The sequence below is a fragment of the Scyliorhinus canicula genome, chromosome 27, assembly GCF_902713615.1.
Source record: "Scyliorhinus canicula chromosome 27, sScyCan1.1, whole genome shotgun sequence".
NCBI lineage: Eukaryota > Metazoa > Chordata > Chondrichthyes > Carcharhiniformes > Scyliorhinidae > Scyliorhinus > Scyliorhinus canicula.
The window spans coordinates 20,240,474-20,500,095 of NC_052172.1; the positions used below are offsets into that span (position 1 = coordinate 20,240,474).

The 259,622-nt window shown below is 49.5% G+C and overlaps 4 protein-coding genes and 1 non-coding gene across 11 annotated transcripts; 2 read left to right on the forward strand and 3 right to left on the reverse strand.

Annotated features, from left to right (window-relative positions):
• Positions 1-3,193: 3,193 nt before the first annotated feature.
• LOC119957955 (cytochrome P450 2C21-like) lies at positions 3,194-34,603 on the reverse strand. 3 transcript variants are annotated; one of them, XR_005458948.1, is made up of 11 exons: positions 24,190-24,286; positions 23,833-24,098; positions 21,705-21,867; positions 15,424-15,573; positions 14,428-14,588; positions 13,445-13,621; positions 12,972-13,113; positions 11,744-11,931; positions 9,502-9,643; positions 3,581-3,734; positions 3,194-3,472 (listed from the first exon to the last, which is right to left on the reverse strand). XR_005458948.1 is itself a non-coding variant. In XM_038786183.1 (10 exons), exons 2-10 carry the CDS (start codon positions 24,013-24,015, stop codon positions 3,291-3,293), a joined length of 1,488 nt encoding a protein of 495 aa, XP_038642111.1. In that variant the 5' UTR covers positions 24,016-24,098; positions 34,585-34,603; the 3' UTR covers positions 3,194-3,290. The 3 variants fall into 3 exon arrangements, 2 of the variants coding, with proteins under 2 accessions (XP_038642111.1, XP_038642109.1); XM_038786183.1 differs by lacking the exons at positions 3,581-3,734; positions 24,190-24,286 and adding an exon at positions 34,585-34,603; XM_038786181.1 differs by lacking the exon at positions 3,581-3,734.
• Positions 34,604-59,463: 24,860 nt separating this feature from the next.
• On the reverse strand, positions 59,464-130,630 carry clip3 (CAP-GLY domain containing linker protein 3). Of its 2 annotated transcripts, none has more exons than XM_038786092.1 (14): positions 130,452-130,630; positions 111,396-111,561; positions 108,704-108,843; positions 94,946-95,039; positions 92,986-93,147; positions 92,417-92,535; positions 90,864-91,100; positions 84,979-85,114; positions 82,043-82,171; positions 79,022-79,156; positions 77,188-77,311; positions 75,160-75,224; positions 73,906-73,978; positions 59,464-60,236 (listed from the first exon to the last, which is right to left on the reverse strand). In XM_038786092.1, exons 1-14 carry the CDS (start codon positions 130,524-130,526, stop codon positions 60,182-60,184), a joined length of 1,710 nt encoding a protein of 569 aa, XP_038642020.1. In that variant the 5' UTR covers positions 130,527-130,630; the 3' UTR covers positions 59,464-60,181. The 2 variants fall into 2 exon arrangements, with proteins under 2 accessions (XP_038642020.1, XP_038642021.1); XM_038786093.1 differs by lacking the exon at positions 130,452-130,630 and adding an exon at positions 130,113-130,376.
• An 8,735-nt stretch (positions 130,631-139,365) lies between these two features.
• On the reverse strand, positions 139,366-139,492 carry LOC119958028. The gene has a single exon (XR_005458958.1). It is a non-coding gene; the product is annotated as a U6atac minor spliceosomal RNA (small nuclear RNA).
• A 3,190-nt stretch (positions 139,493-142,682) lies between these two features.
• On the forward strand, positions 142,683-156,923 carry eif3k (eukaryotic translation initiation factor 3, subunit K). Of its 2 annotated transcripts, XM_038786094.1 has the most exons (8): positions 142,683-142,902; positions 146,805-146,903; positions 147,868-147,988; positions 149,876-149,950; positions 150,848-150,914; positions 151,764-151,841; positions 155,549-155,674; positions 156,803-156,923. In XM_038786094.1, exons 1-8 carry the CDS (start codon positions 142,844-142,846, stop codon positions 156,832-156,834), a joined length of 657 nt encoding a protein of 218 aa, XP_038642022.1. In that variant the 5' UTR covers positions 142,683-142,843; the 3' UTR covers positions 156,835-156,923. The 2 variants fall into 2 exon arrangements, with proteins under 2 accessions (XP_038642022.1, XP_038642023.1); XM_038786095.1 differs by lacking the exon at positions 146,805-146,903 and having other exon boundaries at positions 142,704-142,902.
• Positions 156,924-160,842: 3,919 nt separating this feature from the next.
• Positions 160,843-195,825, forward strand: LOC119957962 (calpain-3-like). 3 transcript variants are annotated; one of them, XM_038786197.1, is made up of 20 exons: positions 160,846-161,482; positions 164,214-164,283; positions 165,128-165,246; positions 165,474-165,607; positions 166,175-166,343; positions 169,821-169,892; positions 171,431-171,516; positions 173,352-173,423; positions 174,464-174,630; positions 176,271-176,443; positions 176,541-176,749; positions 178,720-178,756; positions 180,831-180,908; positions 181,564-181,624; positions 182,798-182,862; positions 185,271-185,339; positions 187,402-187,480; positions 187,794-187,910; positions 194,648-194,706; positions 195,494-195,825. In XM_038786197.1, the coding sequence occupies exons 1-20, from the start codon at positions 161,255-161,257 to the stop codon at positions 195,518-195,520; spliced, it is 2,091 nt and encodes a 696-aa protein (XP_038642125.1). In that variant the 5' UTR covers positions 160,846-161,254; the 3' UTR covers positions 195,521-195,825. The 3 variants fall into 3 exon arrangements, 2 of the variants coding, with proteins under 2 accessions (XP_038642126.1, XP_038642125.1); XR_005458949.1 differs by lacking the exons at positions 182,798-182,862; positions 185,271-185,339; positions 195,494-195,825 and having other exon boundaries at positions 160,843-161,482; positions 194,648-194,670; XM_038786198.1 differs by lacking the exons at positions 182,798-182,862; positions 187,402-187,480; positions 187,794-187,910; positions 194,648-194,706; positions 195,494-195,825 and having other exon boundaries at positions 160,843-161,482; positions 185,239-185,339.
• Positions 195,826-259,622: the final 63,797 nt, after the last annotated feature.

Here is a 259,622-nt window from a genome sequence, read left to right on the forward strand (position 1 = left end):
GCTCTGACCTTGATGGAGTAGAGCAGGTTGCGGGTCTTGATATAGTGAATAAGCCGGGTGACCCCCGGGTGGCAGAGGTCATTGTGGATAACCCATAGGACAAGGCCTCTGGGGGCTCGTTGAGCTGCCCAGGACGATATATACTATATCGTAGTTATAGGTGGAAAGTTCGATCCACCACCTCAAGATCTTATCCCTGCTGCGTATTGTCGAGCACGAAGGCTACCGATCGTTAGTCGGTGACGAGGGTAAACCTCCTACCAGCGAGGTAGTTCCTCCAGTGCCGTACGGCTTCCGCGATGGCTTAGGCCTCCTTCTCGACTGAGGAGTGCTGAATTTCGGAGGTCGTGAGGGTACGCGAAAAAAACGCTACCGGTCTGCCTGCTTGATTGAGGATAGCAGCGAGAGCGACCTCTGATGCGTCCTCTCCACCTGGAAGGGGACGGACTCGTCCACCGCGTGCATCGCAGCTTTGCCGATGTCCGCCTTGATGCAGCTGAAGGCCTGGCGGGCCTCAGTTGCCAGTGGGAAGATGGTGGCCTTGATTAGTGGACGGGCTTTGTCCACATAGTTGGGGACCCACTGGGCATTATATGAAAAGAATCCAAGGCACCTTTTCAGGGCCTTGGGGCAGTGGGGGAGGGGAAGTTGCAGGAAGGGGCTCTGTGGGTGAGGTTGGAGGCGGGGGCTCTGTGGGTGAGGTTGGAGGCGGGGGCTCTGTGGGTGAGGATGAAGGCGGGGGCTCTGTGGGTGAGGGTGGGGGTGGGGGCTCTGTGGGTGAGGGTGGGGGTGGGGGCTCTGTGGTGAGGGTGGGGGCGGGGGCTCTGTGGGTGAGGATGAAGGCGGGGGCTCTGTGGGTGAGGGTGGGGGTGGGGGCTCTGTGGGTGAGGGTGGGGGTGGGGGCTCTGTGGTGAGGGTGGGGGCGGGGGCTCTGTGGGTGAGGATGGAGGGGAGGGCTCTGTGGGTGAGGGTCGGGGCGGGTTCTGTGGGTGAGGGTTGGGGTGGGGGCTCTGTGGGTGAGGGTGGGGGTGGGGGCTCTGTGGTGAGGGTGGGGGCGGGGGCTCTGTGGGTGAGGATGGAGGCGGGGGCTCTGTGGGTGAGGATGGGGGCTCTGTGGGTGAGGATGGGGGTGGGTGCTCTGTGGGTGAGGGTGGGGGCTCTGTGGGTGAGGATGGAGGGGAGGGCTCTGTGGGTGAGGGTGGGGTGGGGGCTCTGTGGGTGAGGGTGGGGGCGGGGGTTCTGTGGGTGAGGGTGGGGGTGGGGATTCTGTGGGTGAGGGTGGGGTGGGGGCTCTGTGGGTGAGGGTCGGGGCGGGGGTTCTGTGGGTGAGGGTGGTGGTGGGTTCTGTGGGTGAGGATGGAGGCGGGGGCTGTGGGTGAGGGTGGAGGCGGGGGCTCTGTGGGTGAGGGTGGGGGCGGGTTCTGTGGGTGAGGGTGGGGGCGGGGGCTCTGTGGGTGAGGGTGAGGGTGGGGGCTCTGTGGGTGAGGATGGAGGGGAGGGCTCTGTGGGTGAGGGTCGGGGCGGGTTCTGTGGGTGAGGGTGGGGGCGGGCTCTGTGGGTGAGGATGGAGGTGGGGGCTCTGTGGGTGAGGATGGAGGCGGGTCTGTGGGTGAGGATGGAGGGGAGGGCTCTGTGGGTGAGGGTCGGGGCGGGTTCTGTGGGTGAGGGTTGGGGTGGGGGCTCTGTGGGTGAGGGTGGCGGCGGGTTCTGCGGGTGAGGATGGAGGCGTGCTCTTACAGGGGGTCAGGGTTGCGGGCATTGGCAATGGAAAGTATGTGGGGAGTCACACTGAAGGTATGGAGGCAGTTTTGGCAGCACTTTGAATTGAGGGCTGGGTGAGGGGGTTCCCGATTAGAGGGAATCCGGGGTTTGGGCCAGGATGGATGGATGTCAGGTTTGGGAATTGGGAGGTTATTAGTGAAATGAAGGATTTGTTCCTTGGAGACAATTTGCGAGTCTAGAAGAGTTGGGCGAGAAATGTGGACTGACACACAGAGAGGGGGCAGCACGGTGGCGCAGTGGGTTAGCACTGCTGCCTCACAGCGCCGAGGTCCCAGATTCGAACCCGGCTCTGGGTCACTGTCCGTGTGGAGTTTGCACATTCTCCCCGTGTTTGTGTGGGTCTCACCCCCAGAGCCCAAAAAGGTGTGTAGGTTAGGTGGACTGGCCATGCTAAATTGCCCCTCGATTGGAAATAATGAATTGGGTATTCTATTTTTAAAAAGACACAGAGAGAGAGGGCTTTAGGTATATGCAGGTGCGGGACTTCGCAAGGAAAGTGTTCCCGACCTTCCCAGTAGTGCCGGCTCCTTCGTTGTTGGGGAGTGCGTTGTCAGCACTGGAGCTGGGGACGGTGCTTGAAGAGGGACTGTGGTGTGAGGTGCTACGGAGGGTGAATGTCTCAAATTCCTCTGCAAGGTTGGGTCTGATCCAGCTGAAGGTCGTGTAAAGGACACGCCTCACTAAATCAACGATGAGCTTGCTGTTTGTGGGGGTAGAGGATATCTGTGAGCAACGTGGGAGGAGCCCCGCAAATCATGTTCACATGTCTTGGTCCTGTCCGAAATTAGAAAATGTTTGGAGGTTGGTATTCAGGACAGTTTCAGGCGTCCCACGTGTGGATGTGAAGCCCGGCCCCCTAGAAGCCATATTCGGGATGTTGGGCCACCTCAAGCTGCAGGCAGGCACGGGGACAGCCTTCGTAGCCTTTGCTTCATTGATCGCGCAAAGACAGGTTTTGTTGGAGTCGACATCGGCCTCTCCACCCTGCGGCTCGGCGTGGTGGGGGGTGTGGGGGGGGGGGGGGGGGGGGGGGGTTCTACTAGAGTTTTTGATCCTGGAGAAGGTAAGGTTCAAACTGAGGGGCTCAAGGAGAGGCTCTACAATGGCTGGGGTTTATTTGTCATGCATTTTCAGGAACTGGTTACCGTTGACTGGTGGGGTGGGCGTGAGGTTAGGGGGAGGGGTCTTGTTTGTTTGAGAGTTGCTTGGATGTTGTATTCTGAAAATATTCAAAATTTGTTGAATTAAAATTCTTTTTAAAAAGGGGACATGAAGCGAGAAACCTGTTGCTGTCGGGCCCTCCGGCGGCAACTCAATAATCTTCACCTGCTGCTCCGTGCAGGGAGTGCGAGAAAATAACGAAGATCAGGCTGAATTTAGACTGAATAAATTTGTAAAATTCATAGACAAGTATATTTAAGATAGATATATTTAAGAATTCTGAGGTAAAAGAACAAAAGAAGGTCCAACATCAAATGTTAAAATTCACAATTGGCGCCCCAGTTGATTTAGCGAGAAATGGCACAGAACTTGTACATATGGGGGATCCGCAGGAGTCCACTCAAACTTGAGGAGATGTCGATATCCTCGCGGTCAAGAACAGGGTGGAAGACAAAGTTCTGGATCAGAGTGGTCAAAAAAAGGAAGAGTTCCATTCGAGCCAAGGACTCTCCCAGACACTTCCTCTTTCCTGTAAAACACAGAAGTATTTTTGAACAAACATCTCGAAAAGCATTCAACGGACGATTGCGAGAAATGATGTCCCATTTTGAAGTTTGCAGGAAACATTTCCATTTACCACAATGATTTCCAGATCACCTTGCACGATCTTCCCCTTGTCCAGACCACTCATTTTAATAGAAAATGCCTCATCTGCACTCATCCACTTCGGGTATATCTGCTTCCATTTGCACATCTGCAACCATTCGGTAGCGATGAAATTCAAAGCGTGTCTATCAATCAAAAAACACCTTCATATTCTGCACCCTCTATTGATTTTCTGCATTTTGCCGCAAGTGAGTAGTTCAGTACAAAACTATTGTGTCAAAACTGAGCAAGTTTACAACCTGCTCTCCCTCCACTTTCCCACAATCTCTTTCAAACAGTTGCTTGGTAGCACAGAACGTGGGCCTGGGAAACAGTGGCCGGGATTCTTCCCGCCGAAATGGCGCTTGGCGCGGGGGGCGGACAATGGTGCGTCAGATCCGCGATCGGGTCCAACACCGGGGCGCGAACCTCCGCCGACCACAGAATCGGCACCAGTTGCGTACGCGTGGTTGATGTGGCGCAGGTCGGGGGCCGTAGAAAGAGGCCCCCACGGCGATTCTCTGCTGCCAACCGGCCATGTTCCTGCCAGCGTGGTTCACGTATGGTTCCACCCGGCGGTAGCTCGACGTCCTGGTAGGGAGCGGGGGGATCAGTCTCCGGAGGGGGCCTCTACAATGGCCAGGCCCGCGATCGGGAGCCACTGATCAGCGGGCGGGCGCGATCTGGGGGGTGCCTATCTTCTTCCACGCCGGCCTCTGCAATGTCTCGCGGGCTCGGAGCAGAAGTGCCCGCCGCGCACATGGGCACACCCACAGCTGGCAGTGCAGGGCCGCGTACAGTGCGGAGCACTCCGGCGCCGTGCTGGCCCCCCTGTGGGCTACAGGATCGCTCGGCCAAAAGTCCTGTTCACGCTGCCGTGAAACACTCCAGTGTTTACGCTTGCGTCAACATTTAACCGCGGTTTCAGAGAATCCCGGCCAGGGCAGCAGGGTCTGGGTAACAGACAGCAGGACCAGGGGAACATTGTGCTGGGGAGCGGGGTCTGGGTAACAATGTGCTGGGGAGCGGGGTCTGGGTAACATTGTGCTGGGGAGCGGGGTCTGGGTAACATTGTGCTGGGGAGTGGGGTCTTGGTAACATTGTGCTGGGGAGCGGGGTCTGGGGAACATTGTGCTGGGAAGCGGGGTCTGGGTAACATTGTGCTGGGTAAGGGGTCTGGGGAACATTGTGCTGGGAAGCGGGGTCTGGGTAACATTGTGCTGGGTAAGGGGTCTGGGTAACATTGTGCTGGGGAGTGGGGTCTGGGTAACATTGTGCTGGGTAAGGGGTCAGGGGAACATTGTGCTGGGGAGCGGGGTCTGGGTAACATTGTGCTGGGTAAGGGGTCAGGGGAACATTGTGCTGGGGAGTGGGGTCTGGGTAACATTGTGCTGGGTAAGGGGTCTGGGGAACAGACAGCAGGACCAGGGGAACATTGTGCTGGGGAGCGGGGTCTGGGTAACATTGTGCTGGGGAGCGGGGTCTGGGGAACATTGTGCTGGGGAGCGGGGTCTGGGTAACAATGTGCTGGGGAGTGGGGTCTGGGTAACATTGTGCTGGGGAGCGGGGTCTGGGGAACATTGTGCTGGGTAAGGGGTCTGGGGAACATTGTGCTGGGGAGCGGGGTCTGGGTAACATTGTGCTGGGTAAGGGGTCTGGGGAACATTGTGCTGGTGAGCGGGGTCTGGGTAACATTGTGCTGGGGAGCGGGGTCTGGGTAACATTGTGCTGGGAAGCGGGGTCTGGGTAACATTGTGCTGGGAAGCGGGGTCTGGGTAACATTGTGCTGGGAAGCGGGGTCTGGGTAACATTGTGCTGGGTAAGGGGTCTGGGTAACATTGTGCTGGGTAAGGGGTCTGGGTAACATTGTGCTGGGGAGCGGGGTCTGGGTAACATTGTGCTGGGGAGTGGGGTCTGGGGAACATTGTGCTGGGAAGCGGGGTCTGGGTAACATTGTGCTGGGGAGCGGGGTCTGGGTAACATTGTGCTGGGGAGCGGGGTCTGGGTAACATTGTGCTGGGTAAGGTGTCTGGGTAACATTGTGCTGGGTAAGGGGTCTGGGTAATATTGTGCTGGGGAGCGGGGTCTGGGTAACATTGTGCTGGGGAGCGGGGTCTGGGTAACATTGTGCTGGGGAGTGGGGTCAGGGTAACATTGTGCTGGGTAAGGGGTCTGGGTAACATTGTGCTGGGTAAGGGGTCTGGGTAATATTGTGCTGGGGAGCGGGGTCTGGGTAACATTGTGCTGGGTAAGGGGTCTGGGGAACATTGTGCTGGGGAGCGGGGTCTGGGTAACATTGTGCTGGGTAAGGGGTCTGGGTAACATTGTGCTGGGGAGTGGGGTCTGGGTAACATTGTGCTGGGTAAGGGGTCTGGGTAACATTGTGCTGGGGAGTGGGGTCTGGGTAACATTGTGCTGGGGAGTGGGGTCTGGGTAACATTGTGCTGGGTAAGGGGTCTGGGTAACATTGTGCTGGGTAAGGGGTCTGGGTAACATTGTGCTGGGGAGCGGGGTCTGGGGAACATTGTGCTGGGGAGCGGGGTCTGGGTAACATTGTGCTGGGGAGCGGGGTCTGGGTAACATTGTGCTGGGGAGTGGGGTCTGGGTAACATTGTACTGGGAAGCGGGGTCTGGGTAACATTGTGCTGGGTAAGGGGTCTGGGTAACATTGTGCTGGGTAAGGGGTCTGGGTAACATTGTGCTGGGGAGCGGGGTCTGGGTAATATTGTGCTGGGGAGCGGGGTCTGGGTAACATTGTGCTGGGTAAGGGGTCTGGGTAACATTGTGCTGGGGAGCGGGGTCTGGGTAACATTGTGTTGGGGAGCGGGGTCTGGGTAACATTGTGCTGGGTAAGGGGTCTGGGTAACATTGTGCTGGGTAAGGGGTCTGGGTAACATTGTGCTGGGGAGTGGGGTCTGGGTAACATTGTGTTGGGTAAGGGGTCTGGGGAACATTGTGCTGGGGAGCGGGGTCTGGGTAACATTGTGCTGGGGAGTGGGGTCTGGGGAACATTGTGCTGGGGAGCGGGGTCTGGGGAACATTGTGCTGGGGAGCGGGGTCTGGGTAACATTGTGCTGGGGAGCGGGGTCTGGGTAACATTGTGTTGGGGAGTGGGGTCTGGGTAACATTGTGCTGGGAAGCGGGGTCTGGGTAACGTTGTGCTGGGGAGTGGGGTCTGGGGAACATTGTGCTTGTGAGTGGGGTCTGGGGAACATTGTGCTGGGGAGTGGGGTCTGGGTAACATTGTGCTGGGTAAGGGGTCTGGGGAACATTGTGCTGGGGAGCGGGGTCTGGGTAACATTGTGTTGGGGAGTGGGGTCTGGGTAACATTGTGCTGGGAAGCGGGGTCTGGGTAACGTTGTGCTGGGGAGTGGGGTCTGGGGAACATTGTGCTTGTGAGTGGGGTCTGGGGAACATTGTGCTGGGGAGTGGGGTCTGGGTAACATTGTGCTGGCTAAGGGGTCTGGGTAACATTGTGCTGGGGAGCGGGGTCTGGGTAACATTGTGCTGGGGAGAGGGGTCTGGGTAACATTGTGCTGGGGAGTGGGGTCTGGGTAACATTGTGCTGGGGAGCGGGGTCTGGGTAACATTGTGCTGGGGAGCGGGGTCTGGGTAACATTGTGCTGGGGAGTGGGGTCTGGGTAACATTGTGCTGGGGAGCGGGGTCTGGGTAACATTGTGCTGGGTAAGGGGTCTGGGTAACATTGTGCTGGGTAAGGGGTCTGGGTAACATTGTGCTGGGTAAGGGGTCTGGGTAACATTGTGCTGGGGAGCGGGGTCTGGGTAACATTGTGCTGGGGAGTGGGGTCTGGGTAACATTGTGCTGGGTAAGGGGTCTGGGTAACATTGTGCTGGGGAGAGGGGTCTGGGTAATATTGTGCTGGGGAGTGGGGTCTGGGTAACATTGTGCTGGGGAGCGGGGTCTGGGTAACATTGTGCTGGGAAGCGGGGTCTGGGTAACATCGTGCTGGGAAGCGGGGTCTGGGTAACATTGTGCTGGGGAGCGGGGTCTGGGTAACATTGTGCTGGGAAGCGGGGTCTGGGTAACATTGTGCTGGGGAGTGGGGTCTGGGGAACATTGTGCTGGGAAGCGGGGTCTGGGTAACATTGTGCTGGGGAGTGGGGTCTGGGGAACATTGTGCTGGGAAGCGGGGTCTGGGTAACATTGTGCTGGCTAAGGGGTCTGGGTAACGTTGTGCTGGGGAGCGGGGTCTGGGTAACATTGTGCTGGGGAGCGGGGTCTGGGTAACATTGTGCTGGGGAGTGGGGTCTGGGTAACATTGTGCTGGGTAAGGGGTCTGGGGAACATTGTGCTGGGTAAGGGGTCTGGGTAACATTGTGCTGGGGAGTGGGGTCAGGGTACATTGTGCTGGGTAAGGGGTCTGGGTAACATTGTACTGGGGAGCGGGGTCTGGGTAACATTGTGCTGGGGAGCGGGGTCTGGGTAACATTGTGCTGGGGAGCGGGGTCTGGGTAACATTGTGCTGGGGAGTGGGGTCTGGGTAACATTGTGTTGGGGAGCGGGGTCTGGGTAACATTGTGCTGGGTAAGGGGTCTGGGTAACATTGTGCTGGGTAAGGGGTCTGGGTAACATTGTGCTGGGGAGTGGGGTCTGGGTAACATTGTGTTGGGTAAGGGGTCTGGGGAACATTGTGCTGGGTAAGGGGTCTGGGTAACATTGTGCTGGGAAGTGGGGTCTGGGGAACATTGTGCTGGGGAGTGGGGTCTGGGTAACATTGTGCTGGGGAGTGGGGTCTGGGGAAACTATGCGCTGGGCAGTGGGTCGGGAAGTAACAGCAGGCTCAGTCCACTTTGAGGAGACAACAGTTGTGAGGCGGTTGGTGTGAGTTGGGAGGTCTCAGGTCAGGATGACTGGTGGGTTGAGGTACTTCCTGCCCCATGTGGGAGATCAAGGCTTTCTGAGTGAGAGAGAGTGAGTGAGTGTTGGGTGGAAGTGAGAGAGACTGGGAGTGAGTGAGTGAGTGTTGAGTGGGAGTGAGAGAGACTGGGAGTGAGTGAGTGTTGGGAGTGAGCGAGAGAGAGAGTGAATGTGTGTTGGAAGGGAGCGAGAGAGAGAGAGTGTGTGGTGGGAGTGAGTGAGTGTTGGGAGTAAGTGAGAGAGAGAGAGTGAGTGTTGGAAGTGAGTGAGAGAGTGAGTGTTGGGTCGGAGAGAGAGAGTGAGTGAGTGTTGGGAGGGAGTGAGAGAGAGAGAGATGAGTGTTGGGAGGGAGCGAGAGAGAGTGAGTGAGAGAGAGAGTGAGTGAGCGTGAGTGTTGAGAGTGAGAGAGAGTGAGAGAGTGAGTGTGAGAGAGTGAGAGAGAGAGAGAGAGAGTGAGTGTGAGAGAATGAGTGAGAGAGTGTGCATTGCCCAGGTTTGCTCAGACAGAAATTGTTTCTTTCCTTAAATCCCCAACATTTATTCTGAAATTCAGCTTATTTTTGCCAAACCTCACTTTTCCGAAATGTTCCCATCAGCCCCTTGTGTGAGGATAATGTGCAAATGTGGTGTCATGCGTAAAGAGTTTGGACAAGCCTGGTATATACAGTGCCCATCACGTCTAAAACTTCACGCCACCATTTCTTATCAGTGGTAATTATTGCCAAAGATATCAATTACAAAAGGGATCGTTTTTACCAATTTAACGGTTATTTTGAGCAAAATTAGGTCTTCAACCAGCTGTTCACACTCACTAAGGTTTGATTACCTAGGAGAGCAACATTTCAGTCCATTATCATCATATGGATCAAATACAGCTGAGTATTTATCACATGGAGTAGGCGGAGTATGTCAGCACTCACCTCCCGGTAAGGATTGTCGACAATGTTCCTTCAGCAATCTTTCAAATCCTTACTCACCTTTGGCCAGAAGGAATGCAGAACTGAGATTAGATAGAAAAAGGGAAACGTCTGTACCTGCAGAGAATGCCATGAAACTTTCACTATTTTTGAAGCATCCATTCTCATCCAGGAAATGGTTGGGGTTAAATGATTCTGGGACCTGCCATTGCTCTCTGCCTTTCAGAACCGAGGAAAGTACCGGAATCACAAACGTGCCCTAAAAATAAAATCAGCGCAAATTCAGAGAAGGAAGCAAACAGAATTTACATCAGTAACAACCTGCAGTCTTTAAGAACACGGTAACATAGTCGTTCTAAATGCTGACACAGATCTGGTGATTTAGCAGACCTTGCCACTCGATTTTGATCAACAGGAAGCAGGAGGTCGCACATTAGATTCCTGAGCTTGACCGAGTTACTCGATCTCAATTGAAGTGAGAATCATAGATCATAGAATTTACAGTGCAGAAGGAGGCCTTTCAGCCCATCGGGTCTGCACTGGCCCTTGGAAAGAGCACCCTACCTAGGCTCACTCCCCCCGCAATATCTCCATAACCCCACCTAACGTCTTTGGACTGTGGGAGGAAACCGGAGCACCCGGAGGAAACCCGCGCACACACGGGGAGAACGTGCAGACTCCGCACAGTGACCCAAATTAAACCCAGGTCCAGGCGCGGTGAGGCAGCAGTGCTAACCACTGTGCCACCCTGGAGTGTCATCGATTATATTTGAAATCTGCCTGACTATTGTTTGTTAATTTACTGTCTTTATTGAGAGAGTTCAAGGCAAGGGGGCTGGATTCCCCGCACTGGAGAATCCATTTTGCCACACAGAATCGGGACTGCTGCCAGTTCCCCGATTCTGTGGGCACGGATAAGCAGCTCCGCCTCTGATCTACCTGGGGCCATTGATGGAGGCCCGCTCCACCATTCTCGGGAGGTCAACGTTGGGTGCGTGGCCGATTGGGGGGTTTATTTTCAGGGTCCAGCTCCACGGTCTGAGTCTGCCATGGAGCACGCCACGGCCGCTGGAAGCCACCGCTGTGCGTATACGCGGCCTCCAACCCGGAAGTGCGGGGCCCATTTCTGCAGCAAAAGCTGCTAGATCTACACTGGGTCCCTGCCAGCTCCCTGTAGGGCTGGGAATTTGTATCCCTTCCATGCCAGTTTTTCTGGTGTGAAGTCACAATTTTGACGCCAGAGTCGGGGCATAGTCCCAATAACGGAGAATCCAGCCCAAGCACTTAAATTTTTGGACTCTGGCCGGAATGTGGCGACGAGGGGCTCTTCACAGTAACTTCATTGCAGTGTCAATGCAAGCCTACTTGTGACAATAAAGATTATTATTATAATTGCACCATTAACTCCATGGCGTTACAATGAGAAGTTACAACATCCTCCCAGGTTACAGCCACTCTGTGCAAAGTTTGAGTCAGTTGGTCAGACATCGAAACAGGATGATGTTGACTCAAGCTCTGTTCCAGAGTGTGGTTTAGGCCTAGTCTGTACTGACATCCTCGTGCACGAGTGAGAATCAGAATTTAATTTTGCTTTGCTTTAAAGATCATGTTGTGCTACTCAGAGATGGACCTGGTGCCCAGAGTCATTTACAACACAGGATGAGGCTATCCTGCCCATCGAGTCTGTGTCCTGGTCAAGATTCTTCCTTCAACCCCAAAACAGAGGAACTGATCATTCAGCTCATTGTGTGTTTTATGAGATAGTACTGACACAGAGCAATGGCCACATGTCCTTCAATAGTTCTAGTCTCAAAATTCCAAAAGTAATTTCTCATTTTTTAAAAATTATTTCATACGATGTGGACGACAATGGCTGGGCCAACATTTGATGCCCATCCCTAATTGCCCTGGAACTTAGTGGCTTGCTGGGCTTTTTCAGAGGGCAGTTAAGAGTCAACCTCATTGCTGTGGGCCTGGCGTCACATGTAGGCCAGACCGGGTGAGGACGGCAGATTTCCTTCCCTAAAGGGGACATTAGTGAACCAGATGGGTATTTACAACAATCAATGATAGTTTGATATCCTGAACAGCAGCACGGTGGCGCAGTGGTTAGCACTGCGACCTGACGGCACCGAGGTCCAAGGTTCGATCCCGGTCCTGGGTCACTGCCCGTGTGGAGTTTGCACATTCTCCCCGTGTTTGCGTGGGTTTCACCCCCACAACCCAAAAGATGTGCAGGCTAGGTGGATTGGCCACACTAACTTGCCCCTTAATTGGAAAAAAATTAATTGGGTCCTCTAAATGTATTTTTTTGAGACGCTGTACAAATTTAGAGCATTATAACAAGTTTGATTCTGACCTTAGGGATCAGATATCCTCGGAATTCTATATCGTTGGTTGCCATGTGCGGGAGATTCATGGGAACTAGGTCAATAAATCGTTGGACCTCATGTATGACGGCATCTGTGTAAGGCATTTTTGCTCGATCTTCAACAGCAGGACATCGACAGGATCCAACCACCTCTTCAATTTCTCGATAGATTTTCTCTGTGGGGGGGGGGTGGCAATTTTACAATTATTTTAAATTGTATTTTGGTTCCAGGCACCACTCAACTCCCATCTTCTAACACAATTCACATAATTAGCAATATTGCACCATTTGACTGTCAGTTCATAAGACACTCCTCTCCAATCACAAGACCTTTGAGAAATTAGATGTTTTTTCTCTGAGAAGAACCATTGCCCTTAGTCCAATATTCGACACACCAGGTTAAGGTTGTAAAGTCCATAAGGAGGGGAAAGATTAAGATGGGTGAGTATTTTATACTGATTCTAGCTGCTGGCAGAGAATAGGGAGTACTACTGAGATGAGCCTTCAGTACAAAGGTGTTTAGAATGGACGTTTTCATAGGAACATAGGAATTTGGAGCAGACGTCGGCAATTCAGCCCCTCGAGCCTGCTCCATCATTCAATCAATCTCTCCCTGATCTCAAATCCATCTCCCTACCTGTTACCCATATCTCTTTAACCCATTTTCTATCAGAAATATATCCATCTCCCTCTTGAAACCATTTAATGGCTCAGACTCCACCGCACTGTGGGGCAGCGAGTTCCACAAATTCACCACCGTCTGCGAGAAGTAGTTCCTCCTCATCTCAGTTCCAAATCTACACCCTCTCTAACCTGTATCTGTGATCTCTCGTTTTGCGTTGCCCCACAAGAGGAACATTTTGTCTACGTTTACTTTATCAACCCCTTTTAGTATTTTGTACACCTCGATCAGATATCCTCGGAATTCTATATCGTTGCTTGCCATGTGCAGGAGATTCATGGGAACTAGGTCAATAAATCGTTGGACCTCATGTATAACGGCATCTGTGTAAGGCATTTTTGATCGATCTTCAACAGCAGGACATCGACAACCTCATCCTTCTAAACTCCAGCGAGTCTGAGCCCAAACTGTTTAATCTCTCCTCGCACGTCAACCCTTTCATCCCCGGAATCAATCTTGTGAACCTCCTCCGAACTGCCTCCATTGTGCACCATTGCTGATGTACATCCAGTTACTCCGGGTGATAATGCTTACCCTGAATATGCGGATACTTTGCCAGGATTTGGAGGCCCCATTGCATTGTTGTGCTGGTTGTTTCAGTTCCAGCCAGAAACAAATTCATCGCCGACATCAACAAGTTCTTGTCATTGAATTCCGAGTCAGGCTTGTGTTTCTCCTGAAACAAAACAAATTCATCTACCTTTAAAACGGGTGATCTGTTCCGGCAGCTGGCCAATGGAATTTCTCATTGTGGCCCTTCCCCACATCGTCAGGAAACCCGCTTCCTGCGAAGAGGAGGGAGACCCGTCGATGGAGAATCGCACAGTTTACGTTGTACATAAATCTGTTTACAACACCAATTCCCAAATGGTTTTGTTCATTTGGAGATAACTTCAACGCAGGGCTGCTTGATTCACCAGATCAGTTCTGGAAAAATCACTTGTTTTCAAGGGAGGATGTACAAAATTTGAAATGTATGGTTATGTAAAGGAAATGACTCCCAATACCTCATCTATCTTAATGAGAAAGCTGTCAATATAATCCCTGGAGAAATCCTGCTGGAGACTTTCTCTGTGACTCTGAATACTCTTATTCAAAAATGTACTCAAATCTGCTACATTTTGGAAGATCTTCTTGTGAGGTCCAGGCAAAAGGTCCATGAGTTTCGGGAAGTTATTGTACATCTGCAAAGCAAATAATATTTCAATTAATGAAGGAGTACTTCTAGCCAGGTGGTGTCAATAGGTTAGTGTAAATCAAGTGCAACACTGCATCAGTCCCATGTCCTGATCCAGTGCTGAGCACAGGCCAGGAGAGATGTAGACTGTCAGCTCATCTTGGCTGGGCAAAGTTGGGAAGAGAGGCACAAGTGACTTGAGTTTCCCACTGGAGAAGCTTTTGGAGCAGGCAGTGGCGTAGTGGTATTGGCACTGGACTAGTCATCCCGAGGGAAATGCTCTGGGGACCTGGATTTGAATCCCAGTAGGGCAGGTGGTGAAATTTGAATTCAATAAGAATCTGGAATTAAAATTCTAAAGGTGACCGGGAAACCATTGTCAAGTGTCAGAAAAATCCATCGGAAATCTGCCGTCCTTACCCAGTCTGACCTACATGTGACTCTAGACCCCACAGCAACGTGGTTGACTCTTAACTACCCTCTGGGATGGACAATAAATGTTGGGACACCCACATCCCATGAACAAGTCCAGTTATTATTCTAGTAAGTCTACACTGCGCTCCATCCAAGGCAAATACGTTCTTCCGAAAGTATGGTGGCCAGAACTACTGACAATGCCATGGGAGTGTCAGGTCTAACCAGAGCTTTGAGTAACTACTGTACCGCTACTATCTACCTGCATTGCAGTTGTCTAGATATAAAGGTCAGCATTTCATTAGCCTTTTGATTTCTGTCTTGTATCTATCCTTAACATTTGAATGATTTATGTGCAATAGTTTCAGCAACGCGCTGATCTTAAATATAAAGAAGTACCTGGATCCAGGGGCCACTTAAGATTCGGCCATTTTCTGCAATCATCTCCAGGAAAGTGAGAAACTCTTTATCTTCATATTCAAACCGGTCTCCAAAGACAATGGAACAGATGATATTTGATGCTGCGCATCTCAGCAGGAAGTCTGGGTTAAATGGGTTCTCTGATACCAGAGAAAAAGATCAGTTAGAACGGTACAGAGTGGTGCACAAGCAAAGCCAGAGGCAGACAAATGTTTCATAGACATTACAAATCAGACATTTCTGTTCCAAGTGTCAATTGGCTATTAGTGACAGCTTCCCATTCCGAGATCTCTAAGCTTAGATACATTACTCTGGCTCTGCCAAAGTCTATAGATTGTAAATGCCGTCACTAAAAGTTGCCTGAAAACTTACAAAAGTCTTGTTTATTCCTACTCTTTGTTTTCTACCCATTCAATGCCTCTAGCCTATCATTCATTGCTAGTTTGTAACATGTCTTCTACTGTGAAGACAAACGTAAGATATTTGTTCAATGTGTCTGCCATTTCCTCAATCCCCGTGATAATTTCTCCTGTCTCGAAGGAACCAACATTTAATTTAGATACCCTCCTTTTTATATATGTATAAGAGCTCTTCTAATGTTACTACATTCCTGGCTAATTTGCTCTCATATTACAATTTTTCAACCTTTTGGTGGTCCTTTACTGACATCTACAATACTCTCAATCCTCAGACTTACTACTGTTATAACATTGCTAACCACTGCTAACCACTGCTAACCACTGCGCCACGTGCCACCCTCAATACAGAACAATGCCAGCAGCGTGGGTTCAATTCCCGTACCAGCCTCCCCGAACAGGTGCCGGAATGTGGCGACTAGGGGCTTTTCACATTAACTTCATTTGAAGCCTACTCGTGACAATCAGCGATTTTCATTTTCATTTCAACCCTGCCCAACCCCGGTTTGCTGCATGAAAAAGACATTTAAAAGAACGCTCTAATACTATCATCAGAAACCTTTTTTATTTCTGAATTCCGCAACCAGGAACTTGGCTTCTTCCTGGATCCGCTCTTCAATGCCTTTCTTTCCCATTCCAAAATTCCTCAAGGTGCTGAGGGAAAATCTCCTCAGCTGCTTCCATCTCTCCCCACTGCTGCTGACGACTCCTGCAAGAGACACGTACATGTGAATGGAAATTAGCCGTGATTGAATTCTCAATCGGGTGTGGGCAAGATGTATTGAACATTTAGCCTCCCCCTTTGCCATAGCTGCCAACAGAACTTCAATGATATAATCATTCTCCTTTTCTTTTGCTTCACAGATGTGGTGTCTCTCTGGGCCAGTATTGATTGGACATCCCTAACGGCCCTCAAGAAGGTGGCAGGGAATCAGCTTCTTAATGCTGCAGTCCAGCTGGTGTAGGAACACCCACCGTGCTGCCCTATTCCAGGTAAGAAGCCTTCCAACACCAGGTTAAAGTCCAACAGGTTTGTTTCAAATCACTAGCTTTCGGAGCGCAGCTCCTTCCTCAGGTGAATGATGAGGTACGTTCCAAAGTCAAAGATGCGGAGAAATCTCTTCAGCCAGAGAGTGGTAGGTCTGTGGAATTCATTGCCACAGAGGGCGGTGGAGGCCGGGACATTGAGTGTCTTTAAGACAGAAATTGATAAATTCTTGATTTCTCGAGGAATTAAGGGCTATGGGGAGAGAGCGGGTAAATGGAGTTGAAATCAACCATGATTGAATGGTGGAGTGGACTCGATGGGCTGAATGGCCTTACTTCCACTCCTATGTCTTATGGTCTTATGGTCTTATGCTGGACAATGCTTTGAATGCGAGCATTTGCAGGTAATTAAGTCTTTACAGATCCGGAGAGAGGGGTAACCCCAGGTTAAAGAGGTGTGAATTGTCTCAAGCCAGGACAGTTGGACTGTGCTCACCCCAGTCCGACGCTGGCATCTCCACATCATGGCTATTCCAGGTTACACAATGCAAATACTATAAATGCTGGAAATATGAATGCTCAGCAAGTCTGGCAGCATCTGTGGAGAGAGAATTAGCATTTCAGGACTCTGGCCCTTTACTAGACCCTGGGAAAGTTAGAAATAAGACAGGTTTTGTGCGAACACAGGGGCAGAAGAATAGGGAACGTTTGTGATGGGGAAAAGGGGAGATGAAAGTTTCATGGTGTAAAGTCAAAGCGGGTGGTAATAGGACAAATAAAGACTGTGTGTAAGGGAGTTGTGAATAGCTTTATCCAGAATAGCTGCTGTCCAGGTGCCAAGTAAATGATATAAAGAGAAACGTAAGGGACAGGGGGAGGCTGACAACAGCACAGCTCAGTGAGCCAGCTTCACCGTTCAATATGACCATGTCTGAGCCACATTCAAGCATCCCCACTCCCTTCACACACCATCCCAGCCAACAAGATGGTAGAAGGAGAATGGCGCCGCGGTTCACCGCCGCGGGACTGGAGACACAGCTGGACGCCGTGGAGGAAAGGTGGGTCGCCCTGTACCCCAGGGTGGGGAGGAGGTTGTCACTCACCGCCATGCCCCTGGCCTGAACACAGGTGGGTGATGCCATAAACGCCGTGGGCAACATCGCCAGGACCGACCAGCAGTGAAGAAGGAAACTGCACGGCCTCCTGAAGGTGGACAGGGTGAGTAGGCATCACTGTGACCCTGGCACCAACCTATGACCCACACACCCATAACCGTGCATTTACTGTCTCCCCCGCCAGGAGAAGTCAGCCCACAATCACCGTGAGAGGGAAAAGACCGGAGAGTGGACCACCGGACCTGCGACCCCTCACCGCAGCAGAGCAGCGGGCACTGGACCTAATCGTTGGGCCTGGGGAGAGGGCAGTCACCGGGGCAGAGGTCGGCATCAGGCGAGCAAGTGAGACACTGTTGAGATGCGGTTCTTCATGGCACGTGTGTCACCACCATCACCAACCGCGCACCCTCTCCTCCTCCACCACCACCCCCAAACCCGCACGCAGTATTTGTGCAATGCACCTGATAATTTCTCTTCTGCTTCGAAGAGACCAATGTTTACTTTAGCTACTCTCTTCCTTTTATATACTTGCAAAAGTTCTTGAAATCTGTTTTTATATTTCAGGCTAGTTTACTCTCATTCAATCTTTTTTCCTTTTCATCATCTTTTTGGTGGCCCTCTGCTAGTTTTTAAAACAGTCCCAAACCTCAGACTTTCTGGATTTTTTGCAACGTTGTTTCTTCTTTTTTTTTTTCCCAATTAAGGGGCAATTTAGCGCGGCCAATCCACCTACCCTGCTCATCTTTGGGTTGTGGGGGTGAAACCCACGCAGACACGGGGAGAATGTGCAAACTCCACACGGACAGTGACCCAGAGCCGGGATCGAACCTGGGACCTCGGCGCCGTGAGGCAGCAGTGCTAACCATTGCATCACCGTGCCGCCTTGTAAGTCTCTCCTTTTAATCGAATACTATCCTAAACCTCCTGAGTGGGCAATGCCTTGGTCTGTTTTTCTGAGTTTTGCTCTTCAATGTGATCTATTTTTATTGAATATTTTCAATTGCTTCTTTATATGTTTCCCAATGTGCATTTACCTCTATACCTTTCAGTCCATTTACCAAATTAATCTTAAGCGAGTCCCCCCCCCCCCACCAATATATTTTTTATTGGCTTTGTTTAAGTTTAATATTTTTGCCTGAGATTACAATATGTAACTCTCAAGAGGAAAACAAAAAGAAACAGAAAGCTTTGGGCTGAAAGGATATGATCGAAGATTGTTGGGCTCAACATTGAATTCAGAAGTTTGCAAATGCCCAGACTACAGGAGGGGGCAGTTCCTCGAGCTTGTGCAAGTTGGTGTGTTGAAAGTCCACTCAAGACTTCCACCTTGAGCTAGTTTCACATTTCAGTACACTGTCAGAGGTATGGGGCGGGGTTCTCCGCCCCCAAACCGTGATCGGCGCGGGGCAGAGAATGGATGCTGACGGCGAAATCCGGCGCGATGCCACTCCCACAATTCTCCGGGTTCCCGGAGAATCGCCGCAAATCGCGCGGTCCATGCGGCGCGGGTAGGGTGGGCGATTGACAGAGGCCCCCGCGGCGATTCTCCGAGGACAAATGGCCAAGTTCCTGATAGCGTGGTCCTAACCACGTTTTGCCTGTCGGGTATGGCCGGTGGCGGCTGTGGTCTCAGTCCTGGTGGGGGGGTGGGGAGATCCTTCACGGGGTGGGGGGGGTCCTCATGGGCGACCAGGCAAGCGATCGGGCGGCACGGATCCGTGAGCGCGCGCGATCTTGGAGGGGGGACCTACATTCCTGGTGCTGCTCCAGGGGCTGAGTCCGCCATGTCCCATGGGGCCGCCAACACCGTGCGTATGCACGGACTCCCGACCGGACGTGCACGGCCCCGTACCCAGAGCCAGAGCTGCGAGAAGCACTCCGGGCCCCGCTAGCCCCCGGCAAATTGGGGAAATGCCCGCGTTTTGATGCTGGTATGGAGCCGTAGCCCCATTATTGGAGAATCCTGCCCATTGTCTTGGAAAGGAAGGTTCCATCTCCTCAGTTGGGTTGCTATTCTTTTCTGAAAGAGCAGGGAGTTCTCGGTGTTCCGGGGCAACAACCTCAGAAACAGATTGACATAGTCTCGCTGACAAAATATAAAATTGGCAGCATCTTGTGAGGCAATGGCACGAAAGATCGGACTTTCCAGTTCTGCTTCAGTTGATAACAGACCTCCCTCTGAGCAGACTGTGGGTTTGATTCCCATAGCAGAATTTCAGCGGATAATGGGCAGCACAGTGCGTGGGAGTGCGGCACGGTGCAGTGCATGGTGGGCAAGGTGGCGCAGTGGTTAGCACTGCTGCCTCACGGCGCCGATGACCTTTCAGTGCAGGAGAGGTGCTAACCTTGGGTGAGGTGCTAAACCCAGGCTAGTCTGTAAAATAACCGACAGAATTCTTTGAAGAAGTACAGGGAAGTTCCATTGGTGTCCTGGCCGAAATTGACCCATTAGCCGCCACTAAAAGCAAATTGTTAATCATTCATGTCATTGCTCATTGGCTGCATAATTGCAGCAAATATTCTTCCAAAGTATTTCATTGACCAAAACGAGCTTTGGGATGTCATGAGAATGGATAAGGGAGGTGCTTTACAAAATTAAATATAATATTCCTATGATGAGCTAAAAGTAGAATATCGAATGAGGTCATTTTGTTCCTCACTTTCGTTTACATTTAAGGTAGTGCAGTGTTAGCAATTGTCATTAACTGGACCTGGATAAAGTCAGAAAATATTTTAAAAGCAATGATCTATAAATATGTAGGAAAAGGTCAGGGAAGTACGTAATTCCAATTGGCGGGAACTCAGTGAGCCAAAAGGTCTCTCCCAATCCTGTACATTCAAAATCAGTGGGAGGGGCAATCCAGGGCCCTGGGGGGCACATGCAGCCAATCACGGTTCTGAGTGCGCCCCCCCCCCCCCACGAGACGTTTTGTTGGCCGTTGCTCACGCGCAGGGTCACCACATTCCGCTGACTCCCATCCGTGTAGTTTCTTTCCTGCCGTATGGTTGAAGTGATTCGCCGGTAAAGCGAGGGGGAGTGAAGTGAGGGGTGAGTGAAGTGAGGGGTGAGTAAGGTGAGGGGCGGGTGAAGTGAGGGGCGGGTGAAGTGAGGGGCGGGTGAAGTGAGGGGCGAGTAAAGTGTGGGGCGAGTGAAGTGAGGGGCGAGTGAAGTGAGGGGCGGGTGAAGTGAGGGGTGGGTGAAGTGAGGAGAGAGTGAAGAGAGGGGGAGTGAAGTGAGGGGCGGGTGAAGTGAGGGGTCGGTGAAGTGAGGAGAGAGTGAAGTGAGGGACGGGTGAAGTGAGGGGTGGGTAAAGTGAGGGGCGGGTGAAGTGAGGGGGAGTGAAGTGAGGGGGAGTGAAGTGAGGGGGAGTGAAGTGAGGGGTGGGTGAAGTGAGGGGGAGTGAAGTGAGGGGGACTGAAGTGAGGGGCGGGTGAAGTGAGGGGCGGGTGAAGTGAGGGGGAGTGAAGTGAGGGGGAGTGAAGTGAGGGGGAGTGAAGTGAGGGGCGGGTGAAGTGAGGGGGAGTGAAGTGAGGGGAGAGTGAAGTGAGGGGGAGTGAAGTGAGGGGGAGTGAAGTGAGAGGGAGTGAAGTGAGGGGAGAGTGAAGTGAGGGGAGAGTGAAGTGAGGGGCAGTGAAGTGAGGGGCGGGTGAAGTGAGGGGCGGGTGAAGTGAGGGGTGGGTGAAGTGAGGCGGAGTGAAGTGAGGGGGAGTGAAGTGAGGGGCGGGTGAAGTGAGGGGGAGTGAAGTGAGGGGGAGTGAAGTGAGGGGCGGGTGAAGTGAGGGGGAGTGAAGTGAGGGGGAGTGAAGTGACGGGCGGGTGAAGTGAGGGGCGGGTGAAGTGAGGGGAAGTGAAGTGAGGGGGAGTGAAGTGAGGGGGAGTGAAGTGAGGGGGAGTGAAGTGAGGGGGAGTGAAGTGAGGGGAGAGTGAAGTGAGGGGAGTGAAGTGAGGAGCGGGTGAAGTGAGGGGCGGGTGAAGTGAGGGGCGGGTGGAGTGAGGGGTGGGTGAAGTGAGGGGAGAGTGAAGTGAGGGGCGGGTGAAGTGAGGGGCGGGTGAAGTGAGGGGTGGGTGAAGTGAGGGGCGAGTGAAGTGAGGGGAGAGTGAAGTGAGGGGGAGTGAAGTGAGGGGGAGTGAAGTGAGGGGGAGTGAAGTGAGGGGGAGTGCAGTGAGGGGAGAGTGAAGTGAGGGGGAGTGAAGTGAGGGGCGGGTGAAGTGAGGGGTGGGTGAAGTGAGGGGCGGGTGAAGTGAGGGGCGAGTGAAGTGAGGGGCGAGTGAAGTGAGGGGTGGGTGAAGTGAGGGGCGGGTGAAGTGAGGGGCGGGTGAAGTGAGGGGCGGGTGAAGTGAGGGGCGGGTGAAGTGAGGGGCGAGTGAAGTGAGGGGCGGGTGAAGTGAGGGGCGGGTGAAGTGAGGGGTGGGTGAAGTGAGGGGCCTGCTGTTTGTTCACAACATTGACTGTGAGAGCCGTGCGCTCCCTCTGTGCCCAAAGTGTAAATATGTATTTTGTATTTACCATTTGAAGTTGATGACGGTTCTATTAATATATCAATGATTCAGCATTTTCTACAACTCGTTATGATATATTCAATAAAATTAATCTTGGCTCACAGTTAGTAAACATGCCTCATTTCAATCTTGCTGCCCACTTACTGGCCGACGTTGCCCATCGCTGATCTAAATTCTCAAATCTTACAAGAGCAAAAGCCGTGGCAGTAATTTGAATCGAATAAAAACAGTTCTCACCATAGCCTTCGGACACTTTTTGGAGAGCCGGGAGGAGATACCTGCTGTTAAAGTCGTGCCCTCGCTCAATCAACGCTTCCTTTATAGCCTCAAAGCCACACAACACCACTGCAGGGTATGTACCAAACCAGACGGTGAAGATGGGGCCATATTGCTCGCTTAGCTGTGAAGACAGGTTAGATAAGTAGCAACTGTTTAAAAAAAAGTACTGCACCCTGGGCAACATCAAACCACTGTATTAATGGATGGAGTAGGATTCACAGCAAGGGCTACTTACTCAGCTGTTCAGAAACCAGGTGGAGGACCCAGAATCGATCCAGAGACTACAATTAACAACGGCAAACCCAGCCCTATCGACTCTGTAAAGCCATCCTTGCTAACATTGGGGGGCTTGTGCCAAAGTTGGGAGAGCTGTCTCACAGACTAGTTTAGCAACACCCTGACAGTCATACTCTCAGAATCATATCTACTGACAATATCCTAGACACTGCTATCACCATTCCTGGTTATGTCCTGTCTCACCAGCAGGACAGACAGCAGAGATGGCAGCACAGTGGTATATAATCGGGAGAGTGTTGCCCTGGGAGTCCTCAACATTGACTCTGGGCCCCATGAAGTCTCATGGCTTCAGATTAAAGATGGGCAAGGAAACCTCCTGCTGATTACCACATGCTGGCCACCATCAGCTGATGAATCAGCTCTCCTCCATGTTGAACAGCACTTGCAGGAAGCACTGAGGGTGGCAAAGGCACAGGATATTCTCTGGGTGGGGACGTCAATGTCCATCACCAAGAGTGGCTCAATAGCACCATTATTGACCGAGTACTGAAGGACGTAGCTGATAGGCTGGGTCTGCAGCAGGTGGTGAGGGAACCAACAAGAGGGAAAAACATGTTTGACCTCATCCTCACCAACCTGCCTGCTGCAGATGCATCTGTCCATGACACTATCGATAGAAGTGACCACCGCACAGTCCTCATGGAGACAAAGTCATCTTCACATTGAGGATACCCTGCATCATGTTGTGTGGCACTGCCACAGATCTAGCAACTCAAGGCAGGGCATCCATGAGGGGCTGTGGACCATCAGCAGCAGCAGAATTGTATTCAACCACAATCTGTAACCTCATGGCCCAGCATATCCCCCACTCTACCATTACCGCTAAGCCAGGGGATCAACCCTGGTTCAATGAGAAACGAGGTGTCAATCTGGTGAAGCTACAACACCAAGCTACTTCTATGCCAAACAACAAAGAGAAAGTAATAGACAAAGCTAAGCGATCCCATCACCAACAGATCAGATCTAAGCTCTGCAGTCCTGCCACATCCAGCCGTGAATGGTGGTGGACAATTAAACAACTCACTGGAGGAGGAGGCTCCACAAATATCCCCATCCTCCATGATGATGGAGGAGCCCAGCACATCAGTGCAACAGATAAGGCTGAAGCTTTTCACAGTAACTTCATTGAAGCCTACAATAAGCGATTTTCATTTTCAAGTGCTGAGTGGATGATGCATCTCGGTCTCCTCCGGAGGTCCCCAGCATCACAGATGTTAGTCTTCAGCTGAAGGCACTGGATACTGCAAAGGCTCGGGGCCCTGACAATATCCCAGCAATAGTACTGAAGACTTGTGCTCCGGAACTTTCCGCACCCCTAACCATCCTGTTCCAGTACAGCTACAACACTGGCATCTACCCGGCAATGTAGACAATTGGCCAGGTGAGTCCTGTACAGGAAAAATCCAACCCAGCCAATTATCACCCTATCAGTCTACTCTCCATCACCCCCCTCTAGATTTCTGTCTGCTGACATTTTACTTTTCTCCGAGAAAGTCGATGAACGGCTGCCACCTCCGGACGAACCCGAACATGGACCCTCCCAAGGAGAACTTTATTTTCTCAAGACTGAGAAACCCAGCCATGTCACTAACCCAGGTCTCTAAAATCGTGGGCTTCGAGTCCACATTAACAGAATCTGTCTCCGGGCGACCAGGGGGGCGGCAAAGGCCAAAACGCCAGCCTCTCTGGGCCCCCCTGACTCTGATTCCATTTTTCAGCCAACACTCCATTTTCCGCCCGACCCGGACTCCCGATCCCAGAATCCTGGCACTAAAGAAATGCTCCTTACCTTGATGAGAGATTTATGAGGTGATTTTACGTTCACGTGGAACAAGCTGCCAAGAATGGGGAGAGCAGGTGGGCCGGGGGGGAGCCTGCCTTTTCGCACTGGTTTATTTTTCAGAAGCCACACGACCAGCAGAATACTCAGCAAGGCAAAAAGCAAAGTTGCTCCCTGGTCGTTGAAGTCCATGTTGACGGCGTAATGAATGGAGAGATGTCCCAGCAGGCGTAATAGAGGTTGTGGTCTGGTTTGGATATTCAGAGAGCTGTTTGCTGGGGCAGAATAAAAAGGAAATAACTTTCACCTGATTAAAAGAGTTAAGTGAACTTCATAAACAACAAAAAGGCCCACCAAAACACAAACCTTCCTTCACGTGGCTTCTCTGAAGGGAATTGAAGGCTTGAGCGAGGCCTGTATTTATACCCCTTTCCACCCTCCGGCGCAGATTGCTTTACAACCAATAAAGTTTTGTGTTTTGATGTTGTGATGTAGGTCTTAGTGCATGACCTTGATTAAGCAACAGAGCAATTGATTCAGGGTCTCCACGCTGTGATTGGTGCGACAGCAGCTGAGTCATCCTGTGGGACATGGTCACCTTTTGTTTTGTTTCAGAGCAAGAGTAACCCACCTAATCAAGAAAAGAAGCAAACGTTGACGCAGGCCCTAAACCTCTGACAACCTAACGGGGGTGCCTGAATATACACCCGCGGTTTTGTACCTCAACTGGGGGTAAACCCAACAGGTTGTCCCCGTAGGTCTCGTGGGGGTTATAAAAGGAAATTAAAACATTTTGAAAATGATAATTAATCTGGTATATGCCTCAACATTTTGGTCCATTAACACTTGCTAGCATCGACAGACATTCACACACTGGGACCCGTTCCCTGCAAACAAGAATATGTTCAAGCCTTGTGCCTTTCTGAATTACCTGAGAGCATAGCGAGCCTATAATTCCCCATTACCTTCTCCATGGCAACACCGCGGCCAATCACAGTTGACTTGCCGACCAATCAGCACCATTTTCTCCTGCGGTATAAATTGCCGCGATCGTTTGAAATTTGGCATTCTTGCATTTGTCTTGCTGAAAAAATTCAGCAACATGCGTCTGATTTCAGCAAGATTCATTTCTTGTAACCTTCCAAACCAAATACAGTTACATTTGATCAAACGCTGTAATTCTGAACTGATTCATTTCAATACAATTAACGTTTGATGCTAATTCATAAACCATGGCTTGATTTTTAAAGCTTTAACTCTGCAGACCTAACACAATTAAATGTACATTTCAGTCTTTGATATCTTTGGAGTGGAGTTAAAGGGACAGATTTTTCTGTCCTGTCATTGGCTTCTTTTCTCACTCCCCAAGGGTCGTTCTTCGGCCCTCCTTTGTCTCTCTACCTGCTGCCCCTCAGCTGCATCATCCAGAATTATTGCCTTCATTTTCAAAAATACACTGACAGGGGAGCAGCACGGTGGCGCAGTGGGTTAGCACTGCTGCCTCATGGCGCTGAGGTCCCAGGTTAGGTCCCGGCTCTGGGTCACTGTGGAGTTTGCACATTCTCCCCGTGTTTGCGTGGGTTTCACCCCCACAATCCAAAGATGTACCGGTTAGGTGGATTGGCCACGCTAAATTGCCCCTTCATTGGAAAAAATAGACTGACAGCACCATCTCTTCTTCATCTTGCTTAACTCTCTCCTGTTTCTGAATTGCCTAATTGCTTGTGCGATTGGATGAGCAGAAACATTCTCCATTTAAATATTGAGACGATGGAGGTCATTGTCTTTAATCCCCATCACAAACTGCGTTCCCTCAACACCGATTCCATCCTCCTCCCTGGCAATTGCTAAACCAGACTGCGCCCAACCTTAGTGTCATATTTACTCCTAAAATGAAGTTCCTCCCTGTTATAACCCGCATCAGATCTTAGAGGTCGGAACAGTTCGCCTCCTGTGAGCTCATTGGGTACGAGCTTCCCCGCTCCCATGGACAGGGTAATAAAAGTTGGCCAGACTTGGAACCGAGACCTCAGACCCGGCTGGGATCTGAAGCCCCCTCCCTAACAGCACTGTGGGTGTACCTACACCATATTGTTACTTTGCCATGAAACTGGTTTCTCATTATCTGCCCGCCTCCGACTCGCCTGTGGTCACGAAACTGCCTCACGTCAGCAACATCACAAGACTGCCTTTACCTACCTCCCCGTGAGATTGCCTGAATTTGAACTCGCCCCAGCTCACTCAAACCCTCAACTAGTCCTCTGTTACCTTGCGAATTGATTCTGTCAGCCGTAAGTCAGTTGTTTGAGCTCTTGCCTGTGAGTCGGAAGTCTGTAGGTTCAAGTCCTGCTCCAGGACTTGAGTGCTGGAGTTAAACCTGACACTCCCAAGTGCTGCAATCAATAATTAATAATCTTTATTAGTGTCACAAACAGGCTTACATTAACACAGCAATGAAGTTACTGTGAAAAGCCCCTAGTCGCCACACTCCGGCGCCTGTTCAGGTACACTGAGGGGGAATTCAGAATGTCCAATTCACCCTAACAGCACGTCTTTCAGGATAACAAAGACTTCAAAAGCATTGAATTGACTGTAAAACACTTTTGGATATTCTGTGGTCAGGAAAAGCACGATACAAAATGCAAGTCTTTCATTTTTTGTAGCCTTCATCTCATTCCATGGTCTCTTCCCCCCAACAATCAAATATGCTGCCCCCACCATTCTCTATAACCTCCTTTTAGTCCCACACTCAACCACTCCAATTCTGGCCTCTGAAGTCTCGACTTTAACCACTCCGGCCCTGTGGCTCTGCCTAAGCTGGAGAACCTCCTTTCTTGTCTATCTTTGACTCTCCCCCTCTCCTCCTTTTACACGCTCCTTAAAACCCATCTTCTTGACCAAGATGTTGGTTATCTGGCTGACTAACTCCTTATGTAGCTCAGTATTTCCTGAATGGCTCTGTAAGGCGTATTGGGACATTTTATTCTGTGTAAGGAGCTCAATAAATGTCACTCGCCACCCTGACTTGGAAATATATTGGCCGTTCCTTCAATGTCGCTAGGTCAAAGTCCTGGGCTCCTTCCCTAACAAGACCGCCACGGTTCAAGAAGGCAACCTTCACAAGGGCAAATAGGGATGTGCAATAAATGGTGTGTCTAGCCAGCGACACACAACCCCCCCCCCCCCCCCCCCCGCCACCATGGATAGAAACATGGGAAATAGGAGCAGGAGGAGGCCATTCGGGCCTTCGAGCCTGCTGGGCCATTCATTATGATCATTGCTGATCATCCAACTCAATTGCCTAATCCCACTTTCCCCCCATATCCTTCGAATAAATTTCAAAAATGTAGGTTGAGGGAGCTAGGGCTTTGCTCACTGGAGCGAAGAAGGCAGAGAGGTGACTTGATAGAGGTGTACAAGGTGATGAGAGGCATGGATAGAGTGGATAACCAGAGACTTTTCCCCAGGCCGGAAATGGCAGTCAAGAGGGGACATCATTTTAAGGTGATTGGCAGAAGGTATAGGGGACATGTCAGATGTAGGTTCTTTACCCAGAGAGCGGTGGGTTTGTGGAATGCACTGCCAGCAGAGGTGGTGGAGTCAGAGTCATTAGGGACATTTAAGCGACTCTTAAGACAGGCACATGGACAGCAGTAAATTGAAGGGGTGTAGGTTAGGTTGATCTTAGATTGGGATAAATGGTCGGCACAACATCGTGGGCTGAAGGGCCTGTACTGTGCTGTACTGTTCTATGTTCTATATTGTTATTGTCCTTGTGCCTGGATCTGTTGACAGGTCTGGGTGTGGTTGATGAACGACATTCATGTGTTCAGTACACCTGTAGGGCGTGAGCTCGATATTTGTCAGTTGAAAATGATTGGAAAATCGGGTTCCAATCATTCATGTCCTCCTCATCCATTTTCCTCTATTGATTGTAGCCAAATATTCCAATAGCCTCGGGAGGTAAATCAGGAAACTCTGCACCAGGCTCATTCCTGAGAGATTCCATTCAGCCCATCGAGTCTGCACCGGCCCTCAAGCACACACCTCCTCCACACCATCCCCTTAACCCAGTCACCCCAATTAACCGTTTTCCCGTACCAGCCTCCCCGAGCAGGCACCGGAATGTGGCGACTAGGGACTTTTCACAGTAACTTCATTGAAGCCTACTCGTGACAATAAGTGATTATTATTATTATTATTATTGGTCACTAAGGGCAATTTAGCACGCCCAACCCACTAACCCGCACATCTTTGGACTGTGGGAGGAAACCGGAGCACCCGGAGGAAACCCACGCAGACACGGGAAGAACGTGCAGACTCCGCACAGACAGTGACCCAATTGGGAATCGAACCTGGGACCCTGGAGCTGTGAAGCAACTGTGCTAACCACTGTGCTACCGCGCCGCCCCCAAATAGCAAACCAATCATATAGATTTAGAACACCAGAATCAAATTCAATTCAACATATAATCGGTAAACTAGTCACGCAAAGGTTCATGACATGTGCTCCAGTTACCTTGAGCACTGAATTTTCAGTGAAACCTTCCACTAAACCGGCGCCGCTTTAGTGAAGAAACTTTGGTCAATAGCCTGACAAAGTTCAGCCAGAGTTCAATTGGAAAATGTAAACAACTATCCTGGCACTGCCGCTTTTCCATGTGGCAGTGACACTGCGGCAAGTTACATCCCGTGCTGTGTTTAGGGGGGTTTCTGCTTCTTGCAGACCCAGCCCAAACACTGTGGCTGGCCAGAGGATTTTCAGGCCCAGGATAGTGGCACAGTGGTCAGCACTACTGCCTCAGGGGACTCGGTTTAATTCCGACCTCGGGTGACTGTGTGGAGTCTGCACTTTCTCCCCGTGTCTGCGTTTCCTCCGGGTGCTCCGGTTTCCTCCCACAGTCCAAAGATGTGCTGGTTAGATGGATTGGCCGTGATCAATTGCTCCTCAGTGACCAGGATTGTGCAGGTTAGGTGGGGTTCAGGGCATAGGATGGGGCAATGGGCCTAAGTAGGGTGTTCTTTCAGATGTTAGTGCAGACTCGATGGGCTGATTGGCCTCCTTCTGCACTGTAAGGATTCTATTCTTTTTGAAAAATATTTTTATTGGATTTTTGACATTTTATGTCAAAAGTTACAGAATAAGACAAAACCAACACATCAACACAAATTACAGCGATGAGTAGTTTCAATAATCGTACATAGAGTGTATTGTCTCAACACGTAAACGTAGCTAGCAGGGTGCATTTATTAGGGCAGCACGGTAGCACAATGGTTAGCACTGTTACTTCACAGCGCCAGGGTCCCGGGTTCGATTCCCGGATCGGGTCACTGTCTGTGCGGAGTCTGCACGTTCTCCCCGTGTCTGCGTGGGTTTCCTCCGGGTGCTCCGGTTTCTTCCCACAAGTCCCGAAAGACGTGCTGTTGGGTGAATTGGACATTCTGAATTCTCCCTCCGTGTACCCAAACAGGCACCGGAATGTGGCGACTAGGAGATTTTCACAGTAACTTCATGGCAGTGTTAATATAAGCCTACTTGTGACTAATAAATATTATTATTAACATCTGCAAAAACCACTAGATCACCCCCCCCCCCCCCCCCCCCCCCCCCCCCCGACAAGAGTGGAGACAGGACGAAGGGACTCTGACAGTAGGAGACATGTACATGGAAGGCAGAGGAAGTCACGTGCATCTTCCAGCTCCCAGAGGGATCAACTCAAAGACTTCCTTTGCAAGGAGACAGCAACATTGCCCCCCCCCCCCCTCGTGTCTGCGTGGGTTTCCTCCAGGTTCTCCGGTTTCCTCGCACAGTGCAGGTTAGGTGGATTGGCCACGCTAAATTGCCCTTAGTGTCTAAAAGGGTACTGAGTTACAGGGATAGGCTGGGGTCTGACCCTGTGTAGGGTGGTCCTTCGGAGGGTCAGTTCAGACAAGATGGGCCAAATGGCATTCTTCCCTGTAGGGATATGTCAGTGACAAGACTCTGGTATCTGCTACCAACGGCAATATCAGCTCACTCTATTCTCTTTAGCCAACTCTCTTGTGATGCTGGAGTCTCCGGGAATTGAAGATTAATCTCCAGGACACTGCTGTAAACAGTCCAAAGGAAAAGAACATTGGGGAACTTTCTCTTTTTTTCTTCCAACTCTTTGATTTATTAGTCATGAAAATATTGAAGAAGGCAATTTAATGTGGAGCCGATAGCCACATCCATTGGTTGCAAAGTTGGGGTTGACTCCACCTCCAATGGTCCTGGACGCGGAGGTCGAATTTTACATCTGTCAGGAAATTAGCTTCCTGAAGTTCTGGCTTCCTCTCCCCAAGAGGGCCCCCAGTTGGTCAAGAACGGGCAGCTGCTCAGCACCTTCCCCAACTAGTTGAATTCCAGCGGTGGGATGTGACCATGACGTCCCGCTGGACATTACACCCCCTCCCCCACCCTGTCTCTTCCTGGGCAGGGCGTGTAAAAAACTAGCCAGGGCTTCAATAACAGCCAAGATGAATCCGATTGGGTAACAAAAAGTTTGGTTACTTTCCAATTGGCATGGGGAATTCGTTGCCCCCAGCCCAGTAATGGAGCCAAGAATAGGGGCAGCAGGGTAGCATGGTGGTTAGCATAAATGCTTCACAGCTCCAGGGTCCCAGGTTCGATTCCCGGCTGGGTCACTGTCTGTGTGGAGTCTGCACGTCCTCCCCCTGTGTGCGTGGGTTTCCTCCGGGTGCTCCGGTTTCCTCCCACAGTCCAAAGATGTGTGGGTTAGGTGGATTGGCCATGCTAAATTGCCCGTAGTGTCCTAATAAAAGTAGGGTTAAGGGGGAGGTTGTTGGGTTACGGGTATAGGGGGGATACGTGGGTTTGAGTAGGGTGATCATGGCTCGGCACAACATTGAGGGCCGAAGGGCCTGTTCTGTGCTGTACTGTTCTATGTTCTATCATTTTGAGACATGAGATCATGTGATGAATCCTCCAGGAATTTGGGCGAAATGGTCTCTTGCTGTGCTGTGTTGGCGCAATTTCTCCAACCAACTAGAATTGGCAACGCTACTGTATTCTAAAGGACATAATCTAGCTGAATCTATTTTTCATGGCTGTATGGAAGAAAATGTTCCTGCCAGACGTTTTTTTCGCATGTGGAATTCATCTTCGAGATGGGTTTTCACAGTATTTAAACATCTGTAGAAGGCAAGCTGGAGAAGCTGTCTGTATTTGCCATGTCATGGGAGCGGTGGACTGTATACTGTAGTTCAAGAAACAATACAATCCAGGAACTTTAGAGCAATCTGGTTAATGACTAACATGTGTTTAATCCTGGAACTGGAGCAAATGCCGCAGCCTGTGTGAATCCAGTAACTCCCAGCTATTCTGCGCCCATTACTTTTTTAAAAATAAATTTAGAGCACCCAATTCATTTTTTCCAATTTAGGGGCAATTTAGCGTGGCCAATCAACCGAGCCTGCACATCTTTGGGTTGTGGGGGCGAAGCCCACGCAGACACGGGGAGAATGTGCAAACTCCACACGGACAGTGACCCAGAGCCGGGATCGAACCTGGGACCTCGGTGCCGTGCTAACCCACTGTGCCACCGTGCTGCCCCTGCATCCATTACTAAAGAAATAACCTACATCCAAACAGAATCCTTCCTATCCTCCAAGATTCCCCCAAACACCTTGAAGGCCACATGTAGCCCAACTCTTGATCAGGTCAAAGGGAGAACTTTCCTACGCCACTTTGTACAATTCTACGGGACCTTATAGTCCAGCTGAGAAGGCAGACTCACCCACAAGGTGACACCTCCCTCGGTGGACTGAACTTGCTGCCTACACTATGTGCTCAGCCTCCAGACTGGGACTTGAACCAGTGAGATTCTGGCTCAAAGACAAAACAGCGACTATTGAGCCAAGAGTAACGTCTCAAGCATATGTCATAATATTTGTCATAACATCAACTTCTGATTACTGGTAGGTGTCTTCCACCAATTGGGCTCTGAATTTGCTACGTTGACGCCTACATTTCCTTCCCTCCTTTCCCATACCCATTGGCGAAAGCTTTTACAGCTGCCACCTCTTCCAAAGAGTTTTCAATTGTGAGAATGTGGTGAAACCACTATGTTGTATTGTGCTGCCAGTCTTCCGTGTTGTACAGTATTGCCACTATATTACATGTTGTACGGTTTTAGCTCTGCCCCTAGGGCCTGGGTATATAAGCTGCTGACCTTTCACACTGCCTCATTCTGGAGCACACTGCCAGTTCTGTTGTAAGTCAATTAAAGTCATAGTCAATTCACTCTGCGGTCTCCGTCTTGATTGATGGCATATCAGAGAATAGGAGATACTTTAATGGGCTATTCAGCTCAGGTGGCATCACATACAAACCTGAACCTGCCCCTGCTTCACATCCACTTTATCGTCAGTTCCCAGCAGGAATCGGCCACGCGGCTATCAGGAGCTGCAGCCCTGGCTGATCCATTCCGTCCCTACTCCACAGGTACTGTGGTCAATTGTAACATTCCAACTCCTGCCCACGCTGAGTGTGAGTAATGCAGGACAGAGCAGGAACTGAACCTGGAGATCTGCAGCTAATTGGTGCATAGCCAGGTTCCTCAAAAAGCAATGAAAGATAATCTGGGGAGGGTTCCAATTAAGGGGCAATTTAGCCTGGCCAAACCACCTACCCTGCACAGCTTTTGGCTTGTGGGGGTGAGACCCACGCAGACACGGGGAGAATGTTCAAACTCCACGCGGACTGTGACCCAGAGCCAGGATCGAATCCGGATCTTCGGTGCCGTGCTAACCCACTGCGCCACCGTGCCACCCCAGAGAATCTGATTTTAACTACGTCAGTAATTTGATTAATTTACAAAGGAGGGGCAGTGGGGAAATGCTTGAATGCAAAACGACAACACTTTTTGATGGCCTGTAAAACTGGCTGTCGATTGAGAGATGATGGACATCTATCTTCTCATCAAGCTACTCAATATACAGTAGGATACCCTTTATCTTGGCTAACTGGGAGCCCAGATGAAGGGGCCTTTGTGGACTAGGCTAAGAACTGGAGGTTCTTTTCATTTATGATCAATTTGCTTGTGAAGCTGAATTGTATGAGGGTGTCACAGGAATCACATCACTCCTGAAAGATTCAACGGTGGCAAGGTGGCACAGCGGTTAGCACTGCTGCCTCACCGCGCCAGGGAGCAGGGTTGGATTCCCGTCTCAGGTAACTGTCTGTGTGGAGTTTTCACATTCTCCCCGTGTCTGCGTGGGTCTCACCCCCACAACCCAAAGATGTGTAGTGTAGATGGATTGGCCACGCTAAATTGCCCCTTAGTGTCTGGAGATGTGCAGGTTAGATCACAAGGTTATGGGGACAAGGTGGACATGGGGAGAGTACTCATTCGAAGGGTTGCTGCAGACCAAATGGGCCGAATGGCCTCCTTCTGCACTGTAGGGATGCGACGATCACGGAGTCAACAAATAAATACTACACCAGAAAAATATTGCAAATCATTGGACTAATGATGAGAATGTGGTGCTTAAAGAGAAGACAGGAAACATGTTGAACATCCCATGTAGACTCTTATGTATTACGGCATAATCAATGGGTAATGATTTGTCACACAGCACACTATTGCTGCTCACCGCATGTTTAACGGTGCAGAATTCACCTCAGGGGAGACTCCCTTTGCTTCGGGAGCTGTTGTTCCTCCATAAACATAGAGGGGGGGAATACTCGGGGAACCCGGAACTGTAACAGTGGTCACATCTCTGATTGCTGATGTCCTTAGAAGACCAACATTTGATAATTGGGTTTTAAATTAAAGATGCAATTGGAGTCAATATCAAAAGGATTCAATCGGGTAGATTGAGAGAAACAGATTCTTTTGGTAGTGGGGGGCCCAGAGCTTATCTAGGGTGTCGATGTGAGAACCATTCTCACACAATGGTTAAGGGTCACGGTGGACCCCAAACGCTAACTCTGTTTCCCTCTACACAGACGATGCCAGATCTGCTGAGTTTACAAAGCATTTTCCTTTTTTATTTCAGATTTCCGGTATTTTACTTTTATTTGAATTAATTGGTCTGAGTTATTTGTATAGAAAGTACAGAAGGGTGGGGTGGGGGGGGGGCTCCTTCTCCTGATCAGTGTTCAGTGCACAGAGTTGTTGGGGGGGTGGGGGGTGGGGGGGGTGGGGAGGTGGGTGGGGGGTGGGGGGGGTAGGGGTGGGGTGGGGGGGGGGTGGGGGGATGGTGGGTGGGTTGTGGGGGTGGGGGGGGGTGTGGGGGGAGGGGTTCAGTGTACAGAGTTGTTGGCTGCAGTGCTGGTGAAGTGGCCTGGCCACATTCACTGTGTTGCCTCGGAGATGTTTTGTAATGAATCACAGCTGCCAGCTCTTGAAAAAAATGAAAAATCACTTAGTGTCACGAACAGGCTTCAGTGAAGTTACTGTGAAAAGGCCCTAGTCGCCACATTCCCCCGCCTGTCCGGGGAGGCTGGTACGGGAATTGAACCGTGCTGCTGGCCTGCTTGGTCTGCTTTAAAAGCCAGCAATTTAGCCCAGTGTGCTAAACCAGCCCCTCTTGTGCAACCACCACTGAAATATCAATCAGTGCCTGCTGGGAGGGAAAAGGGAAAAGTTTGGGAGAAAACTTTGGAAAGGAGTTCTGTACTTCTTTCTGTACTTTCCTTCTGTACTTTCTATACAAATAATTCAACAATAACAAATAACTTCAAGAGAAAACATTAGGTCACTGAAATCTAAATACCTTTTCCCAGACGTCAATCGTATCTGCACAAAGATCTGATTATGTTTCCTCGCTGAAAACATTTGAGTCGACACACAGGGAATGACTTATTCTCACAGGATGTTTGCCAGCAGAAGTTTCTGTGTTAAAGATTGGTTCAGAAAGCGTTTGTTGCCAAATTTAGAAATGGCTTTCTTCCGTTTCTCTGCAACGGGTGCTGTCACAAATCCAGCGGCCCGGGGCGGCACGGTGGCGCAGTGGTTAGCACTGCCACCTCACGGCACCGCGGACCCGGGTTCAATCGCAGCCCTGGGTCACTGTCCGTGTGGAGTTTGCACATTCTCCCCGTGTCTGTGTGGGTCTCACCCCCACAACCCAAAGATGTGCAGGGTAGGTGGATTGGCCGCGCTAAATTGCCCCTTCATTCGACACATTTTTTTTAGTAATTAATAAATTCAAAGGTCTGGTCACTCACCTCACAGTCAAAATCTGACAATTAGTTAAAACACTCCCCTCATTGAATTACTGCCTCGCTGGTGATTTGTGTTTGGATCTATTTTAATGCCCACACAAATCCAAGTCCAAAATCAAAGCTGACTGTTTTTCAATAGATCAGGGAGTAAGGGCTCCAGGCAGTGTTTTTAAAGTGTCAGTGCCTTGCACAGTCACCCTCTCAATGTGCTCGGTGCGTTCCCAGACTGAGCCGTCTCCGTTTTGGGCAAATACAACACTACAGGGCAGCACGGTGGCGCAGTGGTTAGCACTACTGCCTCTTGGCGCCGAGGTCCAGATTCGATCCCGCCTCTGGGTCACTGTCCGTGTGGAGTTTGCACATTCTCCCCGTGTCTGCAATGGCTTCGCCCCCACAACCCAAAGATGTGCAGGCTAGGTGGTTTGACCATGCTAAATTGCCCCTTAATTGGAAAAAAATGAATTGGGTACTCTAAATCTATAAACAAAAAACAAAACAAAAAAACACAACAGCAGATATGCAATTGTTTCGGTTTAACCTCAGTGGCTAGTGGATTTTCATTAATAGCGCCTCAAGGCAGCCGAATTCTCTTGACAGGATTACTTGATTGGATAATTGGTTTAGAAGCAGCGTTATCCTCTTAAATGTATTCAGAACCACAGATTATGTAAATGCAAAACTAATACTTGCATTTTGAGCTGGAAGAACTCATGACCTGCTTAAGATGCATAGCCAAATCCTTTTAATAAAGTTATCCCTTAATGCTTCACATAATTAACAGTCATCCAGACATTTGCTTCCTGCTGATCTGTCCTTATCCACGCCATTAACCTCACATCACATTGCCTCTGGTCCCTTGGATTGTTCTTCTGAATGAGAAGTGAACTCACTTAGACCAACTTCAATCATTTCACCAGATGGGTTTATAAACTCATTATCTGTCCTGCCCTCAATCATTTAAATACACACTTTTCACCTTGTATATTGCACTCAGTCACCATTCATATTGTCTAATAATTCATTTTAGCACTGCATTCCAACTTGGCTGTGTTTACTCGATCAATTCAAATGATTAGATTACAAGTCATTACAAATATTCAGGAGTGGATTGGCCGTCTCAAAATTAACCTTTGATTATCAGATGTTGCAGAAACATAAACTTTCTGTCATTAAATACTTCATCATGTATTGTATTAGATTCCTCCTTCTGATGTCTATGCAGTAAATCATTTCATTGTCTTCTGTGGGTCCTCTCCTGATTGACGTGCCCAGTGCACGAGTGGTTTGGACATCCACAGATCTGCCACTTTGTTCCACCTTTATTAGTGCCTGAGGGAAATATTTCAGCTGCGCCAACTCTGGGCGTGTCATATGTTGCACGTTTGACATAAACAGTCCTCGAGATATAGAGTTACAGAATTGTTACAGTGCAGAAGGAGGCCATTCGGCCCATCGAGTCTGCACCTGTCTTTGGAAAGAGCACCCTACTTAAGCCGACACCCTAACCATATCCCCGTAACCCAGTAACCCAACCCAACCTTTTGCACACCAAGGGGGCAATTCAGCACGGTCAATCCACCTAACCTGCACATCTTTGGACTGTGAGGGAAAACCGGAGCATCCGGAGGAAACCCACGCAGGCACGGGGAGAACGTGCAGACTCCACACAGTGATCCAAGCCAGGAATCAAACCTGGGACCATGGAGCTGTGAGGCAACTGTGCTAACCACTGTGCTACCATGCAACAAGCTCTCCAAATGAGTAATTCGGTAAGTGTCATTCTCCCGCCTCATCCCCATAGCCCTGCACATTCTGTCTTTTTAACCAACACTCTATTTCCCTCTTGAATGCTTCAATTGACCCTGCCTCAATCACACTCTCAGGCAGCTCATTTCAGACCCAAACCACTCGCTATGTGGAAAAAAGGTTTCACTCACCTCACTTTTGCTTCTTTTGCCAATCACTTTCAATCTGTGCCCTCTCGTTCTTGATCTCTTCCCGAGGGGCAACAGTCTCTCCCTCTGTCCTGACCCCTCAGAATTTTGAAGATCTCTATCAAATCTCCTCTTCTGCTGTCCAATGAAATAGTCCCAACTTCTCCAATAGCTGAAGTCCTCCAGCCCTGGAACAATTGCTGGGAATCTTTTCAGCATCTTCTCCAGTGTCCGGAACTGAAAGTGATTCTCCAACTTGTGCCCGATACAAATTCAACACAACCGCCTTGCTCGTGTACTAAATGCCCCTTTCAATCCCAGAGCAGGTGATGTTTCAGCCTGGTCATCTACTCCTCACTTTTTCTTAAAGATTGATACATTTCATCCAAAGCAGGTAAACTAATAGAATGGTAAAATATTGGACTAGTAACTCCAGTGACTGTTTAAGACCTGCCCTGCTGCTTCCAGGGAGAAACACAGTTTACGTTCTGAGTCCATCAACTCCCTTCTACAGAACAATGGGTCCGAATCGTTAACTCTGTTCCTCTCTGCCCAGATGTTGCCAGGCCTGCTGAGCTTTTCCAATATTTTCTCTATTCTTGATCCTGGTACAAAACTGGTGAGTTAAGCAATCTCAGTGGAAGATTCAATGTTTGGACCACACTGTGTCTCTTATCCCAACTTTATCCCCCAAACATTTACCAGAGACATTAATAGAGGTTTATAAGACGATGAGGGGGATAGATAGAGTGGACGTTCAGAGACTATTTCCTCGGGTGGATGTAGCTGTTACAAGGGGGCATAACTATAAGGTTCAGGGTGGGAGATATAGGAGAGATGTCCGAGGTAGGTTCTTTACTCAGAGAGTGGTTAGGGTGTGGAATGGACTGCCTGCTGTGATAGTGGAGTTGGACACTTTAGGAACTTTCAAGCGGTTATTGGATAGGCACATGGAGCACACCAGAATGGCAGGGAGTGGGATAGCTTGATCTTGGTTTCGGACAATGCTCGGCACAATATCGAGGGCCAGAGGGCCTGTTCTGTGCTGTACTGTTCTATGTTCTATGTTAAAGGCATCTTGTCTGCTGGGGGCATCAATGTTCGGACGAAGGGGAGGGTTGTAACACAATTAGCTAGTCCCAGCCAGGGTGGCGCAGTGGTTAGCACTGCTGCCTCACAGCGCCATGGATCCGGGTTCAATACCTGCCTCGGGTGACTGTCTGTGCGGAGTCTGCACGTTCTCTGCGTGGGTTTCCTCCGGGTGCTCCGGTTTCCTCCCACAGTTTCCAAAGATGGGCAGGTTAGCTGGATTGGCCGCGATAAATTGCCCTTTGTGTCCAAAACGGTTGGGTGGGGTTACTGGGTTACGGGGATAGGGTGGAGGTGTGGGTTTAGGTAGGGTGCTCTTTCCAGGGGCTGGTGCAGACTTGATGGGCCGAATGGCCTCCTTCAGCACTGCATCATTGCCTCAGGAATGAGCAATATTTATCTTGCCAGTGACACTCAAATCACTAGAATTAATATAAAAGCATAAAGATATTCACACTACTTTCTAAGGGTGTTCCTTTGGCTCAGCGGTTTCTCCCTCAAGTCGCAGCCTGGTGATTAAAGCACACAGTCCAGGGTTGACATTTCACTGAATTGCTGCAGTCTGCTGTACTGCCCGAGCTGCTGTCACTCACATATTGAACTGAGGCACTATCTCAGGTGGAAATAAAAGATCCCAGCACGTTATTTTGAAGTGGCAGGAGAGTGAGCGAATGCTTCCCATTTCCTTTCCAATATGAACCCTCCATTACGAAGCCTTTGCAAAGTGTTTAATGTATTTTGGAACATCTTGATGATGAAGGCTAGGTTTTTTTTTCTCGATTGATAAAAAGGTAGTGAGTTTTCATTGTTGAATTTACCCATCGCAAGTCGCTGCCAATAAATCTTAGCTGGGAGCACATTGAGGGGGAGCGCAGACAGTCATCAGCGACTAATATTAAAATCTCCAAACTGTCCTGCAAGCTGCCAGCTGTAAAAGCACATGGTGACCGGCTGGGTGCTAATGGCCCAATCTGACACCTTTTATTTGTCTTTTCTCTTCCCATCTCGACAGACACCCCGGTGAAACCCTTTTGTAAACTTTCAAAAGTTTCACATCCTGTTGTCGGCCTGTGTCAGACGGATTTTTATCACTCGGTACAAAGGTCATTATTACACAGACAGTGAAACATCCCAGAATTATAAATCCACCTGATCTTTACAAATGTGGGTAAATCACAAAATGTCCACCGCTGCTGTGAACTTCCTCCAACCTGAAAATCCCCCCCCCCCCCCCCCCCCCCCCCCCCATCCCCCACCCCCGCCACTCCCTGCATGGAGTTAAAATCAGAGCCCATCAATCTTCTCCATTACTGATATTCCTCACTCAATTCCTCTTAATTCTTCACGTCTTGAACTCTCTAAATTCAACATTGTCCAAATCAGCCTCCTAAAGTCTTCATAATCACAGCAGGGTGCCATTCAGCCCATCGAGTCTGCACCGACCCTCCGAAAGAGCATCCTACCTAGGCCCAACCCTCCGCCCTATCCTCATAGCCCAACCTAACCTGCACATTGCTGGACACTAAATGGAAATCGATCACGGCCAATCCACCTAACCTGCACATCTTTGGACTGTGGGAGGAAATTTTGGGGCAGCACGGTAGCATGGTGGTTAGCATAAATGCTTCACAGCTCCAGGGTCCCAGGTTTGATTCCCGGTTGGTTCACTGTCTGTGCGGAGTCTGCACGTCCTCCCCGTGTGTGCGTGGGTTTCCTCCGGGTGCTCCGGTTTCCTCCCACAGTCCAAAGATGTGCGGGTTAGGTGGATTGGCCATGCTAAATTGCCCGTAGTGTCCTAAAAAGTAAGGTTAAGGGGGGGGGGGGGTTGTTGGGTTACGGGTATAGGGTGGATATGTGGGTTTGAGTAGGGTGATCATTGCTCGGCACAACATCGAGGGCCGAAGGGCCTGTTCTGTGCTGTACTGTTCTATCTATTCTATTCTATAAACCGGAGCACCCGGAGGAAACCCATGCAGACACGGAGAGAACGTGCAAACTCCACACAGTCACCCAAGGCTGGAATCGAACCCAGGTCCCTGGCGCTGTGAGGTGCTAACCATTGTGCCACCGTGCCACCCACCGTGGTTAATGCCTGTGGGCGAGTGAGCTGGTGTCACCCAGCAGCCACAAGGTGAGCCATTAACTGAGACAGTACAAGGGTTTATTTAATTCATGCTCCTCTTTTTAAGTCAGACCATGACTGTTTGCGGTGTGCACAGGGTAGCTTTTCACGTTTCTGGTAAATCTTGTTTTCATAGACTTGCATCAGATGAGTAGATGCCATCAAAAGCAGGCAGCAAGATCCATCTCTGTGTGAAACCAGAAACCATTACACTGCTGCCTCACGCCGTCGAGGTCCCAGGTTCGATCCCGGCCAAGGGTCACTGTCCATGTGGAGTTTGCACATTCTCCCCGTGGCTGCCTGAGTCTCACTCCCACAACCCGAAGATGTGCAGGTTGGGTGGATCGGCCACGCTAAATTGCCCCATAATTGGAAAACAAAAATCATAAAAAAAGATGTTGCCCCAGCGACAGTGAAGGAACGGCCGATATATTTCCAAGTCAGGATGATGGGTGACTTGGAGGGGGACCTCCAGGTGGTGGGGTTCCCAGGTATCTGCTGCTCTTGTCCTTCTAGATGGTAGTGGTCGTGGGTTTGGAAGATGCTGTCTAAGGAACCTTGGTGAGTTCCTGCAGTGCATCTTGTAGATGGTACACACGGCCACCACTTTTCATCGGTGATGGAGGGTTTGAATGTTTGTGGAAGGGGGAGCAATCAAGCAGGGCTGCTTTGTCCTGGATGGTGCTGAGCTTCTTGAGTGTTGTTGGAGCTGCACTCACAGACTTTTTCATAGAATTTACAGTGCTGAAGGAAGCCATTCGGCCCATCAAGTCTGCACCAGCTCTTGGAAAGAGCACCCTACCCAAGGTCACCATCTCCACCCTATCCCCATAACCCCATAACCCAGTAACACCACCCAACACTAAGGGCAATTTTGGACACAAAGGGCAATTTATCACGGCCAATCCACCTAACCTGCACATCTTTGGACTGTGGGAAGAAACCGGAGCACCCGGAGGAAACCCACGCACACACGGGGAGGATGTGCAGACTCCGCACAGACAGTGGCCCAAGCCGGAATCGAACCTGGGACCCTGAAGCTGTGAAGCAATTGTTCTATCCACAATGCTACCGTGCTGCCCATCCAGCTACTCATCCAGGCAAGTGGAGAGTATTCCATCACACTCCTGACTTGTGCCTTGTAGATGGTGGACAGGCTTTGGGCGGGTCAGGAGGTGAGTTACTCGTTGCAGGATTCCTAACCTTTGACCTGCCCTGGTAGCCACAGTATTAATGTGGCTAGTCCAGTTCAGTTTCTGATCAATGATAACACCCCAGGATGTAACGATGGGGAATTCAGCGATGGTAATACTATGGGACAATGGTTTGATTCTCTTTTGTGGAGATGGTCATTGCCTGTCACTCGAGTGCCGTAAATGAAACTTGCCACTTGTCAGCCCAAGTCTGGATATTGTCCAGGTCTGGCTGCATTTGGACATGAACTGTATTATAAAACAAAAATTGAAACAACTTAAACATTATTGAACAAATGAATGAAAATGCTAAAAAAGTTATCCTTCATTGAGATGCAAGAAGACTATGGGGGCGATTCTCCGACATGGCGGCCAGGTGTTCGCGCTGCCGTGAATGCCGTCGGGTTTCACAACGGCTCGAACAGGGCCCGGGCACGTCCTATTCTGGCCAGCACGGCGCTGGAGCGGTTCACGCAGCTCCAGCCTCCGTACTGCCGCGCCAACTGGCGTATGCGCAGTTGGGCCGCGCCATCCTCCACATGCGCGGGGAACTTCTTACGCACGCCGGCCCCAATGCAATATGGCGTGGGTGTTCAGGGGCCGGCCGCAGCGGAATTTAGGCCCGGTGGGGGGGGGGGGAGAGGCCGGCCCGCCGATCGGTGGGCCCCGATCGCAGGCCACGCCCCTTTGGAGGCCCCCACCGGTGAAGGGGCCCCCCTCCCCCCCCCCCCCCCCCCCCCCCCACCAAAGGCCTCCCCCCCCCGAGCGTTCCTGCAGAGTTCCCGTCAGCAGCGCCGACGGGACCCTGTCGTGTTGGAGTGGCCACTCGGCCCATCCTGGCCAGAGAATCGCCGCTCGCCGTTTGCGGCCATTCTCTGAGCGGCCCGGCGTGATTCGCGCGGTGCTGGTTTCGGGGGGGGGGGTGGGAGAATCGCGTGTGGTGGTCGGGGCGGCCCGCCGATTCTCCCACCCAGCTGGGGGGGAGGGGGGGGGGGGGGGGAATACCACCCTACATCTTGAAACATTGAAAAATTTGGTACAATTTCCAAATGTGCTGAAAGTTGTGCTGAACCTTTTAGGGGTGTGTGTGACCCTGGTTGAAAATTATCGATCGCTGAGTCTCAGGGAGAGGAATCACTGTAAACTTAATTAACAACAAACCCATGTAAAGTAATGTCAAACACAGATGTTTATAAAAATGTCTGAGAGCTGCCCACAATGTATGGATATATGAAACCCAGCTTCATCTTCCTCACAAAGTCCAAGTTGATCTTCTTCATGTGTCTATTGGACTCAGCCCCATCCATGAGGGTTGGTTAGCTCAGTTAGCTGGGTGGCTGATTGGTGATGTACAGCAATGCCAACATCATGGGTTCAATTCCTGTACCAGCTCATGAAGGTCCTGCCATCTCAACCTTGCCCCTCGCCTGAAGTGTGGTGATCCTCAGGTTAAGTCAGCTCTCTCTCAAAAGGGGAGCGCAGCCTATGGGGACTGTGGCGACTTTTACATTCATCTAGCGTCTTAATCACATCTCACTCAATGTGATCCTTCAACCCTTCATATCCGGCCCTCTCTGATCCTTAAGATGTTCATTCAAACAAGATTTTAGTCAGCTGTCCCTAACACCACCCGGGCCCAGCGTCAAATTCTGACAGATTACACCTTGCGAAGTTGTACTCCACTCACAGAAAGAGAAAGACAGACTTGCATTTTGTGTAGTAGAATAGAATATAGTGCAGAAGGAGGCCATTCGGCCCATCAGGGCTGCACCAGCCCTTGAAAAGCGGTGATGTGGGAAGAGGGCAGGATTCACAAAATAATCTGGGCCACTCCCATCCTGGGACCCTTCCCAATCTTTCGCAGCCAGGATCCAGCTCAAATCCTGACTTGATTGGGGAGGGGGGCGCCCCAGCCTCATTGTAATGCCTCGATCAAGCGAGTGTACTGGGATGCCTGTTTGATACTCGGCAAATCACATTGACTGGGTTTATTGTATTGTGACACCACACAGAAAGAGGCCATTTGGCCCATTGTGCCTGTGTTGGATATCACACAGCAACAAAGCATATCCTGACAATCAGGGTGAGGGACATTAGCATTCTGAGTTTGAAGGTCAGAAGCAAGAGGGAAAGATACTTTGTCAGGACTCATAAACTTACTTCTGTATGTCATCTAATCTGTGAGAGAATATACATATCTGAATAATAAAGAATTTGCTAACTTTGGTGTAAATTAAGGTCTTGTGGTTTGGAATCCATTCCTTGTTATCGTTGATATTTGCTTACAAAGTCAGTTACAGATTTCCTTGTTCTCTCTTCTCCTTGTTCTGCAGAAATGATGAGAACCATTTGATGTTCCTAATTGCTTTAAGATTGGTGGCTTTTGTCTTAAATACACATGTATTTTCGGACAATAGCCCAGCACAGTTTGAAGCGTCTGATCTGACTGATAAATATCAATACACAGGAGATCCCTCAGAGAAGTACTGTGGGATACAGTCTGGGAGAGTCCAATCATAGGTAAAAGCAACCCCTAGCTGAAAGGGAATATAAACGCAGAGGGACACTTTACAATCAGGATCCCAGAGGAACAGAAATTTTAAACGGCTCTCATCTATCGCTGAAAGCCAGGGGTTTGGGAAGTGGCAACACAGACCTTTCCAATGTTTGCCAGTGATTTCAGTATAGACAGCATTCTGTCCAACAAGAACACTAAATGTCCTCCTGATCAGCTCCTGTGGCAATGCTGCCCGCTCCTGCTCCACTCCGCTAATGGCTTGCTGCCCAGCCGACACACTTTTGGTTATTCTGGAATCTACGCTGCTCCAGGATTAGTGCCAATTAACGGCACTTTGGGATATGAACATTTTTACAAAAGGCACGCAGAGAGGCGATCGAACTGCTCAGATTGGATACACCAGCCCTCTCCCCATTACTGTCCAGGACACACAGGTAACACAGTAGAAGCTTTTTGACTGTTTAAAAATAGGATGCAGTTGCTATGTTAAAGTGTTAGCTTAGGCTTTGAGTGTGTGGTGACCTAATAATAATAATCTTTATTATTGTCACAAGTAGGCTGACATTAACACTGCAGTGAAGTTACTGTGAAAATCCCCTAGTCGCCACATTCCAGCGCCTGTTTGGGTACACAGAGGGAGAATTCAGAATGTCCAATTCACCTAACAGCACGTCTTGCGGTACTTGTGGGAGGAAACCGGAGCACCCGGAGGAAACCCGCGCAGACACGGGGAGAACATGCAGATGCCGCACAGACAGTGACCCAAGCCGGGAATCAAACCTGGGACCCTGACGCTGTGAAGCAACAGTGATAGCCACTATGCTACCGTGCTGTGTTATTATTGGACATGAGGGTTAATCAAGAATATTTTAAGGACAGCACGGTGGTGCAGTGGGTTAGCTCTGCTGCCTCACGGCGCCGAGGTCCCAGGTTCAATCCTGGCTCTGGGTCACTGTCTGTGTGGAGTTTGCACATTGTTTGCGTGGGTTTCACCCCCACAACCCAAAGATGTGCAGGATAGGTGGCTAAATTGCCCCTTAATTGAAAAAAATGAATTGGGTACTTTAAATTATTTTTTTTTTAAATCAAGAACATTTTAGCTGGAAGTTCCTGGTGGAAATCTGCAAAATCAAATCAGATCCGACAGCAGATTCAATCTCACCAATTCTCCACTGGGTGGCTTAGATCAAAATTATCCCAATTTGTTCCCCAACCCAACTGGAGTTTACCAAGAATTTTTCCAGATTTCTCTTAAAAGATCAGACGATGCTCGTTAATGCATGTTGTTCTGTACTCAATGTAGTCAGCTTAAATATTTAGTTCCTATTTTCCTCGGAAGCTGCTAACTGTTGCCAAGATTACACAGGCTCGTCCACTACCCTCATAGTGAGACGAGGCACTGGCTGATGGCCTGCTTCCCCACTGTGGGGGGCATCACAGCTCTCCTGCAATGTTGAAACATGTCGAGGCGCTCAATCAGAAAGAGGCACTTCAGCTTCCAGCTCAGGGTTCCCGTGGCTGAGACATGCTAACTTGAGGTTGGACTGGCGATCGAACCTTGGGGACGCGGCTGGTATGGTCCACACTGGAGAACTTGGGCAACCTAATCAATTTGATTAAAACGACAGGCTTTCGAACTGCACCCAGGCTATCGCAGTTCCCAATTTCACTTCCTGCTCCGATACAGATTTCAGAAATCTCTGTCCAGGCTCCCAACTGTAGCAAAGGGCCTGGACTCATGTGGACACACTTTACAATACTGTTTGTTTAGCTTGCATCACAGAAGATTGTTGGGCTGGTCAACTCTCCACATTCATAAAAGAATAAATTGTAGTTATATTGCGCCTGGCACAATCATAAGATACCCAAATCAGTGCTTTGCAGGCAATGAGTTATTTGTGAAGTCAGGTCTGTGTTATTTTATTGTCAAACATGGCTGCATTTGCACAGCAAGAGACCAAAGGAAATCCTTTAGATTCTGTGTTTCGGGGATCCTGTGACACACCTTGTGACATTTTTAAAGATGTTTTTGCAAACGCGATTTGTTCAATGTCCCTTCCCAGGTGTCCCAAGTCCTCCTGCCATGCCACATCTGGGGCTTCATCTCTTGCCCCAGGCCACAAAGAGAAGGCGGAGACACAGGACAGTGTTCACAGAGCTGCAACTCAGGGACCTCGAAAACCTCTTCAACAAAACAAGCTACCCAGACGCCGGCACCAGGGAGAAACTGGCCAGGAACGCCCTCCTCTCTGAAGAGACAATCAAGGTACCAAACTACCGATTAAAGCGTGTTCGGCACTTTTGGTTTCCATGTTGATGGGGACGGTGAAATCAGTCTTTGCAATGAGAGCAAAACAGACCAATCGGGTGCCTGTCTTTGACTTCAGCGACCAATTTGAATAACCGCCTTGGAATTCTCTGAAAGCAGCACTTGTCTAGAAATAGACATATAACACTTATTATCCAAGAGACAGAAATTAATATGCAAAAAACAAATGGGGGGGGGGGGGGTCTAAGATTTAATTCAAAGTTCGTCTTTTGACATATTACAATACGGAGAGAATTAGCAGCCTATTATCCGGCAAATTCTGTTGAGTGTGTACACATGTTAACACAGGGGGAAGACAAGGTTGAGAACAGTTATGATGTTATACATGATCAAATAGCCGGCAAACACTCTGTTCACATGAAAGATGGTCATTCTGGTGAGAAACTAGGGGTATATGAGACGGTTAAGGGAATGGAAAAGGTACATCCCAAATATTACCTTCAACTGAATTGTTTAGAGTGGAACAACAACTCAGGGGTTCAAACTGGAAGAAGGGAAAGTTAGGGTTGGCATCAATAAACTTATTTTCACGCACGGTGGTTAGCACTGCTGCCTCACGCCGCTAGGGACCTGGGTTCGATTCTGGCCTTGGGTGACTGAAACAAAAGAGAAAATGCTGGAAAATCTCAGCAGGTCTGGCAGCATCTGTAGGAAGAGAAAAGAGTGAACCTTTCGAGTCCGATACGAGTCATCTGGACTCGAAACGTTCGCTCTTTTCTCTCCCTACAGATGCTGCCAGACCTGCTGAGATTTTCCAGCATTTCCTCTTTCGTTTTAGATTCCAGCATCCGCAGTAATTTCCTTTTTACCTCGGGTCACTGTCTGTGCGGAGTCTGCACGTTCTCCCCGTGCCTGCGTGTGTTTCCTCCGAGTGCTCCGGTTTCCTCCCACAGTCCAAAGATGTGCAGGTGAGGTGGATTGACCGTGATAAAATGCCCCTTAGTGTCCAACGGCTAGGTGGGGTTACGGGGATAGGGTGAGGGAGTGGGTCTGGGTGGGGTGCTCTTTCAGAGGGTCAGTGCAGGATCGATGGGCCAAATGGCCTCCTTCTGCACTGTCGGGTTTCGATGATTCTCTGAACACGTGGGATAAACGGAGTAATGGTGGGGAAGATCCTAGAATTGACTAAAGAACCATTGGGCCCACCAATGGGGTTGACTGTAGGTTCTGTCTGGATGGGTGAGCATAGATGGCCTGAAGGTCTTTTCACACTAATTACTTGTGTACACGTGACGAGCCAGTCCATGGGCACTCCCTGCCGTCTGAACTAAACAAACTAATCAATGTAAAAGTTCCTAAAAACTGGTCGGATTTAGAGATTAAATCAGTAGAAGATATCCCACTATAATCAGAATTTGAGCAGTGTTTATAGATTTACTGTGAGAAGATGCTAAATGGCCTGCTGAGCTGGATCGATTGTATGGAAGTCAGGGGTGAGATCCAACCAATTAACTAAAGCTGTTAATCCAATAATGGATGTTCTGGCATTGCCTGGCTGTGAAGGTGGTTCACCCAGGGCCAGGCTAGCCCAGGGTCAGGCTAGCCCAGGGCGTGGCTAGCCCAGGGCCAGGCTAGCCCAGGACCAGGCTAGACAGGATGACTCTAGCCCAGGGCCAGGCTAGCCCAGGGCCAGGCTAGCCCAGGGCCAGGCTAGCCCAGGACCAGGCTAGCCCAGGGCCAGGCTAGCCCAGGACCAAGCTAGCCAGGATGACTCTAGCCCAGGACCAGGCTAGCCCAGGACCAGGCTAGCCCAGGGCCAGGCCAACCCAGGGCCAGGCTAGCCCAGGGCCAGGCTAGCCCAGGGCCAGGCTAACCCAGGACCAGGCTAGCCCAGGGCCAGGCCAACCCAGGGCCAGGCTAGCCCAGGGCCAGGCTAGCCCAGGGCCAGGCTAACCCAGGGCCAGGCTAGCCCAGGGCCAGGCTAGCCCAGGACCAGGCTAGCCCAGGGCCAGGCTAGCCCAGGACCAGGCTAGCCCAGGGCCAGGCTAGCCCAGGACCAGGCTAGCCCAGGGCCAGGCTAACCCAGGGCCAGGCTATCCCAGGACCAGGCTAGCCCAGGACCAGGCTAGCCCAGGGCCAGGCTGACTCTAGCCCAGGGCCAGGCTAGCCCAGGACCAGGCTAGCCCAGGGCCAGGCTAACCCAGGGCCAGGCTATCCCAGGACCAGGCTAGCCCAGGACCAGGCTATCCCAGGACCAGGCTAGCCCAGGACCAGGCTAGCCCAGGGCCAGGCTATCCCAGGACCAGGCTAGACAGGATGACTCTAGCCCAGGGCCAGGCTAGCCCAGGGCCAGGCTAGCCCAGGACCAGGCTAGCCCAGGACCAGGCTAGCCCAGGACCAGGCTAGCCCAGGGCCAGGCTAGCCCAGGGCCAGGCTAGCCCAGGACCAGGCTAGCCCAGGGCCAGGCTAGCCCAGGGCCAGGCTAGCCCAGGACCAGGCTAGCCCAGGGCCAGGCTAACCCAGGGCCAGGCTATCCCAGGACCAGGCTAGCCCAGGACCAGGCTAGCCCAGGGCCAGGCTATCCCAGGACCAGGCTATCCCAGGACCAGGCTAGCCCAGGGACAGGCTATCCCAGGACCAGGCTAGCCCAGGACCAGGCTAGCCCAGGGCCAGGCTATCCCAGGACCAGGCTAGCCCAGGACCAGGCTAGCCCAGGACCAGGCTAGCCCAGGGCCAGGCTGACTCTAGCCCAGGGCCAGGCTAGCCCAGGACCAGGCTAGCCAGGCTGACTCTAGCCCAGGGCCAGGCTAGCCCAGGACCAGGCTAGCCCAGGGCCAGGCTAGCCCAGGACCAGGCTAGCCCAGGGCCAGGCTAGCCCAGGACCAGGCTAGCCCAGGACCAGGCTAGCCCAGGGCCAGGCTAGCCCAGGGCCAGGCTAGCCCAGGACCAGGCTAACCAGGGTCAGGCTAGCCCAGGGCCAGGCTAGCCCAGGACCAGGCTAGCCAGGGTCAGGCTAGCCCAGGACCAGGCTAGCCCAGGACCAGGCTAGCCCAGGCTGACTCTAGCCCAGGACCAGGCTTGCCCAGGGCCAGGCTTGCCCAGGGCCAGGCTAGCCCAGGGCCAGGCTAGCCCAGGACCAGGCTAGCCCAGGGCCAGGCTAGCCCAGGACCAGGCTGACTCTAGCCCAGGGCCAGGCTAACCCAGGACCAGGCTAGCCAGGCTGACTCTAGCCCAGGGCCAGGCTAGCCCAGGACCAGGCTAGCCCAGGACCAGGCTAGCCCAGGGCCAGGCTAGCCCAGGACCAGGCTAGCCCAGGGCCAGGCTAGCCCAGGACCAGGCTAGCCCAGGGCCAGGCTAGCCCAGGACCAGGCTAGCCCAGGGCCAGGCTAGCCCAGGATGACTCTAGCCCAGGACCAGGCTAGCCCAGGGCCAGGCTAGCCCAGGGCCAGGCTAGCCCAGGACCAGGCTAGCCCAGGGCCAGGCTAGCCCAGGACCAGGCTAGCCCAGGGCCAGGCTAGCCCAGGATGACTCTAGCCCAGGACCAGGCTAGCCCAGGGCCAAGCTAGCCCAGGACCAGGCTAGCCCAGGACCAGGCTAGCCCAGGGCCAGGCTAGCCCAGGATGACTCTAGCCCAGGACCAGGCTAGCCCAGGACCAGGCTAGCCCAGGGCCAGGCTAGCCCAGGACCAGGCTAGCCCAGGACCAGGCTAGCCCAGGACGTGGCTAGTCTATTACACTTCAGCTGTACACTGCGATGTCCCCCAATGCAGGTTACTCGACTGCAAAATGTGTTTATTCAACAGCTTAACGACTGTTGCCTCTGGACACTCCTGCCCTGTTTAAATGAGATCCCTCATGCACACTCCTAATGTCAGTCATGCACACAATTGCTTCTTTAATTTTTCAGCTTCTTCCCCGCTGTTACCAGACTGCTAAACGACCCTCTTATGGACTGACCTCATTAACACTACACCCCTGTATGCCGGAAAGTGGAGCTGAGTCCACAAAAAGATCAGCCATGATCTCATTGAATGGTGGAGCAGGCTCAAGGGGGCAGATGGCCGACTCCTAGTTCTTATGTTCATCCGATGCCGGTGTTTATGTAGTTACATTGTATACCTTGTGTTGCCCTATTATGTATTTTCTTTTATTCCCTTTTCTTCCCATGTACTTAATGATCTGTTGAGCTGCTCGCAGAAAAATACTTTTCACTGTACCTCGGTACATGTGACAATAAACAAATCCATTCCAATTGGCCAAGTTCTATCCACCATAAAGTTGAGGTCAGCCGAAACTCTGCTGTCCCTGTCCAGCCTCGCGCCACGTCCTGTTCATCATTAACCCTGTGGTCTCCAACCTACACACGCTTCCGGTCCAGCAACGCCTTAGAATCATAGAATTCCTACAATGCAGAAGGAGGCCATTCAGCCCATCGAGTCAGCACTGACCCCCTGAAGGAGCACCCTACCTAGGCCCAATACCCACCCAGGGACAATTTAGCATATCCAATCCACCCAACCTGCACATCTTTGGACTGTGGGAGGAAACCGGAGCACCCGGAGGAAACCCACGCAGACACGGGGAGAACGTGCAGACTCCGCACAGTCACCCGAGGTGGGAATCGAACCCGACGTCCTGACACTGTGAGGCAGCAGTGCGAACCCCCCCCCCCCCCCCCCGCCCCCACCCCGTGCCGCCCTTGAATTTAAAGAAGCGTTTACAATTCCCTCCATGTCCTTGACCCATCCTATTTATGTAACCGCCTCCCAAATCTGAGCACTCCTCCAATTCTGGCCTTTTTGGCATCTCCGATTTTAACCCCTCCACCACTCGCAGTCATGTCTTCGGTTTTCTGGGAACCCTCCCTGAATCTGACCAGCTCACTTTTCCTTCCTTCAGACGTGGGAAGGGATTCTCCATCCCGGCAGCCGGCCAATGGGGTGTCCCATTGTGAGCACCCCCCATGGCGTGGGGAAATCCGCGGGCGTTGAGTGCGCTGCCGGCAATGCGGAGGATTCTGCCGACGGAGAATCCAGGCAACAAAATCTACCTCTTTCATCAAGCGTTTGGCCACCTATTTACCATATGTGGTCGTGTTTAATTTTACTTTAGAATGTTGTTGTGAAGTGCCTTGAGATGTTTTCTTATGTTAAAGGCATCTTCGTTCATGTATCCATATTACTAATGCCCATCATATTTACACAGGTCTGGTTCAAAAACCGGCGGGCAAAGATGAGGAAACAAAAGATGCCCCTCCTGGGACATCTGGACAGCTCGAGCGAGTGCAATGGCACAGAGGCAATGGACAAATGCCCGAAACAGTTAGTACACAGCGCCATTAATTCCTGACAGCTGAGCACGGAAGGACTAGTGATGGACACATGCAGAAATACCACATGGTTCTCAATCTGAGATTTCCCGACCATAGGGAAGTAAAATACAAAAAGGACATTCGCAAGGTACAGATGAGGGAGGTCAGTCGGACCAAACCATCTCCAGGAGAAAACTCATCGAGACCGTCCAAATCATCCACGTCTTTCTCAATGCCGAATCCATAGCTTTTGTCTCCACTACACCTCCCAGAGCTGCTCCGCATGTATATGGTGCTTTAAAGAACATCCAACACTGCCCTAAAATAGCCTCGCACCAGTTTGAACCGGTGCTCCATTGTCCTAACTTTCATGGTTTAAGTTGCCTTACCTGTCTTGTACCATTTACTGGTCCCTCCCTGGAGCCCTGTCTCAATCACCTCACTCAAGGTACAAAAACCCAAGTCTCTTCAAACATTCCCTTGAGGCCAGATTGTGAATCCTGTTGAACTGCGTTGTTAAATATTATTCTGGTGCAAAAATAAAAGTTTAATATCGAATACGTTTGGAAAATAACAAACTACAAATTGCTCATCTTAAATCTAGAATGTAAGGCGATACAAGATCCTTTTAACCATCATTGCAGCCACACAAAAGATAGATTAGTGTCTTGAATTCTGCTCCTGGTATCAGTTATTCTATATTTATATGTATATATTTCATTGTTTTTGTTTGCCGGTGTCACTGTGTTACTGAGGGTTTTAGTGGCTGTATGCTGCTCAGAGATTTTATGCTAACGATCGTCTCAGTAAAATATTTTTTGTGAAGTCAGAGTTTGTTTGTCCACCTCTTTGTTGGACACTGGGTGGTTTAACGGTGCAACAATCAGCACTTGCAGAGGCCCGAGAGGGGGAGAGAACAGCTGACTGTTAAAACTCCACCTTAATCCTAAATGGGGCTGGTTTAGCACACTGGGCTAAATCGCTGGCTTTTAAAGCAGACCAAGCAGGCCAGCAGCATGGTTCAATTCCTGTACCAGCCTCCCCGGACAGGAGCTGGAATGTGGCGACTAGAGGCTTTTCACAGTAACTTCATTGAAGTCTACTCGTGACAATAAGCGATTTCCATTTCATTTCATTTCATGGTTGAAGTCGATTCTAAAAAAACTTTGCCTCAAACTTTTCTCTAGAGCTCCATAGGAGCTGGAATCAAATTGCTATTTATGCATTTTAATAAATGTCACAGGGGGGGGAACAAGTTTTGACATTTTGTCAAATATTCTGCTTCACTTTGCAGCTGGTTGTAATACCTGTATAGACTGAAAGATAGATGATACATTGCAGTTCCAGAACACAAATGGTGGGAAGTGTGGCTTTGAAACCTCTCTAACTGGTCTCACAATGGGTCAAAGTGTGTACAGGCAGGAAGATGTATTCATTCCTTCTCTTCAGTTTCATTAATGTCTGGGAATTTTTGTCTTGAATAATCCAATGGGCATTTTCTTCCCCATTCTGCCAATTCTTTTCCATCTTCCTCTGTTAATGGCATCGTCCACTCTGTGACACACAGCGTCGAGTTTACCTCCCCTCCTTCCAGTACCTCACCCAAGTGATCATTATTCCAGTTCATCTGATTGCAGAGAGCATCTTCTTCCCTCCCAATCCTGCCTTCAAAAGCTCACATCAAAGTGTAATAAATAACAAGTAGAATTCCAGATGGGTTTTCCTCTAGGACTGACTATTGCCGAAGCCTTAAAACTGCCCTGAGATCGGGAATCTCTACATACCAGGGATTGAACCATCTCGGTATGCATGTCATCGGGGAGGATCTAGAATATCAGGGAAAGACTCAACTGGTCCACCGAAGGATTGCCATTTCTTTTTTTTAAATAATTTTAGAGTACCCAATTAATTGTTTTCAATTAAGGGGCAATTTAGCCTGGCCAATCCACCTACCCTGCACATCTTTGGGTTGTGGGGACGAAACCCACGCAGACACGGGGAGAATGTGCAAACTCCACACGGACAGTGATCCAGAGCCGGGATCGAACCTGGGACCTCGGCGCCGTAAGGCAGCAGTGCTAACCCACTGCGTCACCGTGCTGTCCGAGGGTTACCATCTCTGATTGGGCACATCCCTGGATGCTTCAGCACCTGGTCCACTGTCGCACCCAATTCCTTTATTCTTCTCCAATATTTTTAATCCAATAAATTGAAGATGAAGAATACAGACAGCTCCGGAGATTGGTCTGGATTTCAGGGCAATCCACGTCCATCAGCTCCTGGTGCAGCCTATCCACCCACCCTCTCTGACACACACCCTCCCGGGAGAGGCAGAACTGAGGGGAAAAACAGCAGCGTCTTTGAGGAGAAACAAATCCCTAACTCTCTCTCCCCAACTCCCTACCCCTCACCTCACTCCCTACCCTTTTATCTCCACTCCCTATCCCTCTATCCCCCACTCCCTACCACTCTACCCCTCCCTACCCCTCTCTGCCCCACTCCCTACCCCATCATCCTCCACTCCTGCCCCAGTTCACATTCTGTACCCCACTCTCCCCCCCTGCCTACCCCTCTCTCCACCACTCCCTACCCCTCACCCCACTCCCTACCCCTCACCTCACTCCCTACCCCTTTATCTCCACTCCCTATCCCTCTATCCCCCACTCCCTACCACTCTACCCCTCTCTGCCACACTCCCTACCCCTCTCTGTTTAGCACAACGCTAAATTGCTGGCTTTGAAAGCAGACCAAGCAGGCCAGCAGCACGGTTCGATTCCCGTAACAGCCTCCCCGAACAGGCGCCGGAATGTGGCGACTAGGGGCTTTTCACAGTGACTTCATTTGAAGCCTACTCGTGACAATAAGCGATTTTCATTTTCATTTTTCTTCTATTTTATAATTCTCCTTAAAATCTATCTCTTGGCCCAATCTTTGGTCACCTGTCCTATATCTCATATAGCTTGGTGTCAACTTTTGTTTGATTACAGCACTCCCATAAAGCATCATGGGACACGTTACTTTGTTAAAGATGCTATAGAAATGCAAGTTTTTGTTGGTCGCTAAATATCCCAAAGCCCCATCCAATTTCTCCACAGTATCTTTGTTGCCCCAATCTGTAACCCTTGGATTTTCTTCACACTTAATGACCAACCACTCCTCCCCTGAAACAGGCTGTTCACGAGAGGAGAGAGACCTGGAGGGTGGGAAAGGTTCTAACCCTTACTGGGGTTTTTGGCGGTCAGAGTGAAGTTTCCCATCAGCCATGAAAAGATGGCCCATTAGCAATGTTTCAAGGATCTAACGCACAGGCTCGCTGTGAAGATGGTGAGGAATTTTGTTGCAAAAAGACACAATGACCATTGATGGTAAAATGCACATAGAAATATGTTTATTGAAGCAGGATCGTAAATACATGCCTGTAGCAACAGATCATTCAGAAATACAGGGTCTCCACAGAAAGAGAATGTGTATCAGTTAAGCATGCAGTTACTCACAGGGCTGAAGTTAATACAATAGAAGCAGAAATATTTCAATCAAAAAAACGAGCAACAATTAAAAAAAAAACCACAGGAAATCTCTGCACTTTGGTCCACAAGAACAATCATCCTTACTTACCTTCAAATGCCCCATCTGGTTTGTATAGGTGCTCTTAGCTCTTTACTGAAACACCAAGAACACCACTCAAAGAGATCATTATAAAGCGTGTTTGCCAGAGAAGGGGGGGGGGGGGGGGGGGGGGGGGGCAGTGGGTATTTGATCCACTTGGCACTTCACCAAGTCACACAAGTCTTTTATGTCTCAGGTTTGATTCCCAGTCGTGTGTCCAGTAAGCTGGTCTTAGCCACGACCATGGTTAACCTGCTATTATCCCCCCATGTCCCCTTCCAGTGAGAGACAAGGGATAAAACAGTCAATAATCAGCAGCCATAGAGTGCGGCTGAAAGAATGCGTGTGTATGTGAGCGTTAGATTGAGGGTCTGCAGGAAACCTTCTGGGATCTGATTCCCCTCCCCAGCCTGAACAGACGCCAGTATCTCATTGACTAGCTCTCAGATAAAACACAGTCTTTTGGGGTCGGTACACGAGGGCAGATCTCAGAATCGTTGAGTTTTATCGCTTGTAGGAAGACCATCCAGCCCATCATTTCTCTGCCAGTCCTTTGAAGGACCGATCCAATTAGTCCCCATTAAACCTTTTCCTGTAGCCCTACAACCCGATCATTGTCAAGTGAAAAAAGCAACTCTTAAAACACCCAGGGTGACACTCTGCTGTCCGCTGCTTTTAAAATCCTCACTGAAGTAGCAGCCACTGGACTGCTGATCGAAATGCTGAGGGTTCATAGCCAATTCCATCACCAAGATTCACATTGGAGCGCAGTCACATCTGGAGCCATCTCTTGGAGAGAAACAGCGCTGCGAACTTCTAATGAGCTGATCCAAAAGGTTAGACAACCAGGTATTCCAGTAGCGAGCCAGATAATCTGACCAGCCCTCACATTTATTGAGGATTCTGAAAATCAGACAGGATGGGAGTGGAGTAGAAATTGGGGAGGGGTTGCGATTGGCGCAGGGTGGGGTGGGATTTAGGGACAGATGGGTGGTCAAGGGTTGGATAATGGGGAGGCGTCAAACATAGTGGTGAGTGATAGCAAGACATGGACGTGATCCAATACGTCTTAGCTTGATATAAACGCTATTGATGATTTATGAATCAGCAGAGAGGAGAAAATGAACTTTTATTTAAAAAAAAGAAAATCAACTAGGAGTTTGTTTGGGAAATTTTCAGGAAACTCATAATTCTATGACCTGAAAATATTCAAAAACTTTAGAAAAATGTATGAGATACCTTGGAGCCAGGGTATGAACTTATCGGTATTCACACCAGCATGTTCCGGGCAACATAAACTGGTAAGTGGCAAATAATGTGAGTGGCACAAGAATATTGGGTCGTGACCAGGCAGTGCTGGTAATCAAAAGAATTGTGATGACATTATCTGACACTTCGCAATGGTTGGAAACTTGCAATCAGCTTGTTTTCTTTGCTTACGACTGCTAAACAGTAACTCTTCCCCCCCCCCCCCCCCCCCCCCCCCCCCCCCCCCCTCGGCTGAAAGGTGCCCATGTGTGACTGTTGGGGACAAAGACAGAATCTGGCTCGGCAGCGCTGCCTCCCTTGGCCGAATAGCCTGACAACTCATTGCCTAGCATTTCGTCGCAATAAAAGTGACTGGAGTGTTGCACCTGTTTGAGGGTGGTGGGGAGGGGAGCGGGGGACCTATTCTCATGTGGAATGAAAGATTTGCATTTCTATAGCACCTCTCATGATCGCAGGATGTTCTGACGTGCTTTTCAGCCAAGTAAGTGTTACCACTGTTTCAATGTAGAGTAACAGGAGAACCAATTAGCACACGATGCATCCTCACAAACAGCAACAAGATTGCTTTAGTGATATCTGCAGAGGTTTAAATATTGGGAAGGACATGATTATAATTTACACTTCATGTAGTATTAAAGGGACAAGTACACAGTGGGGCTAATTTACCAGGTGGCATTGACTCTTTAAGTGGCCATCAGACATAAATGCTGTCTCTTTAATATGGTCTGAAAGGAACTTGTAGAGATCAGGGCCCATTATTTTTGTTGTCAGCCTGAAACTATTTAATTTGCAATAGCTGTGACAGAGAAAGAGGGGGAGAGTGAGAGGAGGGGGCAGAGGAAACAGGGTGGGGAGCAGAGAGGGAAGGGGTTAGGGGCAGTGATGGGAGGGAGAGCTGGTCCCACAGTTTCCAATATCAGTATTCACAGGGACAAGAGGAATTTGTCAGGCTTTATGTTGAGTAACAGCAAAAGCAAGGGGATTTTAAATTAACACAATTTTCAGTTGTCGGTGGAAGAATTCCGACAATCCAATGATGAGAGCTCAGCGTATTAATAACATATCTAACCAAAAACATCAAGAATTTCCAATGTTCCCCACTACAATTCTATTGATATGTTCCATTTGTTTCTCTCAGCATTTATCTACCCACATTACTATCTTCCCTTCAAACAAACTCCAATCCTATAGCTGCCAAATTTACCACGACTCTCACACACGCACACACACACACACAAAGTTAAATACAACACTTTTTTTAAACATTGATTGATACATTAAAGTAGCAAGTCCTGGGAAAAGGTGGCTTGTGTTTCCATTTTGCGTTCACAGCAGTTCTGCTCTGTGGCTGTCGAATCGCTATCGTTTCAAGTCTAAAACGAGACAGGGGGCAGAATAGAGGGGAAAGGGGTGATTGGGTGGGGTGACCCGTGCTTGGGGCCTTCACCTCAATGGTGATGACGATCGGGGCCGATGGTGGTGACCGGATAGTTTTATCAGAAGCATTTAGGGGATTTTAAAATCGGCAGTCACTTTTTGCGATTCAGTGAAAATGTAACAAAAATGCCTGAAGTCTCACCAAACAGACGCCAAACCATTAATTAGAATATTATGCTTTGGGCGGCACGGCGGCGCAGTGGTTAGCACTGCTGCCTCACAGCACCGAGGACCCAGGTTCGAATCCCGGCCCTGGGTCACTGTCCATGTGGAGTTTTCACATTCTCCCCGTGTCTGCGTGGGTTTCACCCCCACAACCCAAAGATGTGCCGGGTAGGTGGATTGGCCACGCTAAATTGCCCCTTAAATGGAAAAATGAATTGGGTACTCTAAATTTATTTTTAAAAATGAGGACCATGAAACGATTATCAATTGTCGTTAAAACCCATCGGGGTCACTAATGTCCCTTTTGGTCGAGGAAATCTGCCGTACTTACCTGGTCTGGCCTACATGTGACTCTCGATGGGGTTGATTCTTAAATGCCTTCTGGAATGGGCCAGGAAGACATTCAGAGCAATTGGGAATTGGCACAGCCAGTGATGCCCTCATCCCGTCAACAATTAGAGAAAAGGTTGTCTTGGGAAACTTTGGTGTTGAAGTAAACTTTGCTTGTAATCTGGAACCTGATTATGGGAGCTCGGAGAGTGCATATTTCCCGACAGACAGCAACCCGATATAGGAGCAGGAGACTGCAGGGTAGCACAGGAAATCCTCCTGTCTGATCAAGTAGTCATGTTTCCCCCTTTTTCAAACCGCTCTCATTTGATTTTTTTTTGGCATTTTCTAGTTGTTCAGATCCAGGTGAATTCCCGGGAATTCTCTCTTAGCATCCCGCGGGTTCACTATGGTATGGTTCAGATGCAGCATTCAGCCCCCTCTGCCCCACCCCAAACAACAATGCACCTCATTCCAATCTTAGAAGAACACCCCAACTGGCCTGTCCTGTAACATGTTTGGGACCAAGCTTGGAGCAGCTCTTGCTCTGAGTGCTTAACCTTGAGAACCGAATGGAGTCTGACAAACCCATTTCACAAACAGCTTTTGCTTCCAGTACGGGTGGGCAGGTTGGTGCAAATTAATTGAAACAAGGATTGTTTCTGCCGTGGCAGCCATCAAAATGAATAATTACACCATGACGCTCAAATGGGTACGGTCAGGTGTCATCTCCAATTAATATCAATTTAAATATCAATTAAACAGGATAAGGCACTCCCCGTGCAGCACAGGAAGATCCCAGATTCCACCTCCTCCCCTGCCCCAGGTTTTGCCTCATTCTGACAGCAGTAACTCATCCCACCTCCAGCTCCTCCAGGATAAGGGGGGGGGGGGGGGGGGGGGGGGGAAGGACACGAGGTGGTGGTGGGGGGGGTGGTGGTGGGGGGGTGGTGGTGGTGGGAGGGGGGGGGAAGGACACGAGGTGGTGGTGGGGGGGTGGTGGTGGTGGGGGGGGGGGGGGGCTAGGGGAGGGCGGTGACAACGATGCCAGGGTTCCTGTCCCGGATCAATATCACAGGACTCTTTCCCGAAAGGGTACCGGGGGGGACGGGGGGGGGGGACGGGGGGGGGGGGGGGGGGGGGGGGGCGTTAGCTGCGATGCCTCGGGTAACCAAATAGCCACACCACACCCCCCCCCCTCCCCCCCATCCCGCTCAATGTCGAGCCTCACCTGTCAAACCAGCAAGCAGTCTCAATGCCTTTGAAAGTGGGATTGGGGAAATGGGAAAATAAAGAAGACGTTGTTGGAAAAATCAATTGGATCTCATTCCGGGCAGCTGTGCACACGCAGACCTTCCCTGAACTTGATTTTTGGTTTTTTTACTTCCAACTAATGATCAGCACTTTATCGATTTATTCTCAACCGAATCACTCAATAATTCAGTTTCCCTTACTGAATGTTACCAATGCCATAAAATCCCAAATACAGTTCACATCCCATAATAATATACAGTAAAGAGGGTTACCTGGGACATCAACTTCACTGCAAAATAGGGAGGGTACCCATACTCTCAGTTTTACGGTACAGACAGTAAACGCTCCCTCAGCTTTTATCTTTCAAATAATATAGGAATCACAAACCAACTTCACATTCAATTTATATACTATATATATATAATCCTTCAGTCCGTATCAAAGGAAAGGTCATTTCATCTACTTAAACTACTGTGGAATGCAGGGATTTTTAGTCAAGTTACAAGGCACTAGAATCTATGACTGCATCTGGTGAACTAGTATCTAAGATCGTGATTGGCAGTCTGTCTCCACAGCACAAATAAAGGACAGAGTCGAGGAGGAAGAGTACAGTCCGAGGAGGAAGGTGAGGAAGTTGGTGGGGTTTTTTTTTACGACTGAATTTCAGCTCTCAGCATCCAGGGAAACCAGCAACAGAAGAGTAACCTGAAACGAGAAGAGACGAGAGAGAGAGGGCAGGGAATTGAGACAAGGATATTCCGAAAATACAGAGGACACAAGGTTCGGAGAGGGTTATTCAGAACCGACATGGGGACGAGCTCGAATACAGCTCAATCATCCATTCACCTTCTGTCTGACACCCAAATAATAAATCTCTTTTTTTTTAAATGTTTTCAATTGCAAAGGTATCATTCTCTCCAACCCCTTACATGCAGTGATTCTAAACATCACCGTCTCAGAATTTTGCTGTGCGTGAGTTAGTTTAACAGATTCCTGTGCCCAATATTTTTGTGTGTTTAACACTCCTCGTTAACACTGACACCGCCCACGTTCATTTTGAAAAATCCTCCCTTTTGGGTGTAGTCAGTAAATACCTTTGATGATACAGTGTTATAGTTTGCACCCAAAAGAATCACAGGATTGTCAGAGACTCCGAGATGTCGACAAGAAAGTGAGAATTGAATGTATCCACAGTAATAACTTATTGAATTCCCTAAAGATAGTTATTTCAAACAGTGTGAGGAACAGGTCAGAGGGATTAATTTTTCTGGGATTGCTTTGGAAAAACATTGACACAATCTGGAGAGATTTGCCTCAATAGGACTGCATCAGACCAGTGGGTTTGCTGTTGCCTGTGCCCCTCATGCAGTATTGAGGGGGAGCTGCATTATTGGCTGCGATCATGCAGTATTGAGGGGGAGCTGCATTATTGGCTGCGATCATATAGTACCGAGGGAGAGCTGCATTGGTGGATGTGCTTATGCAGTACTGAGGGAGGGCTGCATTGTCATCTGTGCTCCCCATGCAGTACTGAGGAAGGGCTGTACTGTTGGTTGTGTTCCTTATGCAGTACTGAGGGGGAGCTGCATTGTTGGCTGCGATCATGCAGTACTGAGGAAGGGCTGCACTGTTGGCTGCGATCATGCAGCCCTGAGGGAGACCTGCACTGTTGGCTGCGATCATGCAGTACTGAGGAAGGGCTGCACTGTTGGCTGCGATCATGCAGTACTGAGGGAGGGCTGCACTGTTGGCTGCCATCATGCAGTACTGAGGGAGGGCTGCATTGTTGGCTGCGATCATGCAGTACTGAGGGAGGGCTGCATTGTTGGCTGTCATGATGTGGAGATGCCGGCGTTGGACTGGGGTGAGCACAGTAAGAAGTCTTACAACACCAGGTTAAAGTCCAACAGGTTTGTTTCAAACACGAGCTTTCGGAGCACGGCTCCTTCTTCAGGTGAATTCAGGTGTTGGCTGTGATCATGCAGTACTGGGGGAGGGCTGCATTGTTGACTGTGATCATGCAGTACTGAGGGAGGGATGCATTGTTGGCTGTGATCATGCAGTACTGAGGGAGGGCTGCATTGTTGGATGTGGTTATGCAGTACTGAGGGAGGGCTGCATTGTTGGCTGTGATCATGCAGTACTGAGGGAGGGCTGCATTGTTGGATGTGGTTATGCAGTACTGAGGGAGGGCTGCATTGTTGGCTGTGATCATGCAGTACTGAGGAAGGGCTGCATTGTTGGCTGTGATCATGCAGTACTGAGGGAGGGCTGCATTGTTGGATGTGGTTATGCAGTACTGAGGGAGGGCTGCATTGTTGGCTGTGATCATGCAGTACTGGGGGAGGGCTGCATTGTTGACTGTGATCATGCAGTGCTGAGGGAGGGCTGCATTGTTTTCTGTGCTCCTTATGCAGTACTGAGGGAGGGCTGCATTGTTGGCTGTGATCATGCAGTACTGAGGGAGGGCTGCATTGTTGGCTGTGATCATGCAGTACTGGGGGAGGGCTGCATTGTTGACTGTGATCATGCAGTACTGAGGGAGGGCTGCATTGTTTTCTGTGCTCCTTATGCAGTACTGAGGGAGGGCTGCATTGTGGAACACATCCTTCAACTAGGGTGTAGAGGGAGGGAGAAGGGCAAAGTGAATGCTGGTTTTATGAATGTTTTTTTATAATAAATTTAGCGCACCCAAATCTTTTGTTTCCAATTAAGGGGTAATTTTTAACGTGGCCAATCCACCGACCCAGCACATCTTTTTGGGTTGTGGGGGTGAGACCCACGTAGACACGGGGAGAATGTGCAAACTCCATACAGACAGTGACCTGGGGCTGGGATTGACTGTTTTCTGAGTGTTACTGTTTAGCATTTAACATACTGTCACTAGGCAGACAACCCTGAACTAACATAGAACAGTACAGCACAGAACAGGCCCTTCAGCCCTCAATGTTGTGCCGAGCCATGATCACCCTACTCGAACCCACATATCCACCCTATACCCGTAACCCAACAACCACCCCCTTAACCTTACTTTTATTAGGACACTACGGGCAATTTATCATGGCCAATCCACCTAACCCGCACATCTTTGGACTGTGGGAGGAAACCGGAGCACCCGGAGGAAACCCACGCAGACACGGGGAGGACGTGCAGACTCCACACAGACAGTGACCCAGCCGGGAATCGAACCTGGGACCCTGGAGCTGTGAAGCATTTATGCTAACCACCATGCTACCCTGCTGCCCCAAACATTGACACAATGCTCTATCTGACACCATTCCCAACAGCTGCAATCAGACAATTGGCCTCTTTCTAGAGGGCCTGGCAATCTGAGCATCAGAGTGAAGCCTCCACGGCAGTAATAACGCTGCTCTTTCAATGCTGTAAATCCTCCGGCAGGATCTCTCCCCTCACTGAAAGCAGCATTTCTCTGACATGTACTTACAGAGCTGCGTGTACATTCAGCGTACATCAGGGGGATTCAGAGCCTCGTGTACATTCAGCATACGTCAGGGGGATTCAGAGCCTCGTGTACACTCAGCGTACGTCAGGGGGATTCAGAGCCTCGTGTACACTCAGTGTACATCAGGGGGATTCAGAGCCTCGTGTACACTCAGTGTACATCAGGGGGATTCAGAGCCTCGTGTACACTCAGTGTACATCAGGGGGATTCAGAGCCTCGTGTACACTCAGCGTACGTCAGGGGGATTCAGAGCCTCGTGTACACTCAGTGTACATCAGGGGGATTCAGAGCCTCGTGTACACTCAGTGTACATTAGGAAGGGTTCAGAGCCTCGTGTACACTCAGTGTACATCAGAAGGTGTCCATAGATACAGACAGTGCTTGGGCAGGTACAATTTGAACAGGCTGTCAGGTCTCTACTCCAGGTTTCCATTTAATTAATAATTTTATTGTCAGAAGTAGGCTTACATTAACACTGCAATTAAGTTACTGTGGAAATCCCTTAGTCGCCACATTCTGCCGCCTGTTCGGGTACACGGAGGGAGAATTCAGAATGTCCAATTCTCCCAACAAGCACGTCTTTCGGGACATGTGGGAGGAAACCGGAGGAAACCCCCGCAGACACGGGGAGAATGTGCAGACTCCACACAGACAGTGACCCAAGTGGGGAATCGAACCCGGGTTCCTGGCTCTGTGAAGCAACAGTGCTAACCATTATGCTAGCGGGCTGCCCCGTGTTGGTATGTTCCCAGTACCCAGACTAGCACATAGTTAATGACTGTCGGTTCGCTTCCTGCTCTTAGTGCCCATAAAACAGGAGTCGGCCATTCGGCCCATCGAGTTGGCCTCCACCATTCAATGAGATCGTGACTGATCTGATGTGATAATTCTGAACTTCACTTTCCCATCTTATTCCCATAACCCTCGATTCCTCTCAGCGTCGACCCTGTCCAGCCCCCTGAGAATCCCATATTCCTCAATAAGGTCGCCTCTCATTCTTCTAAACTCCAATGAGTACAGGCCCAACCTACGTGACCCCTCCTTATAAGAAAATCTCTGCACACCCGGGATCGACCTCGTGAACCTTCGCTGGACGGCCTCCACTACCAGAATACTTGTCCTTAGATAAGGGGACCAAAATAGTTCGCAGTGTTCAGTTGTGGCCCTGTATAGTTTCAGTAGGATTTCCCTATTTTTACATTCCCATTCCCTTTGCAATAAAGGCCATCATTACATCTTCCCAATTACCTGCTGAACTTGCATGCTAGCTTTTTGTGAAGAGGCACCCCTCCCCCCCCAGACCCCTTTGCACTGCTACTTTCTGCACTCTATCTCCATTTAAATCATATTCAGCGCCTTTATTCTTCTTACCAAGGTGCATAACTTCCCAGTTTCCTCCATTATATTCCATCACCCGATGCCAATGTTTATGCAGTTACATTGTGTACCTTGTGTTGCCCGATTATGTATTTTCTTTTATTTCCTTTTCATGTACTTAATGATTTGTTGAGCTGCTCGCAGAAAAATACTTTTCTCTGTACCTCGGTACACGTGACAATGAACAAATCCAATCCAATTGGCCAAGTGTTTGCCGATTCACTTAACCTTTCTATATCCCTCTGTAGTTTAGTTGTGTCGTGCTCACCTCTTGCCTTCCACTTATTTTTGTGTCACCAGAAACTTGTCAACAGTACATTCACTTCCCTTATCCAAGTCATTGATATATTTTGTAAATAATTGTGGCCCCAGCACTGATCCCTGTGACACTCCACTAGTTACAGGTGTCATCCTGAAAATGCCCCTCTTATCCCAATTCTGTCTTCTATCAGTTAGCCAATCCTCTATCCATGCTGATATATTACCCTCAACACCCTGGGTTCTTATATTATTAAATGGCCTTTTGTGCAGTACCTTATCGAACACGGTTTGGAAATCCAAGTATATTACATCTACTAGTTCCCCTTTATCTATCCTGCACATTACCACCTCAAAGAGTTCCAATACATTTGTCAGGCACAATTTCCCCTTCATGAAGCCATGCTGACTCTGCTCAATTTTATTATCTATTTCTAAATGCTCCACTATTACATCCTTTATAATACTCTAATATTTTCCCAATGAAGATGTCAAGCTAACTGGCCTGTAGCTACCTGTTTTTGACTCCCTCATTTTGAAAAAGGATGTTGTATTGGCAGTTTTCCAATCCTGTGGGACTGTTACAGAATTTAAGGATCATTACCAGTGTATCCATTATTTCTGTAGCCACTTATTTTAATATCCTAGGATGCAGTGTCCAGTGGTCTTATCGACCTTTAGCCCCATTAGTTCCCTAGTACTTTTTCTCGAGTGATAGTTATCGCAGTTATTTATTGACCCACTTTTGCCCTTTATTTAGTATTTTTGGAATGTTATTAGTGTCCTCCACTCTGAAGACTGATGCAAAGTATTTATTTAACTCCTCATAGTTTACCCTCATAGTTAATCTTCTCTCTCGTTGTTATTTTTTGGTCATCTTTTGTTGGTTTTAAAACTTTCCCAATCCGCTGGCTTACCACAATCTTTACCGCATTGTATGTTTTTTTTCAGTTGAATACTATTCTTAACTTCCTTGGTTAACCATGGTCGATGTATCCCCTTCCTAGAATTCTTCTTCCTCACCGGGATAGCTCTTTGTTGTGAGTCAAGAACTATTTTCGTAAACATCTGCCATTGCTGATCAATTGTCTTTTCTGCTAAACTCCTTTCCCAGTCCATTCCAGCCAACTCTGCCCTCATTCCTTCATAATTGCCGTTATTTAAGTTTAGCACAGTTGTTTCTGACCCAAGTTTCTCACTCTCAAACCGAACGCTAAACTCTAACACATTCTGGTTACTGTTTCCTAGGGGATATTTTATGCCCCAAGACTGTTTATTAAATCTACCTCATTACACATGACCAGATCTAAAATAGCCTGATCCCTGGTTGGATATTTTTCTTAGAAACTGTCCCAAATCCATTACATGAATTCTTCCTCATGGCTACCTCTGCCAATTTGATTTGCCCAATCCACATGAAGATTAAGGTCACCCATAATTAATGTACTGCCTTTTTTACGTGCCTTCATTATCTCCTGATTTATTCTCTGTCCCACAGTATAGCTACAGGAGATCTAGAGATGATTCCCACTGCTGTCTTCTTCCCCTTGTTACTTCTTACCTCCACCCATATGGATTCTGCATCTTCCAATCCAAGACTATTTCTTGCTATCGCACTTATTCCATCTCATACTATCAAAGCTACCCCACCACCTCTTCCTTCCTGCCTGCCCTTATGAAACATCACATACTCTCAATATTTAGTTCCCAGTTTTGATCTCCTTGGAACCATGTCCCTCTAATGGTGTTAAGATCATACCCATTAACCTCATTTGGTGCTGTTAACTCATTTATTTTGTGCAAAATACTATGTGCATTTAAGAGCCATTAATTTTGTCTTTTTACCATTTTTCATCCATTGCCAAATTCACCCGTTGGACATCTGGCCATGCAAATGGGATAGCACATGATACCTGGGTGCTGTACTTGACCTATGTCAAAGGGTCAGGATTTGCACAAAATCCCAGCAATCTAGTCAAAGGCAAATTTTCCACGTTGACTCTTTGCTCTTACTACACATCCTATGAAATGCCCTGATTGTTTCGAAATAAAAGAAAATCTTGTCGGGCTTGGGATTTTTCCCGGGTTATTCCGTATTGCACCAGGTTGCTGAGGGAAGTCCTTAACAAGTTGGGGGAACGATTGTAGGGGATTGAAGGTAGGAACACAGAAGCTTGTGATGAACAAAGACTAAGGGAAGCCAGTAGTACACCCAGAAGCTGTGGTTCCTCTTCGGTTAAGTCATTTTTACCAAAACTTGCCATTTATCATCATAGAATTTACAGTGCAGAAGGATTCGGCCCATCGAGTCTGCACCGGCTCCTGGAAAGAGCACCCTACCCAAGGTTAACACCGCCACCCCATCCCCATAACCCAGTAACCCCACCCAACACTAAGGGCAATTTTGGACACTAAGGGCGATTTATCATGGCCAATCCACCTAACCTGCACATCTTTGGACTGTGGGAGGAAACCGGAGCACCCGGAGGAAACCCACGCATACACGGGGAGGATGTGCAAACTCCGCACAGACAGTGACCCAAGCTGGAAATCGAACCTGGGACCCTGGAGCTGTGAAGCCATTGTGCTATCCACAATGCTACCGTGCTGCTTATCCATGGGTCTTTCTCTTGCATCTTGCCAGGAAGTTGCCAATTCCCGCTTGGCACAGTTCTATGGCTGCTTTCGCCCATTGTGCCATATCGGATGAAGATGGGACAGTGAGTGTCACTGGACCACTGACATCGGGGTGGGAATGGGGCGGAGGAGTTGGGGGGTCACAGCCATGCTTGGCCCAGTCCTCATGGGGCACCTAAACATGCACATTTTCCAGCAAGGGGCTCTGGATGAAAACTCCCATCACCCCTGTCACCACCTCCTTGGCCCAGAGGCCATTGCACCAACTGTGGCCAAGAGCATGGAGTTGAACCAGCCAAAGCTCCTGGCTAGTGCGGCTCAGCCATCACCGGGCAGTGGATTTACCAACTCAGCTCGTTTATGTGCCGAGCACAACACAACAAAATGGGCGGCATGGTAGTGCAGTGTTTAACACTGTTGCTTCACAGCGCCAGGGTCCCGGGTTTGATTCCCGATTTGGGTCACGGTCTGTGCGGAGTCTGCACGTTCTCCCCGTGTCTGCGTGGGTTTCCTCCGGGTGCTCCGGTTTCCTCCCACGAGTCCCGAAAGATGTGCTGTTAGATGAATTGGACATTCTGAATTCTCCCTCAGTGTACCCGAACAGGCGCCGGAGTGTGGCGACTAGAGGATTTTCACAGTAACTTCATTGCAGTGTTAATGTAAGCCTACTTGTGACACTAATAAAGATTATTATTATGCCACGGCCTCAACAAAACCCCCCCCCCAACCCTTTGCAAACCCTCTTTAAGGTTTGACGCCCAGGTTCAGCTTCCCGTCCATCACTGCGTTGTTCAGAATCAACTCCTTCATGTAAAACAATTCCAAATGGCGTTAAAATTATAAAATAAAATCTTCCATCAACATACCAGTGTTTACACACTTTTGGATGTGGGTTTCTTCAGAATGATTTTTTAAAGCCTATGAGGTACAGTGACTCAGAAAAGCACTTCCAATAGTAACGATCAGCCTTTGTCAAGGAAAGGGAACCTCCCCATTCAGTGCTTGCTTCTGGACGGCAAAGCATTTTTTTTTCCTCAGTAAGGGTCCCAGAGTGTGTGAGGCTGTGGAGGGTATTTTGCCATTGTCACTTGGGGCAGAATTCGAAAGATTTATTTTTTTTAATTTTTTTTTCATAGAATTTACAGTGCAGAAGGAGGCCATTTGGCCCATCGAGTCTGCACCGGCTCCTGGAAAGAGCACCCTACCCAAGATTAACACATCCACCCTATCCCCATAACCCAGTAACCCCACCCAACACTAAGGGCAATTTTGGACACTATGGGCAATTTATCATGGCCAATCCACCTAACCTGCACATCTTTGGACTGTGGGAGGAAACCGGAGCACCCGGAGGAAACCCACGCACACACGGGGAGGATGTGCAGACTCCACACAGACAGTGACCCAAGCCGGATTCGAACCTGGGACGCTGGAGCTGTGAAGCGATTGTGCTATCCACAATGTTACCGTGCTACTTATATAAGGGATTTATCCACACTCCTGTGCCCAATGAAGAAAGAGTGCCTTATGTTGCCGCGGCAATGAGACCTCTTAACTGTTGAATGGTGATAACACATGGCGGAGGGAATTGGATACCGAGCTTTAACACATGCACGAAACTGAACAAACTGACAGAGAAACCTGGCCTGACTTCCTGCTGTGTAACAAATACTGCGTAACGGTTCTGGTGGTCTCTGTGAGGCACTGGGATCAGGAGCAAATTTAGTCTCCGGGTTAAGAATTGGAATGGTCCCTATTTTAATATCAATTAGAATTAAGAGGCAAAATTAGGAATTTGGGAAGCAGAGAACTAAGCCACACTGTGGCACTCTGGCGCCATCACTGACCGGAGGGTATAATTACAGCATTGATTCATGTGGGAAGTTCCATGATAACTTCCAATGTCCACATGACCAATGGAAAAAGTTCCTGCTAAAAAACGTGGCAATAATTTGCCTACAAGAAGTAACGCTTTGCAAACAGGAAGTTCACAAAGAGGCTAAGAATTTTAATGTATGGAAGGTTTTGTTTATGCAGATCTAGCTGTTTGAGATTAATCCAACTCCCTTGTTAAAACTCAGTAACCCTCGATGATCGGTCATCAACCGTGTTCATAAATAACGTTCAAAGCAGTAATTTCTTTTTTTAAATAAATTTAGACGACCCAATTCTTTTTTTCCAATTAAGGGGCAATTTAGCGTGGCCAACCCACCTACCCTGCACATCTTTTTGGGGGGTGAGACCCCCACGCAGACACGGGGAGAATGTGCAAACTCCACACGGTTAGTGACACGGGGCCGGGATCGACCCCGAGTCCTCGGCGCCGTGAGGCAGCAGTGCTAACCACTGTGCCACCGTGCCACCACCAGGTTCAAAGCAGCAATTAATGAGAAGAAAATAGTTCCGTCAAAACCTGTGGTAACGGTTCAATATTCAGAAGGCGTGCTGACAGTGGGGTGCTCCCTTTCAATTAACCCTTTGAATCCTATATGTTCTTTGCAAAACGCACATTCTTGTGGCCTTCATAGCGGAGGAAGAACGGTGATTTCTGAAGTTAAAGCAGCCGGGTGTGATACAACATTATGACAATATGTGAAACAGTGAAAGACAGTAGATTTCACTGCACCCCCAGGCCTTCAAAGGGTTAATCTATATTAACAATCTCTTAATAACAACGTAACAGCGTTCCCTCACAAAGTTGTGAAAGGCAAAGAGAGATCAAGGTTTGAATCATGTGCCTGCAGAAGATCCGGAGGTGCACTGACCTTTGTCAACTGCCCTGCAATGTTCCCAAAACCTACAGTACCCCTGAGTTTATAGCTTTCACCTCACCAGCTCCGGGGGGGGGAGAGGTCTAGGCTATTAGATTCCATCTCTAATTTCTCCCACTTTTCCCCTTCTGCACTTATGCCACAAAGTTCAATAAATGCCCTCGCCCAAACTGGCTCAGGTTAGACAGCGAGCGAGGCGACAGGCTGGTTAATATAGAACCAGCTGCCACCTCGAACCAACGTATTGGGAATCTCTTAAACCAAAATAAACTTCTGCACAATGATTTCCCTTTACAGCAACTTAGTGAGGGAGCGCTGTATATCACACCATTGATCTTTGAAAGGGTGGATCGAGACACGAAGTCAACGCAGCTCCTCTCTGAAGAACACGCAGAGATGAGAAGGAAAGGAGGGACGAACAATTACAGCAACTTACAAACAGCCCAAGCCTTTTACCAACAGCGGTGGTCTATCCAATATGGTGGCTGCCCTCTCCATGCCTGGGTTGCTGAACCATCTACTTGGGGTTAGGACTACCAGCCACTATGTTGGATAGAGGCCAGCAACACGGTTCATTCATGGTCAAGAATCTCTGGCTTGCAACTGGAAATGTTTGAATTCTCTCCGTGGCAAGGCCCCCTTCAAATTCCATTCGGGTTCACGACCAATTTGAACCTACGGACAGGCTTACTGTCAGCCACAAGGCCCGATCAGCCACACAGGTTCAACAGTGAGAGGTCAAATCTCACTGACAAGAGACTGGTTAGCATCAAATTGTTTGAGAGTAACTTTAAAGCCAGTTCAAATATCACGGCATACCAAACGTTCTTGATAAAAATCACCTTCCAAAAAAGTGAGTTGACGTGAGAAGCTAATCTCTCTCTCCTCAAGTGGCAAGTTACGTCCTCCTCCTGCTGGACATGCATCGCCCCACTCTCCGGGCAGTGCCCCCCCTCCCCCGACCCTTGACCCAGGCTCAAAGCCGGTCTGAATGCTAACTCAGCTCTGTTGACGGGGGTTTCACCGGCAATTCTTCCAGACTTAAAACCAGTGAACACTTTGTTGTCAATATGTCACAGAGATCGATGGGAAGTTCTCTGGCACAACACGGCCAAATTATACGCTGTCATGCGAGAGTGCCGTTAAGAATTGGATCTTTAAGAAATGTACCTTTAAGAAATGAAGCTGATCATATTACTGAAGTGATGTCAGAGGGTAGGGGAGGCAGCTGAGCTGAGCTCACTTCTGCTTTGAGTTTCAGTTTGAGAGAGAGCAGCTGAAAAGTGCCTGGCTGGTTTGCTGTGAGCTGTTTGAAAGGAGAACTCCGGTTTGAGGAGAAAGCTGGGTATGTTTTGCAAAAAGTTGCAAGAAGAAAACACAGAACTAGTCTGTTGATGTCTGAAAATCCAAAGACTATAAGTATATTGAATGTAACCTCATGTCTGTTGTTAAAGGTGAAGTCTTTTGGTGGTCTGAAGGAACATTTTGAGGGATTATTTAGTGTTGTATTATTTTTGGGGTTATCTTTGAAGTACGGGGTGTTAAGTGATCCAATGTTTATTTAAAAGGTTAAGTTGAATTCATGGAATAAACATTGTTTTGTGTTTAAAAACCCACGTGTCCATAATTGTAATACCACACCTGGCAAACAAGCCGTGTGCTTCAAAAGCAACAATACATTAAAGGGAGAGGTTGGTTGAACTCCATGATACATTTTGGGGTTCTGAAAACATTGCTCCCATAACAACGCACATAGTGAAAGTATCGACAAATAGTGTGACCGATATTGAGGTAACCGACGGTGTTAAAAGATTGAAGAAAAACGTCTATCGAAAAGCAAAAAAAAGCTGGAAATCTGAAATAAAACAGAAAATGTTGGGAAAACTCAGATGCGTTTTTTTTCTCGAATCGTTCTTTAGTTCCTCACTTTCAATTCGGACAGCTCCCAAGGCATCAATTCACATCTCATCTGGGCCCATACGTTGTTCCTTTATTATACTCATTACCACTCCCTTTGGCAAGTCTATCTTTCCTCGCTGTGTCTCGCACTGACATGGGATAGCTGCGCAAGATGGTCGCTTATGTCCATATTTGCACTGGTCCATACGTGCGCAGTCATCCAATGATGTCACGTCCATGGGGTCGGCGTGGAATTTGGCAGGGATTCAGGGCCAAGGAGATAAAAGTTAGGTATTGGAAGTGGAACCATGTTCCGGAAGGCCATGGGAGAAAGTTGACAGTTGTCCTCGGCATCTGGGCCTTTCATTGCAAAACAGTGCCCGCCTTCTCAACAGGGTTAGAACAGGGATAGGAACGGAAAGCTACAAATTCAAGATGGAAAGGGAATGGGTAACCTCAGGTGGGATGCCCAGCCCCCCTACCCCCAACCCCCATACAGACACAAACCCCCTTCCCTTGCCTGGGAAAACGTCTCCCAGAGTTCTGGGCTCTGTATCAGGCGGGGAAGGCCCCCGGGAAAAGCTGTCATATTAATGTTTCCGCTGGAGGGAAGGAAGTGGTCGGGAACTCAAAGATGGCCAAAAGAAATCCACGCACCCTGGTTTCCTGACCATAATCCCATCCCATGCTCCTAAACGCCACCCAGAGTAAAACACGAGAACTGCGCAGAGAATCATAGAATCTACTGCGCCTGTATGGCCTTGGCAAGAAACGGACATCTTCCCTCCATTCTGATGTAAGGTCATCAATTAGAAAGTATAACTCTGTCTCTCTCTCCCTCCCCAGATCCTGCCTCGCTCTCTGACATCTTCTCATATTTTCTGTTTTTATTGAAGGAATTTTACATTTACCCAAACAAATCATGTTCAGGGAAATGATGAACTAACAAAAAAGCGCTCATGTGGCAGATGAAACATCTGACAATCTGGTTAATGACTAACATGTGTTTAATCCGGGAACTGGAGCAAATGCCTCAGCCTGTGGGGATCCAGTAACTCCCAGCCATTCTGCGCCCATTACTTTTTTTTAAAATTTAGAGTACCCAATTATTTTTTCCGATTAGTGGACAATTTAGCCTGGCCAATCCACCTATCCGGCACATCTTTTGGGTTGTGGGGGCGAAACCCATGCAGACACGGGGAGAATGTGCAAACTCCACACGGACAGTGATCCAGAGCCGGGATTGAACCTGGGACCTCGGCGCTGTGAGGCCGCAGTGCTAACCACTGCGCCGCCGTGCTGCCCTTCCAGCCTTCTGAGTTAACCTAGCCAATGGGACGGCAGTCGGTTGCTGGTTTGACCTCAGCATCTCCTGGGGAAGTGGGACTGGAAATGAAGTGAGTCCCAGGTTGCCACCCTCGATTGTTACTCGTGACTCCTGATGTCGAAGGGGGGGAACGTGAATGAGGGGACAAGAATGAGACTTTGTGTTGAGTTAACTGCCATTGGGGGAGCACCATTAGCTTCAGTCCATACCCTCCCCGCCACCATCCCCACACCTAGGCTCGGCGAGGGGGAGAACATCCTGCATTAGTACCCAGTCATCCAGAATGGAAATCGCAGGTCTCCATCTCCAATAAGCCATGGGTGAGATCAATAGCCAAAGTTCAGAGCTGATGGGGAGACAGGAGGTGTCGATGCGAGGGGAGATGGGATGAGATAAGAGACGAGAATTGTACAAAGGAGGCAGGGACGCAGGAGGAGGAATGAGAGAGTTGGACAGAGTTATCGTAACTCTGCAAATGTTGCTATCTCTATCTAACACCGGAGCATTAGATTGCATTGTCAGGAGGCAGGAGAGAAGGTAGATAGTATAGCATCAGGAGGCGGCTGCAGTAACTGACACTATTCTATCCCTTTTTAATAAAATGCACACAGAATACAAAACTGAGTCAGGGCAATGCTTTACCTGGATATGGAACTCTCTGATGCAATGTCCTTCGGAGTCCTCACCGCTGTTAAGTTTCTCTTGGGTTGAGTCACTATGGAAGCAAAAGGTCAAGGCAAAGGTCAAACCAGAACGACCGCAAGCACATCAGCAAGGATCCAAAACTGACTCCAAATACCCTCCACCTACTTTTAAAACAAATTTAGTGCACCCAATTAATTTTTTCCAATTAAGGGGCAATTTAGCGTGGCCAATCCACCTACCCTGCACATCTTTGGGTTGTGGGGGTGAAACCCACGCTAACACAGGGAGAATGTGCAAACTCCACACGGACAGTGACCCAGGGCTGGGATCGAACCTGGGACCTCGGCGCCGTGAGGCGGCAATGCTAACCCACTGCGCCACCGTACTGCCCTAATACTCTCCACCCACGATGACTGATTAGAATTTCACCTCGATTCAGGACTGCATTCCTGGGAACTAACTTCCAATTCATTAGGGTGAAGGAATCCAGGGAATCAAAGCCCCCTTTCCGATGACTATACCTGATTTTATATAATGTTTGGAAGTGGTCGACACGGCTTCCAATGACGTGACTCCAAGAACACCACCGTACGGAACGTGATCCACATTAGTCGGCAGTCTCAAACTCATTCTCATTCCAGTAAAATTAGCGTTTACCACCGCCTTTCAGGAGGATCTAGAACTGTGGAACTCCGGCCCTCCACCCGTCTACAGGCCCCTATCGCCCGGTTTGACATTTGAAGGGATATGGTGAAGGGGAAGTGGAATGAGGTTAATGGGAAATCCCGCTTTCAGAGAGCCAGCCAGCATGATGGGCCGAGAGGCCTCCTTCCTGCGTTGTACAAGGCGCTGATTCTAATTTATGGGTTTCATCACCTGACTAAAGTAACATTGGGGCAGCAGGGTAGCATGGTGGTTAGCATAAATGCTTCACAGCTCCAGGGTCCCAGGTTTGATTCCCGGCTGGGTCACTGTCTGTGTGGAGTCTGCACGTCCTCCCCGTGTGTGCGTGGGTTTCCTCCGGGTGCTCCGGTTTCCTCCCACAGTCCAAAGATGTGCGGGTTAGGTGGATTGGCCATGCTAAATTGCCCGTAGTGTCCTAATAAAAGTAAGGTTAAGGTGGGGTTGTTGGGTTACGGGTATAGGGTGGATACGTGGGTTTGAGTCGGGTGATCATGGCTCGGCACAACATTGAGGGCTGAAGGGCCTGTTCTGTGCTGTACTGTTCTATGTTCTATGTTCTAAACTTACTTGTTACTTGGTGAATTTTTTTGCCGACAGTCGTGTCACTCAAGGGTCCCTTCGAACCAGCGATCCTATAGTTGCAAAAGAAGAATACATTATTAATTTGATATCCCTCCTAACAATGGTATTTGGGAACAAGATCCCCTGATTTTCTGCACCATTATGCAGCTTGCCAGCGCGTTTCCACTGGAATAAAGATTTGCGAGTGGCCATTTTGTGTTGGCTATTTTCGCAACTGATCTCAGCCCGCCGTGAAAAAATGGGACAAAACTTCTAGCCAGAGTTTAGAAAGTCAGGGCCTGCTGGAATTTGTTGCTCTGGAAAACTGTGGCTGGAGCTGCGTGGGACTCAGAGTGAAAGAGACGCCATAGACCACAGCGCAGTGTAGCAGGAAGGCCAATGCTCCCGCCCCTCCCTCGCTACACCGCGAGGTGGTCCAGAGTGTGTGGGATATCCCATGTGAGGCTCTGTCTCGGTGTTTAAACTAGTTACACCAAAGTGGGCATTGGGATTATTCCTTTCAGAGTAACTACTGCTACATGCTGAGGGCAGCACAGTAGCACAGTGGTTAGCACTGTGGCTTCACAGCGTCAGGGTCCCAGGTTCGATTCCCGGCTTGGGTCACTGTCTGCGTGGAGTCTGCACGTTCTCCCCGTGTCTGCGTGGGTTTCCTCCGGGGGCTCCAGTTTCCTCCCACAGTCACAAAGATGTGCAGGTTAGGTGGATTGGCCGTGCCAAATTGCCCTTAGTGACCAAAAAGGTTAGGAGGGGTTATTGGGTTACGGGAATAGGGTGGAATTGAGGGCTTAAGTGGGTCGGAGCAGACTCGATAGGCCAAATGGCCTCCTTCTGCACTGTATGTTCTATGTTCTATGAAACAGCCGGAACCATCCGAAGTTAGCGATTTAAATCGCTTTTTCGAATGGTTCCCAGCACATTTGTCCAGCAGAAGCTTGCCCCCTCCTGGGCAATTGCTGGGTAAACCCTTTACCTGGGAACTTCCTCTGTGCATCTTTGGGGTACCTCCCTGTAATGAGATCTAGTAAATCATCTTTGTCTGTCTGAATGATCATGTGGAATAGTGTGCAATTACATCATCCAGTCACTGGATGGAGTCAGAGTACATCTCACAACCCTCACGGTGGTCCACGTACTCTGGGAGTGAGTTAGGAGAGAGTGTTGGAGATAGTCGTGTTTTTCAGTAGTTCTGTGTATTGTAGTTATTTGATCTAATATTTTCGGCATACTTAAGAATTTACAATTCATAGCGTAGTGTAAATAAATTGACTTTGATTTAGTACAAAGTCTGCACCTTCTTTGTAGTAACACTACAACCTTAATAATCTTAATTTAAACAAAGAACATCACATTCCCAAAACCCAACATGAGGGAGCCAGGGCTTTCCGGGCACTTCTCTCCCGCTGTCTATTATCAGGCCCCAGCGGGAATTGAACCCTCTGACTCAGAAGCAAAAGGTTACCCATTGAGCCACTGCTGACACCTTCAAAGTAGGACTCCCAGAGGAGCCAGAAGTGGCTTTGGTCTTTGAAATCTTAGGACGATCTTTAGGCTCATCCAATGTACAAGGAATGATGAGGCAGCACGCGGCCACAGTGGTTAGCACTGCTGCCTCACAGCGCAAGGGACCCGGGTTCAATTTCGGCCTTTGGTGACTGCGGAGTCTGCACTTTCTCCCCGTGTCTGCGTGGGTTTCCTCCGGGGGCTCCGGTCTCCTACCACAGTCCAAAGGTGTGCAGGTTAGCTAGATTAGCCATGCTAAATGTCCGCTTAATGCCCAAATATTAGGTGGGGCTGCGGGCATAGGGCGGAGTAGCAGGCACAGGTTGGGTGCTCTTTTGGAGGGTCTGTGCAGGCTTGATGGGCTGAATGGCCTCCTTCCACACTGTAGGGATTCTATGATGAATGATGATTCCTCAGCTGGAGAAGGGGGTGTTTTAGATTAGGCTGTGTTGCACCCTCCCCTTAAATCTCTGGACACAAGAACACAACAGCTGATTGGCTACTGAATGTTACCTCTGCACTCTGGAGGGAGGGGCAAACACCCCATACTTTGGGGAGCAAGTGTAATATCGGACACCAAACACAGAACCATCGTGCTTCCCAGTCGCCTTGTCCAGCTCAATACCGTACCAGTACCCTGGGAGAGAGACAGAAAACAGCTCTGATTATAACAGAGAAACTCAGTGTGAACTAACAATTGAGCAGCATGCAGCAACCAACACAGTTCCAATGGCCAAATCCAAAGCAAAATACAGCACATGTTGAAAATCTGAAATAAAACCAGAAAATGCTGGACAATCTCAGCAGGTCTGGCAGCGTCTGTGGAGAGAGAAACAGAGTTAACATTTCGAATCTGTGTGACTCTTCACCAGAACGTCTCTCAGGCCTGGAGATCATACGGATTCAAAGCACTAATTCTCTTTCTCCACACATACTGCCGGGTCTGCCAGAAGCAACAAATAAAAAGCTGGTAAGGCTGGAAGTGCTCAGTGGGGCAGGACAGAGGAAGGGTCCAGTTCTCATGATATCTCATCAGATGTTACAGATCAAGGTGTTCCCAGAACTAACTGCCTCGTCTGTGCTCAGCTCTCTCAATCGTGGCTCCTTCAATCTTGATGCTGAAGGAGTTTTCATGGTCCATGATCAGGACTGGACATTAAACAGGGTGCACAGTGGCAGACAGGGCGGCGAGGTGGCACAGTGGTTAGCACTGCTGCCTGACCGCGCCAGGGACCCGGGTTCAATACCAGCCCAGGGTCACTGTCTGTGTGGAGTTTGCACGTTCTCCCCGTGTGTGCGTGGGTTTCCTCCGGGTGCTCCGGTTTCCTCCCACAGTCCAAAGACGTACAGGTTAGGTGGATTGGCCGTGATAAATTGCTGCTTAGTGTCCAAAGGTTAGGTGGGGTTACGGGGATAGGGTGAGGGAGTGGGTCTGGGTGGGGTGCTCTTTCAGAGGGTCAGTGCAGGATCGATGGGCCAAATGGCCTCCTTCTGCACCGTAGCGATTCTATGACTCTATGGTTCTATGACATGAAGCAAGGGTTTCCCTGAGGGGCAATTCCTCTGTGGATTTAAGTTAATCAGATGGGTTAATTCAGGAAAGTCACCATCTCTCCACTGGCATCTATGTTACATTTATTTCACGAGCTAGGGACTAGTGTCTGTCCATAGAGGGCTCAGCTAGATCAGGTGTGGTATGTCAGAGGTTTAGTCATCCAAAAATGTGAATTCAAATTCTACCAATTTGTTAATTTCAATTCACTTATTTAGGTAAAACTGGAATAAAACCGCTGCGATCGATGAAGATATTGAATTGTTCTCAAATACCAACTGGTCCGGGTCTACTTGTGGCTGGTTACCTGGAAGCATGTTCCAGATTCATTTCAGATTTATAATTCAGAAACCACCTTGTTAGAAATTAGATTTTTAAAATTCTTTGACAGCATTGAAATGGGCCAGCATGTGTTGCCCATCCCTACATGCCCTTAAACTGAATGGCTTGCTGGGCCATTTAAGAGTCAACTACATTGCTGTGTGTCTGGGGGTCACGTGTAGACCGGATCAGGTTAGAACGGCAGATTTCTTTCCCTGAGGTGTTTTTATGGCAATCTGGGGTGGGATTCGAACCCGCGTCCCCACAGCATTACTCTGGGGTCTCTGGTTTGCTAGTCCAGTGACAATACCACTAAATGCCCACTTCCCCAGAATGTTACTGTCTCCTTCAGGTGCAGCAACATTTCAAGGCAGGTCAGTAGTTAATTACTTGTTAACTGTTATAGAGATCATGATGCCTGGATGTAAGATTAAAGTGAAAGCTGGCGTTCCAGCTCTTCATGACGTTACTCACCTGGAGCAAAATCTGTTTTACCGTAATACCGAATGATTCCTGGTTTCTGACCTGCCACCAATACTTGGTCTCCAATTTCGATCTTCACGCCCTCTCGATCAAGACTTCCCACGGACAGCGACTTCCTTCTCAAGGCTGAGGGGAAACAACAGGGATAAACTGGAGGTGATGCCAATGGTGGTACAGACAACAGGCTGCCCGAGGTCAGTTACCTGGCAGAGTGCGTCATTCTCTGCGATAGGGGCCAAGCCTTTGGATCGATTAGGGAATCAGAACATGCAAGGAAATCATACCATTGCATGGTGTATAGGTGAGTAAGGAGACACTTACACCTATCCTGAAACTGCTGTCATAATGGGCAGCTGGTTGAGAGGCTCAGTGAGTGAGTGTGATGATAACGATTTTTGGCAGCACGGTGGCGCAGTGGTTAGCACTGCTGCCTCACGACACTGGTGACCCGGATTCAATCCCGACCCTGGGTCACTGTCCGTGTGGAGTTTGCACATTCTCCCCTGTCTGCGTGGGTTTCACCCCCACAACCCAAAGATGTGCAGGCTAGATGGATTGGCCACGCTAAATTGCCTCTTAATTGGAAAAAATAAATTGGGTACTCTAAATTTATATTAAAAAAAGAGATGGTAAATATTTTTTAATGCATTCAAACAATTTAATTAACAATGGGCCCCTAAATTGCCCCTTAATTGGAAAAATAAAGAATTGGTTACTCTACAGTTATTTTTAAAAATCAATTAAAAAAATAAGGGTGTTGAAATTCCCTTAAAAGTTTGTGGCGGCTGTAAATATCACACACAAAGAATATTTACTCAAACATTTCGACCTGTATTCTCAGATTAAATCAAACCTAGGTGTACAATAAAAGAGTTTTGTCACATCGACGTTGAACCCGCAAAGTGACAACTTTATACAATATCATGTTAACATCGTGGTAAAAATCACTGCCTTATAATCACTCTGTACCGAGCTGTTCTTGGCTTCGTTCTTTCATTGATCTTTTCACTAAAAAAAATCTCTATCGGAATATCTGGGCACGAGATGTCTCTATCTCCTCGCTGGCATTATTAGCCGTTAACTGTAAATTGCAAATTATCTCAATTCAGTTTATTCTTTCAGGTCATGTGGGCATTACTGGCATAGCCCACTCTCAGACTGGCATAGCCCACTCTCTGGCTGGCATAGCCCACTCTCAGACTGGCATAGCCCACTCTCTGACTGGCATAGCCCACTCTCAGACTGGCATAGCCCACTCTCAGACTGGCATAGCCCACTCTCTGACTGGCATAGCCCACTCTCAGACTGGCATAGCCCACTCTCTGACTGGCATAGCCCACTCGCTGACTGGCATAGCCCACTCTCAGACTGGCATAGCCCACTCTCTGACTGGCATAGCCCACTCTCAGACTGGCATAGCCCACTCTCAGACTGGTATAGCCCTCTCTTAGACTGACATAGCCCACTCTCTGACTGCCATAGCCCACTCTCAGACTGGCATAGCCTACTCTCTGGCTGGCACAGCCCACTCTCTGACTGGCATAGCCCACTCTCAGACTGGCATAGCCCACTCTTTGACTGGCATAGCCCACTTTGGCTGGCATAGCCCACTCTCTGGCTGGCATAGCCCACTCTCACTGGCATAGCCCACTCTCAGACTGACATAGCCCACTCTCAGACTGGCATAGCCAACTCTCTGACTGGCATAGCCCACTCTCTGACTGGCATAGCCCACTCTCAGACTGACATAGCCCACTCTCTGACTGGCATAGCCCACTCTCTGACTGGCATAGCCCACTCTGACTGGCATAGCCCACTCACAGACTGGCATAGCCCACTCAGACTGGCATAGCCCACTCTGACTGGCATAGCCCACTCTCTGACTGGCATAGCCCACTCTGACTGGCATAGCCCACTCTGACTGGCATAGCCTACTCTCTGACTGGCACAGCCCACTCTTAGACTGGCATAGCCCACTCTCAGACTGACATAGCCCACTCTCTGGCTGGCATAGCCCACTCTTAGACTGACATAGCCCACTCTCTGACTGGCATAGCCCACTCTTAGACTGACATAGCCCACTCTCTGGCTGGCACAGCTCATCTCTGACTGGCATAGCCCACTCTCAGACTGGCATAGCCCACTCTCTGACTGGCATAGCCCACTCTTAGACTGACATAGCCCACTCTCTGACTGGCATAGCCCACTCTCTGACTGGCATAGCCCACTCTGACTGGCATAGCCCAGTCTGACTGGCATAGCCCACTCTTAGACTGACATAGCCCACTCTCTGGCTGGCACAGCCCATCTCTGACTTGTACAAGCCTTTTCCTGTGACAGAATCTCAGTGCTTTTCACGAACAAAGATCGCCACATGTTTAAACCCACGTTGATCTACAAGATAAAGATATGGACGGTGCCACTGGAACTTTCCAAGTTCCATCCCGGAGCAGGGTTATTTCACCTTTGATGCTGTTAGTTGCGGCTCAGTAGGTCTCTCACCTCCAAGTCAGAAGGCGCGAAATCAACACTGTTCCAGAGACCCCAGCACAAATTCCGTGCTGACACTCCCAGTGCAGTACTGAGGGAGTGCTACACTGTTTTGAGCTGCCGCCCCTCGATTGAGACCTCAAACTGAGGTCTGATCCTTTGATCCAGGTAAGCATCATTGCTCCCAACAAGGACCTGTGCTGAAGCATGGAGCGATGAAATTGCCTCGTCGATTGTCTAGCCTGTGTTCCCTTTGAGCGAGGATGCATACAGGGAGCATGGCCGTCACTGAAAGAACACAGTTCTCCCAGGGCCAACCTCCAACCAACCCCACAAAACAAAGCAAGACCAGCTGGTCGTTCAGCTCACTGCTCTTTGTGGGATCTTCCTGTGCACACATTTCAGCAATTCTTTGCCGCAAGCACTACACATGCAAAGTACGTTGAGCAGCTTCTGGGAGGTGTCAACACAATACTTAAATATCCATCAAATAATCGGAAATTCAAATACAGACCAACACACTTTTTTTATCTTTCTTTGCCTTCCCTGTCATTCGGGAGAAATCCATCCTGGGAGTTTTGGGTGTCGATGTTACAGATGAAGGAGTCTGATCGAGAACTTTACTGATTTTCGACACTGGAGAAAAATAACCTGTTACAAAAAAACATAAGCTCTGAAAATGTGAAGTAAACACAACAATAACAATTGGCAGAAGCTGGAACTGCTGAAATGGCCCAGCTGGTACAATATGAATTAAGAACATAAGAACATAAGAACGAGGAGCAGGAGTAGGCCATCTGGCCCCTCGAGCCTGCTCCGCCATTCAATGAGATCATGGCTGATCTTTTGTGGACTCAGCTCCACTTTCCGGCCCGAACACCATAACCCTTAATCCCTTTATTCTTCAAAAAACTATCTATCTTTACCTTAAAAACATGTAATGAAGGAGCCTCAACTGCTTCACTGGGCAAGGAATTCCATAGATTCACAACCCTTTGGGTGAAGAAGTTCCTCCTAAACTCAGTCCTAAATCTACTTCCCCTTATTTTGAGGCGATGCCCCCTAGTTCTGCTTTCACCCGCCAGTGGAAACAACCTGCCCGCATCTATCCTATCTATTCCCTTCATAATTTTAAATGTTTCTATCCCCCCTCATCCTTCTAAATTCCAACGAGTACAGTCCCAGTCTACTCAACCTCTCCTCATAATCCAACCCCTTCAGCTCTGGGATTAACCTAGTGAATCTCCTCTGCACACCCTCCAGCGCCAGTACGTCCTTTCTCAAGTAAGGAGACCAAAACTGAACACAATACTCAAGGTGTGACCTCACTAACACCTTATACAATTGCAACATAACCTCCCTAGTCTTAAACTCCATCCCTCTAGCAATGAAGGACAAAATTCCATTTGCCTTCTTAATCACCTGTTGCACCTGTAAACCAACCTTCTGTGACTCATGCACTAGCACACCCAAGTCTCTCTGCACAGCGGCATGCTTTAATATTTTATCGTTTAAATAATAATCCCGTTTGCTGTTATTCCTACCAAAATGGATAACCTCACATTTGTCAACATTGTATTCCATCTGCCAGACCCGAGCCCATTCACTTAACCTATCCAAATCCCTCTGCCGACTTCCAGTATCCTCTGCACTTTTCGCTTTGCCACTCATCTTAGTGTCATCTGCAAACTTGGACACATTGCCCTTGGTCCCCAACTCCAAATCATCTATGTAAATTGTGAACAATTGTGGGCCCAACACGGATCCCTGAGGGACACCACTAGCTACTGATTGCCAACCAGAGAAACACCCATTAACCCCCACTCTTTGCTTTCTATTAATTAACCAATCCTCTATCCATGCTACTACTTTACCCTTAATGCCGTGCATCTTTATCTTATGCAGCAACCTTTTGTGTGGCACCTTGTCAAAGGCTTTCTGGAAATCCAGATATACCACATCCATTGGCTCCCCGTTATCTACCGCACTGGTAATGTCCTCAAAAACTTGTCTAAAAAGATGTGTTTTGAGGCTATTTGTTCTTTGTACTCATTGGGTTGATGATCTCCAAGGTTCAGTACAGCAATAGTCAGACACAGGGCTAAAATCCCTTTAACCTGTCTCCAGAGCATAAACCATTAGTCAATGTGCGATTCTCACTGTCCAAACTAGCCATTTCGGAGGCCCTGGAGTTGGTTTGGTGCCAATTTGTGTTGAGTTAAGAAGAATTTCCTGTGGATGTGAGAGGACTTGAGGCAATCTCGGGGGCATTTTCCAAATGATCCTTGTAATTGCCGACAAAAAAGACTTGAAGAGCTTGAAGTTGAGGACTTAAGTTTACATCAATAACTTGCATTTCTATAATGATATTAACATTGTTAAATGGGGGGGGGGGGGGGGGGCACGGCGGCGCAGTGGTTAGCACTGCTTCCTCACGCCGTCGAGATCCCAGGTTCGATCCCGACTCTGGGTCACTGTCCGTGTGGAGTTTGCACATTCTCCCCGTGTCTGCGTGGGTTTCGCCCCCACAACCCAAAAGATGTGCAGGGTAGGTGGATTGGCTGCGCTAAATTGCCCCTTAATTGGGAAAAATTAACTGGGTACTCTAAATTTATTTTTAAAAATTAATTGGTGACAAAAAGGCTTGAAGTTGAGGATTTAAGCTTCCATCAATAACTTACATATCTATTACGCTATTGACATTGTAAAATGTGGCGGTGGCTGTTGTGTTATTTCATTGCCAGCAACATAAGCTGCCACTTGATGTAGGCTCTGCTGAAAGATGCTCCAGACTAGGAGATAAATTTAATGTATTTATTGAACGATTAACAATCCCCTTAGATGAGTTCGACACTCTATTAATCTGCCTCTAGTAACTCAGTCTATTCTGCTAACGATACAAGCTTGCTCTTGACCATGTGCTAGGGTGTGATGTTGCTGATAATCAACCCTGTCCTGCTCTCTAAGTTTCTGCCGGTGGAAGAGGAAGAGCCTGTGTGCCTTGTCCTTTTTATATGAGTCGTGTAGTGCCCCCTTGTGGTAATGCCACCTCTGGGTGTCCTGATTACCCATTGGCTGTGTCCTGTTCTAATGACCCATTGGTTGCATGTCTGCATGTCATAACATCTCTGGTGCTCCCTCTAGTGGTTACTTAGTGGTAGTGTATTCACATTAACCCCTTGTGTATTTACAGTGATGCATATCACTACAGCGGCATGGCGGTGCAGTGGTTAGCACTGCTGCCCCAAGGACTCAGGAAGCTGAAGGCATGGCTGCCAATGGCAGAGCGATTAAAATCAGGGCCTTCAAGATGCCAGAAATTCAAAACAAGGATTTTGTGATCGAATTGTTTGGTGGATTCAGGTCGAGATGCCAAATGGCCTCCTGTTCCTCTATGAGGATCGGACCAATGCCCCAGATGTAGGACAGGACCGCCTTATTGAACAAACTCTCCTTACCATGTTTTGGAGGGCAGATAAAATAGCTTATCCCTCCGACGCTGCCATCGTTCTTCCCTTCTGGCTCATCCAGCTCAACGCCCACCCACTGACCGCTGGCAAACTCGGTAGTGCCGCAGAATCGAAGTGTTCCAGCCTAGAACAGATGAAGAAACAAATCACAGGTTTCAATCTACAGAAGGCACATAGGGCATGGTGAGGGAGTGTATACGGGGCATGGGGAGGGAGTGTATACGGGGCATGGTGAGGGAGTGTATACAGGGCATGGTGAGGGAGTGTATACGGGGCATGGGGAGGGAGAGTATACGGGGCATGGGGAGGGAGTGTATACGGGGCATGGGGAGGGAGTGTATACGGGGCATGGGGAGTGTATACTGGGCATGGGGAGGGAGTGTATACGGGGCATGGGGAGGGAGTGTATACGGGGCATGGGGAGGGAGTGTATACGGGGCATGGGGAGTGTATACGGGGCATGGGGAGGGAGTGTATACGGGGCATTGCGAGGGAGTGTCACACAGGGCATGGGGAGGGAGTGTATACGGGGCATGGTGAGGGAGTGTATACGGGGCATGGGGAGGGAGTGTATACGGGGCATGGGGAGGGAGTGTATACGGGGCATGGGGAGTGTATACGGGGCATGGGGAGGGAGTGTATACGGGGCATTGCGAGGGAGTGTCACACAGGGCATGGGGAGTGTATACTGGGCATGGGGAGGGAGTGTATACGGGGCATGGGGAGGGAGTGTATACGGGGCATGGGGAGGGAGTGTATACGGGGCATGGGGAGTGTATACTGGGCATGGGGAGGGAGTGTATACGGGGCATGGGGAGGGAGTGTCACACAGGGCATGGGGAGGGAGTGTATACGGGGCATGGGGAGGGAGTGTATACGGGGCATGGGGAGTGTATACGGGGCATGGGGAGGGAGTGTGTACGGGGCATGGGGAGGGAGTGTATACGGGGCATGGGGAGTGTATACGGGGCATGGGGAGTGTATACGGGGCATGGTGAGGGAGTGTATACGGGGCATGGGGAGGGAGTGTATACGGGGCATGGGGAGTGTATACGGGGCATGGGGAGTGTATACGGGGCATGGTGAGGGAGTGTATATGGGCATGGTGAGGGAGTGTATACGGGGCATGGGGAGGGAGTGTATACGGGGCATGGTGAGGGAGTGTATACGGGGCATGGGGAGGGAGTGTCACACAGGGCATGGGGAGGGAGTATATACGGGGCATGGTGAGGGAGTGTATACGGGGCATGGGGAGGGAGTGTGTACGGGGCATGGGGAGGGAGTGTATACGGGGCATGGGGAGGGAGTGTATACGGGGCATGGGGAGGGAGTGTATACGGGGCATGGGGAGGGAGTGTATACGGGGCATGGGGAGTGTATACGGGGCATGGGGAGGGAGTGTATACGGGGCATGGGGAGTGTATACTGGGCATGGTGAGGGAGTGTATACGGGGCATGGGGAGTGTATACAGGGCATGGGGAGGGAGTGTATACGGGGCATGGGGAGGGAGTGTATACGGGGCATGGGGAGGGAGTGTATATGGGGCATGGGGAGGGAGTGTATACGGGGCATGGGGAGGGAGTGTATATGGGGCATGGGGAGGGAGTGTATACGGGGCATGGGGAGGGAGTGTATACGGGGCATGGGGAGGGAGTGTATACGGGGCATGGGGAGGGAGTGTATACAGGGCATGGGGAGGGAGTGTATACGGGGATGGGGAGTGTATACGGGGCATGGGGAGTGTATACAGGGCATGGGGAGTGTATACGGGGCATGGTGAGGGAGTGTATACGGGGCATGGGGAGTGTATACAGGGCATGGGGAAGGAGTGTATATGGGGCATGGTGAGGGAGTGTATACGGGACATGGGGAGTGTATACGGGGCATGGTGAGGGAGTGTCACACAGGGCATGGGGAGTGTATACGGGGCATGGGGAGTGTATACGGGGCATGGGGAGTGTATACAGGGCATGGGGAGGGAGTGTATACGGGGCATGGTGAGGGAGTGTATACGGGACATGGGGAGTGTATACGGGGCATGGGGAGGGAGTGTATACGGGGCATGGGGAGGGAGTGTATACGGGGCATGGGGAGTGTATACAGGGTATGGTGAGGGAGTGTATACGGGGCATGGGGAGGGCGTGTATACGGGGCATGGGGAGGGAGTGTATACGGGGCATGGGGAGGGCGTGTATACGGGGCATGGGGAGGGAGTGTATACGGGGCATGGGGAGGGAGTGTATATGGGGCATGGGGAGGGAGTGTGTACGGGGCATGGTGAGGGAGTGTATACGGGGCATGGGGAGGGAGTGTATACGGGGCATGGGGAGGGAGTGTATACGGGGCATGGGGAGTGTATACGGGGCATGGGGAGTGTATACGGGGCATGGGGAGTGTATACGGGGCATGGGGAGGGAGTGTATACGGGGCATGGGGAGTGTATACGGGGCATGGTGAGGGAGTGTATACGGGGCATGGGGAGTGTATCCGGGGCATGGGGAGTGTATACGGGGCATGGGGAGTGTATACGGGGCATGGGGAGTGTATACCGGGCATGGGGAGTGTATACGGGGCATGGTGAGGGAGTGTATACGGGGCATGGGAAGGGACTGTATACGGGGCATGGGGAGGGAGTGTATACGGGGCATGGGGAGGGAGTGTATACGGGGCATGGGGAGGGAGTGTATACGGGGCATGGGGAGGGAGTGTATACGGGGCATGGGAAGGGACTGTATACGGGGCATGGGGAGGGAGTGTATACGGGGCATGGGGAGGGAGTGTATACGGGGCATGGGGAGTGTATACGGGGCATGGGGAGTGTATACGGGGCATGGGGAGGGAGTGTATACGGGGCATGGGGAGTGTATACTGGGCATGGGGAGGGAGTGTATACGGGGCATGGGGAGTGTATACGGGGCATGGGGAGGGAGTGTATACGGGGCATGGGGAGGGAGTGTATACGGGGCATGGGGAGTGTATACGGGGCATGGGGAGTGTATACGGGGCATGGTGAGGGAGTGTATACGGGGCATGGGGAGGGAGTGTATACGGGGCATGGTGAGGGAGTGTATACGGGGCATGGGGAGTGTATACGGGGCATGGGGAGTGTATATGGGGCATGGTGAGGGAGTGTATACGGGGCATGGGGAGTGTATACAGGGCATGGCGAGGGAGTGTATACGGGGCATGGGGAGTGTATACGGGGCATGGGGAGTGTATACGGGGCATGGTGAGGGAGTGTATACGGGGCATGGGGAGTGTATACGGGGCTTGGGGAGGGAGTGTATACGGGGCATGGGGAGTGTATACGGGGCATGGGGAGGGAGTGTATACGGGGCATGGGGAGGGAGTGTATACGGGGCATTGGGAGGGAGTGTATACGGGACATGGGGAGTGTATACGGGGCATGGGGAGTGTATACGGGGCATGGGGAGTGTATACGGGACATGGGGAGGGAGTGTATACGGGACATGGTGAGGGAGTGTATACGGGCATGGGGAGGGAGTGTATACGGGACATGGGGAGGGAGTGTATACGGGACATGGTGAGGGAGTGTATACGGGGCATGGGGAGGGAGTGTATACGGGGCATGGGGAGGGAGTGTATACGGGGCATGGGGAGGGAGTGTATACGGGGCATGGGGAGGGAGTGTATACGGGGCATGGGGAGGGAGTGTATACGGGGCATGGGGAGGGAGTGTATACGGGGCATGGGGAGGGAGTGTATAAGGGGCATGGGGAGGGAGTGTATACGGGGCATGGGGAGGGAGTGTATACGGGGCATGGGGAGGGAGTGTATACGGGGCATGGGGAGGGAGTGTATACAGGGCATGGGGAGGGAGTGTATACGGGGCATGGGGAGGGAGTGTATACGGGGCATGGGGAGTGTATACGGGGCATGGGGAGGGAGTGTATACGGGACATGGGGAGGGAGTGTATACGGGACATGGGGAGGGAGTGTATACGGGGCATGGGGAGGGAGTGTCACACAGGGCATGGGGAGGGAGTGTATACGGGGCATGGGGAGCGTATACGGGGCATGGGGAGTGTATACGGGACATGGTGAGGGAGTGTATACGGGGCATGGGGAGTGTATACGGGGCATGGGGAGTGTATACGGGGCATGGTGAGGGAGTGTATACGGGGCATGGGGAGTGTATACGGGGCATGGGGAGTGTATACGGGGCATGGGGAGTGTGTACGGGGCATGGTGAGGGAGTGTATACGGGGCATGGGGAGGGAGTGTATACGGGGCATTGCGAGGGAGTGTATACGGGGCATGGGGAGTGTATACGGGGCATGGGGAGGGAGTGTATACGGGGCATGGGGAGTGTATACGGGGCATGGGGAGTGTATACGGGGCATGGGGAGGGAGTGTATACGGGGCATGGGGAGGGAGTGTATACGGGGCATGGGGAGGGAGTGTATACGGGGCATTGCGAGGGAGTGTATACGGGGCATGGGGAGTGTATACGGGGCATGGGGAGGGAGTGTATACGGGGCATGGGGAGTGTATACGGGGCATGGGGAGTGTATACGGTGCATGGGGAGTGTATACGGGGCATGGGGAGGGAGTGTATACGGGGCATGGGGAGTGTATACGGGGCATGGGGAGTGTATACGGGGCATGGGGAGTGTATACGGGGCATGGGGAGTGTATACGGGGCATGGGGAGTGTATACGGGGCATGGGGAGTGTATACCTGGCATGGGGAGTGTATACGGGGCATGGGGTGTGTATACGGGGCATGGGGAGTGTATACGGGGCATGGGGAGTGTATACGGGGCATGGGGAGGGAGTGTATACGGGACATGGGGAGGGAGTGTATACGGGGCATGGGGAGGGAGTGTATACGGGACATGGGGAGGGAGTGTATACGGGGCATGGGGAGTGTATACGGGGCATGGGGAGTGTATACGGGGCATGGGGAGGGAGTGTATACGGGGAATGGGGAGTGTATACGGGGCATGGGGAGTGCATACGGGGCATGGGTAGTGTATACGGGGCATGGGTAGTGTATACGGGGCATGGGGAGTGTATACGGGGCATGGGGAGGGAGTGTATACGGGGCATGGGTAGTGTATACGGGGCATGGGGAGTGTATACGGGGCCTGGGGAGGGAGTGTATACGGGGCATGGGGAGGGAGTGTATACGGGGCATGGGGGGGACGTGTATACGGGGCATGGGGAGGGAGTGTATACGGGGCATGGGGAGGGAGTGTATACGGGGCATGGGGAGGGAGTGTATACGGGGCATGGGGAGTGTATACGGGGCATGGTGAGGGAGTGTATACGGGGCATGGGGAGGGAGTGTATACGGGGCATGGGGAGTGTATACGGGGCATGGGGAGTGTATACGGGGCATGGGGAGTGTATACGGGGCATGGGGAGTGTATACGGGGCATCGCGGAGGCTGATGCCCAACTCAAAAGGAGAGTGCCCCCCACGGCACAGGCCCACTCGCGGATCGGTGGGCCCCGATCGCGGGCCAGGCCACCGGGGGTCAGATCGCCCCACGCCCCCCCAGGACCCCGGAGCCTGCCCACACTGCCTGGTCCCGCCGGTAAATACCTTGTTTAAATCACACCGGCAGGATCGGCATAACAGCAGCGAGACTTCAGCCGGAGAATCGCTGGGGGGGGGGGTCCGCTGACAGGCGCAGCGCGATTCCCGCTCCCGCCGAATATCTGGTGCCGGAGAATTCGGCGGCCGGCGGGGGCGGGATTCACGCCGGCCCCTGGCGATTACCCAACCCGGCGGGGGGGGGGGGTCGGAGAATCCAGCCCCTGGTCTCCAAGACCCACGTATTGGAGGGCAGGTGCCATACCCCTGGTGTTACATTGAGCGTTTGCCCTCCGCAAAAGTCTCCTTACCTTCTCTGCATCCACGAGGACTCGTTCCCCGAGTTTGAGGCCCAGCGAGGTGAGCATCAGGTTGCCTGGGATGTTGTCGTAATTGGGCAAGGTGACCTTGGGAAGGTTACAACTCAGAGGTACAGCATCCAGCAGCAGCTGCTTCAGCTCCTTGGCAACCATGGCAGCCTCAGCCTTGTCCAACGTCATATCCATCGGGTCTGGGACAACATCTGCGGGAACCTGACCTTTCCGGTTCTGTTGGGTTGGAGGGAAATCAAATCATTACCAAAAAGAGAGACAGTGGTCTAGTTATTGCCACAGCGGGGTATCCAGGGTACAGACTAGGGAAGTAGCCTGTATGGATTCTTTATAAAACAGCACGATACTGAGCCATTAAAACAAACCAAATGTTTCTTATACATTTCTGGGATGTGCTGACAATTGGTTCGGACAGTATTGCCCATCCCTAATTACCCTCGAGACGATGGTAGTGTGCCACCCCCACTATTTTTCCTCTGCCAGCCATTTCAGAGCGCAGTTAAGAATCACGCGTAGGCAGGGTAAGGACGGCTGATTTCCTTCCCTAAAGGGGATATTAGTGAACCAGATGGGTTTTTAACCACAATCGGGAAGTTTAATGATTAACATTTTATTCAAGATTTATTAATTCATTCAATTTAAATTCCCTCAACAGTCATGGTAGGATTTACACTCGGGTCACACCGTTGGTGCACGGTAGCGTGGTGGTTAGCACTGTTGCTTCACAGCACCAGGGTCCCGGGTGCGATTCCCGGCTTGGGTCACTGTCTGCGCGGAGTCTGCATGTTCTCCCCGTGTCTGCGTGGGTTTCCTCCGGGTGCTCCGGTTTCCTCCCACAAGTCCCGAAAGACGTGCTGTTAGTTGAATTGAACATTCTGAATTCTCCCTCGGTGTACCCGAACAGGCGCCGGAGTGTGGTGACTAGGGGCTTTTCACAGTAACTTCATGCAGTGTTAATGTAAGCCTACTTGTGACACTAATGAAGATTATTGATTATTAGATTATTGAATACGAGCTCAGGGACAATGCTATTTTATGCTGGCTTTGCTCGGTTGGTGTCGGGTGCTGGGCTGGGTGAGTCGGGTGGATTGGGCAGCGATTCCACAGCCCACTCGCTGTCGGTGCAACAGGCTTGTGAGGTCTTCAATTCTTCCCAAACTCAGCAAATCCAGGAAATGTGCTCTCGGATGTTGAGAACCTGCAGCATTTTCCCACTAAATCCAATCTGACAGCAAGGGAAATGAGGGAATCGGAATTCTCCGGGTTGAAAAGTGTGGGGAAGCAAAAATCATCCAGGATTCCCGTTCTTTATCGGAATCCAGCAACGCTGCACTGGAAAAAAAGCGGATGGAGGGCAGGCAATAGGATTGGACTCACATGAATCGGACAACGCGCCAACACTCCCGCCTGAAGAACGGGCAACTTGGTGAGGTGCCAGGCGGCAGCCCCTGCACCGTGCACCTGCAGTGTCCCCAGGAGGAGCGGAAAGGAGGGAATATTGGAGTCAAGGAACGAAAAATCTCTCCGCTTACCCGGACTGCTGGATTTGCTCCGTGCTCAAGGAGACACTTGACAGCTCCCAGGCACAGATTGGAAGCTGCGATGTGGAGAGCTGTGCCATGGTTGAAATCGTTGCAGGTGGAGTTTAACACTGTAAAACACACAGCAGAACAAACGGTTCAGAAAATAACCCCAAGTCACTAAAACAGACATCTCAGGAACACGGGTATCAGGGAGATTGAAACCTCCCATTTACATGAAGGTTATACCCGGGGTACAAAACTCAGACATGCGCACAGAAACCAAGAGAGAATTGGAGACGTGTAACGTGCCTGGCTGCCCTTTCAAGGAGCCAGCACAGGCAATCCAGGCCAAATGGCCTCTTTCTGAGCTTCGCGTTTCAATGAAAAGGAGCCTTTTTATAGAACAGCTGAAGTTTTCAGCCTGGATCCCCACCAATAGAGCAGAACAATTACAGTCCCAGGAGGTAAAGTTTGTCCAGGTGTTTCTGGGGTCTGGCGGTCGCTGAAGAGCGAAGACTCCCAGGCCCATGACTGGCCGATGTCTGAAGTGATCGGAATGTTGCCGGTCTGCCCCCTACCTTTCGGTTTGTGAGCCTTCAGGAGGATCCGTGTTATTTCCGGTACGTCGAAGTAGGCGGCGTAGTGAAGGGCGTTCATGTTAGTCCAGCGACTGCGAAGTCCTACATCGGCCCCCAAAGCTATCAGCTGGTTGCAGAGGCGCACAGCAGCCACAGGATCCCCTAAATCAGACGCAAATACATGTCTTAACACCAACAAACGTGCATTTATATAGCACCTTGAACATGGGTGCAGGATATTCCGGTTGTGCCCATCCCGAGACCAGAACTTGTCGCCTGAGGTCAATGGACCTTTAACTGGTCTGTTGAACTTTGTGTCGCGCCCGTGACGATTCTCACGGTGGGTCAGTCCCGCCCGTGACGATTCTCACGGTGGGTCAGTCCCGCCCGTGACGATTCTCACGGTGAGTCTGTCCAGCCAGTGACGATTCTCACGGTGGGTCAGTCCCGCCTGTGACGATTCTCACGGTGGGTCAGTCCTGCCCGTGACGATTCTCACGGTGGGTCAGTCCCGCCCGTGACGATTCTCACGGTGAGTCTGTCCAGCCAGTGACGATTCTCACGGTGGGTCAGTCCCGCCCGTGACGATTCTCACGGTGAGTCTGTCCCGCCCGTGACGATTCTCACGGTGAGTCTGTCCAGCCCGTGACGATTCTCACGGTGAGTCTGTCCAGCCAGTGACGATTCTCACGGTGAGTCTGTCCAGCCCGTGACGATTCTCACGGTGAGTCTGTCCAGCCCGTGACGATTCTCACGGTGAGTCTGTCCAGCCCGTGACGATTCTCACGGTGGGTCAGTCCCGCCCGTGACGATTCTCACGGTGAGTCTGTCCAGCCCGTGACGATTCTCACGGTGAGTCTGTCCAGCCCGTGACGATTCTCACACTGGGCGGGAGCAGCAAATTTGCTCTATCCCAAGATGCTTCACATCAGAGTTAACAAACTAGGTTTGACATTGAACCACATAAGAGGATATCTGGACAGGTGCCTGGTCAAACAGGGTAGGTTTTAGGAGGGTCTTAAAGGAGGAGAGAGAGAGAGAGGGGAGGAGGCGGAGAGTTTTAGGGAGGAAACTTCGGGCGTTGACACCTGAAGACACGGCCGCCAGGAATGGAGTCATTAAAATTGGAGATTCAGGAGGGCAGGTGGGAAGGGTCTGGGAGGAACTTGAAGACAGGATAAGAATATTGAAATTAAGGTGTTGGTGGGCTGGGAGCAAAGGAGGCCTCAGCAAGCACAGAGGGGGCAGTTTAAATGAACGGAACTTATTATGAGGGGCTGGTTTAGCTCACTCAGCTAAATCGCTGGCTTTTAAAGCAGACCAAGCAGGCCAGCAGCACGGTTCGATTCCCGTACCAGCCTCCCCGGACAGGCGCCGGAATGTGGCGACTAGGGGCTTTTCACAGTAACTTCATTGAAGCCTACTCGTGACAATAAGCGATTTTCATTTTCATTTCATTTCATGAGGTAGGTGACTGACAGCAGGGTTTCATAAAGGGATAAAATCTAAATTCCTGCATTTTAACTTGTCCTCAATGAAATGACACTCTTCACAAACGTGCTATGGAAATACCACCAACTCATTTCTTTAAAATTATGTTGTCAGCTCTTTAATCGCTCTGAAAGAATTGGATAAACAGGTTGTGGATTCATTTATTAGGACGAGGCACATCAAGTCAATCTTACATTGCTGTAAAGCTCAGAGACACTAAGAGCTGTGCGTGTGTGCTCTGCTCAAGGGAGAAGTGAAATGAAGACTGGATAACGTGATGCACTTCCCTTCCAGTGCTGTCATGCGGATATCCCTGAAAGATGTATTAAAACATCAAGGAAATCACCTACAGCGTGCAAAACCTAGCTTGGAGCACAATTTCCCAGAAATACCCCTGGAGTTTACCCTCGATCCGCCCTCTGTAGCCTGCTCTGCCACACTCTGCAAACCGAACTCTGTTACCACTTACCCACGCCATGTGCTCCTGCCTTGCACGCATAGTGCAACAAGGTCATATCTGTCAGCCCATCCCGGTCGTTGACGTGGCAACCTCGCTTCAGAATCTGGATCAACAGAAAGAACAAGAGGAGACTTCAGTAACGCAAAACAAACAAGTTTCCCGTGAATCACCTGCCAGGTGTTAGGAGAACCTATCTGACACACGTAAGGAAGCAGAACAGCGAAAGGCGATAAAAGCAAATGACTGCGGATGCTGGAGTCTGGAACAAAAGAGAAAATGCTGGAAAATCTCAGCAAGTTTGGCAGCATCGGAGGGAGAGAAAAGAGCTAACGTTTCGAGTCCGATGTCTCTTTGTCAAAGCTGATCACGTGAAAGTTGATCACGTTACGCGTGGAGTAAATGTATTTCGTTATCAAGCGTCTGGGCCGCCAAGCTGTGTACACAGACTGTCCCGCACAGTGCTGAGGGACTGCAGCACTGTTAGAGGTGCTGCTTTTCCTTCGAGACACTAAATCAAAGCCCTATCTACCGCTCTCAGGTGGATGGACAACATCACTAGGCACATAGAACAGTACAGCACAGAACAGGCCCTTCGGCCCTCAATGTTGTGCCGAGCCATGATCACCCTACTCAAACCCACGTATCCACCCTATAACCGTAACCCAACAACCCCCCCCTTAACCTTACTTTTATTAGGACACTACGGGCAATTTAGCATGGCCAATCCACCTAACCTGCACATCTTTGGACTGTGGGAGGAAACCGGAGCACCCGGAGAAAACCCACGCACACACGGGGAGGACGTGCAGACTCCACACAGACAGTGACCCAGCCGGGAATCGAACCTGGGACCCTGGAGCTGTGAAGCATTCATGCTAACCACCATGCTACCCTGCTGCCCCTTTTCATCTTCAGCGAAGGGCGGCAAAACTCTCCTCAGTGTCCAGGTCAAACGTCAAGAAATGTACAAAATGGGATCTTGACCCCTCGAGCCTGCCCCATCATTCAGGAAGACCATGGCTCAACCAAGTCCACATAAACCGATTCTCGCATTGCAGTTTCTGGGATCTTGCTATGTACAGGCTGCGTAATACCGACCCTGGCTTCACGGCTGCAGCAATAGGCAGGGCTATGCACCGGCCTGAGCCTGGGAAGGGGGGGGGGGGGGGGGGGGGGGGGGGGGAATCAGCAAGGAGTTCCCTTCCCAGTGGCCACCTGACTGCTGAGCTGCGGATCAGATTCAGTAGCCGAGTGAACACGAGGAGAGGGAGTTTGTAAATACACCCCCGAGAGCACGAGCCTCTCCTGCAATCTGATCAAAGTAGCAATGGAAGAGGTAGCACAAATTTGGAAGTGGCTCCCCCTAGAGACAGTTGAGACTGGTTTGAGGAGGAGAATCTACTGAGAATGTAAACACTGAGACCGATAAGATTCTTATCAGACGAGGGGACTGACGTTTACAGAACTCTATCTGGAGTTCAGATAGAGATAAGCCATGATCTGTTGAATGGTAAAACAGGCTTGAGGGGCCAAATGTCCTTCTGTTCCTGGATTTCTCCGTGAGACGGGTCTGGTTTGGAACAAAAACCTTTGAGGAACAAATCTTTCAAAATGCCGATTGCTAGATTGATCTCTACTGCACCCCTTACCTCAACTCCGCTCTGAAGGTCAGACTTACAAAGAGGGACAATAATGATCTCAGCTTCTATCCCAGGGAGCTACTGCATCTGGAGGAAAATCAATCACTAACACAGTTACAGTTGGGTCTAACTGACTAATACTGACTGTACATCAAGAAAATATACTGCTCCGAAGGATCAATATCCCCCTGGGCTTTCATCCAACAACGTTCATCATTTTCAAGCCATCCCTTGACCCCAGTAATGCTTCATAAATAGGCTCCTTTTTTCCCTTATATAACAGGGCTGTTTTATTTATGGGCTCTTTTATTTCAGAGATAACAACAGGAACAGAAACGCACAGGCGATGCATCAACCGCCACTGCAGAGGTTAGTCTTGGTGAGAGGCAAGAGAAAAAATGGGACTGTTTTTTATAAATTTAGAGTACCCAATTCATTTTTCCAATTAAGGGCAATTCAGCGTGGCCAATCCTGCACATCTTGGGTTGTAACGGTTAGACCCAAGCAAACTCTACACGGACAGTGACCCAGGGCCGGGATCGAACCTGGGACCTCAGCGCCGTGAGGCAGCAGGGCTAACCCACTGCACCAGAAATGGGACATTTATAATCCGCCTCACTACATCCTCCGAAACGAGTCAAAGCATTTCACTTGCAACCCATTGCATTCCATGGACAGTGGCTATTTTTCAAAGAGGGTAGCCATTTTGCACACAGCAAGATCCCACGAACAGCGTTTGGGGGCTGGTTTAGCTCACTCGGCTAAATCGCTGGCTTTTAAAGCAGACCAAGCAGTCCAGCAGCACGGTTCAATTCCCGTACCAGCTTCCCCAGACAGGCGCCGGAATGTGGCGACTAGGGGCTTTTCACAGTAACTTCATTGAAGCCTACTCGTGACAATAAGCAATTTGGGGGCAGCACGGTAGCATTGTGGATAGCACAACTGCTTCACAGCTCCAGGGTCCCAGGTTCGATTCCGGCTTGGGTCGCTGTCTGTGCGGAGTCTGCACATCCTCCCCGTGTGTGCGTGGGTTTCCTCCGGGTGCTCCGGTTTCCTCCCACAGTCCAAAGATGTGCAGGTTAGGTGGATTGGTCATGCTAAATTGCCCTTAGTGTTGGGTGGGGTTACTGGGTTATGGGAATAGGGTGGAGGTGTTGACCTTGGGTGGGGTGCTCTTTCCAAGAGCCGGTGCAGACTCGATGGGCCGAATGGCCTCCTTCTGCACTGTAAATTCTATGACAAATTAAAACAGCGTTGATAAGAGCGGACTGCTACATTGGGTTATCGCGTAGGTGGTGTTGTTTGGGGGAGGGGAGGCGAAGAACATCAGACAAGACATTGGAAGAAGCTCCTAGTTGCTCTTCAAACCATTGCGATGGGATTGTTAATGGGTAGGATCTTCCAGTACCATTGATAGCGTCGCGGGTATCCCGGTGACACGGGGTGGATTCAATGGGAAATCCCATTGACAGCGGCGGGAAGCTGGTCCACACAAGGTCGCCAGAGAATCTCGCCCAATATCTGACTGAGTTGCCCTGAAGAAGCGTACACTTTTAAAAAAATAAATTTAGAGTACCCAATTCTTTTTTTTCTAATTAAGGGGCAATTTAGCATGGCCAATCCACCTATCCTACACATCTTTGGGTTGTGGGGGTGAAAACACAGGGAGAATGTGCAAACTCCACACAGACAGTGACCCAGAAGCGGGATCGAACCTGGGGCCTTGGGAAGCAACAGTGCTAACCACTGTGCTGCCGTGCCGCCCCCCCCACGGATTACCTGGAATGGAAGCAGGGATGAGGGACTTCAGTTAATCTGGAGAGACTGGGGGAGCTGGGATCGACATCCCCAGAGCAGAGAGGGTTAACGGAACATTAAATATGACAATGGTGGAAAACGTAGGGAGACATTATTCCCAGTGGCAGGAAGGGTCGGGAAGCAGAGGGACACAATGGGGGGGAAAAACAGGGGAGATGAGGAGAATTATTTTAACGCAGAGAGTTGCTGTGAGCTTGGACAGGCAATCAGATGGGGCGGAAGACTGATGGAAGTAGATTCTACAGTAACCTTCAAAAGAAAATTGGATAAATACTTATAAAGTAAAAATTGGTGAGGGGAGGGGCTAATTGAATAACCCGTTCAGAAAGTGTGCCGCAGGGTCGATGGGCCGAATGGTCTTCTCTGGGCTGAAATATTATGATTCCCAAGCCTTGTTTGAAGAGAAAGAAACAGGCTTCCTTGGAGAGAGAGAGAGCGAGAGAGAGAGAGAGAGAGAGCGAGAGAGAGAGAGAGAGAGACGATTTTTAAATGCTCAAGCAGAGAGCTAGCACAGGCAGACGGGCCGAAAGGCCTCCTGAGGACCAAGCGAGAGAGAGGAAAGATCAGAAGCACCAATGGGTCCTCCCAAAGCTAATTTCATTTTCTAGACTGATTTATCTTTCAAACTGACACCTTAAGAGTTTTACTCGAGCAATCCTCCAATTCCGCTTGGGGAGTCATATCAAAGGCTTCAGATAGTAAATACCAGTCTGACAATTAAATTATGAACAAACGGTGGGATTTATGTCTGGGTCAAGGGACAGCAAGAGTGTAAACGGGTCCTGTAATAAATTGATTACAGGGATATGGGATTTGCAGTCATTTCCAGCCATGTATTGAAGCAGACAGTTAGAGTGTGGATCAAAGTCTTTAAATCAAAGCAAAATATGCTTTCAATTCCTCCAGTCCTATTTGGTTAACTGGGTTCAAGGTCAATTTGTTTGTGCTTTTCAACGTGAGGGGCAGGGCAGGGGAGAATTATTTACCCCCGGGATGTGGGTCACACCTCCACAGCTACGTTTATTACCGCATTCCCTCGTTGTCCTGAGGAATTGCTATTCAGCCACGTTCACTGCAGGTATTGGGGACGTTCTTCAGCGTCCAGTTCTGGCCAATGTGGGGTTCGTAACCGGCGGTCATCCGCCAACCTTTTTATTGTCACAACAATCCGACAGCTTTCGTGATTTATTGATCCTCGTGTCAGCTCATACATCACTTGGGCTTTTTTAATTCAATTTCGTCAACTTGCCGTCATGAGATCTGAGCTCAGAAACAATGGCCTACTCTGCGCTCGCATCAAGCACTATCGTTATAATCTAGAAAATACATGGAGCAAAACAAGGCCATTCAGCCCATCGTTCCTGTTTCAGCAATGCATCAAGGTGGAACCTTTGTTTCTGACAATGTTAGGGATACAGGTCTCTTTAAAGATCACAGAATTGAACCACCGAATTGTCACATAGGAGGCCATTCGGCCCATCATCTCTGCACCGGCTCTCTGAACTAGCATCTTGGCTTAGTGCCGTTCCCCTGCCTTTTTTCCCGTACCCCTGATCATCTCACACCCTCTGGAACGCCTCGATTGAACCTGCCTCAATCACACTTCCAGGCCGCGCATGCCAGATCCAAACCACTCGCTGTGTCCCGCAACACATTAGCGTCTGCCGCAAATCACTTTAAATCTGTGTCCCTCTCATTCCCGATCCTTTTCCGAGGGGGAAGAGTTTCCCTCCATCTCTGTCCCGCTCCCTCGGGATTTTGAACCTCTCTATCAAATCTCCTCTCCGCCGCCTTCTCTCCCAGGAGAACATTCCCAACCTCTCCAATCGATCCTCATCACTGAGGTTTCTCATCCCCGCAACCATTCTTGTGAGCTTCTTCTGCGCTCCTACAATGTGTTCACATCCTTCCCCTAGTGTGGCCCCAGAACTGTGCACAACGGGCAAAATCTAAGGGCTTCTCGCCAGATTTCGCGAGGTCATAGAATTTACAGTGCAGAAGGAGGCTATTCGGCCCATCGAGTCTGCATCGCCTCTTGGAAAGAGCACCCTATCCCCGTAACCCTGCAACGTCATCTAACCTAAGGGGCAATTTATCATGGCCAATCCACCTAACCTGCATATCTTTGGACTGTGGGAGAAACTGGAGCACCCGGAGGAAACCCACGCACACAGGGGGAGAACGTGCAGACTCCGCACAGACAGTGACCCAAGCGGGAATCGAACCTGGGACTCTGGCGCTGTGAAGCCACAGTGCAAACGGGATCTCGTGAGATGTCGTGATTTGGATCCCACCCACAATGGGCAGGAACCAAATCTGCATATTAAAGTGTTCATTAAGGCTCAGAGAGATTGGCACTCAATGGATGTCACCAACATCGGGATTGAACGCCCTCACCGTGACTACCCCAGCTGTTTAGCGCTGGTCTCCACAAGGTCTTCCAGTATTTTGGGGAGGGGGTGTCCCTGGCGATTGGGGGTCCCCGGATGGTCGGGATTTGGACAGGGTGATACCCTGGCACTGCCAGGGTGCCCGGGTGGCATTTTGCCTGCACCGAGGGTTGGGCTTGGGGGTGAGAAGTCTTACAACACCAGGTCCTTTAACCCCCTTATAGGTGAATTAGGGGGTACCGAGACTGCGGGGGTCTCGAGGTTGGGCAGGAAATGCGACTGTGGCCGTGGCTGGGTATTTAAGAACTGGATGTTTTGCAGTATGGGAGAGGATTATGGACAGGGACAGGATACTGAATGGAAACCAGTGTTTGTACTGAGGGGCAGTATCACAATAAAACTGTTTGTGAGTCACCGATGTCTCCTGCTGCCTAATTCAGCAAATGGATATTCAACAGTTTAAGTGTTTCGCAAAGGGGAAGGTTCACTGCCTGTTATTGGAATGACAACGGTAAAGAAATCGTTTTAGATTCTGCACAATACAGAAACAGGCCATTCGGCCCAACCAATCCCTGCTGGTGTTTATCATTCACATGAGTAGTATCCCAGTCACAAGTACTTGCCCCTTTTCTACTTCACTCAGTCGGCTGAATTTAACGGAAACATTTCTAACTTCACTTGTGATGGATTTTTCAGGGAGTTCCCCGCTGCTATCAAACGTCACTCAGCCACATTTTTTGGGCCCTGGGGAGTTTCTCACCGGTTCAGCCCACACTTAGGACTGGATTATTCGGCCGTGCCCGTCGCAAGATCCTCACGGACAGGACGGGGACCATGTACAGAATCCCGTCCTTCAGCACTGGGGAGCTGAACTGAGAGATCAAGGTGCCATTTTGAAAGGGTGCCTCGATCTCTAAGTGAGCTTGTGGGTAACCCACCATGGGCAATGTCACCCCCCCCCCCCCCCCGCCACATACAAGGGCATTAAAGGGGCAGCACGGTGGCGCAGTGGGTTAGCCCTGCTGCCTCATGGCGCCGAGGTCCCAGGTTCGATCCTGGCTCTGGATCACTGTCCGTGTGGAGTTTGCACATTCTCCCCGTGTCTGCGTGGGTTTCCTCCGGGTGCTCCGGTTTCCTCCTACAGTCCAAAGATGTGCAGGTTAGGTGGATTGGCCATGATAAATTGCCCTTAGTGTCCAGAATTGCCCTTCGTGTTGGGTGGGGTTACTGGGTTATTGGGATAGGGTGGAGGTGTTGACCTTGGGTAGGGTGCTCTTTCCAAGGGCCGGCGCAGACTCGATGGGCCGAATGGCCTCCTTCTGCACTGTAAATTCTATGATCTGTGACCCCCATACCTCCCGTGAGGACAATCTGCTATGGAGTCCCTGGGGCCCACCCCTCCACAGGCTCCCTCTTCAAGGACTCCCACCTGTCACACCCCCAACCTCCTAGAGGCCCCTGCTTACCTGCTCTGCACCCCCCCCACCCTTCAAACCCCCGTCCTCCCTCCTTCCATGGGCATGCTCCCCCCCCTTGCCCCCTGAACCTTGGCAGTGCCACACTGGCAGTTGGACACCTTGCACAGCCACCCTGGCAGAATTCATGCCGGCTTGGCAGTGCCACATGGGCACCATGGTAGTGCCAGGGTGGCAGTGCCAGGGTGCCTGCGTTCCAGGGGAAGGGCCAGGGGGCAGCTCTGCCCTATCTAAGGCCACCCAGGGGCCTCCGATGGCCAGGGCGACCCTTCCCGGTGCCGTTCCGACTGGTCCACGTTTGTGTACTGAACAGCACCCAGTTACGGGTAGATCCCGGGAAGCTGCTGGATTTCGGGTAAGCTTGCCGAAGTAGGTTTAAAACCAATTTAGGTGTGCGCCGTTTGGTCACGTCCCCTTCTGGGCGGGAATCGGATTCCGATGCCTCACATGGGTATATCCCACAGCGCGGAAAGGTTGCCGGGAAGCCTGTGGGAGGCCATTACCGGAATCTGCCGGCCGTATTGCACTCTTGCTCCACTCGAGCACAACGCGGCCGGTTGATCGCCCCCTTCTGAGAATGCGTGGTTCCCACTTTTGGACCAAATAATACTGGCTCAGGTCCTGTACAAGACGGAGTGCAGACTTTCCAATCCCAGATCATTGGATCATAGGAGCAGGAGGGGTGGCCATTTACTGCCTTGATCCTGACCCGTCACCCAGCGAGATCATGGCTGGTCTGTAACTCCCAAATCCCCACCATTGCCCCACAGCCAGGATTGAATGGCAGAGCAGACTCGATGGGCCGAGTGGCCTAATTCTGCCCCTATGTCTTATGCTTTGACAACTTTAGTTCATAAAAATCCATCAATCTCAATTTTTAAATGAACAACTGATCAAACATCAATTGTCACCTGCAGAAGAGAGTTCTGTTCTACCTGCGAGGGGTTGATTCTGGCAGGATTGAGAGGGCTGTAAGATTCTGCCATATGTCCCCAGTCCTGGACTCCACAACCAGCAGAAATCATTTCTATCTCCCAAATCCATTCCCCTGACACCGCACTCATTAACCTTCTAAATTCCATGGGATACAACCCTAGATTGTACCTCCCCTTGCAATCCAAGTATCATTTTGCTAACCCTCCGCTGGATTCCAAAACCAATATATCCTTTCCAAAATGCCGGACGAACCTCCCTCAATTCGCCTGCACCGAGTTTTCGTGGACTTGGTGAGTTAGTGACTCCTCCACGTTTCCAGCTGAATGGATTAACATCTGTCGGGTCATAACAGCTGGTTAGCCTGGAATGTTTGAGCGTGAGCACATACCGTCAAGGTCGCGCATTTGACCTCTGTACTGGCCAGAAAACATTCTGGGCCTCAAGACTGGCCCATATGTAGCAATTTTGCTGGAATTCAGAAATTGTTACGCCCCCGTGGCCTTTCCCCTCTTCTTCCCATCGCTGTTGATTTCAGCGATTCAGCATTTTCAACAAGTAAACAACCCCAAGGTGCTGCCTGGAGGGTCAGGAAATAAACAAGGTGGAGAAAGGAATAGATGTCGAGCAATAGTGGGAGGGTTGTAGGAGTCATAACTGAAAGTTTAGTCAAAAGAAAAGCTTTGAAAAAGGTGTTTTGTTACTTGAGATGAGCTAGTTCTGCTTTCCTTTGTGGAACATGATCCATATGTTATTCTACATCAGATTTAATGATCTGAACACAGGGTGCGGCTCTCTCAATGCCCTTGGATTCCTGCTTCAGATCTGCCCCACTAGCTGAAGGCTTCACATTACAACACGCAGCACCACTCTAATTAAGTGATAATACGTCATCGGAAAGAACAGTGTCTCGTAAATCTGGATAGTTAGCTAGTTTGAGATCTGTGGTCTGTGCCCTACAAGGGATCAGAATCTCGCTCAGCCAAGTCACTGATGTAACCTCCCAGCATTGACTGACTGATTTGATTTATTGACACATGTACCGAAGTACGGTGAAAAGTACTTTTTTGCGGCCGAGGGGATGTACACAGTACATACATAGTAGACAAAGAGAATAATCAACAGAGTACATTGACAAATGGTACATTGACAATGATTGGTTACAGTGCGGAACAAGGGGCCAAACAAAGCAAATACATGAGCAAAAGCAGCCTAGGGATCATGAATAGTGTTCTTACAGGGACCAGATCAGTCCGAGGGGGAGTCGTTGAGGAGTCTGGTAGCTGTGGGGAAGAAGCTGTTGCTATGTCTGGATGTGCGGTTCTTCAGGCTTCTGTACCTTCTGCCTGATGGAAGGGTCTGGAAGAAGGCAAAGCCTGGGTGGGAGGGGCATCCAGTCTTTACATTGGGATCCATCACTAGACAGGTCCAGTCCACAAAGATAATTCGCCCCATTTCACCTCCGCCAGCTAATATCAACCTTGCTGTCCCACCGTACACACAGCACCCAGAGATCAACCTTGCTGTCCCACTATACACACAGCACCCAGAGATTTCTAACTCCCCGCTGTGAAGTCCATTTCACAAGCCAACGTTTCCTGACATTCAATCACAGAATAACAGCACAGAAGGAGGCAGTTTGGCCCATCAAGCCTGTACTGGCACTGCAAATTAGCCCCACACCCCTGTCCCATTCAAATATATCAGACGTATATATACCACTTCTTTTGATTCTGTGCTTCCTTGTCCAAATAGCATTGTTGACATCAACATGGTGTTCAAAGAGTCATAGAATGGGCAGTTCATTGACATTTTCTATATCATGCATCTGGACAGATATATGAACGGGTGGGGAACAGAGAGAAGTAGATCCTTGGAAAATAGGCAACAGGTTTAGATAAAGGATCTGGATCGGCGCAGGCTGGGAGGGCCGAAGGGCCTGTTCCTGTGCTGTAATTTTCTTTGTTCTTTGTATCATGCACGATCTTGGATATCTCCCTGGGGCCCTACTTTTGTCCCATCTCAGGACAGTTTCTCCAGTCATAACTCAGTTCCCTCATCCTTTTTGCACTGCTGGGAATGAGTGTTGACTATCTCAGTGAAATTATCACCTCGAAAAACAACTATCTCAAAAGAGAAATCTTCCACAGGCCTGAGTTCAGGCTGTATCCGGCATTGCAGGTTTCTAATAGGTGCCTGAAGGCACTGGATACTGCAAAGGCTCTGGGCCCTGACAATATTCTGGCAATTGTACTGAAGACTTGTGCTCCATAACTTGCTGCACCCCTAGCCAAGCTGTTCCAGTACAGCTACAATACTGGCATCTACCCAGTAATGTGGAAAGTTGCCCAGGTGTCTCCTGTACACAAACAACAGCACAAATCCAACCCAGCCAATTACCGCCCTATCAGTCTACTCTCCATCATCAGCAAAGTGATGGTAGGAGTCATTAACAGTTCTATCAAGCGGCACTTACTCAGCAATAACCTGCTCACGGACACTCAGTTTGGGTTCCGCCAGGGTCACTCAGCTCCTGACCTCATTACAGCCTTGGTTCAAACATGGACAAAAGAGCTGAAGGCCAGAGGTGAGGTGAGAGTGACTGCCCTTGACATCAAGGCAGCATTTGACCGAGGCATCAAGGAGCCCGAGCTAAACTGGAGTCAATGGGAATCAGGGGGGAAACTCTCCGCTGGTTGGAGTCATTCCCGGCACAGAGGAAGATGGTTGTGGTGGTTGGAGGTCAATCATCTCAGCTCCAGGACATCACTGCAGGAGTTCCTCAGGGTCGTGTCCTAGGCCCAACCATCTTCAGCTGCTTCAATGACCTCCCTTCCATCATAAGGTCAGAAGTGAGGATGGTCACTGATGACTGTACAATGTTCAGCACCATTCACAACTCCTCAGATAATGAAGCAGTCCATGTCCAAATTCAGCAAGGCCTGGACAATATCCAGGCTTGGGGCTGACAAGTGGCAAGTTACATTCACGCCTCAGAAATGGCAGGCAATGAACCATCTCCTACCTACAAGAGAGGATCAAACCATTGCCCCTTGACATTCAATGGCATTAACATCACTGAATCCCCCACAATCAACATCCTGGGGGTTACCATTGATCAGAAACTGAACTGGACCCAACCACATTAATACTGTGGCTACCAGGGCAGGTCAGAGGCTGGGAATCCTACAGAGCGTAACTCACCTCCTGACCCCTCCAAAGCCTGTCCACCATCTACAAGGCATAATTCAGGAGTGTGATGGGAAACTCTCCACTTGCCTGGATGAGTGCAGCTCCAACAACACTCAAGAGGCTCAACACCATCCAGGACAAAGCAGCCCGCAAACATTCAAACCTTCCACCATCGACGAACAGTGGCAGCCGTGTGCACCATCTACAAGATGCACTACAGTAACTCACCAAGATTCCTTCGGCAGCATCTTCCAAACCCACGAGTACCACCATCTAGAAGGACAAGAGCAGCAGATACCTGGGAACCCCACCACCTGGAGGTTCCCCTCCAAGTCACTCCCCACCCTGACTGGGAAATATATCGGCCGTTCCTTCACTGTCGCTGGGTCAAAATAGGGAACTCCCTCTCTATCAGCACTGTGGGTATACCTACACCTCAGGATCAGTAGCGGTTCAAGAAGGCAGCTCAGCATCACCTTCTGATGGGCAACTGGGGATGGGCAATAAATGTTGGCCTAACCAACGACGCCCACATCTCATAAATTAATTAAAGATAGGGACTGACACTGAGCATGCCCACAATGGGAAACCCCATTGGCTGGCTGGCAAGGCGGAGAATCCCACCCACTGTGTATGGCCTCAAGGTGTTCCAAACGGTGGTATAAGGAGGTGGGTGGGAGAAGGCCCAAGGAGCATTAATAGCAGCTGGTGAATCCCCAGCTCAGAAACCGATAACGGGCAGCACGGTAGCATGGTGGTTAGCATAAATGCTTCACAGCTCCAGGGTCCCAAGTTCGAGTCCCGGCTGGGTCACTGTCTGTGTGGAGTCTGCACGTCCTCCCCCTGCGTGCGTGGGTTTCCTCCGGGTGCTCCGGTTTCCTCCCACAGTCCAAAGATGTGCGGGTTAGGTGGATTGGCCATGCTAAATTGCCCGTAGTGTCCTAATAAAAGTAAGGTTAAGGGGGGGGTTGTTGGGTTACGGGTATAGGGTGGATACGTGGGTTTGAGTAGGGTGATCATGGCTCGGCACAACATTGAGGGCCGAAGGGCCTGTTCTGTGCTGTACTGTACTGTTCTAACGTCATTTTATAAATTCACACTCCGCAAGTTTACTATTGGTGCAAAGTCAATGCCACGATGAAACATTTCATCAATGCAGAACTTTTTCTTCAATTTACAAATAGGGGAAGCGGGTGAGGCTGGATAGAAAGCAAATTGGAGAGACGGTCACCTCCATCTGTCACTGAGCCCATGTCTATTCCCACAGGAACTGCAGCGTCAGTGTGAAACACCAATGCCACAATTACTGTTTAATCGCAAACTCAAGACCATCTGTAGGCACAAGGATTCAGGTATAGGCGCAGGGATGTCTTGGTAAGACCATAGCTGGAATATTGTGGGCAGTTTTGTCTCCTTATCTGAGGAAGGGTGTTCTTGCTCCAGAGGGAGGGCAGCGAAGGTTTACCAGGCTGATTCCTGGGATGGCAGGACTGATGTACGAGGAGAGACTTGAGTCGGTCAGGGTTGTATTCGCTATGGGCGGCACGGTGGCGCAGTGGTTAGCACTGCTGCCTCATGGCGCTGAGGACCCGGGCTCGATCCTGGCCCCGGGTCACTGTCCGTGTGGAGTTTGCACATTCTTCCCGTGTGCGTGGGTTTCACCCCCATAAACCCAAAAGATGTGCAGGGTAGGTGGATTGGCCGCGCTAAATTGCCCCTTTATTGGAATTTCCTTTTTTAAAAAAAGGATTCTATTCGCTGGAGTTTAGATGTTGGGGTATATCATGGAAACCTATAAAATTCTAACAGGACTAGATAAGGTTGATGCAAGAAGGATGTTCCTGATGGCGGTAGAGTCCAGAACTAGGAGTTACAGTCTAAGGATACAGGGTTAAACCATTTAGGAAAGATGAGGAGAAATCACACAGGGAGTGGCGAGCCTGTGGAATTCACTAAAACCTTAGATGAGGCTCTTGGGGCTAAAGGGATCAAAGGATATGGGGGGGAGGGAGAAGCAGAAACAGGTTATAGAGTTCGACGATCAGCCATGATCATAATTAATGGAGTAGCAGGCTGGAAGGGCCAAATGGCCTCCTCCTACTTCCACTTTCTATGTTTCTATCTATGTTCCTACCCTGGTGTTCATCTCGTTGAACAGGAGCTGTACCAAGTATAGCAGGTTCATTACTGAGAGCCTCTGCATGCAGTCTGCTTATTCTTTTCCCGTGTAACGAGACATTTAGCAAGTATTAAAAGATTCAAATGCCTGTCGTACGGAATTTTCACGACATTTCCCCGGGAGGGATCACGTTCACTCACCTCACATCCAATGGTGTCGATCTTATGCTGCACCTGGGGAACCCACTGCCTGATGATAGCGAAGAGCTCGGGGATGGTCGTCTGCGGGTCGAACAGGATTTCTTGGCAGGCGGGGTCATTCGGGTCAAAGAACGTGAAGGCTGCGGAGGAGAATATTGCCTTTTTTGTCAATTATTTTTTATTGATTTCGCGTAAGAGGAAAGGAGCAGGTAAACAACGTATGAATACGGTGCCACAATGCAAGACAATAAACAGACAAAAAAAACTATACCACAAAAAAAGTAAAATTAATAGTCGACAGTAATTTAAAGAAAGACAAATTGTTGCAATCTACAAAAACATTTTTCAGTGGATCATCTTGTGGCAAATTTAATCTTCTCCAAGTATAGAAACGACATACGGCCTGGATGAAGCATGGGGTGGCTTGGGGGGTCTCCCGGTTAATAGAATCCACCTGCGGACTATTAATGATACAATATTAATGATGTCTGCCTCAATCTCAGTGAAACAGACCAGTGCAGATGAGGCTCCAAGTATGGCTATCAAAGGACAAGGCAGTAAGGTGGTCTCTGGGACCTTGGAAAGAGTGTCATAGAAGGATGGACAAAAAGCGGTCAAGGTTTGGGTCTGGTCTGCAGGAGCGAATGGGAATCGGTCGCATGTGTTGCTGGTGTTGGAGAAAAACTCATTCTGACCTTGATAAAGTAAATTCCGTGCAAACATTTAAGCTGAGTTGAGTGGTTAGCACTGTTGCTTCACAGCTCCAGGGACCCAGGTTCGATTCCCGGCTTGGGTCACTCTCTGTGCGGAGTCTGCACGTTCTCCCCGTGCCTGCTTGGGTTTTCTCCGGGTGCTCCGGTTTCCTCCCACAATTCCCAAAAGACGTGCTGTTAGGTAATTTGGACATTCTGAATTCTCCGTCTGTGTACCCGAACAGGCGCCGGAATGTGGCGACTAGGGGATTTTCACAGTAACTTCATTGCAGTGTTAATGTAAGCCTACTTGTGACAATAATAAAGATTATATTATTATTATCCAAGGACAAGAGGATGTGGAGTTGACCTGACAAAGGGTCCTCTCCCACCAGTTGTCCATAAGGTCCAGACCAAGCTCCACTCCCCAATCCTTTCTTACCTCATAGAGAGGATATCATGAGATCATCCAACCTTGAAATATAACCACTGCTGGTTTGAGGCAATGACTAAACCCCTTCCAACAATGTGCTTGAGGAAAGAACGGATACTGCGAGGAAATATTTAGAAAACAATTTGAACACCCAATTCTTTTTTCCAATTAAGGGGCACTTTAGCATGGCCAATGCATATCCTGCACATCTTTGGGTTTGTGGGGGTGAAACCCACGCAGACACGGGGAGAATGTGCAAACTCCACACGGACAGTGACCAGGGACCGGGATTCGAACCTGGGTCCTCAGCGCCCTGAGGCAGCAGTGCTAACCACTGCGCCGCCATGCTGCCCCTATGCAAGCAAATAAAACCACGGGCTTGAATAGCAGGAAACATTAGATTCTGCTAAATTAAATTTTTCTGCAAGTTTGCTAAAGCTGGCAAAAGTTCCCGTCCACAAACAGGTCAGGAAAACGTTTGAGTGCCTTTTTCCTCCACTAGTCAAGGTCGAGACAAGCATAGGGGGCAGGAATAAGGTGTTATTACAAATAACACCCAATAGCTAAGGAATTTCTAAAGCAATAATAATAGTATAATAATCTTAATTCTCACAAGGACGCTTACATTAACACTGCAATGAAGTTACTGTGAAAATCCCCTAATCGCCACACTCCGGCGCCTGTTCGGGTACACAGAGGGAGAATTCAGAATGTCCATTCACCCTAACAAGCACGTCTTTCAGGACTTGTGGGAGGAAACCGGAGCACCCGGAGGAAACCCACGCAGGCATGGGGGGAACATGCAGACTCCGCACATATAGTGACCCAAGCCGGGAATCGAACCTGGGACCCTGGAACTGTGAAGCAACAGTGCTACCCACTGTGCCGCCCAAACATAAATCGCTCTGGAATATGACGTGTATTTGGAGGGGGGGCACACATTAAGGCAGGAAGTGAGGAGGAGCAGAAGGAGTGTGCGCTTCCACAAGGCGCCAGTTTAAACTTGGCGCATGACGCATTTTTAGGGGCTGTTTAGCACACTGGGCTAAATCGCTGGCTTTGAAAGCAGACCAAGGTAGGCCAGCAGCACGGTTCGATTCCCGTAACAGCCTCCCCGAACAGGCGCCGGAATGTGGCGACTAGGGGCTTTTCACAGTAGCTTCATTGAAGCCTACTCGTGACAATAAGCGATTTTCATGTTAAAATGTTTTGAATATTAGTCGCCCTATAATAGTTCAGTAGATTAGGAAGAGCAAGCCCACCAACCTGTCTCCCTATCTGAAGTACCATTCTGCTCTAGGAGTTCTCCCTGCCCAGATAAATGCTGATATCAGACGTCTGGAGGTCACGATAGAAGGAGGCAAAGGTCAACTATTTTCCCAATGTGCTGCATTGATTGGGAGGATGAGGTGACAGAGAGAAAGTGACTGAGATGTTGATATGAGGGTCATCGGCGGGAGTTTGGGTGCATTAGGCAGTATTGCAGAGGCGGACATGCTGATGGAGGGAATGTGGGTCTGAGAGTTCAGCGTTGGAAAGGGTTCCAAATTCAGCTAAAAATAATTACCATAATCCTTGGGCAGTGGTGCGGGGGCAGAGGGGTGAACAATGGCTTTCTTGCGTCTCTCCAGCACTGGGCTTTGGAATTCTGCCGGCTGATGATCCCGAGGTTCTTGATGCACCTCGTCCGAAGCAACATCTGTCACATTTTCTTTTGTCATTTTCAACCGCTTCTGAAAAATAGTCAAAACGACACAGGGTGAAATTCATCAACGCTTGGAGCAAAAAGCAAAACTCATCAAAAACTCAATAATCCCAACCCTTTGTGATAAAGCAGCTGATAAATCTTCTTGGGGGTTTAATCACAAACTCAATGTGCAATGAGGGAATGTCACTGTCAGATCCCTTGATGGCATGGCTGCCATGCAGAAAAAGCCTCCACTCAGGATTCACAATGAGGGTCACACTATCTCTACAAAATACCAGAAAGCGGCTGGCATGGTGGCACAGTGGTTAGCACTGCTGCCACATTGCGCCAAGGATCGGGTTCGATCCCGGCTCCGGGTCACTGTCCGTGTGGAGTTTGCACATTCTCCCCGTGTCTGCGTGGGTTTCACCTCCACAACCCAGAGATGTGCAGGGTAGGTGGATTGGCCAGGCTAAATTGCCCCTTTTTAAAAAAGATTTAGTTTTTTCCAATTAAAGGGCAACTTAGCGTGGCCAATCCACCTACCCTGCACATCTTTGGGTTGTGGGGGGGCGAAACCCACGTAGACACGGGGAGAATGTGCAAACTCCACACGGACAATGACCCAGAGTCGGGATCGAACCTGGGACCTCAGCGCCGTGAGGCAGCAGGGCTAACCCACTGCGCCGCCGTGCTGTCCTTAAAATGTTCTTGATTAACCCTCATGTCCAATAATAACACAGCATGGTAGCATAGTGGTTAGCACTGTTGCTTCACAGCTCCAGGGTCCCAGGTTTGATTCCCGGTTTGGGTCACTGTCTGTGCTGAGTCTACACGTTCTTCCAGTGTCTGCGTGGGACCTCGGCGCCGTGAGACTGCAGTGCTAACCACTGCACCACCGTGCCCTTGAATTGCTCCTTCATTGGAAACTAAGTTTTTTTTTTAAATGAAAGGCTTTCAATGAAAAAAATAACATAAAAACTGGTCAATAATTCACATAAATCGATCCGTAACAGACGTTTTTTTTTAATTCCTTTCGGAAAGTGCAAGAGCAGAATTCTCCCAACCCCCCCCCCCCCACTGGCAGATTAAATGGCCGGCTGGGGACAATTTAGCAGGAGACACAAAAGTCGGTTTAATGCCAGCCTAAATTTCCCATGGGATCGTCCGCTGCTGCCTGCCGCAGCAGATCGGGAAACCTGCTGTAGGCCGGTGTGAAACTGATCTGCATCCCATGAACGAGATGGATATGAAAGCCCGGCCACCCACTCCTGATTCTCCGTCACGCTAGCGGGAAAACACAGCGGAGTGAAACACGACCAGAACAAGGTCGGCACTCACCTGAGCAATGCCTGAGTTCCCTCCGGCGATCGGGATGGAGGCTGCCGGCAACCTTGGAGCCTGGAACCCAACAGCAACCTACAGGTGGACCATCCAGATTCAATTTCCTGCAGGAGGTTCAACCTCCAACCCCAGAATGTTGCTGGAATTCCATTTCTTTGTCAGGAGGTCAATCTTCCAGTCTCAGAGTGCTTGTGGAGATCCATCTTCATTTTCAGGAGATCAACTTTCTTCTTCCAATCGTGGGCCAGCGATGTCGGGTGCCTATTCAATCTGCCACATGGGTAGGCTGGCGGACTATGCGCCATCACATCAACACGGAATATGGCTCAACATCCGTGGGTGCATAATTAATGAGGGCGGGGGCCAGGAGGTGTCCACAGCGGGAAACACTCCATGTTCCCGCCCCCACCACAGGACCTGGTTCCCACATGGGGAGGATTCCTCCCCAAGTTCCAATTCCTCGGCTTGTGTGGATGTCCAGTGTGGCCTGTAGGGCGGGGATGGTGCCAGAGACATGGAGGGTTGGTCATGGCACCAGCCTCAACGCTCGTGGTCTCAACTACATCTTCCTCAAGGTTTCATCACCTGACCTTTCACTGCCAACCGCCCTGCCATTGGTCACCAGACCTGTCTCCCCCCCTCCCCCTCCCCCTCCCCGATACCCCATCTTCCCACAACCAATTGAGAAACATTCAGGCACCTCGTTACTTAATTAACGGATTCTGAACTTCAGTGAAGCACATCCAGTTTTTTTTTCATAGTTAGTAATAGAAAGTGTTCAAAGAAAATGGTTTAAAAGGGAAATATCTTTTGAATATTCCAGTGATATAACCCATCGGGTGTGGCAGTTCCTCGGAGACCAATCTTCCATAGAAACGATAGAGAACAGCACAGAAGGAGGCCATCCTGCCCGTCTTGTCCATGCCAGCCCGAGGACACCAGGTGTCCTATCTAATCCTACCTTCCTGCACCCAGCTGTTGGAACCAACAATTCTACGGACACGTGCTTGTAGGATTAGAATAGCGGTTTTAATATACTCACAACAGAGCCAGCCTATTAGCCATTGAACTTTCGGTGAACTGGCCGGCTGACCATGTGGCACTGATCTTTATACAGCAGCTCCAGGGGGAGGAGTCCTGGGCGGAACCAAGGGAGAAGCCCAGTACAACTCGAGCATTCCCAGAGCTACTCCCCCTGGTGGTCAGGTAGTGCAACTGCACTTACAATATAGACACATGTATATACAGATTATAATCCGGTGTGAATCACATTCGCCACACCAGCCCATAGCGCTGCATTTACAGCACTTAAGGTGCAGATCCAGGTACTTTTTAACAGAGTTTAGGGTCTCTGCCTCCACCACCAACTCGGGCAGCGAATTCCAGACTCACACTACCCTCTGCGTAAAAACTTTCTTCCTCATGTCCCCTCTACACCTTCTGCCACTTATCTCGCATCTATGCCCTGGTTCTCGAATCCTCCACCACGGGAAACAATTTTATCCTGTCTCTGGTGCCATGGCTGGAGACTCCAGAACAACCTGCAAAAGTGTTACAGCCCCTGCTCACAACCCAGACATCACTTATGGAACTAAATTCAATAAATCTGATAGTCTGTGGACTGGCGTTAAAAATGAAATCAAAGGCGACTTGTGAAAACTCAACTGATGTATTAATGTTCTGTCCTGTTCTGGCCCACATTTGATTCCATCCCATAATTCTCGGTTGACTCAAAGTCGTGTCAATAGCCACAAGGTACACAGCTTGGGAACAACTAAATGTGACCTTTCCTCCACCAATAACGACTGATGGAAACACTTTAACACAACAATGATATCAAATCTCAACTAAAATCGAGGGGAGTGTGGGGATTTTTACATGTTCGGGTTGGTCAGGGAAGAGGTTAATTCATTCGTTGTGATTCACTGTACAGGAGTGGGCACTGACACAGGAGCCTAAACCTTTAATATCAAGCCCTCTTGCCAGGTTACGCGCTCCAATCCAATCCGATGATTTTGCAGACAGATTAATGGCTGTGTGGCTCGTTTAGTACATAAAGCGTTCAACCATAAAGATAATTTAAAAGCTCAGCACATTTCTCACCCAATCTGCAAATTGTCTGCTTCATAATTAGGGGTTAGAATAACTCTCAGTTTGAGGGGGTGGGGGAGGGGATGGAGCAGCTGACTGATAAAGATTTGTGTTTTTACAGCGTGGCTCACAACCTCAGCCTCTTCCGAAGATTCTGCTTCTTTCTATCGCTCCACCATTGGCGGAATTCCTTCCATAAACCTCTCCACCCCACCCCCCCTTAAACAAATCCTTAAAACCTACCCCACTGTCTGAACATTCGCCCTCTTGCTCTGATCCTAAACCTGAAAAAGGTTACCCCGAAAGGGGCGCAGAGACGGCGCCAAAGAAACTCGGGGCCGAAGAAACAATGGTAACTCATAAAGGCAGATCTAATAGTCTTCTGTAGAGGTTTGCCCTGACTACCTTCCACTCTCACTTCCTCCCCCTCCTGTAGGACACAGCTTTCCTCCGGAACACAGCGGCCTCGCAGCCACAGGCTGAAAATCCGGGGTCTTCGGAGAAGAGGTGCTCTTTCTGAGATTTTGTGGTCACATTGCCTGCAATACATCCGTCACTAAAGTGAGACATTGGCTGTACAGCAGTTTGGGATGACCAAATGTGGTAGGATTTCACTTTAGAATGTTCTCTCTATACTAAAGATGTGACACAAAAAATCCTTTCTTTTATTCGTTCATGGGAAGTGGGCGTCGCTGGCTGGAGCATTTATTGCCCATCCCTAATTGCCCTGGAGGGGTCAGTTAAGGGTCAACCACATTTCCGTGGGTCTGGAGTCACATGGAGGTAAGGACGCCAGATTTCCTTCCCTAAAAGTCATTAGTGAACCAGATGGGTTTTTACGACAATCGACAACGGTTTCACGGTCCCCATTACACTCTTAATTCCAGATTTTCATTGAATTTAAATTTCACAGTGGTAGGATTTGAACCCAGGTCCCCAGAGCATTACTCTGGGTCTCTGGGGTTACTAGCCCAGGGACAATACCACTACACCATCACCCCTCCATACATAGCCAGGATTATTATGGTGATGTGGTTTCCTCCCCTGCCATCCAAGGTGTCAGCAGAGAACACATCCCTGCCAAAACCGCCTGCCCCACAGTCACTTAATGCCCCAACGAGGGACCTACGCTCCTCCACTTCAATTGTCTTACTTCATGCAGCTCCAGAAGCTGCAGTGGAGGGGACAAGGACTGCCGTAGAACCCTGCTCGGCTGTCCGACCTATCAGAATTCCTCCAAATGGGGTCGGAAGAGGGCTTCCTCAAAACATGGGGGCCATTCATTAGGTAGCCAGAGCTAAAGAGAAAGTAGCCAAGACACAAAAAAAGGGGGGGGGGGGGAAAACAAGAAAGCGAAAGCGAACCCTGCGGGAGAGCCGGGGGCAGCAGGGAGGGTGGGGGGCGGGGACATTGGTGGGAGTCAGGAGGGGGGAAAAGAGAGGGGAACACAGGCGGGAAAGGAGACGCAGGGACCGTGACGGCCACGGCAAACGTGGAGGAAAGAAAATAAAAAGAACGAAAAGAAGAAACGATCTAAACCCAAGTAAATAGCAAAAACTGACCGGAATGTAAATAACATTAGGGGCATCTCCCTTGCAAAATTCCTGCCGTTTTGTGCGTATTTATATTGTTATGTAAGACAAAAAAACAATAAAAACAATCATTTTTTAAAAGTTTGTTCGAAACATTGGGTCTCTCAAGAAGAATTTAGAATTTGGACTGTCACAACCCAGTAAACTGTGAGCATTTGGTATGAAGCGAGTAAGTGAGCTCTTGTTCTGTTCCCTGGAACCCCCAACTCCCCATTTGCTGCTCCCTAATTTTGTCCGGCTTCCCTTCCCGCTGGGACACAATCCTACTCATTCCCTACCACTTCAGCCAGGTGACCATTACCTTAGCTTGAAATAGGGCAGCACGGTGGCCTAGTGGTTAGCGCAGCTGCCTCACGGCGCCGAGGTCCCAGGTTCGAATCCCGGCTCTGGGTCACTGTCCGTGTGGAGTTTGCACATTCTCCCCGTGTCTCACCACGTCTAACCTGCCGCCTCAGCCCCATCTGAATTCTGAATTTGTAACCCAACAATTGGCCAGGATGTTTGGACATGCCTGTGGGATCACAGGGTGGGGAAGGGGAGTTTACGGAATGTGACATGTCAACTGGAAATGGGAGAGGTTGGATAGGCCACTACGCCTTTGCTCACAACTGGATCAGCCACTGATGTCAACACCTATAGAGGGACATGCATGTTTCAATGCCTAGTAAACAAAATCCAACACTTCTAGCTTCACCCGGTCATCGATAGGGAGATGGTGCGGTGATGATGTCAGTGGACTTGTAATCCAGAAACCCAGACTGGTGTTCTGTGGACACGGGTTCAAATCCCACCACGGCAGCTGGTGGGAATGAAGTTTAATTCATAAAATGTAAACAAGAGGGTCAAGGGGCAAAGCCACAGGGGAGCAGTCCAATATGGTAAGCTGAAGCCTAAACCAAACTGTAAATAGACACTTGTAAATAGTCCCAGGCTATATATAGGGGACTGCAAAATATGTGTGTCAACTAAAGGGGGGGGGGGGGTCACATCCACAGCGGAAGGCAGGACAATTGCCTGTAAATATATGAGCCGAGTTCTGTTTCTTATTGTCCGTTTGTTTTTTGCGTGTTTCTTTTTGTTTGGTAATATGTAACCTATGAATTCTCCCTGGTGTCTTGGGCAACATTCCTCCCTCCAACAGCCCTGCCAGCAACAGATTAATCGGATATCCAAATGTGTGGGATCGCACGGTGCACAAATGGCAGCCGTTCCTGCTCACCCGACAAAATGAACCATTGCTTCTGAGGACTGGGCAATAAAGGCAGATCCATTTCTGGGGAAAGATCATTCACATTCTCCTTCACCCCCCCCCCCTCTCCATTATTACTAATCATTTTAAAATTAATCAATTAAAGTATTGATCAGCCAGCCAATTAAAGGGAGTGATTTCTGACTCAAGGCCATTTGGACTGGTTATTAAGCAAATGTAAAGCGAGCGACATGCTGCTGAAATACCATTAGGAGCGAGTCAATTAGAGAGCTGGGCTCCATCCTGTAATTCATCATCGTTGCTGATGACACAGCAACCAGAAATGAAGATGGAATCTCCAAGAAGAAATCTCTGATTCCTCTTAGTGTTTAGGTTCTGTTTTCTCCTTCAGTTGAGGAGCCTGGGAAGAAGGCGGAGATCTGACTGTTAGATATTGAGTGGGTTGAATTAATGAGAGGGTACCAACTAGGAAGGCGTGATCGGGGAATGTGAGCCTGAATTTAAAACACGCCAAGAATTGGAGATCAGGAGCCTGTGATTCTGAGATTCCAACAAAGAATTCATTCGAGTATGGGATGATGCAATGACTCTTCAATCTCGCATCGTAGGAGGAACAAAGGCATATTTATCATTGAGGACGTGCAACGGAGAGAGGGGGAAGAGAAACAAGAGCGAAAAAGAGAAAGGACGAGAGGTGGACACGACATTCAGCAAAGGGCTGCCCATGACTGCATTAGCAAAACAGAAAAGGTTGAGAAATCTGAGAGAGAGGCAGGTCGGAGGTTAGAGGAGGGTCGGTCCCCTGATCTGTTTGGAGCTAGGAACAATCAGAACCGGCCAATCAAATCTGTTGGGGGCAGCACGGTGGCCTAGTGGTTAGCACAACCGCCTCACGCCGCTGAGGTCCCAGGTTCGATCCCGGCTCTGGGTCACTGTCCGTGTGGAGTTTGCACATTCTCCCCGTGTCTGCGTGGGTTTCGCCCCCACAACCAGAAAAATGTGCAGAGTAGGTGGATTGGCCACACTAAATTGCCCCTTAATAGAAAAAATAATTGGGTAATCTAAATTAAAAAAAAAAAAAATCTGTTGGACGGGGACGAGTTATTTTAGTGCGGTTGAGAAGCAAAACTCAATACCGGAAAGAGCTCTGTGCGTCGAGTTTATGAGGGGAGGTGGGTAGGATTTTGAGTCTTTTCCAAGATTTAAATCGTCAACAAATACACCCAAAAAAAAGGCTGTGCGTGGAAAGAAGGGGACATCCCGCTAAATCCTTTCTTTCAACCTTCCAAAAGGTGTTTAGCATTCGTAACATAGAATATTTACAGCAGGGAAAGGGGCCATTCGGCCCAGCACATCAGTGTTGACCACAAAGCAACTCTCCAGCACAATCCAGCTCTTGGTCTACGGTACTGCACTTCCAGGACATATCCAGGTGTATTGTCTCAGGTGATGAAAGTCCCTTCCTCTACCATCCCTTCAGGCAGCGAGTTCCAACTCCTCACCATCCACTGGATGAAAATATTTCTTCCAAACTCTCATCTTGTCTTTCTCTCACTTATTTAAAATCTATGCCCCTGGGCAGCACGGTGGCGCAGTGGTAGCACTGCAGTCTCACGGCGCCGAGGTCCCAGGTTCGATCCCGGCTCTGGGTCACTGTCCGTGTGGAGTTTGCACATTCTCCCCGTGTTTGCGTGGGTTTCGCCCCCACAATCCAAAGATGTGCAAGGTAGGTGGATTGAACACGCTAAATTGCCCCCTTAATTGGAAAAAATTAATTGGGTACTCTAAAATTTAAAAAAAAAAAAAAATCTATGCCCCATGGTTATTGACCTCTCCACAAAGGGGCACAGGTGCTTCCTATCCACTCTATCTAGGCACCTCATAATTTTGTGCACCTCAATTAAATCACCCCTACTGCACCTATACTTCCTCAGGAAACTAAGGAAATCCGGCATGTCCACACTGACTCTTACCAACTTTTACAGATGCACCATAGAAAGCATCCTATCTGGCTGCATCACAGCCTGGTATGGCAACTGCTCGGCCCAAGCCTGTATGAAACTATAGGGAGTCGTGAACACAGCCCAGTCCATCATATGAACCCACTTCCCATCCATTGACTCTGTCTACACGTCCCATTGTCTGGGGAAAGTGGGCAGCATAATCAAAGACCTCTCCCACCCACGTTATTCTCTCTTCCAACTTTTTCCATCGGGCAGGAGATACAGAAGTCTGAGAATACACACGAACAGACTCAAAAACAGCTTCTTCCCCACTGTCACCAGATTCCTGAATGACCCTTGTCATGAGAATGTCACTTTCAGAAATGTTTGGCTGCTCATGTTACCGCAGTGATGTCAGAGTGTGGGTGGAGCTGAGCTCTGGCTCTGCTTTTCAGTTTCACTTTGAGAAAAGCTTGAGTGTGTCTGTGTTTTTTTGGTTTCATTTCAGTGTTGGAGCTGAAGCCAGACAAAGCAGGTGTACTGTTGTTCTTTCTGCCATGAAAAGACTATCTCTTGATCATTTGGTGAATTCAGAATTATAAATGTTCTCAGTAGTGAATGTAAACCTGATGTGCTTCTGTTAAAAGGCGTTTCTTTTGTCTTCTGGATGTTGTTTGGGAATTTATTAAGGATCAATTCGTGTTGAATTCTTTGGGGGTTGTGTTTGAATTAATGGTTGCTAAGATGTTCACTGTATGTTTTAAAAAGGTTAACTTGAGCTCATAGAATAAACATTGTTTTGCTTTAAAAAAATACTTTTCCATTTCTGCTGTACCACACCTATAGAGTGGGCCGTGTGCTCTCCATACCACAATCTATTAAAAGTTGTGGGTCAGATGAACTCCATGATACGCTTTGGGGTTCTCTAAACCCTGAATCATAACACCCTCTCATGGACAGAACTGATCTGTTCACACATCTTCTCTACTGAGTAGTACTACACTCCTGTATGCTTCACCCGATATCTGTGTCTATGTATTTACATTGTGTATTTACCGTACTTCCTATCTTTTTTTCATGTATGGAATGATCTGTCTGGACTGTATGCAGAACAATACTTTTCAGTGTGTCTTGTTACATGTGTCAATAAAACAAATAATAATAATTGCTTGTTGTCACAAGTAGGCTTCAATGAAGTTACTGTGAAAATCCAATCCAATCCTGGGCTCTAAAGAAAGCAATCCCAGACGATCCAATCTTTCCAGCAAGCTAGCCTCTCCGAGAGTCTCCAATGCATGAATGTGATCACCCCCTGACTATAAATGATGAGGAGACCACAAGCTGTCTCCTCGTCTTTTACACAGTTCCAGCGTAACTTGCCTGCTCATACACAATAGGTTAAATTCTACAGGCTCCCTACATCCGCCCTCCACTCTCCACCGTGCTCTCCCCACACCCCTCTCCCCAGGATCTGCCAGCCCACAGCCCAGCTCCAAAGAGGTCGAATGTCCGGGTCCATCGCCGAACATCACCCCGTCGGTTTACCTGCAGTACCAGCAGTGGCCACCGCTCCTCCTGGTGGTGCCGGAGTGCAGAACTACTGCCCTCCAATTGGTTGCTAGGTCTACGAAGCAGGACCTTCTCCAAAATGATGGACAGAAGTCCCGCCTCACACTAACTAAAGGGCCGTCACCCCCCCCCCCCCCCCCGCAAAAGGTAAAGGGGGCCGAGCTGATGGAGCAGTGCTGGGCTTGACCTTGACATTTACTCTGGTGCGCAGAGAGCCCCTAATCCAGCCCTATGTCACAGCCAGAACTAAAGCATTCTGGATTATCTACCATTCATGGCAGCTGATGTGCGTTGTATTGAAAGCCAATGTCCAGGACTCAAAGACTATCTCATTGGCATCTCATTTCCAATTCTCAGCATCATCGCAAGGACAATTGGAAACAGGCCCCTGCCAAAGGATTGAGTAACACAGACAGAATGTCTTCCTTTCTTTCTCCTCCTCCTCAACCTGGGAACAAGGCCAGCCTGACCAAAGAGCGCCTTTGTCTATGGGTGTGCGTTTCTGCTTCTTTCTGCCAAATGCTGAGTTCTAAATGAAATCGCCTGGCAGCTTCTGTACCCACTGGGCACCAGGACACGGTGCAAAGAGACTCTTTATTTGATTGTGTACGAGGTTAGTTGCTGTCTGCTGACTATGGCTTGATTCAGACTGTTTCCCGTAACGCGCGGAGAGTCACAATCTGTAGACAGTTGTATTGTTCCGCACATTAGGGTCAGGGCTGTTCAGTAATTTGGGCATTCCAATCGGGATGGAGTGGGCCTTCGGAAGGGGGAGGGAAGTGGTTTTAGGGCTCTGTGCTGGTGTGAGACACCCAGGAGTCCGTATATAAAGTAAACCCATATCCACCTGGTGCCGTTCCCTTCGCCATCCAGGGTTCATACACCAGATGTGGAGGCTGTTCCTCGTCTTTCAATTAGACACTTCACAGCCTTTTGGACCCAACATTGTGTTCAACAACATCAGACTGCAACCTGTCTTCTCTCTGTTTTGTTTCCTTCTGGTCTTAATATTTTTTTCTCATTTTTGATTTTAGACAATAGCGCTTCAGAATTCCATCATCCACACCTCCGATGAGCCCAACCACTGCTTCTGGACGTGTCCCAATACTACTTCCATTCACTCTGTCCCTTCAATAATATGTCAATTAATTTATAAAATATTTTTATTCTCCTCCTTTTTTACATTTTCTCCCAAATTTACAGCCACCAACAATAAACAATAATCAGTAACAAATATGTCAATCCCCATATCAATAATAGCGATCCCATCCTCCCACCAAACCCCCAAACATTAGCCCACATGTTTGCATAAACAAATGACAAAAAGGAATCAGGAATCACCCATAGTCACCATTAACACACACACAGCCCCCCTCCCCCCAACCCTCCCACCCACATGCCCCAACTAATGTTCGATATTATCCATAATGTGCATAAAGTGCATAATGAATAGTGCCCATGAATTGTAGAACCCCTCCATCCTTCCCCTCAGTTCAAACTTAACCTTCTCAAGAGTCAAGTATTCCACCAGGTGCCCCCACCACGCCAGGGCACAGGGTGGAGAGGCTGCTCTCCATCCCAGCAGGATCCATCTTCGGGCGATCAACGAAGCGAAGGCTACGATATCTGCCTCCGCACCCGTTTCCAACCCTGGCTGGTCCGACATCCCGAATATGGCCTCCCGGGGACCCGGGTCCAGTTTCACGTGCACCACTTTAGAGATTACCCTGAAAACCTCCTTCCAGTAATCCTTCAGCTCTGGACAGGACCAAAACATATGAACGTGATTAGCGGGGGGCCCCCGCAACGTTCACACACATCTTCTACTCCTTCAAAGAATTGGCTCATCCTCACCCTCGTGAGGTGTGCTCTGTATACCACCTTCAGCTGTATCAGTCCCAACCTCCCACATGAGGTGGAGGCCTTCACTCTCCGGAGCACCTCACACCAGAACCCCTCCTCCATATCCTCTCCCAACTCTTCCTCCCACTTTGCCTTGATCCCTTCCAGCGCTGCCTTCTCCTCCTCCAAAATAGCCCTGGAAACCGCCAACACTACTCTTTCTCCAGTCCCCATGTCGTCAGCACCTCCTCCAGCAATGTGGAGGCCGGCTCCACCGGGAAGCTCTGCATCTCCTTCCTGGCAAAATCCCGAACCTGCATGTATCTAAACATTTCCCTTGCTCCAGCCCATACTTCGCTTCCAGCTCCCTCAATCCTGCAAACCGACCCCTAAGAAACAAATCTTTTAGTGTCCTAATCCCCTTCTCCTCCCATTTCTGAAAATCTGCGGTTCCCCCGAGTCGGCATTTCCCTTGGCCCTGCCTCCAACCCGAAGTGTTGGCGAAACTGCCTCCAAATTCTCAATGAAGCTTTATTACCGGACTCCCTGAGTATTTCCCCGGGGCCAACGGGAGCAGCGCTGTTTGTTGCTAGTGCTTTCACTCCCGACCCCCTGCACAAACTCTCCTCCATCCTGACCCACTCTAATGAAAGGTCACCTGAAGCGTTCCTCTCTCCACAGATTCCGTCTGACATGCTGAGTATGTGCGAGTCCTTCCTGTTATGTCTTTTGTTTCCATTTATTTTCATTTTGGTCCGTGGACCCATCATCAAGCCTTCAAGCAGAAGCCTACGTCAAAACAGCCCGCTTACCAGGACACGCTGTTCCCAGGTTTAGTATTTTGGAAAGAAGGAGCCAGGCTCCTAGGCACCAAGTGGCTCTTAGGAACCAGCTGCGAGAGGCTCAGTTCAATTTGGTAACTGGCAACTGGTGGGTTGGCCGGGGACAGTGTTCTGCCTGACAACAGTCAACGATTGATTGCTGCGTGATGCTGTCTGAGGGAACTGGGCAGAAGTGTTTAGCCCTTGGAAGGGAAAGGAACTCTCTACCCCCCCCCCCCCCCCCCGCCTGTTGAAGTGAAATAAATGTTCTCTTGTTCTGAAAGCAGTGCGTGTCTGTCACATCCTGTGCTGCGAACCTAAATGATTGCTGGGTCTGCAGAGAACTTTGGCTGAGAAAACCGTCTCAGGCCTTGAAGGAAGAGGTACCAAACCAAAAGCCTGAACTTCAGAAAGACTTTAACTGGAAGTCATCCCAGTGCAAATCCTGATCCTTTTATTTTTGTTGATATTTTCTTTCCCTTTCCACCATTCTCTCCCCTCTGTGTCGGTTTGTCTGTATGTGTGTGTAGATAGAGAATAGGGCAAGTTAGGAAGGGGGGGCTTGGGAAAGGGGTATTTGTCAGTTACATTTTCTGTCCGTTTAATTATAATACTGTAAATAATAAAAGATTACTTGTACTTTAAAGATACAAACCTGGTATTGCGGTTATTGGGTTCAATAACCCAATAAGGACCTCGGGTATTTGAAATAAAATCTAATTTCATCTGTAGTTGCAACTCCGGGGGCGAGTGGGGCTGGAGTTGACCGCACACCAGTGTTGTGACAAATATTTCCAGCACTTTCCATGTTTGTGCCTGATTTCCAGGATCCGCAGAATTTCGTTTCTGGTCTTGAACTCGTGGGAGCGGCCCCGATTTCCCCAACATTGACATTTGCCAACAGAAAATGTAGCCAATTTTTTTTTTTTTAAGACTCTCCATTTGATAAAAGCGGTTCTCAAAATGAGCGGGTGGCTCTGATATCCCACCGCCCCAGTCCCTCAAAACTTCTGAAGATACAGATTCCTGCTGCAGTACAGTTTCAAAGTTAAAGGCTTGACCACGAGAGATTGAGCAGCAAATATTGGGTCTATTTTAATACTGGGGTAGGAGCAGGGCCCCACAACCAAACCTGATATCATTATTAGGTTATCTCTCGCCGCACAATCTTAATGCTTGGGAGGGAATTAAACAATAATGAAGAATTCCTGTCAATATCTCCTCTCTCTAGATCACATACAGCTCCATACACTGCACACCCCCTCCCCACCCCCACACACTGCCCTGCACCCCCACCATCCCCACTCCTCACTTTGTCTGCAGGATTTGGGTAGCTAGTAACATGGGGCAGAGGAGAGGTCCTGGCATCCTCCTTGCCTGCATGGTTCAGCTCCTTATATAAATGAAACTGAATCCCTTCCTTCAAGAAAATGCTTCAACGATATTCATAACCACTGCAGATGACACAATTTGAACATTTCATCCTTCTCCACATTCAGTCGCAATCTCGCCATTGTTAATGTGCATTCATCATACTCCATAATGAGAATGAAATGAAAATGTAAATCGCTTATTGTCACGAGTAGACTTCAATGAAGTTACTGTGAAAACCCCTAGTCGCCACATTCCGGCGCCTGTTCGGGGAGGCTGTTATGGGAATCGAACCGTGCTGCTGGCCTGCTTGGTCTGCTTTCAAAGCCAGCGATTTAGCCCAGTGTGCTAAACAGCCCCCATAATCGTTCATTTTTTTTTTTAAATCATTAGAAATTCTTCAAATCAGACTTCACATTTTAACCATCAGAAGTACTTTTTTTTTAAAGCCATGTTGGGTCCTGTATTATCACAGAACATTCTGGAAAAACTCATCAGATCCGACAGCACCTGTGGAGAGATAATCAATGGAGATAACATTGTGGACGCGATTCTACGGAAATATTTCAAAGGGCGATCTCGGGCACGTTTGCCGGTGTACTTCCGCCGTTTGGGGCCTTGGGTAGCTTCTCCCCGGCAGACGCCACGCTTCCAGCGCTGGGGAGCTGAGCTGGCCTCCAGCACCGGCCCCCAGAGATTGGCCGCCATTTTGAAAGGTTGCCCCGATCTCTACACTCCCCGTCCCCCACCCTTTCGGGACACGGCCTTCACCACATCCAACCTTTCTGCGGCCCTTCATAGCCCCCTTTTCATGGAAATGCCCCCCCCCAAGCCCCGAACCTAGGAAGTGCAAACCTGGCACCCAGGCACCTTGGCACTGCCAACCAGGTGGCACTGTCGGGGTGACCTAGTGGCACTGTCAGGGTGCCCGGCGAATGGCAGGTTACCTCCCTGCACCAGACCACCTGCTCTAAAGGCCTCCGAAACCCCTCCCCCCAACCCCGTGCTGCCATCACGCCTGGTCCAATTCTATGGAAACCAGCGCTAATCGGCACCTGGGGCAGAGGCCCAACAGGCGCGGCCGTTGGCTCCCGGGAGCTGAGTGAATGCAGGGTCGGGATATTTAAGTGAGCCTCCTGCTCAAAATTAAGATCGCGCTGGGCGGAGCCAGTTGGCTGAATCGCGATTGGCCTGGCACCCGTTATGAAGCCTGATATGGGGCTCACCCATCGTGCTTGGCAGAATCGTGCGCCCTTTTGACTCCACATCAATCTGGAAAGTGGTAAAAACGTGTTGTATTGTGGTCATAGAATCAACAGTGCAGAAGGAGGCCATTCGGCCCATTGAGTCTGCACCGGCCCTTACAAAGAGTGCCCTACTCAAGCCCACATATCTACCCTATCCCCGTAACCCAGTAACCCCCACTTAACCTTTTTGGACACAAAGGGCAATTTATCATGGCCAATCCACCTAACCCGCACGTCTTTCGACTGTGGGAGGAAACCGGAGCACCCGGAGGAAACCCACGCCAACACGGGGAGAACGTGCAGACTCCGCACAGACGGTGACCCAAGCCGGGAATCGAACCTGGGACCCTGGAGCTGTGAAGCAATTGTGCTAACCAGTATGCTACCGTGCTGCCCTGTTATGTTCGACCGAACCTAGAGACTTCTTTATCTGCAAGTCTCCCATTACCAAATCAGCAATCAAAGTCTGATGGAATTTGAGCATTTACTTGCAATAAGAACTTCAAGGCCTTAAAAAGGGCTTAAAAGACCTTCGGCTCTGCTAGCCTCACTTTAGGACGGATGGGTAGGTTCTTTAGAGGGGGCAGAGGAGATTTATCAGAATGGTTCCAGCGATGAGGGATTTTAGCACAGGCAGCACGGTAGCACAGTGGTTAGCACTGTGGCTTCATAGCGCCAGGGTCCCAGGTTCAATTCCCCGCTGGGTCACTGTCTGTGCGGAGTCTGCACGTTCTCCCTGTGACTGCGTGGGTTTCCTCCGGGTGCTCCGGTTTCCTCCCGCAGTCCAAAGACGTGCAAGATTAGGTGGATTGGACGTGATAAATTGCCCCTTAGTGACCAAAAAGGTCAGGTGGTGTTAGTGGGTTATGGGGATAGGGTGGAAGTGAGGGCTGAAGTGGGTCGGTGCAGACTCAATGGGCCGAATGGCCTCCTTCTGCACTGTATGTTCTATGTATCTAGCTCCAAGGTTATCAGGGTTGGAGAATCCTGGGTTGTTCTCCTTGTTGAAAAGGAGATCGAGGGACGGACGACTTGATGGCGGTCTACGAGGTTGTGACGGATTTAGGCAAGGCAGGCAAGGAACAGAGATTCAGGATTTTGGACAAGAGGAAATGTGCGGAAGAATGTTTCCTAGCCGGCGGTGAGTGGAATGACCTGGAACTCTCAGCCGGAGAGGCAATCAATGATTTCAGAAAGAATGTGGGTGGGCACTTGAGGGAAATAAACTCACAGAGCAGGGAGGGGCCAGGGAGTGACTGGATTGTGTTATAGAGGGGCCAGCATGGATTTGCAGGACTGAATGGCCTTCTTCTCATGCCCCAGAAAGACTCTTAACGCCTTTGATCAGCACCTTAAATACATTTCATCTTCAAAAATAATACATTGCACATGACAGGATTTAATGCTCCTGTTATTATGAAACAGGACATCAACTGACTTAGTGTCAGTGAAGCCATGGGAGGCCCTGATAATATTAATACAGTTTGTCAGCTGCTTCTGTGCCAAGGACCCACAGAAGGAAGGTGGGCTGACACCTGTTATTCTCCATATGTCATGTTCCTGATGACAGCCAGGCGGAAGCGAAGCATTTCCCCAAAGAGAAATAAGGAGGTAGAGAGAAATTTCAACGCCCTGGTGGCTGCTCGTGAACTTCAGAAAGAGGCCTCCAGGTTCACTGAGTCTGGGGAGTGTGTGTCGCACTGAAGACACGTACATGAGGGGGTGGTGGGGGAAGAAATTGAAAAATAGACAGACAAGTGTCAGCACTGAATCTGCTGCCCAGGTCTGCTATTTTATCGGCTTGGGAGGGGAAGAGGAGAAGGGAAATGGAAGGGGAGGGGGAAGGGGAAGGAAGGATGGGGCCAGGAGCAGAGGAAGGACAGAGGGAGGGGGAGGAAGGAGTGAGAGGGAGAGGGAAACGAGAGGGAGGGAGAGGGGGAGGGGGAGCAGGCAGGAGGTGGAGTGGGAGAGAGGAGCAAGAGGGAGGGAGAGAGGGACGGAGGGAGCAGCGAGAGGAAGGGAGGGAGGGTGAGAGTGAGGGAGGGAGGAGCAAGAGGGAGGGAGGGAGCAGCGAGAGGGAGGGAGGGTGAGAATTAGGGCGGGAGGGAGGAGCGAGAAGGAGGGATGGAGGGAGCGAGAAGTTGGAGGGAGGGAGGGTGAGAATGAAGGAGGGAGGGAGGAGCAAGAAGAAGGGCTGGAGGAGCGAGAGGGAGGGAGGAAGGAGCGAGAAGGAGGGATGGAGGCGTGAGAGGGATGGAGGGAGAAGCGAGAGGGAAGAGGGAAGGAGGAGTGTGATGGAGGGAGGGAGAGAGGGTGAGAATGAGGGAGGGCAGGAGGAGCGAGAGTGAGGGAGGGAGGGAGAGAGGGTGAGAATGAGGGAGGGAGGGAGGAACAAGAGGGTTGAGGGAGGGAGAGTGAGAATGAGGGAGGGCGGGAGGAAGAAGAGGGAGGGAAGGTGAGATTGAGGGAGGGCGGGAGGAGCGAGAGTGAGGGAGAGAGGGAAGGTGAGAATGAGGGAGGGAGGGAGGAACAAGAGGGAGGGAGAGAGAGAGGGGGAGCAGGCAGGGGGTATGTGGTGGGTGGGAGGAGCAAGAGGCAGGGAGGGAGGGAAGGAGGGTGGGATGGAGGAGAGAGGAGGGATGGAGGACCGAGAGCGAGGGAGAAGGAAGTGGGAAGAGGATGAAGGCCAAATTAGATGAGGATGAAGAAACGGGAAAGGGAAAGGAGAACATAATCTCTCCCTTTGACAAAAATGAGGCGGCTTGATTAACGCAGGAGCAGAGGAGGGTATAGATAACCCTTTCAGCTCCATGGCCTCTTAATGACACGGTCAAAATGGACTACACAAATCAATTGTAACACACCAAGATGGTACTCAAATTCAGGAATCTTGTAAAAGATTTCAATTGGAAAGAAAAACAATAGAAACTGTGGCTCAAGTTCTTTTGATTCTATTGCTTATTTATCATTCCCAATTATTATATTCTAAGATATTACATTCTGACTGTGCACTGCATTTAATTAGAAATACCACTGCGTTCTAAATATTTGCTGTCCATCTATATATAAAATTGAAAAGTAACCCTAGTTATTTTAACAGTGAGTGAAATTTTCTGGGGAACGTTAAACTTATTCCACCTGGAAGAAAATGTGCTAATCGTGTGTAATCGGTCTGTATAGATTTAGCATGTACACAGCACAGGATCAGTTACAGTGTGACCTGAGATATAGAGGTGTCTAAATAACACACATCACAAACCTTCCAGAAAGAATCGTCTGGTATTATCAAAAAAAAAGCATTTCTATTTTCTTAGTAACAGAGTTTGAATCCTCAACAACAATAACAACAACAACATGACAGGTTATATATTTAAAATCCATTTTGGAGAAAGGGGGGGGGGGGGGAGAGAATGGTCAGAAACACACCCTTAGGGGAACAAAACATGTGATGCTAAATATAATTCAACATGCATCATTGATCGGTTTTCTGCCTTGTTTTGCCATTTTGCGGGGCCCCTCTCGTTGAGCAGAAGGGGCTGAACAATAGGAGAGACAGACAGCACCAACCTGGCATTGGGTTGCAATCTGCGTCGTTGAGAGAGTACCAGACATGGCAGAGAGAGAGAGAGAGAGAAACATGTAACCAACCCTACATCCCTGGTAGATGGAGCATCAGATGTTGTCCCCTCTGCCTTTCCCTCAATGCTAATCTGGGAGGAAAGCAGCAATTAAACAGGAGCCACCGCGCCTCTGTCAAAACACCATCTTTAAACGTGTCAACATCCCTGGGACCAGCGCCCTTCCCAATCCTCAGAAATTCCCATCCGCAGCGGCTGTTGCAATTTCATCCGTGTGTTGCACTGCGGACCCATTGCTACATTTACTGGCGATTTCAGGCAATCCTACCCAAAGCTCCTGCGTCTGCTCCTGGCTGTCTTGTCCTGTGCTGTGTTGTCCTGATGTGTTTCGCTCTAAAGTCATTCAGCAGAATCTCAAGACTGTGGCTAGACCGTCACAGTCTGCGTCACTCTCACACACACACACACTCCTCCTGGGCACTTGTTCAGCTCCTCAGCCAGTCACTGCTGTCTGCACCCCAGACAGCAAATTCTAGAAAGCACCTCCCTTCCATTCAGGTGATGCTGACTGACTGGCAATGGGGACAAATATTCCAACATCACCAATCCCTCCTGATAGGTTCCATGCACAAACGCCCGATCAATAATATATCTTTGAAAATAAACATATATTCAGGTTGTTTATAAAATTAAAGGTATTTCCCACAACCCAAAAAGATGTGCCAGGTAGGTGAATTGCCCCTTCATTGGAAAAAAAAGAATTGGGTACTCGATAAAAATGTAATTAAATTAAAGGTGTTCACGGCGCAATTTTAACTGATTTTTCACAAAATAATCCCATGTTCCCAGAATAACAAATTTACGTCCATTAATTGTTACATTTGGTACCATGGGTCTTGTGTTTCATTGTCCTATCATTTTACGTGGCGGAATCGCTGGCTACGTTGTATGTGGTCTTTCAAAACTACTATCTACCTCCCCCCAAAAAATGCACCCCAGACCAGTGGTGGTCCCGGGGGCCACATGCGGCCCATCTGGGTTCTGAGTGCGACCCCCACGAGAAGTTATGTTGACCGTTCCCCATGCGCAGGGTCGTTACATTCCATCCGTGTTGTTTTTTTTTCCTCTCAGAAGGGTGTGCGACTTTGGAACTCTCTGCCTCAGAGGGTGCTGGAAGAGGGGGGATCACTGAATATTTTTAAGGCGGAGGGGGTTAGATTCTTGTTAGACAAGGTCATCGGGGGGATAAATTAGGAATGTGGAACCCGACATAAACAGATCAGCAATGATCTTATTGAATGGCAGAGCAGGCTCGAGGGGCCACTTCTGCTCCTACTTTGTATGTTTCTGCCTCCTTTTCCTTTCTAATTTCCTTCGATCTGTGATCACTGTAAAATCTATACTTATTTTTCCCACAATTCCACACTCAAGCCTCGAAAATTAGGTTTGTGCCCCTTCAGCAGTCCTGAAGCAACACTAACCAACATTGCGTCCTATGTGACTGCAGCCACCCTCTCTTCATGCTTCTTAAAGGAAAGAGAAAATGCTGGAAAATCTCAGCAAGTCTGGCAGCATCTGTAGAACAAAGAAGAACAAAGAAAATTACAGCACAGGAACAGGCCCTTCGGCCCTCCCAGCCTGCGCCGATCCAGATCCTTTATCTAACCTGTTGCCTATTTTCCAAGGATCTACTTCTCTCTTTTCCCCACCCGTTCATATATCTGTTCAGATGCATCTTAAATGATGCTATCGTGCCCGCCTCTACCACCTCCGCTGGTAAAGCGTTCCAGGCACCCACCACCATCTGCGTTAAAAACTTTCCACGCACATCTCCCTTAAACTTTCCCCCTCTCACCTTGAAATCGTGACCCCTTGTAACTGACACCCCCACTCTTGGAAAAAGCTTGTTGCTATCCTCCCTGTCCATACCTCTCATAATTTTGTATACCTCAATCAGGTCCCCCCTCAACCTCCGTCTTTCCAACGAAAACAATCCTAATCTACTCAACCTTTCTTCATAGCTAGCACCCTCCATACCAGGCAACATCCTGGTGAACCTCCTCTGCATCCTCTCCAAAGAGCTAACGTTTCGAGTCCAATGACTCTTTGTCAAAGCTTCATGCTTCTTAACCTGCCTGCAGCCTCTGACATGATGATGAACACCAAACTCCTCATGCTTTTTTACTATTGTCCAGCTAAATTGGGGCTGTCTTCACTCTGCTCCACTCTTATCCATTCGGTTGTAGCCAGAGCTCTTATCCGCAAACACTTTCCCTTCTTGTAAACAGTAGCATTACATCCCCATTCCCATAGGATCAGTCCTTGCAGCCTCATTTCTCATCTAAATGATACAATCTGAAAACACAAAGCCAACAGCATCCAGTTTACCTCACCAAAGTCTCTCTCAACCCTTCCACCTCCATCTGAATTGTCATGTGGCCTTTCTGACACTGGATTATCAGAAATATCCTTCAATTAAATATGATGAAGACGAAAGCCATTGCCTTTGTTGCCCGCCACAGACTCTGCTCACTTACCACCAATACTATCCCTTTCTTGGGCCATTCTTTGAGGATGACCCAGTATGTTTTCATCTTTGGGATCTGTGATCAATGTGGGAATTTCAGATATATCATATTGTATGTATTTGATGCAGTAAGGGTTAAAAGTCTGGATTAGTGTGTGTATGACGTCATGTTTTTTTTTAAATCCTGGTTTGAAAGGCAGTTAGGCTTTTTGGGGACAGAGGTGTAATTAAAGTGTTGTAGAAGTTGGATGAATCAAATTTTGTTTATGAAAAGAAGGTTCTCTGAGGATTATATAATTAGAGGCATTGTATTTAGTTTTAGTAAGATGTTGTAGTTAATGTGAACCAGAGGCTGAAGCAGTCAGGTATTGAGTTTACAGTTTTCAGGTTTAGTTAAAGAGTTCTGTGGATAGACAAGCAGCTTCTCTGAAAACAGTGAGGATTGCCTGTGAACAGGACAGAAGCAGTTTCTCAAAGGCTGGCAGGTTAGCCACTAACTTGAGACAGGCAAGAATCTTTAAGCTGGTTCCTGAAGAATATCCAAGACATCTCTATTAAGCAAGTATTCCTGGGTCTGCTAACTGTATTTAAAAGTGGATTTTGACCTGAGATGGGTGTTGTTTGAGTTGAGATAAAGATAGTAGCGATCGTTTCATTTTATTGTTCAGCATTGTTTAACTGGTTATTGTAAGTTATTGTCTTTATGATATTATGTTAATAATACTGCGTTGGTAATAATATTTTAATATATCAGTTCCCTGTGTGTGTGGAATCATTCCTGGAGTAAATTATCCTTTTCTCACAGTCTTACAAATTAACTAAAACATTGGGGTTTCTGTCCGGTAATCTGGCAACTGTTGGGATCTGGTCTGGGATTGTAATAGATCCTATTTGCCCCTGAGCTCAGCCTATAACCTCAAATCTGCTCCATCGCGAAAACCGCCTACTTCCCTGTCCATGATATCACTCATTTCCGCATCTGTGTCAGCACATTTACTTCTGAAACTCTCATCCGTTCATTCATTACCTCCAGACTTGACGATTCCAATATTCCAGGCTTGACTATTCCAATAGTTTTCGGATTGGCCTCCCATTTTCCCATCTTCCACCTTCCTTTAAATTTCAGTTCATCAAAAATGTTGATGCTCATATCTTGACTGGCACCAATTCCCATTCACCCCTGTGCTCACTGACCTCCTTGGCTCGCTCAATCCAGCATTGGATTTAAAATGTTCTTCTCTGAGTTCAAACCTCTTTGTGGCTTCACCCCTTTCCTTGTCTTTAATCCCACAACCCTCCAGGAACTATTCATTTCACCAATTTCAGCATCTTCTGTAATTTCCCTTGTCCACCCATTGGTGGCCAATATCCAGCTTGGCCCCAAAACTCTAAAATTCCTTTCTTAAACCTCTCTTACCACCTCACTCCTCCTGTCTCAATAGCTCATTGTGCAATTCAGTGTCACCTTTAGTTAGATAATGTTCTTACGAAGCATCTTCTGATGTTTTACTGTATTGGAAGCGCTATGTAAATTCACGTTATTGTTGTAAATACAGAATAATTAATTAACTGTGACAGATTATATATATATATATAGAAAAAACATTGATTATTTGGCTGTGACAAACTGTAAATATGGACTAATTTATCATCACATTAGAAGATTCTGTGAAATTTAAATAATTCATTAACTATAAGACTAAATATGGAATAATTCATCAACTGTAACAGGTTAAATATGGAATAATTGATTATTTGCAAATGTAGAGTAATCAGTTATCTAACTGCAACAGGTTAAGAATTGAAGTATATTCATTAACATAAGACTGTAAGTACGGAATAGTTCAATATCTAACTGCAACATTCTGAAATGAAAGCGTGACAGTTGACATAGCAAATGCAATATATTGATACTACAATTTACAATGTCACTGACAGAGAAAGTCTTCTTCTTCTTCGATGATTACTCGCGAATGAGTGTGATTGTCCACCTAAGAAATCCCGTGTTATTGGTCACTGGTTCTGTGGTTCCTTACATGGCTGATTAGCCCGGCGCTAGAGTTGAATCTTTGACCGTACACTTGGCAGGTGTTTGGGGGAGGTGGGTTTGTTCTTGGTGGGTTTGTTATTGGTGGGTCTGTTATTGTGCGATCTCGGGATCGGACAATAACAAAGTTTTTAAAAAAATAAATTTTGAGTACACAATTCATTTTTTCCAATTAAGGGGCAATTTAGCGTGGCCAATCCACCTACCCTGCACATCTTTGGGTTGTGGGGGCGAAACCCACGCAGACACGGGGAGAATGTGCAAACCCCACACGGACAGTGACCCAGAGCCGGGATTGAACCTGGGACCTCGGCGTCGTAGGCAGCAATGCTAACCACTGCGCCACCATGCTGCCCACAACAACAACAAAGTTGACCATGTGCCATTGGTTTGATTGTGGATGTCTCCACAAATCTTGAACTTGTCTTTTTGGCAGACCAGTGTCTCGGTGTTGACAAGCTGGTGTTCCACACCAGGGTTTGTACATTCCAGGTTCCAAAATGCAGTTTATGTTTGATTTTTTGATCGTAGGTAGATGAGTTGCTGGATACGATTTTCCAACCTGGTTGGGGATGAAATATATTATTTTTAGGGCACCTCTTCCAGCCCTTTCCCCGTGCGGATGAGCAGAGTGGATCGTGAAGAGAACTTAACACTTGATTTGATCTTAGTTTCAGGCTAGTTCGGCACAACATCGTGGGCCGAAGGGCCTGTGCTATGCTGCACAGTTCTATGTTCTATGTAACTGCTCAGTCCTGAAGAAAGCTGCCAAAACGTTCTCCTATTTCTATTCCAAGAGCGTGACGACTGAGTCAAACTCCACCACCTACATGCCAGTCGAAGCCAGGGACTTCCAGATCTCACGGTCCTGTCCTCTCACTTATCACCACAAGGCGCGTCTGTGTGTGTCGGGGGGGGGGGGGGGGATTTGCGTGGGAGGGGGTAGCCTGGTTGCCTCGAGGTAGATTCCTGGTACGGGACATCTTTTAAGGTGGGTTTGCCGTTGCACAATAGCAGACTCGCGGCCCTTGACCGGGGGTAGGTCCAGTTCCAGTGGAGAGGGAACCTCGTCTATTGAGGATCTCCCTCCAGCTGCAGCCTTCATCCTCCATCGCCGCCGTTGATGCCAGACGCAGATCTTCCACCTGATCCGCCGTTGAGGACTTGCTTTGCATTGTGCCTTATCTGGTTCCTCCCCTCTGACCCTCTGACCTTACCGTCATGGGCGACCCTGCCAGGAGTTTAAAACTCCCAACGGCATTGCTCTCGGGATCAAAGAAAAATAACCAAAATCCATAGCAATGGGAAATAATGTTTGCAGATTTCTTTGCTCCTTACTATCTTTAATAATTATGTGCTGGATACTATGGAGTACATTGAATGTTCTTTGGTATTGGGTCATTGCTTTAAGCCAGGATTTTTAGGCTGACAATGGTTCCTGTCCCATCATCTGAAGAGTTGGCAGAGATTTCCTGCCTGCCCCACAGCCATTTCACACTCCACTGAGCATTAATTGGCTCCAGGCAAGACTTCCACCCCTCATTCAGGAGGTAGCAGCAATCAGACTGGCCAGCAGTGACAGAAGCTGCCGTTGACAGGGCTGAGACTCCAAAGGCTCCCCAGAGCTTATGTCCTAGGATTCCAGGAAAAGGTACGTTTTGGGGTCTCAGGGCAGGAAGGGTAGGGAGGCGGGTTGGGGCTGGGATGGGCGCAGATTCAATGGGACGAATGACCGCCTTCTGTTGCACTGTCGAGATTCTATGATTCTATTCTAAAGTAATCAGGACCATTGCAATGCGGCACCCTTACTGGGGGTCACCATGGTGCTAAATTGGAATTGTATTGTGGTAATTGTATAAATCGGAACCTCGGGAAGGAGGGTATGAAGCAATTTCTGGGAGGGCTTGGGGAGGTTACAGGCGGATTGGGGGCGATGCAATCGGGTAAAGCACCAGGACCAGACGGCTACCCGGTGCAGTTTTATAAAAGGTTTTCCGGGCTGTTGTGGCCGCTCTTGGTAAAGGCTTTTAATGGGTCCAAGGAGCTAGGAGTGCTCCCCCTAACATTATCACAGGCATTGATTTCCCTTATTTTGAAGCGGGATAAGGATCCAAGAGCTATGGTTTGTATGGCCACAAGGTTAGGTGGATTGGCCATGATAAAATTGCCCGTAGTGTAAGGTTAATGGGGGGATTGTTGGGTTACGGGTATACGGGTTACGTGGGTTTAAGTAGGGTGATCATTGCTCGGCACAACATCGAGGGCCGAAGGGCCTGTTCTGTGCTGTACTGTTCTATGTTCTATGTTCTAAGCATAGAGGATTGTGTCCCGAGGGTAATAGGGGAGGACCAGACGGGATTCGTTAAGGGACAACACCTGATGTCCAACATTAGGCGGCTCCTAAATGTGTAAGGACAAACCGGGTTCGATCAGAGTATTTTTGTCTGTGTCAGGGGACGAAATAGGGGTGTCCACCCTCCCCACTACTGTTTGCCCTGGCCATAGATCCTTTGGCAATGGCACTGAGAGCATCGAACATTTGGCGGGGGATAGTGAGGGGGGGGGAGGCGGAACATAGGGTCTCTCTCTATGCGGACGATTTGCTCCTTTATATAACAGACCCATTGGGGGGAATTGCAGGAATTATGGGATTACTGGAGGAATTTGGCCGGTTCTCAGGTTACAAACTGAATATGGGCAAGAGTGAGGTTTTTGCGATCCAGGCAAGGGGGCAGGAGAGGAGACTGAGGGAGATGCCGTTTAAAGTGATGGGAGGGAGTCTTAGGTACCTGGGGATTCAAGTGGGACTGGGGTCAGCTTCATAAACTAAATTTGGGCAGGTTGATTGAGCAAATGAAAGGGGGCTTCCATAGGTGGGACGTGCTCCCGCTGTCACTGGTGGGGAGGGTACAGACTGTGAAAATGACAGTCCTCCCAAGATTGCTGTTCGTGCTTCAGTATCTTCCAATCTTCATCCCCAAGGCATTTTTTAGGTAGATGAGTGCGGCGATCTCAGGTTTTTATATGGGCCAGGAAATCTCCGAGGGTGAAGAAGGTCCTTCTTGAGCGGGGACGCAGGGAGGGGGGGGCTTGGCCCTTCCAAACTCTGTTAATTCCTACTGGGTGGCTAATATATCAATGATTAGGAAATGGGTAGTGGGGGAGGGGTCGGTGTGGGGGCGAGTGGAGGCGGCATCCTGTAAGGGCACGAGTCTGAAGGCTCTGTTAATGTCACCTCTGTCGTTCTTGCCGGCGCGGTACTCCACAAGTCCGGTGGTAGTGTCAGCCCTGAGGGTGTGGGGGCAATGGAGGCAGCACATGAGACTGGAGGGAGCGGCGGTGTGGTCACAGATCTGTGACAATCACCGGTTTGCTCCGGGAAGGGGGGGGGGGGGGGCTGGCTTCAGGAGGTGGCAGCAGGCAGGGATTGAGTGATTTGAGGATCTCTTTATTGAGGAGGGTTTCCCAAGCTTGGAGGAGCTAGAGGAGGAGTTTGAGTTGCCGGGTGGTAACGGGTTCCGGTACCTGCAGGTACGGGATTATGTTCGGAGGCAGGTCCCGACCTTCCTTTGCCTCCCACTAAGCGGACTACAGGATAAGGCGACGTCTAAAACAGGAGTTGGGGAGAGGAGAGTCTCGGAAATATATAAGGAACTGATGGAGTGGGAAGGCATCCCAACTGGGGAGGTGACCAGGAAGTGGGAGCAAGAGCTGGGAGGGGAGTTGGAAGTTGGGTTGTGGGGGAAGGCCCTGAGGAGAGTCAATGGATCCTTGTTGTGCGCCAGGCGTAGCCTGATCCAGTTTAAGGTGGTCCGCAGGGCTCTCATGAGTGTGACCCGGACAAGTCGGTTTTTTGAGGAGGTGGAGGACAGGTGTGGGCGATGTGGGGGAAGTCCTGGAAATGTGCATATGTTTTGGGCGTGTCCGAGGCTGAGGGGCTGTTGACAGGGATTCTCAGATGTCATGGCAGAGGTCCTGGAAGGGAGGGTGACTCTGAGTCCAGAGGTGGCAATATTTGGAGTGTCGAGAGGTTCCGGAGCCCGGGGTTGGGAGGGGGGGTGGGGGAGGCCGATGTTTTGGCCTTTGCCTCCATGGTGACCCAGAGACGGATTTTGCTGGGATGGAGGGAATCGGAGCCTCCAAAGTCGGGTGTTTGGGTCAGTGACATGACAGGGTTTCTTAGGCTAGAGAAAATGAAGTTTGCCTTAAGGGGTTCACTGCAGGGGCTCGCTCGGTGGTGGCAGCCATTCATCGGCTTCTTCAAGGAAAATTGACTGTCAGCAGGGGGCAGGAGGGTGGGGAGGGAAAGGGGAGGCATGGAAGTGACGTATAAGGGCAGGGAATCTAATGCATGGGTAATTAGGGTTTAGGGATGGGGGAGTTAGCTGGGTGTGTTATTGTGGGGTTTTTGGATGTCTGTTTAGAATGTTAAAAATGTTAAAACTATAAATGCCTGAATAAAATATTTTCCACAAAAAAAAGGAATTGTATTGTGGTAAATAAGGCAAATGTGGGGGAATGGGAGGAGTGGGGAGCTTTTTAAGGAGATATAACTGGTTTTGTGGACTTCCTATTGATGCAAAAGATCATTGATTGGCAGCAGAGTTGACACCAGCCTCTAAACTGCAGGAGCACAGGGGGGGGAAAAAGAGGGGATCCTATTCTTGGAGAAAAACATGGTTAGATGCCACTAAGTAGATGGCAATGCCTTAACCATTTATGTGTTGTAAGGCCACTAGGGCCCCTTCCATCCTTATCAAGGGGAGTGCTAACCTTCTCTCCTTTCATACAACACAATCACAATGAGTGTCGGCAGCTGTATTTATAATCGGAACTATCGATCTTTGTTAAGGTGAGGGTAGTCAATTTAAGATTTAAATCTTTACATTATATTTGAAATTCGGACTTTGACAAATTTCAGTCGCATCGTGAGAAATGTAACAACCTGCCAAATCGATCAGTAAACTCTTTGAGCGTCATTACGTATGCAGCGCAGACCTAATTATGCTAATGTATGCAGCGTCCCAGCCAATTGGCTTCAGGGAATGGTTATAAAGCGTCCACACCACGGAAGGGGAATGTGTCCGCTGCCCGGTGTCTGTGCCGGCAGCAGGAAAGGGAAAAACGTGACAGGGGGTGAGATACATGCGACTGGGGGGGGGGGGGGGGGGTAATCACAGTCTCAATGGCTGGCTGTCATGTGACCTGCCAACATGTGGCCCTCCATCCTCAGGCCCATGGGCAGAAGGCATGTACACCACAGTGCTGTATACTCACTGTGTACCCACAAATAAACCAACCTGGTGAATATTGAAACCATTGCTGTGGCCGCAACTCCCGGGTATAGAATGATGCAACATAAATGGAGGCCGTTCGGCCCATCCTGACTGCTACTAGCCCTTTGGACATGCTGGCGATAGGCAAAAAATATTGGGCGGGATTCTCCGTCCCGCCAGTCCTGTTTTCCGGAATGGTTTCCCATTGCGGCCACCCACACGCCGTTGCGAACCCCGCGTGTGTGGGTGCACTTCCGGCGAAGCGGAGGAACCCACCAAAGGGGAATCCCGCAGATTGTATATCCTGGGCCCCTCCTGACGTTATGCTTTTCTGCTGACGTTCGTGTAATTTTAGATGTACAAAGAGATATTGGGATCCAGATATGGAGATAATTAAAATGTTATAAACCAGTACAGACGGGCAGCATGATGGCGCAGAGGTTAGCACTGCTGCTTCACAGTGCCGAAGACCCGGGTTCGATCCCGGCCCCGGGTCACTGTGCGTGTGAAGTTTGCACATTCTCCCCGTGTCTGCGTGGGTTTCATCCCCACAACCCTAAAGATGTGCAGGGTAGGTGGATTGGCCATGATAAATTGGCCCAAACTGGGAAAAAAAATAATTGGGTACTCAAAATGTATTTTTTAAAACAGGTACAGAAAATAATCAAAAAAGCTTCTGGAAAGTTGGCCTGTATATCTTGAGGACCAGAATGCAAGGATGTAGTGGTCATGCTTCAACTATACAAAGCTTGAAGGGCAGCATGTGGCGCAGTGGTTAGCACTGGGACTGCAGCGCTGAGGACCCGGGTTTGAATCCCAGCCCTGGGTCACTGTCTGTGCGGAGTTTGCACATTCTCCCCGTGTCTGCGTGGGTTTTGCCCCCACAACCCAAAGATGTGCAGGTTAGGTGGATTGGCCATGCTAAATTGCCCCTTAATTGGGAAAAAAAAATTGACTCTAAATTTTTTTTAAAAATACTATGCAAAGCTTGATTCAGTCCTGGGTACACTTCAGGAAGGATATGTTAGACCTTGGAGGTGGTGTTGTTGGTGGGGGTGGGTTGGTTGTAGATTCACCAGAATGAGACCAGTTCTAAGAGTTAAATTACAAGGAGAAATTACACAAACTACCATGAAATTTAAATGGTGAAAAGATTGTGGTTTGCAAGATATGAAGGGGAACAGATAGAATTAAACTACTTCCACTGGACAGCGAGTCCAGGACTGGGGTAATGGCCAACAATATTAGAACCTTTCAGGTGTAAAGTTAGCAAACACTTCTACACACAAAGTTTGGAACTATTAATTCCACAAGATATTAGAAATCAATTGTTAACTTTAATCCTGAGATTGGTAAAATTTTGTTAACCAAATGCAGAGAAGATTTGAGGTTGTAGAGTGATGTTTTTAGGTGACTAATGAAGCTATCCAGGTCAAGTCACACCGACCAGTGAAGACGTGCTGATGAACTCTGAGACAGAAATAATTGCTGACCAAGATCAGAAATTTCTTGGGCACGTATGAAGTCATCATATTTAGAAAGTGTGATAGGATGGGAAAGATGGATGGTGAACGAGATAAAGAACAATCTTTATAAAGAGCCTTTCAAAGTGGATGAATGTACCACCGATGAAGATGATCCAGACATCCAGTGCAAGATTAACATGGAGGTCCATGGTCACCAACCTGGTATGGTAGCTGAAGAGAGAGAGATCCAAAGGTGTAAGGGGATACGGGGCAAAGGTGGTTTTATGGAGTTAGGTTGTGGGTCAGCCATTAAATGTACAGGATACTGAGAGGCCTGGATAGAGTGGACGTGGAGATGTTTCCACTAGTAGGGAAGACTAGAACCCGAGGACACAGCCTCAGACTGAAGGGACGATGCTTTAATACTGAGATGAGGAGGAATTTCTTCAGCGAGAGGGTGGTGAATCTGTGGAACTCCTTGCTGCAGAAGACTATGGACGCCAAATCACTGAGTGTCTTTAAGACAGAGATAGATAGGTTCTTGATTAATAAAGGGATCAGGGGTTATGGGGAGAAGGCAGGAGAATGGAATAAGAACAATATCAGCCAGGATTGAATGGCGGTGCAGATTCGATGGGCCGAGTGGCCTAATTCTGCTCCTATGTCTTATCTCTGAATGGCATAAGAAGCTAACTGGCCTCTCCCTGCCCCTATGTTCTTACAGACTCAGCCTTACTGCCTCATTATAAAATAATGGGACTGATTATCAAGAGTAAGCATTATTATTATGTGTACAACAAACAATAGTCAGCTCCTTCATCCCTGTGAGGGAGATGGATTGTAAAATTCTAGCGATTGAACACAAAACGTCCAGCAATTTGTAGCTCAAGAAAGCGCATGCGCCACGCTGCACCGATTGACGGGGTCGGCGCACGCGCGGAGCCGACGGTCTGGGCGGGGCTGCGCACGCGCAGAGCTGACAGTCCGGGTAGTGTGGCGCACACGCAGTGAGGGGGGCCGGCGGTCCGGGCACTGTGGCGCACGCGCAGTAAGGGGAGCCGGCCGTTCGGGCAGCGTGGCGCACGCGCAGTAAGGGGAGCCGGCGGTCTGTGCGGAGCTGCGCACGCGCAGAGGGTGGGGAGGCGGCGGTTTGGGCGGGGCTGCGCACGCGCAGAGGGTGGGGAGGCGGCGGTTTGGGCGGGGCTGCGCACGCGCAGAGGGTGTGGAGGCGGCGGTTTGGGCGGGGCTGCGCACGCGCAGAGGGTGTGGAGGCGGCGGTTTGGCGCACGCTCGCTCACGGCTTTCCCCTTTACCCTGTCCGGTGCGGAGCAGCAACGTGAGCCGAGGCCTCGCCGTCTGCCACGGGCCCCAAAGCAGCGACTGTGAAGCGGGACGGAGGCGGCCATGAGCGCTATCGAGCAGATGAGGGCCAATGTTGGCAAGCTGCTGAAAGGCATCGACCGGTGAGAGGCAGGGAGGGAGCGGAGCGGCCGGGAGCCGGGCAACCGCCCCAACAATGGCCCCGAGCTGCATTTACATAGCGCCCGGCGGTCAGACTCCCGCAATTACCCACCCCGGCATGGTGGAAACATGACCGAGTCGCACAGCAAGATCCCACAGCCAGAGTGCACAACTCCGGGAGGAGCGGAGGATAGTGGGGGGGGGGGGCGGAGGATAGTGGGGGGGGGGGCGGAGGATAGTGGGGGGGGGGGCGGAGGATAGGGGTGGGGGGGGGCGGAGGATAGTGGGGGGGGGCGGAGGATAGGGGTGGGGGGGGGGCGGAGGATAGGGGTGGGGGGGGCGGAGGATAGGGGTGGGGGGGGCGGAGGATAGGGGTGGGAGGGCGGAGGATAGGGGTGGGGGGGGAGCGGAGGATAGTGGAGGAGCGGAGGATAGGGGTGGGGGGAGCGGAGGATTGGGGGGGGCGGAGGATAGGGGTGGGGGGAGCGGAGGATAGGGGGGGGAGCGGAGGATAGGGGTGGGGGGGCGCGGAGGATAGGGGTGGGGGGACGGAGGATAGGAGTGGGGGGGGTGGAGGATAGGAGTGGGGGGGGCGGAGGATAGGGGTGGGGGGGCGGAGGATAGGGGTGGGGGGGGAGGATAGGGGTGGGGTGGGGGAGGGCGGAGGATTGGGGTGGGGTGGGGGAGGGCGGAGGATTGGGGTGGGGGAGGGCGGAGGATTGGGGTGGGGTGGGGGAGGGCGGAGGATTGGGGTGGGGTGGGGGAGGGCGGAGGATTGGGGTGGGGGTGGGGGAGGGCGGAGGATTGGGGTGGGGTGGGGGAGGGCGGAGGATTGGGGTGGGGTGGGGGAGGGCGGAGGATTGGGGTGGGGTGGGGGAGGGCGGAGGATTGGGGTGGGGTGGGGGAGGGCGGAGGATTGGGGTGGGGTGGGGGAGGGCGGAGGATTGGGGTGGGGTGGGGGAGGGCGGAGGATTGGGGTGGGGTGGGGGAGGGCGGAGGATTGGGGTGGGGTGGGGGAGGGCGGAGGATTGGGGTGGGGTGGGGGAGGGCGGAGGATTGGGGTGGGGTGGGGGAGGGCGGAGGATTGGGGTGGGGTGGGGGAGGGCGGAGGATTGGGGTGGGGTGGGGGAGGGCGGAGGATTGGGGTGGGGTGGGGGAGGGCGGAGGATTGGGGTGGGGTGGGGGAGGGCGGAGGATTGGGGTGGGGGGGGGGAGGGCGGAGGATTGGGTGGGGTGGGGGGGGGCGGAGGATAGGGGTGGGGGGGGGCGGAGGATAGGGGTGGGGGGCGGAGGGGATAGGGGTGGGGGGGCGGAGGATAGGGGTGGGGGGGGGCGGAGGATAGGGGTGGGGGGGGGCGGAGGATAGGGGTGGGGGGGCGGAGGATAGGGGTGGGGGGGGCGGAGGATAGGGGTGGGGGGGCGGAGGATAGGGGTGGGGGGACGGAGGATAGTGGTGGGGGGGACGGAGGATGGGGGGGGTGGAGGATGGGGGGGCGGGCGGAGGATAGTGGTGGGGGGGACGGAGGATAGTGGTGGGGGGGACGGAGGATAGTGGTGGGGGGGGCGGTGGATAGTGGTGGGGGGGTGGAGGATGGGGGGGCGGGCGGAGGATAGTGGGGGGAGGCGGAGGATAGTGGGGGGCAGAGGATAGTAGGGGGGGGGCAGAGAGAGAGACAGTGACCCAGTTTGAGGGGAGGGGGGACTGGCGATTGAGTTGGATGATCACCCACCATTATAATGAATGGCCGAACAGCCTCCTGCTCCTACTTTCTGTTTTGGGAGTGGGGTTGTGCCCAGGCTGTTGGGGGTGGAGTCGTGCCTGGGCTGTTGCTAGTGGGGTTGTGCCCGGGCTGGTGGGTGTGGGGTTGTGTCAGGGGTTGTGCCCGAGCTGGTGGGGGTGGAGTTGTGTCAGGGGTTGTGCCCGGGCTGGTGGGTGTGTGGTTGTGTCGGGGGTTATGCCCGGACTGGTGGGGGTGGGGTGCCTCCCAGAGTAGACTGGAGGGAGTATCGAAGAGAATGAGTGCAGGTGTGTCCAGTGCGGGATGCACAGCTCCAGCATGGCTGTCACCGGGAAATCAGTGCCCCAGCTAATTGGTCCTTTTACGGGATTTAGAATTTAGAACAGTACAGCACAGAACAGGCCCTTCGGCCCTCGATGTTGTGCCGAGCAATGATCACCCTACTCAAACTCACGTATCCACCCAATACCCGTAACCCAACAACTCCCCCTTAACCTTACTTTTTAGGACACTACAGGCAATTTAGCATGGCCAATCCACCTAACCCGCACATCTTTGGACTGTGGGAGGAAACCGGAGCACCCGGAGGAAACCCACGCACACACGGGGAGGACGTGCAGACTCCGCACAGACAGTGACCCAACCGGGAACCGAACCTGGGACCCTGGAGCTGTGAAGCATTGATGCTAACCACCATGCTACCGTGCTGCCCACTAAGTGGGCAGTGGGATCTTCCTGTAAAATCCGGGACAATCGGTTCCCTTGCCACAAACAGCAACGTGAGAGTGATGCGGGTAACGTTTTTGTGAAATTGATAATGTGATTAAATATTGTCCAGGACACCAATGCCCTGCTTTATTTCAAAATCATCGTGGCAGGTGGGGCTTCAGCTGAACGTTTCCTCTGAAACACGTGGCATCTGAAACAGGGCAGTGCTCCCTCAGCGCTGCATAGGCATGGTCATCAGCCTTGGTCATCATGGTCATCAGCCTTGGTCGTCATGGTCATCAGCCTTGGTCGTCATGGTCATCAGCCTTGCTCAACTCCTGGAACCCGCGGCCTTGCTACTCCAAAATGAAAGTGCTGCCCATTGATTTCCCAGCTCACCCTCCGGCATCAGTGACTGGAGTATTGGTGACCAGGAAGTTTGGTGGATTCAAACTCGTAATGGGTTAAAACTTCAGCGCTGAGGGAGAGCTCAAAATCAGACATGTTACAGTGAGGCCTCTTCCACTGTTCAGGTCGATGTCAGAAATCCCATTGGCACTATTGAAAATATGGGAGTTCTCCTTGGTGTCTTGGCCAATGTGACTGCCTCATCAATGTCACTGAAAACAGGTTATTTGTTTTGTTTTCTCTTTGTTTTTGAATGTCGTTGGAAAGATTGGGATTTAATGCTCATCCGTAGTTGTCCAGTTGAGGTGGAGTTGGGTCTTTATTATTGTCGCAAGTAGGCTTACATTAACACTGCAATGAAGTTACTGTGAAAAGTCCCCAGTCGCCACATCCCGGCACCTGTTCAGGTACACAGAGGGGGAATTCAGAATCACCAATTCACCTAACAGCACGTCTTTCGGGACTTGTGGGAGGAAACCGGAGCACCCGGAGGAAACCCACGCAGACACGGGGAGAACGTGCAGACTCCACACAGACAGTGACCAAAGCCGGGAATCGAACCTGGGACCCTGTTGTTGTGAAGATCTTAATACAATTTAGGATAGTATAGGGTCAACCATAGAATCCCTACAGTGCAGAAGGAGGCCATTCGGCCCGCCATGTCTGTACTGACCCTCCAAAAGAGCATCTAGGCCCAGTCTCCCACCCTATCCCTGTATCCCCATAACCTCAACTGCTTGACATTGGACACTAAGGGGCAATTTAGCATGGCCAAACCACCTAAACTGCGCATCTTTGAATGGTTAAGACCTTTTAAGAGTGGCAGGTTTCCATCCCTGAACGAGCAAGTTGGATTTTTATAACAATCCAGCAGCTGAACGGAATCTTTTACTCATATTTTTCTTTTCACATTCATTTAACTGAATTCAAATACTCAAACAGCCACAGTGGGATTTAACTCCCCTGTTCTCTGGGTTATTAATCCAGGCCTCTGGATTACAGTGAGAAGATGCTCGCTCCCATTGTGTCCTTTTTTCCCCCCTCCATAGGTATAATCCTGAGAATCTCGCAACATTGGAACGCTACGTGGAAACACAGACCAGGGAGAATGCATATGATCTAGAAGCCAATCTGGCAGTTCTGAAACTGTACGTATATCTCTTGTTTTGTTTTTCCTTCATCTGGATTTGATTTAACTTTGAAAGTCCTGTTCCACTTTTCTCTCCTTTCCTGAAGGTGCTGCCCCATTGTTGGTTATAATCACATTACTGTGACTGTAATCCAACTAGTGACTCCCTACCTTCACTATTCCTAGTCTCTCCATTATGAGATTACAATTGCTGCAAGATAATCTGTTATTGAGACCAAACCAGGGGCTGGTTTAGCTCACTCGGCTAAATCGCTGGCTTTTAAAGCAGTCCAAGGCAGGCCAGCAGCACGGTTCGATTCCCGTACCAGCCCCCCCGGACAGGCGCCGGAATGTGGCGACTAGGGGCTTTTCACAGTAACTTCATTGAAGCCTACTCGTGACAATAAGCCATTTTCATTTTCAAACCCAAGCACTGGCTGATTCCCTTACCCCATTCCAAAGTTTCAGAGGTGAATTGTAGCATTGTAACTGGGCTAGGCTTACAGCCCAGTCGGAGGCCATTCAGACCAATATGCCCATGATGGCCCTCTGCAGGAGCAATTTACCCAGTGCAACTCCACTGCCTTTGCCTCCTAGCCCAGATCATGCCTCGATTCAACCTGCCTCTGGCACACCCTCAACCAGTGCATTCCAGATCCCAAACACTCACTGCGGAGAAAAATGCTTTTCCCCTCTCGCCATTTGTTTTTTTTTTGCCAGTTGCCTTAAATTTCCACCTTCGGGTTCCCAACGTTCCTGTCTGTGAAAACACTTGCTCCTATTTTAAACCCTTCACACGTAACCGCTTTGAGGTTTGAATCTTTTTAAATACCTGCTAGACGCTGCGTTGCCCAGGAGCTGGGATCAGATTTGCTGTCTTTCTGTCGGTAATCTATTCTACTGGGAGACTAACTGAAAGGAAATCACAGTGTGCAAAAACGGCTATCAGCGTGACCCTTTTGCCTTTTTTCTTCCTTGCACAGGTATCAGTTTAATCCTGCATTCTTCCAGACCACTGTCACTGCACAGATCCTGCTGAAAGCACTCACCAACTTGCCGCACACAGATTTCACACTCTGCAAATGTATGATCGACCAGACGCATGTATCCTTACAAAGCAGCCTGCTGCTTCAGCACAGGACCCTCAGAGTCAGCTTTTCATATAAATTTTGAGCTTCCGATTCTTTTTTTTTCAATTAAGGGCTAATCCACCTTATCTGGACATCGTTTTGGGTTGTGGGGGTGAGACCCACACAGACACGGGTGCAATGTGTAAATTCCATATGGACAGTGACCTGGGGCCAGGATCGAACCTGAGACCCTGGCGCCGTGATGCAGCAGTGCTAACCACTGCGCCACCGTGCTGCAACAAATTCTGCTTTTCGATAGCCCCGGGCTATGAATGTATTTGCGCTTGGGTCTTCATCACTGGGGTGGAGGGAGTGAACCTGGTGGAAGGGGCAGTTCTTTCAAGGAATATTTCCCACTCACTTCAAAAAAAATGAACTGTGTACATCCCTTGGGCCATCCTTTGGCATCAAGACCCACGGTGCCAGGGTTACTGGCTCTTGATATTTTTGCGAACCCTCTCGCCTTGGCCATGGTTCAGTGGGTTGCTCGCTCCCCTTTGAGTCAGAAGGTTGCGAGTTCAAGTCCCACTTTGAGCCTTGCAGTTTTGTATATCTGGTATTGTATTGACCCAGTATACCATCAGAGGAGTTTGGTCTGGTACCATTCTGTCCAGTTTTTGTGGGACTGTTTTTGCAATTTTCTGCTAGTTCTGCTTTCTGAGAAGTTGCATTGATTCCGCTTCCCTTTCTGCCGCACTGACCTTCACTGTCTCACCTGCGCACTGTCCGCCCTCATTGCTCTTTCCATTCAGCCGCATGTTCACTGCCAATGATGGTTGTGGTTTGAGGCCGCTACTAACAATAGTGAGTGCATTGGGGTTAACACAATTTACTCTAGGGTGACACGGCGGCGCAGTGGCTAGCACTGCTGCCTCACGGCGCCGAGGACCCGGGTTCGATCCCGGCCCCGGGTCACTGTCCATTCATGTGGAGTTTGCACATTCTCCCTGTGTCTGCGTGGGTCTCACCCCCACAACCCAAAAATGTGCAGGGTAGGTGGATTGGCCACACAAAATTACCCCTTAATTGGAAAAGAAAGCATTGGATACTCTAAATTTATTTTTAAAAACACAATTTATTCGGTGGGGGGGTGGATGATAAAGCCCTTGCTATGATACCTGTGCTCTGCTGCTCACTGCAGTACCAAATGGTGCGATGACCACGTCTGTCAGCAAAGTGAGTTCCACAGTGTTGATGTTGCAAATTCTGTGACAATTGAGTGAATGCTGTAGTTGTGATTGAGAGCGAGTGCTGCTAATTGGAGTGAGGTTAGGGCATGTGTTTAAGAACCAGTTTCTACCTGTGTGGGGAAGCATTTATGAAATCTGCACTTGTGTTTCACAGGGTCAAAACCTATATTGAAGATAGACTTTCACCACCTTTTACCAGGTGCCTGCTGATTAGATTAACACAGGAGAGACAGACCAGCTCCAAAGCTTCCTGTGCCCCTCTGTTAAATATTATGTGGGGGTATCAGGATGTGACAAATTGCCCGATAAAGCTTGTCTTCTAAGGTTAACTCTTGTAGGGTTGTCAGATGGTTGGTCCCAGCTGTCCGATGTAGGTGGCTGCCAGTGATCAGTGGTAGAAAGGGGCAATTTAGCGTGGCCAATCCACCTACCCTGCACATCTTTTTGGCTTGTGGGGGTGAAATCCACGCAGACACGGGGAGAATGTGCAAACTCCACGGGGCTGAGATCGAACCTGGGGCCTTGGCGCGGTGAGGCAGCAGTGCTAACCACTGTGCCACCGTGCCGCCCCTGGAATGATGTGTTTCAAAAGTAATCCGAACTTCCTCACAATGGCACAGAACGTTGCTTAAAGTAGTGAAATGAATCTTCCTTAATGGGGCATTAAACAGCAGGAGGAGCGGCCGATCCAACAGATTCTCAGTCTCGGTGATCTGCTGGAGACCTGCCACTTTCAGGATTTCTGGGTGAGTAAAGTACCTCCCGTTGTGTTGCCATGTTAGAAGCTCACAAGTAAACGTACCTTATTGCTGAGTGCAAGGCAGCAAGGTTCCCTGGAGCTGTGAGAGTTAAAATGTGGCTTCAATATTGCATTCTGTTCAACTCTGCCTCTGGCATGGGGGCCACCTTGTGATGCGGCAGTGCGCTTAAACCTGGTGTGACCGCGCAAAGGTTTGCTACTGCAGTTCCCAGATGTGCTACATTTCTGATGCCATCCTTGCTGCTGTTGGAGGATGAATGGTTTCCTACAGGTGGGGGGATGATTATAGACAGCCACTTTGTGTCATTATCACTTTGTCCAGTGATTGACTGTAAAGTGACAGCGCTGGAGGCTGAGGACACACCAATACTCTCGGCAGCGAGATTAAAATATCTGACTCTTGTTTGCCCCATCGTGTTTCTGCTAAAGTGCCCATGCATCAGTCACCTCAGCTTGGCAAAGGAGCTGGGTTTTCACGTGTATATGGTGTGGTTGTCATTGTGCATTGAGAGGAGGCAGGTATTACAGTTTAATTTCTGTATCAGATCTTCCTTCCATCGCAGAATTGCTACAATGCAGAAGGAGGCCATTCGGCCCATCGTGTCTGCACGAGCTCTCCAAACGAACATTGTGATTGAGTGGCATTCCCCTGACTTTTCCCCATACCCCTGCACATTGTTTCTATTCAAGTAATTATCTAACGCCCTCTTGAAATTCTTGGAATGAACCTGCCTCCACCACACTTCCAGGCAGCGCATTCCCGACCCCAACCACTCGCTGGGTTTCTGGAGATTAATCAGCTGGTAGAAGATGGTGATATGATAGCCACTACCCTCTGCTATGGAACATCAGTTATTTAATTTCAATGTACTTCTCTGTCCAGCGCAACCTGGAAGAAAACTCTGAGCTGATTGATGGCATAACAAGCTTTGAAGATTCCGTGCGAAAATGTAAGTACAGGTCCTGATCGGAAAATTGCTTTGATTTTCCTGGAAACGGATTAGGGAACCATGCAAAAGGGATAAAATTCTGCCTGCCAGCTACTGACACACCGTGGGTTTTAAACTAGTAGATTTCTTACGAAATTGCTTAGCGAGACAAGAGGATAAGGAGGGGCGACGTCATCACCAACTGGCAGTAACAACAACTCAACCGTAACATGATCTAAGGTGCTTCTCGGCATAACATGTAATTATAGTCACAGGACCTGTTTGTAAGAGGGTGGCACAATGGTTAGCACTGCTGCCTCACAGCATTAGGGACCCAGGTGACTGTGTGGAGTTTGCACTTTCTCCCCTTGTCTGCGTGGGCTTCCTCCAGGTGCTCCAGTTTCCTCCCACAGTCCAAAGATGTGGAGATAAGGTGGATTGGCGACACTAAACTGCCCCTTAAGTGTCCAATGGGTTAGGTGGGGTTACTGCGATAGGATGCAGCCGTGGGTTTAGGTAGGTTGCTCTTTCAAAGGGTCAGTGCAGACTTGATAGGCCGAATGGCCTCATTCTGCACTGTAGGGATTCTATGAATAACGTCCATGAATTGCCTGCCACCTTCTGTGCTGTAACAATTCTATGATTCTATAAGAGCAGAAATCTGATCTTTGAGGGAACATGTTAGTGCCGTTTGTGGGATCTTAAGAAGATAGTTGTACCTTTGTTGGAAGAATTGGAACAGTTGTTATGGTTCATTTGGTGGGTTTCGCATAAAACAGATACTTGTGTTTGACTCAATTGCCAGCAAGACCGTTTTGTTGTATTCTATCTATGATGGCTCCTCCTAACGTGTTGGAATTCTTCCCACAGTTATCTGCCACGTTGTCGGGATCACTTATCAAACAATTGAGAAGTGGCTGCTGGCGGAAATGTTAGGAGATCTGACAGGTAGGGGTCAATATGACTGGGAGATAGAATTGCCGTGGTCTGTTGCAGGCGACCTGGTTTGCCCTGAGCTGCAATTGTAAAACACGCGGCTAATAAATCTTTTTAGAATGATAGCACAGTGGTTCACACTGTTGCTTCACAGCTCCAGGGACCCAGGTTCGATTCCCAACTTGGGTCATTGTCTGTACGGAGTCTGCACGTACTCCCCGTGTCTGTGTGGGTTTCCTCCGGGTGCTCCAGTTTCCTCCCACAAGTCCCCAAAGACGTGCTGTTAGGTGAATTGGGCTTTCTGAATTCTCCCTCTGTGTACCCGAACAGGTGCCGGAGTGTGGTGACTAGGGGATTTTCACAGTAACTTCATTGCAGTGTTAATGTAAGCCTACTTGTGACATTAATAAAGACTATTATTTAATAGAACTAAATTTAAGGGCGAACCCCGAGGCCATGGGTTCGATACCGGCCCCGGATCACTTTTTGCGTGGATCTCGCCCCCACAAAGATATGCAGGCTAGGTGGATTGGACATGCTAAATTGATGCTTAATTGGAAATGAAAGAATTGAATACTTTCAATTTATATATTTTTTTAACTAAATTTAATGTAAATATAACAATGTTCTGTAGTCAGAAATATCGGGCAGCACGGTGGCGCAGTGGATTAGCCCTGCAGCCTCACGGCGCCGAGGTCCCAGGTTCGATCCCGGCTCTGGGTCACTGTCTGTGTGGAGTTTGCACATTCTCTCTGTGTCTGCGTGGGTCTCACCCCCACAATCCAAAGATGTGCAGGGTAGGTGGATTGGCCATGCTAAATTGACAATTAATTGGAAAAAATTAATTGTGTACTCTAAATTTATTTTTTAAAACTTTTAAAAAAGAAATATGGTTCGCCTTCGCCACTATTGTGTTGGAATGAAAATCATCATGTTGTCCTATATTCGTTTGTTCTTTCCATGGAGCTCAAAGCTGTGGGACCTCTTGCTCAATGGTCTGTTTCCCTCATGATCTGCAAATTTTTAAAACAATCCTTGCTGATGCCTCATCACTTCATGATTTAGCTAATCTTCCTTTTTACACTTTTCAATTATGACCCTTCACTTGCGTAATTTAATGCAGTGAAAATATTATGGACTGTTCCCAGGACCTGTTTGTAAAAGCAGTGTGGAATTAAGACAGAAACATGGAAACATCCCCAGTTTGATTCAGTCTTTCCTCAGTTGGATCTTACGTTGCTTCAGAATGGGCTGGGCCTTAACCCCCGACCTCATGGTTTGACATCTGATCCCCGTGTTTCTTTATGAAGTGGATCAGATGATTTCTCTGCAATCTAAACACCAGTATTGTTTTTGACCGACCTGCTCGCACTCTTTATTTGAAGCATGGCTGCTGCTTGGATGAGTCGCTTGAGGGTACCTGGATTTGAATGGCTGCAAGATAAATTAACACCTTTGGGAGGGAAGAGAAGGAAACAGTTGCTTTACCAGCTACATTATCAGACCGTTAAAATCTTCATCGTTGGGACCAAAGTTTGAAACCTGGCATCAATTAAAATTTATGTTTTGGTTCCCCTTCTAAAAAGCCCTGGTACAGTAGTTCCTGTTGATCCATTAAGGATTTCCTATTGCAACATGTAGAACAAGACTTGCTAATAATTTGGTTATTTATGTATGCATCAATAAACCGTCAGTTTGTGGTCGTTAAACCTGGGTTTTACTCTCTCCTATCCACATCCTTTAGTGGTTAGCACTGCTGCCTCACAGTTCCAGGGTCCTGGGTTCAATTCCGACCTTGGGTCTGTACGGAGTTTGCACAATCTCCCTATATCTGCGTCGGTTTCCTCCCACAGTCCAAAGATGTGCAGGTTAGGTGGATTGGCCATGCTAAATTGCCCCTTAGTGTCCACTGGTAAGGTGGGGTTGCGGGGGATAGGGCAGGGGAGTAAGTAGAGTGCTCTTTCAGAGAGTTGGTGCAGACTCGATGGGCCAAATGGCCTCTTTTGCACTGTGGGTATTTAATGATTCTTTCCCACAGTTTACACTGCTCATAGGTCCACATTCAAAATGATCGGTCAATTCAAACAGACTTCCAAAACCGTGTATACTTGTACACCTCTTGTGCTTCCCCAGACTCAGTACGATTATTTTTTTTAAAAGAGTACCCAATTAATTTTATCCAATTAATTGTCAATTTAGCGTGGCCAATCCTCCTTCCCTGCACATCTTTGGGTTGTGGGGGCGAGACCCACACGAACATGGGGAGAACGTGCATACTCCAAACAAACAGTGGCCTGGGGCCGAGATCGAACCTGGGACCTCACGCCGTAGGCCACCATGCCGCTCTACTTGGTACAAAATTGTAGCTGAAAATGTAGGATTTCGAACACCTTGTACTCAAAATAAGGCTGCGCAGTTGATTAATGCCAGTCTTTTTGTAATGGATAGACTGCTTTCTCACGCTAGTCTACTGAATGCCCGTGTAGTTTCATCGGATGCAGTCGTCGTCCCCAAACCATCTCTCTAGTGTCCTCACTGTCCCAATCTTGTTCGTGCTATTAGCTCACTGTGGAGCTGGACGAGAAGGCAAGCCTCAAGAACCACCTCAACTGGTGCCACAGTCTCGGCGTCCAAGCTAAATTGAACCAGTGGTTAAATTGCTGGACCGATAATCCAGAGTTTGAATCTCACCAGGGCAATTTGAGCATTTAAATTCCACGTTTTCGGTAGAAGTGGCCATGAAGTTGTCGAACTGTCGGGAAAAAAAAGTCAAAACGATTCACTAATGTCTTTTAAGGAAGGAAACTTACTGTCCATATCTTGTCTGCCCTAATTCAGTTGCAACCCAATAGTTGACTCCTAACCACCCTCAGAAGGTGCTCAGTAGTCTTAAGCTTTCACAGGCGGCGAAGGGATTGTAAACTAGCTGCTGCCTTTCCCAGCAATCCCACATCTCAAATTAGTTTTTAAAAAATTATTCTTATCGTGGCAAGTTCAGGTGAGGGATGTTTGTATTTGAGGAGCTGTTCGTCGTGGGGTGGGGGGGGGGGGGGGGGGGGGGGGTGAAAACGGGAAACAAATCTGTTCAGGTGGTAGAGTTCATTGTTGGGAATTGTGTTTTCCGGGGTGTTTATTTGCTGGAACATAGAACAGTACAGCACAGAACAGGCCCTTCGGCCCTCGATGTTGTGCCGAGCCATGATCACCCTACTCAAACCCACGTATCCACCCTATACCCGTAACCCAACAACCCCCCACCCCTTAACCTTTTTAGAACACTATGGGCAATTTAGCATGGCCAATCCACCTACCCGCACATCTTTGGACTGTGGGAGGAAACCGGAGCACCCGGAGGAAACCCACGCACACACGGGGAGGATGTGCAGACTCCACACAGAGAGTGACCCAGCCGGGAATCGAACCTGGGGCCCTGGAGCTGTGAAGCATTTATGCTAACCACCATGCTACCCTGCTGCCCTACCTGTTTTGATATGTGTTTGTAATAAAAATACATTTTTTAAAAACAGTACCTGACCTTGATGCAGCACCTCCCTGTAAGGTCGCATTCCGAGCCTTACCTCCCAGCTGCTGCTGCAGCACGTCTGGCCACGATGCGCCGTTGGATGGACGCGCGCTGTCACCAGGATTTTAATTTGTCATTGAACAGTTAAATTATACCCAATAAGTCTCATCAATGTGTGAAAACGTTTATTTTTCAGATGCACAGCTGCAGGTTTGGATGAGCAAGTACGGCTGGACGGAGGCCGAGCCAGAGAAAATCTTCATCTGCAATCAAGAAGAAAGTATCAAACCAAAAAACATTGTGGAAAAGATTGATTTCGACAGTGAGTTTTATTCATCAGAGCAGTCCCTCACCCTGAGGGCGGGCACAGTTAGAATGTGGCTGTGTTTCCTGTGTTAATTAAAGGGTTGCATTCCCCTTTCCTGGTGGCAATGACGTGCTGAGGTTGTGATTCTAATGCCACATCGTCTGTTTGCCTATTGTGCAAATGAGAGCACGGGCAGCCTAGTCGGGGGGAGGGGGGGCTCAAACCGTTCATACCCTCAGCTGGTAGTCACGCACCCGGGCTCTCTGAGTCGGCGGAGTGTAATAGTGATCACTGGATTATTATTGGGAGCAGAATATAGGGCATATTTCCCTCCAGCCCACGAACAATCTAGCTGGCTTTCAGATTTTTATCTGATAATGGTCCCTCGGTGCACATTGGGACATTTTAGTGCATTAAAGGCACTTTCCCACTACAGCTCTGATCAAACAAATTTACAGAATCTTTCTCTCAGTTCTGGGTGACAGACTATTGAGCTTTCAGAAGTACACCATCAAGTCCGAATTTTTTTAATTCCTGGGGTGTGGGTGTCGCTGGGCTGGGCCAGCATTTGTTGCCCATCCCTAATCACCCTTGAACGGAGTGTCTCACTCGGCCGTTCCAGAGCCCGGTGGGGGGGGGGGGGGGCAGTTAAGAGTCAACCACATCCCGGGTTACTGTCCATGTGGAGTTTGCACATTCTCCCCGTGCCTGCGTGGGTCTCACCCCCACAACCCAAAGATGGGCAGGGTAGGTGGATTGGCCATGCTAAATTGCCTCTTAATTGGAAAGATGTTCTTAAAAAAGAGTCAACCACATTGCTGTGGGCCTGGAGTCATGTGTAGATTATATAAGGACGGCAGATTTCCTTCCCTAAAGGACATTGGTGAACCAGGTGGGTTGTTACGACAATCGATGATGGGTTTCATGGTTATTATTAGACTTTTAATTCCAGATTTTTGTGAAATTCAAATTTCACCATCTGCTGTGGGATGGTGAAGAGCATTACCCGGGACTCTGGATTATTAGTCCAGTGACAATGCCACCAGCTCCCCTGCATATGAAGACAGGCGATATCCTTATGATGTGTGTTGTTTTCAAATTAAGAATGTGGAGCTGACAACTTTTTTTTTCTTGTGTTTCTAGGTGTGGCTAGCATTATGGCGTCATCACAGTGAGCTCCTGATGTTCCAAACTCTCTCTGGTTCTTTTTCTGACCAATGTGGTATTTCCGTAATTCTTGTCAATAAAGTGATTGAGACAACTCTCATTGTGTCATCAGATTGAGTTGACGAATGAAGAATCCATTTGACAAACCAGCGCAGACACCTTCCTTCATTCGCCTGTAATGGCTGCTTTGTTTTCTTCATACTCTGAAAGGTTCCATCAAACACCCCTCGTACATCACTTATTGTAGTCACTCCACCATTTCATAATTCCCTAGGCTATTAAGCTCTGCACTTCACTCCCTAAACTACTACTCGCTTACCACAGAGGAAGGTTGTTAAAACCTGCCTTTCAGAAAGATTTTAATCACCTATCTGAATATCTCCTTGTATGACCTCCGCCGATTCAAATCTGAGATATTTAATTCTTGTTATAAAAGGTGCACTGCCAGTTAGCACTGCCGCCTCATGGCGCTGAGAACCCAGGTTCGATCCCGGCCCGGGTCACTGTCCGTGTGGAGCTTGCACATTCTGGTGTCTGCATAGGTTTCGTCTCCACAACCCAAAGATGTGCAGGGTAGGTGGTTTGGTCATGCTAAATTGCCCCTTAATTGGGAAAGAAAGTACTCTAGAACAGTGCTTCTCAAAGTGTGGTACGCGTACCGGTGCCGGTACGCGAGCCATCGTCTGCCGGTACTTGGAGTGTTCCCAGAAAAGAAAGAGACAGTAATCCTGGATTGGCTTGTTTCGCTCACCAGTCCCTGGCACATTGAAAAAAAAACTGCCGGTCCGCCACATCAGATAGTTTGAGATGCACTGCTCTAGAACAAAAAATGTATTGTCCTTTAAATCAGACGTGTGACAACAGAATTCTCAGTATGTGATGGATGGTGATGTTTTGGCATAACGCAATAAAAACCTTACAGGCACTGAAATACAATTATTCCAGGTTTACGGAAATCTAAGCTCCAAACAGTGGGGGACATTCCAGAAAGGTAGCAGGAAGGAAAAGAAATAAAAACCATCAGAATTTCGAAGAGAAAAGACCGATTTAAGATTTTGGTGGATGAGGAATTTAGTGAGAAGCGAGTAGAAAGTTTTCTGATCCACAAGCAATCTGCTGAGAACTGTAGGAAAAACTTGCTTGCGTTGAGATAAAATATATTTATATTTCAGCACAGATCAAGTATTTCCGCTGAGTCTGGGACTAGGCGACAGTCTAAAAATTAGAGCCAGTCCTTTCAGAAGTGAAATTAAGAAACACACAAGGATGGTAGAAGTTTGGAACCCTTTTCACAAATGGCAATTGTTAGCTTCAAATGAGAAACCACCGATAGATTGTTGGAATATGAAAGCATTAACGGAAACAGGGTAAAGTGGGTATATGGAATTAAGTTCTTTGAATTGAAGAACAGGCCCAAAGAGCTAAATGGCCTCCTTTTATGTTTCATAGAACATACAATGCAGAAGGAAGCCATTCGGCCCATCGACTCTACACTGACCCACTTAAGCCCTCACTTCCACCCAGTAGCCCCTCCTACCCTTTTTGGTCACTAAGGGCAATTTATTATGGCCAATCCACCTAACCTGCACGTCTTTGGACTGTGGGAGGAAACCTATGCAGACACGGGGAGAACGTGCAGACTGCACAGACAGTGACCCAGCAGGGAATCGAACCTGGGACCTTGGCGCTGTGAAGCCAAAGTGGTATCCACTTGTGCTGCCCACGCATGACAAAGACATTGAAGGGAGGAAAATTATATCTTATTCCTTCAGTTGTCCATGATAGGCAGAGTGCAGACTGCTCAACCAGCCTGGCCTTGCAAAATCCAAATCAAAACATCTACTGTTACATGTGATTTCATGATTGGGCAGCACTTGCTAAACAATCATGAGTGTGACAGTAGCTTCACTAACAACCACATTCAGATAATCAGTCAAGTTTGTAATGGCTCATTTACACCTGCTGGAAGCAACATGCAGGAACCTTTCTGTGCAAACAATATGTTTGTTGCCCTCCCTAATGGTGGTGCAGTGGTTAGCACATGGTACCAAGGACCTGGTTTCAATCCTGGCCCCAGGTTACTGTCCGTATGCAGTTTGCACATTCTTTCTGTGTTTGCGTGGGTCTCACCCCCATGACCCAAAGATCTGCAAGGTAGCTGGATTGGCCAAGCTAAATTATACCTTCATTGGGGAAAAAAAAAAGAATTGAGTATTTTAAATTTTTTTAAAACCTGAAAATAAAATAGACATGGTTGGAACTCAATAAGATCACTCAAGATTTTTGGAGAGTTTTATCCTTAAAACCAAATTTAATAAATTGACATTGACATGTGCCAGAATCCAACACTAATTTTGCACAGATTCAATGTAATTGGCAAAATAAGGGACATGGGAGAAGCGTAGAAACTTGTATTAATCAGATAAATACTTGGGTAACAAGAAAGAAATATTGGGCTTGTGGATAGTTTTTTCAAATTCATTTTTGCATGATGCTGGTTAGGCCTGCATTTGTTGCCCATCCCTAATTGAGAACGTGGTGGTGAGTAGCTGCCATGAACCGCTGCAGTGCAGTCCATGTGGTGTAGGTACACCCACTGTGCTGTTAGGGAGGGAGTTCCAGGATGTTGCCCCAGCGACAGTGAAGGAACGGCCGATATATTTCCCAGTCAGGGTGGTGAGTGACTTGGAGGGGAAACTCCAGGTGGTGGGGTTCCCAGGTATCTGCTGCTCTTGTCCCTCTGGATGGTAATGGTCGTGGGTTTGGAAGGTGCGGCCTAATCATCTTGGTGAGTTCCTGCAGTGCATCTTGTAGACGGTACACACGGCTGTTACTGTGCGTCAGTGGTGGAGGGTTTGAATGTTTGTGGAAGGGGGAACAATCAAGCGGGGCTGCTTTGTCCTCGATGGTGTTGAGCTCCTTGAGTGTTGTTGGAGCTGCACTCATCCAAGCAAGTGGAGAGTATTCCATCACACTCCTGACTTGTGCCTTGTAGATGTGGACAGGCTTTGGGGGGTCAGGAGGTGAGTTACTTGCTGCAAGATTCACATTCTCTGACCTGCACATGGAGGCACAGTATTAATGTGGCTAGTCCAGTTCAGTTTCTGGTCAATGGTAACCCGCAGGATGTTGATAGGGGGGAATTCAGTGATGGTAATGCCATTGAATATCAAGGGGCAATGGTTTGATCCTCATATTGGAGATGGTCATTGCCTGGCACTTGTGTGGCACAAATGTTACTCCCACTCGTCAGCCCAAGCCTGGATATTGTCCAGGTCTTGCTGCATTTGCACATGGGCTGCTTCAGTGTCAGAAGTCGCAAATGGTGTGGAATGTTGAATGCAGTCATCAGTGAACATACCCATGTCTGACCTTATGTTGGAAGGAAGGTCATTGATGAAGCAGCTGAAGATGGTTGGGGCTGAGGACACTACTGTGAGGAACTCCTGCAGTGATGTCCTGGAGCTGAGGTGATTGACCTCCAACCACCACAACCATCTTCCTTTGTGCCGGGTATGACTCCAACCAGAGGAAAGTCCCCCCGCCCACTCCCAGAATCCCACTGACTCCAGTTTTTCCAGGTCTCCTTGATGCCATACCAGTGAAACTGTGGAGTTTGCACTTTCTCCCCGTGTCTGCGTGGGATTCCTCTGGGTGCTCCGGTTTCCTCCCACAGTCCAACGGTTACATGGATTGTTTTTTAAAAAATAAACTTAAAGTACCCAATTTTGTTTCTCCCAACTAAGGGGCAATTTGGCGTGGCCAATCCACCTACCCTGCACATTTGGGGTGGTGGGGGCGAGACCCACGCAGACATGGGGAGAATGTGCAAACTCCATGTGAACAGTGACCCGGGGCTGGGATCGAACCCGGGTCCTCGCTGCTGTGAGGCAGCAGCGCAAACCATGGTGCCACCATGACACCTGTTAGGTGGATTGTCTGTGCTAAATTGCCCCCTTAGTATCCAAAAAGGTTAGATGTGGTTACTGGGATAGTTTGGGCTAAAGTAGGGTGCTCTTTCCAAGGGCTGGTGCATTCTGGATGGGCTGAATGGCCTCCTCTGTATAACATCTGAGTCATGCCTTTGATCAGATTACAAACAGGAAGAGCTGCTCCACCTTCACCGTGACGTTGGAGTTAGTGGGGCTGGAGTCAGAATATCCTGCGGAACAGACTGGCCAGGAGCAGCTGGGAATATCCAGGAGGAGCTGGGAATATCCAGGAGGGGCTGGGAATATCCAGGAGGAGCTGGGAATACCCAGGAACAGCGGGGAATATCCAATACCCAGGAGGAGCTGGGAATATCCAGGAGCAGCTGGGAATATCCAGGAACAGCGGGGAATACCCAGGAGGAGCTGTGAATTCCCAGGAGGAGCTGGGAATATCCAGGAACAGCTGGGAATACCGGGGAGGGGCCCTCTTTGCAGCATGTACCCTGCACCCTGGAGTGGGGCTGCCCACATTCCCGGTTCCCAGGACAGTAGTTGGGTGTTGAGGAGGAATGCTGAGCTCCTCCCGGCTCCCGGACCCGCTGCTACCCCGGCCCCCGGACCCCTCGCCCTGTTTGAGGATCCGCACTTCCCCGCTGCCCCCTCCTCTCTCCATGGAGCAGCTGGGAGCTCGCAGATCAACATCACCCACTGGAGGAGACCCCGGGTGAGTGAGTGTGACCCTCGGGGGGAGTGAGTGAGTGTGACCCTCAGGGGGAGTGAGTGGGACCCTCAGGGGGAGTGAGTGTGACCCTCAGGGGGGGGGATGAGTGAGTGTGACCCTCGGTGGGAGTGAGTGAATGTGACCCTCAGGGGGGTGAGTGAGTGTGACCCTGGGGGGGGGGGGGTGGGTGAGTGAGTGTGACCCTCAGGGGGGTGAGTGAATGTGACCCTCGGGGGGGGGTGAGTGAGTGTGACCCTGGGGGGGGGGGGGGGTGAGTGAGTGTGACCCTCAGGGGGGGGTGAGTGAGTGTGACCCTCAGGGGGAGTGAGTGTGACCCTCAGGGGGAGTGGGTCTGTGTGGGATTGTGCTCTGTGATGTGTGGGGCTAGTCCATACAGAGCCAGAGAAGGGCACCCCCCCCCTCTCCTCCCCCCCCCCCCCCCCCCCGTCCTTTTTAATTGTCCAATTATAAATGTATTCAGCAGACGGGGGGGGGGGGGGGGGGCATTGTGATCCTTCCTCCATTTACAGAGTTGGGGGGTCTTCATAGATTTCTTGTACCCTCAGTGGTTAGCACTGTTGCTTCACGGCGCTAGGGACCCGGGTTCAATTCCCGGCTTGGGTCACTGTCTGTGCGGAGTCTGCACGTTCTCCCCGTGTCTGTGTGGGTTTCCGCCGGGTGCTCCGGTTTCCTCCCACAAATCCCGAAAGACGTGCTTGTTAGGTGAATTGGACATTCTGAATTCTCCCTCTGTGTACCCGAACAGGCACCGGAATGTGGCGACTAGGGGCTTTTCACAGTAACCTCATTGCAGTGTTAATGGAAGCCTACTTGTCACACTAGATACAAAGAGCAATACAGCACAGGAACAGGCCCTTCGGCCCTCCAAGCCTGTACCGGTCATGATACCAACCTTTGCCAAAACCCTTGTGCCGTATCCCTCTGGACCCATCCTATCCGTGTAATAATAATAATAATCTTTTATTGTCACAAGTATGAAGTTACTGTGAAAAGCTGGTACGGGAATTGAACCCGCGCTGCAGGCCATGTTCTGCATCACAAACCAGCTGTCTAGATCACTGAGCTAAACCAGCCCTCTGCATTTGTCGCGATGCCTTTTGAACGCCGTTAATGTATCTGCTTCCAAAACCGCCCCTGGCAGCAAGTTGCAGGCGCTCCCCACCCTCTGCGTAAAAACACTTGCCTCACACATCTCCTCTAAACTTTGCCCCACAGACCTTAAACCTATGCCCCCTGGTGACTGACCCCTCCGCCCTGGGAAAGGGTGCCTGCCCATCCACTCTATCCATGGCCCCTCATAATCTTGTAGACCTCTATCAGATCGCCCCTCAACCTCCATCGTTCGAATGAAAACAGTCCGAGGCTATTCAGCCTCTCCACATAGCTAACACCCTCCAGACCAGGCAACATCCTGGTAAACCTCCTCCGCACCCTCTCCAAAGCCTCCACATCCTTCTGGTAGTGTGACGACCAGAATTGTGCGCATTATTCCAAGTGCGGCCTTACCAAGGGTCGATACAACTGCAGCATGACTGGCCAGTTTTTATACGCGATGCCCTGTGCAATGAAGGCAAGCATTCCTTCTTGTCTGTCAATGAATTAGAGTTGATTAGATGCTGAAATTTATCAATACCCATTGCACTCACTTCCTCAAGTTTTGGGCCCAGTGTTTGTGTGACTATCGTTTATTTTTGTCTTTCTCCTGCCTATATTCTAAATGGAATTCAGCGTGGCTGCAGGCCTTAGAACATAGAACAGTACAGCACAGGCCCTTCGGCCCTCGATGTTGTGCCGAGCAATGATCACCCTACTTAAACCCACGTAACCCAACAATCCCCCCATTAACCTTACACTACGGGCAATTTAGCATGGCCAATCCACCTAACCCGCACATCTTTGGACTGTGGGAGGAAACCGGAGCACCCGGAGGAAACCCACGCACACACGGGGAGGACGTGCAGACTCCACACAGACAGTGACCCAGCCGGGAATCGAACCTGGGACCCTGGAGCTGTGAAGCATTGATGCTAACCACCATGCTACCGTGAGGCCCTTCTGGACAGTGGCTGTAATGTATAGGTGTCCCTTCGAAACTAGACTGATACAGACTCCCATGCGTGGTCGGGGAGGGTGTTGGGTCGTATCGGGCACACAGGATGTTGCCCAGGACTGGACGGGGGAAATAGGGGGGCACAGTTGGACTATCAGAAGTTTGCAAAAGGATCGCTGAGATCCACTTACCCCTCCAGGACATGAAAGGTGGGCAATAGGTTTAAATATATTCTGCTATTTAGAACATAAGAACTGGCAGCAGGAATTGGCAATTCAGCCCCTCGAGCCCCCACCTCCATTCAGTACGATCATAGCTGATCTCCTCTCGGCCTCAACTCTACTTTCCCGCCTGTTCTCCACAACCCTTCAGCCCATTACTAATTAATATGGAGACTGTAAATCCTTACAAACAAAACGTATCCAGAAGCAACCTATCATCCAGCAGACCATCCGCCAGTCCGGTAGATCAAACGTTATCTTGAAACATTAAGTTTGTGAGATCAAAGGCCTTGCATAGCTTCTAACCTGTGAGCGGTATCATCCAGGTCCACCGGTATTGAGCCTGGTGAGACCCCACCTGATCACTGATTATTCTGAAATTCTAAATCAACACAGCTATATATTGCCATAAATTATTTATTTGATGCTTTACTTTCAACAGGAAATTTGCGCCAATCCCCAGTTCGTTGTTGATGGAACCACCAGAACCGACATCTGCCAGGGATCATTGGGTGAGAACCAGTGATCTGGGTTAAATTTAAGTGCATTCCTTCTTATGGGGCTACACAGGGGGGGGGGGGGGGGAGAGTGTGTTTGGAAAATGAGCCCTGGGAAAACTGCCCAGGAGGTGCTGTGAACTGATGGCCGCGATTACCCCCCAAAGGGAAGTGTGACAGTGAAATGTTTGAGTTTCAGCATCTCTTGCAAACTTAATAATAATAATCTTTCTTGTCACAAGTGGGCTTACATTTACACTGCAATGAGGGCAGCGAGCTGGCACAGTGGTTAGCATTGCTGCCTCACAGCACCGAGTTCCCAGGTTCGATCCCGGCTCTGGGTCACTGTCCGTGTGGAGTTTGCACGTTCTCCCCGTGTCTGTGTGGGTTTCACCCCCACAACCCAAAGATGTGCAGAGTAGGTGGATTGGCCACACTAAATTGCCCCTTAATTGGAAAAAATTAATTGGGTAATCTAAATTTTTAAAAAAACACTGCAATGAAGTTACTGTGAAAAGCCCCTAGTAACCACATTCCAGCGCCTGTTCGGGTACACAGAGGGAGAATTCAGAATGTTCAAATTACCTAACAGCACATCTTTCGGGACTTGTGGAGCATCCGGAGGAAACCCACGCAGACACGGGAAGAACGTGCAGACTCCGTACAGACAGTGACCCAAGCCAGGAATCAAACCTGGGACCCTGGAGCTGTGAAGAAACAGTGCTAACCGTGGTGCTACTGTGCCGCCTATACTGGCCACAATAGGTTTGGAAGGGCTAATTCTGTGCTTCCATCTGTGTCGAGGTTAGCTGGCAGTAATCAGGATAATGGTTTAACGTCTGCCTATCCTTGTTGTCAGGTGACTGCTGGTTCCTGTCCGTCATCGCCTGCCTGAGCCTCAACAAACGTGTGATGGAAAAGGTCATACCCCCCAACCAGGGCTTTGGGCAAGTATACACAGGCCGATTTGTCTTTAAGGTAAGCCTCAGTTATGCATCAGCCTGATGCCTCCTATGCGGCAGTGTTCAATGGGTGCCAGCCGTTGCTCAGTGGGTAGCACTGTGTTAGAAGGTTGTGGGTTCAAATCCTGCACTCGGGACCTAAGTCTCAAATCTAGGCTGACACTTTCAATGCAACCCCGGGAGAGATTGGAGTCGGTACTGCCGGCCTTCCTGATGTTCTGTGCGTTTTGTCTTTTTCCCAAGTTCTGGCAGTACGGGCAGTGGATTGAGGTTGTGGTGGACGATCGCCTTCCCACCATTAACAATAAGTTGGCATTCCTGTACTCCAAGGATAACAATGAGTTCTGGAGCCCACTCCTAGAGAAGGCCTACGCCAAGTAAGTGTGACCTAAGAATGGTTATGCCTAGAATGAGGGGATTGTCCTTTGACAAGCGATTGCGTAGCCAAGGCCTCAATCCCTTGGAGCTCAGAACCAATTATCTAGGTTAAAATTGAATACATTTCTTCTTCCACAGTGACACAGGGGAGCGAGATACAGTAGGTGGAATTCAAAATTTTAAAAGCTCTGGAATTAAAAATCTGGAATTAAAAAGCTGGTCTGTGTATTGGTAACAATGAAAACACTGACAATTTTTGTAAAATTCTTTAGCCGTGTCTGCTTGGGTCTGACCCGCACAACCCAAAAATATAGATGTTCAGGGAAGGTGGATTGGCCACGCTAAAGTGCCCCTTAACTGGGAAAAAAAGAATTGGGTTCTCGAAAGTTTTTTAAAAATTGTAGAAACCCACCAGGTTCACGAATGCTCTTTCGGGAAGGAAATCGGCCATCCATCATGCGTCAGATCCATTGTAATGTGGTTGACTCTGAAGCGCTGACCTTGCCACGAAAGAACCGATACAGTGACTTTGTTTAATGGGTTATTTATTTTGCTTTTCCTCCCAGGCTGAAGGGGTGCTATGAGTCTCTTTACATCGGTTACCCATTGGAAGCGATGGTCGATCTCACAGGGGGAGCCCCTGAATCGTTTCAGATCAATGAGATGCCAAAGGATCTTTGGAAATTCCTGAGAAAGCTCCTGGAGAGAGGCTCGATAGTTTGCTGTGCTAAGCCGGTAATGGGTTAACCTGTCCCAAGTAAAGTTTGAGAGATGGCCATTCACCCATAATCCCATGTCTCACTGGCCTACATTTAGTCGACATTCCGACCTACAATGAGCCAAACCTGACTTCTATAGTTAACTGCACCAGTGTGAGGCAGCTTGGTATGTTTATTTTTACATTCTAAAGACACAATTGTCCAAGTTCTTGCTTCTCAAATTCTTGACCCTGGCATTAGACCCTGTGCCCACTGCTGCCCAGGCCCCACCCTCCTGAAACTGCTTCGACCCCCACTCTTTCGAAGACCTTCCTTTTGATCCCCCACATCTCACATCTCCTTTAGTCCAATGTCCTTGATTTCTTTACTTCTCTGGGAAATGCCTTGTGATGTTTTGCACTTTACAAAATGTTTTATTGGTGTAACAGTGAGGGAGAGTGGGGAATACTCTGTTACAGTGAGGGAGAGTGGGATATACTCTGTTACAGTGAGGGAGAGTGGGGAATACTCTGTTACAGTGAGGGGGAGTGGGATATACTCTGTTACAGTGAGGGAGAGTGGGATATACTCTGTTACAGTGAGGGAGAGTGGGATATACTCTGTTACAGTGAGGGAGAGTGGGATATACTCTGTTACAGTGAGGGAGAGTGGGATATACTCTGTTACAGTGAGGGTGAGTGGGATATACTCTGTTACAGTGAGGGAGAGTGGGGAATACTCTGTTACAGTGAGGGGGAGTGGGATATACTCTGTTACAGTGAGGGAGAGTGGGGAATACTCTGTTACAGTGAGGGGGAGTGGGATATACTCTGTTACAGTGAGGGAGAGTGGGATATACTCTGTTACAGTGAGGGAGAGTGGGATATACTCTGTTACAGTGAGGGGGAGTGGGATATACTCTGTGTGTTACAGTGAGGGAGAGTGGGATATACTCTGTTACAGTGAGGGAGAGTGGGATATACTCTGTTACAGTGAGGGAGAGTGGGATATACTCTGTTACAGTGAGGGAGAGTGGGATATACTCTGTTACAGTGAGGGAGAGTGGGATATACTCTGTTACAGTGAGGGTGAGTGGGATATACTCTGTTACAGTGAGGGAGAGTGGGATAGACTCTGTTACAGTGAGGGGGAGTGGGATATACTCTGTTACAGTGAGGGAGAGTGGGATATACTCTGTTACAGTGAGGGGGAGTGGGATATACTCTGTTACAGTGAGGGAGAGTGGGATATACTCTGTTACAGTGAGGGAGAGTGGGATATACTCTGTTACAGTGAGGGAGAGTGGGATATACTCTGTTACAGTGAGGGGGAGTGGGATATACTCTGTTACAGTGAGGGAGAGTGGGATATACTCTGTTACAGTGAGGGAGAGTGGGATATACTCTGTTACAGTGAGGGGGAGTGGGATATACTCGGTGTTACAGTGAGGGAGAGTGGGATATACTCTGTTACAGTGAGGGAGAGTGGGATATACTCTGTTACAGTGAGGGAGAGTGGGATATACTCTGTTACAGTGAGGGGGAGTGGGATATACTCTGTTACAGTGAGGGGGAGTGGGATATACTCTGTTACAGTGAGGGAGAGTGGGATAGACTCTGTTACAGTGAGGGGGAGTGGGATATACTCTGTTACAGTGAGGGAGAGTGGGATATACTCTGTTACAGTGAGGGGAGGGGGATATACTCTGTTACAGTGAGGGGGAGTGGGATATACTCTGTTACAGTGAGGGAGAGTGGGATATACTCTGTTACAGTGAGGGAGAGTGGGATATACTCTGTTACAGTGAGGGGGAGTGGGATATACTCTGTTACAGTGAGGGGGAGTGGGATATACTCTGTTACAGTGAGGGAGAGTGGGATATACTCTGTTACAGTGAGGGGGAGTGGGATATACTCTGTTACAGTGAGAGAGAGTGGGATATACTCTGTTACAGTGAGGGGGAGTGGGATATACTCTGTGTGTTACAGTGAGGGAGAGTGGGATATACTCTGTTACAGTGAGGGAGAGTGGGATATACTCTGTTACAGTGAGGGGGAGTGGGATATACTCTGTTACAGTGAGGGGGAGTGGGATATACTCTGTTACAGTGAGGGAGAGTGGGATATACTCTGTTACAGTGAGGGAGAGTGGGATATACTCTGTTACAGTGAGGGGGAGTGGGATATACTCTGTTACAGTGAGGGGGAGGGGGATATACTCTGCTACAGTGAGGGGGAGTGGGATATACTCTGTTACAGTGAGGGAGAGTGGGATATACTCTGCTACAGTGAGGGGGAGTGGGATATACTCTGCTACAGTGAGGGAGAGTGGGATATACTCTGCTACAGTGAGGGGGAGTGGGATATACTCTGTTACAGTGAGGGAGAGTGGGATATACTCTGTTACAGTGAGGGAGAGTGGGATATACTCTGTTACAGTGAGGGAGAGTGGGATATACTCTGTTACAGTGAGGGGGAGTGGGATATACTCTGTTACAGTGAGGGGGAGTGGGATATACTCTGTTACAGTGAGGGAGAGTGGGATATACTCTGTTACAGTGAGGGAGAGTGGGATAGACTCTGTTACAGTGATGGAGAGTGGGATATACTCTGTTACAGTGAGGGGGAGTGGGATATTCTCTGTTACAGTGAGGGAGAGTGGGATATACTCTGTTACAGTGAGGGACAGTGGGATATACTCTGTGTGTTACAGTGAGGGAGATTGAGATAAAACCTTCAGTGTTTCTCTTAAACCTAAAGCGCAATGTCCAGGGTGGCACGGTGGTTAGCACTGTTGCCTCACAGTGCCGTGGGCCCAGGTTCGATCCCGGCCCCGGGTCACTATCTGTGTGAACGTTGCACATTCTCCCTTTATCTGTTTGAGTCTCACCCCCACATCCCAAAGATGTGCAGGGTAGGTGGATTGGCCACACTAAATTGCCCCTTAATTGGAAAAAAAATTAATCGGGCACTTTAAATTTGAAAAATAAATAAATAATAAAACACAATGTCAAGGAACAAATGAATTCCCATTAGATGTGACTCTTTATAAAACCTTAAGCTGTACAGAAATCAAGTTCTTAAGAAGCACGGTAGCACAGTGGGTTAGCACAGTTGCCTCACAGCTCCAGGGTCCCTGGTTTGATTCCCGGCTTGGGTCACTGCCTGTGAGGAGCCTGCATGTTCTGCGTGGGTTTCCTCCGGGTGCTCCGGTTTCCTCCCACAGTCCAAAGATGTGCAGGTTAGGTGGATTGGTCATAATAAATTGCCCTTAGTGTCCAAAAGGTTAGGTGGGGTTACAGGGTTACGGTGATAGGGTGGAGATGTGGGCTTGGGTAGGGTGCTCTTTCTAAGGGCCGGTGCAGACTCGATGGGCCGAATAGCCTCCTTCTGCACTGTAAATTCTATGTTCAATGAATGTCAATATTACTATGAATGACTTTGGTCAATAACTGTGGTAAGAACAATAAGTTAGCGGATGCATCGTAATCTGGCCTGTCTTGTTGTCTGACCAGGGTCCAGTGGGTGAATTAAATGAACACGGGATTGTAACGGGACATGCGTACTCCGTGACTGGTGTTGACCAGGTGAGCTGCTCCTGCTATGTGAACTGAATTCTTCCCTAATCCACTTGTTTTTGACGAAGTGTGTGAACCCTCACGTTTTCTCTGGCTGAAGGAACAAAATGGCTGACGTTCGCCCAGGCTCCCGCTGTGAAATGGTGCGGCAGGCAGCAGGCTCCCGCTGTGAAACGGTGCGGCAGGCAGCAGGGCTGGAATAATCTCCGTCCGATGATTTCTCCTCTCGTCTGCTTTGTTGCCTACCTGGTCAGGTCGCTCGTGGCCTGCAACACCGTGTGGCAGTGAACTTTGAACCTGCGGATTGAGTGGCAACACGGTAGCATTGTGGATAGCACAATGGCTTTACTGCTCCAGGGTCCCAGGTTCGATTCCCGGCTTGGGTCACTGTCTGTGTGGAGTCTGCACGTCCTCCCCGTGTCTGCGTGGGTTTCCTCCGGGTGCTCCGGTTTCCTCCCACAGTCCAAAGATGTGCAGGTTAGGTGGATTGGCCATGATAAATTGCCCTTAGTGTCCAAAATTGCCCTTAGTGTTGGGTGGGGTTACTGGGTTATTGGGATAGGGGGAGGTGTTGACCTTGGGTAGGGTGCTCTTTCCAAGAGGCGGTGCAGACTCGATGGGTCGAATGGCCTCCTTCTGCACTGTAAATTCTATGATGATAACATCTATGATGAGTGGGTGGCCCAGTGTCCCAAGATGTGACGCAGTAAAGGACTGAATCCCACATCCTTCTGATTTCTCTCACCTTCCCTCCAAAGCGCAGGCCCTTTGCTTATAGGGATGCATCTTCCCCAATATCCTTCGGATGAATCGTTAATCCGAGGTCCTAGCTGCCCATTCAGGCGGGTGTGAAGAATTGCACAGCCGGTACTTCAGAGAAGTGTGGGGAAAGTTCCCCTCGGCGTCCAGCCCAATATCTATCCTTCAACCAGCATCAGTCAACCAAATCTTCGGGTCGTTATTGCCGTTTGTGGGATCTTGCTGTGCTGAAATTGACTGCCGAGCCAGCAGGGCAGGCTTGGAGTCGTAGAGGAGGGGGCCTGTGCTGGCTGCGTGGTCTTCGACTTGCAATGTTCTCCCCTTCACGTAGCCCATTCCAGACCATCGTTAACTCACTGAGTTTAAAAAAAAGAAAGCTCTCCTTATCGGCCTCTGGTTCCTCTGCCCATTACTGTACCTTAATTCCCTGTCACTCTGGTTACCCATCCTGAGAGTGGAAACAGTTTCCTCATCGATACCCTTCGTGATTTTCAACGCCTCCGTTAAGTCTTCCCTTAACCTTCTCTGTTCTAAGGAGAATAATTCCAGCTTCTCCAATATCTCCACAGTAACTATGGTGCCCCTATGGTGGTCTTCTGATAAATCTCCCCTGCATCATCACCAAGGCCTCGACCCCCTCCCTCAGGCGGAAATGTTTTTTCTAAATTACTGGTTCTTTGACGGTCAGTTTGATCCACTGTCAGCTACCAGTAATTTGCCTGCTGCACGTTGGGGGTTATTCCAAGTTTCCTGACTCGGTAATTGCTTCTCCTTTGTTCGTGGTGCAGGTTGAGCTCCGGGCCGGCGGAGTGGAGTTGGTGCGGGTTCGCAATCCGTGGGGGAGAGTGGAGTGGAACGGACCTTGGAGTGATCGGTAAGAGGTGCCATTCGAATGTCCATTCCGGGCCTCAGCTGGAGTATTGGGTCCAGTTCTGGGCAACTGGGTACTTCAGGAAGGATGTGTTGACATTGGAGAGGGTGTGGAAAAGATTCACGAGAACGGTTCCCTGGGGTGAGAAACCTCAGTTATGAAGATAGATTTGAGAAGTTGGGACTGTTTTTTCCCTTGGAGAGGAGGCTGAAGAGATTAGATGGAGGTGTTCAACATTGGGGCAGCACGGTAGCATTGTGGATAGCACAATTGCTTCACAGCTCCAGGGTCCCAGGTTCGATTCCGGCTTGGGTCACTGTCTGTGCGGAGTCTGCACATCCTCCCCGTGTCTGCGTGGGTTTCCTCCGGGTGCTCCGGTTTCCTCCCACAGTCCAAAGATGTGCAGGTTAGGTGGATTGGCCATGATAAATTGCCCTTAGTGTCCAAAATTGCCCTTAGTGTTGGGTGGGATTACTGGGTTATGGGGATAGGGTGGAGGTGTTGACCTTGGGTAGGGTGCTCTTTCCAAGAGCCAGTGCAGACTCGATGGGCCGAATGGCCTCCTTCTGCACTGTAAATTCTATGATAAATCCGGACGGACCTGGACAGAGTAGAGAGAGAGAGACAGTCCCCATTCACCAAAGAATTCTGATCAAGAGGGTGCAGATTTAATGTAATTGTAAAAAGGGGCAGAAGTGATATTTTTATCTCCGTTATTTGATTAATTCTGGGCAAATTTCAATCCCGTGAAGCTGTTGAAGTATTTTGTTTGTGGGAGGCACGGTGGCGCAGTGGTTAGCACTGCTGCCTACGGCGCCGAGGACCCGGGTTCGAATCCCGGCTCTGGGTCACTGTCCGTGTGGAGTTTGCACATTCTCCCCGTGTCTGCATGGGTCTCACCCCCACAATCCAAAGATGTGCAGGGCAGGTGGATTGGCCACGCTAAATTGCCCCTTAATTGTACCTCGCCATTCACCTGAGGAAGGAGCCGTGCTCCGAAAGCTCGTGTTTGAATCAAACCTGTTGGACTTTAACCTGGTGTTGTAAGACTTCTTACTGTAAAAAAAATTGGCTGCTTTATATTTATTTTTCAACAAGTCTTTAGTTTGTCATCTGTGTCAACGGACCTTCGCCGGAAGGGCTTTGTTTATTACCTGCTGCCAGTTATGTAGGAGTCCTGTTTCATAATGAAATGCCGAAGAGCTGCTTGATGTGAGAGAGGGGTAATTCGCCCATTGAAATCCCATGTGGGCCGTGAATGTCTTGCCATTGCTGAGAACACGGCCAGGCCTCGCTATCTCTCGAACCATCGGCAACTCCAAATTCTGGCTCCCAAGCAGGTCTATAACTGCAAGAAGTGAAATATAAAAAGCCAGGAAGATTGCAGGAAGCACGACTTGATGTTGGTGCCTCTTATTGAAAGGAGAATTAGTCTTGGGGATTGTGCAGAACGTCCCAATGTCCAGACCCCTGCTGCATCCCTTATTCCAGGTCGCTGGGCAGGACTGTATCTGGTGTTCTCGAGTGTATCAGACTGATGGCAGGCCCTGTACTGTTAGTCTGGCCTTTAGTGCCAGGGTAGTGGGTGCCTGGAACTCGCTGCCAGAGGAGGTGGTGGAAACAGGGATTGATATCTTGACAAATACATGAATAGGATGGGAATAGGGGGATACAGACCCCGGAAGTGTAGAAGATTTTAGTTTAGACGGGCAGCATTAAAGGGCCAGGCTTAGGCTTGAAGGGCCGAAGGGCCTGTTCCTGTGCTGTACTTTTCTTTGTTCTTTGTACTGGGGGTTTGTATCTTGAATAACGAGATGTGATGTTATATTTTTATGTAGCTCTGCAGAGTGGAGCCAAATCTCTGACAAAAACTGTCCTCAGATGGGGCACCTGGAAGATGGGGAGTTTTGGTAAGAGACTGATTATAAATCTCCCCCTTCTTCCCTCTGTTGAGACGGAATGAGCTGGGCAGGCTTAGACACTCTGTGAATCTCTGACTTACACTGCCTCTTGCATTCAGCATGAAATCTTCATTTTTATCTTCAGATCCCTCCACAACCTCATCCTGTCTTTCTCTTTCCCCGATCCCCTCACCGCCACATGGGCATAAGGTGAGAGGGCAGCATGGGATTGATGTCTCAACATTTGTGAAAGATGTGAGGTGAGATGGATTGGCCATGCTAAAATTGCCCCTTAGTGTCCAAAGATGTGCAGGTTAGGTGGGGTTACGGCGATAGGATAGGGGAGTGGGCCAAGGTAGGGTGCTCTTTCAGAGGGTCTGTGCACTCTCGATGGGCCAAATGGCCTCCTTCTGCACTGTAGGGATTCTATGGTTCTATGTCTACGCTTCAGCTGGCTCAGCCTAAGCTCTGAATTCCTCTGTAAACCCCTCTCTCCTTTGAAGATCTCCTGAAAACCAAACTCGGACTCTGTCCAAGTATTGCGTTGTGTCTCACCTTGCATTATGACATTCTACTGAAGCACCTTGGGTGATTTTATTGCATTAACTGGGCTATACCAATTCAAGTTTCTGTTATCGAAGTTGAACGGGAAAGCAATCCACTGGGGGGCGTCAGTCCAGATTGTGGGTTCAAGACGCTGGAGTGAGACCTGAACCCACGACCTGATGCTAAGGCAAGAGAGTTTGAGCCATGGCTGATATCATCATTAATGATTGACAATGGGGGTGGCACAGCGGTGCAGTGGTTAGCACTGCTGCCTATGGCGCTGAGGACCTGGGTTCGATCCCGGCTCTGGGTCACTGTCCGTGTGGAGTTTGCACATTCTCCCCGTGTCTGCGTGGGTCTCACCCCTACAACCCAAAGATGTGCAGGGTAGGTGGATTGGCCACGCTAATTTGCCCCTTAATAGGGGAAAAAAAGAGAATGGGTGTCAGCTGTTGCTCCTCCTGCTCATTAACCCGATTATTTTCCATGTTTGTTTTGATCAGGATGTCCATTGAGGATTTTAAGAACAATTTTGACTGTGTGGAGATTTGCCACCTGAGTCTCGATCAGCTGTCCAATCCGGCTGGGAAGCTGAAACCTTGGCAAGAGATGATATACGAGGGACGTTGGATTCGAGGCTTCTCAGCTGGGGGCAACCTGCGTCACAAGGGTAGCTGACTGTCAGTAAATACTCCTCTTCCGATTTCCCCCACACCCCATTGCTGGATTCCTACTTCTTCTCCCTACTGACCCTGACCCATTCTCAGGGCGGCACGATAGCACAGTGTTTAGCACTGTTGCTTCACAGCGCCATGTCCCAGGTTCGATTCCCGGCTTGGGTCACTGTCTGTGCGGAGTCTGCACGTTCTGCCCGTGTCTGTGGGGGTATCCTCCGGGTGCTCCGGTTTCCTCCCACAAGTCCCGAAAGACGTGCTGTTAGGTGAATTGGACATTCTGAATTCTCCCTCTGTGTACCCGAACAGGTGCCGGAATGTGGCGACTAGGGGCTTTTCACAGTAACTTCATTGCAGTGTTAATGTAAAACTACTTATGTCAATAAAGATTTTTTTTTTAAAATTAGTTAAATGGGAGCTTCTTTATAAATTGAGGGAATGTCGGCATGAAATTAGGGCAGCACGGTGGCGCAGTGGTTAGCACTGGGACTGCGGCGCTGATGACCTGGGTTCCGAATCCCGACCCTGGATTACTGTCCGTGTGGAGTTTGCACATTCTCCCCGTGTTTGCGTGGGTTTCACCCCCACAACCCAAAGATGTGCAGGGTAGGTAGATTGGCCACGCTAAATTGCTCCTTAATTGGAAAAAAACTTGGGTACTCTCAATTTTAAAAAAAATGTCAGCAGGATTTTGAGGGGTGTCGCTGTCGAGCTCAATGCTGCCTTCGCCTGGTGTTCCCTGTAAACCTGAGCCCATCCAAATCTCTGCTGCCCCTACCTTACTCCCATCAAGTCCTGTTCACACCTACACTCACATTAGCTCCCAGCGTAGAGGCTTAATTAAAAAAAACCTCTCATACTGTGATCCAAATTTCCCAACAGTCGTTTTACTCTGAAATCTCCTCCAGCCCCACAACCCTCTGAGATCGCTGTGCACTTCCATTCCTGGCCTCCTGTGGGTTCCTCATTTTCCTCACCCCAACATTAGCGTCCGTGCCTCCAATCGCCTGGGAGCTAAACCTCTCTGCATTTCCCTCCTTTCTTTAAAATTCTCACTCAGGCCTTCCCTTCCTCCGACCAAGCTATTTAGCTCCTTGTGTGGCTCAGTGTTCGATATTCGTGGTGATTTAACGATGCATGCCCATCGTTAGTGTGTCTTAATCCCCATGTGCGATGGATCATCCGCGAGTTAGTGGGCGTGTGTTGTGCTCTGGTGCCTAAAGGGGTTGGAGTTAGAACATAGTAACATACAGTGCTGAAGGCAGCCATTCGGCCCATCGAGTCTGTACCGACCCACTTAAGCCCTCACTTCCACCCTATCCCCGTAACCCCTCCTAACCTTTTTGGACACTAAGGGCAATTTATCACGGCCAATCCACCTAACCTGCACATCTTTGGACTGTGGGAGGAAACCGGAGCACCCGGAGGAAACCCACGCAGACACGGGGAGAACGTGCAGACTCCGCACAGATAGTGACCCAGTGGGGAATCGAACCTGGGACCCTGGTGCTATGAAGCCACAGTGCTAGCCACTTGTGCAACCGTGCTGTCCAAAGTTGTTTCTGTGTCGAGTTCTTTCCGATGCCCCATGTCTCCGATCAAGTGCGCATGATCGTTTTTGACCTCCTGCTTTCAGACAAATACTACTGGATGAACCCACAGTTCAAACTCTCCCTGTTTGAAGAAGATGATGATCCTGACGATCCCGAGGTGACCTGCACATTCCTAGTGGTCTTGATGCAGAAACACCGGAGAAGGATGAAGCTCCAGGGAGTCAATTTCCTGTATGTGGGGTTTGACATCTTTCAGGTGAGTTTGCACCACATGGTCCCAAAGCTCTTCCACCACTAACCTCTGACTGTAAATCAGTAACGACAGCCCTTGCTGCATCTCTACTCTTTCACAGGGAGACCCCGCTAAAGCTTACTTGACGTACGAGGATTTGCAGAAAGCAGTGCCTGTGCTGTCCGTTAAGGAGCACAAGAACAGCTCCGAGGTCATGCAGCGTGGCTGCCTCCCCCCAGGACACTACACCATCATCCCATCGACCGCTAACCCCAACGAAGAGGGAGAATTCCTCCTGCGAGTCTTCACCGAGAAGGGGAACTCCGCAGCGTAAGCAGGCTTTTCTCTATCCCAGAATGCAAATGGCCTGGGGTGAGGAGGCGTTTTGTTTTACGCTGTGAGATGTGGTCGAGGAGGGGGGGCTGCTGGTGGAAGCAGGTTCGATACAAGGTTATGAAAGGGAACTGGATAGATCCCAGCAAAAGGAGATACTGGCAGGGAAATAGCAGGAGAGTCGGTGTAAATGGTCGCCATAGTCGGCCGTCCCTCGATTTGGAGTCAATGCCTACTCAGGGTCACGGGTTTCTGCCAGGGGTTGTTATGTGACTGGATGGGCCGATTCTCGACCCGCAAATCTTTGGGCGCATGGTGGGGGGGGTGGGTGGGAGGGGGCAGGACGTCCCACGAGGCAGTGGGATCCACAGCTCAGAGTTTGCTAACGTCTCTGCCGTCACCCTGCCTCACCAATGAGACAATGAAGGCTCGAACCTATCAATTGGGTGACTCATTCAAAGGGCCAGCATGGAGATGATGGGCTGAACAGCCTCCATGTGTGCTGTACTATTCTGTGAAGAGCAAATGGCATGATGGGAAGGGAGAGAATTATTGGATGGAACCCAGCCACGGAAGGTTGATTCAAAGACATGAAACCCGTGTGTTTGCCCAGCTGTTTAAACCCCAAGCGGCAATTCCGTAGAAGATTCAATCCTTCCTCAAATGGAAGGTTTGTTCAGTAGACGGTCAGGCAGATTAACGTAAGTTGTGTTAAGGTTTCACTGAGTTGAGGAGAGGCCATAATCAGGAACCATCTCAAAAGGGTGGCTTTCTCTCACCAATTGCCTCCCCCTCTTCTAATCGTTGATCTTTCATTAAGGAGAATCTCCACTGGCTCCTTTAGCCAAAGATTTATAATTCACCCATGAGCCTCGATGGTTAGTGGCGACAGAGAAGGAACATGGTTAATCCTTGCGCATTGCCCACAAGCGTGGCCTTTCCAGCAGTGCTGACCGATAACAATTAGTAGAGGCAATTCTGCCTGATTTCCCCACACACTCAGACCCTGGAATGTGAGGCTAACTTCCTTGTGCCCCTGACAGATCACTGTGTCTACCAAGGATTTAACCTTGGATGTGGCGGTCCGTCTGAGTCAGCGATGGCGGTTTTACCGTCGAGACATTGAAGAAACAAGAGATTTAGCTCCTCCGATGTTTTTTTTTGTTCAGGAAATCCACCTCTCGCAGGAGATTAAGTCAGGAAGGTGTGTGACGTGATTTACCCAATTTTTCAAGATTGTATTGAAATCCCAAAGGCCGGGAGCAGTCTTTGCTCAGAGTTTAATTTGCCAAATACTTTTTTTTTTTTCAAATTTAGATTAGCCAATTATTTTTTCTAATTAAGGGGCAATTTAGCGTGGCCAATCCACCTACTCTGCACATTTTTGGGTTGTGGGGGCGAAACCCACGCAGACACGGGGAGAACATGCAAACTCCACACGGACAGTGACCCAGAACCGGGATCGAACCTGGGACCTCAGCGCCGTGAGGCGGTTGTGCTAACCACTAGGCCACCGTGCTGCCCTGGATCGAACCTGGGACCTCAGCGCCGTGAGGCGGTTGTGCTAACCACTAGGCCACCGTGCTGCCCTTAATTTGCCAAATACAAGGTAATTCTCAAACCCTATGATTGAACTTGCCTGGGATAAAGTCAGTCCGATTCTCCTGTTTATTGAACTAGGCCCAAAGAGGCCTCAGTCACTGCTGATTAGGCCACCAGACAGCAGGCCCAGCCAACTCCCAGGAGCAGGTCGAGGCCTGCCCACTGCAGTTATACGGCCAAGTCAGGAGGAAGTTAATTGAAAGGGTAGACAATAAACAGAGGAATGCTTTTGCCAAAATCCCTGACCTTTATCACGGAACAGCCTGACTTTGAAACTCTTGAGCTATAGACAATGAAGTGAAATAAATCACCCATATTATTCTCGGGCAGAGAACCTGGACTAATTAATGTTTCTCTCTTCCCAGGCCTGCAGAGAGGAACACCTCATCTGATATTCCTCAGGCAAGTACAGACATATAGGTGTGTATGTGGGTGTCTGTCTGTGCGCGTACTAATGCGTGTGTGTATGTAAATATATATACGCACATGTATGTGTGTGTCTTTGTGTGCATCTGCACAGAGGTGTATGTTTAGATTTATTGTCATGTGTGTCGAGGTACTGCACATTCTCCCTGTGTCTGCGTGGGTTTCGCCCCCACAACCCAAAGATGTGCAGGGTAGGTGGATTGGCCATGCTAAATTGCCCCTTAATTGGGAAAATGAATTGGGTACTCTAAATTTATTTTTTTTAAATGTGTGTCGAGGTACAGTGAAAGTATTGTTCTGTGTACAGTCCAGATAGATTGTTCCATACATGAAAAACTTAGGACATACGATAAATACAGAATGGAGACACACAGGCATCGGGTGAAGCATACAGGAGTGTAGTACTGCTCAGTAGAGAAGGTGTGTGGAGAGATCGGTTTAGTCCATAAGAGGGTCATTCAGGAGTCTGGTGACAGCGGGGAAGAAGCTGTTTTTAAATATGTTAGTGCGTGTTCTCAGACTTTTGTATCTCCTGCCCGATGGAAGAGGTTGGAAGAGAGAATAACATGGATTGGAGGGGTGTTTGATTATGCTGGCTGCTTTCCCCAGGCAGCGGGAGGTGCAGAGTTAATGGGTGGGAGACTTGTTTGTGTGATGGACTGGTCTGTGTTCCCGACTCTCTGAAGTTTCTTGCGGTCCTGGGCCGAGCAGTTGCCATACCAGGCTGTGATGCAGCCCGATAGGATGCTTTCTATGGTGCATCTGTATGAGTTGGTAAGAGTCAATGTGGACATGCTGAATTTCCTTAGTTTGCTGAGGAAGTATAGGCGCTGTTGTACTTTCTTGGTCGTAGCGTTGACGTGGGTGGGCCAGGACAGATTGTTGGTGATGTGCATGCCTAGGAATTTGAAACTGCTAACCATCTCCACCTCGGCTCCGTTGATGCTGACAGGGGTGTGCACAGTACTTTGCTTCCTGAAGTCAATGACCAGCTCCTTAGTTTTGCTGACATTGAGGGAGAGATTGTTGTCGCTGCACCACTCCACTAGGTTCTCTATCTCCCTCCTGTATTCTGACTTATCATTGTTTGAGGTCCAATCCACTATGGTCGTGTCATCAGCAAATCTGTAAATGGAGTTGGAGCCACATTTTGCCGTGCAGTCATGTGTGTAGGGAGTATGGTGTGGGGCTACGTACACAGCCTTGTGGGCTTACCTATACATGTTTGTGTTCGGAGCTGAGGACCCGGGTTCGATCCCGGCTCTGGGTCACTGTCCGTGTGGAGTTTGCACATTCTCCCCGTGTCTGCGTGGGTCTCACCCCCACAACCCAAAAAGATGTGCCGGGTAGGTGGATTGGCCAGGCTAAATTGCCCCTTAGTTGGGAAAAATATATATATGTTTGTTTCTTTTATTCCCATTATTGGGATGTGGGCATTTTCAGCAAGGCCGGAACTTATTGCCTATCGTTACAAATGGCAGTGGTGAGCTGCCTTCTTGAACAGTCTCTAAGGTGTAGATACACCCACCGTGCTGTTAGGGAGGGAGTTCCAGGATTTTGACCCAGCGACAGTGAAGGAACGGCGGTGCAGTTCCACATCAGGCTGGTGTGAGAGACCCGGAGGTGCACTTGCAGTTCTTGAGGTGGTAGCGAGCCGAGGCTTTGAAAGTTGCTGCTGAAGGAGTCTTAGCGAGTTGCTGTAGCGAAGCTTCCAGATGGTGCGCACGGTAGCCAGGGTGTGCTGTGGTGAGAGAGCGAGTGAATGTTTTAATGTGGTGGTTGGGGTGCCGATCACTTGTAACGAGCAGTAATCTTGTCCGTGAATAAGTTGGTTATTCACCATTAATTTTTCCTTGATGATTCGGCTGAGAAATGTAGATTAGATTATGAAGCTCCGAGCTTTTGTTCTCAGTCTTCGAGTTTACCAATCTTGTGAATAAATCAAGTAGTAGCCCAATTAAATGATGTATTTTAGTGGGATAGACGTGATGATCATGCATTGTATAAGGACTGAGCTGTCAATATTGAGTGTACAAACTTTAATCGTCAGGATTCACCAGTTCTGGAACCCTGTCCACTTCCCTCGGCTGCGGAATCCAAGGAATTGTTTGACACATTCTGTGGATCGGTGAGTTTGCGTTTATTCACCTCTAGAGATTGCCTCTGTCCTCTTATCAAGGTGCTGACTTCATTCCGGGCTAATCATGCCGGCAAGTTAATCGCACGTGTGGGGAATCGCCCCCATTTATTTCCCAAAGAGGTTGTTTGATCAGCTTCAACAGTTGGGGCAATGGGAACGCGTGTAAGGAAAGTTTACTAAGTGATGCAATTAAAGGGAAGTTTGTCATTTTGTTCCTTTTTTAAAAATAATTTTTATTGAAAATTTTTTGCAAAATATATAACAACAAACAGTAACAAACACCAATAAAACAACATAATAGGCATAACACCCCTAGACCGTAACAACGCATATATTGAGCCCCCCCCCCAAACCCGATAAACAACAAGAGAACTTAAAAATAAATTAAATAAACATAGTCAACACCCCCCCCCCCCGGTTGCTGCTGCTGCTGACCTAGTTCCTTATCGTTGAGCCAGAAAATCGAGGGAAGGCTGCCACCTCCTAAAGAACCCTTGTACCGATCCTCTCAGGGCGAATTTGACCCCCTCCAACTTGGTCATTTTGTTCCTGTGTATCACTCCTAGTATTGAGGAGATTGGGAGTTAGAATCGTATAACCAGTTATGCTCTTGTTCTTCACTGAGATCTGATTGTTCTTTCAGGATGAAGCTATCTCAGCGTTGGAGCTTCAGAAGCTACTGGCAGAGATCCTGCAGAAAGCTGGTAAACACACTCGCTTTGTTGGGGCTGTGCCTCAGAATAAGGAGACACAGAGAATATCGCCCCCTCCAGATTCACCCAATTCCAAGGACAGGTCGCGTACACTAGACTTGCATTTGCTAGAGTAAAGAAGATTAGGGAGTGATCTAATTTGTGTGTTTAAGATAATTAAGAAAAGACAGAGGGCCGCACAGTGATACAATGGTTAGTACTGCAACCCTAGCGCCAGGGACCCGGGTTCGATTCCCGGCTGGGTCACTGTCTGTGCGGAGTCTGCACATTCTCCCCGTGTCTGCGTTAGTTTCATCCGGGTGCTCCGGTTTCCTCCCACAGTCCAAAGATGTGTGGGTTAGGTGGATTGGCCGTGATAAATTGTCCCTTAGTGTCCAGTGCCAGGGTTAGGGTCCGATTCGGGTGACTGTGTGGAGTTTGTGCGCCCTCCCTGTGTCCATCTAGGATTCCTCCGGATGCTCCGGTTTCCTCCCACAGTCCAAAGATGTTCAGATAGGTGGATTGGGCACGCTAAATTGCCCCTTAGTGTCCAAAAGTTTAGGCGGGGTTACGAGGACAGGGTGAGGCCTAGGTAGGGTGCTCTTTCGGATGGTCGGTGCACACTCGATGGGCCAAACGGCTGCACATCTTTGGACTGTGGGAGGAAAGGTGAGGGTAGGTGAGCTTGGGAGTGGGCAGGGTGGATGGGCGAGCGGACATGGGTAGAATGCTCTTTTGAAGGGTCGGTGCAGGCTGGATGGGCTGAGTGGCCATCCTGTATTGTATGGATTCTATGATAGTTAGAGGAGTCGATAGTTTCTGTCTATCGACCCTCTTCCCTCAGGCAGGAGGGAGACCAGAACAAGGGGATTAACCGATTAACCATAATGTTCAGGAGAGATGTCCGAAAGCACATCTTACACAAGGGCTGGCGGAGATTTGAAACTCTCTTTTCCCCGGTTTAGCAAACTCCTCCCTAAACCTCTCCGCCTCTCTCTGCCCCTTTGAGACATTTCTTAAAACCCACCTCCCTGATCAAGCTTCTGGTCACCTGTCCAAATATCTCCTTGCGTGCCTCAGTGTCAGATTTGGTTTTATGATGTTTTTGTGAAGTGACTGGGGCTGTTTCAGAATGTGAAAGGTACTGTCTCAATATCAGTTGTTGTTGTTGTTTTCTCAATCTAGGTCTCAATGAGAAGTGGGATGAGTTTGGCCTGGATGCTTGCAAGATCCTCATTTCCCTGACAGACGTATCCTGCTTTAGGGTGTGTTGTAGAGGCACCAGTCATGGCGATGGTTAATTCTTTAGTTTTACTATTTTCTCTCCCCCCAGGCTTCAGTAGCTAGAGGAGCGATTCCTCACACGCAAGGCTAGATGTCCCACGCGGCTGTACGTTACTGCTGGAAGCGACACAGTTACTTTAACCAGATTGAGTGCTTTTTGGCAATTCAACCGTGAAGGCAGTGCAACGGACACTGACCCTGTCTTACCACACACTTTCCAGCAAGGGACGCTGAAGAGCAGCCAGGAGTGGAAGGAATGCGAGCTGATTTAATAATAATCTTTATTAGTGTCACAAGTAGGCTTACTTTAACACTGCAGTGAAGTTACTGTGAAAAGACCCTAGTCGTCACACTCCGGCGTCTGTTCGGGTACACTGAGGGAGAATTCAGAATGCCCAATTCACCAAACAATCACATTTTTCGGGACTTGTGGTAGGAAACCGGAGCACCCGGAGGAAACCCACGCAGACCCGGGGAGAACGTGCAGACTCCGCACAGACAGTGACCCAAGCCGGGAATCGAACCTGGGACCCTGTTGCTGTGAAGCAACAGTGCTAACCACTGTGCTACTGTGCCGCCCTTTATTTTTACCCCTCAAGCCCATTTCATTGAATCATATGATAGAATCCCCTACAGTGCAAAAGGAGGCCATTTGGCCCATCAAGTGTGTACCGACCATCCGAAAGAGCACCCTACCTAGGCCCCTTCCTGTCCTCGTAACCCCACCTAACCTTTTGGACGCTAAGGGGCAATTTAGCGCGGCCAATCCACCCAACCTGCACGTCTTTGGACTGTGGGAGGAAACCGGAGCATCCGGAGGAAACCTGGACAGACACAGAGAGGGCGTACAAACTCCACACAGACAGTCACCCGAACCGGACCCTAACCCTGCAGCTTGGAGGGTTAGCGTCACCACCGTGTCACCCAAAGGCCAATTCTAGCGTCTGACAACCACACAGAACCTTTTAAAAGTAAATATTTTGATCTAAAACTCCAACAGTACAAAGTAAGGAAGCAGAGTGCAGGGCAGGAGGCCACAACAGGCACACGAATAGGAGAGATACGTGTCCCCACAGAGCTAACTCTGCATACAGCTCTGAGACTGATATAATTGTCTGATAATCTAGATGGATTTCAGCAGCACCTGACGTCAGGAGGCATTCCTGGTTACACAATGGGAAGCTCTCACGTGATGGGCTGTTTCCACCTCCAGCCCTCGCCACGTGACAAAGTGGGAATTTGAACTGTGTTGTCTGGGCCTGTAACTGGAGACAGAATATTCACTGAGGCCGACGTGGGCACTTTGCCCACAATAGCAGACATTGCTGCTGACTTACTTAAGCACCCTGTCTGTGCTGCAGCGTTCTGTGCGAGCCACTTTTCTGCATTTTTAAAATACAATCTATAATATTTTTGGCATTCAAAGCTTTTCAAGCAATTTTGAGGCCTTCAGTTCAGGGCCTTTCCGAGGTTGACGAGGATTTGACCCGGCATTTCTCCGAGGTGCCTGCAGCTCTGCTACTGTTAGAACATAGAACAGTACAGCACAGAACAGGCCCTTCGGCCCTCGATGTTGTGCCGAGCAATGATCACCCTACTTAAACCCACGTAACCCGTATACCCGTAACCCAACAATCCCCCCATTAACCTTACACTACGGGCAATTTAGCATGGCCAATCCACCTAACCCGCACATCTTTGGACTGTGGGAGGAAACCGGAGCACCCGGAGGAAACCCACGCACACACGGGGAGGACGTGCAGACTCCACACAGACAGTGACCCAGCCGGGAATCGAACCTGGGACCCTGGAGCTGTGAAGCATTGATGCTGACCACCATGCTACCGTGAGGCCCTAAATGTTGGTGAATTCCATTTTGTTTAGAGGGGAAATTGGAGGACGGGAGTGATGTCCCAGACTGAGCGTGTGTGCAGGGCCATGAGGCCTGGAGCCTGACTGTCCCCCTGGAATGGGTTAGAAAATAGGTCAGGTAAAGTCCTCTTCATTTCAAGTGACCCGAGGCTGCTTTCCCCTTTGAGGGGGTGGGGGGGGGGGGGGGCTGACTGGTGGTGGTTTAACCTGAGGATCGCCACACCTCAGGCGAGGGGCAAGATTGAGAAGGCGGGGCCTTCATAAATAACCTCAGGCGGTACGGGGAATTGAACCCGCGCTCCTGGGCCTCGCTCTGCTTCGAGAACCAGCCGCCCAGCCCACTGAGCCAAGCCGCCCCTGTGTTAGAGAATAACACTCAAAAGACGGGGAGAAAGCAAATATATCTTTTCATTGGCAGTTGATTGAGTACGAGCTTTAATAACGCTTCCTGATGTCACATCTCTTGCTAGCTGAATAATTCCTTAACTTGGGATCAACTCAGAGACGTGGATTTGGAAAAATGGGATTTACAGAATTCAGTAATCTCTGGAGTAAAATTTGCCAGTGGACGGTGAGTCTAAGGAGAGCAGCAGAGTTTAATGTAACTACAGAGGAGGGGCAATGATAAGTGGAACTGGGTGGAGGTACGAGGACTCATCTCCAGGACCCTCCTGACTGTGTGCTACAGGGCAGGGAACTGAATGTGGTGCTTCCCTGGTCTGTACGTGCTTGCTTTGTCTTGCTTGGGGCAGAGACGGGTAAGGGGAGATCTAGTAGAAAAGTTAAAAATTATTACAAATCAATTGTTAAAACTTTGGTAGTTGCTCCCTATTTAGTCTATGCACGTCAGTAGAGACTGGGTAACCAGAACATAGTTTATATTGGCGCTCGTGTGCTGAACAGTCCCATGTCCAGCTTGTCTGGCTTGAAAACCTCAAGTTCAGGTGGAAATGAATCATATTTGTAATTTACAGCACAGAAACAGACCATTCAGCCCCTCTGGTCGATCCCAGAAGATGGTGGGATGGAGGGTGTTGCACTTTGCTGAATTCTTCAGTAAAGTTCAGCAAACATGCTGCAATGAGGTCATCCAAATATTGCTGTATGCATCATAACTCGCCTCGACTCCCGTACATTCTCCTCGTGTTTTACTGACCGATACTGCTCCCCAGTCCTGCAGTGCCTCCGAGTTCAAATTCTCATCCTCGTGTTTAAATCCCACCCGAACCTCGATCACTCCCCATCTCCCTACAGATTCCGTTACTCCTCCAGTTCTAGCCTCTTTCACGTTACCGATTCCCATCGCCCAGCCCTTGGAGGCTGTGTCCATGGCCATTCATAGATTATCATAGAATTTACAGTGCAGAAGGAGGCCATTCGGCCCATCGAGTCTGCACCGGCTCTTGGAAAGAGCACCCCACCCAAGTTCAACACCTCCACCCTATCCCAATAACCCAGTAACCCCACCCAACACTAAGGGCAATTTTGGACACTAAGGGCAATTTATCATGGCCAATCCACCTAACCTGCACATCTTTGGACTGTGGGAGGAAACCGGAGCACCCGGAGGAAACCCACGCAGACACGGGGAGGATGTGCAGACTCCGCACAGACAGTGATCCAAGCCGGAATCGAACCTGGGACCCTGGAGCTGTGAAGCAATTGTGCTATCCACAATGCTACCGTGCTGCCATGTGGGCCCTATGCTCTGGGATTCCATCCTTAAACCACTTCACCTCTCTACCTGTCCTAAGATGCCCCTTTCTAAACCCCGTGTATGACTGTCTTGCCTCCTAACCTGCCTATGAAATGCTGTGCAAATCCAAATTGTTGCAGTTCAGGTTTTACTTCCATCACAGTAAGGGTTTTTAAAAAAAATCATTCATAGGATGTGTGCATCACTGGCTAGGCCAACATTTATTACCCATCCTTATAATATCTTTATTAGTGTCACAAGTAGGCTTACATTAACACTGCAATGAAGTTACTGTGAAAAGCCCCTAGTCGCCACATTCCGGCGCCTGTTCGGGTACACGGAGGGAGAATTCAGAATGTCCAACTCACCTAACCTGCACGTCTTTCATGACTTGTGGGAGGAAACCGGAGCACTCGGAGGAAACCCACGCAGGCATGGGGGGAACATGCAGACTCCGCACAGACAGTGACCCAAGCTGGGAATCGAACCCGGGGCCCTGTGAAGCAACAATGCTAACCGCTGTGCTACTGTGCCACCTAATTGCCCTTGAACTGAATGGCATATGCAAAAGGAGGCCATTTCAGAGCGGCAGTTAAGAGGGGAGGTAACAAAAGTGTGTCTGAAGCTGAGGAGGAGTCACTGTCCGTGTGGAGTTTGCACATTCTTCCCGTGTCTGTATGGGTCTCACCCCCACAACCCAAAGATGTGCAGGGTAGGTGGATTGGCCACGCTAAAAATTGCCCTGAATTGGATTATTTTTTCAATCCTAATTTAGGAGGTTTAGCTCCATCGTTATTGGAGTGGTGCAGGAAGGAACAATAATTAACAGAAGCAATTTATAAAGGAGACTCTACTAATTAATTGCACAGCTAAAGCAATATAAAGTTGACTACTTTTGCAACAAATAACCTTGTGCTATTTCTTTCATTTCCTGCAGCGAGTGTTCAGTCAGTTCGATAAGAATGGATCAGGGGCCATGGACAGTCAAGAAATGTTTGGTGCCTTGCAAGCAGCAGGTGGGGCTATAGAGCTAACTTCAGTTTTGTCGAGCAATGGTCTGAATGCGCAGGCGGGAGATAGCTGCTGGTGGTAGGGAGTGAGCACTGCAACTTAACTTTGAATTTGCACCCCAGCTGAGGTTAGATGGCCATTTCTTTCCCAGTGAAGTCTTTTCCCAAGCGGGAATGGATTAACCGGTCCTGGATGTGAACTTTTGCACTTGTTCCTTTTATCAAATGTTTAAATATCCGCGTAACAGAGTTGGATCTGACTTGCCCTGCTGACGCATTGCTCAAAGTTTCGTCTCCTTATTTTACTGTTTTTCCCTAGGATTCCAGGTGGATGAGTTCTTGATGCAGTTGATCGGATTGCGATACACGGACCCCGATCTGACCTTCAGTTACGTGAATTTTATTTGCTGCCTGGCGAGGTTGGACACTATGATCCGTGAGTACTTTTCTTCCTGCCCTCAAGTATGTGCTTCGGGAGCCGTGCAAATGGCCTAATTCTGCTCCTACATCTTGTATCTCGTGGGACTCCTGATTCACAGCAATGTGGTTGACTCTTGAATGGCCTCTGAAATGGCACAGCAAGCCACTCAGTTATATCAAACTACTTCAAAGTAAATAAAAAAGAATTAAAACTGAACGGATCACCCGGCATCGACCCAGGCGCTGTTGAAGGCAAGCCCAGTTCTGTCGAAATAAAGTTCTGTCCACCCTACAAAGTCCTCCTAACTAACATCCGGGGGCTTGTGTCAAAGTGGGGAGAGCTGTCTCACAGACGAGGCAGTCAACAGCCTGACCTAGACATACTCACAGAATCGGACCTTACAGAAAATGTCCCAGACAACCATCACCATTCCAGGCAGGTGGGGCACAGACGGGAGGGAGTTGCCCTGGGAGTCCTCAACGTCGACTCTGGACCCCATGAAGTCTCATGGCTTCAGGTTAAAGATGGGAAGGGGGGGAGGGCAGCACGGTGGCACAGTGGTTAGCATTGCTGCCTCACGGCGCTGAGGACCCGGGTTCGAATCCCGGCCCTGGGTCACTGTCCGTGTGGAGTTTGCACATTCTCCCTGTGTCTGCGTGGGTTTCACCCCCACAACCCAAAGATGTGCAGGGTAGGTGGATTGGCCACGCTAAATTGCCCCTTAATTGGAAAAAATAATTGGGTAATCTAAATTTATATTTAAAAAAACATGGGCAAGGAAACCTCCTGCTGATTACCACATGCTGGCCACCATCAGCTGATGAATCAGCTCTCCTCCATGTTGAACAGCACTTGGAGGAAGCACTGAGCGTGGCAAAGGCACAGAATGTAATCTGGGTGGGAGGACTTCAATGTCCATCACCAAGAGTAGCACTGTAGTACCACCACAGACCGAACTGTCTGCTAGACTGTGTCTGCGACAGGTGATACATTTACTCTAGGAGCTGCATTCGTTGACTATCTCTTGTTGAGGTAAGGGTATTAAGAATAAACTGGATTCAGAAAGGCCAGGATAAGAGTCAGGGAACCAGCTCTCAGTTAGTAAGCTGGTTGGTTTTGTTTTAAACAAGAGTCCAACATTTCTATAGTCACTTTTCTGGTGCTGGCCACGGATTTACCGAATTCAAAACTGGCCGAATGGGATTTGAACTCTTGACCGCAGGCCTGCCACTCTGCCTAATCCTGGGTGTGTTGGACCTAACCTTTCCTGAACTGTTTGACTCAGTTTCGCAGGAGGGCATTCGCTCAGAAGCAGCCAATGGGGAGCCAATCCTCCTCCGTGTCATTACTCATGGCCGTGTGCAGAGATGAAATCTCTGGTGACAGTGTTCCAACTTGTTCCAGACACTCCGCATTTACAAGGTGTGTTCACACCAAAGAAAGGTTTAAATTCCATTTCAGGGAGCGTGACCAGGGCAGGGACCCGAGACGCTGCTATGACACTGGAACCTTGTTTTTATAGGTTTACATATCTTCCTCCTCCACCCCGTAATCTCCACTTCATTGAGAATTTGAGATTTCTATTGAGGCTGTAAATGGATGCATTTCTATCGCTGTTTTCAGGATAACCCAAAGCTTTCTCCAGCCAATGGCGTGTATTTTGAAGCGTGGTCACTGTTGTAATGTAGGAAAGCTAGTAACCAATTTGTGCACAGCAAGATCCCACAAACAGCAGTGAGATGAATGACCAGCTAATAATGGTGGCGGCTGAGGAGTAGCTATTGACCAGGATGCCGGGGAAAGCTCAGAAATATGCTGTGGGATCTTTTATATCCACTTGAGAGGGCAGATGGGGGTCTTGACTGTAATGTTTCATCTGAAAGATGGCACCTCTGGCAGCCCCCCCCCCCCCCCCCCCCCCCGCGATGAACAGCTCCTCAAACACGGTCACAAACATCCTCCACCTTTTCTCAAACCCTCTCCCTGCAGAGCCCCTTAACTCAGACTTTATCTTCTCCAACCTCAGGAAGTCGTACAGGTCACCCAACCAAGCTGCTACCCCCGGTGGCGATGCCGACCGCCACTCCAGCAAAATTGGCCGCCGTGCAATCAGAGAGGCGAAGGCCAAGACATCGGCCTTCCTCCTCTCCATGAGCTCCGGCTTCTCTGAAACCCCAAATATCCCCACCAAAGGGTCTGGGTTCCACTCCCTCCTCCACTATCCTGGCTAAGACCTTGAACACTCCCGCCCAGAATCTTCCCAATTTTTCACAACCCCAAACACATGTGCGTGTGATTTGCTGGCCCCCGCCCACACCTCTCACACTCATCTGCTACCCCCTGAAAGAACCCACTCATTCTCGCCCGAGTCGTAGCATGGTGGTTAGCATGAATGCTTCACAGCTCCAGGGTCCCAGGTTCGATTCCCGGCTGGGTCACTGTCTGTGTGGAGTCTGCACGTCCTCCCCGTGTCTGCGTGGGTTTCCTCCGGGTGCTCCGGTTTCCTCCCACAGTCCAAAGATGTGCGGGTTAGGTGGATTGGCCATGCTAAATTGCCCGTAGTGTCCTAAAAAGTAAGGTTAAGGGGGGATGGGGGTTGTTGAGTTACGGGTATAGGGTGGATACGTGGGTTTGAGTAGGGTGATCATTGCTCGGCACAACACCGAGGGCCGAAGGGCCTGTTCTGTGCTGTACTGTTCTATGTATGCACCCTGTGAACCACCTTGAACTGTGTCAGACACATCCTCGCACAGGAGGAGGACCCGTCCACCCTACCCAGTGCCTGACTCCTTACTCCCCAATTGATCTCCCCCCCCCCCAACTCCCCTTCCCATTTCTCCTTGATCTTCACCAGTCGTGCACTGTGCGTGCCAATCTCTTTTTATTTTTGCTTTCAATGCTCCATCCCAACAAAGTGCTGTTTCATATTGACCTGACATTACTTCACTCTTTATTAATTAAGGGCCTTTGATTCTGAATGAACAACAATGCCATAGGAATGACCTTCAATCATCCAAAAGATAGTATGTACACGCCTAGCTACCCAAGACTGCTCAGGTTGGATGCTGCGCATAGTTCTCCACCCTCCCAGCTCTGGCTGCAGTGCAAATAAAAAATGTTTATCTTAAAGGGAGGTGAAGGGTCAAGGCCCACAGCGAAGGATACCACCAAGGTTAGGAAGTGAAGATGAGATAATTTGAGAGGTATTAATTACGTTGTTGCCAGCTAGAGTTTTAAAATGACAAGAGAGTTGCCCAGCCTTGGGAAGGACGTAGTTAGGGAGTAAACTGTATTTGTACAATCCCTTCAAAGCAATAAAACATCCCAAGTCAGGGTAGCACGGTGGCGCAGTGGTTAGCACTGCTGCCTCACGGCGCCGAGGTCCCAGGTTCGATCCGTCCGTGTGGAGTTTACACATTCTCCCCGTGTCTGCGTGGGTTTCACCCCCACAACCCAAAGATGTGCAGGGTAAGTGGGTTGGCCACGCTAAATTGCCCCTTAATTGGAAGAAATGAATTGGGTACTCTTTTAAAAAAAAACAATTTTTAAAAATATTTTTACAAATTGCCCCTTAATTGGGAAAAATGAATTGGGTGCACTAAAATTTATAAGATTCTTCACAAGCGCATTACAGAAATATTAGGTCAGATGCTTTGTCGAAGAGGTAGGTTTTAGGAGCGTCTTAAAAGGAGGAAAGTGGGCAGCACGGTAGCATAGTGGTTAGCATAAATGCTTCACAGCTCCAGGGTCCCAGGTTCGATTCCCGGCTGGGTCACTGTCTGTGCGGAGTCTGCACGTCCTCCCCGTGTGTGCGTGGGTTTCCTCCGGGTGCTCCGGTTTCCTCCCACAGTCCAAAGATGTGCGGGTTAGGTGGATTGGCCATGCTAAATTGCCCGTAGTGTCCTAAAAAGTAAGGTTAAGGGGGGGTTGTTGGGTTACGGGTATGGGGTGGATACGTGAGTTTGAGTAGGGTGATCATGGCTCGGCACAACATCGAGGGCCGAAGGGCCTGTTCTGTGCTGTACTGTTCTATGTTCTATGTGAGGTGAGGAGATGTAGGAAGTGAATTCCAGAGCTGAGGGCCCAGGCATTTGAAATCCCGTCCATCAACGGTGGAGCAATTAAAATGGAGGATACTCAAGGGTCCAGAATTGGATGTTTGCTGCAAACCTGGAGCGCTCTGGGGATGGGAAATCTTACCGAAACAGTGGGGAACAAGGATGAGAATTTTAAAATCAAGACATTTATTGACTGGGAGCTCTTATATGTCAACAAGCGCAGGAGTGTCAGTGAACGGGGACCAGCAGAGTTTTGGGTGAACTGCACCTTATGGAATGTAGTATGTTGATGTGCGATCAATAACCACAGAAAGGAAGGCGCAGTCCGAATTGAAGGCTTTAATCTACAAGATGTTTCCCCAGCAGCTCGAGTACAGAAAGAACGATGGCTGCTGGGAAACACGGGCTCTTATACTCCGCCTCATTGGGCAGAGCTACCTTAGTCTTGACCAATGAGAAAGCAACACTTGGGCCAATGAGCAGCGAGCTTTCTCCACCAATAGCAGCTCACACTCCCAGGTACCGTAGTACCTCTAGTCATACTACCACACATGTACACACACGAGGTTATGAGAGGCATGGACAGAGTGGACAGTCAGAAACGTTGTCCCAGGGTGGCAGAGTCAATTACTAGGGGACATGGGTTTAAGTTTAGAGGAGATGTTTTTTATACAGAGGGTAGTGGAACTCGCTGCCAGGAGTGGTGGTGGAAGCAGTTACGATAGTGACGTTTAAGGGCTGTCTTGACAAATACTTGAATAGGATGGGAATAAAGGGATACGGATCCCGGAAGTGTAGGAGGTTTTAGCTTAGACTGGCAGCATGGTTGGCGGGCTAAAGGGCTTGTTCCTGTGCTGTACTTTTCTTTGTTACATAGGATACACAGCACAGACACAGTCCATTCAGCTTGTGTAAGGAATCGCCCATTTAAGTCAGAGATGAGGCGGAATTTCAACTTTCAGAGGGTAATGAATGTGTGGAACTCCTTACTGCAGCGAGCTGTAGAGGCTGGGTCATTAGGTATGTTCAAGGGGCAATTTAGCGTGGCCAATCCACCTACCCTGCACATCTTTGGGCTTTGGGGGTGCGACCCACGCCGACACGGGGAGAATGTGCAAACTCCACACAGACAGTGACCCGGGGCCGGAATCGAACCTGGGACCTTGGTGTTGTGAGGCAACAGTGCTAACCACTGCGCCACCGTGCCGCCCCTGACAGATTTTTAATCATTAAGGGAATCAAGGGTTATGGGGATATGGCAGGAAAGTGGAATTGAGGATTATCACATCAGAGTAGTTGTGATCATGGACAAGCTGGGCCGAAGGGCCTGTTTGCGTGCTGTAAACATCTATGACTCTATCTCATTGAATGGCAGAGCAGACTCGATGGGCCGAATGGCCTACTTCTCCTACGTCTTCTGGCCCATTCGTTCTAAGCAGTTTATGCTCCACTCAAGCCTCCTCCTATCTTTCCTTATCTAAATCCATCATCAAGCACTGTTAATCAAGGATGGCAGTGGTGCAATAGTTAACGATTACCTTGGTTCAGGAGATCAGGATGGAGAATCGGTTTGGGTGGAAATGAGCAATAGTCGAGGAAAGAAGTCACTAATGGGAACGGTCTACAGGTCCCATGAGAAAAACCTGTAAGGCTGACTTTAGTCTGCATATAAAGTGGGAGAATGAAATTGGCAGTAGTAGCCGGAATGAGGAGTTGAGAGAATGCTTTTGAAAGAGTTTCTTAGAGTAACACATTTTTCAGCCAACCAGAGAGTAAGTTATATTAGACTTGGTATGTGTAATGTGACAGGATTAATTTATGATCTCAGAGTAAAGGCATCCCTTGGTAGCAGTCACCGCAATATGATTGAGTATTTCATCCAGTTTGAAAGGGAGAAGAGTGGGTCTAAGACTAGTATTTTAAACTTAAATAAGGGCACCAATGCGGGTATGAAAACTGAGCTAGCTGAAGTGAATTGGAAAAACTAGGCTAAGCGGATAGATCAATAGAGAGGCTTTGGGGATATTTCCGAATACGTGTCTTCCTACTGTAAAGGAAAATTCTAAATGGAGGACCCACCATCCATGGTTAACTAAAGAAGTTAGGGAAATAATCAAACTTAATGAAAAAAGCATATAACTGCGCAAAAATGAGTGGCAGGTTATCTGATTGGTCAGAATATAAAGAATGGCAGAGAATGACCAATAGATTAATCAGAAAAAAGACATTGGAGTATGAGAGGAAGCTAGTTAGAAATTGAAAACAGATGGCAAGAGTTTCTGTGGGTATTTAAAAAGGCAAACAGTTAGTCCTCAAGAGAGTTAAGAATGAGGAGTTAGTAGCAGATAATAAGGAAATGGCAGATGGAATGAACAAATATTTTGGAGGATAGAAAAATATTCCAGCAACCGCTGTAAATCAGGAGATGGAAGGAACTGAGGGACTGGGTAATATTACAATCGCAGAGAAACAGTGATGGAGCTGCGAGAAGACAGGACTCCGGATCCTGATGGGCTCCATCACAGGGTCTTAAATAGGTGGTTAATGAGGTTGCAGACGCTGATGACCTCACGTGATGCTCTTCCTCACAAGTGGAAACATTAAATATGAAATCCAAGACTATTTCAGTGACTATGACACTTCTTAGCAATGGTGAACATTGGTCAAAGATAATGGATTTTGATTTTGTTCTAGGAACCTTCAAAATTATGGACAGGTTTGGAACAGGAGTGATTAATATCAACTATAAAGAGGTAAGTGAGGAGACTTGTTCACCTCAGTTCCTTTAAGATGCACCAGTACTGTGATGAATGGTTACTGCACCCTTAACACCATGTAGGTGATGGCCCTTTAAGACCGGGTTTGGAACCCTGGGGGACTGCGCCTCCGGCTCCGCCCACCAGGGAGCCGTATATAAGGTGACGTCCTGTAGGTGGCACCCAGTAAGCACACGTCTCAGTAACTGGTTAGTTCTCTGCTTATCAAAGCCTTCATTTACCATTCCACACTCTTGTGTCGTTATTGAGGGTACTACAAGTATACTTTGCGGGACGTTTATTTTGCCAATCAAATTCTTGATATAAATGCAGATACATTTTCTCGCCGTCAGTAGCCAGTTGCTGGGCTAAGTCCTGCTCCTTCTCTGTTCCCCCTGGATCTCCTGAGTCTGACTTGCCCTTCTCACATTCCCAAATCAAGTTACACCACTTCCACTCCCACCCTCTCTGCTCCAGTCAAATGCAACCCAGTCGAACTTGAATAAATCAACAATGACTAACTTTACTGCGTGCAACTAAACTGAACGTACTTTTTTACGGCGCCAGTTTTGTGACTGATTACGTCCCTGTGAATTTCATTGGGAGGTTTCACTAAATTGACGGCGCAAATGATTGTTCTTGAGGTAACCTTACTCTGTGAAGAGGTTGAATATATTATTCCAATGAAACGTGAGCAACTCACCGGTTGTTTTTGTTTGTATGGAGCTATCGCTTCCCAATCTGCTTTCTTGAAACACAATCTTTCTGTTCCCTTTCCCTCCAGTGGCTCCAGGTGACTATGTACAGCTAGGGTTCTACCACCCGTCCAGTCTCTCAACTGGGAAAGGAGCTTCGCACGAGAAGGTTCAGAGAAGAATTGTGTGTCTGGAGACTGGTGGCAAATGGGGCGACACAACCCATTCAACCGTGCACACCCCACCGCACCCAGTAAATAAATAGTAGATCCTTATTGATTACCTACGGTGTTACCGTAATCAGCTCTGAGATACTGTGATCGCAGGGATGTACAAGTGTTCAGAAGTAGTTGTCCAAGTCATTTATTCACCTTATCAACGCCTCATTCATTTAAATGTTTACTTGCTGCTTTTATAACTCGAGCTTTGTGTCAGTTGATCTAACTTTGTAGAGGGGCGGCATGTGGTTAGAATTGGGTCTGAGGGCAGCATGGTGGCGCAGTGGGTTAGCCCTGTTGCCTCGTGGCGCTGAGGTCCCAGGTTCAGTCCCGGCTCTGGGTCACTGTCCGTGTGGAGTTTGCACATTCTCCCCGTGTTTGCGTGGGTTTCGCCCCCACAACCCAAAGATGTCCTGGTTAGCTGGATTGACCACGCTAAATTTCCCCCTAATTGGAAAAGGAAAATAATTGGCTACTCTAAATTTATTAAAAATACTTTGTAGAGGCTCTGGCTCAACAACCTGCATTCATATAGCACCTTTAACCATGCAAGACATCCCAAGCTGCCTCACACAAGTGTTTCAAACACAATTTGATACTGAGCCGTACAATGAGATATTAGAACAGGTTGCTAAAGGCTTGGGCAAAGAGATAGATTTTAAGGAGCATCTCAGAGGAAGGAGGGAATTCCAGAAATCGGGGATTCCAGACATCGGGATTTCCAGAACTATGACCTTCAGATGTCCATCAGGAGCGAATAAAATTGGGGATAGTCGAGAAGCTGGAGTTAGATGGACACTGATATCCCAGAGGGTTCAAGACGATTACAGAGATAGGGAATGGTGAGGCCATGGATAGGGATTTGAAAACCAGGATGAGAATTTTTAAATCTTCACCAGGAGGCAGTAAGTCAGTGAGCGCACACGTAATCGGTGAACTGAACTTGGTGTGAATTAAGACACCGTGAATACCGCACTGTCATCTAAATATGAAATTGTGAGTTCAAGGGGGACACAGCCGTTTGCACTGCGACCTCACAGCGCCAGTGACCCGGGTTCATTTCCGGCCCTGGGTGACTGTGTGGAGTTTACACTTTCTCCTCACGTCTGCTTGGGTTTCCTCCGGGTGCTCCAGTTTCCCCCCAACAGTCCAAAGGTGTGCAGGGTAGGTGGATTAGCCATGATAAATTGCACATTGGTGTCAAAAAGATTAGGTGTGGCGCTGAGGTCCCGGGTTCGATCCCGGCTCTGGGTCACTGTCCGTGTGGAGTTTGCACATTCTCCCCGTGTTTGTGTGGGTTTCGCCCCCAACAGTCTCTTGGTTGCATAATGCACCGATAGGGAGATAATGGCTTCACTGGATCAGTAATCCAGAGGCCCCAGGCTAATGCTCCGGGACACGGGTTCAAATCCCATCACAGCAGCTGGTGGAATTTAAGTTTAATTAATAAATCTTCAATTGAAAGTTAGACTCAGTAAATGGTGACTGTGAAACTATCTTCGATTGATGTAAAAACCCCATCTGGTTCACTAATGTCCTTTAGGGAAGGAAATCTGCCATCCTTACCCGGTCTGGCCTACATGTGACTCCAGACCCACAGCGACGTGGTTGACTCTTCCGTCTGAAACAGCCGAGCGAGACACTCGGTTCAAGGGCAATTAGGGGTGGGCAGTAAGTGTTGCCCTTGCCAGTAACAAAGTTTTCCAGTGTGTAGTAAAAACAAAAATTGCTGGAATACTCAGTCGAGACAGGGTGAGAGATGTGTGTGTGTATGATCTAGCCCCACTACTCCGCAGGCTGTACCACTCATTTCAAAGTTTAATTTTCTCACCAAAGTGCCCAATTGTTTGCCTTCTCTACTGGTGCCTCGAATGAAAGAGACTTTAATCAGACTTCTTCAATCAATTCTGAACAATTGCTTATATATATTTTCAATTTAGAGTATCCAATTCATTTTTTCCAATTAAGGGGCAATTTAGCGCGGCCAATCCCCCCTATCCTGCACATCTCTGGGTTGTGGGGGTGAAACCCACGCAGACACGGGGAGAATGTGCAAACTGCACACAGACAGTGACCCAGAGCCGGAATCGAATCCGGGTCCTTGGCGCCATGAGGCAGCAGTGCTAACCACTGCGCCGCCCGATTGCTTATAAAACAAAACTATATTTAACAAGTTGCAAATAACACACAGTTGCAATTGGGAAGTGTAACTATCTATTTCTTCCTGAAGAATTCCCCCAGCACACGGCACAGAGTCACACACAGAGTCGCTCTGAAGATTTGAGCTTTGGAGGATGGAGGGTTTATAAAGTGAAGGATAAAGTTCTGAGTCTCTTCGCTGTCGACCTGGAATTCCACTCGTGTGAGGTCCTGGCGAATGCCTGGGAGTTCTCACCAACAGGTCAGCTTTGCAGGTCCAAATATAAACCGGTTAGAGACGGGTGGGATTCTCTGACTACAGGTTGCTAGCCACACGCACACAGTTTTAGGTAAGGTAGAGAGGGAATTCAGGAAATCTTGGCCGGGATGCTCCGGTATCCGGCAGGAGGGCGGCTCGAAAGAGCGGAATCCTCCGCACCTTCGGGGGTTAGGCCGGCGATAGAGTGGTTGGTGCCGCGCCAACCAGCGGCGAAGCGCCTCCGCCAGCCAGCGTGAGTTGGCGCATGCACGGGAGCGCCAGCGTGTTCGCAGAACCGGTGGCGTGATTCCTGCGCATGCGCAGTGTGTTTCTTCTCTGCGGCGGCCATAACGGGGTTTTACAGCGGCCGGCGCGGAGGGAAAGAGTGCCCCCACGGCACAGGTCCGTCTGCAGATCGGTGGGTTCCGATCGCAGGCCAGGGCACCGTGGGGAACCCACCCCACACCCACCCCCAACCCCCCACTCCCCCCACCGGGGCTAGATTGCCCCGAGCCCCCCCAAGAACACCGCAGGCCGCCCGTAGAGCCAGGTTCCGCCGGTAAGAACCCTGCGTAATTTACGCCGGAGCGACAGGCTGAAAACGGGCGGCCACTCGGCCCATCGCGGAGCGGAGAATCGCTGGGGGAGGGGGGGGTCCACTGCCAACAGCCCCTGACCGGGGGGGGCGGGGTCCACTGCCAACAGCCCCTGACCGGGGGGGGGGTCCATTGCCAACAGCCCCTGACCGGCGCAACCCGATTCCCGTCCCCGCCAAAAAAAACGGCGCCGGAGAATTTGATAGCCGGCGTCAGGGTGACGGGGCGGGTTTCACACCGCGCCCCCCCCCCCCCCTCCTCCCCCCAGTGATTCTCCAGCCCGGCGGGGGGGTCGGAGAATCCCGCCCCTTGTTTCTCAACAAGACTGCCATGTTAGCTCCCGTCTCTCTGCACAGACGCTGTCAGACCTGCTGAGATTGTCCAGCATTTTCTGTTTTTGTTTCAGATTCCAGCGTCCGCGGTAATTTTCTTAAAAGTTTTTTTTGTAATTTGTTTAGAGCGCCCAATTCATTTTTTCCAATTAAGGGGCAATTTAGCGTGGCCAATCCACCTACCCTGCACATCTCTGGGTTGTGGGGGTGAAACCCACGCGAACACGGGGAAAAACGTGCAAACTCCACACGGACAGTGACCCAGAGCTGTGATCGAACCTGGGACCTCGGCACCGTGAGGCAGCAGTGCTAACCACTGCACCACCGTGCTGCCTATCCTCAGTAATTTGCTTTTGCCTTTAAAGCCAGCAGGCTCGAAGTTCTTTCTTTCTCCCATGTGATTTGCAGCAAGTTAAATGAGGAAGTTTTCAGTCCCCCGCCTCCCCCCATCAATTATAGTGATTTCAGTAATCAGATCTTCCCCAAGTACCATTCAGGGCAGGTGATTTCCTGGATGAGACCTGCCTGCTGTCTGTTCCAAGATCAACTGTTTCCAAAAAAAAAAAGATCCCAGGTTAGCCTCCGAATGATGAAATACTGCCTGGTGTTCCGTTTTGTCAAACAGAAATTCCGTTTTGGGAGATACGGCCCAGGATTCTCTGAGCCTCCAAGCCGCAATTGTGTTCGGTGCGGGGCGGAGAATGGGGCGTCAGACCCTGGATCTGGTCCGGAGAATCGCTGCCAGTCGTGTGCGGTCGACACATCGCCAGTCGGGGGCCATTGAAAGAGGCTCCCGCTGCAATCCTCCGCCCACAACTGGCCGTGTTCACTCCCGCTGCGATCCTCCGCCCACAACTGGCCGTGTTCACTCCCGCTGCGATCCTCCGCCCACAACTGGCCGTGTTCGCTCCGCGATGATCCTCCGCCCACAACTGGCCGTGTTCACTCCGCGATGATCCTCCGCCCACAACTGGCCGTGTTCACTCCCGCTGCGATCCTCCGCCCACAACTGGCCGTGTTCGCGCCCGCTGCGATCCTCCGCCCACAACTGGCCGTGTTCACTCCGCGATGATCCTCCGCCCACAACTGGCCGTGTTCACTCCGCGATGATCCTCCGCCCACAACTGGCCGTGTTCGCCCCGCGATGATCCTCCGCCCACAACTGGCCGTGTTCACTCCGCGATGATCCTCCGCCCACAACTGGCCGTGTTCACTCCGCGATGATCCTCCGCCCACAACTGGCCGTGTTCACTCCGCGATGATCCTCCGCCCACAACTGGCCGTGTTCACTCCGCGATGATCCTCCGCCCACAACTGGCCGTGTTCGCCCCGCGATGATCCTTCGCCCACAACTGGCCGTGTTCACTCCGCGATGATCCTCCGCCCACAACTGGCCGTGTTCACCCCGCTGCGATCCTCCGCCCACAACTGGCCGTGTTCGCCCCGCTGCGATCCTCCGCCCACAACTGGCCGTGTTCACCCCGCTGCGATCCTCCGCCCACAACTGGCCGTGTTCGCCCCGCGATGATCCTCCGCCAACAACTGGCCGTGTTCGCTCCGCGATGATCCTCCGCCCACAACTGGCCGTGTTCGCCCCGCGATGATCCTCCGCCCACAACTGGCCGTGTTCACTCCCGCTGCGATCCTCCGCCCGCAACTGGCCGTGTTCGCTCCCGCTGCGATCCTCTGGCCGTGTTCGCTCCCGCTGCGATCCTCCGCCCACAACTGGCCGTGTTCGCTCCCGCCGCGATCCTCTGGCCACAACTGGCCGTGTTCACTCCCGCTGCGATCCTCCGCCCACAACTGGCCGTGTTCACTCCCGCGATGATCCTCCGCCCACAACTGGCCGTGTTCACTCCCGCTGCGATCCTCCGCCCACAACTGGCCGTGTTCGCCCCGCGATGATCCTCCGCCCACAACTGGCCGAGTTCCCGCCGGCATGGTTCACTCATGGTTCCACCCGGCGGGCGCTCGGAGCGGCGGCTGCGGACCCAGTCCGCGGCCGCCCTGGTGGATGGCGGGTGGGCCTCCAGAACGGTCAGGCTCACAATCGGGGCCCACCGATCGGCGGGGGCGCACGATCTGTGGGGGGGGGGGGCAATATTCTCGGGGCTGACCCGCTATTTGGGGCCGCCATGTTGCGCCGGCTGTCGCTCGCATGCACGGACCTGCGGCCGGAAGTGCAGGGCCCCGTATCGGCAGCCAGAGCTACAAGGAAAGTCCAGAGTGATTCACGCCCGCTTTCCCGCGGGCGTGGGGGGCATAGCCCCATTATGAGTGAATTCTGCCCACGATTCGAACAGCATCTGTGGATCAAGAAACAGCTTACATTTCAGGTCGAGATAACCGTCTGTTTCTGTCTCCACAGATGCTGCCTGACCGGCTGACTAGCATTTTTAACAAATTGTATTTTAGATTTCCAGCATCCACAGTACTTTGCTTTTGCACCAGGCCTGTGTGTGTCATGTTCAACGCGGCCAATGACCTGTTACAACCTCAGCAGGTTGAGATGTAAAGCAATTAGACGTGAAGACACAGGAAATTGACCAAATCTCACCTCACGGACTTTGAAGTGTTCAAATATAAAACCTTTGTTTCGTTTTGCATTGTTTAAATGTTTGCATTGATTTATTTTTTGCATAACAGATTGTAACTGCACCAAAGAATATTCAATAAAAATTGCATTTGAAATAAGATCACCTTTAACAAAGCTCTTTTTTCACTCTTCCGTCCCAGGTTCGATTCCGGCCTCGGGTGACTGTGCGGAGTCTGCACGTTCTCCCCGTGTCTGCGTGGGTTTCCCCCGGGTGCTCTGGTTTCCTCCCACAGTGCAGGTTATGTGGATTGGCCGTGCTAAATTGTCTCGAGGCAGGGTTACGTGGATAGGGTGGGGGATTGGACCTAGGTAGGGTGCTCTTTCGGAGAGCAGGTGCAAATCTGATGGGCCGAATGGCCTCCTTCTGCACTGAAGGGCTTCTATGAGTGCCCACAGTCTCATGAAATCCAATTTGAAAAGGAGAAATGTTTTGAAAAGGAGCCAAGTGTCATCACCGTAGACTGGTTAGGTGGGGTTGCTGGGTGACGGGGATAGGGTGGAGGGGTGGGTTTAAGTCGGGTGCTCATTTCAAGGGCCGGTGCAGACTCGATGGGCCGAATGGCCTCCTTCTGCACTGTAAATTCTAGAATTCTTAAGGGAGCAGTATAGGGGTAGTCTCTCAGTACCCTGATTAATATTTATCCCTCAACCATCATCGGTATAACAATGTATTTTGTCACTTATTGCTGTTTAAGGGAGTTGCCACGTTCAAACTGCTGCAATTCTCCGCAAAACGCCAGTGACTATATTTCAAAGAATACTCATTAACTGAAATGCTTTGGGACTTGGTGAGATCATGATGGGGGCAAGTTTCTTCGTTACGTGGCCTCTTGGTGAAACTTCCTTTCACAAGAAATCTCCGTAGCAACCTTTCTAACAATCCTTGTGAAGAATTTGCTCTGGCTGACGGGCAGAGCTTCATTAAGCGTTCTCATTTAACACAGCAGGAAAAAGGTCAGTCATTCCGTTCTGGTAGAAATTCCATTGTGAAATGTCACCAATAATAACTATCATTTAAAGCTGGCCTGTTAGCTTATGGCGGCTCTCCAATAAGCGACAAGAGTTTAACAGAAAAGAATGCTGACCATATTGGCTAGAATATTAAACCTGGCCACCCTTGGATGCAAATAAATGGCTGATACTCTTCAGAAGGAGGAAGCTCTCCTGGTCAACGTTCTTCAGAAACGGACGATCTGTCATTTGTTCATCTGCTGTTTTGGGATCTTGCTCTGCACAATTTCCTGACCCTATCTGAAACAGCAGTGACTACACTCGCTAATTAATCCGTTGGTTGCGAAGCACTTTCATCGAATTATCATAGAATCATAGAATTTACATTGCAGAAGGAGGCCATTCGGCCCATCGAGTCTGCACCGGCTCTTGGAAAGAGCACCCTACCCAAGCCCACACCCCCACCCTATTCCCATAACCCAGTAACCCCACCCAACACTAAGGGCAATTTTGGACACTAAGGGTAATTTATCACGGCCAATCCACCTAACCTGCACATCTTTGCACTGTGGGAAGAAACCGGAGCACCCGGAGGAAACCCACGCACACACGGGGAGAATGTGCAGACTCCGCACAGACAGTGACCCAATCCGGGAATCGAACCTGGGACCCTGGAGCTGTGAAGCAATTGTGCTAACCACTTTGGAACATCCTCCCGATTTGAACGTTGCTGTGAAACCTCAACTTCTTCTATGAAGCAGAGATCTAATCCACATGTGGTGTTGAGTTAGTTGGACTCAGGCTTTGACCTCAGTGCCTCTGTGTTGGGGACGGGGGAAACTGGCTGGATGTCCCATCCCAGATCCTATCCGACGACGCCTACTCAAGTACATTTGTCGACATCAAACGAGGAGAGAATTGGCTTCGCACTTAAATCTGACAAAACAAGATTGTTCCCAAAGTTACACTTGCTTTTCCCCACAGGTCCCCAGAACTGTAGGCCCATTATTTATTGTCTCAACCATGGATTCAGTTTGCATTATGGAACCAAGAGGTAAATTTGTACCAGGTTCCGGGTTTGGTAATCTGAGTTAACTGAGTGGGCAATGGTGTAGGGGTCAAAAGGAGGACTCATTTGCAGGGTTATGGGGGAAATGCTGGGCTGTGGGGCTCTAACAAAGGGCCAGCACAAGAAAGATGGGCCAAATGGCCAGCTCCTGTGCTAATTCTACAATTCTATGAAAATTGGATCTTGCTTCCTCTGGAACAATTCCCATTCTCATTCACTACTGACCCTTTCTGGAAAGGGTGTGCAGACGTGGTTTCCATCAAGTGAGAGCAGAATCAGGATTGGCCACGATGCACTTTGCGGTAAAATAGCTCGTTCAGACATTTGTCTGAGCTCACACCATGGAGATGAGCTTCTGGAGGGCCGTTGGGGAACTGTAGCTTTGTATAAAACAGAACCGGACGGAGGAAGAGAAAAAGCAGAATTTCGAAAACTGTATGGTAGTTGTGTAATAAAAGAATTTTATGGAAGAAGGCTTCCTTAAAGCACGGGGGGCAGCTTGTTGGCACGTTCCGAGACCTGTTTGAGGCCAACAGCGACGAGGGAAAGAGAGAGAGAGACGGGGGAGGGGGAGCAGAGAGATACACAATTCTAAGAGGTACTAAAGGAAGGGAGGAGGAATCTCAGGAAGAGGCATGAAGTGGGGGGGGGGGGGGGGGGGGGAGCTGAATGTTTGGTTGAACAGTTAAAATCAGGATTGGTCAAGCGGCCAGAATTAGATGAGTGCGGAGATCTCTGAGGGCCGGAGGAGGTTACAGAGATAGGGAGGGGCAAAGCCATGGAGGGATTTGAAAACAAGATGAGAATTTTAAAATGGAGCCGCTGTTGAACTGGGAGTCAGTGTAGGTCAGTCAGCCCAGGTGTGATGGGTCAACAGGATTTGGTGTAAATCTGTGGGGTGGCGTATGTGGGAAGTCATCCAAGAATGAGTTGGACGTTAAATCTAGAGGTAATGAAAACGAGAATGAGAGATCCAGCAGCGGAGACTGAGGCGCGGTGGAGTTGGGAGATTTTACAGATGTGAAAATAGGCGGTGTTAGTGACGGCTCAGTCGTGTGGCTGGAGGTTCACTTTAGCGTCAAGTATGACACCAAACTCCAAACGGTTTGGTTCACCCTCTGATAGATGTCACACGGAGATGGCCTCAGAAGAGTGGGCGGAATGTCAGAAGTTGTCTTTCTTTTTGCAGTAAGCCTGGGTTAAGATGCATACAGACAGTATGACTGCAAGAGCGGTGATTAAGATGCCGTAAGAGTGAGGTAATCATTAATTTGCAGGTGAAGTGTTCTGCGAATAAATCTTGACGACCAGTTACCTGTTTACAGGTAGCTAGCTAATGGAATATTGTGTTGATTGGAAGGATCCCTGGGATGTTGTTAATTTATGAGAGATATTGAGCGGGATTCACCGAAATCGGCGCGATGGCCCGAAGCCGGCGTCAAAAACAGCACGAACCACTCCGGCGTCGGGCGGACCGGAAGTAGCAGAATTCTCCGCACTTCCGGGGGCTAGGTGGACGCTGGAAGGGTTGGCACCACGCCAGCCAGCGCCGAAGGGACTGCACGAGTTAGCGCCCGTGCAGAACCGCCGGCGTGGTTCCGCGTAGACCGGCCGGCGTATTCTGGTGCATGCGCAGGGGCTTGTCTTCTCTGCGGAGCCCTGCAGGGGCAGGCGCAGAAGGAAGGAGTGCCCCCACGGCACAGGCCCGCCCGCAGATCGGTGGGCCCCGATCGCGAGCCAGGCCACCATGGGGCCGCCCCCCCCTGGGGTCGGACCCCCCCCCCCCCTGGGGTCGGACCCCCCCCCCCCCCCCCCCCCCCCCCCGAAGACTGCACCAGCCAACTTACCTGCCAGGTCCCGCCGTGTGGGACCATGTCTAACCCATGCTGGCGGGACTGGCCAAAAACAGGCAGTCGCTCGGCCCATCGGGTCCCGGAGAATTGCCGGAGGGGCCGCTGCCAACAGCCCCCAACCGGCGTGGCATGATCCCCGCCCCCGCCCGAAAACCGGCGCCGGAGAATACGGCAACCGGCGTCAGAGCATCGGGGCGGGATCGCGCCCCCCCCCCCTCCCCTCCCCGGGTATTCTCCGATCCGGGGGGGGTCAGAAAACCCCGCCCATTGTGTTTAGTCCTGGGTAAACAAGGCAAGGGAAATCTTGTATGAAGAGACAAAAGAATGCCTTGTGCTTTTGGCTACAGATGATGTAGTTAATGGGAGGAGCCAGGTCTGTCTGAAAAGGCAGTTGGTACTAGAACTCTAATTGGAACAGAAGTGCTTCAGTTTGGTCCAGAAAGGTTCTCTCTCCAAAGGTCCTTCACAGAGAAAAACAACTAAATCCCTGGTTGTTAACTTAATTCATGAGTGGTATTTGATATAGATTGGTTTGCTTAATTGGAATATAGCGGCAGGTTTAGGAAGTAAGTTAAGGTTTCTTCTTCTCCTCCATAAGAATTGTTGTAACTGTTAACTGTAGAGCTATTTCTTTGTTGCTAGTGTGGTTAATTCTGTTTAAATTAAAGTTTATTTAAACATAAAAGTAAACATGAACATAAAACATAAAAACATAAAAGATTGGTCATTGTCATCACTCCTGTGGGACAGTAACATTTCTCACAAATTGATAATAGTTGGGGTCTTGTTCATAGTCCTTACACCAGCAACCCAAGCTGCGTGAATTCAAATTCCATGAAAATAAATTGTGGAAATGAATTCAATAAATCTCAACACTGGAAAGAATAAATAAGGAAAGCTCCTGGATTGCTTTCCAAGCCCAGTTTGTGGACTAATCTCATTCCAGAAAGGGGAATCCACCACTCCCAGCTGGTTTGGGCTGTCACGTGACTCCAGTCACACTCGACAGCAATGACTCTAATGTACTCTGATGTGCCCTAATAAACCACTCGGTTGTAAAAACAAAAACAAAATTGCCACAATGCAAGGAGAGCCACTTCCGCCTCAGGCCATCGAGTGACATCCAGTGCAATGTAGGCGTCCCAGCTTTGCCTGGATCCAAAGGACAACATTTTTAAAAAATTGTGTGGCTTCTGTTTACACAGTCTACTTAATTCAGCAAAACTGCACAAAGGAGGGCAGCACGGTGGCACAGTGGGTTAGCCCTGCTGCCTCACGGCGCCGAGGTCCCAGGTTCTTTCCCGGCTCTGGGTCACTGTCCGTGTGAAGTTTGCACATTCTCCCCGTGTCTACGTGGGTTTCGCCCATCAACCCAAAGATGTGCAGGGTAGGTGGATTGGCCACGCTAAATTGCGCCTTAATTGGAAAAAATGAATTGGGTACTCTAAATTCATTTAAAAAGCTGCACAAAGGTGTGTCACTGACATTTACAATCCTCCAAACGCCCAATTACATCCCTGTGTACTTAAACAGCAATGTATAGTGGAATGAGTACACTGAAACCTGAATAAGTAAGTATTACTCCCGGGCTGCATCTGCCCCTTATAAATATTCCAGAATATCCACTGTGTCAACAGTCGCTGTATGTTAATCAGGCGCAAGTCTGAGCTTTTATTCTTTCACACGCATTCAGCTCTCCTTCCTTCCCTCCAATCCTCTTCTATCTCCCAGCGATCGCCTTGCCCGAGAGTCAAGTCTAGTTACACAGCTATCCCAGGAGGACCGTCCTTCATTCCAGGACAAGCGAGGCGAAAGTCGCCCTGCCTTTTTTAGGGCAGGTAATGAGTCCAGTTTCGGGGGCTAAACTCTTGCATTTTAGCTGCATTAGAATCATATTCGGTTGGACATTCTGCAGAAGAGCCATTGGACTGGGACCATTACATCCGGGAGGAATTTTCCAACTTTTCGGCAAAGTGGCACAGCGGGCGGGAACGCCATCATGGAAGACGCCAACCCCAGCAGCGGTCTTCTCTATCGTATCGATTGGCTGATAGCTGAAAAAAGTGAAGGGGCAGGATCCACATTGTCACGCTGTCAGGGTGGGCTCGAAGTCAGAAATTTAGGTTTCGAAAGACATAAAAAATTAAAAATAGAACCCCCACCTCCGCCCATGGAACGCCCCTGCCACGGAACACCCCCTAGCACAGTGCCCGGGGGCAGTGCCCAGGCATGGCACTCTAACCCCTCTGATTGATGCATTCACTTGAACCCCTCTGCCCTAATGCAACGCGCACTTGGCTTTGTTGCATTCCAGATCGTTTGATCCAGATGAGGCCTAACATGCGATCTGTAAGGAGGCCCATTGGAGGCTGACACCAAAACGATACTCCTTCTACCAAAAGCTCCCCTGCTTAATGTTTGATCTGGAATGTGCTGCCTGAAGGCAAATAGAAGCCGACTCGACAGTCACTTTCAAAAGAGGATTGGATGAATATTTGAAAAGGGGGACATTTGCCGGGCGAAAGGGAAAGAGTAGTGGGACAGAGAGCTGGCGCAGGCATGATGACCTGAATGGCGTTGTTCCATACTGGATGATTCTATTGGGGATCCAAGAGGAGGAGGATCCCAGTTTGTTCCCAGTCTGATTATAACAGCCAGTTGCAGCTCACTTAGACCTTGAGCTGACTTTGTTACCCGGCTGTCACTGGCAAGAGTTCTCTGGGGCCATGAATGCTGCTCCTAGTCCGCCAGTACTAAATTGATGAGGGCATTGGACAATTGCTGCACGCCTGTGGTGTAAGCTGACTGTAGATTGCTCTTTAATTCAAGCATTTCCAATTTCTATAGGTACCTGTCTGTTATTTAATCACAAAGGGCGTTCTCTGCTTTACACCTGAATGTTTGGGCAGCACGGTAGCACAAGTGTGGCTTCACAGCGCCAGGGTCCCAGGTTCGATTCCTCGCTGGGTCACTGGCTGTACGGAGTCTGCACGTTCTCCCCGTGTGTGCGTGGGTTTCCTCCGGGTACTCCGGTTTCCTCCCACAGTCCAAAGACGTGCAGGTTAGGTGGATTGGCCATGATAAGTTGCTCTATGTGACCAAAAAAAGGTTAGGAGGGGTTATTGGGTTATGGGGATGGGGCTTAAGTGGGTCGGTGCAGGCTCAATGGGCCGAATGGCTTTCTTCTGCACTGTAAGGGGCTGTTTAGCACAGGGCTAAATCGCTGGCTTTGAAAGCAGACCAAGGCAGGCCAGCAGCACGGTTCAATTCCCATACCAGCCTCCCCGAACAGGCACCGGAATGTGACGACTAGGGGCTTCTCACAGTAACTTCATTTGAAGCCTACTTGTGACAATAAGCGATTTCTTTTAATGTTCTATGTTCTGTGTTTGAGTGACTGGATTTATCTCCTCCATGACCTGGAGAGGCTCAAGTCAATTATAACAAACCTCTCACTTGGCATTCACCGAGTACCATCGCCTAGCAGTGTCACAGGTCAGGTGATAATCACAAAGGTCTCTGCCCTCTCAGGCGAATGCAAAAGATCCCATAACTGTTATTTCCAACAAGAGCAGGTGTTCTACCCAGAGCCTTCGGCCAATATTTACTGTTCAGCCAATATGCCGAGAAAATTAATTTTCCTGGCCATTAACGCTGTTGTGTGGTGGAAGTTGCCGTGTTCCCATTGACTGTCACCGTTACTGAATTGCAACATAGACTATACTTCAGAAAGGTTTGGGATGGCCTGATGTCATGAACCAATCAATATAGATGCAAAATCATTCTTTCCTCAATGTGGACAGGTGCAGGTAGAACCTCGTCACTGCCCCACAGGAGTCAAAAACAAAATTACATTAACAAATTCATTGAGCTGGTTTTCCCCGTGCTGAACAGGAACATATGAGGTGGCCGGATCTGAAACTCCTTCTACTCAGCCAGGCTTAAAGTGGGATCCTCCATAGCCCAACGCTGAAATTGGGAACAGCGATCGGGCAGAGAATGGCTTCCGGTGCTGGATTTGGAGCAGGCGTGGTTTGATGCTGGGTCATGATGCTCCGCCCCCTCCAAATCAGCTAATCGGGACACGCACCGCATAGCCGCCACGCCGTTGGCGCATCGTCAACTAGCCCACCAGCGAAGCTCTGCCTCCGATGGGCCGAGTTCCCGACGGCGGGCGCCATGTGTGGTCCCAGTGGTCAGGAACTTGCTGTGTCGGCTGCAGACAGTGCTCAGCCGCAGTCCATGCCGCTGCCCTGAGGGCTGGGGGGGAGTGGTGGGTGGGTGGCCAGGGGGTGGGCTGTGGGCTCGGGATGGGCGAGTACGCGGTCCAGCACGGCCGAAGCCATGTTTCCCAGCGCGACCGGTGGGGGCGTAGGTGTGTGCGGCTGCAGCTTGTCAGCCCTGCGCATGCGCGGCCTGGAACCCGGCGATTCTCGCGCGATCCCCGGGTGTTCCATGCACCGCTGATGCAAGCCCCTCGGTACTGGAACCGGTGAGGGATTCGCGCCGATTTGCCCGCCGTGGAACACCGGCACTTAGCCTCAGAAACGGAGAATCCTGCCCACAGTCTTTCTGGGAGTTGGGAATAATCCTGTTCCGGGCCTTATCTCCTTTGCCAAAAAAAAAAGGGATGGCTGCTGAATCCCAGCTCACAGAACATCCCACAGCGAGGCAGATTATGAGGTACAGGGCGGCGCAGTGGGTTATCCCTGCTGCCTCACGGCGCTGAGGTCCCAGGTTCGATCCCGGCTCTGGGTCACTGTCCGTGTGGAGTTTGCACATTCTCCCTGTGTCTGCGTGGGTTTCACCCCCACAACCCAAAGATGTGCCGGGTAGGTGGATTGGCCAGGCTAAATTGCCCCTTAATTGGAAAAAATGAATTGGGCACTCTCAATTTATTTTTAAAAATACATTTAAAAAATGAATGGAGGTACAGCGACTCACGTTGCTGATAGGCGAAGGGGCAGCAGGCCCCAAACAGCTCCAGGCTGCACCGTGAATATCAGGGTTTCTATTATTCTCCCTATAAATCACCCATACCTTTCAATTAGATTACTGCCCTCTAATCATTTGCAGGTATCCATCATCCGTATGAAAATAAACCTCTTCATCAGATCCCAGCCTTTAATTCTTTTCAATTTATGCCTTTGTAACTCCAGTTTCGTCAGCCTACCAGCTGCTCTCTCCGCCTTAGCCAGGTGGCATTCAGCTTAACCTGGAGATTGGCTGTCAGTTATCACTGACAGAACTCTCTCCCTCCCTTTCTCTTTGGGACAGAACATTCATTCATGTTTCCCCACCTCCACAGTTGAGTGATTATGTGTAGTGCTCTTCGATATTCAAGTGTCAGTGGATACAACTCTCACCTGTGAGCCAAAAGGTGTGGGTTCAATTCCCACTCCGGAGACACAAGGACATAATCCAAGCTGACATTTCTGAACAATGCGAAGGCAGCTCTAAACCTTTGACGGTGCCATTTCCAGATGAGACGTTAATCCAAGGCACCGACTACCTACTCAATATCCCACAGCATTCATTGAAAATCAGGGGAATTGTCCCTCGTGTGGTGACCGATATTTACACCTTAACTAACATTACTGAGACAGATGTGGTTATTATCTCATTGTTGGGTGTGGGAGCTTGCTGTGTACAAATTGGCTCCCTTATTTCCTGCATTGCAACATTGGCTACAGTGTGCCTGATGTGAATCTTTGGAGTTTTCTACCCCAAAGAGATGTAGAAGCTCAGTCATTAAGTATATTCAAAAATGGGGTGGCACAGTGGTGTAGTGGTTCGCACTGCTGCCTCACGGCGCCGAGGATTGGGGTTCAATCCCGGCCCCGGGTCACTGTCCGTGTAGAGTTTGCACATTCGCCCCATGTCCACGTTGGTTTCACCCCCACCACCCAAAGATGCGCAGGGTAGGTGGATTGGCCACACTAAATTGCTCCTTAATTGGAAAAGATAATTAGGAACTCTAAATTTATTTTTTTTAAAAGCTACTTCAGATCCTCCGTCTAAAACTCTCCTGTACCCTCCTTACAAATCATTCTTCCACGTGAGGACTGATATATAAATGCAAGTTGTTCGGCTTTAACCGCTCCCAGTATCCATTGTTCATTGCTGAATGGATGTAGAGATAATGGAAAGTGCCACTGTAACTTGGAAGCAAACAGAATCTTTGCCACATCCTTCTAATCCACTAACACTTAATTACTCCTCTCTGGTGTCATAATAGGACATTTCTGATTCAAGTTTTCTCTGGACGGAGAGGAATGAACAGAATGTGTTTGAAAGCGCAGACCCTTCACCACTTTTAGGAGGAAGAAGAAATAAAATCAACCCTGGTGCTTAGTTTGCACCACGTACAGCAGGAGCTGAGCAGTTGTAATAATGCCAGAGGCCTGAGCACAGGAAACATCACCGTCTTGTAACCTTTCTGTTGAAAGAACAGCAAAAGGCCACATCCGCTCACACAATGTCACTGAAAATAAAGCATGAATTTTAGAGGCAATTCCTTCACCCTGTACCAGATTGTTCTAAATTAAATCAAATGTTTGATTTTCCCACTTGCTACACTTATCCGTAAAAATAGTCGTTATTATAAAAGTACAAGCTACCGGTGTGCCAGCTTTGCTGAGTTGGTGGCACATCTGCCTTTGCAACAGAAGGCTCAATCTCCAATGCCGCACTGAGGGAGGGCGACATTGCCGCTGGTGACGCCCTTTGCCTGCGTCCATAAGTGAGGCCCTGACTATCTTTTCAGTTGGATGATGTAAAGCATCTCCAGCAATTATTCAAGGAGTTCTCCCAGTTTCCATCCCAACATTTGTCCTTTCATCTACACCACAAAGCAGATTTTTTTTTTTTAAATTTAGATTACCCAATTATTTTTTCCAATTAAGGGGCAATTTAGCCTGGCCAATCCACCTACCCTGCACATCTTTGGGTTGTGGGGGTGAAACCCACGCAGACACGGGGAGAATATGCAAACTCCACACGGACAGTGACCCAGAGCCGGGATCGAACCTGGGACCTCAGCGCCGCGAGGCGGTTGTGCTAACCACTAGGCCACCGTGCTGCCCTCCACAAAGCAGATTAAACTGGCCATTACAGGGCAGCACGGTGGCGCAGTGGTTAGCACTGCAGTCTCATGGCGCTGAGGTCCCAATTTGATCTCGGTTCTGGGTCACAGTCCGTGTGGAGTTTGCACATTCGCCCCGTGTCTGCGTGGGTTTCGTCCCCACAACCCAAAGATGTGCCGGGTAGGTGGATTGAACACGCTAAATTACCCCTTAATTGGAATACATTTTAAATTGACGTTGGTGGGACCGTCCTGTGAGCATAAACGGAAACTCACTTCAAAATTAATTCCTCAGCTGTGAACCGTTTGGGATGCCTTGAAGATATGAAAGGTGCTGGATAAATGCTAATTTTTCTTACCAAAATCTAAACAAGAGGCTTTTAGAAAGCATTAAAAAGGGGCCTCCAGTGTTCATATAACAGGAGTCTAAAGTATTTGTGTAACAGGATTCCTCATAACAAGGGTGGGTGAAATATTTCACTTTGTTTCCGAAGCCACACCTTCCTTGATGATCAAGGAACCGCGAGTGACATAAGTTAAGTCCCTGTCAAAGCTGTATAGCAGTACACATCTCAGAGTCAACCAGAAACTCCCATCTTCTACCCTCCTTCACACTGAAATAATAACACCTTTGTGTGTTCTGTTGTCAAAGTGCTGTCGCAACCTGTTCTTTGATTTGGTATTTCAATGCCCGGTGTGATCTATGGGGAAATTTTTCCAACTTGACTCATGGACACCTATGATGTAGGAATTGTTAGGCAGCCAAAGATATCCATCGGGTTGCCCCACACTGTGATGACCGGACGAGGGTGACTAAACACAACCGATCTGCCCACTCCTCCTCAACCCATCTCCACAGTCATGTCAGGGTCTCCGGGAAAAAGGGAATCCCTATCCCAAAAAATGCTGGAAAATCTCAGTAGGTCTGGCAGCATCTGGGGGAGGAAAAAGAGCTAACGTTTCAAGTCCAGGTGACCCCTTGTCAAAGCTCCGGAGACAGACCCATGACAGACTGTACGTCCCTAGGCTACGCACTTCATTTCCTTCTCTTAATAATTTGCTTTCATTTTTTTAAAGTAAATTTCGAGTACCCAATTATTTTGTTTCCAATTAAGGGGCAATTCAGCGTGGCCAATCCACCTACATCTTTGGGTGGTTCGAGTGACATCCACGCAGACACGGGGAGAATGTGCAAACTCCACACGGACAGTGACCCGGGGCCGGAATCGAACCTGGGTCCTCGGCGCCGCGAGGCAGCAGTGCTAACTCACTGCGCCGCCGTGCCGCCCAATAATTCCTTTCTTTCCTGCCGCGAAGACATTTTTTTCTTACGCAGCAAGTGGGAACGGCCTGAAACTCAGTGCTGACAAGCTTGATGGAGCTGGAAGCAGAGACGAGGGGCGGAATTTACCCAAAATTGAGCAGGGTGCTGGATCAGGTGGGCCAGCTCCACATCAGACCTTTCCTCGCCTGATTAATCGGCAATCTCAAACAGTGCTGTGAAGTTCACACAGCCAGCTTTGTGGGGGGGGGGGAACACACCGTCAATGCCAGAAGCCCGAGATTGGGGTGCCAATTTCAAAGGTCGTCCTGATCTCAAAGTTAAAATAGGGCAACACGGTGGCGCAGTGGTTAGCATTGCTGCCTCACGGCGCTGAGGACCTGGGTTTGAATCCTGGCTCTGGGTCACTGTCCGTGAGGAGTTTGCACATTCTCTGCGTGGGTTTCACCCCCACAACCCAAAAGATGTGCAGGGTAGGTGGATTGGCCACGCTAAATTGCCCCTTAATTGGAAGAAGAAATATAATTGGTACTCTAAATTTATTTTTTTTAAATAAATAAAAAGGACACGTGACCCTCCCCCACAGACATTGGGGACCTACCCCCTCCCCACAGGCATATGGACCCCCTGGCAGTCCAGGCAGGGTGCACCTCCAACCCTCACACACAGAAGGGCACCCCCTCCCCCCCCCCCTCCCCCGCTATTGCACCACCCAAGCATCAGGGTGACCAACACACCCTCACTATGCAGGTACCGTGTAACCCCTTTCACTGGTACTGCCTCACCCCCTCTTCACAATCTTTGGCTCCCCACCACCCAAGCTTTCAACCATTGCCCCCCCCCCCCCCCCCCAAAAACGCACACACCCATATGGGGCACTCCCCCAGATGGGGCTCCCAGAGGGCTCACCCTAGCAGGGGTAACCTGGCCATTCAGTTTTAAAATGCCAGCCCGCTTTGAGAAGCCAGGGAGAAGGTAAGCTAAGGAAGACGGGCTCGGACAGTTGGGGGTGGATGTGGGCTCAGCCGGTGGGGTCCAGTGGGAGTTCGATGTGGGGGGGGAAGGAGGAAAATTCGGTTACCCAGGTGTTAGAAGTGATTTTAATCCTGCTAACCTTTCCTGGGTAACCAATCAGGGAAGTGAGTCGGAATCATCCAAAATCTCTGATTTAATTTGGATGGGTCCCACTGCTGGGTAATTGCTTCACTCCCTCATCATAAACACTTTAAACACAGGAAATGCTTCATCTTCAAGGACGGAAGAACATTCGGGAAGAATTTGTGTTTTTGAAAGACCCTGTCCCTTAAAGGGTTAACGTTCTGGTTGCTGCAATCCCGGGAAAAGACAGAGGCCGGAATTCTCCTGCCATCGGGATTCACTTTCCCATTGGCAGTGAACGCCCGCCCATGGGTTTCCGGCAGCGTGGGGGCGGTTTCAATGGGAAATCCCACTGACAAACAGCGGGAAGACAGAATCCCACCGCCAGCATGCGGTGTGCAGCTGACAAACACACGGCTGGGGGCACCGGAGAATCCCGCCCAGTACTTTACAGGAAAAGGTAACCATTGTTAGAACCACGCTGCCTGGAACTCAGCCAGCTGCCGGCGGAGAATCGCCGCGGGGGCCTCTTTCAATGGCCCCCCCGACTGGCACCGCGTCGACCACAATCGCGCGACTGCCGGCGATTTTCCGGTCCGCGGGAAGGCGTCGGACCCGATCGCGCGGAGGCTCGGAGAATCCCGGACCGTGTTTTAAAAGCTGTTTGGCTGGTTTTGCTTTTGGGGAGGAAAGAAGAAGATCTGCTTGGGGAAGGAACACACCAGCTCCTGAAGTTCCAGGCACAGACCCAAAGCAGCAGGGAATGGAGGTTACTCCGAAATCACTCTGCGTTCTGACATCAACTGGCTGCAAGTTTACCCGGAGTTCGCTTGAAAAGTGGGGCAAGAGTCACTGATCGTTTCCCTGGTCAGTGCTGAGAAACTAACTGTATATATAACCCCAACACCATTGCAACAACTCCCCCATTTATCCCTTTCCCTCGAATCATTGGCTTTTAACTATTTGGCAGAATTTGTCTGTTTTATTTATTTTTGTGTGTGTGCGTTAGAGTTTGTGTGTGTGTGTGTGTGTGTGCGCGAGTGTGAGTGTGTGTGTGTGCGCGTGAGTGTGTGTGTGCATGTGTGAGTGTGCGTGTGTGTTAGAGTTTGTGTGTCAGTGAGAGTGCGTGTGCGAGTGTGACTGTGTGCATGTGCATATGCGTGTGTGCGCGTGTGTGTGTGCATGTGTGAGTGTGCGTGTGAGTGAGAGTGTGCATGTGTGAATGTGCGTGTGTGTTAGAGTTTGTGTATGTGAGTGTGCGTGTGTGCGTGCGAGTGTGACTGTGTGTGTGCATGTGCATATGCGTGTGCGCGTGAGTGTGTGTGTGCATGTGTGCACGGGCAGTACAGTAGCCCAGTGGTCAGAATTGTCGCTTCACAGCACCAAGGACACAGGTTCGATTCCCGGCTTGGGTCACTGTCTGTGTGGAGTCTGCACGTTCTCCCCGTGTCTGCGTGGGTTTCCTCCGGGTGCTCCGGTTTCCTCCCACAAGTCCCGAAAGACGTGCTGTTAGGTGAATTGGACATTCTGAATTCTCCCTCCGTGTACCCGAACAGGCGCCGGAATGTGGCGACTAGGGGATTTTCACAGTAACTTCATTGCAGTGTTAATGTAAGCCTACTTGTGACACTAATAAAGATTATTATACCTATAAACTAATGTGCATATATTGACACTGGAGGGCCTGAATTGTGAGGCACCGTGCTTGAACCTGACTAGACACGAGCAAAGTTGGAGATAGAGCTTTAACACTTTAGCTTAATTCTCCCACTCACGCTTGGTGTTAGTGAGGGCCCGTGTGTGATACACAACCTTAGTCTTTGTCGTCCCAAATGGGAAATACATTGATGGTCACAGAAAAGATAATTTGAAGTACAAAGAGGCTGACGTGTGATGAGCCATCAATTGCACGAGAGACGAGTTGCTATACAAAAGTTAGGCTTTAATAAGCTAGAACTTAGCCCTGCGGTTGTCTACAATAAAATGGACGACCGCCTGGCGTTCCGACTATTTATACCTCGGTATGGAGGCGTGGTTAACTCAGCCTCTCGACCAATCGGAGAGCTGTCACATGGCTGGTCTCAATCAATCGGTCGAGAGGCACATGACCTACCAGGGCCAATGGTAAGCCGGTGTTCTGCACCAATGGCAGACAGCTATGCAAATCATATCACCACAACGTGTTGCAGATGCAGTGCCCCTAACCCAAGCACGAAGCCAATTGTAGTACCTGTGCTAAAGCCTAGGGGTTGGCACTGTGATCGATTGACTTGACACAAACTAAGTAGGAAAGCTGGTCCACTCCCGCAAAGCATCAGAGATCTGTGTGTCATCTCCTCCCCAAGCCTCTGTTCTCAAAAGAAATGTCACCAGTGACACCATATAGGATACCATGGTTACTGACTATAATTACCACTGTTGCTGTTTTTTCTACAGGCATTGTCTGAAAAACGTCATCATGCAGTGAGTCAAGAATGTGACAAAAGAACTGTTTTAATCTCAGTTCAGGGTGTTATGACCGAGATGGGAGGAACGCTCTGTCTGTCTCTAGTTCCACTATTCCACGGGTCACACCACATATTTAAATAGTTTCTCCAGCGAGCTGTCCAGCCAAATATGTGCTTTTTCTATTCATCCGAGAATGACCAATCAATTCTCCGGTTTCTTCAATAAACAAAAACATTATTAGTTTACCATAAAACCAGATCAATCAAGACGAAAGGCAAAGGCATGTTAACAGACAGTATGGGAAATAGAAATATAATAATTACACTTTCTGGACAGCACGGTGGCACAGTGGTTAGCATTGCTGTCTACAGCGCTGAGGACCCAGGTTCGAAACCCGGCCCTGGGTCACTGTCCGTGTGGAGTTTGCACGTTCTCCCCGTGTTTGCGTGGGTTTCACCCCCACAACCCAAAAATGTGCAGGGTAGGTGGATTGGCCACGCTAAATTGCCCCTTAATAAGAAAAAAAATAATTGAGAACTCTAAATTTAAAAAAAAAATTACTTCCTAAATACCCAACACACTCTCACACACACACACACATAATAATAATCTATATTAGTGTCACAAGTAGGCTTACATTAACACTGCAATGAAGTTATTGTGAAAATCCCCTAGTCGCCACATTCCGCAGCCTGTTCGGGTACACAGAGGGAGAATTCAGAATGTCCAATTCACCTAACAGCACGTCTTTCGGGACTTGTGGGAGGAAACCGGAGCGCCCGGAGGAAACCCACGCAGACACGGGGAGAACGTGCAGACTCCGCACAGACAGTGGCCCAAGCCGGGAATCGAACCTGGGACCTTGGTACTGTGAAGCAACAGAGCTAACCACTGTGCTACCGCGTTGCCCTAATAATGGTTAGACGCAAATTAGCTTCCTCTGCTCTGAACCTGCTTCCACCTCAATTTCTAGAAGTTTTGATTTGATTGGATTGGATTGGACTTGTTTATTGTCACAGTGAAAAGTATTATTCTGTGTGCAGCTCAAACAGATCATTCCGTACATGAAAAGAAAATACATAATAGGGCAAACATAAAATACACAATGTAAATACATAGACACAGGCATCGGGTGAAGCATACAGGAGTATAGTACAACTTAGTGATGAAGATGCGTTGTTCCAATGCAATTTTAAAACATATTTTTCGCTGGTTAGGCCTCTCTAATTGAGCTTTATTCAGGAAACCCATTGCGACTCCTTGCAGCAAACGGTGGTTGCCTGAAATTGGGACATTGTCTTTTCCCGCCATTAATATCTCTTTCCTTCATTCAACGCTTTCGAGACTGTAGCCTTCCTACAATCCTGGAGGATTTCAGGGAAGAATGGGGAAGAGACCATTTGTCCATCTCCTCATGAAACGTGCCTTTGCAAAGAAAGTCCAGAGAGAGAGGTGAGGTGGTTTTTGTTGAGGTTCGTCCTGAGGAGCTTCGTGACACAGGACTCTGTGCTCTACGGGCTGTTCCCAGACGGACACACACCGAGACAAACATCAACTGTTGCTGGAGGATCATCAGCTCGGTAAAAGATGCTCCTGGGTCTGCCCGAATCCTCTTGGTCGTCCAACAAAGAGTTGTTCCTGATCAAGTGTTGCAGACTGACACATTCCAAGGTCCAGGACTATGTAGTAAGGGAGGCACTAAAGCTTGGGGCAGCTACAGCAGGGGCGCAATAGGGGAAGCTCACTGTCTAAGACCCTTCAATCATAATGAACTGAGGGGAGGGGAGTTGTACAGAACCTCCTCGGGCTGTACGACTCACATTGAATGCATAACAGAGAATATTACATGTAGGCAGCACGGTAGCATTGTGGATAGCACAATCTCTTCACAGCTCCAGGGTCTCAGGTTCGATTCCGGCTTGGGTCACTGTCTGTGCGGAGTCTGCACATCCTCCCCATGTGTGCGTGGGTTTCCTCCGGGTGCTCCGGTTTCCTCCCACAGTCCAAAGATGTGCAGGTTAGGTGCATTGGCCATGATAAATTGCCCTTAGTGTTGGGTGGGGTTGCTGGGTTATGGGGATAGGGTGGAGGTGTTAACCTTGGGTAGGGTGCTCTTTCCAGGAGCCGGTGCAGACTCGATGGGCCGAATGGCCTCCTTCTGCACTGTAAATTCTATGATCCATGATTACATGGGGAGAATGGGATCAAAGGCTCTGGGGAGAAAGCAGGATTAGTCTATTGAGTTGGATGATCAGCCATGATCGTGATGAATGGCGGAGTGGGCTCGAAGGGCCAAAAGGCCTCCTCCTGCTCTTCCATGTATCTATGTATCACAATTGTATTGAAGTACTTCAGAGTGCAACTCTATCTGTGCAGATAAATTAAATACCTTTGTACCATTTGTAATGACCATTTTGAAATCTCTATAATGTTTATTTGATTGTGTTGAAGCACCTCAAGATGCAGCGTGATGTGTGTAGGGAACCTGAATATTATTGCAATTTGTGTGATGGCCATTTTGAAATGTTTGTAACGTTCTTTCAGATATTTTACGAATTGAGTATATACTGTTGACTGTTCTCCACTTCCTTCTGAAATGTGCCTTTTACAAAGCGGGTGTGGAGGGAGCTGCTGTGGTTTTTGTTGAGGCCCATCCCAGCTCTGTACTCTACATGCTGTTCCAAGGTTACTCACCAAGATAAACATCAACTACAGCTGGAGGACCATCAACCCTTGAGCTGCCCGAAACTTGTTGGTCTGTCAGGAAACGAGCTATATAGACGACCGAGTGTTGGAGACTGGTGGCATATTCCACGGTCCATAAAATCATAGGACATAGGAGCAGAATTAGACCACTCGGCCCATCGAGTCTGCTCCACCATTCAATCATGGCTGATGTTTTTTTCATCCCCATTCTCCTGCCTCCTCCCCATAACTCCTGATCCCCTTATTTTTTTTTTTTTAATTTAGAGTACCCAATTATTTTTTCCAATTAAGGGGCAATTTAGCGTGACAATCCACCTATCCTGCACATCTTTTGGGTTGTGGGGGTGAAACCCACGCAGACACGGGGAGAATGTGCAAACTCCTCACGGACAGTGACCCAGAGCCGGGATTCGAACCCGGGTCCTCAGCGCCGTAGGCAGCAATGCTAACCACTGCTGATCCCCTTATTGATCAAAAACCTATCTATCTCTGGCTTTATTTTTATTTATTTATTTATTTTTAATTTTAGAGTATCCAATTATTTTATTTTTCCCATTAAGGGCCAATTTAGCATGGCCAATCCACCTGACCTGCACATCTTTGGGTTGTGGGGGTGAAACCCATGCAGACACGGGGGAGAATGTGCAAACTCCACACGGACAGTGACCCAGGGCCGGGATTCGAACCCGGGTCCACAGCGTCGCAGTCCCAGTGCTGACCACTGCCCCGAATGCCACCCTTCTATCTCTGACTTAAAGACACTCAGTGATTTGGCCTCCACAGCCTTCTGCGGCAAAGAGTTCCACAGATTCACCTCCCTATGGATGAAGAAATTCCTCCTCATCTCTGTTTTAAAGGGTCGTCCCTTTAGTCTGAGGCTGTGCCTCTGCTTCTAGTTTTTCCTACAAGAGGAAACATCCTCTCCACGTCCACTCTATCCAGGCCTCGCACTATCCTGTAAGTTTCAATAAGATCCCCCCCTCATCCTTCTGAACTCCAACCAGTGCAGACCCAAGGTCCCAAATCCTATATGCTGAGCGATGCACTAAAACCTGGGGCAGCAGCCACAAAGGTTAAATGGGGGGTCACTGCCTGAGGCCTTCTATCCGTAACATATCGAGGAGCTGGGAACCGCTGGAGGACATTTCAGATGAAAAATAAATGGAGGCTCTAAATATAACCTGAAATGCCAAGTGTAGTGAGGAACCTTGTGTACTATATTGAAAGAAAATGATCTGTATTGTACATTATGTTTTGCCAAATTTGAACTGTTCTTTCACAAATTTTATGAATACAGTACATTTTTGTGTCCTGACCTTCTGCAAAATGCTATATAAATGCAGGTACTTTGAGTTCCAATACATGAGAGTTGTTGCTTTAGAATTAGGTTGAGCGTCCATGTCTGAACAATCATAGTGGTCTCCGGAGGAAGTGAATTCAAATTACTTCTCCTTCCTCTAGAATCTCCTACCTTCTGACAAACCTCTTCATCTCTGAAGAGTCAGAAGTAAGTTGGAATGTTTCTGAATGTTTCACATCAGCAGGAAGCTTTATTTACATCGCAAATATCTCAGGAAGCATCCGAAATTCTGATTTGTTTTTGGCAGGTTTACAGTACAGCAGCCGGCAATTTCACAAAAAATGTTACGGGGCTGGGGAAATGCATTAGTTTAACCGGCACAGCCGGGGTTTAAGGTTCTAACCTCAGCGCGATTGGCTGGCTGGATGCCGTATGAGAATTTAAATTCAGGCCCATTTGAAGAATGGCTTTATGTTAGTGCATTTGCCAAACAGTGCTCCCTCGAACCAACAACACCCGAAAAAATAAAACAATTTAAGGGGCTATTTGGCTCGACACTTCACTGCCTGTGTGGCGGTGCTGGTCAACAATAACTTGTTTGCCCACATAACAATAATCAATGCATGAAGCATTTTGATACATTTGAATGACACAATAAAGGCAAGTATATTGCCAGTTATTAAACCTAATACTTTCCAGCTTTTGAGTCTCTTTATATTTTGTGTCATGAAAACTGTTTTTTTTCAAATGAGTGTAACACTTAATTTCTCTCCTTCTGAAAAAGAATTTAAAGCGCGTCAAGCATTCTGTTTCACCTCACTAGAGCTCAGCATATGGGTGATGCTGGTTAGCATAATTTATATGGGCCAATTCTAGCTGCTCCAGAGAAGGTGCTGGTTCATGGGATTTTGCTGTGGGGGGTAGCTGAATGCCAGGTCATTTCATTGACGTGTTGGAATTAACCAGCAGGTTTCCTTCACCAAAAGACATTACTGAATGTGGTGAATGTATTCACCTAATGCATGCTACTGTAACCATTGTATTCACCTAATGTAACCTATGACCTGGAAGTGGTGATACGAGCTGCTTCCAGGTACTGTACTGTAACCCCGGTGGGCTCAGCCTCTGGCTCCGCCCTCACCGGGGCCATATATAACCCAGCCACCTGTTGGTGGCATTCACCTGTACAACCGACTCTGGCTAAGCAAGTTCACGACTAATAAGCCCTTATTGTTCACTCGCTCACTCTGCCTCTCAGTGAATTGAAGGTATGTCAATTTATTAGTCGTCGACAGCACCATGGAAGCCGCTCTAAAGGCAGACAGGCTCGAACTCGACGCCCGCACGTCCGAAGCCAAGGAGCTAATCGAACGTTGGCTTTGATGCTTCGAGGCCTACCTTGACACCTCCACAATGACTCCCACGGAGACCCTCAAACTGCGACTCCTCCATGCTTGGGTGAGCTATCGAATCTCGGTAATGATTGAGAAAGCGGCCACGTATGAGGCGGCGGTTGAAACCCTCAAGGCGCACTTCGTGAAGCCCGTAAACGAGGTGTTCGCTAGACACCTCCTCACTACTCACCGTCAACGCGCCAGAGGATTGCTGGACGTGTATCTTGAAACCTTGACTCTACTCGCGAGGAACTGCAGCTATCGAGATGTGACGGCGGAGGAACATATGAACTCACAGATCCGGGACACCTACGTGGCGGGGGTCCGCACGAACTACATCAGGCAGCTCATGCTGGAAAACGGGACCTCCGACCTGCTAGAGGTGGCCTACCAGAACCTCAGCGCGTTCCCGGTGGGCCCGGCGAACCCCTTGTGGACACTATCGTCGCGGCCCCCATTGAACCCGACTCCATCGCAGGCCTGCGCCGCTCGTCTGCCAGTCCAGCCCGGGGAACTGCAATGCTGCGTCTGCGGCCAGGGCCACCACCTCCGGCAGCGGTGTCCAGCCGCTCAGCGACGTGCAGCGACTGCAGGAAAAAGGGGCACAACGCCAGAGTCTGCCTGGGCCTACCTAAGGTCCAGAAATCAAAAACGCACCAGGCCCGACCCATGGACTCGCAGCCCCACAGACCCCGCAATGTGGCTGCGTGCCTGCCCGGAACGCCCAAGTCAGGTGCGTCATCGGCATCTTGCGAATTGTGGGGGCCGCCATCTTGGCCGCCGGCTCCGGCACCGACTGACACGTGCGACCGATGGGGGCGGCCATCTTGGTCGATCTTCAATCCAGTCCGACATGTCCGACACATGGCGGCCGCGATCTTGTGACTCCACTGACTACGCAGGCTACCCACAGCTGGGCGTGGTGACCCTCGACCACTCGCAGCCGAAATAGCTGAAGAACTCCATGATGGTCGTCCGGGTCAACGGGCACAAGACCCCCTACCTCCGGGAGCACGGAGAGCTTTGTCCACCCCGACACGGTAAGGCGCTGCTCCCTCCACGCCTACCCCACCTCACAAACTATCTCCCTTGCCTCCGGTTCTCTTTCGTTCCAGATCTGGGGGTACTGTATCGCCAATCACGCGATGCAGGGCGCGGAGTATACCCGATTTAAGCTCTATGTCCTCCCCCACCTCTGCGCCCCACTACTGCTCGGATTGGATTTTCAGTGTAATCACCGAAGCCTGACCCTACAGTTCCGCGGGCCCTTGCCCCCCCCCCCCCCATCACGGTGTGCAGCCTTGCAACTCTCATGGTCTCCCCCCCCCTTCATTCTTTGCGAACCTCACTCCTAACTGTAAACCCAACGCCGCCAGGAGCAGACGGTACAGTTCGCTGGACATGACGTTTATCTAGTCAGAGGTCCAGCGACTGTTGAGTGAAGGGATCATCGAGGCCAGCAACCAGCCCCTGGAGAGCCCAAGTGGTGGTCGTCCGGACCGGGGAGAAGAACCGGATGATTGTGGAGTCCAGCCAGAAAATTAACCGGTTCACGCAACTAAATGCGTACCCCCTCCCCCGCATAGCAGAGATGGTCAACCAGATCGCGCAGTACCGTGTGTTCTCAACGGTCGATCTGAAGTCGGCCTACCACAAGCTCCCAATCTGCCCGGAAGAGCGTCACTACACTGCCTTTGAAGCAGCCGGCCGACTCTTCCACTTCCTCAGAGTCCCCTTCGGCGTCACTAATGATGTCTCAGTCTTTCAAAGAACGATGGACCGAATGGTGGACCAGAACGGTTTGCGGGCTACATACTCATACTGGGACAACGTGACCATCTGTGGCCATGATCAGCAGGACCATGACGCCAACCTTCAGAGGTTCCTCCAGGCCGCCCAATCCCTCAATCTTACATGCAACAAAGAAAAGTGTGTCTTCCGTACTACCCGACTGGCCATCCTCGGCTATGTCGTGGAGAACGGAGTCCTCGGGCCCGACCCCGACCATATGCGCCCCCTCACAGAACTGCCCCCTCCCCACAGCCTCAAGTCCCTAAAACGATGCCTGGGGCTGTTCTCACACTAGGCCCAGTGAGTCCCCAAATACGCCAACAAAGCCCGCCCACTTATTCAAACCACCAGTTTCCCCCTGTCGGATGAGGCCCGCTCGGCCTTCAGCCGCATCAAGGCCGACATGACCAAGGCCGCAATGCACGCGATGGACGAGTCCATCCCTTTTCAGGTAGAGAGCCTGCGTCAGATGTCGCCCTGGCCGCCACCTTCAACCAGGCGGGCAGGCCAGTAGCATTCTTCTCTAGGACCCTCCACAATTCCGAAATCCGACACTCATCGGTCGCGAAGGAAGCACAAGCCATAGTGGAAGCCGTGCGGCACTGGAGGCACTACCTAGCCGGTAGGAGGTTCACCCTGGTCACCGACCAACAATCGGTAGATTTCATGTTTGACAACGCACAACGGGGAAAAATAAAAAATGTCAAAATCCTGAGGTGGAGGATCAAACTCTCCACCTACAATTACGATATCAAGTATCGTCCTGGGAAGCTCAACGAGCCCCCAGATGCCCTGTCCCACGGCACATGCGGCAACGCGCAAGGTGACTGACTTCGGGCTATCCACAATGACCTCTACCACCCGGGGGTCACCCGGCTTACCCACTTCATTAAGGCCCGCAACCTGCCCTACTCCACCGAGGAGGTCAAGGCCATGACCAGGGACTGCCAAGTCTGCACAGAGTGCAAACCGCACTTCTACCGGCCAGACAAGGCCCAGCTGGAAAAGGCCTCCCGCCCTTTGAGTGCCTAAGTATCGATTTCAAAGGGCCCCTCCCCTCCACCAACCGGAATATATACTTTCTCACCGTCATCGATGAGTACTCCCACTTCCCCTTCGCTGTCCCCTGCCCCGACATGACCTCAGCCACCATAATAAAGGCACTGCACAGCATCTTCACGCTGTTCGGTTTCCCTGCCTATGTCCACAGTGACCGGGGAACATCGTTCATGAACGATGAGCTGCATCAGTACCTGCTCAGTAAGGGCATTGCCTCAAGCAGGACTATGAGCTATAACCCGCAGGGAAGCGGGCAGGTGGAGAGGGAGAATGCGACGGTATGGAAGGACGATCTTCTGGCCCTCAGGTCTGGAAGTCTCCCGATCCCCCGCTGGCAGGAGGTCCACCTCGACGCCTTCCACTCCATTAGCTCGCTCCTCTGCACAGCCACGAACGAGACCCCTCACAATCGTTTATTTATCTTCCCCAGGAAGTCCATCTCCGGGGTCTCGCTTCCACACTGGCTGAAAACTCCGGGACCCGTCCTTCTCCGGAAGCACATGAGGGGCCATGAGACTGACTCCCTGGTCGAGAGGGTCCAGCTGCTCCACGCCAACCCCCAGTACGCCTACATCACGCACCAGGACGGACGGCAAGATACAGTCTCCCTACAGGACCTGGCACCAGCTGGTTCCCCTGCCAACGCGCCCCCCCCGCTGCCCGCCCCCACCCCCAGCACCCCACTGCCCGCCCCCAACCCCCCTGGGTATCCTGTACTGTCCCGCGCCGACACTGCCATCACCCACCACCCCCCTGCCTACCCCCACACCCCAACCATCTCCGACACTCTGGACTGAGGCTCAAGCTCCAGACACAAGGTCCCTGGAGTCACCACCTGCGTCAACCATATCCGCCGCACCGCCAGAGCTGAGGAGGTCGAAGAGAACGATCCGACCTCCAGAGAGACTGAATATGTGATGACCCCATGTCACCCCCGCTGGACTTGACAGGGGGTGAATGTGGTGAATGCATGATACTGTAACCATTGTATTCACCTATTGTAACCTATGACCTGGAAGTGGTGATACGAGCTGCTTCCAGGTACTGTACTGTAACCCCGGTGGGCTCCGCCTCTGGCTCCGCCCTCACCGGGGCCATATATAACCCGGCCACCTGTGGGTGGCACTCATCTGCACAACTGACTCTGGCTCGGCAAGTTCACGACTAATAAAGCCTTATGTTCACTCGCTCTCTCGGCCTCTCGGTGAATTGAAGGTATATCGCTGAATTGTTGAGATTTTAGTGACATTGGGCAGCTTCCAGTTTTTAAAAATTCATTTACGTGATGTGGGCGTCGCTGGTTAGACCAACATTTATTGCCCCTCGTTGCCCTTCAGAAGGTGATGATGAGCTGCCTTCTTGAACCACTATAGTCCTTGAGGTGTAGGCACATCCTCTGTGCTGTTAGGGAGGGAGTTCCAGGATGTTGACTGAGCCACAGCAAAGGAACGGCCGATATATTTCCAAGTCAGGGTGGCGAGTGACTTATAATCTTCATCTTTATTATCACAAGTAGGCTTACATTAACACTGCAATGAAGTAACAGTGAAAATCCCCTCGCCGCCACATTCCGGCGCCTGTTCGGGTACACGGAGGGAGAATTCAGAATCTTCAATTCACCCTAACAAGCACGTCTTTTGGGGCTTGTGAGAGGAAACCGGAGCACCCGGAGGAAACCCACGCAGACACGGGGAGAACTTGCAGACTCCGCACAGACAGTGACTCAAGCCGGGAATTGAACCTGTGACCCAGGCAATGGGAAGCAGCAGTGCTAACCACTGTGCTACCGTGCCGCCCATTGGGGGGATACCTCCGGTGGTGGGGTTCCCAGGTATCTGCTGCAACCGTTTCCTCTGGTGCTATCCCACAAATTCACTCAGTTCATTTACACAAGTAGCCCATTTGAAACAGGAATCTGTGCAAGGGGACTAAGGAAGGGAAGGATACGCTGATTGAGACTCTGTGGAGCATAAACACCAGCATAGACCAGTTGTACTCAAAAGCTATTTAATCCAAGGTAACTTTGTGCCGTGCTGGAATTTGAACTGCTGCCTCTGGGTTACTACTGTGTTAATTAACAACCTGCGAACTATTCCAAATAATTACACTGCAAAAAATGAGTTCACAATGCAGCCATGAAGTTTGAGGAAAGCATGCATTTTTATCGTGACTTAAGGTGGCTGCCTCACGGCGCCAAGGATCCAGGTTCAATCCCGGCTCTGGGTCACTGTCCCTGTGGGGTTTGTACATTCTGCCCGTGTCTGCGTGGGTCTCACCCCCACAACCCAAACATGCGCAGGGTAGGTGGATCGGCCACGCTAAATTGCCCCTTCATTGGAAAAGCAATACTCTCAATTTATATATTTAAAAAAACACTTTAGATTCAGTTGAAACCTCTGGCTATAGGCCAACATACCTGAACACCTCCAAGAATGAAGCAATATTTACATAGAATTTACAGTGCAGAAGGAGGCCATTCGGCCCATCGAGTCTGCACCGGCTCTTGGAAAGAGCACCCTACCCAAGGTCAACACCTCCACCCCATCCCCATAACCCAGTAACCCCACCCAACACTAAGGGCAATTTTGGACACTAAGGGCAATTTATCATGGCCAATGCACCTAACCTGCACATCTTTGGACTGTGGGAGGAAACCGGAGCACCCGGAGGAAACCCACGCACACAAGGGGAGGATGTGCAGACTCCGCACAGACTGTGACCCAAGCCGGAATCGAACCTGGGACCCTGGAACTGTGAAGCAATTATGCTATCCACAATGCTACCGTGCTGCCTATGGCCAAAGATGTGCAAGTTAGGTGGATTGGCCAGGCTAAATTGCCCCTTCATGTCCAAAGATGTGCAGGTTAGGTTATGGGGTTGCGGGGTAGGGATAGGAGAGTGGGCCTAGGTGCGGTGTTCTTTCTGAGGGTCGGTGCTGACTTGGTGGGCCGAATGGCCTCCTTCTGTACTGTAGGGATTCTGTGATTCTAATACCTCCCTTTACCCTTCTCACCATCCAACCACCCCCCCCACCCCTTCCCAACCCTCCCCCCCCCACCCCTTCCCGCCCCTCCCCACCCAACCAATCATCCCATTGCCATCTGACAATAAGTTCTTGGACTCTTATTATAAATATTCGGAGCAGGGGCAGCCCGGTGGCGGAGTGGTTAGCACTGCTGCCTCACGGTGCCGAGGTCCCAGGTTCAATCCTGGCCCCGGGTCACTGTCCGTGTGGAGTTTGCACATTTTCCCCGTGTCTGCGTGGGTCTCGCCCCCACAATTCAAAGATGTGCAGGGTGGGTGGATTGGCCACGCTAAATTGCCCCTTAATTGGAAAAAATGAATTGGGTATACTAAATTTAAAAAAAACTATTCAGAGCAAAGGAAAATATGGGTGACATAGAGTGAGCAGGGCCGTGAGATCAGCTGTGAACTGCTCTAGTCTGGAGCTGGCGCAGACTCAGACGGGCCGAGTGGCCTCTGTGCTGCAAACTTTGCTTCTTTAACTTCCTTGTCATTTTGTGATTGTCTGCTAAATGAATCATAGGCTGATTAATTAAATCCACATTGTTCACGAGCCGGACATAGATGCAAAATTACAGAGGCAGCAAATTGGAAACGTGCTCTGGTAAGTTGTTAAGAGTGCCTGGCACAGATGATAGCTGCCCCAAATATGGAGTAAACACTGCGGACTGAGGGCAGTCACAGACGCAGAATGCCTTGGGTTGGATGCTTCAGAGAGCCAGCAGCGAGTGCCAGGATTCATCATTTAAAAAAAATAAAGTGTTCAAGCAGCGTGTGTCCCCCTCATCACGGCTCCTACCACCACTCCATCACCCCCAACCCCCTGCTATGCAGGCAATTTGATAATAAGCGGATGTATTTCAGTTAAAAGGTCGACACTGACTGGAGGATCCTCAGCTGTCTTCCAGGAGTCTGTTGGAACTTGCTTAAGCAGCACAGGAATCTGCCTAGTGCTTTCTGGGCGCCTGAGAAAAGAAGGCCCCACCCTACTCTTCCAGAGTCTGGTGCTGCAACAATATGCCACAGACCACAAGCATTGAGTAAACAGCACGGGGGGAACTTCATTCCAGGCGACTGAAATATAAACTTCAACAAAACCGTTTCCATTTTCAGAATAATCCAAGTTCTGTCAGCGACGCCAGTAAACAAGAAGGGGGGGAGGAAATAGTGCTGAATGTGTGAAGATGAAGCCACAGATGCCAAATATAAGTGGCAGTTTCTTGTGAAATTACAGAAGTTCAAAACAAAAAGAGGAATATTGAAAACAGGAAATGCCTTTTAAAATTTGTTTTCGAAGGTCAAGTTCCTTTTACCCACTGTAATGTGACATGCACGCCTGGACTGTAACTTTGGTAACAGAGTGGCTGGCTCCTGTTTACACAACCTCCAGATTTGAATCATAAGCTTTTCTGGCACATGACCTTGGTTCCTCAAAATCTCGGATGGGATGGGACAGTGAATTTACAGTGCAGAAGGAGGCCATTCGGCCCATCGAGTCTGCACCGGCTCTTGGAAAGAGCACCTTACCCAAGGTCAACACCTCCACCCCATCCCCATAACCCCACCCAACACTAAGGGCAATTTTGGACACTAAGGGCAATTTATCACGGCCAATGCACCTAACCTGCACATCTTTGGACTGTGGGAGGAAACCGGAGCACCCGGAGGAAACCCACGCACACAAGGGGAGGATGTGCAGACTCCACACAGACAGTGACCCAAGCCAGGAATCAAACATGGGACCCTGGCGCTGTGAAGCCACAGTGCTCTCCACTTGTGCTACCGTGCTGCCCTCTGTTTTTGTCCCGTAGAATCGTACGCCTGATATCACAGGTCAGGTACAGCAGATAGTCTTTTCATTTGGAGTCAGCTGTAAGTTACTAACTGACACTAAAGTCTCAACCTCAAAATATAATTTTCACCCACCACTTCTCTTTCAAAATCTGAAACTTCTCCTTTCATTTTGCCAGTACTTCCCTGCATATAACACACATGGGCTCTGCATCCTAATTTGCATTGGCACTTTTGTGAGGGCCACGAAGAATCCAGCACGAGTTTTCAGGATACAAAGAAATAACATTTATTTACAATAATATATATATATATAATGGGCGAGATTCTCCGCAATTGCGGAGAATCGTAAAGGCTGCCATGAGACAGGCCGTGACCCACGGCAGCCTTCACGCCCACTTCCGGGGCCGATTCTCCCCCCCAGGCGGGGCTAGGAGCGCGGCCCCGTGCGTCACGGCGGCGCGGCCTTGACGACGGTCGTCAAGGCCGCAGGTCAAGCGTCACGCCGGCTGACACGGCCGATGACGTCGGCCACGCATGCGTAGGTTGGACAACGCCAACCCGCGCATGCGTAGTTGCCGTCTTTTCCCTCAGCTGCCCCGCAAGACGTGGCTGCTTGATCTTGCGGGGTGGCGGAGGGAAAAGAATGCGGCCCGCGATCGGTGGGCACCGATCGCGGGCCTATGCCCCCCCTGGGCACGGCCGTGGTACTGCCGTGCCACTCAGGCCCCCAGATGCCCCAAACGGGCATCTGCCGCCCGTTTCACGATGGCAGCGAGCAGGTGTGTTTGCTCCCGTGTTGAAATGGGCGTGAAGGCCCGGCCGCTCGGCCCATCGGCCTCGGAGAATCGCCGCTCGCCATAAAAAACGGCGAGCGGCGATTCGTGGCGTGGGGGGGGGGGAGAATAGCGGGAGGGCGTGAAAAATGTCGGGAGGCCCTCCCGCTATTCTCCCACCCGGCATGGGGGGGCGGAGAATCGCGCCCAATATATATATAGATATAGATATATATCTATATATATATATATACAACAGCAGCAACTTCCCTTGCTGCTCACTCCTCTCTGCTGGTTCCAAACTGGCCAGCTCTATTTGTGCAGTGAGTCTGCTAATGATTTCTCTGCCCCCCTCATTGGGGAAGCTCATACTCCCACAGGATTGTGGGATAGTCATTAGTCCCCAGCCAATGGTCAGCAGGCAGGTTATAACAGGCACAATTGACAAAACCATGCCTCAGAAACCATCTTTATACTGCTTTGTCCCGAGTTAAGTTTCTTCTTTGTAGGCTGTTCATCAGAGGCCCTGGAGCCCTATACAGAGCTAACACTGTCCTGTCCTGGACTCTCCTGTGGAGCTCTCTCCAACAGAGTCTGATGTGCGATCCTGGCCACACTGCCTCTGGCTGTCTCTTCATTTTAAGAAAACCATCCATCTTCACAGTCTTCTTTCCAGCAGCTAGAAAATGGAAGCAGTTCTGCTCCATGGATTTGACACCAAAAGCACGTACATGGAGGGCGCTTGATGTCAAGTGTACGTGCAGGGCCCGTGGCCTTCTCTCTGCTGTTGCTTCTGGCCAGAAGACTGCACACGGCCTAATTTATTTTCATTCAAAAGGAAGCAATGGCTGCCATTTTCAATGTACAAGCCGGTAGCAGCCATTGGCTGCTTCTCTTGCAATCGGGACCGCTGCGGGAATGCTGCAACCGATTGCCCTGTGACCCTCCTGTCACCCACCCACGACCCACCCTTTGAAAAGTGCAACCTGCACTTTGAAAAACTGCTGAGGTAGAAGATCAACTGTGTGCTATTGAATGGGAGAACTGGTTAGAGAGGTCAAATAGCCTAATTCTGCTCCCATTTCTCCTGTTCTTGAAGGTCCAGTCTTACTCAAGAGGAAGGATAGCTCTTCATTGACAAACAAAAGAGCGTGGCAGTGGGTTAGCACTGCTGCCTCACGGCGCCGAGGTCCCGGGTTCGATCCCGGGTCACTGTCCGTGTGGAGTTTGCGCATTCTCCCCATGTCTGCGTGGGTCTCACCCCCACAACCCAAAAAACATGTGCAGGGTAGGCGAATTGGCCGTGATAAATTGCCCCTCAATTTAAAAAATAATATTTGGGTACTGTACTCTTAAATTTTTTTAAAAAACAACAGCCTTAAAACAGACACTCACACTATCCCATTCTCCCAGGAAGGAACATGCTGACGTGCAACACCCAGGGTGAGGCCATTCCTCTGCAAAACCATTGTTCGTTCTCAGCAACCTTCCAATCACACGGCACAGGAGGAAGCCATTTGGCCCTTAATGTCTCTTCTGTCTCAAGCATGTATTCCATTATCTTTTCAAAGCGATTGTCAAATCAGCTTTCACCATACTTTCAGACAGTGAATTCCCACTAATAACAACTCAATGTGTACAAACAAATCTCCCTTTGTTAGTTATTTAATATCTGTATCCTCTGGTTTTGAATCCTCCCTGCCAATGGAAACAGTTTCGCTTATTTACCCTATCGTAGTATTGATAATACAGCTGTTACAAAGCAAACTGTACTGAATATCATACAATCGCTGTTTCAGATGTTAACCAGCTAGGATTCAGGTATCCAAGCAACTCAGGTAGTTATTATATAATTATGTGCCTTTGGGTGTGATAGTAACTCATTCATGTCTAAGCTTGATGAAATATTCATGTGATACAATAATTGTACTTTGAAGCTACATTGGGTTTATGTTGCAAAACCCAATATTTTTGAAAAGATTGTTTTTGCAGTAAAAGGTTGTTTAATGTGTGGTACGCAATTAATGTCTGGATTTCTTCACGCAGTATTTGTTTCAATTTACTTTCTGTAACTCTGCAGAAGGCATTCACTCGCTCTTGGGTACAGTTTTATTGGCATCAGCAACTCTCCTGTGTCTCATCTGAGAGATCTTTCACTTAAAAACACAGAAAATAGGAGCGGGGGAGGCCATTCGGCCCTTTGAGCCTACTCCACCATTCATTATGATCATGGCTGACAATGCAACTCAGTAATCTCTTCCCGCTTTCCCCCATATCCTTTGATCTCTTTAGTCCCAAGTGCTGCATCTGTGCCTCCTGGAAAACATACAATGTTTTGGCTTCAACTGCTTTCTGTGGTCGTGAATTCCACAGGTTCAACTCTCTCTGGGTGAAGCGATTTCTCTTCAGCTCTATCCTAAATGGTTTATCCCCATATCCTTAGACTGTGACCCCTTGTACTGGACTCACCCGAGATCCGTCTTGCATCTAGCCTGTCTTGTCCTGTTAGAATATGATGGGTTTATATGAGATGAAATGAAAATCGCTTATTGTCACGAGTAGGCTTCAATGAAGTTACTGTGAAAAGCCCCTAGTCGCCACATTCCGGCGCCTGTCCGGGGAGGCTGGTACGGAAATCGAACCGTGCTACTGGCCTGCTTGGTCTGCTTTAAAAGCCAGCGATTTAGCCCAGTGAGCTAAACCAGCCCCCTCCAGATCCAGATCCCTCCTCATTCTCCAAAACTACAATGAATATAATCCTAACCGACTCAATCTCTCCTCGAAATTATAGAATTATAGAATTTACAGTGCAGAAGGAGGCCATTCGGCCCATCAAGTCTGCACCGGCTCTTGGAAAGAGCACCCTACCCAAGCCCATACCTCCACCCTATCCCCATAACCCAGTAGCCCCACCCAACACTAAGGGCAATTTGGACCCTAAGGGCAATTTAGCATGTCCAATCCACCTAACCTGCACATCTTTGGACTGTGGGAGGAAACCGGAGCACCCGGAGGAAACCCACGCAGACACGGGGAGAACGTGCAGACTCCACACAGACAGTGACCCAAGCCGGGAATCGAACCTGGGACCTTGGAGCTGTGAAGCATTTGTGCTAACCACTGTGCTACTGTGCTGCCCTGAAATTCAATCCCATCATCCCAGGAATTAGTCTGATAAACGTTTGCCGCACTCCCTTGAGAGAAAGAACATCCTTCCTCAGATTAGAAGACCAAAACTAGACACAATAGTGCAGGTGTGGCCTCACCAAGGCCCTGTATAATTGCAGCAACACATCCCTGCTTCTATATTCGAATCCTCTCACTATGAAGTCCAACATACCATTTACCTTCTTTACCGCCTGCTGCACCTGCATGCTTACCTTCAGTGACTGGTGTACGAGGACACCCAGGTCTCGTTGTACATTCCCCTTTCCTCTCTCATTCTATAGCCACTCAGATAATAATCTGCCATCCTGTTTTTTGCTACCAAAGTGGAGAGCCTCCCATTTCTCCACATTATACTGCATCTGCCACGCATGTGCCCACTCACTCAACTTGTCCAAATCACACTGAAGGTTCTCCGCATCCTCCTCACAGTTCACCCTCCCATCCAACTATTCTGAATCCCCCATCTGGAGAAATTGTTTATTTGTATCTGCCCCTTCTTACGGTTTTATTATTTAAACACCTTGATTAGATAACCCCTTCACCTTCCAAACTCAAGTTTAGACCACTTGTTCTCATGATTTAACACTTTTGGGCGTAACACCATTCTGGTGAATTTGCCTGGTACCTCTTGCTGTCGAAAGCTGAATGCAGTACACAGGATATATGAACAGTTGGCCATACAGCCCCTCGAGGCTGCCCCACCATTCAATAAGATCATAGCTGATCTCTCTTTCTTGGGCAGTCCTTCGGGATTGCTTCCACTCTGGTTTGATGAGCTCCGAATGATAAGTCCAATGCGTGATCTGCAGACTCTTCCATATGTGGGGTAGATGGTACGTGAAAAGTTGAGCAGATGGAGGGTTGAACACTTCCTCACCGACGCCACACCTCTCGATGTGTTTGATGCTTTCTCGAATGAGCATTCTACATTTTGGTCATCGCAAGCCAAGATAAGTTGGCAGAAATAATAAGTGGGCAGCACGGTAGCATGGTGGTTAGCATAAATGCTTCACAGCTCCAGGGTCCCAGGTTCGATTCCCGGCTGGGTCACTGTCTGTGCGGAGTCTGCATGTCCTCCCCGTGTGTGCGTGGGTTTCCTCCGGGTGCTCCGGTTTCCTCCCACAGTCCAAAGATGTGCGGGTTAGGTGGATTGGCCAGGCTAAATTGCCCTTAGTGTCCTAAAAAATAATAAAGTTAATGGGGGTTGTTGGGTTACTGGTATCGGATGGATACGCGGGCTTGAGTAGGGTGATCATTGCTCGGCACAACATTGAGGGCCGAAGGGCCTGTTCTGTGCTGTACTGTTCTAATTCTAATTCTAAATGTTTGACCTCATCAGAGATGCTTTGAGGACACCCCGTTTCTCTGCCTTCATGGGAGTCTCCTGCCACAACTCAACTCCAATCTAATCTTGCTCTTAGCTCTGCTCACCCGCCTGTTTTTCCCCATATCCTTTGACTCCTCCTCCATGGTTCAAGATCTCAGCCTTTAATATATTCAATGACTCAACCTTCATAGCTTTCTGGGCAAGAAAATTCCAATCTCCTGGGAAGAAATTCCTCCTCATCTCTATCATAAACGGGCGAGCTGTTATTCAGAAACTATATCCTCAAGTTCCATACGCCCGGAAACATCCTCTCTGTCAAGTCCCCTCAGATTCATGTTTCAATTACATCTCATTTCTCTAAACTCTAATGAGTTTAGGTCCCACCTTTCCTTATAAGACAACAGCTTCCACCCCAGAAATCAACCCGATTAACCGTTGCTAAACTGGAATTAAATCTTTCCTTGTATAAGGAGATCAAAACTGTGTGCAGTACTTGAGTTGTGGTCTTATCAAAGACCTGTACATTTTTAGCAAGACTTCCTGATATCCATACTCCACCCTTCTTGCAACAAAGTGTTGTATCTGTAAAATCTCTGATACTTCGACCAGTATTTTAATCAAAGTTTTACCCAGATATCTTTATTAGCCAGAACAAAGGCCAACACAAGCATAAAGTCAAACCAATTTTATTCAACAACAACACTAGTTACCCTTAAATTAACCCAAAACTATACACTAAAGATTTATTATACTACCAATATTGAGCCGTGGGTCTGATTCACAGTCTCGATTTTGTTAGGGTCTTCCTTCATTGCGAAGGTGGATCTCCCAAGCTGCTTCCTTCCACCTCTGGTCAGATGTCTCGATTGCTGCTGCATGGAATCTTCACTGCTGGGAGGTCCGGGTTTTTGATTCTTATACCCCTCTCCTTGCCTTTCCAGAAACTTCTCTGACTTTCGGCTAATGAGGCCTCAGGAAGGGATCCTCAACACCCAATAGATTAGATGATGACTGCTTGACAGGACACTGGGACCCGCCCACAGGCGCCCATCTCTGGTGGTGTTGCTTGCACGTAAGCCCTGTTGCCATATAAGCTAGTGCCAGTACCAGAAAGTCTGGCTTGATTTTGGCAACCCAAAATAAATTGGTCCATATCAATAGAATATTCTCACTCGGCTAAACCGCTGGCTTTTAAAGCAGACCAAGCAGGCCAGTAGCACAGTTCAATTCCCGTACCAGCCTCCCCGGACAGGCGCCGGAATGTGGTGACGAGGGGCTTTTCACAGTAACTTCATTGAAGCCTACTCGTGACAATAAGCGATTTTCATTTCATTTCATTTTTCATTCATTTCATTTCATTTCATAGAATTGATGATCTCCTGATTCATAGGGTAGGTCCAGATATGACCTGGTAGCTTGAGGTGGCACGGTAGCATAGTGGTCAGCACTGTTGCTTCACAGCTCCAGGGTCCCAGGTTTGATTCCGGCTTGGGTCACAGTCTATGGGGAGTCTGCACGTTCTCCCCGTGTCTGCGTGGGTTTTCTCCGGGCGCTCCGTTTTCCTCCCACAATTCCTGAAAGACAGGGGGCTGGATTCTCCGACCCCGCCGTGTCACTTTTCTGCTCTGACCCGCCGGCGGGACTCTCCGTTACGCCGGCCGGTCAGTGGGGTTTCCCATTATGGGGCAGCCCCACGCCGTCGGGAACCCTCCCGGCCGCTGGCAAAACGGAGAATCCCGCCGATGGAGAATCCCGCTCAAGCTGAATTGGACATTCTGAATTCTCCCTCTGTGTACCCGAACAGGCACCAGAATGTGGCGACTAGGGGCTTTTCACAGTAACGTTATTGCAGCGTTAATGTAAGCCTACTTGTGACAATAATAAAGACTTTTATTACATTCCTTTGCAGATTTCTTGTTTCTTCCACACAACTGTTCTGAAGAAGAATCATACGGAGTTGAAACGTTAACTCTGTTTCTCTCTCCACAGATGCTGCCAGACCTGCTGAGTTTATCCAACAATTTTTGTTTCTATTTATGATTTACAGCGTACGAGTATTTTGGCTTTTATTATTATTGCTTTCCCACCTATCTGCATCATTAGCAAATTTCTCTACGATATACTCACTTGGTCCCTTCGCACGTGTCATTAATACAGATTGTAAATAGTTCGGGCCCATGGATGTCTGTGCCACCCGCAAATTGAAACCATTTTCCCATTTATTCCAACTCAGTTTTTATGTTAGTTAGTTTACCAATTCTAACACCATGGGCTCTTATTTCATAGAATTTCATAGAATTTACAGAGCAGAAGGAGGCCATTCGGCCCATCGAGTCTGCACCCTATCTAAGCCCACACCTCTACCCGATTCCCGTAACCCAGTAATCCCACCGCACCTTTTGGACACTAAGGGCAATTTAGCACGACCAATCCACCTAACCTGCTCATCTTTGGACTGTGGGAGGAAACTGGAGCATCCGGAGGAAACCCACGCACACACGGGGAGAACGTGCAGACTCCGCACAGTGATCCAAGCAGGGAATCGAACTCGGGACCCTGGATCTGCGAAGCAACTGTGCTAACCACTATGCTACCGTGCTGTAGTGCAATAACTTTTCATATGGAATTTTACTAAATGTGTTTTGGAAATTCAAATACACGGCATCAACTGGCTTCTCTTTATCTACCCTGATTATTATATCCTCAAAAGACACAAAAATATGGTGCAGGATTCTCCGTCGGCGGGATCTTCCACTTTGCCGGCGGACGCACACACGCCTGCTGGTTTCCCGACAGTGTGGGAGGGCTACATTGGGAAAACCCATTGCCCGGCTGCAGGAATGGGGAATCCCGCTGCCGGCAGGGGGCGTGCCGCGCCGGGAAATAGGGCTGGCAGGACAGAGAATCCCGCCCATGGGGTCTGACCAAGAATCCCTGTGACTGAAATACACCCACACTTTCATATTCAAATTCCCTGGCAATACCGGCCACCTTTCTACTCGCCTTTCAGAGTGCTTTTTGTGTGAGGTGCATTTAATACACAGGAGCAGAATTATGCCATTCGGCCCATCCAGTCTGCTCTGCCATTCAATCGCAGCTGATATGTTTCTCATCCCCATTCTCCTGCCTTCTCCCCATAACCCCTATTAATCGAGAACCTATCTATCCCTATGGGCACTCATGGATCACTGGGTAGAGATTCAGAACATTAACTTTGATACAGCAACATAATGCAACAAAAATCACTGAGGGAGGGGTTCGAATTTTGCTTAAAGCCCATTTCCCCTCAGGAAAGGAGCAACAACAAAAATCTATATGTCTACCGCGAATAATGAATTGAATGCCTTGACTTAAATTTATAATTATCTGTAAGTCACTGGGACATGCCAGAGCATAAACAGATGCAACACAACATCTAGACGCTTGTTTTATTTTGGTTTAGTGATATAATAATGCTGCTTGGTCCCAGCATGCTGTGGGTTGTGTAATTTGTGCAACACTAAAGTAAACGTGACCAACTTTCTCAGGCCCGAGACTGGAAAAGCATGTTTCTTTTGAACTGATCGCAGCTTTAGCAAATCTGGCAAGTTTGCACTGTGTTGCCACAGGTTTAGTCGAACCCTAACTGGAACTAAGAAAGTTAATAAAAAGCAATTCGAGAGTTTTAAACTTACATTCACTTACGCGCAAGGCTACTTGGATTGTTTGGGACAGGTGCAAATATCGTGGACAAAATCACCTAAGACTAATGAGAAAGGGTTTGGCAAACAGCCCTCAACAAGGGAGAGGCTTCAAGCAGGAAAATTAGTTGGTTATAAATGGTTTTAACTGATAGGATGTAAGTTTCACAAGCAGGAAGGAAACTCATGCGGTGAAGCGAGTTCTAAGTAACGATTACTAAATGAGAACCTGGCCAGAGTTCACATACTGTGATCACGTAACAATACAAGCTCACCTTTTTATATAGCTTACCTAATGTAGACAGGAATCTCAGAACATTTTATGAGATAGATACTTCATAATGAGAAGTAACGAAATTAGGGAAAGGGAGGGAGATCAAAGGCATGGTCAAAATGTTCAGCTTTTAAGGGCAGCAGGGTCGCGCAGTAGTTAGCGTTGCTGCCTCACGGCGCCGAGGTCCCAGGTTCGATCCCGGCTCTAGGTCACTAACCGTGTAGAGTTTGCACATTCTGTTTGCGTGGGTTTTGCCTCCACAACCCAAAGATGTGCAGGTTAGGTAGATTGGCCAGGCTAAAATTGCCCCTTAATTGGAAAAAAAATAATTGGGAACTGTAAATTTATTTTAAAAACAGGTTACAACCCACAAGCACCCCAGGAAACATATTTCCCAGCAAACAACTATACAGTCTGTACAAATGTTTCCCTCTTTTTCAGCCTCTTCACTTCCCTCCTCCCCCCTGCGATGAACAGCCCCTCAAACACGGTCACAAACATCCCCCACCTTTTCTCAAACCCCTTAACTCATACTTTATCTTCTCCAACCGCAGGAAGTTGTACAGGGCACCCAACCGTGCTGCTACCCCCGGTGGCGATGCCGACCGCCATTCTAGTAGAATTCACCGCCGTGCAATTAGAGACATCGGCCTTCCTCCTCTCCATGAGCTCCGGCTTCTCTGAAACCCCAAATATCACCACCAAAGGGTCCGGGTCCACCTACTCCTCCACTATCCTGGCTAAGACATAGAATGTAGAAGGAGGCCATTCGGCCCATCGAGTCTGTACCGACCCACTTAAGCCCTCACTTCCACCCTATCCCCGTAGCCCAACAACCCCTTCTAACCTTTTTTTGGTCACTAAGGGCAATTTAGCATGGCCAATCCACCTAACCTGCATGTCTTTAGACTGTGGGAGGAAACCGGAGCACTCGGAGGAAACCCACGCAGACACGGGGAGAACGTGCAGACTCCGCACAGACAGTGACCCAAGCCGGGAATCGAACCCGGGACCCTGCTGCTGTGAAGCGACAGTGCTATCCACTTGTGCTGCCTTGCTGCCCAGAAGACCGTGCACACTCCCGCCCAGAATCTTCCCAATTTTTCATAAACCACAAAACATGTGTGCGTGATTCGCTGGCCCGCGTCCACACCTCTCACACTCATTTGCTACCCCCTGAAAGAACTAACTCATTCTCGCCCGAGTCATATGCACCCTGTGCACCACCTTAAACTGTATCAGGCTCATCCTTGCACAGGAGGAGGTCCCGTTTACCCTTCGCAGTGCCTCACTCCATACTCCCCAATTGACCTCCCCTCCCAACTCCGCTTCCCATTTCTCCTTGATCTTCACCACCCGCTCACGTCTCTGCTCCCCTGGAATTAAAAATCTATTGATGACCATGAAACCATTGTCGGTTGTTGTAAAAACCCATCTGGTTCACTAATGTTCTTTTGGGAAGGAAATCTGCTGTCCTTACCTGGTCTGGCCTACATGTGACACCAGACCCACAGCAATGTGGTTGAATCTTAACTGCCACTCAAGGGTAATTAGGGATGGGCAATAAATGCTGGCACAGCCTGCGATGCCCACATCCTATGAACAATTTTTTGTTTAAAAGTCCCAGACTGCCTTTAAGAGGAGCATGTTAGCTGCACCACATGCTATCAATGCATGTTTCCCAATCCCCTGCTGAATGGTGAGGTGGCCGGCAGTGAGGACCCTGTACAGATTGAAACTACAATTAGCTATATGAGGCAGAGCATCAGGGTTGTGTGTTGCCTACCTCAATGGCTCTGTGCAGTTGTGAATTGTGACCACTGTATCTAAAAATAAGGGTCAATCAATTTTTAGCCCTCGATCTTTGGTTTCAGCTCTCTGTGTTGCACGGGTTGAGTTTGCAATCTCATTTTTCTTTCTTCTGTAACTCTCCTACAAACCCACTTGACTTTTGTCTCCCTGCCTTCTAAAGCTCGTAAAATGAAATGAAATGAAAATCGCTTATTGTCACGAGTAGGCTTCAATGAAGTTACTGTGAAAAGCCCCTAGTCGCCACATTCCGGCGCCTGTTCGGGAAGGCTGGTACGGGAATCGAACCGTGCTGCTGACCTACCTTGGTCTGCTTTAAAAGCCAGCGATTTAGCCCAGTGTGCCGAACACTTTAAAGTATCCAGATTTTTATTGAATTCAAATTTCACCATCTGCAGTGGTGGGATTTGAACCTGGGATGCCAGGATTTCTGGTCCAGTGACAATACCACTATGCCACCACCACTGTAGCAGGTGGTGAGGGAACCAACAAGAGGGAAAAACATACTTGACCTCATCATCACTAATCTGCCTGCTGCAGATCCAGGACAGTATCGGTAGAAATGACCACAGCATAGTCCTTACGGAGACAAAGTCCCATCTTCACAGTGAGGATACCCTCCATCATGTTGGGTATCTACCACCGTGCTAAATGGGACAGACTTTGAACAGATCGAATAACTCAAGAATGGGCATCCATGAGGCGCTGTGGACCATCAGCAGCAGCAGAATTACACTCAACCACAATCTGCAACCTCATGGCCCAGCATATCCCCCACTCTACCATTCCCACCAAGCCAGGGGATTTCAATGAAGAGTGCAGGAGAGCATGCCAGGAGCAACACCAGGCAAATGAGGTGTCAATCTGGTGAAGCTACAACACAGAACTATTTGTGTGCCAAACAGCATAAGCAGCAAGTAATAGACAGAGCTAAGTGATTCCACAATGAACGGATCAGGTCTAAGCTCTGTAGTCCTGCCACATCCAGCCCTGAATGGTGGACGACAATTAAACAACTCACTGGAGGAGGAGGCACACAAATATCCCCATCCTCCATGATGGAAGAGCCCAGCACATATGTGCAAAAGACAAGACTGAGGCATTTGCAACAATCTGCAGCCAGAAGCGCCGAGTGGATAATTAATCTCGGTCTCCTCCAGAGGTCCCCAGTATCACAGATGTCAGTCTTCAGCCAATACAATTCACCCCACGTGATATCAAGAAACAGTTGACTGGATACTGCAAAGGCTATGGACCCTGACAATATTCCAGCAATAGTACTGAAGACTTGTGCTCCAGAACTTGCCGCACCCCTAGCCAAGCTGTTCCAGTACAGCTACAACACCGACATCTACCCGGCTATGTGGAAAATTGCCCAGGTGTGTCCTGTACACAAGAAACAGGACAAATCCAACCCAGCCAATTACCACCCTGTCAGTCTACTCTCCATCATCAGCAAAGTGATGGTAGGAGTCATCATCAGTGTTATCAAGCGGCACCTACTCAGCAATAACCTGCTGTTGGAAGCTCAGTTGGGTTCTGTCAGGGCCACTCAGCTCCGGACCTCATTACAGCCTTGGTTCAAACATGGACAAAAGAGCAGAAGGCCAGAGGTGAGGTGAGAGTGACTGCCCTTGACAGTAAGACAGCATTTGACCGAGTATGGTATCAAGGAGCCCGAGCTAAATTGGAGAAAATGGGAATCAGGGAAAACTCTCCGCTGGTTGGAGTCATACCTGGTACAAAGGAAGATGATTGTGGTGGTTGGAGGTCAATCATCTCAGCTCCAGGACATCACTGCAGGAGTTCCTCAGGGTAGTGTCCTCGGCCCAACCATCTTCAGCTGCTTCATTAATGACCTCCCTTCCATCATAAGGTCAGAAGTGAAAATGTTTGCGGATGACTGCACAATGTTCAACACCATTCGCGACTCCTCAGATAATGAAGCAGTCCATGTCCAAATTCAGCAAGACCTGGACAATATCCAGGCTTGGGCTGACAAGTGGCAAGTTACATTTGCGCCACACAAGATGTCAATGACCATCTCCTACAAGAGAGGATCTAACCACTGCCCCTTTACATTCAATGGCATTACCATCGCTGAATCCCCACAATCAACATCCTGGGGGTTACATTGATCAGAAACTGAACTTGGCCCAGCCATATTAATACTGTGGCTACCAGGGCAGGTCAAAGGTTAGGAATCCTACAGAGAGTAACTCACCTCCTGACCCCCCAAAGCCTGTCCATCATCTACAAGGCACAAGTCAGGAGTGTAATGGAATACTGTCCACTTGCCTGGATGAGCGCAGCTCCAACAACACTCAAGAAGCTGGACACCCGGGCAGCATGGTGGCGCAGTGGGTTAGCCCTGCTGCCTCACGGTGCCGAGGTCCCAGGTTCTCCCAGGTCTGGGTCACTGTCCGTGTGGAGTTTGCACATTCTCCCCGTGTTTGTGTGGGTTTCGCCCCCCACAACCCAAAGATGTGCTAGATGGATTGGCCACGCTAAATTGCCCCTTAATTGGAAAAAAATGAATTGGGTGCTCTAAATTTATTTTTAAAAAGCTCGACACCATCCAGAACAAAGCAGTCAGCTTAATTTCTCCCCTTTCCACAAACATTCAAACCCTCCACCACTGATGAACTGTGTGTACCATCTATAAGATGCACTTCAGTAACTCATCAATATTCCTTAGACAGAACCTTCCAAACCTATGACCAGTACCATCTAGAAGGACAAGAGCAGCAGATATGTGGGAACCCAACCACCTGGAGGTTTCCCTCCAAGTCACTCACCACCCTGACTTGGAAATATATCGGCCGTTCCTTCACTGTCGCTGGGGCAACATCCTGGAACTCCCTCCCTAACAGCACAGTGGGTGTACCTACACCTCAAGGACTGCAGTGGTTCAAGAAGGCAACTCACCACCATGTCCTGAAGGGTAACTAAGGATGGACAATAAATGCTGGCCTAAACAGCGACGCCCATATCCCATAAGTGAATTTTTAAAAATCTGTCCCTCTTAAAGGGGAGCTGCACTCATTGGGAGAGAGCTGCTACTTGTGCCAATACTGGTTGCATGTAGGGTCTACAGAAATGGAGCAGCAGGGAAGGGCGATAGCTCCTAGGTTAACAGATTCAACCCTTTGAGACCTTAGTGTTGGCCTGAGATGAATGAATTGAGCAGCAATTGAAACTGGCATTTTCCTGGTCTCTTAGATTTGTTGGGTGTTGACAGAGGTAAACTTCAGGGGAAAATGTTTTGCTACCAACGAAACACCTGCAGGCACAATAGACACTTCAAACACAGGAAGAGCTAATGATCATGCGAATGCTACCTTTGAAGTTGAAAGAATGAGAATAACATGGAGAAAAGTTCTATAGAGTTGGACAATGAGCAAAGGAAGCTCTCCAAACACCAATAATATATTCCTGGCTTTAGAAGACAGCTGAATCTCCCAAGGATAACTACTGCCGATGTAGAAAATGGCCACCCACCTCTTCACACTGGGAACTGTTACTTGACTTGACACCTAAACGGTGTCTTAGTCACACATTTTCTGTTACGTTGGTTAATTATAGTTCTTTGCATTTGAGGTATGTACTCTGAAGAAGTTGTGGTGGGAAGCAAATAAACCTGTGCAGTGTGTTGCATTACACGGGCTACAGTGTCTGCAATAACCCTTTAGGCTCTCACCACAGTACTGCAATTGAGGAGATACTTATCTTTTAAAATCTTGTATTCCACATCGATTATGCTTCCCGTATACTATTTCAAAGTATGAAAAGCATTCTGACAAAAGAAACCAATCACTTCCTGTTTGTTTCTTCTGACTTTGCAATTGAGCGCCTGGTCTCAATAATTAACCTCAATTAAGTCTCAGATTGTGCCCTTGGGGGTCACTTCCCTTTGGGGAACATTGGAGCAGAAGGCTCAAAAAGAGACAGGTCAAGATCGACACAGCTCTACTTGAGCAACTGAACATCACAATGATGCTCCAGACGTCACACTATCCACAAGCAATGCTGTAGCAAAATGAGTGAGGCACTGGGGAACTGATGGTGCTTAAAACATGGAGGAAGGACCATTTAATGTTCGGAAGGCAGATTACATGAATTAACTAAGTGGGTGGCAGCAGACAAAACACTGTTTTTAGTGGGTTCTGCTGACCACCAGCTTTGGAAAATCCAGATAACTTCCTATGCCAATGTAGGATACTCATGCAATGGCAGCTGGCAGTATTAGCACACCGTGAAACAAAAGCAGCTGTAGTTGACTTTAATTGCTGCCAGCTACCCCCCCATCAGAAACATCACTGAAGTCTGTGAAATGAGCATGTGTAGATTACACTGTGAATAATTGCAGAACTCTGTTACTCTACATACTTAAAACTGTTATACTTCTAACATGTAACTGTGATCAGTTACAATTTAACTGTTCTACTCATGCCAAAAGATCTGTTTAACGAGGTCTCGGGTTGCTTTGTTTTCAAACTTAAGATCTGGCTTTTCTCTTTTACACTGTTTGCAATTTGATGCCTAAACAATTGCATGTTCCTGTCCTTCATTTCTTGTCAATTTTCACTCCTTCTGGTCCTCAGGGGAAAGGATTACATTTCTGCAACATTTCATGTCTGCTGCAGGTCACAAAATGCTTCGCAAACAATAAATTACTTTTTGAGTGTAGTCATTGTTTTGTAGCAATCTGTACCCTGCAAGGTCCTACCAAAGGCAATGAGTCAAATGACCAATTAATTTAGTTTTGGTGGCATGTTGCTATTGTCCTGATAGCCAGTGAGTGAAGGAAGAAATGAGAGGCGGTCCCCCTCCTTCACCAACACTCCGACTCCCTTCCTCCCCATCACCCTCCTTTCCCCTCTCTTCCCACCCCCCCTTCTTTTCCCTTCTGTTGGTACAGAGGTGAGGGTATCTGGTCTCTTCAGTGCAGTTTAGTGCTTGTACCATTTGGGTTTTTTTGTAGGGAAATTGCAGATGCACTAGTGATAATTTACCGAAATTCACTAGACTCTGGGGTGGTCCCGGTGGACTGGAAATTAGCAAACGTGACACCACTGTTTAAAAAAGGAGGTAGGCAGAAAGCAGGAAATTATAGGCCAGTGAGCTTAACTTCGGTAGTAGGGAAGATGCTGGAATCTAGCATCAAGGAAGAAATTGCGAGGCATCTGGATAGAAATTGTCCCATTGGGCAGACGCAGCATGGGTTCGTAAAGGGCAGGACATGCGTAACTAATTTAGTGGAATTTTTTGAGGACATTACCAGTGCAGTAGATAACGGGTAGCCGATGGATGTGGTATATCTGGATTTCCAGAAAGCCTTTGACAAGGTGCCACACAAAAGGTTGCTGCATAAGATAAAGATGCATGGCATTAAGGGTAAAGTAGTAGCATGGATAGAGGATTGGTTAATTAATAGAAAGCAAAGAGTTGGGATTAATGGGTGTTTCTCTGGTTGGCAATCAGTAGCTAGTGGTGTCCCTCAGGGATCCGTGTTGGGCCCACAATTGTTCACAATTTACATAGATGATTTGGAGTTGGGGACCAAGGGCAATGTGTCCAAGTTTGCAGATGACACTAAGATGAGTGGTAAAGCGAAAAGTGCAGAGGATACTGGAAGTCTGCAGAGGGATTTGGATAGGTTAAGTGAATGGGCTAGGGTCTGGCAGATGGAATACAATGTTGACAAATGTGAGGTTATCCATTTTGATAGGAATAACAGCAAACGGGATTATTATTTAAACGATAAAATATTAAAGCATGCCGCTGTTCAGAGAGACTTGGGTGTGCTAGTGCATGAGTCACAGAAGATTGGTTTACAAGTGCAACAGGTGATTAAGAAGGCAAATTGAATTTTGTCCTTCATTGCTAGAGGGATGGAGTTTAAGACTAGGGAGGTTATGTTGCAATTGTATAAGGTGTTAGTGAGGCCACACCTGGAGTATTGTGTTCAGTTTTGGTCTCCTTACTTGAGAAAGGACGTACTGGCGCTGGAGGGTGTGCAGAGGAGATTCACTAGGTTAATCCCAGAGCTGAAGGGGTTGGATTATGAGGAGAGGTTGAGTAGACTGGGACTGTACTCATTGGAATTTAGAAGGATGAGGGGGGATCTTATAGAAACATTTAAAATTATGAAGGGAATAGATAGGATAGATGCGGGTAGGTTGTTTCCACTGGCGGGTGACAGCAGAACTAGGGGACATAGCCTCAAAATAAGGGGAAGTAGATTTAGGACTGAGTTTAGGAGGAACTTCTTCACCCAAAGGGTTGTGAATCTATGGAATTCCTTGCCCAGTGAAGCAGTTGAGGCTCCTTCATTACGTTTTTAAGGTAAAGATAGATAGTTTTTTGAAGAATAAAGGGATTAAGGGTTATGGTGTTCGGGCCGGAAAGTGGAGCTGAGTCCACAAAAGATCAGCCATGATCTAATTGAATGGCGGAGCAGGCTTGAGGGGCCAGGTGGCCTACTCCTGCTCCTAGTTCTTATGTACCGTTTGGCCTTGTATATATTTTTTACTGTTTTAATAAAAAGATAATAGATTTAATCACAGTGACCTATGTTTGGCATATTACCCCTAACTTCACTTGACGCCTTTGTCAGTATCTCTTTATATGTGCTCAAGTAACCATTCAATCATTGTCCTCCACCTGTATGTGGATATCAATCTCAACTGACACAATTAACGCATTTAGCTGAAAGATTAATGTTGGTCATGTCATTAGAATTTCCTGTGCTTCTTCAAGGAAGTGGCATGGGACCTTTTACATCAATCTTAACAGCAGACCGGGCCTGGGTTTAATGCCTAATCTAAAATACAGCAGAGATAGGGAAAAATAAAGTAGTAGATGGGTTCGGGGATGATGATAAGGAGCTCAAACTAAATATGTTGGGGAACAGAGGGCCTGTGTGAGACAATGAGAATGGGAATGATAAATGAACAGAACTTAGTGGGGGATAAGATATGTGGTGTTTAGATAAATAGTCACAGCAGAGTCATACAACTTCAGCTCTGAGCTACGTCCATTGTTTTCTTGGCTTTACACCCATTACTTTTTAAAAATGAATTTAGAGTCCCCAATATTTTATTTCCAACCTGGGACCTCGGCGCCATGAGGCCGCAGTGCTAACCCACTGCGCCGATTTCCAATTAAGGGGCAATTTAGCGTGGCCAATCCACCTAACCTGCACATCTTTGGGTTGTGGGGTGAGACCCACGCAGACACGGGGAGAATGTGCAAACTCCACATGGGTAGTGACCCAGGGCCGGAATCGAACCTGGGACCTCGGCGCCATGAAGCAGCAGTGCTATCCACTGTGCCATCGTGCTGCCCTCTCAGCCGCCTTTGTGAATTTTATTTGAGCCCTGGCTAGGTGGATTGGCCACACTAAATTGCCCCTTAATTAGAAAAAAAAGAATTGGGTACTCTAAATTTACATATTTAAAAAAACAAATGTGGCTGGGGACTGAGGTCTGTCTAATTGTGCCAGCCCACAAGCTCTCTTTTCCTGGCTCCTGCTCTCCCAGCCTTTTAAAGAGCGTATTTCACCCTGAATGGCCATTGACTGGCCAGCGAGTGTAATGTCGCATTAAGAACACGATCTCTCAGGGTGACACAGAGGTTGACAGTGCTGCCTCACGCTGCTGAGAACCCGGGATCGATCCCGGCCCTGGGTCACTGTCCGTGTGGAGTTTGCACATTCTACCCGCGTTTGCGTGGGTTTCGCCCCCACAACCCAAATTTGTGCAGGATAGGTGGATTGGCCGCAGTAAATTGCCGCTTAATTGGAAAAAAATAATTGGGTACTCTAAATTTAATAAAAGAAAATAAAAACACGATCTCGGGCGGAAGCGGGTTTCATATTGGCTTCCGCACGTACCAATTTTGGGCGTAAATGTAAAGACAGGCTCATGAGTAATTCTAATAATGTTAGTTATGAATGGAATCTTGGTGGTACCGTAATTATTGTTAATTGTGTAATTCCAATAAGATACTGGTTGAATCAAAGTGACTCCTCAACACTAGTTTCCTCCTTGTGAATCCCCACCCTCTGGATTCAGTTTCTAGTTTTCCTCAGCCCCTTCCCCAGGACTTGGCCTCCCCGTTCTCGGAACTTCTTTTAAAAAAATCTTTCCAATTAAGGGGCAAGTTAGCATGGCCAATCCACCTACCCTGCATATCTTTGGGTTCTGGGGGTGAGACCCACGCAGACACGGCGGGAATGCGCAAACTCCATGCGGACAGTGACCAGGGATCGAACTCAGATCCTCGGTGCCGTGAGGCAGCAGTGCTAACCACTGTGCACCGTGCCACCCCTTAATATAACAGTTGTCACAAACCTACAGAGTTTAGCAACTGCCGTTATAAGGTAAATACATTGTCACATGGTCAGACATCACTTGATCAGAAATCATATGGACAAACCACCTGGAATACCTCCAACCAGAATTAGCAACTCAATGGACAATCAACAGACTCTTTTAATCTCCTGAGTGGCAGTTCCATTGTGGATACCAATTGCAGACCGATTAGATTGTTCTTGAAAACTTCTTGTGAGAAAAGCACAAACGATTAAAACAGAAAGCGGGTAATATTAAACACTGAAACATGGCTGTTTATAGACCAGAATATTTAATCATAATAAATCTGGTGGCAGCACAATTATCCTGCCAAGTTTTTTGCGAATGAATATTACAACAGGCAGTCACAATGGTGAAATGTTTATGCGGCCAAGATTTTACAAGCAGGTCGGTATTACAAATGTAAAACCATTTTGTACTATAAATGTACATCTGTCTTTCTGGTGTTTTGGTTGATAAATACAGTGGGTTACGTTTGCCAGGCACTTGGGTTTGGTCCAGCCAGCTAAGTGTGTAATGAAATATTCAGAAATTTCTTAAGTGTAAACCACACAGCAAGTAAGACAGCTAAGAGGAAAGAGCAACATTTCTGAAATAAAAGTCAATTTGTTTTGTCCACTGACTATTTCAGGATGGGACATCAGAAAGTGTTCAATGATTGTCAAACCATGATTTTGCACTCATAGATTAGTCACACTGATTCAAATAGGCCCCTGTCACATAGTGAAAAGATTATCATGAATATAATCCTATTATTTTCTCTGCTTTTCCCAAATTCCAAATGCGCCACTTAACTTTTGCTGTGATTTACTCTGTCCCAGAGACCAGCTTGAACTGTTTACAGATGCTCATTGATCTGCAAACCGACAGTGAAACCGAGCAGAAGCCTGAAACATTGTGCATGTACAGGAAGGTATTGGCTTGTAATCATCACTCCAATTATGCCCACACCCTTCCTGTTGGGATTGGCAAAAGACTTGATACAATATACAAACAGAGGAGAAAGAACAGCCTTTCCTGACTCCAGGGGCGGGATTCTCCCCTACCCAGCGTGACGGAGGGTCCCGGCGTAGGGGAGTGGCGCCAGCCCCGCGCCGGAGCGGTTGGCACCAGAAGACTGGCGCAAAAAGCCGGCGCCGGGTGGCCGAAAGGCTTTCGCCGGTCGGCGCATGCGCCGGCAGTGACGTCAGCTGGCCGCTGACATCACTGGCGGCATGCGCAATGTGGGGTTCTCTTCCGCTTCCGCCATGGCGAAGGCCGTGGCGGCCGCAGAGGAGAAATAGTGCACCCAGGGCACTGGCCCGGAGTCTGAGCGGGGGGCCCCGATCGCGGGCCAGGCCACTGTGGGGGCACCCCCCAGGGTTCGATCGCCCCCCCAGGACCCCGGGGCCCGCTCGCTCCCCACGCCGGGTGGGAGAATCGTGGCGCCGCTGGCCACGTCATTCTCGGCGTGCCGCTTTGACGCAAGCGTCAAGGCTCGGCGGCCGAGTTTCTCGTAACGCCGCTCCTAGTCCCCGGGGGGAGAATAAGGGGCGAGGAGCGGCCTCCGACGCCGGAGTGAAACACTCCGGGTTTCACTCCGGTGTTGGCCGTTGCGGACAATTTCGCCCAAAGGTTCTGATTCCAACTTATTGATTAAATCGGTACTATCTGATACTATCGGTACAACTGTGAATTCCCTAACCCAAACCCCACTTTGGACAGCGTGTCCATCTTGCATGTGTGCAATGGTCTATTGAAGGTCTGCTTCTGGTCCAAGCTGATTAAGCAGTTGTCCACCCTCCTGTCCCATACGTAGGTAACTGTATCCCTGGGTAGCAAGGGGCCCTCAGCCAGCCAGGTGCAGCAGAGGCCTGATGCGAGTGGATCAGCTCCTGAGCAGACTTGACTAAATTGGCTATCACCGTGGGCAGGATTTCAACGTAGTCCGTGTTAAACGGAGACATTTCTGATCTTTTCTCTCTCGCCTTTCTGCTCCTAGCTGAGGTGGTGATTCCAAGTGAATTCTGACTGGCCAGCAGCACAGGCTTGGCCAGATCAAACTAGTTCCACAAAGTTGAGTACAATCCGACTGGTAAATTGTCGCTCCCCGGGGTTTTAGTCATATCGGAGGATCGGACAGTCTTGTCAGCTTGTCCACTATTCGTGAGTAATCTGCACTTCCGTCTGGCTGTTGTTCAAAATCTCTGAAATAGAGGACATGACCATCTTGGTAGCCATGCTGTAGGTGGGCTTCACATTGTACAGCCTGGCATTAAGGGATTTGCAGATTTGTTTGTAAGGCTACGAGAAAATTTACTGTCTTCTTTCTTCAGACTGCTGATCACAGAGCTCTGTGTGGACATTTTGGAAGAAGATACACAAGCATATCTCATCTTGCTTCACGGATTAAATTATAATCCAAGAAATGGAGCCAATCCAAGTGAACTCCTACAGCAAGCTTGACATTATCTAATTTAAAGTAATAAAACATCCCAAGGCACCTCACTAGAGTATTGTTTTTTTTAAATTTAGAGTACTCAATTTTTTTTTTCCAATCAGGGGGCAATTTAGCTTGACCAATGCACCTACCCTGTCCATATTTGGGTTGTGGGGGGTGAAACCCACGCAGATACGGGGAGAATGTGCAAACGCCACATGGCCAGTGACCTGGATCTGGGATTGAAAACGGGTCCTCAGCGGCATGAGGCAGCAGTGCTAACCACTGTGCCATCCTGTGCTAAAATAACTTTGATACTGAGCTGTGTAAGGTGACATTAGGCCAGATGGTCAGAGGCTTGATTAAGGAAGTCGATATTAGGGTAATTCCTTAAGGAGGAAAGAGAGGCAGATAGACAGAGATGGTTAGGGAGGAAATGCCAGAGTTTAGGACCCAGGCAGCTGAAGACACAGCTACCATAATTTAGCAATTAAAATTAGAGAATCACAAGAGCCCAGAATTAGATGAGCGCAGGTATCTTGGGAGGGTTTTGAGCCTGGGGCCGATACAGAGAAAGGGAGGGGTGAGGCCATGGAGGGAATTGAAAATAAGGTTGAAAATTTTAAAATTGAGATATCACTTCACCGAGGAGCCAATCGAGATGGATGAACTAGATTCGGTATGAGTATGGGTCTGGCAGAAGGATTTTGGACGTTGTCAGGTTTATGGAGGGTAGAATGTGTAGAAGCCCAGCCAGAATGTGTTGAAATACTCAAGACTTGAGGTGACAAAGGCATGCGCGAGCATGAGCCAGGATGATAAACAACAATGAAGTAATATGCAGCCTTTACAAAAGACATTAATCTGTTCTGCCACATTTCAATTAGATCTTCGATGATCTATACCTCAACTACATTCAATCACACAAAAGTCTATCAGTCCCAGACTTCAAAATTTAAATTGATCCAGCATCCACACTTCTTTGGGGAAGAGTTTTCAAAGTTAACACCGTGCTTTGCACAAAAATGTGTTTACGGATTTCACTCCTGAATGGCTGAGTTCTAACTGTAAGAATTTGCTCACTTCTGTTGAATTCCCCCATCAAAGGAATTAGTTGCTTTGCATCTACGCTAACAGATAATTTATCTTCTTTTAACATCTTGCTTAGACTGCACCTCAACCATCTATACTCAATTGAATAAGAAGCCAAGTTTATATAACTACCCTCATAAGTTAACCCTGCAAACCATACGGTCGGGTGCTTCGGCTGCTGGGTCAGGTGCTTCCAGGTCGAGGTCACGTTGCCATTAGAGTCCTGCCGGGTCGGGCCATATGGGTGGGTCCTTGGAAGTCAGAGAATCTCCAGACCTGACAGCAAGGCCATCAGAGGTGCCAAGAGAAAATACCAGACTAAGCTAGAGTCCCAGACTAGCGACACAAACTCTTGTCGGTTGTGGCAAGGCTTAAACAACATAATGGGCTATAAAGCAAAGCCGAGTAGAATCTCTGGCAGCAGAGTACCTCTATGCTTGTTTTGAGCAGGGAGCCAATAAACTGATGTCACCTGCCCAACAGCCTTGGACACATCCTTACCTACCATCACAGTCTCAGAATTTAGATCGGCCTTCTCGAAAGTGAACCCACATAAAGCAATGGGTTCTGATAGAGTCCCTGGTCGGGCACTCGGATCCTGTGCTGAGGAACTAGCGTGTTTGCTCGCAGACATCTTTAGCCTCCGTTCCCACCTGCTTCAAGAAGACCACCATCATACTGGCACCAAAGAACCAGGAAACGTGCCTCAATGACTACCAACTGGTATCCCTGACATAGATCATTGTGAAGTGCTTCGAGAGGTTGGTCATGAGATACATCAACTCAGGGCAGCACGGTGGCCTAGTGGTTAGCACAACCGCCTCACGGCGCTGAGGTCCCAGGTTCGAATCCCGGCCCTGGGTCACTGTCTGTGTGGAGTTTGCACATTCTCCCCGTGTCTGCGTGGGTTTCGCCCCCACAACCCAAAAATGTGCAGAGTAGGTGGATTGGCCACACTAAATTGCCCCTTAATTGGAAAAAATAATTGGGTAATCTAAATTTTAAAAAAAATGAAAAAAAATGAGATACATCAACTCCATACTCCCAGAATGCATTGATCCACTGCAATTCGCCTACTGCCACAACCGGTCCACAGCAGATACTACCTCCCAGGTTCTACACTCATCCCTGGAGCATCTCGACAACAAGGACTCCTACATCAGACTCTTATTCATTGACTACAGCTCCGCCATTAACATCATAATCCCAGCCAAGCTCATATACAAATTCCAAAACCTTGGACTCAGCTCCTCCCTCTGTAACTGGATCCTCTACTTTCTGACCCACAGACCGCTTTCAGTAAGGATAAACAACGACATCTCCTCCACAATAGTCCTCAATACCGGGGCCCCGCAAATCTGTGTACTTATCCCTCTTCTATACTCCCCACACTCACATGACTGTGTGGTAAAATGCTGCTCCAATTCCATCTAAAAGTTTGCTGCTGATACAACTGTAGTGTGTCGGGTCTCAAAGATGAACCAGAGTATAGGAGGGAGATAGGGAACTTAGTGGTGTTGGGTAACAACAACAATCTCTCCCTCAATGTCAGCAAAACTAAGGAGATGGTCTTCAATTTCAGGAAGCAAAGTGTTGTCCATGCCCTTGTCTGTATCAATGGTGCCGAGGTGGAGATGGTGGATGGCTTTAAATTCCTTGATGTAAACATCACCAACAATCTATCCTGGGTGACGCTACGACCAACACCTATACTTCCTCAGGAAATTCAGCATATCCACAACGATTCTTACAAATTTCTATCAATGTATTATAGAAAGCAGCCTTTCTGGCTGCATCACAGCTTGGTATGGCAACTGCTCGGCCGAGGACTACAAGAAGCTGCAGAATCGTGAGCACAGCCCGGTCTATCGCGCATCCCATACATTGACTCTGCCTACACCTCCCGCTGCCTTGGGAAAGAGGGCAGCATAAACAAAGAGTGCTTCCACTCGGGTTATTTTCTTTTCCAACCTCTTCCATTGGGCAGAAGAAACAAAAGTTTGAGAACACGTACCAATAGATTCAAAAACAACTTCTCCCCCGCTGTTACAGATTCCTGAGTGACCCTCTTAGGATCTGAACTGATCTTATGATCGTTTGGGCAGTGTGATTAGAAGTCCCGCCGTCCAATGTCGAAAGGCCAATGACCTCCAGCGGGCTGAAAGAGCAAGTTAACACTACACTGGCCCCCTGGTATCCCCCAAGAGCCAATCTATCATCCTGGGGTGGTCCTCGAAGACGCTGGGGATCTCAGAGTGTCCCAGCATGTAGCTGTCATGCACACTCCCTGGGAAGTATGCACACACATGCATGATCTAGAGGTGGTGGTCACACATTAGTTGAACGTTCAGGGAGTGGAACCCCTTCCTGTTTAAGAAGGGCACTCCTGGATGCCCTGATGCGTGCAAGGCGACATGCGTGCCATCTATTACCCCTGGACCTGGGGCATCCAGGCATTTGTAGAGGATCCTGCTGCCCGGATATCTTGATGGGTTTGGCTCAAAGCTAATACGGACGGGTGGCGCAGTGGTTAGCACTGCTGCCTTATAGCGCTGAGGACCCAGGTTCGATCCCGGCCCCAGGTCACTGACCGTGTGGAGTTTGCACATTCTCCCTGTGTCTGTGTGGGTCTCAACCCCAAAACACCAAAGATGTGCAGGGCAGGTGGATTGGCCATGCTAAATTTCCCTTAATTGGGAAAAAAAAAATTGGGTACTCTAAATTTATTAACAAAAAACAAAGTTAATATAGTCAGCTGCCCAGGCATCCGTGACTTCTCAGATGCATTTGTGGGCTCTGGTTTGGGAAATACTGCACAGGTCCTCGCTCGAATGAAGCCATTGCATAATCAGTCAGGCCTGCGGTGACCTTCACGGCCACCGGGAGTGGGTGTCATCCTCCTCCACGGGTGCCGAGTCGGCAAGGATGTGGCACAGGTGCTGCACCATTTTCTTGTTGAGACATCTCCCCGAATGACCAATGACGCCTGTACACCTTGGACTGTCACTGGCATCCCACCTCTGGGTTCCTCCTCGGCCTGATGGGCGGCCTCCAGCCTACGTTGACCCTGCTGCCTCCTCCGGTGTCTAGTTGCCTAGGCTGTCACCAGATCGCAAAGGCAGCTATTGTAGGGTCAACACCTCCATCCATCTTGATTGCTGTAAGGAATTGGAGAAGGAGAGAAGCCGACAATCAGTTAGGGCTTCTGCCCCAGGACACTCATATACCACCTTCTCACCCATACGTGTCCCGCCTTCTCGGAGTGCCAGCCAGGGGCTGGTTTAGCACACGGCTAAATAGCTGGCTTTTAAAGCATACCATGGCAGGCCAGGAGCGCAGGTTCAATTCCCGTACCAGCCTCCCCAAACAGGCGCCGGAATATGGCGACTAGGGTTTTTTCACAGTAACTTCATTTGAAGCCTACTTGTGACAATAAGCGATTTCCATTTCATCCACCAAGCCAGCTGGAGGGCCCCGCTCTGCACACTCCAAGACCCCAGCCGGGTACATTAGGGAGACCATGATCAGATGCCCTCCCCTGATCCACACACTTATCCTCTGGTTGCAGGGATATCCCCAGTGCTGAAACCCGGCTTTAATGTGTTTGATTGTCGACTGTTGCCTATGTGGTGCTGATGCCTCCAGTGTTTGGGCCTCACAGTTTGATTGGAATTCCCCCGTCAGGGACATGGCGCGTGTACTCACAAGAAACACTCGAGAATATTTTGTTTATTAAACAGTCTTCTGTGTGGCCTGCAGACCATCCACCAACATTGTGCACACACATAATTGGGCAACTACAGCTGCTGCCTTTATACAAAGAGATGACAACCAACTACTTAACAGTCCAGAAATCACAATGACCATTAATCAACAAGGAAAAGGCACCTTGCCATACACACAAGTACCTTTCTGCTACAGAATATTGGTACAAACGCAAAGTTACAACATTTCATTTGTACAAAGAAAATCAAACACACTTATCACCCCTCGCGGTACTCAACAGAATGGAGGATCCTTTCTGTGTCGTCATTTTACGAATCAGGCTCTGTCCATGATCCTCTGTTGCCCTGGCCTTCTTATACGGCCTAATTTCAACGGAACCAAAGCTCGGTATCCATATCTTCAACTGCCGTTTGGGGTGCAGTAAAACAGCCTTGTCGTCCAGCGTGTTTTGACTCGTGGCAAAGTGCTAGTCGACAAGCAGCATTTGCCACACACAATAACGTCACCAGTAATCCACAAAGGTATTTCTTCAACAACTTCATCAAAGTTGCTCATTCGGATCAATCCATCTCTCTCTTTCTCCCTCTTGCAGATCCCAGCAGTAGACTCCCCACCAGTGGAAAATCACACTGACCCTGAGCATGCTTCCCAGCCCAGGCAACAGGTCAGCTTCCCATCTTCTCTTTCCTTACTCCAGGCTACAGAAAAAGGAGGAAACAGCAGCAGCAGCCCTCAGGCATATGCAGCCAACAGCAGCAAACACAAACTGCAGCACCCACTTGAAAACTGTGAAATGCTCTCAAAATTAACAGTGCCAATTCCATATCAGCAACAGTATTCAGCTGTGCAGCCAGAGGCTGCTCACTGCCAAAGGGAGTTTAAGTGACCGTCAGCACATAACTACGAACAAGGCTCTGTCCTGGAAGTGTTTGGTAGGACAGACAGGCAGCAGCTGTAGTTGCCCAATTATGTGTGTGCACAATGTTGGTGGATAATCTGCAGGCCACACAGATGCCAGGCCCCTTAACACCCAGCCCAGGGGCAACCCCCGGCCAATGGCACCCAGCCCAGGCCTGTCCCCCACCCCAACACTGAAGCAATGCCCTGGGCTGCATGACGGCAATTGGAAATAGCGACTAACCTCCTCAGCAGTCATTGCGCTAGCTTTCCGTGTAAAATGGGATTGCTTAACAACGCCCACACAATGTCTCACTGGTTAGCCGGTTAATTCCCGGGTGTCCTTTAGATTGGGCTTTTATCTTGTTAATAAGATGGAGATTTTTCTTAATTAGTCTTAACTGGTGTCTCGGATCAACTGGGCAAGAACCGGAACCCGCCAACAGGAACGGGCTGGTTAGATCACAAACCGATTTTGGCCTCTCCCATGATTTAACCGTGTGCCGGGCGCAATGCGACCGTTGAATTGCTCCCCATAGCTGAAGTGCCGCCCAAATGTAAAAATCCTGGAATTCCCTCCCTGGCAGCAATATTTATGGATGGCACTGTAGCACATTGGTTAGCACTGATGCTTCATAGTGCCTGCGACCCAAGTTCGATTCCCGGCTTGGGTCACTGTCTGCGCGGAGTCTGCATGTTCTCCCCGTGTTGCGTGATTTCCTCCGGGTGCTCCGGTTTCCTCTCACAAGTCCTCAAAGACGTGCTTATTAGGTGAATTGGACATTCTGAATTCTCCCTCCGTGTACCCGAACAGGCGCCGGAATGTGGCGACTCGGGGATTTTCACAGTAACTTCATTGCAGTGTTAATGTACGCCTACTTGTGACAATAATAAATATTATTATGAGTAAAGCTACGCCACATTGGCTGCAGTGGTTCAAGAAGGTGACAACCCCACCTTCTCATGGGTAATCAAGGATATGCACATTCTACGACTGAATAAAAAATCCCTTATTTTCCAGTCTTCACATATCTAGACCCCCTCCCCACCTGGTACTGCTCTGTAAACCTTCTCTGAACTCTCTCCAAGGCCTGGTGTGCAAAATTGAGCACAAAGGTCCAAAAAGTAATTTTAAAAGGCTGAGCGCTGACTTCCTTGCCTTTGCATGTTTTGTTTCTATTTATGAAGCCAAGGATGGCTTGTAGGCTTTGTGGAAAAGCGATACAACTTTACCAACTTGTCCCTGCTCCTTGCAATGTTGTCCTGTTTTGTCCGAAACTTGTTTCACAAAGTGGATGTGCTCTGCTCGTCGAGGACGTGGATCTCCCTGGGCGTTGGAAGGTGGGCAGGATGAGCAGGCTGGGTCTGCTCTCCTTAGGAAGGAGAGGGCTGAGAGAAGATTTGATAGAGGTGTTCAAAATCATGAGGGAGCTGGACAGGTTGGACTGTGAGAAAGTGTTGGGGGCGACGGCGGAGGCGCCCAGAGCCAGGGGCGGGCACCGCTTCAGGAAGATTGGCAAAAGGAGCAACGATGGTGGCACAGGGAAAAAGCCCCTTTCCCGCCAGCAAGCGGTGAGTATCCAAAATGCGCCGCCCGAGGGCGAGCCGGTGGACTCCATCACAAGGTGATCGGCCAAAGACGGGAGAGGTTGCAAGGAGACCAGGAAAAGGGCGCGACAGCG

Bases quoted from the DNA above. Each gene is read 5' to 3' on its own strand.
- LOC119957955 (XM_038786183.1), bottom strand. From the start codon at position 24,015: ATGGACTTCAACGACCAGGGAGCAACTTTGCTTTTTGCCTTGCTGAGT. The intron at 11,932-12,971 runs GTAAGCATTATC...CCCCCCCCACAG, and splicing joins AAAGTATCCGCATATTCAGG to AGAAAATCTATCGAGAAATT. The intron at 3,473-9,501 runs GTACAGACGTTT...TGTGTTTTACAG, and splicing joins TTTCATGGCATTCTCTGCAG to GAAAGAGGAAGTGTCTGGGA.
- clip3 (XM_038786092.1), bottom strand. From the start codon at position 130,526: ATGACTTTAGAGCGAAACACATCAGGACAACACAGCACAGGACAAGAC. The intron at 95,040-108,703 runs GTGAGTGAACGT...CTGTTGATCCAG, and splicing joins TCGACACCATTGGATGTGAG to ATTCTGAAGCGAGGTTGCCA. The intron at 92,536-92,985 runs GTAGGGGGCAGA...TGTGTTTTACAG, and splicing joins GAAGGCTCACAAACCGAAAG to TGTTAAACTCCACCTGCAAC.
- eif3k (XM_038786094.1), top strand. From the start codon at position 142,844: ATGAGCGCTATCGAGCAGATGAGGGCCAATGTTGGCAAGCTGCTGAAA. The intron at 146,904-147,867 runs GTACGTATATCT...TTCCTTGCACAG, and splicing joins AATCTGGCAGTTCTGAAACT to GTATCAGTTTAATCCTGCAT. The intron at 150,915-151,763 runs GTAAGTACAGGT...TTCTTCCCACAG, and splicing joins TGAAGATTCCGTGCGAAAAT to TTATCTGCCACGTTGTCGGG.
- LOC119957962 (XM_038786197.1), top strand. From the start codon at position 161,255: ATGTACCCTGCACCCTGGAGTGGGGCTGCCCACATTCCCGGTTCCCAG. The intron at 166,344-169,820 runs GTAATGGGTTAA...TTGTCTGACCAG, and splicing joins TAGTTTGCTGTGCTAAGCCG to GGTCCAGTGGGTGAATTAAA. The intron at 171,517-173,351 runs GTAAGAGGTGCC...ATTTTTATGTAG, and splicing joins AACGGACCTTGGAGTGATCG to CTCTGCAGAGTGGAGCCAAA.